Source organism: Balearica regulorum, chromosome 5 (genome assembly GCF_011004875.1).
Source record: "Balearica regulorum gibbericeps isolate bBalReg1 chromosome 5, bBalReg1.pri, whole genome shotgun sequence".
Taxonomy (NCBI): domain Eukaryota; kingdom Metazoa; phylum Chordata; class Aves; order Gruiformes; family Gruidae; genus Balearica; species Balearica regulorum.
In genome coordinates, this window is record NC_046188.1 from 60,989,425 (window position 1) to 61,277,782 (window position 288,358).

At 38.3% G+C, this 288,358-nt stretch overlaps 5 protein-coding genes across 18 annotated transcripts; 3 read left to right on the top strand and 2 right to left on the bottom strand.

The window, feature by feature from the left end:
- Nucleotides 1-1,178: 1,178 nt before the first annotated feature.
- On the top strand, nucleotides 1,179-40,726 carry FAR1 (fatty acyl-CoA reductase 1). Its single transcript, XM_075755235.1, has 12 exons — nucleotides 1,179-1,321; nucleotides 12,518-12,712; nucleotides 16,528-16,703; nucleotides 18,692-18,871; nucleotides 21,689-21,866; nucleotides 22,930-22,974; nucleotides 23,081-23,199; nucleotides 23,684-23,751; nucleotides 25,318-25,489; nucleotides 32,863-32,992; nucleotides 34,105-34,232; nucleotides 37,775-40,726. The coding sequence occupies exons 2-12, from the start codon at nucleotides 12,524-12,526 to the stop codon at nucleotides 37,935-37,937; spliced, it is 1,548 nt and encodes a 515-aa protein (XP_075611350.1). The 5' UTR covers nucleotides 1,179-1,321; nucleotides 12,518-12,523; the 3' UTR covers nucleotides 37,938-40,726.
- Nucleotides 40,727-49,046: 8,320 nt separating this feature from the next.
- On the top strand, nucleotides 49,047-84,203 carry OVCH2 (ovochymase 2). 10 transcript variants are annotated; one of them, XM_075755228.1, is made up of 23 exons: nucleotides 49,047-49,925; nucleotides 60,457-62,159; nucleotides 64,260-64,367; nucleotides 66,699-66,808; nucleotides 67,492-67,583; nucleotides 68,729-68,901; nucleotides 69,915-70,010; nucleotides 70,404-70,555; nucleotides 71,218-71,413; nucleotides 72,925-72,948; nucleotides 74,367-74,457; nucleotides 74,564-74,697; nucleotides 75,096-75,236; nucleotides 76,239-76,369; nucleotides 76,760-76,853; nucleotides 77,666-77,797; nucleotides 78,199-78,279; nucleotides 78,914-79,100; nucleotides 80,575-80,644; nucleotides 81,207-81,402; nucleotides 81,666-81,817; nucleotides 82,151-82,319; nucleotides 82,735-84,203. In XM_075755228.1, the coding sequence occupies exons 3-23, from the start codon at nucleotides 64,277-64,279 to the stop codon at nucleotides 82,755-82,757; spliced, it is 2,535 nt and encodes an 844-aa protein (XP_075611343.1). In that variant the 5' UTR covers nucleotides 49,047-49,925; nucleotides 60,457-62,159; nucleotides 64,260-64,276; the 3' UTR covers nucleotides 82,758-84,203. The 10 variants fall into 10 exon arrangements, 8 of the variants coding, with proteins under 8 accessions (XP_075611343.1, XP_075611344.1, XP_075611347.1 ...); XM_075755229.1 differs by lacking the exon at nucleotides 49,047-49,925 and adding an exon at nucleotides 57,030-57,547; XM_075755227.1 differs by lacking the exons at nucleotides 49,047-49,925; nucleotides 60,457-62,159 and adding an exon at nucleotides 62,229-64,142.
- A 2,318-nt stretch (nucleotides 84,204-86,521) lies between these two features.
- CYB5R2 (cytochrome b5 reductase 2) lies at nucleotides 86,522-108,999 on the top strand. 3 transcript variants are annotated; one of them, XM_075755238.1, is made up of 10 exons: nucleotides 86,522-87,227; nucleotides 87,884-88,030; nucleotides 88,835-88,907; nucleotides 90,680-90,786; nucleotides 91,835-91,964; nucleotides 93,432-93,515; nucleotides 94,076-94,161; nucleotides 95,001-95,100; nucleotides 96,923-97,138; nucleotides 107,742-107,882. In XM_075755238.1, the coding sequence occupies exons 1-9, from the start codon at nucleotides 87,054-87,056 to the stop codon at nucleotides 97,093-97,095; spliced, it is 1,074 nt and encodes a 357-aa protein (XP_075611353.1). In that variant the 5' UTR covers nucleotides 86,522-87,053; the 3' UTR covers nucleotides 97,096-97,138; nucleotides 107,742-107,882. The 3 variants fall into 3 exon arrangements, with proteins under 3 accessions (XP_075611353.1, XP_075611351.1, XP_075611354.1); XM_075755236.1 differs by lacking the exon at nucleotides 107,742-107,882 and adding an exon at nucleotides 108,660-108,999 and having other exon boundaries at nucleotides 86,659-87,227; XM_075755239.1 differs by lacking the exons at nucleotides 86,522-87,227; nucleotides 107,742-107,882 and adding exons at nucleotides 87,672-87,781; nucleotides 108,660-108,999.
- On the bottom strand, nucleotides 98,275-207,415 carry PPFIBP2 (PPFIB scaffold protein 2). 2 transcript variants are annotated; one of them, XM_075755225.1, is made up of 30 exons: nucleotides 207,244-207,415; nucleotides 187,713-187,810; nucleotides 173,382-173,596; nucleotides 151,083-151,172; nucleotides 144,921-145,034; nucleotides 134,791-134,922; nucleotides 129,017-129,199; nucleotides 126,950-127,042; nucleotides 124,305-124,413; nucleotides 122,762-122,794; nucleotides 120,984-121,045; nucleotides 118,445-118,520; nucleotides 116,049-116,146; nucleotides 115,794-115,858; nucleotides 115,461-115,529; nucleotides 114,955-115,015; nucleotides 113,113-113,154; nucleotides 111,041-111,185; nucleotides 109,362-109,394; nucleotides 108,651-108,789; nucleotides 107,876-108,004; nucleotides 107,335-107,485; nucleotides 107,048-107,159; nucleotides 106,477-106,565; nucleotides 105,433-105,555; nucleotides 104,617-104,742; nucleotides 103,583-103,771; nucleotides 103,032-103,202; nucleotides 101,453-101,518; nucleotides 98,275-100,763 (listed from the first exon to the last, which is right to left on the bottom strand). In XM_075755225.1, exons 2-30 carry the CDS (start codon nucleotides 187,774-187,776, stop codon nucleotides 100,692-100,694), a joined length of 3,051 nt encoding a protein of 1,016 aa, XP_075611340.1. In that variant the 5' UTR covers nucleotides 187,777-187,810; nucleotides 207,244-207,415; the 3' UTR covers nucleotides 98,275-100,691. The 2 variants fall into 2 exon arrangements, with proteins under 2 accessions (XP_075611340.1, XP_075611341.1); XM_075755226.1 differs by lacking the exons at nucleotides 98,275-100,763; nucleotides 101,453-101,518; nucleotides 109,362-109,394; ... (2 more) ...; nucleotides 187,713-187,810; nucleotides 207,244-207,415 and adding an exon at nucleotides 160,408-161,225 and having other exon boundaries at nucleotides 102,443-103,202.
- A 16,563-nt stretch (nucleotides 207,416-223,978) lies between these two features.
- Nucleotides 223,979-231,747, bottom strand: OLFML1 (olfactomedin like 1). Of its 2 annotated transcripts, none has more exons than XM_010302785.2 (3): nucleotides 231,296-231,747; nucleotides 228,980-229,268; nucleotides 223,979-225,851 (listed from the first exon to the last, which is right to left on the bottom strand). In XM_010302785.2, the coding sequence occupies exons 1-3, from the start codon at nucleotides 231,419-231,421 to the stop codon at nucleotides 225,073-225,075; spliced, it is 1,194 nt and encodes a 397-aa protein (XP_010301087.2). In that variant the 5' UTR covers nucleotides 231,422-231,747; the 3' UTR covers nucleotides 223,979-225,072. The 2 variants fall into 2 exon arrangements, with proteins under 2 accessions (XP_010301087.2, XP_075609194.1); XM_075753079.1 differs by having other exon boundaries at nucleotides 228,980-229,265; nucleotides 231,296-231,664.
- Between the last annotated feature and the right edge of the window lie 56,611 nt (nucleotides 231,748-288,358).

Here is a 288,358-nt window from a genome sequence, read left to right on the forward strand (position 1 = left end):
AGACTGTGTTTACAGTTCTCATATAATACTTTATATGCACAGTAATCGGAATTAATATGGGTTGTGCAAGCTTATATAGGGTGTTTCCTAACTTTTGAATGTTTAATTTTTTTTTAATCTGATGCATGTCCATCTGTGCAACGTTTAGTTGTGAAACAAACGGCATATGGTGGCAGGGCATGGCATAATGGCATGTTGCTGCGTAGCCTAGCAGTATTTGGTAACAAACGGTGAGGCAAGTGGAGTGCAATGATTTTTGTAGCACAGATACAATGTGTATCAGTAATATGCTGATAATATTGACATTGCACACAGAATGCTGCACGGGGGTCCTTGGGCACTTGGCTTGTAGGTGCAAGCTGCTGAAAATTTCTCCAGCGTTGCTGCCGTGGAAATGGCAGCTCAGTGGGAAGGGTCCACCCCTGCCCCAGGTGTTCTCTAGCTCCCCTAGCAACTGCGTTCGCTCTTACGGAGGCCATGGTTGCCTTCTGAAGCCTCAGTTGCTTCTTGGACCTTTTGGCTGGTTTCAACCGAAATTGCCTTAGCATCTCAGTACCCGAAGGTTTAGAAATTTAACGAGTGAAATCACTGCGAGGAGCGACGAGCCGCTGGGTGTCTCTCTCGGGTGTCAGCCGTACAAAGCGGCCGTACGCGTACGTCCACGCGACAGTGCGATGGGCCCGCGCTTTGCTCGTGCGTGGCGTGAAGCGCGGCAGAGCCTCGAGCGGGCGGGGCGGGCTCCTCCGGCGGCGGCCTGCGGGGGCACAGCGACGAACCGCCACGCTGCGATGGAGCAGCTCCTCCGGCCGGGCGGGAGGCGGCGCGGCACAGGCCTGGGGACGGCGCGGCGGGGACGGTTTGGCGCCTACCACGCCGCCCTCAGAGCGGTGCCAGGGCCGCTGGCGGGAGGCATGGCGGCCGTCGGCGGGGGGCGCGCGCGGGCACGGCCGTCAGCGGGGGGCGCGCGCGAGTCCCCAGCCGCGGGGGAGCGGGGCGCGAGAGGGGCGCCCGCGGGCTTGAAGAGGCGGCGCGAGTCATCAACCGCCCCTCCACCCCGCCCGCCCCTCGAGCCCCCCGCACGCGGCCAGCCGCCCCACCCGCCGAGCCGCGGCACTGGGTGGGGCTCCTGGAAGCCGCCAACCCCCGGCGTCCTCGTCTCTCCGAGCGGCGGAGCCAGGAGCCAATCGGCGGGCGGGTATCGTGTACGCAACGGCCAACAGGAGCGACTCTTTTAGGACCGCTGCCGGAGCCCCTCAGAACGGCGGGGGACGGCGCGGGGACTGGGGCAGCCGGGGGCGGCGGGGAACGCCGTCCGGAGCAGGTAGCGGCCGCCTCAGCTGCGGCGGGAAGTTGGGGAGAATCGGCGCGGCTAGGGGCCGCTGGTTAAGCCGCTCCATCCTCTCCTGCGGTCCGTGAGGGGGGCGCGGAGGGAGCCGGCCGCCGTCGCGCGTTTCCGGGAGGCTGCTGAGGAGGGAGGGCGGAGGGAGGGAGGCGCTGGGGACGGGGAGCTCTGAGGTGCGTCGTGGTGGTGGCGGCCGGCAGGGCCGGAGGCACTGTACCGGTTCGAGGAGCTCGGTTGCCGGGATCGATGCTTAGTAAAGGGGGGAACCCTAAATGCTTCTCCGGGCGGCTTTCTTAGCACCGACGGGTTGCAGTCTCGCGTGGGTAAGGCCGAAAGCCCTGGAGTCCGCGGGGGCCCGCTCCACCTGCCGCTGGGCCCGGAGTCGGAGGGTACCACCCATCTCCCCACGCTCTTCCTCGTCCGCCCACCTCTCCGTCTGCTCTGCCCTCCTGCCGCTGGATGGGCCTCTTGCGAGCAGCGGCGCGCCGGCTCTTCCTGCGAAGCAGCTCCGGATTCCCCCAGTTCCGTCCGTACTGCCACAATAGTTCCTCTTTCTCGGAGCCCGTGTAGTTGCGGGTAGTGCAAAGAATAGTCTTACAGGAAAAGGTCTCAAGTTTCTCTCCCGCTTAGAAGAACGTATGTGGAAGAGAACCGAAATGGCCTGTTTCTTCAAACATGGGTCCCAGTAAAATGGGTCTGTGCATCAGGAGATAGTAGATCGAGAGCTGTGATAGCTCTTGGTGTGTGCAGCAGTCCCTGACTCTGGGTAGAGGCTCGGAGTGCTTGTGGAGCAGGAGCCGTGTGGGTCTGCAGACTTTCTTGAGTGAAGTTTAAAGTGTGGCTAATTGCAGATGTACACTGGTTGGTAGCAAACTTATAATTGAAACCAGCTTGAATCCCATGGAAATAGAAACCTTTAATTTTTTTTGACCTACTTCACATCTTTAGCAACTGGAAGTTTTTGATATTTTAATAACTGTTTCAATAATAATTAAAATAGAAGTGCAGTATGTATGAGTTTCACTATCTGTGACATCCATCAATACAGTAGCAGGTTAGAATTTCTTGACCGACCCCCAACTTTCCCAGTTTGTGTATCACATCTGTGCTTCGTAGCTGAGATACATAATCTCCAAATTGCTGACATAATGGTATTAGGCATATATTTCTAGAATCTCTACTCTTCAGCTTTTCTATCCTGTTTTTGTACCCTCCCCTCAAGTATAGATGGCTTAAAAATTAGCACTTTCTCCACCTGAAATCTCCCACAACTAGGCATGAAAGATTGACCTTGTGTGTGGGGGGGTTTTTTCTCCTAGCTGCTGTAGAACTATAAAGTAATATGCAAATCTAGGTCAGTAACTCTTTACTACAAGTACTTTTGTCTTTATTTACCTTATGCTGGTCTGCAGGTCTAACAAAGCTTTGTTAGAGACAATAATTTTAACAGTAAAAGCACAGTGGGGCATTTGTTTTCCATTAAGCATGACAGGCTAATGTAGAGGCATGTTTTGGACATGATAAACACTTTTCCTTCCTATAGTTACAAAAAACCTCAACCTGTTGACATCTTAATCATCCTAAGTAGCTGATACTTGTCAATAGAAAGTTAGCATTGAAGCAAAACTATAACTTTTATAATAGTAAAGGATTTCTCCTCGTTCAATACTTAGTGTTCCTCAGACTTTGAAAATGTACAGGGTATCTACTAGCCAGGTGTGAGCAGAGGTCACCAATAAGAGTCAGTTTTATAGTGTAGCTCCTGACAGTATGCCACGATGCTGCTTAAAAGAGTCATCTCTTAAAGTTGGAGTAATAGATGTCTTGAAATACCTGTATTAACATTTCTCCTGCAAATGGAGAATCAGTACATCCGTATAACCTCTTAGCTCCTGAGAGGCCAAACTGAATCACCTCCTGACTACTATAAATCAAAGGGTCCTTTGTCATCTTCCTGTTTGAGTTTTAGCTCTTGTAGGAACTCATAGTTCCTCACAAGCACCATGCTTCCAGTGCTTGAAAGGGATCTATAACAAACTAAAATGGTTATGCAGCCATTTGGAAAGTTTAAGCAAGTGCTAAAAAGTGTACTAGATGTTGTTGAAGACACAGCTGTATTGTTGCAGTGATTTCAGATTTGGTTAGCTTCTCCAGCCAGAAATTGTGTGTTTGATTTGTGTACATATTTGGGGTTTTGTCACAAACTATTCAGTGTTTGAGGAGGGTCTGTGTTCAGTACAGTATGCCTGTTACTTGTCTGCAGGAAGCAGAGCTGCTGGGTAACTTAAAGCAAACAAAAACTTATGAAAAGGAACCAATATCGCCAAAACTTGTACTTGGTTAGTTTGGTACTTTGTAGGTGGAGGACTTAGCTCATGTAATCCTTTAATGGCTGGGCATGGTTAGTACCTTCATGTACTTCCATAGTGTTTCTCCCAGTTGCTAATTTTGAGCCTTGCAGCAATCGGGCATTATTACAGTCCTCCAGCTATGCTTTGTTTTGCCTCAGCGCTTTTAAAGTTTGGAAGTTGGCAAACAGTCTTAACAAATACTAGTCTCTCTGAATAGACTAGGTATTCCTATTTAATTTTTTTTTTCTGACTGTTTCCAACCTGGGGTTTATAGTGAGGCCCTCTTTATAAAACTGTTCTTTGCTTTTGTTAAGCTTTTTTTAAACTTTCTGAAAGAGTATGTGACTCCACTGGTGTACCCTATTACTTTCTTCCTTTGAGTGTGGGTAGAAAGACTATGCTTAGCAGATCTTGCTTAAGCTGCTATTTGGTGTTGGTAGCTATGTATTCACTACATCATGCCAACCTTTCCATGTCACTGTTCATCTTGGTGTTTGTAAATTTGTAGGGCTTCTTGTGCAAGAGGCATAATGGATAAATCCAAATAACACAGCCATTAGTGAGCCCTAACCATCTATGAGATCAGTATCAGCCACAGAAGCAGAGTAAATACCTCTCTCCTGAAAAGGAGGACAGAGGCTTGATGTGTCCTGTTTAATTGGTCTTTTAAACAGGACTCTTATTTGTCCTGTTTGTAGGACAGGTAGGCAATCTGTTAGTAGAACTTGCTTTAACTATGTATGTGTTTAAGCTATTTTTAAAGGTAAGAAAACTTCGAATTTTTGGCAGGGTTTTGTTCTACATGTATTGGTAAACTTTTGTTTTGGTGGTGGTTTTTTTTTTTTTTTAAATAAGGTGATTAGGCTTCAAATACAACTTGATTGAACAGTTGTCAGATAAATGAGTTATTTTTAGGTTTCAGAATTACTGGGAATTTCTGCAGGAACATAGTGGGAGAGGAAATACCTTTATTGATTTGCAGTGGAAAGCCATTGAATTGCACCATGTTAAGACATTCTACTGTTTGACTGTGGTTTTGCATGAAGAATTTTGAAATGGCTCACGTAAATATTAAGGAATTAAGTTCTTGGTTACAGATGTGGAGGACTTGACTGTAACTTTAATGAAGAGTTCAAAATCTTAACTTTTTACAGCTGTCCCTCAGCTTTGAATATGTTTATTATGGGTGTAGTGTTTACTGTAAAGGCACTAGAAGTCAGGATTTGGTGAAATATGATCAAGGGCATTTGAGGATTTTCTTGCAGAGGTAGAGTTAGTGAATTAGTACTAAACATTCACATGTATCTGTCAAATAATGCTTTATGGGTTTTTTTGGTGGGGGGAGGGGAGTTGGGTTTTTTCTTCCCCCGTAAGCGTTTTTTTGAGAGGAGCTGAGAGGATCAGCAAGGTTGATCCTTTTGGATTTCTTTTTCAATTGTAAAAGGTATGGAAAAGTATGGAAGGAGCCTGGAAGTGTTGGTTCCTAGGATTTCAAATTAATTGTGTAATGTCTGTTATAAAATGTGACTCAAGCCTTTTCACTCCATAATAATATGTATAATTTAGAACAAGGGAGGAATAAGATGTGGGGTTTTTGTTCTTGATGAAGTATTCTGATTGTAAATGCTTTGTTAATGAATTTAATCATACATGCCAAGGCTAGTAAATGACTAGCTCAGATGGCTTAGTCTTGTCCTTCTGATGTTTTGAACAGAATGTAATTGCAGGTACAGTTCTCGAGTAGTTATCTTTGTCCTGTCTGATCAGTATGATGAATGTGAATCTGGGTTTTAATTACCTGTATTTGTCTCTTACCTGTGAAATGATGAGCCACTTGAATGTTGTTTGTTTCCCCAGCACCCCCTTCCCTCTACGTGTTTGTTTGGTTTTTTTCTTTCCAAACTACTTAAGAACTGTAAACCTCCCTCCATATCCCCTCCCAGTAAAATAACATTATCACAGTAACATCTGCAGCAATAATCCTGCTGCTAAGATTTTTCCTGGTAATAACCTGGACTGGATATTTAAATACTGTTGTGAAGGCTAAATTGATGCCTTTGGCTTATGTTCTTAATGAAATGAATAAGAATTGAGTGATCTTGGAGCTTCAGCAGTTTATGTAGTAGTCAGCTGTAAGCGTTACTCCCCTTATTGTGTTGTATGTAGGTTCTTCAGAAAGGTTTTGTTCTCCTTTCAGGGTTAACTCAAGAGTCATGATTTATGCAACTACCTTGATAAACAGTGAGGCTTTATCTTGTAGTCCTTTTGTAGCCAAAAGCACAAGTGAGATTGCTAATGTAGATTTCTAATTAACTTAGATAAAATGATCTGGAACTATGATCCTGCTCAGTGAATCTTGAATCTGCCTGCCTATTGTTTTCCTAAAACTTGTTTGAAAGCCCTCTGAATGTACTGAACATGTTTCCACATGAACTGGAGATAGAGTATAGCAAATGTTCTTATGTGGTATGTGCTTTACTGAAATAGCTTAATTTCTGGACTGATCTATGCCTTCTGTGCAACTTGAAGAGATGAGGTTAATTATACCAAAAGATACTTTTTTCCTTCAACATGCACTTGAAGACTAAGCTCAAACAGAAAACAGTTCAGAAAAACATCAACTTATAACCTAATTATAAAGGGAGAGTAAAGGAGAAGATTTTTTTTTTTTTAAAAGCAGGTCTACTTTATTTGTGGACACTTTGTTATGTAAGCTTTGACTCAAGTATATTAATTACTCTAACTGGTAGGTGTTTCAATAGATAAATGATGTAAAGTAGACAAATTTCTTCACTGGTAGTAGGTTAGTCTCTTTGAACATCTTCAAGATTGAAGAATATAACTAGTTTGAAATGTCTATTGGGTTTTTTTTCAGAACTTTTCTAGTATACTGAGTGCCAGCCACAAGTTTGCCGTGTTCCACACATAGCTTTGGATCTTCTGTTGGCATTTATACTGCAGTTGTAATGACTTAGGTATAATCTTTCAGATTGATTTAGTTTGTAGAGATCATCAATAAAGGCATGTTGGTATACATGAGGGAACTTACTATTACCCTGAATCCACTCTAGTGATTTGTCTGGTATACTACTGGGCATTAAGGCAGAGACTAGCTAGTTCATGTTAAACTGGTGAGCGCATTTTGATAGTTCTCTAAAATTTGGTTGTTCCAATTAGCTTCCAAACATGGGAATGTGTTTTCCAGCTCCTGGAGGTGTGTTAACTTTCTTGACAGGTTTATCCTGCAGGGGAGTGTGGCTTACAGCTAATAAAGAAAATGACCTTACAGAGGGTAGATAAGAATGTTGATGAAGTTTGAAACACGGATAAGCCTGTGTTTCTGCTAGCTGTGGGAAGAATCACAAATTTTCCACGTGATAGTGAAGTTTGGAATAGGTATGCTTTAAGGTTGACTTACACCAAGAGCAGTTTACAACAGGAAATACTCTGTTTCATCGTTTCGGTCTCTACTCATCTGTTCAAACAGTATCTGTCACAGATAAGGTTTCTCAATGGATATAACCTTGAACTGCGAAGACAAACTGTCATCCTTTGGTGATATGCTGGATAGGTATTATCGAAATAGGGCAGATCATTGACCCTTGTGGTTGTTGAAAATGTGGACATACTGCTGATAGCGTTCATTGATTTACTTTTGTGGAAACAAGGCACCAAATGGAATGAGACATGATACCATGATATGACCCAGGCTTCTCTTTCTGGCAGTAACCTTGTTTAGATGAGTTAAATATTACTTCCTTTGTTGCCTGAATCTCTCCAATCTCACTAGTTCTTAGATTTTTTTTTTTTGACCTGCTATAGTGTCCTTGCAATGTGGCAATTGAAGTGCTATATGAGGGGCTTCTGTAATGATTTTTGTCTGGTATGGATGCATGTGTGTGTAGTGTTTAAAAAAAAAAAAACCCAAAACAAAACACCCCCCACCCCCCCCCCCCCCCCCCCAAAAAAAAAACCCTCCAACAAACTTGGTTTATTCAGCTTTATCTAGATGGACTTAATCTCCCGAATAAACATAAATAAAATGTTTCTTCCACCTTACTTTTAGACCTTTTTCTGTTGTACTGCTGCTAGTACCAAGTTCAAGCTGTCGGAGGGAAAGGCCAAAATTAGGTTTTGAGGCTGTTTTGCAGAACTTTGTGGCTTGTTGCTAACACTTGAGAGGTTGGGAAATGTGTATTTTTTCTATTTCCTGTGAGTGATAATCTCAATATGATTGAATTTGGAGGGAGCATGTTGTTGACCTAATGTTCATCAGTGATAGACTAAAAACGAGACCATTTAATCTCTTAACAAGGACATACATACATATGCTTTCTAGTTATTGGATTTAGCATTTAAACATTCAGTGGAACTTCAGCAGGCTTTCCTGGCACTTGGAAAGCAAACCTTCAAGCATCTTGATCTGTGTTTGGACAAATCTGAGAATTGATCTTTTTCCTGTTAAAAACAGAATTGTCCTTGTTTTGAGAGTCAGAGACCTCCGTTTGAAGCAATGAGTTAAATATTGCTGCCGTGGCTTTGAAGGCAAACAGAGCTACTGTTGTGTGCTCCATAACAGCACTTGCTCAGCACTGAACACTAGAATTTTTTTACAAGATGGGGAATGTTGGCTAGGATCCTGGAGTGTGGGTTGTTTTTTGGTTTTGGTGGTGGGTTGTTTTTTGGTTTTGGTGGTGGGGTTTTTTGTTTGTTTGTTTTACTAAAGTGCTTAGGAGCCCTTAATTTATCAAAGGATAGCACCCTTCAAATAAGCAGTATCTTCAGAGCATCACTGTTGGTTTAGCCTTGTACCTGTGCATTCAGAGTATCCTAGCATCAGTTTTTCTGTAGCAGCTCAACAGAAGCTTCCTCTACCAAAGGCTGTTTATTCCTACAAGGCATCTGGTAATTTTGATCATCCCTCTTCTAGGGCAAGAATCCTTTACAACTGTCAGATTTCTTTTCTTGACTGTTATTATTTATTAGCTCAAAAAAAGTAGCTATGATACAGGAATTCAGATATTCCAGATTCACGTGTTTTTCACACACACGTGTGCATTAGGCAGTTTGTGCGTTTGAAGAGGTAGCTGTTAACAAGTCATTGGATAACTGGTGAAAATATGTATTACTAGTTAATAGCTACAATTCAGCTATTGCAAACATGCAACAAGTTGTACTTTAAAACTAGATAAAACAATTGCTGACACTTAAATATTAACCTTAAAATGCTAAATTTGATTTTGCTATATTGTCTTGCAAGGTAGGTATCTTTTTCGGGACCTACTCCATCTTGTTATGTGTTAGAGGTCAAACGAAATTTCCACTGGTAACGACATCTATTTCTGAAATGTTTGGGGTTTTTTAAAACAAAATTATTATGTAGTTCTTCAGTAATTTGCTGTCATGAAGAACTTTAAAAGGTAACATATTCTACCTGTGAGATAAGTCCCTTCTGAGCCTGAAGTTAGGAGCTGCCAACAGTGTTTTGCTAACTGGCATGTAGAGATGCATTCTCAGAGAAGGCAGAGAAAGGTAGGTGGAGAACGGGAACATTCTTTCCCATTCCTGTGGCTGAGATGCCCTACTAGAAAGAAAGGTTAAAACATAGGCTACTGATTTCAGACTTTCTTCATTCACACCTAGATTCCATACATGGTTTTTTACACTTAATTCAAATTTGGTGCTTCTAGGCAGGTCCCTCACAATCCCTGTATTTATTGCTGTAACTCCGGCATCAATGCGTACTTCTGAAAAGGTCACTAGTTCTGTTTTCTAGCTGGAATCTTTTAAAGAAATGGAAGTAGAAGACAAATTTAATGTGAAAAATTGCTATAAATAAAGTCTACCAAAGGCTGGTTGTCAGAGAGCAGGGTAGAGAGAGAGGGTGTTGAGAGTTTCTCGAAGGAAACAATTCTCTTGATCCTTACATAATAATATTAAAAAATCAGACTGCAAACATAGAGATGTTGCTGCCTCTCAAGTGTGAATGTGAGTATGTATGTATGTTTGTGGGTTTAAGTGAACCCGCTTTATCATTATACTTAATCGTAGCCTTGGATCTTGGTGTTTTGTAGATCTGGTATTCTGTAAGACTTTCAGGAGAATAATACAATTGTTTTTGATCTGATACCAACCTCATACTCAAAGGAATATAGTCAGAAATAACTGAGGCAGGAAACTTTGATCTGTTCTGGCTTCTAGTTTTCTTTGCATCATATGACCCTAAATATTGTCAGTTTTTTTCAGTTAGCTAAAAAGCTGGACTGTACCAATACAGATATTTCCACTGGCAGCATGACTTCTTTTTCATTGTTTTAGCGTTTAGAAACAGGTGTTGAACTGTAGCCCATGTACGGGGTGTTCCTGTGTTTACATAGCTAAAGACTGTGCCCATGTGAAGAGGTTTGCAGACTGAGGGAGCATATGGTATTATGTCAGAAGTAGTAGTAAGCCTTCCTTTGAGGAAGGGCAAGTGAAATAATGATATTAAAGTACTGTCGTAGAGTACAGTAAAGTAGAGTAAAAAGATGTGAATTATGGCTAGGTAGGTAGATTAGTAACAAGACTATGTAGGAACCATAACAAAACTGAAGCTTGGTGACATTGGTGCAGTAATGGTTGCATGAGTTTTTTTTCCTCTCTCTTTGAGGGAATAGAAGTCTTATCCTGTATGTGGGAGCAAGAATGCAGATTTTTAGGAGGAAATGGAGTTGAATGGTATATGCAAAGACCAGGAAAACAAAAGCTATGGGAAGGACATACTTGAATAGTAGAGAGCATTAATTGTGACTTCCAAGAGCTGTGGTGAAAACAGGCTTGTATCTTACATTGAACAGGAAAAAATGACTCATAAGCATGCTGTATCTTGTTCCCCATGCTTTATTGCAGGAGGTGTGCTTTGAAATTTGCATTAAAATCTCTTAAGTACGTGGCAAAAGTGGTTTAATAACTTTTTCCTTCTGTCCACCTCATTCAGTTTCAACAACCTTCAAAGAAACAATTTTGGATGATGTACTGTGGCCAATGGAAATAGTAGTGCTTGTTCTGTTCTAAACTTGCTACAGTATCCCACCATTACGGTTTTTGATGCTTTGCTAATAAATGCAGGAGCTAATGTTGTCAAAGAAGGGAGTCAAAGTAAGTTTTGGAGTGTTGGACAACAAAACGTAAGACTTTGTACCCAGACTGCTGAAACTGGGGCTTGTGCAGCTGATAACTCATTTCTGGTAAGTAATCATTCAGAGCTTGTTCAGAGGCTTTGTCATGATATGTGAAAAGCACAGCACAATACCTTTAATGTGACAGGTACTTGAGATGAGGACAAGTGTTCCAAAAATACTTACTTTTCAGGCAAAAAGTGCAAATTAAGCCTGTTGTTGTTCACTCCTAACATACAACATCTCATGGGTATTTCCTGATAAGTACCTGCTTGCAGTAACCTGCTAGAAGTAAATATATTTAGAAGTTGCATTCCCTTATTCTTGGGTGATAGGTGAAGAAAGGCTCTCATCCTGTTTAGGTATTCAGTGTTGTAATTCTTACTTGCATAACAAACATTCTCCGTCTGTGTTTAAGGAGAGCCATTTGTGTTGGGTTTTTTAGTACCATGGTTTTACGGAATCTGTCTCTTTTGGTAGTGTTTTGGTTGTAATCATTTGTATGTGGATCTGCTATAGGAGACTACTATTAGACTTTCACTGCATTAGCTTGTTATTTTTATATGTCTAATTAGAAAGATTGGTACAACATAGTGGTAGTGTATTCATATGCTACAGTCATCTACAGTAAAAGCTGTTGAAGGGTTACAGTAAAGATGTTGGTGTATTGAACTGAACAGAATGGCTTGAAGTTAGCCTGAGGCACAGGTTGAGTTCTAAAGGTCACAAAGGTCATGGTCCATGGACCACACTAATGTAAAAAAAAAAAAGGTATATTTGTCCTTAGAAAGTCTTTCAGTTTCTAGTATCTAAAATTAGACATAATCTCCAAATGGTTGATTAATAGAGAGGGAAGAAATAATAATTCTCAGTTAACTTCCTAGCTTAAGCAAAACCTACAACACTTTTTTGAGCTTTGTGCTGGATTTCAGTAACAATCCCTTGCCCTTCATTTCATTAGGAGGCATATTTGTGGCTAACTCAAATCTTTTAGTTTGTGTGGGAATTCTAATCATTTATTGGGGGGGGGGGGGGGGGGGCAGAACTTGATTAAAAGGTTGGAAACACGTGGAAACTCTGAGGTTTTTTGTAGTCAATGTAAAACCAGCAAGTCTCATACCAAGAAACTAACTATACCTTCTCTTTGGCCTAGCAATGTTTGTAGGAAGGCTCAGCCTAACGTTGACAGGGGACTTGGCTGACACAGGTGAAATAGCAGGGCCAGCAAACACCACATGACTGGGTCCCTGTCTTCTGTCAATATATTTGAAGTACCTACTTGTGATTATATTTTAATGTTATGACCTTTTAATTTACATGGAACAGCCACTTAGAGTATGAAGGACCATGCACATAGGGATAAAAATAGACTAAAGTTGAGCTATTTTACTGAACTGATTGGGTGTCTAATTCTTTAAGACACTGTTAACAGGAGCAGCTTACAAGAAGATCTGGGATGACCATAGTGATACCGTGGCACTATTTTGGAATGTGGTGAAAAAAGACATCTTTAAGTACTGGTTATAGGTTAAAAAAAAAAAAGGCTTTTAGCCACTTCTTTCAGGTATGAGGTTGAATGTTTGCATCTGTGCCTTTTATTTAGATCTTCTGCAAATCTGAACTCCTAGAAGTTCTTTAATATACTTTTGTCTTTAACTTTTGTTAAGGTCATAATGGTTTCCATCCCTGAATACTATGAAGGAAAGAACGTCCTCCTGACAGGAGCTACAGGCTTCATGGGAAAAGTGCTTCTGGAAAAGCTGCTCAGATCTTGTCCTAAAGTGAAAGCAGTGTATGTATTGGTAAGACACAAAGCAGGGCAGACACCTGAAGCACGAATAGAAGAAATTACCAGCTGTAAGGTACGTGTCATACGCTTAGAAAGTACGTTTCTGTCCTTTGTAGTGTTCTCTTTTGAGAACAACTTTGGTTTGTCTAAAGCAAAACATTGTTGTTAAATGTTTTTCATTCTAACAAATATAAAATCCAAGACCTGGTTGTGCTTCTATGGCTAGTTTTCAGCTTTTAGTGTTTAGCAAAACCAGTATTAGAAAATTATACTGTATTTAGTTCAGGAGGAGAATGTTCAACTGTAATGCAGAATTGAGAAGTACAACAGCTGAGTTAAAACTTGTCATGAGAATGTATAATCAAGTGCAAGAGGCAGTGCGGACTGGGAGTTGTAAGATGGAATTGAGTCCCTTTAGATCTTGAGCAAGTCAGTCTTTTTCTCCTTGTGCCTTATTTCCTTTTCTGTAACATAAGGCTTAGTACTTGCTTTTTCTCGAATGCCCTATTTGCTCTACTAGTAAGTGAGAATATGTAATCTAACAGGTTGTTTAAATAGCTTATGCTTGTGAACAGAAATGTTTGTCTTAAGAGTCTATTATGGCTTTTTGTTAGTTACACAGATTACTATAAACCTGTGACAACACAGGAAAGGCACTGAAATTCTGTGCTGTGGAAGTATCAAAGTGACCGTAGAAAAGATTTTGTGTGCCTGCTGGATGGGGTACTTTGCTCCTGAAAGGACTCATTACTTTAATATTCTGGTGAGCTGGGCTGGGCATTCTTACTACACGCAGAACTATCCATCAGTGTTGTCCGTCATTATATACAGAGCATCCCATTTATGATGAGAAGGATGAACAGGAAGGGGAGAGATTTCTAGCATGAACTTTGCTAAAGCAGAGTTTATTTCTAACCAGACCTTTCTCTTACAGGACAAGGGAGTTGACAGTTTAATTTTTCAGGCTTAGGAAATATGTTGAGGCGCAATGTAGTCTTTACAAAGTGTGTGCTTAAAAGGAATCAGTAAGCAAGTATGAATGCATTTAGACTAGGAGGGATAAGTTGTTTAAAGTAAGGCAATGAATTTCTGCATCTCTAGTTAAGATTAAAGCAGACATGAGGATGACTGTCCCTAGAAAACTGTTTTCTGTAACCATGTCAAAACTGTAGCTCACTGCTCAAAAGCATCTGCTTGCAGTCCTGTGCAATGTCATAGAATGCAGCAGAATGAGTTACAGTGGGATTCTGTCTTAAAATCAAGTTGCAAATTCTCTCTGCATAAAACCCAGAGTTTGTCACTCCCTGAAACATGGAAGAGATCTCCAGACTAAGCTCTGAGATGAGAAAGGAAAGTTTCTCAATCTCTTTTTTGTATATGTGATTGCCCAAATAAAAAATGGGGAGTATTCATGCAGGGGGGAGAGTAGCAGTAGCATGGGCTGACTTAAATTTCAGTAAGACTTAAGCCTCAGTATAGCTTCTGGGAAACTCATGTGTTGTAAAAGACTTTTAAATTTGAGTCTAAATCTTCTGCTTATAGTCTGTTATCTTAGCAGGAGTTGGCATAATCTGATGTTTTATGAGTCTTGGTGAGTACTTACTGCTGGAACAGGTTCACAACAGGTGATAAGTCCTAATAAGCAGGACTTAGTCCCTAGAGTGAGAACATAAAGGGATGGTGTTGCACTTCTGTGCAGACACATAGATAGGGCCAGATGTTTGTTCTGTCTTAATCATGTGGTGAGACAAATTAGATTGAAAGTGTATTGTTTAACTGGCATTAATGTAATCAGGATTCCTCCAAAAGACTATGAAAACTTTTAATAGAATATGTTGTCTGAAGTTGCCTAGTTGTAAGGGCCCTGACAGTGATTTTTCACAGCTTGGATGGGCTCATTAAATGTTCTGCAGATGCTTGGACATTCCATTTCTTGAAGTATTTAAAATCTAAATGGGTGAATGTGGTAATTAAAATAAATTGAACTGCAAATGTTGAGGTTTCTACTTCCTTTGGACTTCAGATAGCTAATTAATCTGTTAATTTGCCATATGTATTGCATGTCCTCTAGGTGGTTTTTTTTGTTCCTCTTTGTGCTGGTGTCAGTGCTAGTATGAGGTATGTAGGAGTAATATATGGCTATGGATGTGAAAAGGGGCAGAAGAGATGTAACGTGCAAACTGGAAGTACCAAACCGGTTCTTTAAGTGCTTATCCATGGGACTGTTTTTCTATTATAATGTGTGCCAAATATTAATATGGTTAAAAGATAGTTGCTTCAGTTCCCTGGAGGCAGGCACCATCATTCCAATGGAAAACATGGCAGGTTTATTTTCAAAATGACAGAGGGCTTCCTGCCCTTAGTTAAATACCTTTTGCTGTACTGTGTGAACTAAGAATTGCAGAGGCTTTAAATGCTGTCTTGGCAGATTTATCCTTTAAGGTGAAGTTTCATGTTTGGGAAGTCAGTTCAAGATCTCTGTCACTGGAGATGTCCCATATTCTCACTGCAGCATTACCACTACTTTAGGTGGCCACACAGTTAGCTGCATTACCTCACAGTTGAGCTAAAAAAAAACTTAAAAAAAAAAAAACAACCCTATTTTTTCAGCTGGACTAGCAAGCTCGTATGCCCACACAGCCATCGGGCTAGTTGGTATTGCTAGTGCAGGAGAAGCAACATAGAAATGAAGAAGTTAGGAGAGGGACCAATCTGGTAACAATACAAACTTATATTGCATTAAGAGTCATGAAACTGCACCTTTAGGTGACTTAATTTATAGTTGAAAATGAATTGACTTCTCTTAATTCTGTAAGGAAATGTCTTTTTAACTATTGCATTACGTAGACCTGCATGCTTGGATGGGAAAAAAAGTACTACTGTGGTTTTAACATGTTTTAATTTACTTGGGTTGAAGAAGTTGCTAAGATACTGGCCCCTGTAAAATTAAGAAGAGAGATCTGCTCTGGTGAAACTTTCAAGTGTGTTTTATTCTCACGGTACTATTTTGCTCAGGAAAACTTGAATACTAATGAGATCAAATAAGATGCAAGAATCTTTATCTGTGTGCATTAAGCATCATGGTTAGAACTCAGTTAATTATGAGGAGAATATATGATGGAATATAGTATGGGTGAGATTTTTTTCAGTGAGAATGGTTGAATACCAATTTGAAAGAACTTGATCAGATGTTCTAACACGGTACGCAGCCTTTAATCTGCCTTTTTTCTTTTAACTAGTTAGAGAATTTTTTTTTAACCTGGAAGTTCCAGATTTTTTTTTAAACCTGGAAGTTCCTCAAAGCTGGCATAATTCCAGAATAGCATTTCTTGAATCACTACAGATTTTTAAAGCTTGATGAAAGCTTTCTAAACCTGAAAACCAGCATGACTTGTGCAAGCCCACAAGAACTTGAATAGTTATTATCAAACTTGGGAAATGAGCAGAATTTTTTCCCTTTCCTTCTGCTGAAAGAAAAGAGATTACAGTATTTAGACTGCTACTTAAAATTTTTTTGAGTCTTGGTGTCTAATAGAGACCATTCCTTCTTTCCTCTGATATTGAAAGATCTGGTCTTAAGGATAGGGATGAATATTTTAAAAAGAAAAGTAAGTACAAATTGAAGTCTTACTGCCTTCTGTACAACATATGCAATACTGCTTTCACTGTATGGGATAACAGTGTGCACAACTTCATTGCTGGATATGTTCATGGGAAGTCAGTAACATGTTGTAATATTTCTAATCGCTTTTCTAACTGATGATCTTGCAGTAAGGAGGTGTAACTCTGTATAGGTAGGAAATGTGGGGTTTTTCTTCACTTAAATGAGACGTGTGTCCTGTCTTCCCCGGCTATTAGTTTGAATATTTAGTCCTGTTTTTTTGACAGCTCTTTGACAGGTTGAGAGACGAGCAGCCAGACTTCAGAGCAAAAATAATAGTAATTACGAGTGAACTTACACAGCCTGAACTGGACCTTAGTGAACCAATCAAGGAAAAACTTATAGAATGCATTAATATTATATTTCATTGTGCTGCTACAGTCAGGTTCAATGAAACACTAAGGTAAGTCTGAAATTCTGTATACTCTGGTCTGGTAAACCAATGGTACTCAAAGGGAAGGGGTAATTCAGGTGTCTGCACGATCTTGCAAATGCTCAGCCTTCAGGCTACTTCATATACTCTGTTTGTGTGCTTGGCTAATGTATTGGGTTTGCATGGCAAGGTTTTGGTAGCGGGGGGGCTACAGGGGTGGCTTCTGTGAGAAGCTGCTAGAAGCTTCCCCTGTGCCTGATAGAGCCAATGCCAGCCGGCTCCAAGATGGACCCACTGCTGGCCAAGGCCAAGCTGATCTGCAAATGGTGGTAGCACCTCTGTGATAACGTATTTAAGACAGGGGGGAAAAAACACCAGCTGCAACTGCAGCCAGAGAGAGGAGTGAGAATATGAGAGGAACTACTCTGCAGACACCAAGGTCAGTGAAGGAGGAGGGGGAGGAGGTGCTCCAGGTGCTGGAGCAGAGATTCCCCTGCAGCCTGGGGAGAAGACCATGGTGAGGTAGGCTGTCCCCCTGCAGCCCATGGCAGTCCATGGTGGAGCAGATATCCACCTGCAGCCCATGGAGGATCCTATGCCAGGGCAGGCAGATGCCTGAAGGAAGCTGTGACCCTGTGGAGAGCCCAAGCAGGAGCAGGCTCCTGCTGGACATGTAGACCCATGGAGATAGGAGCCCATGCTGAAGCAGGTTTGCTGGCAGGAGTTGTGACCCCATGGGGGACCCGTGCTGGAGCAGTCTGCTCTTGAAGGACTGCACCTTGTGGAAGGGACCCATGCTGGAGCAGTTTGTGAAGAACTGCAGCCCGTGGGAAGAACTCAATTGGAGAAATTCATGGAGGACTCTCTCCTGTGAGAGAGGCCCCACGCTGGACCAGGGAAAGAGTGTGAGGAGTCCTCCCCCTGAGGAGGAAGGAGTGGCAGGAGGACAGGGGGAATAAAGCAACTTGGAGATAAGAAAAATCTGAGTTGAGAAGTGTTTGAGTTCTTGCAAAGGTTGATACTCCTTCTCTAAGAATGCTATACTGCATGCTGAAATGTCGTAAGATAGCCCATGCTTATCACTGTTTCATGGTCTTGAAATGTTAAAGAACTGCCAACCTGACAGAAGCCCAGAGAGGGACTTTAAAACAATTTGAAAGACCAATGGAATGGGTTCTTGGAACAAAACCCAGTTTCCACTTTGTTGGGCCCAGTATATTATTTAGCAAAATAGAAAATGTGAGCATTTCTGAGGTGCTCTGGCCTCAACTATTTCCCAACATATATGCCCGAATGGTCAGAGGAACCTTACTAGTCTGAAGACTACTTAAAGCAGCTTTCATCAGATATTTAACAGGAGTAACTAATGTAAAGGTCAAAATACTTGGCTTGAGGCCAAGGTAGGAATAAAGTCAAGAAAGCAAAATACGTGGGCTTATTTTGTAACTTTTCCTAATGTGTATTTGCTATACACTTCTGTATCTTAAAATGGCGTGCACAGCTCTGATTATGAACTCCTTCCTTTGACTTTGAATATGCTAATCTCCAACTTACTAGCCCTCTGAGCCTTCTGAGTTGTTGACCTAACTCAGCTTGAACTAGGAAGTTCAGAGATGCTGTTAAAACTGACACACATCTCATACGGCAACTAGGTGTTACGTTGCATTATTTTCTTCACATTGTGTTAAAAATGTAGGGTTGGGATTTAGCTTGAGGAGATCAAAGGTATGCTGACTTTCCCACTCTAGTAGTGGAGCATAAGGATGACAATAAGAACAGGGTAAAACTTAGGAAAATTTTCCTGGGTGTTGAGAGATGTTCTAGATTAAGACTGCAGCATGTTATTTGAAGCAGAAAGTTAGGACACTGTCTATGATGCTTTTTTTGGGGAGGGTGGGGTGTTTAAGAATACTTCATATACACATCACTGAGGCATTTAGGAGTGAATTGACTAGTTATTTCTTTTTGCTTGTTTTTTGTTTGGCTTTCTGCTAATCTAATTTCTGTTTAATCAACAGAGATGCTGTTCAAGTAAACGTGACTGCCACACAACAGCTCCTCTTCTTGGCACAGCAAATGAAGAATCTGGAAGTGTTCATGCACGTTTCGACTGCCTATGCATATTGCAATCGAAAACAGATTGAGGAAATAGTTTATCCACCTCCTGTTGATCCCAAGAAACTGATAGATTCTCTGGAGTATGTGTTATGTTTTAGGAAGCTACTTCAGTAATCTGTAACCATTTGCTTTCTAGTAATTAAGTACCAAAAAATGGTTAGGAACCTGAAAGAAGAAGAAATTAGCTTTTGTTCTTTAAGTCTGATGGTGTGGCTGATACTTCCCTTCTTTGTGAAGGAGCTGGGCTAAGGTTTTATGGTCCCTTTCAGCTGAGCTTGGTGTAGAGTAGTACTGAAGGAGGGGGATGCTCATATCTATTCATGATGCTTCCTATATGCCGAGAGTAGCAGTTTTTCAGCTGTATGATGAGCTGAATAGGGAGCTATTAAAAATAAAAAAGCTGTGCTGTTACAAGTATGCTGGCACTGTCATTGTGAAGGAAAGGGATAAAAGCAAAACAGCCCCCTTTAACAGCAGCCTCTGGTACATCCACCTAAATGCCACAGCAAGATCAGTCTGAGATACTGTAGTAGTAATATTTAACTGCTCTGAAACACAACTGTAGAAGTAGTTCTGTTAAGTATTCAGCATGCAAACATTAAAAATCTGTTTCTATAGCTTTTTAGTCTTGAATTGGGCATTACTGGGGGGAAAGTTACTCATTCTGTAGTTTATTTTCTGTGTATATTACCTGTCCTGAGGTCTTATTTAGTAGCTGTCAAACCCAGTCTGAAATGGGTAGCAAATATGGGATAAGTCAAGTGTAATTTAATAAATGATGTCATCTCTAAATCAGTCTCTCCTTTCTTCCCTGTCATACAAAATATCACCCTTTGTAAGAGAAGTATGAAACTAAAAATAATAAATTAAAATATCTTCTTTAATTTGTTGTTATAGATGGAAAAGCCACCAACCTTAAGAACAAATGAACTACTACCTAGAATGCATGTTGAGCCAACTGTTTTTAATAATGCTAACTTTAAGTACACTTTCAAACGAGATATTCTGAAATAGTTGTATTTTTGTTTTATCTCTTCATAAGCAGGATAAATATAACTTAAACTGCTTGGTTTGGATTTGAATGGCTGTATGTATTTTAGAACTCATGGCAATGAGGGAAAGCTTTTGTAAACTTATACAAGGGTGATGTCTCTAGCCAACAGCTGAGATGTAGATTTGTGTCCCCTTCTGGGCTTTTCTACCCCTCTTCCCACCACAATTCATATCATGAAGACAGTCTGATGCACGTCAGTTTTGATTGTAAGAGAACATTGGTGAATAAAAGTAAGTGTTGGCTAAATTCCATTTATGTGGCTAAGATGTTGGGTGACTAAGGCAAATAAAATCAAAGTCCTATTTTGAAGAGGAGAGCACCAAAGCAGCAATAGTTACAAGCACACTTCTGTTGTGCTTGTGTGCTATGACTGAAGGTTATTAAAATTTTAAATACAAACTGCTGAATGAATCAGGAAGCAAGATGAAGTTGCAAGACTTCACTAAATTAAGGGGAGAAACGTGGTGACCCAGTTTGCTTCAGAGGTGTAGGATTGCTTAAGGCCACAAATGTGGAGGTGATGCTCGTAATGCAGCTGGGACTCCTTTCCAGTGGCATCCCTTTCTAGATTGCTTAATGCTAACTGAGGAGCAGTGTACCTGTCCCCCAAAGACTAACTTGCTGTGTCTGCACTTCATGTTTGAGAACTTAGTTGACAGAAGTAAAGGAATATACTACTTGTCCAATAGTTGGTGTGTAACAAATGAATTACTTGGGGGTGGGGGGGGGAAGCAAGCAGCAGTATACTTCTTTCAATGAACACTAAAGGTGTAACCCTCCTGAGAAACTTGTTTTCATTTTGGTCTGTATTCCTTTTCCTTTAAAGGAAAAAAAAAATATGGTAACCTTAACAACAAAAGAAAAGATTTAATATTTAATGAAGCTCATGTGGTATACTATAGACAGTATATTTATGGAATAGTTCCAAATCACTTTTGGAACATGTTCTGATGAAAGTGTTTTGTTGTTTAGTTTTTTGTGGGTTTTCTTTTGTTCTTGGCATTTACTCTCAAATGTTTAGGTTTTATGGTTTAATTTGAAACAAAATGAGCATGAAGTCAGTATAAACAGTCTTCTTTAAGCTGGTAGTAATGTCCTTAAACAAGCTAGCCTAAGTGTACTGCTGCTGTAGGATTTCACATATAACATTCTTAAGTTCCCTTTTCAGAAGGGTTCTACCTATGCAGTTGCCACCTTTAAGTTAAATAGTAGTGTATGATCAAAATGAGTAATGGGCTTTATTAAACTTGATTTTCCCCCGGCCTCTGGTATTGGCCTTCAGTTTGAGTCAGGGGTTTTTGCTTATATTTTGATGCATAGTATTGTAGGAGGCTGTGTGGTTTTAAAGTTAAGCACAGTATAAGCTGTCAGCAGCCATTTATTGCTTGATATGCAAATGCTTATGGAAATGTTTTACAATTTCCAGCTGTTTAAAGTAGAAGGAAGTATCTGGCATGCTAACTTCAGTGGGAGTTGGTGTTAAATTCTGAAAATTAATCTGAGATTTAAAGTGTACTAGTTTAGATAGTGGGGTGTTGCAGAAACATGAAATACAGAACTGAGTTTTTAATTGTTGCCTAAATTTCTTCACAGAATATCTTGTTCCTCAGTGCTGATGCAACTTCTAGGTGAATGCTGATGCTTTGCTGTTGGGTTGTTGGTTGGTTTTTTGAGGGCTTTTTTTTTTTTTCCTTGGGTGATTTTTGAAGAAGATATTGGAGTTTAATTTTACTTCCAGAAGTGTTTTTCACTTATCTGGTTATCCTTTTTATGTATTGCTTTTGCCCCCCTCACAGAAGCAGCATGCAATAATTTACACTTGCCTCTTATTTTGTTTCTTTAGGTGGATGGATGATGGCCTAGTAAATGATATTACTCCTAAACTAATAGGCGACAGACCTAATACTTACACATATACAAAAGCCTTAGCTGAATATATGGTACAACAAGAAGGTGCAAAATTAAACACAGCCATTATAAGACCATCTATTGTTGGTGCTAGCTGGAAGGAGCCTTTTCCTGTAAGTCATTGAGTTTTTCACTTGACCATCTTGCCTAGTAAACTGTAGTACATACTGACAGCCTGTTTATCTAGTGACCTTCATAGAGGAAAATCTTTTATACAATGAAGCTGTGGCTTGGTTGCTTCTGGGTAACAACTCTAATAAAAAAGCTGCCAAATACAGTATTCTTATGTGGGAAATTTAGGGGTAAATTACTTCTAATCATAGAATAATACACTTTTATCACAATGGGATATACTATTTAACACATGAAATTAATGGTTACCTTTTTACTTTATGATTCTGTGTATCTTCACCTGTTTTACCCTCTTCAAGATGCTTTGGTATATCAGTAGCTGCAAAGAATGACTAAGAAAACTGGGGACTGCAGGACATAAAGATGTGTTTTGCTCTACTTCTTTTAGCCAAACCCGTAAGCTTTGCAGGGGATAGCATAAGTTTTATTACTGTATGCTATATTGATCTATAGTATATATGCGATATGCTTCCTCCTGTACAGGAGACTGGTGTTGGAGTAGCTTCTCCAGTTCAAGACAGAATGTGTCTCAAGCTCTTAAAATCCATGTAATTGACTTTGCATACCTTTTAGAATATATACAATGTATATGTCAAACCAGTAAGTATATAGTGTCTGAATACTGTCATTAAAGATGAGGAAGAATGTCTTCTGTTTGAAAAATGAAAAAACTAATAATCAGTAGCAAAAATGCTTGTCTATTTTCCAGTCTAAAAATACTTGTAAACTTGAATACTTTCAACATAAACATACAGATAGTGGTCTCCAGTTTATTCACTAAGAAATAAAGAAACTAGCATCTCACTTTGAAGTACCAGTGAATCTAGGGTAGGTCTATTGTGTGAGTCATAGCAACTTTTTACATCACCAGATTTACTTATGGAAGAGCTTCATTTAGAGACATGGAAATTAATATCTTTCTCCTCTTTATTCTCTTTTTCTTCCACCCCTTAAGCGTGTAGAAAGTTCTCAAACTTTCACTTGAAACTGCTGACTTCAGCATACTCTAACCAAATCCTTTCCCTCTCCCCCTGTTCATAATAGGGATGGATTGACAACTTCAATGGACCTAGTGGTCTCTTCATTGCTGTAAGTAATGAATATACTTAATTTTTCCCCCCCTCTCTTTGGAAGGCAGCAAAGCTTCATATGTTTTACTGGTGGATCTTCTGTCTCTGTTGTTTTGTTCTTTAAGGCAGGAAAAGGAATTCTTCGAACAATGCGAGCTTCCAACAATGCAGTAGCAGATCTTGTACCAGTAGATGTTGTCGTCAATACGACACTGGCTGCAGCCTGGTATTCTGGAGTTAATAGGTAAACCAGATGACAATAGAGAGCACCAAATATTTTGAAATGATATTGTGTATTTCAATGAATCAGTCTTCTGTTGAACTTCTAACCAGTATCTGGCTGTTTCCCCAAGGCAAGGTAATCTAAGATTTTAACGGTGTTAGTCCCTCAAAGTGTAACTTCCTTATGCCAAAGAGGAAGACATCACCTACTGATACTATTGTACAAGCTGTGCCTGAAAATTCTTTCCTGGGCCTTGTTGTAATCAATACAATCTATAGTAATGTACATGACGCCTTGTCTGAAAGAAAAGAAATATGATAGTTAAAGGAGAAAAATACTGGAAGATGATATATGAAGCAAAAAAATCTTAGCACAGGATTGATGCTTTCTGCTTTATGTAAATGATGCTGTTGAGAGAAAGGATAACTTTAGGTATGTCTACTGTCTGTGTCTTTAAAAGATTGTTTGTCTTCTAACTTGTTCTTTTGTCTGTTTTTTCCCCCAGACCAAGAAATGTCATGGTATATAACTGTACCACAGGTGGCACCAATCCTTTCCACTGGGGTGAAGTTGGTATGCTATGTTTCTTTTTTTCATAAGCTTTAATAGAAAAATACAGTCAAATAATAAAAGTACAGGCTATAATCAGTAGGTCACATCGCATTTTTATTGTTGAAACCAGTATAATAGCCGTACCTCTCAATTTTGCAATGTATTGTGCATTTTTCATTATCTTCCATTGGTAATTCTCTCCCCTTGTAGCATTATCACTGTTTCATTTTCTTCTTGTTTTTTTTTTTTTAATTCTGTTATGACTTAAACTATGGGAGATCTGATTTTTCTGTTTGCTGCTGCCATGACCTAATCTTCAGAGTGCAGGTAGTGTGCAGAGAAAACTATTGCTCAGAGGAGCAGTAGTGATGTTGGATTTAATGCCGACTTTACTAAATACATATCAATAAACAGCCCACGACTAGATGTTTTGTACGTCTGCATAATTGAGAGGTATGATAATAGTTTTGCACTTGTGTAGCTCTTTATTGTGTTTGGCTTAAGTTAATTGTTGGTTGAGGTGGCTTTTTTAACCTTCAGGTAGCTATGTGAGACTTCAACTATTCATGTACAGAGCAAAGTAATCTTTAAGAGAGTATGGCCACCTATTTTCAACTCTTAGATACCCTGACTAGAGTGTAACCGACATGCCAAAAGCTTTGTGATAGTTTTTATTATAAATAGCAATATAAGCTGACTGGCATGGTAAAGCTTTGCCAGAAATGGTTTAGATTTCAGTTTTTTAGAAGTGGAGTTCTTAAGCTCAGATTATTTTTTTTTTCTTTCACTGAAATACTTTATTTTATTTCTCTTGACTACTTTCTTCATGCTTTTTCCTTGCTTTTGCCCGTTTTGTATGTATCTGTATTTATAAACCTTATCGCTTCAGCCAAACTTGGAAAATTGCTGACTTCATTTATATCCCAATTTGAAATGGGGCATTTAAACACTGTCTATAATAGCAGCAGAAAGTTACAAGAGGTGATTACAAAGATGAGGCGAATTTCAAAGTAACTTTTTAGGACACTGATCCTCCGTATCTGTTATGTATGGAATTTTCTGGTGTCAACAGGAGTTTCTCGTGGAGTCCCATCCTAATAGCTTTTTTCCTAATGCTTAAATATGGATAAGTTGTTTAAAAAATGTCATTTGAAATACACTTCAGATGCATGCAATGTCCTCAGTCTGTTTTTAAATTATTCTTCACACAAGAGATTAGAATAGTCTTCTTCATGAAATATAGATGACTATTTAAATAGCATTATATGCTATATAAACTGAAATTGCTGTGAATTTTGAAGTCAACAACTTCTAAGATAGGGAAGAGGAACAGAAAGAGAGAAGCTACAATAAAATATGATTCTGAAGGTGAAGGCATAAGACCTCTTGATTATAAGAAGAACCAGTTTAACAGTATTTTAACTTAAAAGTGTATGACTTTGTTTTAGTTTCTGTGGATTGTAGAAGAGTTAGAGTGGCTACTGAAATGACATACTGAAGTAAATATTGTACGCTGTAATGTACTTTGAAAACCATTCAATTTCATATGGTTATTATCAAAGCTGTTACGCAACTTTTCTTTCTCAGAATACCATGTAATTTCTACTTTCAAGAGGAATCCTCTCGAGCAGGCCTTCAGACGGCCCAATGTAAATCTAACTTCCAATCACCTTTTGTATCATTACTGGATTGCTGTAAGCCATAAGGCCCCAGCATTCCTGTATGATATCTACCTCAGGATTACTGGAAGAAGCCCAAGGTAATGGTGACTAGCTCTGTCTTGTCTGTTCCTCTGGCTTTTAAAAAAAGCTATGCTTACACCATAATGTATATTGATTATTCTAATTTTTTTTTCTTTCCCTGAATGCTTTGTGACTAAAACTCAGCCTTTTTTTCCTGAGAACAGGTCCTTGAATTCAAAGTGACTTTGAACTTAATAGCAAAAATGAGGATGTCTTTGTTGGCTAGTTTGGGGCTTTGAGTAGTCAAGGTGAACAGAATTACAAGATCTAGCAAGTGATGTTTGTTCTTGAATAATAAATATTCAAAATATGTTGATCCTTATTTTTTCCTACAGGATACCACATTAACTTGAATTTCAAGATAAATCCATTAGAAGGTGCAGTAAGGCACCCTAACTTTAGCTTACAGTCCAACCCCCTCTTGGGTCAATATTGGATTCTAGTCAGCCATACAATTCCTGCATTTTTGCACGATCTTGTGCTCAGATTGACAGGTCATAAACCATGGTAAGAAAGACAGGCCTAAAAGTATCTTGCTAGTAAGGTGGTGGAGACTTGTGAAGAAGACATGGCATGGGCATTATCTATAATTACTAACTAAGCAATAACAATCCAGTGGTGGTGTTTCTAAGAGATTAACGACTGGCTCAACAATGTTATCCAAGATGTGTCTCGGATCAGAGTCCTAGTCAGTCATTAAACTCTAGGAAGTGGCTTGCATTAAGATTGTTGTTGCTATTATAAACTGAAAATGGAGTGGGAGACAGAGATAATAATTGCGGGTTATTCCTGTAGATGATACAACATGATCTGGTATGTTGGTTTGTATCATCTCAACGTTCCATTCAGTTTATAATATTTACACTAGCATCTAGCTAACTTCTTAAGTGGTAAAGATGGCATTGCTCTTAAATAGGCTAAACTAAATTATGTAGAAAGAATATAAGATGTCACTTCAATTTGTTTCAGATTTGCCAAGCCATATGATCTTAACTCATTGCATATGTTATGTTTTCAAAAGTATTTGTCTTCAGACTCTGTAAAATCTCCACTGTGGTGACAGTGTATTGACACAAGTGAGTATTCATTCATTGTCCTGTAGTCTAGGTCTGTCTTGCAAGGAGGGGAAAAGTTCTGTAACAGACTTGACACTGGATCAATAGAAAGAAGCCATGTGAGTGGTTTGTAGGAGAAAACTTCTAAGCTGCATTGGGTTCTGTTGTTCCAAGCCTACTCAACAGTGTAATACTCCCAGCAATAGTAGTGGCAGGAGGCTGCGCCTATATGGTAATCTTCCCACATTAAAAAGATGTAAGCTCTTCGGATCAAGAGAAGGTATTGAATGTACAAGTTCCTAGCTTTTAGGCTCTTCTGCGATTTTAAGTTATTCTTAATAAAAATTGATAGAAATTCCCTCACAGATGTGAAGACTTTATCATTCACTAAAAATAGTTGTACTATAAATGCCAGCCTACTGTTGGAAAGTAGTACTGCCAGAATCTTGTAAGTCTTTAAAAGGCATCTAGCCTTTTAAGTGTTTGACCAGTGGGAGTAAAAGAAGGCTGTGAATAATCATGTTATTTAGAACACTTAGCAGGCTTATATTATAACACTGGAATGTTGAATCTTGTTTTTGTTTTTCCTGGAGTTCTTACTTGATGTCCAAAGGTGGAATTTAGAACTTTATTTAGTACTCGTACAATTGGTGACGTTAATTATGTATTTTCAAGCCTGTGAAGTATTACTGATCTGAGTATTTCTAGTTAGTTTAATATAACAGTGAGTGGGTGAGTTTCCTATCATGCACAAGACTTCCAGTTTGAAGGAACGATGGGAGATTCAACTAAAACAAGCTATTGTTCAGTCACTAAGGTTACTCAAATACACTTGAAAGAAAAGCTTTTAAGTTTGATACCGCTCCTGCTTACAGGAATATAGCCTTCATTATATAGCACTCTTCTTTTTTCTTCTTAAAGCACTTAAAAAATGGGAGCCTGCAGTAGGCGCAATAGAAGCAAATGAATATATAGGTGCAAGCAAGACATGCAGTCTTAAATGGGCTTCATGTGTTTAATAATAGAAAGAAATTGGGACAGATCTTTACTCTTCTACTTTTTCCTAGTCTTCTGGCTCAAAGTACTTTGAAAGCTGCTTTAACAGATGGGCTGGAGACTTTCACAGTATAGGGATGTGCTACTGTTGCTGTGGTCATCCTGTCTAGTTGACAGAATGGGTTTAATAACCAGGTAGCATATGCTAGAAAACTTCTAAAGCCTTGGGAACATTATTAGAGGTTCTTAAACTCAATATAATGTTGTTCTGAGTGAAAAAGGACTTGCTTAACTTAAAATGTGGCTTTTCTCCACCACTATTTAGCAGAAAAACTTGAGCAGTATAGCAAAAATGTAGTAAAATCAGCACAAAAAAATTCAAATACCGTGCTAACTTGGCTTCCCATGATCAATGGCTTGCCTTCTCTTTGCTGAGTCTGAATACACTTCTGAAGTCTTTATTGTGTACAATGTAGGAGAAACTCTTAAGCAATGAAATTACTGTAGGTTTAACTGCACTATTGTCATACTGACAAGATATTGTACTGCAAATGAATGAGAAATTTTTAACAAGTGGAAGAAATAGATCAGGCCTATGACCCTTTAGAACTAAAGGATTATGGTCATAATAATAATTAAAAAAAAATTCTTGTTCAGGGTTTTTCAAAAACTTACCTGTTTAAATATTTCTGCAGTATGAAATCATTCTTTTCGCCTCACTTGAAGTAATGTTTTTAGTGAGATGGAAATCTTTTTGCTGTTTTTGCATCTGGTTGAAGGTTCTTGAATTCAGTAATTCTCTCTTAATATTAACAGCTAAGGAAAGGGAAAGAAGAAATAGTACATATAATATTTCTTCCAAGTTTTATAGAAAGAACATGTACAATAAAGACTGGTGTAATGAAGATTTAATATTTTATACTAAATACTTAAGACTGTAATTGCACAATGCTGTAACATAAATAATGGTGATAATCCTTAGCATCCATGTTTAAGGATAGTGTTGTCAGTAGCTTGCCATACATATTTAGTTGCATGGCAAAGCTTATTAATTGTCTGATAATATAAAGCATAGTTTTCTCTTGTAACTTTGCATAGTGCTTAGCACAACAGAACCATATGTTACTGTTGTGGTTTAACCCGGCAGGCGGCTAAAACAACCACACAGCCTTTGCTCACTCCCCTTCTTCCCTGTGCTTCCCCTTCCCCCCTGCAGTGGGATGGGAGAGAGAATAGAAAAAAATTTTAAAGTTGTAGGTTGAGATAAAAACAATTTAATAGGACAGAAAAGGAAGAGAATTATAATGATAAAAAGATGCAAAAGTGATGCACAGCACAGTTGCTCACCACCTGCTGACTGATGCCCAGCTAGTTACAAAGCTGCAGCCCTCCTTGGCCAGCTGCCCCCAGCTTATATACTGAGCATGACATTATATGGTATGGAATATCCCTTTGGCCAGTTTAGGTCAGCTGTCCTGGCTGTGCCCCCTCCCAGCTCCTTGTGTACCTCCCTGTGAAAGACTTATGCCTCCTTGCTGGCAGAGTCTGGGAAGCTGAAAAGTCCTTGAGTTAATTGCAAACACTGCTTAGCAACAACTAAAACATTAGCATGTTGTCAACATTATTTTCATACTAAATCCAAAACACAGCACTATACCAGCTACTAGGAAGAGAATTAACTCTATTCCAGCAGAAACTAGGACAGTTATTTAAAAACAATTCACTATATTTTAAATCTTAAAACCTTTAAAAATATACACCCAGCAGATCTTTCCAGTTAGTCTGAAAGAACAGAACGTAGCATGCAATACTTGTAATTCCAGGATTTCTCCAGCAATTGACTTTCTGTTACTGCTTCTTAAAAAGCTGAAGTGAAGGTGTGGTTGATGTATTTAGGGAGGTGTAAAATTTTGTATCTATCACTTCAATTTAAAGCCTCTTAAAACTTAATATGAAGCACCTTTCACATAGTTACTGTCTTACAAACCAGAAATGAGTAAAGAGTACACTTTTATTGAATAGATTAATAAGTTTTTTCTTCTTGGAAGCACTTCTAAGTTGTGCACTTAAAGGAACCACAGAGCTGCTGGAAAGATAAGAATTCCATTAGTGTGTTTTACACTTCAAAATCCGCATCTACATGAAAATCTGAACAAAGACAAATCTGAAAACTTTTTTAATGTATTTTAGAGCAATCTTTTTAAAAAATAATAATAATTAGTTATCTCTAATGCTTATGCAGAGACTTTCAGATTGGCAGCCTGTAGATCAGCTGAAGGATCGGTCTGCCTTTAGCATCAGAACTGGTTTTAGCCTGGAGACAATAGGTTGTGTGTAAGACTTCAAAATGCAGTCAATAGCCTTAAGCCAGGTTGCTTACAGTTGTCTGGTATAGAAACATGCCCATCTAACTTACAGATAATTGAGTTAATTATTGCTTAAAACTTTTAATTCCTGTGATGTGCTTCTCAAACTGTTACGGTTTTTTGTGTTAATGGCAGTAAGGACTGCCTAGTAGAGGCAAAATTCTACTTGGTATTTAGGTGAAAGTTTTGCATGCTGTCACACTGACTTGCTGGCTGCTGCTAATGTTCTTTATGATGATCAGCAGGTCTGATTTTTTTCTGTCTTCAGCTTATGAAGAAGGTGTGATGCAATGCTTGATCGTATACTGACTGGTTATATATGGCTTTGATATTTATGACTTGTATCCAATGGCTATCTCTGGAACAACCTGTGAAGTGTATATTTCAAAACTTCAGGTTGAGAGATAAAGTTCCGTTATGTGTTTTAATGCTCTTTTTTGAGCTGTGTGTGTATTCCCATTTGTAGGACGAATATGGTGCCATTGAAGTTATAAAACTTAGTTTGCCAGATCTAAACAAGTGTCCACTAAATGACACTTATTGCCGACATCTCTGAATATGAGAGGCTGTCACCATACTTGAAAATGTAGTTTCATGTTGATTTAGAGCAAACTAACAAACTGTCACCAAGAAAGTCGGTCCTATTCTGCCAACCTTGTAATTGATCTAGTGGTTGAGAGAATGTGGACACATTTCATTCTTTTAGCTGATATATCCAGACACTAACCCTACAAAGAAAAAAAAAATTTCCACTGATAAATTGAATCAGTTGGTTCTGTGGCCAATTACTAAATCCAATTTGCGTTGTAGGGAGGGGAAAAAATTTGCAGCTGAGGTAAGGAACTCTTTTTAATCAGCTTAGCTATACTCTAAAACCATATCCATAAGTAGAGACAGCAAGATTCCCAGCAGAGGTTAGTCTTTACATTAGTTAAAATTTAGTTTAATTTTTCTGTACAGAAAAGAGCAAAAACCAATGTCAGTGGCCAGTAACAAGCACAAAATCTACACCTGTCTGATCAGATGTTCATTTGCACCATTTAGTATTTTGCAGGGGCACAAGTCTTAATCTGTAGTAAGTCTAAGCGCTCTAAAACTTAGCTGCTCTTCAGGCTTAGCATAAGAACACAAATTGGGAAGGCACAAAAGGGCAAGTCAACTAAGTTAAATAATCTTAAGACTGTCAGTGGACAGACCTTTGCAAAAAGTCTTAAGCGCTTAGCCACCATGTCCTGTTTGGCACTATTTTTATCCAGGCCATTTTGCTATGAGGTCTTTCTGGCTTAACTGACCAGTGAGATCTTTGCTTTCCAAGTTTTGAGTTCTTTTCTGAATTTTTTGACTTAACTATTATGCTTTTTTTTCATGTTCAGTTTTGTTAGCACAGGATATGTTTTGTATGCATAGTCTACATTCCTAATTATTTTTGAATCAGAAGAACTCTAGTTCAACTCAGCTCCCACTGTTGCTGCCTTGCCCAACCGTTGAAACTATAAATAGGTGTGTGAAAGCATCTGGAAATGTCTACTAATAAAATTAGCTGGTGGTCTAAAATTTTAATACAATTCTGAATTTTACTCTGTGAATAGGTTCCTATAAGGTTTAAGGAAATATATTTGTGCTTTTTCTGCTTTAGAGATACTCTGCTTTTTTCAGTGGTCTCTGCAATTTGTATTACTCCATTTCAAGAGAAAGAGGCAATTTTGATATTCCCTTAGATATGGCGATGCCAGCCATTTGTGACAGTAGGGGACTGTTTAGAAGAGTTTCTGGGACGATGTGCTATATCCCTTCTACAAGTATGAATGCATCAAGGCAGCTTTCAGAGAAAAATCAGTGTTTTTTTATTGCTTCTATGAACTTCATTGAACAAAACTTAACTTCAGAAAGCCATTTCCTGTTAGTGCTGGGTTGGTCTGCTTTCTTTGCCTCCCTACCCCCCCGCCCCTTGCTTAAAATGATCAGTGTGTCCTGCTATAAGGATCAAATTGGAATCAGTTCTGAGAGCTGGAAATAGCTCAAGCACCCAAAGCAGGAATTTAATAGGATTAGGTTATGAAGTACTAGTTAGTACTTACTAAAATTGAGTGACTCTTTCTAGCACTGAAACGCTTAAATTTTCTTGTCATAAATGAGGGAAATTTGCATCCGAGAGACTGGATGACTCACATTTTTTGAGTCCACTTCAGATAGTCTGATCAAAGAGAAACTTGCCCAAATTGATCCTTATAATTTCTCTGTACTCCAAGTGATGTTTTTGTAGAGTTGCTTCCTCTGCATAATAAGAGAGGATGGAAGGTGTTTCTGCATATTTTGAAGTAGCATAGAACTGATCACAGCAGGATCTGCTGTGCCCTGTTTGTGCCTTTAAATATTTTCCTGCCCTTTGCTGCAGAAGCAGTAGGGTTAAGGGGCTAAGCCATATTTTTGGTGGTTTTAAGCCTCGATCTTTTAGTGGCCATAACAAACCAATTTCGTTACAGAGATCTGGTCTTGCACAGTGTGTGAGAAAATCAGGGAAACTTACTCCCTTGCTTAAAGTTGTCATGTTCATATGTTTTGCACTGTGCAATTTGACTCTTTCATCAAATCAAACTGCTCAGTACAGCTAGATATTCCAGTATGCTGAAAAATGTTCTGTGTCCTAAAATAAGAGTTACCAACAGAAGAACACATTTTACCATCTCTGCTTTTTTTTAGGGAAAAAACTTACTAGTGCACTGGGAAGTAGGATTAGGAAAAAAGGATTGTCCTATAATTTCTGTCTCTAAAAAGATTGGACAGTCATGGTCCGCTCTAATAATATGCAGAAACATCCTGTTGATCTAATATACTTTGGGTACAGAGCAAGGTGGGATATGTTAACATAGGGGTGTGGGGTTGGAGGGTAAAAAAATTTACAATCTTACTGTTTTTCTTGTTTGAACTAACCTTTACCATTGTAACCTGTACATTCCATGCCTTGGACTGTAGGATGATGAAAACAATAACACGTCTTCATAAGGCCATGATGGTATTAGAATACTTTACAAGCAATTCTTGGATCTGGAATACTGAAAATATGACTATGCTAATGAACCAGCTAAACCCTCAAGACAAAAAGGCAAGTAGCTGTGTTATGTGGGCATGGGGACTGAAAGTGAAATATAAGCTTCTTGATTTAAGAGTGAATAAGGACCTGAACTGGTAATGCTGCTTACTGTAACGCAGAGCTAACCTTAGCACTAACTCAGCGCTGGAGATTTGTGATGCATCCTTTCAGTTGTGCCAGGGCTGTCTTATGAGCTAGATCAGTGGTGTGATCAGAGATGAGGAAGGGCAGGACCCCCTTGAAGGAGGCCTGATGTTAAAGATGGTTGTCTTTGGAGTGGCCTGATCATGTGATCTGGTGTTGCCTATGTAGCAACCAAATGGCCAAGCTGTTACGTTTTACCCACGTCGTGAATAAAACAAGGCTTTGCTTCCTGACCGCTATGGAAGCATGGACTTGAGGATTTCATGTCTGTATAACAGCTTCTAAATCTGAATACAGTTTCACTGCATGAAACTGTTTGCTTGTCTCTTGTTCCTGTAATGATCTTGCTTATTCTTTTACCTGAAACAAAATTGGCAAAGTTAAAAACCTACTAGGAAAATCTTGATATTTATTGGGACTTAAACAGCTTAATCTTGAGATGAGGAAATCGATACATCTATGAAAAACTTGAGTTGTGAATTTACTGTAGTACCTTCTCTCCTGAGGAAGATACTCACATGGTTTTTCTTAAAATGTAGCTATACCACTATAAGCACAGCTAAAAGAACTCTATTAAACACTGGACTTGCCACAGAGCAGTGTAGATTCTACAGCATATTAGAATTTTGTTGCTTAAAAGGAAACAACATAATAGAAAATAGTTCTTTCTAGAGTGGAATTCCTTACAGACAGATCAAATGGGAAAGCAGTGCACGTGGAAATTCAGGGAAGAATATTACTGCTGAGGAGGAAAAATAAGGCATGAAATTGTTGAAATTTGGAAGAGATGGTGTAAGAAGCTGGTGGTTGAGTCAGAAGTGGGATCTAAATCTGGATCGTTCTTATGATTAAGGACAAGATAATTCCAGTTTTTCTTTGATGCAAGAAAGTTATCTGGTATAAAGGCATTTATTCTCCTGTATTATATATATCAGGAGAATTTTTAGGCAACTAACAGTGAATGCTTTTATTTTATACAGACGTTTAATTTTGATGTTCGACAACTACATTGGGCAGAATACATGGAAAATTACTGCATGGGAACAAAGAAATATGTGCTGAATGAAGAGATGTCTGGCCTCCCCGCAGCTAGGAAACACTTGAATAAGTAAGTAGAAATGTTTATTTTCCTCTATTTATGTATTCTGCATTTTCCTGCCCTTGTTAAGTTTTGCTTTTCCATGTTATGACTTAATTGTTCTCTATAGCACCTGTTTAGATCCTCCACAATTATTCTGTTCCAGTCCAGTGGTCTGAAGCATTTTCTAAAGAAGTCAGATGTCATCTTTTTTGTTTTATTTGTTGCTCCTGAGTTGCTCTCTGTATTAATAGTTACAATATTAGTCTGGGAGTATGGTTGTAGCTCTGATCACTAGTGTGTACTGTAATCCAGGTTTCTGATTTTACCCAAGTGTCTTTTGGAAGGTAAAGGTACACAGTAACACAAGGTCGGAATGGCTTGTTCAGTTAAGGACATTTAATAAACAATAGTTGTTTCTTCTGGGAATGCAATCTTTTGTAGCAGGCAAGTAAACAGGCATGGACTCTCTACCTCAGAGCAGGAAACTTTTATGTTGGTGCTCTGACATGACTTCTAGCCTTTTATCTGTGGCTTAACTCCTCCAATTTGAATATGTTGTTACTGTCCGGCATTTTACTGGCACAGTTGCCCTTGTTTTGTTCTTGGCTGATTCATAATGACAGTTGTAGACCTTCTGATTTGTTTCTTTAAAGAATGAAATAGGTGATTAATCTTGTTCTGCAATACTACTTCACATCTGCTATCCTGATAGCACAAAGTGGTCTAAATCATTACTTGGGCCATTCTTCTAAAGACAAGGATTTGCAGTTCTAGAGTGCATTGGCATGATATGTTATGATCTCAAATACAGAATCATAGAATGGTTTGAGTTGGAAGGGACCTCAAAGATAGTCTAGTTCCAACCCCCCCGCCATGGGCAGGGACACCCTCCATTAGACCAGTTTGCCCAAAGCCCTATCCAACCTGGCCTTGAATGCTTCCAGGGAGGGGGCATCTGTAACGTCTCTGGGCAACCTGTTCGAGTGCCTTACCACACTCACAGAGAAGAATTCTTTTTCCTAATATCTAATCTAAATCTACCCTCTTTCAGCTTAAGGCCATTACCTATTGTCCTATCACTACATGCTGTTGTAAAGAGTCCCTCTCCAGCTTTCTTGTAGGTCCTCTTTAGGTATTGGAAGACCACAATAAGGTCTACCCAGAGCCTTCTCTTCTCCAGGCTGAACAACCCCAACTGTCTCAGCCTGTCTTCATAGGAGAGGTGCTCCAGCCCTCTGATCATCTTCGTGGCCTTCCTCTGAACTTGCTCCAACAGCTTCATGTCTCTCTTGGACTGAGGACCCCAGAGCTGGACGCAGTATTCCAGGTGGGGGTTTCACAGGAGCAGAGTAGAGGGGCAGAATCACCTCCCTTGACCTGCTGGTCACACTCTTGATGCAGCCCAGGACATGGTTGGCTTTCTGGGCTGCAAGTGCACATTGCAGAGTCATATTGAGCTTCTTGTTCACCGACACCCCAGAGTCCTTCTCAAGGCTGCTCTCAGTCCATTCTCTGCCCAGCCTGTATTTGTGCTTGGGACTGCCCTGACACATGTGCAGGACCTTGCACTTGGCCTTGTTGAACTTCATCCAGTTCGCACGGGCCCACCTCTCAAGCCTGTCAAGGTCCCTCCTGGACGGCATCCTTTCCCTCCAGTGTGTCAACCACACCACACAGCTTGGTGTCATCGGCAAACCCGCTGAAGGTGCACTTGATCCCGCTGTCCATGTCGCCGACAGAGATGTTGAACGGTGCCGGTCCCAGTACCAACCCTTGAGGAATGCCAGTTGTCACTGACCTCCACTTGGACGTGGAACTATAGACTGCAACTCTGAGTGCGACCATCCAGCGAATTCCTTGTCCACTGAGTGCCCCATCCATTGAATCCATGTCTCTCCAATTTAGAGATGAGGATGTTGTGTGGGACAGTGTCACATGCTTTGCACAAGTCCAGGTAGATGACGTCAGTTGCTCTTCCCTTATCCACCAATGCTGTAACCCTTTTGAAGGCCACCAAGTTTGTCAGGCACGATTTGCCCTTAGTAAAGCCATGTCACTGATCACCTTATTTTCCATGTGCCTAGTTCTGTAGGGGGATCTGCTCCATGATCTTGCTGGGCACAGAGGTGAAACTGACCAGCCTGTAGCTCCCTGGGTCTTCCTTCTTTCCCCTTTTTAAAAATGGGGGTGTTATTTCACCTTTTCCAGTCAGTGGGAGCTTCACTGGACTGTCACAGATTCTCCTAATATGATGGATAGTGGCTTAACAACTTCATCCACCAGTTCCCTTGGGACCTGCAAATGCATCTCATCAGGTCTTTTGAAAGATGGTAATCTTCGATAATGGTGGGGATAGCTGAAGAGGTGTCCCATTCTGATTTTTTTTTTTTAAATTTAGGTGCTGTTAAAAAATGCATAGGAGTTATCATACAGTTACCATTCTTTGTATAAAGGATTGTACCAAAAATAACATGAGAAATAGTCTTGTATTGGAACAGCATCAGGTTGCCCCCTGCTCTCTGTTTATAAGTGGGTTATTTTGCAAGAGATTTAGATCCCAACATATATTGACTCTGAGGTAATAGGTTGGTCTCTTCTGTTACCATCTAGTGCTTAACTCTAATCTGAACTTGAGGAGTCCATTGCTTCAGTATTAACCAGATGTGGCAGGCTAGGTAATTTGACTTCTCTAGGAAACTACTGAGTAAAATTTTTCCTCAAATAGAAAAGTGAGCTTTACTCTTGTAATACGGAAATTTAGATTGTTTTTTCTACAAATAAGGTATGTAAAGCAAGGTCTGGCTATAGCAACACCCAGTCTACATGTAAAACAAGGTAAAGGGCAGTGAGTATTTCCTTAAAGAGCTGCCTTTAAAATACAAATTGTCGTGATCTGCTGAACCAAAGAGATTGTTCTCTTTCTAAGAAATCTGAGCAAAATCTAGTTACTGTTTGTCTTGAAGCTTCCATCTTTACATGTGAGAAGATTGCTGAAAGTTGCAGTTGCCCTAAAAGGACACTTAATTTCTCCTAATCTTGAAATATAATTCTCTGAGAAGGAATGAGTTTAAAATTGCAGTGAAGACTCTGGTCTCTGTGGCTGGAAAATACTATGATGTAGTTGTTCGTTTGGTTTTTTTCTAGCAGCAGCTGGAGTTCTACATATTTTTAGTTTTAAATACATGGAGGGGATAAGGGGAGTTCATAGTGTTAAATATTTTCTTGGTTTTTGGGGTGGCTGGCAGCCTTCTATAGGTAAGTTATTGTGTGTGTGCCCTTGGCTTTAAGAGGTTTTTATCAAGCAGCTATAAAACAGAAATACATGTGGTTAGCTACAGGGCTGGCTCTGTTCCTTAGTTTTCATGTGTTCTACTTCTCAGCAGTGAACTATGGAAAAGCCTTCTCTGGTCTTTCACTTATCAGCTTATTTCCATCATTTACTTAATACCACTCATATCTTGAGATGAATAGATGAAGAAATTAAATTCTACATTAGAAGTTAATTTTTAGAGTGTTCTTATTTGCTGTAAATACCTTGGCTTTTAATTATTTCTTTTGTTTTTCCTTAGGTTAAGGAATATACGCTATGGCTTCAACACAATTCTTGTGATCCTGATCTGGCGTATCTTTATTGCAAGATCACAAATGGCAAGAAATATCTGGTACTTTGTGGTTAGTCTGTGTTACAAGTTCCTCTCCTACTTCAGAGCCTCCAGTACTATGAGATACTGAAGAAGAGAATTTAGCATTAGGACATCTATGCATATGGTGGTCTAACTGCACAAAGCCTGTAACATGTAGTCATCTCACATTTTGTAAAAGCATAATTTCATCTTAAATTGGAGTGCAAAATATACAGTATGGTATATGTAATGTTAGTTGTGTATCTTCTTGGAAACAGAGCAAATAAAATGGTCAAGTGCCATGTTGAATTGGCATTAGACAAGCAATTAAATAACTTTGACCTGGAGAAAACATTTTAGACCACTGACCAACGTAACTGTGCAATTTGGAACGTGTTTGATTGAAATCTGCCTTAACATGATTTTTTTTTCTTTTAAGTTTTACTCCACATAGAGCAAGATAAGTATTGACTTAGTAGTTGCTAGTTGCTGTAGATCTATTTATTTGAAATTCTTCTAAATTACAAAGGGTTTTACAAGTTGCAAAAGTGTATAAATGATGGTGGATCTCCTGGAAAAAAAATATTTGAGGACTTTTGTAATTTGTCTTTACTTTTTGCCACTTCTTCCCTTCTCAAAGTAGGGATGCAACAATGGTGCCTACTTTGCTTTAAAATTAAAAAAGAAAAAACAAAAAACTCCACCCTTCCTTAATTACTGAAAGCCTTTTGTCTGATCTGGTCTTCAGAATGCACTTAGTGATTCAGTTCTGTGCTAGAAACTGTGGCTGTATCCAACTTATATTTGTGTCAGCATGAACAATTTGCTTCTCTGAAAGCAGAATTGATCCTGTCATCGAATAGATAAAAGGAAATGTAATCCTGAGCAGGGCAAAAATAAAGTCATTGACTGTCCTCTCTTTTTAATGATTTTTATTGAGAACACAGAGCCAGCACTTGATTGTTACACTTCTGACTTCAAAAGGTAAATATATTTGAAAGGAATTTATTATGCTTAGTTGCTATTTATGTTACTGGTAATAGTAGTTGGACAAACTATAGGCTTTCATTAAGAGATATACCTGTTTTTAAATTCTAAGCAATGTTACCAAATACTTCATGAATTAGTAGGTTTTTTTAATCTGAGCTATGAAATTTGATGCATGGACAACCCCAATGCATAAGCACACTTTCTCATCCCTGCCCCAATAAAACCTCTCATTTCACTGGGCAAGCAGAGCAAGGTGCACCTTCCTTCAAAATGAAAGTATGTTAACATTTTTTTCATCTGTCTTTTAACTTAATTTATTAGGTTTAAATCTGAAAAAAATCTGGGGTTTTTTTCTGCATGTTACTTTGTTTCAGTAGGGAAGACATTTGTAAAAAATAGCAAGTTGTAAGAAAAGATTGAATCCTTGTTTAAGGCAATACATTAAGATCCCTTTAAATTTTGGTTGCACAGAATTCTATCTGAGAACACTGTAATGTTCCTCTAATTGATGCACTGACCAGCACCCTTGCCTAGTCTTTGTTCATTAAAATCAGTTAATACTGATGAATATGTTCTTGATTCTGCTTGGAACGGCAAATGATGACTTAATTATACAAAAGCTATGTTATACTTGCCCTTGGTAGTTTTTTGTCCTATTTGAATTAAGTATGTAAAAGACTTATTTTACTATTCTTGTGAAAGCTCTTACTTTAAAGAGAACACCTTTCCTGCAGGTGTCTATCTCATTTTGGAAAGATAATGGCTTCCTTGCTGAAGCTAAATATTCTGTAGTAAGAAGTTAAGCTGTAATTCCTTTTTAAAATTACCTGTGTATATATAAGTTAGTGATGAAAAGTCTAAATGGTCTAGGACCACACCTGGTGTGAGAGACCTCTGACTGTGTCTGAAAATAAATTATGGCCTCTGTGATTGAAGATGTTATGCTTTAACAAATAATTAGGTGTATTACACTTTTTAGTTGCCTCCCCAAGTATTTTACTAGACCCGAAAGTATGCTTAAGCATTCCTGCATTGTAGACTTTTTTCAGAGGTGCCTACTCTCCGATGACACCCCTTGTCCCATGTTGGCATGTGGCTGAAGTTTGCAAAAGACAAATGTATCATATTCTGAAAATGATTTTGAAGAAATTCACTTATGAATTTTGGTTGTTTATAACTGTTACACATGACACTTTTAATGTTGATTTGTTAATACTGAGAACTATGAAGCCAGTGAACTAATTATTTCTGGTCCAAAACACTGCTTAGAAATCTATTCTTTTGAATAAATAACAAAGAAAAGGATTACTTTAAACATAAGGATATTTAATGTCTACTCTTTAAACATTTGCCAATTTAGAAACCCATTTTTTTTTCCCTCTTTGAAGACCGTGGTTCTGTGCACTATTGGTATCTTAGACAAACTCATCAGGCATCCTATTGAACTCACAAAAGATTGTGTCATGTTTATTACATTAGTTTTGTCACTTCCTGTGGTCAGTCTGTGAAACTCTATCTGAAACTACTGGAGGTTTTTCCATATCAGAACCCTGTTCTCTTGCAGTTCTTCATACAGTGTTTGCACATAATGGATGTTGATCAAAAATATACCAGAACTATATTTTGATACAGTAAGCTAGACTCACTGTACTGACTAGCAAGTTACAGGAGGTAATCCAGTTGGTTAAATAGGAAGAAGAGCAGTCTGAAACAACATGATCACTTAAGTTACTGGTATTTAAATTTGGGACCAGGAAAAAAAATTACACTTTCCTGTAATGTTTTTCTCTGCTGTAGGAACAGATGTTTGGAAACAAATGCTAAATCCGTGAGCTTTTATAAGACATAAACAGAAATATTGGGTGCCTTTGTTTGTAAACCAAAAATAAACAAATCCCTTGAAAGTGTTGTTACAGTGTTTATTGTATTTTTACATAGTTTTAGTCTAATTTGGGGAAAATAACTGGATAGTGTAAATGGCATCTTAATATACATGAGTATGCTCTTTGTGAGAAGCTTTGAAAGTCAAGTTAATGACTAATACTGCATTTTAAAAACCAAAACCTTCACAATCACAAAACAAAAACAACAAACCCCCCACAATCTAAATTTTCATGTGGTCATATCAAAACACATGGTGAGATATACTTGATCGTGGTGACTTTCTTGTCTGTCAGCTTGTTTTCTCCTTACTGTCATTGCCTGTTAATTTGTAGTGTTAGTTTCAAACTTAGATAGATGCCTTTTCATATGGTTTAAAAGGGTACTGTGGTTTTGCAGTAGCTTTTGGATTAACGTTTCGAAGAATTGCAATACAGCTATTTGTAGCATCTGTGTTTTGTGGTGATGGAGGAAAAGGTAGCATTAAGTTAGTACATCATCAAAATGGTTTGTGTTTATTGTGTTTTAAGCTTAATTTCTTGGAATCTTCAGATTTCATGGATTCCTCCTTTTATCAAGAGCACAGTTAAAGAGATCATGTGTGATCTGTAAGCTGTGGTGTGTGGTCTGCCAGCTTTAAAGCATAACCTTTCCTTTACTTGACTTTAAGACTTTCAAACTACCAAATATAAATGGTTTTTGTTGGTCTCTTTAGTTGATTCAAAATTGAAGAGAACAAAAAAAAGTTTTAAGATGTTATCCCTTATGTGTCTTGTGCTGTTAAACACTTCACCCTTTCTTCATAGTACAGTATTAGATTGTATGTTGTTCAAAAACAAAGAACAGGTTTATAGAGGTAACTTGGATCTGAAAAGTACCCTGCACAGAGCTGGGAAGTGTAACTTTTCGTAATATTTTTACATATTTCACTATCTGCTGAGCAGACTTTAAAACAGAAGTGAAGAAAAGTCACCAAAGAATGGCTACTGTGGAGAAATGTAAGTCAATTGCTTTAATGTGTATTCTTGCTATTTGTCAATCTTTTTTATGCTGAAGTATGTGCAATTTACTTTGTCTAGCCCAGTGACATTCACTGTATGTCTGAGTAAATTTCTGGAAACTGTAAAATAGTTCCAGTGGAGCTGATATGAATTGTCTGCTCTTATTTTTAATGTGGTGTACCATCATAAATTTAGAAGCGAAGGTTGACAGGTCTCATCACTTTAAATTTTAGGTTTTCTTGCTCTCTTCTAGAGTATTCTTCAGAGCTTTTTCAGACAACTCTGTCCTCCTTTCTGCAAATGACTGCAAGTTAAAGGTTACTTAACCAATCTGACCTGCTTCTCTGCCATCTCGAACTAAATTTAACCCTGCTTCCACTCTCAAGATATTTATAAATGCTTTCCTCCTTAATGTTATCTTGTTACTTTTCTTCAGTGCAGAGTTGACATTCGCTTTGGCTTTCCCTGCTCTGCAACAAATATGACTCACTGATAATTAGTAATTATGCAACTGTCTCTTCTGGATTATGGAACAATGACAGCTTTGAGCAGCTTTTATTCTTACCATGAGAAGCAGGAGAAACTGTGACTAATTGGTGAAAGCAAAAGTTCCAACGCAGTAATGCACTGAATAAAATGAATGCTTAGAGCCATGGGCTCTAGGTAGGGTGAACGGGACTTCTTTTACTCTTCAGTTATATCCATTAACTGCAAGTGTAGTGATTATTACCAGAGGCCTTTCATTCTAATTGAATTGTTACACTTTTCAGGATGGTAATTCTGTACCACTATCACTTCTGAAAAATTAATATCCTGACATGTAGAAGCAAGGCCTCTTTTGCTTCTTTACGAGCATATGAAAAAACTAAACTATGAACTTACCATAAGATTTTTTGAAATAAAAGACTAAAACCACTGCTTGGTTAAAATTTTCTGGGATGTAGAATGAATATTGAATCTGAAATTGCCCTTGCCTCATGTGTTAGGAGTCTCCACTGCATCCTCTGTGTATGCCCTATCTCTACTCTAGAAACAGCAATTCAGTCTACCAGCAGGAGTGTCAAAAAGTAGTTGTGGTATTCTTGTTTTTAATCAACAAACATCTGATTTACCATTTAAGTGAAAACGATTCAGTACTTAGCCACTATTAACTTTTATGTATCATGTCAGCCTTAACCCAGATTCAAGACAGCATCACATAGCTGAATATTTTTATACTTATGAAACTTAGTATCTCATCCTGTCCTTTATTCCTGATGAAGTCATCCCAGAACTGGATGTCTAGGGACGCAAATAGTTACACTTACTGTTTTAGGCACCTAACTTGGATGGAATTCAAGAATCTAAAGTTAGAAGGCTTGATTTCCTCTATTGTACAGTTTCTCGGTATGATTCAGAATCATAAGGCAAATGCTTCAAATAAATGGGGACTTCTCAAAAGAGGTCACACTGCATGGTGGGGAGAGAAAGATCTGTGGAAATGAAGGGAAATGGTTAAATTATGGGAGCAGGCTGAATATTGTTAATATTTATTCTTATGTGAGTATGTATGTGGAATCAAGGCTGTATTGATACTGTATTACATCATGTGACTCATGATCTGCATGGCTTTTAAAGCTTGTGGGCCAAACAGGTAAATCAGACAAGAAGCTCAACTCTGAGTCTTAAGTGAACACATCTGTCTTCTGGCACTTCTCACTTAATGTATTCTAGGACAGTGCTTATTCAACTTTAGATTCAGTTTGGAGAGGGACAGCAGCTAAAGAGAGGTTTGGAATATTGCTGACAGTGTATCAAAGTTTGTAGAGTCTGCAGAAGATGAGGTTTTCTTTGCAATTTACAGGATAGAAATCTTCTTGCAAGCTGTTTACGTGGCATAAAGTGCACCAGTGCATCCCACATAAATGTGTTAATCACTCCCATGAACAGACACCCAGTCTGTTCAAATAGGCTTTAAGAAACTTTTTGTACAGTTAAGTATAATTCTCCAACTGTGTGAAGTTACTTTTACTTTGAGAGATACTAGTTGGTTTTTATTTGCCTACATCTTTCAAATCCATCTTATCTGTCCTGTTCCATAAAGGCTCTCCCAGTTTAGGTGAGAGACCTGCTATTTGTTGTGTAAAGCACACAGCACATACTTTGAGAATCTTGTGCCTAGTAAGTAGGATAAGGATTCAAGTCTACTTCAGGCCAGAGCAGCACAATCCTGAAGCTGTTGAGTTTTTCACTGAGTAACTGAATTAACAACATACGTTATTCTGACCCTTAATGCAACCTTCTCCAAGCCTGCAAGTGAAAGAGCTCTCTTCCAAATACAACAGTGGAGGACCCATAAACTGATTTCCGCAGGCATTCTGTTTGTTTGCTGGCAGAGCACTTGTCTATGATCAGCTAATTAACACTATCTAATGTAGAACTCATAATAATCACCTTTTTCCTCTGTATCATGTTGCAAGAGTGACAATCCAGTAGGCTGCTTCCATGTTTGGGTCTTAGGTTTAATCTCCCCTTGCTGAAAGGGCTTTTTTAAAAGGAAGACCAGAGCTCTGGATTTAACTGTGTTTCACTAAGATCTGGTATGTTTGCAGTATTTCATGGTGGGTTAGTTTGCACTAGGGTAAGCAAACAAACTCTTAAATTAAAACTGTTGGCTCCTTTGTTTCCTCCCTCACCCAGATGCTGCCAGTGGTTCCCCTGCTCTTGCCACCCACACACCTGACTGTAGCTGTAGTATTAAACCTCTTAAGATGAAAAGATTGTATACTTTTGGTTGTAAACACTTTATTAATCCCAGACACTGTAATATTCTTTAAAACATAAAGTGGTCATTTCCCTGGTACCTAAATTCTGATTCTTGGAAACAAATGCTTCTAATTCTGTGACAAGAAGTATCAGTCTAAATGATGCATGTGTAAGGTTACTTAGTGACCAGAGCATGTCTCTACTTTTCAATCCATGTGTGTGGCTTTAAGCCACAACTAATCTTTCCTTGTCAGTGACACCTGTGGTTTTCCTTTGTTAAATATTTGATTTGGAAAGAAAAACATTTAACTTCCACTCTTTGTGACTCTTAATTTAAAACCAAGTCTATCCATTTTTAATAGGAATGTGCTGCACTTAGCCTAGCAAGTCACCTGGATGAATTGGCTACTGTGCTGGTTTCTGCATGCCATGTGATTTCTGCATTTCAGAGCCAGTGGGTGCTTAGCACCTATATATGAGTTCAAAGAGCATAAAATGTGACTTGAAATTCTGCAGAACATTAGGTGGCTGAAGATATTTTAGGGACTTGCACTCCAATAGTATTTTGTGAAGGCTTTCCTTGTACCAATCCTCTGTGGTTAGAGACGGAGAACAGTTCCATTTTTAAAATTTAATTTATTTTTTTTAGAATGTTAAGTGATCTCAGTGTTATATCAATCTCCACTATTACTGTAGAGAAAGAGCAAAGTACTGGTACAAGTTAAACCACTGGTAGGAAATACTAGCTATGTCTGAATTAATGAGCTAAAATATTTTTAATTAGACTTGATAGAGAAGTACTGGAAAAACTCAGAGCCACAGAATATAGAAGCAGTTGGTGCTTTTCTCTCTAAAGGTTGTGTTAATACCTGTCAGGTAACCTTGCTTCTAATTAGAACTTTACAGTAACTTTTGTAAGCAAAAAGTACTAAGACCAGAAAGCAAGTGCAAAAAAAAAAATAACCGGCCAGTTCTTGGTGGTACTTTTTCTTTGTTTTCAAATTAAATGCAGTCTTGTCTGTTTAGTCATTCTGTTGGAAACTCTTGGGTTTCGTGCTTCTTGTTTGTCTTTTGTTGAAATGTCAGGAGTTATTTCCCTGGGTGCCAGCAGTGATCAGTGTAGCTGGCACAGAAGCTGAATGAGGAATCTGAAAACAGATGCTCCCTTCGCTCATGGTAGCTCTACAGGTGCTTGGCATGCAGGTTTAGTAATTAACCTTTTTATGTCAGGCATCTTTTAGGGTAAGTTGGATATGTGGTGGCATAGTAAGATAGCCTGCCTGAAAGGGCCATCTCTTCAGGCTCATTAAAAAAAAAAACACCACCCCCCACCCATCCACCCTCCCCCCAAAAAACCCAAAACAAAACCCCACCAGAAACACCATGCTAAATGGAAAGCCAATGTTACCTGCTCACTTAAGAGTAGTAAGTACGCTTTCTAAATCCTGAGGTGGTGTCACCACTTCAGAATTTGCAGTTTCTATTTGAAAGCTATTAAAACATGACAAGAGAAGATGGTGACTTGCATCTTGATGAATGATTATAATCTTAAAGCATGAAATATGTTTACAGATCATCTGTCTCTTGATTCTTCTTCCCACCTGTGAAACATTGGATGGCTCCTACTTCAGATCACCTGCTTAGAGATCCAGGTGGGAGAGAACAGGTAGTTGCTAGCATGTGGTGCTGCAAAAATGTAGCAGCTACACATTAACTGCTTGGAGCTTTGGAGTAGAAGAACAAGCTCACCTGGACCTCAAGTGAGGCTGGAAGAATGGGCTGCTAGCACTTTAAACTAAAAGCACCTGCTGTTAATCTTCCTGCCTAATTTGCCTCTAGTTTCTTTTGTGGGATTTTCAGGGTTGATTGCTGCTGCATCTTCCTGATGACTCTTCTAGAAGCTTTTGCTTGTTCTCTTCATTAGCAGCAGGTTCATAGGATTCCTTAGGAAGTTGGTCAGGAGGTGGACACAGACTTCAGGTAAGAGAAAAGCACTAATGAGCAGTTTCCCTAAGAGAGAACAGAAAAGGCTCAGAGGTTCCTCTGAATAGCAGCTTGTTTGAACTGACCTACACTGAACTTGCTGCTCTACTTGTTCATCTTTTCTGCATCATCTGTGTGCCCCTCCATGCTGGCTTGTAAACACTTGCTTCCAGAGGGACTGCTTGCTTCCTCTGCTTTGCTGTGTTTTAATTAAGCATTTGTCCTCAACAGTAGGCCTTGTGCAGCTGTAGTTCTTTTTATCTCAGGCAGCAATTTTTCTTTCCGTTGGAGCATATATAGTTTGTTAGCAGGTGTTCAAATATGTTTCATGGCTTCTGGGTTTTGTAGAACTTCTTGAATGTCCTCCTAAATGCACTGCAAATTACTTCCTTTGTATGGTGCTTTGTCTTCTCAGACTTCAATATCCTTAGCCTGGTAGCTTTGGAGGCTAGTGCAAATTCCTAGATAGAACTCACCAGGAAAACATCATGTGATTTCATGTATACATACTCAGGACTCCAACTTGTAAGGTGTGAAAGTGATTTATTTTTTTCATGTAAAATGTATGAAGTGGAAAAACTATTGGTATATTTTTTTACACTTCCAACTCTCTGTAATACTATGTTATCTATCAAGTGTTAGATTGTCTAGGACTTCTCAAACTATATATACAGTGCACATGGCTTCTGCTGTCCAGCCTTCTTGTTTATTGCTGGTTTTATGCTCCCTGGAAATACTTTTTTTTTTTTGCAAAATTCTATTTAGAACAGGTATATCCATAGCAGATTTGAGTCCTCATGTTTCTTTAATATTAGTCTGTTGTGTTTAATCACATTATGAACATACATAGTAACTTACAAACATTGTATAATAATTTGAAAAAATCAAAATGTTTAATGTGTATATGTCTCAATCTCCATAAACATGTCTGTATAAAGAGCAATATATATATAGCCAGCTTTTCCTTTTCTGTTTTGTTCATGACTTCTGATTTGCTCTTCTATCTGTGGCTCCTTTTGGAACTGAGGGAGGAAATACTTAACCGTTACTATTCTCAAAACGTAACTGCTTTACAAGAAGGCTAAATATAGAATGCCCATGCTAACTTCTGCCATCTGTTGGGTGCTTGGCTTGCGTTAAAACTGCACTAGTCCAGTGCCGCCTTAAGTCCTTTTGCAGTGTTGATGCCATGGTCTTCCTGCTGGTGGGATGAAAGAGCACAGTTTGGTCTGAGAGGACATGAAGCTAGTCTGGATACAGCATTATTTGAAATTCTGTGGGGCTGCTGACCGATGCTATGCTATAGAATTAAATACTTGTGTCCACTGGTGAACTTCTAAAGGAGGGGTTTGAAGTATACACCAATGGTAGATGCTGAAATGGTAGTAGACTTGATGAGCTTATGGCTCATCAGAGGGCACCTGAACTGAAGTGAGGGAGCATGGGTTGTCACTAGTATCTTGACCTAGTTGTGGAAGATGGAAACAAACATTTCCTCCTTATTGCAGAAATTAACTTCTTGAGACCCATCTAAAGCCTTCTGCTGTGCTACCTCTTGAAAGCAAGAAGTACATGTGCATAAAAGAAATGAGAAAGTGGTAAAAGTGTCAAATTTTGTACAACTGGATGAAATAACCATAGCTTGTGGTATGTCTGAAAGAGAAGTAGAAAATGAGAGTTAAAATGGAAGGTGGATGATGAATCACTGCTTTTAAAATATTTCTACTGTTGTGCTTTTCCTTAGGGTGGAAAGTATAACTGCTTTAGAGATTGTGTTTTGAAAGTAAACACTCTTAAGTTATTGCAAACACTGATTTTTTTTTTTTTTTTTCCTGCTCCTGTAGGAATCAGTTATAGCTTATTGGTAAAATTGCTGTAGCATGATGTATCTGGGCTGTTTAATTCTGTTCTGTCAAAATGAAGTATCTGATGAAAGATAAAAGGTATAAAGGCTATAACTGAAATGTTGATTGTATTGCAGGTTTGGAACAACAGACTCCTGGCCACTGGCTGGGATGTCTTGGAACTAAAGTAATTTGAATATATGTGATGTTAATTGGCAAGCTCTGCTTAGATTTAACTGCACTGTCATTTTGAACTGTGTGCATTAGTAAGCTTACTAGAAAAGCAATAGTTAGTGTTCTGAAGAAGTGACATGCAATTACTCTATGCACTCAGACTATAACATTATCATAGCAGATTTTCTGACAATCCTGTTCTTTCACTTTTTTTTCTTTAGAAAAGAATGACTGAAGATTAGTTTTTGTTGGAAACTAAGAAACACAGAGCCCAGATCTCTCTTACCTGGCAATTAACTTCTTTAGAAAAGAGGCTTGCCTCAGGAGACTGTTTGTAAGTGGTGCATGTCTACCAATATAGCATTTTAAAAAGTACTCAAGTAAATAATCTATACTGTCAATACTTTTCAAATCAACTGAAGTTTAACGCTGTACAAACAATACCTGCTATATTGTGATATTTAGGCAGACAGTTCTAACTGTAATAGAATTAAACATTTTCCATGTCATTATTGAACAGAACATTAAAATTCTAGCCCCAACTAAAGTATGTCCAAATAAAAATCATCCTCTCCAAATTACATGATTGGCTTATTTTCTATTTAAACTTTACAAGCATATATGTGCGTGTATATATACACACACATATGTACACAAACTTATGAATGGCTTTTTAATTTCAATCTCTGTAGCAAAAGCTTAAATGCTTGCAGTGCAAGGTGTATGAGAGGATTTACATTGCTTTACAGAACTAAAAGGTTTATCATCTCCATTTCCTTGCTATAGGTGTACTAAATGCAGTATGCAGTTTGGAGTGTTACAGTTCTATTTTTAAGTTAGTTACTGCATATAGAGAAGCTGGTGCACATATTCTCAGTAAGTTCTGCTCCAGAACAGTTAAGTCTTGAATACAAAGAATTGATTAGGAGACTGAAAAATTAAGAACTATTATAAAAATATTTTTATGACTGCATTAAGATGTATAGGCTCTAGTTTGTTTACTGATGGGTTTGAAAGCTTGACAACTGGTAAATGAACTTGCAGAGGGACGGTATCAGAGTCTTAAAATACTCTGCACATGCTTGAGCAGGTAGCAGTAAATGGAAGGGTGAGAGAAGAGGAGCAAGTTCAGTAGCATTCCATGAAAGGCGCTTTTCTTTTGCCAGGTAATGAAAACAACCTGGGAGCTTGTAACTGCACACATTGGAGGGAGGGGTAAGAAGTAATTTTAAGTTTACTTTTTCTACAGCTCTGTAAGAGCTGTATTCTAGAATTAATTTTTAGAGCAAACTTGAATGCACAGCTAAGCAGTGGTTGAGTGAAAGTGCTGATACAGCCTTAATAATGATATTGCAGATGCTGTTGCATCAGTGAGTTTATGGACTGACAATTCATTTGAATAGCCAAAAGAGCAAGACAAAAGAGGAAGTTTTAAAACAGGGATCATACAATGGACTGTTGTTGCATGCAGACTGTTAGGTAAGCAGTGATAAAGAGTGCATGTTGGTGGAAACTATTATGTGCTCTGTTTTGAAAACTTAGTCATGCCTTCTGAAAAATACAGTGTTAATACTGCAGGGGCTGCTGTTATCTAGCCTACTGTCTAATGTCACTTGTGTAATATAATTGTGGTTAGATGCCTTGAGGCAGATATCTTTTGTTTCACAAGCCTATTTCTCTCGTTACATGGTAATACTGCACGCTGTCACTGTTGGCGCAGCTCTGAATGCCCTGCATGCAGAGATAGGGAATATAGGAAATTCTGATGACCGGCTCCAAGTTGCTTGCATTCCAGCAACATTGCTTAGAGCCCTTGTTGTTAGGAGACCGTTGGTGTTTCCATAGTAAACTCTAGGTCTGCAGTGTGAAGCCTTTCAGAGTGGAACTTGGCAAACAAGCCAGGCCTCCTTTTGCTGCCATTGATTTCAACTGCAGGATTGCAAACTGAAAGAGCAAAGTGAGTCTTCTGGGGGGATTTGAAACAGATATACTATCAAGGATACTTTACATGGCAAAACTAACTCTTTCCGAGGATTCTTGAACACACGCTTTTTATTGGGGAAGAGGATTGTTTGACCTAAAGAGAATTTTCCTGAGAGGAAAAAATGACTAAACAGGCAAACAACCCAGTTCGGATGCTGTTTGAGGTTGGCCAATTAAAGCTACATAGCAGCAGGTGATTTGATACCCAGCAAACTTTAATTCTAAGAGCAGTGTTTTTCACTTCAAAAATCATAAGCTGTCTATAGTAGAGAGCTTTACACTAGTGAAGACTGCAGTGCTGGCTGGAAAGTTTGGGTGCCAACAGTAGTCTCACTGTGGGGAAAATGGAGCTTTCGTCTGAGCTCAATTTTTCTGCTAAGAAGTCAAGATTATTAGCCTCAGCTGAACTCGGGGACTTTTAGTTATTGAAGTTTCTGGGTGTCCAAATGGTCAGAAACACATGTGCAAAGTGTGCAACAGAAGAGTGGCATTACATAGGTTCTGACTTGATTTTTCTTTCTTTCTTTTCTCTCTTTTTAAGTTAATTTAGCCATTGTGCTATTTTGAACTTTGCAGTGACCACTCATGCAATGTTAATTGAGAAATGAAATTCTGGACTTTTTTATTTAATTGTATTGCTTAATAATAGACTTTTGTACAGCAAACCAGGTATTTTGGAGTGAGGAATGAATAAGGGTAACAAAAAAAAAATTCAATTTTAAGAAGTTCTAAGCCAAAGTGTACCCAAATTCTGTTGTCAAGGCTTTTCCACATTTATAAAGTCTAGACAGTTGCTATACATGCATCAACTTTATTTTTAACTTATTCTAGGAATTAGGAGAATCTTGGCTAAACAGAGCTCACAAGTGATAAAGGCTGTGAAAGCACAGAACATCAGAGTGTAACCAGAAGTTTTTGTGCTTGGTGTGTTGAATCCAGGTCTGTAGGATAGGCTTTCTGGCACTGCAGTGTTAAACTCTAATTAATCTGGTGTTTGACTCACACTGAACACACCTATTAAAGTAATCACTAGTTTCTTGCATGATTCTTTCCTGCCTGTAACAATGAAAATAGTGGAGACTACTTGAGTTATTAACTCTTCATAGTCCTAAACCTGGCATCCTTCCTACAAATTGAGAGAGGGTCTGAAGCTGCAGAAACCTTTTGGTTTGCCTTCTTGCTACCTGGGAACAGTTCAGGATTCCAAAGACTACTAGGCCCGTGGAGGACCTCTAACATTGCAGGTAGACATACCGTGCAGAAAGAAAACGGCTGTCATAATCTTGATGGAGAAAAGCATGCAGAAGCTGCTAAACTGAAGGAGTTGCCTTTTGGTAAGATCATCTTGAATGCCAGTGGCAGTGCTTCCATTGGCTGGCTTGTGATGCCAGTCCACAGCTCTGTTAGGTCTCCTCAACACCATACATGGTTACAGCCTCTGGAAGCTTCCCCCCCTACGCCCCCCAGGATACTCTGGAGTTAAAGATGTGCCTCAATGAAGTTTGCTGTACTTGAGTTGCAGATTTATGTATCCTACCACATTTTCTTTCATCCATATGTCCATACACCCATGTACCATTCAAGCTTTGTATGTTGGGGCTTTTTTTTGCATGAAAAGATATAAAACCCTACAGTTTACCCCTGACCTTTGCTCTAGAGAAGGTAGAGAGTTCCTAAATCATGAATTAGTGATGCAACCCCATGCATAGTACATAAGGGCAAGGAACAGTGCAGCAAGTGATGTGTACTAATTCAATATAAACTAGCACAGAGTGGCACAAAACTACAATATTCTGCAGTATTTGTGAACTGCAGTGTTCTGAGGGCTTGACATGGCACTTTTCTATATAAAAAGGGTTGCATTGTGCACAAAGTTGTGAAAGAAACACTGCTATTCAGTGTGTTTCAGCTATTTTTTCTGTAGGGAGATAGTATTTGCTGTCTAGTTTGTTAGGGGGTTTTTTTGGTTTGGTTTGGAGTTGGTTTTGTGTCTTTTTTCCAGAACTGGCCAGAGATTTTGCATGGTCAGCACAGCAGTGCTCACAACTATGTGGTTGACCCGAATGGCATTGAAGTCTGAAGTGAAGCATGTACAGAATTTGTATGTGGTTTAGTTTGATCTCCTGCTTACATCAACTTAAGAATAAAGCTTGTCCATTTTAATTTAACACTGTCTGCATTGGTTGAATTCACATGTCTTTTTGAGCCACAAATAAACATACTGACCAGTCTCCTAGTGCCATGTATCACTATGTTAGAAACAACTGTATGTTGAAGAAAGAGGGCTGACATTAAAACTTGCCTGCTTAGCTTAGGTGAACTGTATTGCCGTTGTTCTGAGTGGAGAGGATTTAGCAGCTTCAGCTAATGCTGATTGTGTGGAATATGCATCTGCTGACGAAAGGCAAGAGCCGCTTCCTGTCTTTGAGCATAATGTGGTTTCTGTAGTGTTCTGTGATGTTCATTAAAGGCCACTAGTTTTTGACTGAATTGCTGAAGTGACCAGTGGCATAGTTCAGTTTTCTACCTACTGAAGCTTCACATCGGCCCTGGAACACCTTTCAAATTCATTTTCTTAAGCTGTTAAGACTTTTCCATGATCAGTTTGTTGCAATGTACTGCATGAAGCTTGCTCTGGCCTGTCATTGCAGATGTGGTAGTAGTAAGCTAAACCCTCAAGCTCTATCAACTTTGCCACATCTTGCTGAGACAGTAGAAATTATCCCTTCCAAAGCAGGCATGTGTTGGAATGACTGTACATCCATGTCTCTTCTTCACAGTATGCATGATCACATTACTTACATACAACAATGGGCTTTTTTTTTTTCTGAGCTCCACTATTTAGCTGTTTTTCTTTGGCTCTTTTTTGCATCTTTTCCTTGCCACAATTATTTTTGCAAAAATTTAAGTTGTGTTCGCACATTCAAAGTATTGAATATTTTGTAAGTCAGGCTTCTCATTTCCTACTCAGTATTTAGAACCACATCAACCATTGCAGAGACAGGGAATCCCCTCAGTTTCAGTAGCAAAGTTTTCTACTTCCCATCTTTCATCCCACTGTGTGATATTCACTGTAGCACAACTTTCCCTAAAGGAGAGAACTAATAGTTTCATTGCTGGCTGGTAATACCTATGCAGTGAGACCCCTGTGGCAGAAGATGCTGCAGGTGGTTGTATTGGTACAAACTGCTTGCTAAGTCTTTGCTGCTTGGAAGCAGGAGGCTAGTTATGAAAGTGAGAAAACAGGCATGTTAATTCAACTTGAGAATCCTAAGCTAGCTAAAGCTTAAACCCAGATGACTTTGTATCGGTTTATATACCCGTACTAGGACAAATCCTACTTAAATTTGCAGAAAGACTGTCCATTGTACACTCAACGTTGAGAATGAGCTATAAAACTGGAAAAGCCATACAAAAATCATGCAGCAAAATCTGTGTAGACTGTGTGTCACTGTTATTCATAATGAGGTCCCTTATTATGATTAGATCACGGATTTCTTGATTTTCCTTAAGCCTCCTCTGCAATCATTAAAATAGTTTAAAATTTATTTCTGCAAAGCCTATTAAGAGGATTATGAACTAAACTTTCTGATATTACTTTAGATATCTCACTGGATTTGAACGAGGTTTGTCTTGCAGTACAGAGTAGAAACAATTGATTTTTATTTCCACAGCTACTTGCATGGCTGCATGTTTACCAGGCAATATCAAACTGTCAGCTGTAGATCAACTGCCTCCATGACAGAAATGGTATTGCTCTGCCATCTTATGGCAGAGCTGAAAACAGAACACACCACTTCCTAATTTAGTTTCCATGAAGATTACTGTATGCGTGTTAATGTGGGGCAGATAGAAGAATAAATACAAATGCGGTTGATTCTGCTATTGGCTGTATTTTAATTACAAATAAAGGAAATAACCCATCAGTGTTCAGTAATCCTGTTTGGCTTAGCTTTCCCCTTCTCTGTGAAATTGCTTTCTCATTGGGCTTGGGCTGATTTTGCTTGTGCTTTTTGCGCTCTTATGTTGCTCTGGTAGTATATAGATAGTAGATAGAAGACTAAGTTCTGGTTTTAACTTTGCAGACTTCCTCTGTGGCTCTCTTTTTCTCTGTGTCCCTCACTGTATTTAAAGGTGGGGACTGTGAATCTTGCAATCTTTCACAAACCCAGAACCTACTACCCCAATTTCAGCCTGGAAAGTACCCACAAAGATTAAATCCACCTTTCTTCAGTTCTGGCACAATATAAATAGCTCTATGAGCATGCTACTTTGTCAGTGTTCTCTTTTCTGGCTTGACCTCTCAGTCTAAACCTGTTCTCTGATTCTCCCTGTGATGACTGCGTTTTCCCCTGGGTCCTGAAAACAAGTTACTTAAGCATGGAGACCAAGCCTGGCCAAGAGCAAACAGACCATGGTTATGTGCCAGTTTTCTGTAGCAGTGAAAGCTGGTCTCTGTTGACTGATCAAGAACAAATACATGGATTACTTTTGGACTTCCTTCTCCTGGACTTTTAAGCTAGTTTGACAAATCATTCATCTCTGCCTACCATTTGGACTCATTTCCATCTCTGCAAGGCAGTGGTACCTTCTGTGGAATCCACTGTGCAATGATACCAAGAGTTTTGGGCTCCTAGTGATGAACTTAAAAGGCACCTGGAGTGCTGCCCTTCTATGTCCTGTTCTTGATGTGATGTGAAGGGCAGACACTACTGGCAGCATGGCCGTGCTAGCCTAATACTTTTTTCTCTTCAGTACCTTTCTGAAAAAATTACGCAAGAATTCGTCTTGCTGCTGTTTGCCCCAGATGGTGTATTTATGTATTTTGAACATATTTTTAAAGCACTGTAATACTGTAAATGTTTTTCATGTGTTAAAATCAGACATTAAAATGTATTCACTGTGCTCTCCAAAAATCAAGCAATTTGTTGGCTTTATTTTGGACCATGTGTCTGCTATGCATCAATTGAATAGGAGATGTACAGTTGATTTGATGTAATTATTATGAATGTCTTCTATGTAGCAGGCAAATTTTCCTTTTATACATTGCTCTGTTATGATATTTTGAATCTACTTGGAAGATTGTATATAATCAGAGTTTGCTGGCAAATGTGTATCTGGGGCAAGAGTACCTAAAGTTGGGGAAGGCAGGCAGGTTAGGACCGTAGTCTCACTCGTATTTTTTTCACACCAATGATAGGGAAGAGGTTGTATGGCCCCTTCTACCTGATGTTACTGTTGTATCTGTCACTTATTGGTATATACCTCGTTTATGGTATCAGGTATAAAAAGATAATGCAGTCACCAAAAGGCTATATGAAATGTGGTTCTTATGTTCATCTCTTACATTCAGGAGTTGTTAGTTTTTCATGATAATGTGCTAAAGCCATCATAGAAATGTTTAATCAAAATCCTTGAAAATTTAGCGTGTCCAGTTAGGATTTCATAGTATCAGGCCCAAAGATGAGAGAAGCAGTAAGCAAAGTGCAAACTGATACTTGTACGGGTAAGCTGAAGATTTATTTGTACAAGGTGGTCAATATAAACATATCAGAATGATTCCTATGAAGAGGATGGTGAGGGAACAAATTGTTGTCAAGGACAACCAGAAGGGCTTCTTCAAGTATATCAGTAGCAAAAGGAAGACTAGGGAAAGTGTGAGCCGGCTGCGGAGTGAGGTGGGTGCTCTGGTTATGGAGGATACAGGGAAGGCAGAGTTACTGAATGCTGCCTTTGCTTCAGCCTTTACTGCTAAGGCTGGCCCTCAGGAATCCTAGACCCTGGAAGTAAGAGAGAAAGTCTGGGCCCTGATGGGATGCACCCAGGGTGCTGAGGGAGCTGGCAGATGTTATTACTATGCTATTCTCCATCATCTTTGAAAGGTCATGGAGAACAGCAGAGGTGCCTGAGGACTGGAGGAAAGCCAATGTCACTTTAGTCTTCTAAAAGGGCAAGAAGGGAGGACCCAAGAAACTACAGGCCAGTCAGCCTCACCTCGATCCCTGGAAAGGTGATGGAACAGTTTATTCTGGAGGTCATCTCTAAGCATGTGGATGAAAAGAAGGTTATCAGGAGTGGTCAACATGGATTCACCAAGGGGAACTCATGCTTGACTGACCAATTTGATAGCCTTCTACGATGGCATGACTGGCTAGGTGGATGAGGGGAGAGCAGTGGGTGTTGTCTACCTCAACTTCAGCAAGGCTTTTGACGCTGTCTCTCATAACATCCTCATAAGCAAGCTTAGGAAGTATGGGTTAGTTGAGTGGAGAGTGAGGTGGGTTGAGAACTGGCTGAATGGCAGGGCCCAGAGGGTTGTGATCAGCAGCGCAGAGTCTAGTTGGAGGCCTGTAGCTAGTGGTGTGCCCCGGGGGCCAGTATTGTGTCTGGCCTTGTTCAGCATATTCATCAATGGCCTGGATGAAGGGATGGAGTGTACCCTCAGCAGGTTTGCTGACGATACAAAACTGGGAGGAGTGGCTCATACACTAGAAGGCTGCGCTGCCATTCAGCAAGACCTGGACAGGCTAGAGAGTTGGGTGCAGAGGAACCTAATGAAGTTCAACAAGGGCACGTGTAGTGTCCTGCACGTAGGGAGGAATAACCCCATGCACCAGTACAGGTTAGGGGTTGACCTGCTGGGAAGCAGCTCTGCAGAGAAGGACCTAGGAGTCCTGGGTAACAAGAAGTTATCCATGAGCCAGCAGTGTGTCCTTGTGGCCCAGTGGGGTGACAGAGCACTGGAACAGGCTGCCCAGAGAGGCTGTGGAGTCTCCTCTGGAGATGTTCAAAACCCACCTGGATACGATTCTGTGCAGCCTGCTCTAGGTGATCTTGCTATAGCAGGGGGTTAAATTAGATGATCTGCAGAGGTATCTTCAAACCCTACCATTCTGTGATTTTGTGAAATGATAAATCTTAATAGGCATATATGTTTTTCTTAAGTGGCTTAACTAGTTATACTAGAAAGCATTCTATTCTTTGTCACTGGTCACACTGAGAGAAGAAATTACATTCTTGGAAAAAAATTCTGTCTCCTGATCTACAGAGTCTGCTTCATTCAGCCAAATCATGCCAGATTGCCCTAGCATCATTTCAACCGTCCTTGTCGAAGTGTGGTATGATATAAAAATGTGCTTGTTAATTGGTGTGCTTGTCTTGCAGCAGTTAGCTGTATGCGGCATCCTTAGGGCTCTTCTCTGTGCATGCAATACCAGCAGTGGGAGGGAGGTTGAGGAGAGGTGGAGGGAAGGACAGACTGGACTGTTGTCTGTGCACAAAGCAGTGCAGAACATCTGAGAGAAGCTCCAGTACCTTACATCTCATATCATTGAGGTGCCTGCTGTGAGGAGAGCCAGGACCTTGCACACTTTGTGCTCGTAATAAGTTATCTGTGGTACAATGTCTCATGAGCTCAGGTTCATTGCATTTTAGGCTTTTTTTCTTCTGGATGTGAGAGGGTGCTAAATATAGGGTCTGGATACCTGCAGAACAAAACCAGTAATTACTAGTATGTTAGCATAAAATAGTACAGTTATATGAAACTAATGCTTTAGTGTTCCTCTATTTTTTATTTATGTTTACATTGAAGAGCTGCCACTGTGCTAAAGACTATGTATTTTATTAGCAACAAAACATTCCTGAGGGGATGCTATATGTTTGGGAGCTAAGCAACCAGCACACTTCTGTAGCTGATTTGCTTAATCCATATGCCAGATTTTCCTTTGCTGAAAAGCATTAGTATCAATCTTCCCTTAGGAAGTATTTTGAGATATTCAGGCCAAATACTTAAGATAAGCACAATTTTGTTCCCTTTCTCTCCCTTCATTTGTCTTTTACCAATTAATCAGTTATGCTGTAGAAGTAAGGCTGAACTCTATCCAGGGGAAGCTTTGGCCTGTATCTTAACATATTGTGGTTTTCATAGCCTGCAGGGTTTTTTTGCATTTGTTGATATTGTTGTTCTTGCTTGGTTTTGGTCTTGTTTACCTCGAAAGGTAAAACCTCTGTCTATGAGAAGACTTAGCTACAAAAGCGAAACGTATGTCATAGCATTACTCATCGCAGATGCAAGTAACTGAGCCTGCACCTACAATTCTCATATATTGATGAGCTCAGAAAGCAGGAAAAATGGAGCTGTTGTGAAAAGTGGGAAAAGGCTAGCAGGTGTTGTTTCTTTTAGTTCTTGATTACTAGTTCCTTTTGGCGAGTACAGCAACCATTGCGTTTTGCTCTGCATGATGCAAAAGAGCTTAGTGCATTTTCCTCTAAAGTTGCAATCCTTTTTTTGCACAGGAGACTCAGATTTTGATACGTATCCAAAAGCTTGAATTAAAGACCAAATGTTCTGGGAAACAGTGTCTTGGGGGGTTTCTGTGGATTCTTACTCCACCGAGTACTCTTTTGAACATTCTTGCTATTGTACACTTTGTTCTGTGCCCTGACAGGTCAACTGAAGAATTTAGGAGGATGTAACAAGTTGAATTGAAAACATTATCAAAAGCCAACCTTTCTTGTTTTACTGCTCCCTCTAAGTCCTTACTTTAGTTAATTAGAAGCAATAAAACATAACTAAATGCCTCTCTGTGAGGTAAGAACACTGGCCCTTTCAGTTATGCAGAGGGCTGTAATGGTAACACAGTGGTAGCGGGGGAGGAAATGTTAAAAGCACGAAGTCTCAGAAAGTAATCTGCAAAGGAATCTGATATATTAGGCTGACTAATACTTGGGAGGATGCAGAGTGGACATAAGTTGTGCAGGGATGGTAGCAACTTGCCTATTTAAACTATGGAGTTACTAGGTGGCTGTATCTTTTAATTTCTGCTATGCTGCTAAAAGTCTATAAAGATACTTGACCCTTTCGGGGATCTTCACACCTTAAGAACAGGAACGTCATAATCCCCAGAATGCGATGGTTGATACTTAAATATTGCAGAACATTTAGCTGAGACATGTTTACTAACCAGAACCAGACAGGAGATCGTAACAAAGCTTGGAAGAGAACTGAAAACTCTAGGTCTGTTTTTAGGACAATACTGTATCTAAAACACAGTCTGGCTGAAGTTTCATGATTGCTGTAGATATTTTAAATTGTAAGTGGAGGCTGCAATCAAAAGGAATGAACTGATCTGTCTAGTGCATGCATTCATTCTTCCTCCTTCACTTGGCACTAGCATTCCATTTTTGAGTACCAGCTTTGATCAAGAAGCCAATCCAGCTACAAAAACAAATCCAGCTACATAAGAGTGTTCAGCTCTCCACACAGCCTGACCAGAACTGAGGCTAGCACACGGGGAATGGCAGCAACATGCACTTTGACAGGATGTGCGGCACAACTGCCCTCTTGGTAGCAGCATAAACTTGGGTTGGTTTATAGCTATCATGAACCTTCAAATGCTGTGGGAACATAGTTCAGTGTTTTGGATCAGTTGGGAAGCATTTGCCTTCTGTGTTTTCAGCAGTTACTCTTTGTCCTTGGTATAGTAGCAATCAATTGTCAGCACTGTTTTTATTAATAGATGGAAATTAAATAGGTTCAAAATGGTACTAGCATAAACTTTTGTCTCTGACCTTTTTATAAATATTTATTTGCTTAATTTTCAGGCAAACAGTTGGTTTCCCAAAACATGTCCCAGCAACTGAAAAATCATGAATATGAATCTTTCTGGAAAATGAATTGATAGCATTGTGAACATTATTACTGCAAACTTTTAGTTTGCAGATCTTTTTTGCAATGTTTATGCAAACCTAGCTATAATCCTAAACTATAAAACTAGCTTAATTAGGATTTATGTGGGAATGTTGAAGTGAAATTCTGTGGTTTGTCTTTTGCAGGAGGTTAAGCAAATTTATCAATGGTCTTTGCTGGTTTAAAAAAAGTATGCGAGTCCCAAGCACGTGAATCCCACCTGAAGGCATAACATGGCAGAACAGCATGATTCTGCTCAGAGATAGGACTGTATTTGTAGAGAGGGAGAGGGAAAAGCGTGCTTGTGAGTTGAAGAGTTATTTAATCTTTTGATTCTAGGAATGGAGAATTTCAAGGATGTAATTCCCTCAGCTTTTCAATACATTGATCTTTGAAGTAACGTGAAGGCTTTGGCTGAAAAAAATGAATGAAACGTGTGTGGTGGTGGTGGCGGCGTTATGCATATTGAAGTAAGTTTTACGCTTGTGCTATTCAGGGTCTTCTATATGCATCTTAATGTCTTTCATTTTGGGGAGATGGTACGCAATAAAGGGCTTATCTTTAGAATTAAGCTTGATTTTCTTGTTACATCAAACTCAGGCATAATTTGAATCAAGTCATTGGAATTATGGTAGGCTAAAACCAGGGAAAAATAAGTTTGTTGGAAAATGAAAATGCATGCACAATTATCAAAATGCAAATACATTTAATCCTTATTAAAATGAAATCTACTTTAAATTAAGAACTACTGGATCCATAAATATAATACATGAATGATAAGATTTATGAAGTTTAATATTTTAAGACATTATATCTTGCTTAAAATATGAAACTGTTAATTTTATTGAGTTAATAGGTTTTTCAGTTTTCCAGCAGTGACCTTGCAAATGGTTCGGATGTGATCAGTGACCCTTGAAAGCACAGCTCATTATGTTTAAAAAAAACCAGAACCAACTCACAACCAAACCCAAGGAAAACCCCTCCAACTTAAATGTGTCTTTTCTACCAATCTTTTAACAGGTTAATTACTAACCAGCATTTACTGCTTGTTTTACCCTCCCCACCCTATATCCTTCACTCCTCATTCCCTCTTCTCTTAAACTTCACGTTGTCACTAGGTGAACTAATTTTCCACCTTTCTTCCTCCTTGGACAGGAGGAGCAACACAAAGCAACTTTTCTAGCAAGAATAGAAAGTGGTTTTTTATGTCTTGCAGTTTGGCCATCTCAGTGGTCCACTGAAGTTCACTGAAAAGCAGTCTGTGTTCCCTCTCACCAGCCCCTGGTCACCTTTAAAAACCCCTCAAAACCAGCAAAACAGAGCAACCATTCTGGAAGGTTCTGATGATGAATATTTATCTATATTCTTTGCTTTCTCTTGGTCTTAAACTTATTTGCATGTGTGCATGGTTGGGTTTTTTTTTTTTTTTAATAACCTCATAGGAAGCAGCAGCTATCTACATTTCTACAGTTTCACGCATACTTTGATTTACAAGCATTTTATTCTCCAAACACACAGCAGAAGAAGGGCCAGGCCAGACTGACTAGCATCGATTATCACCATTATTTTGGGGCTAGGGATTGCTTCTACCTGCTAAAACATGGATCAGGCCATTTTGGACAGTTAGTAATTTAATGGCTTTGTTTTTCTTACTACAAAGGTACAGGATGCTAACAGGATACAAAGCCAGCCCTGCATTGAGATTCAGAGCACATGCGTGGATGGCGTTGAAGTCGTAAGATTTGACCTTTGCCTGCCTTTGAGGAATGATGCTGGTGGGGCTGCCTGCCAAAGCTGTGGGGTTTAGGAGCAATCGCAGCTATCCAGTGGGGGAAGTAGGTAAAGTCATTAGTGCCTCTGGCTGCACACAGGATAAAGATAACAGCTTCAGGAGAAAGATAAATAGGTAGCAAAAGAGGAGAACAAAGAGTAGTAGGACAAGAAAGCCTGCAGTTCTGTTTTGCCATCCCAGATAAGGAGCAGGTTGTACAGAATGTGCTCTTCTATGCTTTTTTCTTTCTGACCTCTTTGGCTGCTGCACAGTAAGTGTTGTCTCTCTGTCATAAATCTGAAATGAGCTGATTGTTTCTTTATTTGCCAGTGGGCTGGATGTTTCTATTTCTCATTCGTAATATGACAGATGTAGTTTGCACAGTGTCACTTAACTGCAGAGATTTTTTTATTCTTATTTTTATATCATCCTGTTGGATGGCATCATTCCAAAGGATGTCATGGTGGTGGGCGATGAGACAGCTCTACTGTACATAGAACTGATTTTGGGTCCCTGCAAAATACAAAGGACTTAATAAAGGAAAGGAGCCTTCAAAGTTTTTTGATTAGAGCTGGAATGATATTGGTGATGCAGGTTTCAGAAGTTGCAGGATTGGGGATCTCCACAGCACCAGCAGGAAAAAACTGCAGTATTAAGAAGTTCTGTATATTTATCACAGAAAAAGCAACTGGAAGTCAAAGTTTCTAGGACAGGGTTTGTATTCAGTTGTTTGTTATGAAATTGCATATTCAGAGTAAAAGATGGATTTTGTTATTCTCTGACTGGCAGAGGAAAAGAACAACAAAAACCTAGAATTGAATAAATACATAAAGGATTGTTGGGATGTTGACTGGTGGATCAGGGGGGAGGGGAGGGGAGGTGTATTGTGAAATCCTTGGCCAAATAATAGAACATATTCAGTAGACTGGGGCTAAGGGGTCAAATACAAGATTGTTTCTTTGGGAGCCTCAGCAGATTTAAAAAACAGGAGACTTGTCCATTGTGATGGTAAACACAAAAAGAGAGGCTGTTTAATTACTGTTGCAACTTATTTTAAAAGAATGTCGATTTTGCATTTACCTGTTGGCATCTTGAAAAAAATGTAATTTTGATAAGTTATGACTATGGTGTGCAAGACTGAAATTTGTATTAACATGCATGCATTTTTTTACCTCATTTCTGTCTTCAAAGTGTGATGCATTTCCCATGTGAAAATTGGGGGTTTTGTGGGAATATTGAAGGTGGAAATATTGAATTATTTTTTACAAAGAGAGGGGAAGCTAAGGATCTCAACCACTTAAGCCAAGGAAAAAACTCACAAACATCCTAAGTTTTTCCCTGTCTTGTGTAAATATTTCTTTGTTCCCAGGTATAAATATCCCTTGCCCTTTCTGGTACAAATCAGACTTGTGGTTTTGGTCATCCAAAGCAAATCTATTGCTTCTCTTGATGACTCTAATGTCTTACTTGGTGCTTATATATCTCATATGAATTTAAGATAGTTTGGATAGTGTTTTAATTGTATTTACCACTTTGTTCAGTCATTTGCAAGTTAGGCAATACTTGCTAAAACTGATGAGAAGAAAGTTCTAAGTGTTGAATTTGCAGGGTAATATAACTTATACTTTCCATTTTGTGAAATCTTTTAATTTAGCTGCTGATGTTTTCCTTATTTAGGATTTGAATAGACTTCTAAGAGACCTGCACTTAAATTGCTATTAAAAGTGGAGCTTAGCCATCAAAGTGAGTCGGAACTGGCGCTGCTGATTGCAGCAATACTGAAATATTTTTAAAAAGCTGAGCCCTGGCCTCCTTAGTTGCCTTCCAAAAATGGGACATAAACACTTGTCTCTCGAAAAATGACACTTTGATGCAGAGAGCTATCTTTGTCTTGTACAACACTGAGCATGCTGCCAACAAAATTATAAACTTCCGATACGTTTCTCAGGTCTGCAAAATTCGCTAAATATAAAGTGTGCAGGAAATACAAAGTATTGCCTTTTCAAAAGCTGCAGAAATTGTAGGGGCAAATTAATAGCAATTGACATTCTGTTCACACGTGTTCTACTTTGATGTGTAGACCAGCCTGGGTAAGTGGTGCTAGAAAAGCCAGCGATTGTAACTTCATTTTGTCATTTTGCTGAAAAATCCCTTGTTTTAGGGAGGATTTTAGCTATTATTTTACAGCAAAGACTTCAGTAATGGCACATAAAAGAATCATGCTCCACTAAATTTGGAAAACTTATTTGTGCAGGTAAGTGCTTTATGGCTGGATTAATGAGTAACTTCTACTTCAATTAGTTGCTGTTCTCCTGCAGTGTAATATTTGGGCTTCTTTTTCCCTATAAAAACTCTCCTTGTGTTCACTCAGTTATTTAGCACCCCAAGATGTGCATTGCCCCCAGTAAGCTGCAGCTACTCTTGACGGGGATAGTTTGTATCGCAGAGTTCCATGCTGTACCATCCGCTCTTCAGAAAGGTAGGGTGAAAATTTCACTTCTAGCTTTAACAGTTTTGTAAGTACTAACGGATTTGTTCTTAGGCAGTGATAAACACAGGAGTCAGTGTTGAAATAAAGAAGCTGCACTAGTTTCACCCCCTAAGTTTTTGACCCTAAGAGTTCGTAGACCTAGACAGAAGGTTGCATTAGAAGAATAATTGGTCTAGTTTTCATTGTTTTTGTTCCAATCCAAGTCTGTAGCTGAAAGTTATATTTTAACGAGTAATTCTTATGAAACTTTTGTCTGATTCCTTGATGCTTCAGAATGAATAACATTAAATAAAATTAAATACTCTCTGATTTGCAGCAAGTTAATGAAGGTCATGGTTTAGCTTGTTACCCATGGGCTGCAAACAAAATACAGTGAGTCCTCTCTTCCATTGTCTTGCATCTTACAATCCAGAGTATTCTTTTTTTTGGAACAATTAATGATTGCAATTGTTCCTGTTTGTTCGTGAAGATTTACTGATTTACAGCAAACTGGAATGGAAATCAGATCTTGGCAGTTTGCGTCACCATTTTGCTCCCATTTTCAGTAGAAAAAAGGGAAACTTACAGCTTGATTCCCTAAATTCTGCAAATCACTTGTTTTCACTGTAAAAACTCTATTTTGAACCATCAAGACAGGTGTGGTATCTAAATCATTATAATAAGTTGCTCACTTAAGCAGTCCAAAGCATAGTATTCTGTAGAATGGTATTCTCTTGCTTCAGCGTCCTGCCATGCAGACAGATGTGATGCAGTTGGCTTAGAAATCTCTCATCCGACCAGTGATTGACACTGGTCCTGAAGCAGTCTGTAAAGCAGGCAGGAATCTCTTGGGCTTACAAATGCCATAGAGCAGAAGATTTTAGAGTTTGTAAAAATATAGGTAATATAAGTTTGGTATAATATTAATATCAACTTGTAACTTTTAAACTAATCTTGTGTGTGTTAGGAGAATAGACTTATTCAATACTGAAAGAAAAAAGGAAAGTTTTAGTTTGTGAATCTGATTTTTAATTTTATTTATTTACTTTTGCCCGTTTTCCTGGTACCAAACTCCTTTTGGTAAAACCTAAATCCTATCTTTTAAAATTTTATCTCTCTTTCCTCTTTCCCTTTTCCTCACTGTATCTTTGCATATGGGAACAAGGTGAGTGGAGTGAGAAAGAGGGAAAAAAATCAGATAAATGAACCAGATCAATTCTATATAAAGCCTTTTTTATTTAGAACCTAGGTAAGTAACATTGTGTCAGCATTATTGTGACACTGTAATCACTGTAATTAGTCATGCTAATTCTGAGGATGATTGCATAACCCTTTTTATAGGTGGTGTAAGCATTTTATGATTTGGAAGATTCCACATTTTCCAGACAGTGTATACAAGTATTGGTCCTCCATCCTTTGAGTACAGCCACCTACCTGCCAGAACAACGAAATGTTCCAAGTTTATGGATGCTAAATTTTTCCCAACATAGTGTTTAACAAAATTTGTAGTAAAATGTCTTAGAGATGTGTTTGGTTTCAATGAGTTTTCATACAGCTTTAAGGGAAAAAAGTAGTTGCAGCTGCTGCTGGGTTTGGGAAGCACAAAGAATTCTTCTCTTACAGTATGTGGCTTGGAAGAATTGGTTGCTTTGCTTCTGTCTTTCTTAAAATAACTACCAAATCAGTAGTTATCACCACAAACGTCAGTTTCTTTACAAATACATAAATATTATCAGCTTCACTTAGCCATAGTTGATGATAATTAGTGAACTAAGAAGAAATAAAGTTGGCACAGTAATAGATGTTCTGGAGAAATTAAGCCACCCTTGTTGGTCATCAGGGTCTATATGTTGTGCATCTTGACCCCGATTGTCCAAAATATTTTAAGTACAAATGCTGAGTGTAAAGAGACTTCTAAAAGCAACAATGAAACAGTGATTTAAACCCAAAATAATTCCAACACTTGCTTGAAAGAAAATGTTGACGTTCAAAAAGTTCAAGTAAGCATGGACCAAACGAGAACATTAGTGTGTGTGTGTATATATATACACACACACACATTTGCTCATGGCAGGCAAAATTTAATATTTGTGATACAATTGAACCTAAAAGTGCTCATCTGGAAAACTTCTGCAAAATAAAGTACATTGCTTTTTTCTTAGCCCAATTTAGCCTTAGTCGGGGCAGTTTGTATTAGGAGTAAAATGTGGTTCCTGTCATGGTAGAGAGATTGCACTTACTTCTGCACCAGGCCATGCCTTCCAATGCTATGTTACTAAAAAGCAAAAAAACTTAAATTTGGACTAAATCTTTCCTTCTTTTCCCCATTTTATGCCTCAGATCCTAAATGTGGGCAGAAAGTTCAAGAGACAAAACCATGGAGTTACTTTAACCTTTTCACTCGGATTGTTGGGGGGAACCAGGTGAAACAAGGCTCACATCCATGGCAGGTTTGCACAAGGAAATGTGATTTTATCTTCCAAATAAAGTCCTGACTTTTCATATAAATGACAAAAGAAAAAACAGGTATACTTTATGCTTACTGACACTTATGGTGTATTGTTGAGCTCCAGCCTGATTTTATGAAAAGCAGTGAAGCAAATGGAGAGAGTGCGGAACCTGTCCTGCACTCTGATAAACGTTTCTTGTCATTTATTATTTTGTTTATCATTATTTCTGAAAGAGCATCTGTAGATTAGTCTATTGTAAAGAGGCATGGATGAAATTGCTCAGGAATAGGAGGACACCGACGGATACCACCCCCAGCCCCCTGACTGTTGTCAAGCATCATGGATTTGCAGTGCTCCCAGTGACCCGCAAAGGAAAAATTCTCAGCTTAACTGGTAACCTTTACAGTGTGCCAAGTACCTCAGTGACTTGGCATTTATTATATGTATGTTGCTTTTATCTTGGTACCAAGTGACAGCTGAGTGGAACAGCAAGGTTTAGGATCTCTTAGATTCAAGCACCATAAGAATGCCATGAAAGTGTGTTTGCTTGAAATGCAGTGTATACTTTAGCTATGTGAATATTCAGAGAGTACCTGCATGTGCTGTCTCCTTTCTTCCTCAAATGCAATCAGAGCAGAGAGAAAGATTTTCTTTCTTTGACATGCCTTCTTTATGTGGTGCAGGTTTCCTTGAAACGAAGGCAAAAGCATTTCTGTGGAGGCACCATTGTTTCTGCTCAGTGGGTGGTCACGGCAGCTCACTGCATCTTGGACAGGTATGGATGTGATATTTCAGGAGCAGGCTGCAGGTGCAGATAAACATTGACTGTAAAAGTGTGTGTGTGCTGTAGCATCTTTTTGTGGCAATTACTTACAGGTGCTACCCTTTCATTTATAACCAGTATTTTTCATGTTTTAACAGAAACGGAGTAAAACCAAAATCTTTTAATATCTCAAAAATAATAATAAACTTACAGGGATTGATGGAGACTGATTTTGGAAGTGTAGGTAAAAATCTACACCTAACTCTAATTATCAGGTGACTGCAATTTTTTTTTTCCAGAAATAGCAACTGGCAGAGTATACGCAATTAAATGGTGAATGGATATAGTACTGACCTCTTGCCTGCTGATGATTTTCAGCCTTAGTGCTAATTAAAAAAAAAAAAAAAAAAAAAGTCTGTGATTATTGTATGGAAGATTTCAGTCCTGATTCTGTGGTGGCTTCACTGAGATACTAATTCCCTTATAGTTAATACTGAATCTTCGTACTAATGGGTCACCTGGAATTATAAATTTGATCTGTGTCTGGCATTGTATGTGATCACATCTTGGTCAAATTAGCCAATAACTGCAGAGTTTATATTAACTACAGGCAATATCTAAATCGGCATAGAGTCTCCTGACACAAAAGAAATCCTTCAAATCTGGTGAATAAATTTGAAGCAGAATAAAAAGTTGATAATGATTGCTTTTGTGTTGCCTTGCTGCGCATCTGATCTGGTACTGGGAGCCCTAAAGCACGATTCACTATGTTTGTTTTTGAGGTATAAACTGAGAATGCTACAGAAGTGTTCTTATTTTTTCTGTACATTCATGTGCTCAAATCTTCCCTCCTTCTTCAAAAAGCAGTGTGACTGAACATTTTTAAACACAGTTAAGAGGACCTGGTTCCTTAGTGGACCATCAAACCACAGTCAGGAGTGTAGCTAAATCATCTTTCTTCTCAGTCCTTTTCATCTCCCAATTTCTACTGCGGGGCATACTCAGCTCTTGCTGACTTTACATATGAAGTACTCTGAAATCTGAAGGTGAAAGGTATTAGGTATCAGTAGTAAGAACTTTTCTGTTTGAAAACAACTATATTTTTTCCTTTCATTTTGAAGATTTTGTAGCTGAACTTTTATTTGTCTGTTCTACAGGAACGTACTCCAGTACCTGAACGTCACTGCAGGAGAGCATGATTTGAGGATCAGGGAGAATGGCGAGCAGACGCTCCCTGTTAAATATGCCATTAAGCATCCCAACTTTGACCCCAGAAGGCCGATGAACTATGACATTGCCCTTCTGAAGCTGGATGGAGCCTTCAACTTCAGTAAGGCCACAGTTATCTGTGATCTTTTTCAGTGGGGAAGGTAAAAACCTTTGCTTCTCCCACATGATGTGAAAAGTCTTGAAACTTAGTTGAAACCCATTTCCCAGCTGTCAGATTATACCACTAAAAATCTCCAGAGCCTTTTGCCACTCAGGTATTTAAAATACCAGAGGTAAGTCAGAAAAATATTTCAGTTGAATTAAATGGTTGTCTTCAGACTCCCTTGAAGAAAAAGGTATTGCTTTTTGTATGCAGAAGGTTCAAATTTGACCAAATAGATGTGTTTATTTTTTATCTAAGCTGTAGGTGGAGATTTCTGTCTCTGGTGAACAGTAAAGCTAGTGAAAGGCGGAGCAGAGCTCAGAGTGTACTGCAGTGCTGTCTGTACCTTACTCAGACCTCCTCTGCTATTTGCCTGCTTTTCCCTGCTTTTCCCTTGCTGCAGAAAGGAGCATGGGATTATCTTCAGTAGTGGCAGGGTGGTCCATCTGGGGATGAGGAAAGGGAAGGAGAAGAAAGGGAGGGGAGGACAGCTGTTACTTCCCCATTTCCTGACCTGTAAGCCAGCCGTTTCTCAGCTGCACACTGACTTTGACTTACATTACAGTCAGGTTTTATGGAAGGCAACGTCACATCAGTTTTACATAATATTGAGGCGCATAGGAGAGTTCACCCGACACTGCTTTTCCGAAGGCTCCAGCTCACATCATTAGGTTGCTCTTTCTTTGCCACCACAGAGGTGACCGATTACTTTTTCAAAGTTTGGATCATGATAGCAGCTAAGTTTAAGCTGAATGGCAAGGCTTGGGCTGAACCTTGTGGTGCTCATGGCTTTCTGCTTCCATTCCAAAACACTACAAAGTGGAGGCTCAGATGACTTGTCAAATGCCAGATTAGTTTTTCAGATGCTACAAAAATAACAATACTTTTTCATTTTTAAAAAAAATGAGAAAGGAAGCTTTTTGTTGATCTTTCAAATACTTATCGATAAAATTCATGTCCATGTGTGACAGGTTCATCAGTTTTGCCAGCATGCCTTCCTGATCCAGGTGAAAAGTTTGAAGCAGGATATATCTGCACTGCTTGTGGTTGGGGCCGTTTAAATGAGAGTAAGTCACTCAAATTGTTCTTTGACATTCAGGTTTTTCAGTGTCTTATTTCTGAAACTAAGAGCTTGATTGCATTGGTCATAGACAGACCAGAAGAAACCATCAACTACCCATAAGAATTGTAATCTCAAAATGGGATCTTTGCTAGCTTCTGTGGCTACCTGTTAATTATCTCAAAATGGATCACTACAATATATAGACCTGTATTTCAGTTTTGAAACATTTTGAAATTTATTCAAGTAAAACTGCTTATGTACACAAAACTGAATGTTTATGTAACCCTAAAATGGCTTGGAGCAAGTTTACAACTCTTTTTTTTTTTTGTGGTGTATTAGCAGTGGCATTAAGTTCACCTTTCAGCATTTCTTATGAACAATTTGTTTTGTATTTCAGATGGAGTACTCCCTCAGGTCTTGTATGAAGTCAACCTACCAATCCTAAACAGTAAGGAGTGTTCAAGAGCATTGTCAACTTTAAAGAAGCCCATCCAAGGTGACACTATAATGTGTGCTGGATTTCCAGATGGAGGAAAGGATGCCTGCCAGGTCAGCTGAGCAGAGGGCCTTGGGTACTTGCAAGTGTTTCTCAGAAGCTCAAGGCTCTGTGTGCCTAAGTGAATAACCACACTGTAAAATGCAATATTTGGAGCGTATTGATTTTGATTTGTGAATTCTTTCAAAGGTTCTGTATAAGACAATGCACTTAATTATATTATTCCATTTTAAGTATTGTATTACTTGTATGACAGGTTCCTGAGAGCACTTTTGCGATATATTGCAGTGCAATAATGCTTAGGGTTTCAGTACACTTGATAAATTAATTAGTTAGTGTTGCTAACATCCTAAGAGGGAAGGTAGAAAGCATGGCCTTGGATTACAGGAAGGAACGGAAGAGAGATAAAGGTTGAGCAATTGTTCCTTGCCATGGAGGAGGGAGGGAAGCTCCTTACTCCTTTTTGCAAGCTGAAACACAATGGATGTGCACTGAGGAGGGAATTAGCCCGTGTATCTCCCTCTTCACAATCCTAAGACAATAAAAAAGAAAGTGTCTTTCTTCACGTTTAGTTTTTTTAATTACTATCCCCCACATTATAGGCTTGTTACTATGGCACAAAAGACAATTCAATAAACTCTTCAAGGCTTGCTCAGTGGTATGCGCCTAGTTTTGTGAGCTGTGGGTTGGGGGCTTTTACTTTATTTTTTTACAGGGTGACTCGGGAGGCCCTCTTTTGTGCCGACGTAAGCATGGTGCCTGGACTCTCGCTGGTGTGGTCTCCTGGGGGATGGGATGTGCTCGTGGCTGGATAAGTAACGAGAAGAAGAAACATTATGAAAGAGGATCTCCAGGAATATTCACAGACCTCAGTGCGGTGCTTTCCTGGGTTCAGGAGAACATGAGTGCTGGTATTAAGTCTCCACAGTAATGTGTCCCTCGCTTTTGACAACGCTTCTGTCTCATGATAATATTTCATTTAATTTTATCTTTTTCAAGATACAGTATTTATATTTTTTCCCATTTTTCCTGGCAAAGTGCTATAGCATTCACAATGTCTTTAAGTACACAATACTGATTGGCAATTGCCAAAACCAAACTGAGAGCATTGTAAATGCTTGCTTCTCTTCGAGTTTGCCTTCTACATGGACTATATGTGCATGTGTGTATATATGTATATATTTTTTTTAACTTCAAGGATGGTTCTTTTATCATGCTAGCCAGTTAGCCTGGTATTTTTTGGTTTTAAGTGGAAATTCACCTGTTGAAAGTGTCTGATATTCCTTATGCACCTTTTCAAAGACACTTGCCATTTTTCTCAGCTAAGACATGTTGGATCAGGCATTTGACTAAATGGGGAAAAGTCATGCTCTCAGACGTGTTTTTGCTTACTCTGCCCAAAAGGCTACATATGCCTTCAGTGCAGGGGAACAGCACGAAAATTATCCATCACTTCCAAAGTCATGGAACTGGAAATGTAAATGTCTGGGGTGAACTTCACTCAGAGCATTAAGAAATTGAATTAATATTTTCTTCTAGTTTGGGCTATTTTAATTAAAAAGTATTGGAGATTGTGTAAAATTTATGCAGAGAACTGAAAAACTGAGGAAAGGTGTTTAAGAGGTTTTGCTATTCAATGATAAGAAAAAAATTGAGAGAAAAAAATATTTTCCCATTAGAAACCAGCTTCAACTGGTGACTGGAAAAAAGAAACCCTGATAATGTCAGAGAAAAATGAAGAGGGTTTATCTTATGAAAAATATTTTCTTTTTCAGTTTTTTTTTTTTTTAAAAAAAGAGACAAAGTCTTTTCATTAAGAATTTACTGCTTGGCCCATTTTATTATTAGGAAAAAATAATATGATTAGCTATTGTGGTAATTAAAGTGTGATGGCTCCAGTGAACAAAAAAGCACTTTGGTAGGTAAAATGAAAACACAATTCTCAATTGCATTTCATTAGGTTTTGCTCACTCGCTCTTTTATACCGTCACACTGGTGCAAAAGACCTTAACTGTAATTGCTGTCAGGCTTAATGTCTTTGTGTCCCTGATGTGATGCTAGCAGTTGGATTCTGCTACCCTTACCCAAAATGTATAGTATTTACTCAACAAGTATGTAGATAGACAGTACTGTGCTGCTCAGACTTGGCAGTGGCCTCTCAGTGTAGGATTAATTATAGAAGTGGCTACTCCAGAATTGTTTATTCCAAAGTCAGCATTGCCTGAACTTGCAATTTTGTTTTAATTGCAAGCCTAGTTTATTGTAGGCACTATGTCCCCAGGAAGCATTTGAATTTGCCTCTGTGCTACCTGTATAAAATTACCATTTCACGTGAATAAAAATAAAGCCTACATTGTGAACGTGAAACTACAGTAATTTATTCTTCTTTTTTCCACCTCCTTCCCTATCCCTCCCTTATTAGATCTGAAAATGAAAAGCTCCACAGGTGAGTACAATATTTTTTCAGTATCTTCTATATGTTAGTGCATAAAAAGACCTCCAAAATAGTCTGACATATAATCTCTGAAGGAAGAAACGTGAAGAAGCTTGACTCATCAAAGCACATTTAAATGTATACTTTAAATATATACTTTTTTCCTCCTGGTTCTGTAAAAAAAGATTACTTATGTAGGGTTGTACTTACACACTGGTGACTTCAAAAAGAATTTTTCCTTAAGACAGCTACATATATAAAACCATATTTTTATTGAAATGCAAATAAAATTAGTGGAGAAAATGTAGAACAGAACCTCAAGCAATGCATGAAATCTAGTTAGTGAAGTTGATTCTGTATAAAAATATGCATTCTAAATAGAAAGTATGAGGTAAATTAGTAGTACTTTTGCACGGTGTATGATGAATCTATCTACTTGACTGATGTCTATTTCTATGAATGAAATGCAAACACACCCCCACGCACACCCCCGCCATGAAACCCAACCCTGAACATAACGTTTTAAAGTTGAAGTCTTACTTTGATTCTGCCATGTTTGTGTTCTTGTTGGACACTCTGTTCACATAGGTACAAGTTCACATAAAGATACTAGAAACAACTCTTGCGAACTACATCTTAAAATTTTAATTTTAGTGATCTAGAGTGAGATTTCTCAGACGGTAAATGAGCTTGGGCACATGATCAGTTTGTATAGACTTGCTGCAGCGAGTGAGAATTGGGTATTTACATGCTGTTTGTGTAATCTTGAAATTTTTTACTGGTCTTCCTAGGAGTATCAGGTAAGATAATCTTATAAGTACATGACTCCTTAAATTTGTTTTCATATACATACTTGTTGATAAATGTCTTACTGGCTTACCTTGCAAGGAGAAGAAAAGGCAAGAGGAGATAGTTTTTGTAAGTAATTGTGCTTCTAGCGACGCTTACTTGGAGAGGAATACTACTGCTTCTTCGATTAAAGTGTCTTTAATACCATATTTTACTGTTGCGAAAGTCTCCTGCTGTCATGTAGCTAAGGACGTTATTACAAATGGACTGCAACAAACACTTTTCTTATGTCCTGAGGTATGCATTTTTCCTCCCTGAAAAATATTTATACTGAAATCCTCATTTAACAAATAGTTTCTTTAAGGTAAAAAGCAAGCAGTGCTATTCTTACAATAAAATATGATAGTATGCTAGCAGTGCTTCATTTTTGCTCCCACACGATGTGTTTTAAAATTGACTTACTGTAGTTCCAAATGAAAGAGAGAAGATAGAACACCCAGCATCAGTCTGCTAGCAGAAAGAAGGTACAGCTGAGCAATATTGAGTCTCACAATATTCTCTGGAATATTTGAGCTTTTTGGTCAGATGATCACATGTGTCAAACCTGATTCCTCCCATTTTGTTTTAACTCTGCAATGCAGCATTTTGTAGCATTAAGGATGGCAAACTCCCTGGCAGTGAAGGAGAATTACATTTTCCTGGAAGTACCAAAGAGTTCTATCAAAACCACCAGTAAGTAAACAAAACACAGTCTTTCCCCAAAAACTATTCCTGGTACCAGCATAGTTGTTTTCTTTCTGTTGCAGCTTTGTGAACAGGAACTAATTTATTCTTCCAGATTGTGCATTTGGACTCTCTTTGTACCGGAAGGGAATTATATATTGCTTCGTTTTTCTCACTTTGATATAGAGTCAGAAACATTTTGTGACTATGATTCTTTATCAGTCTATTCAAAAGACGACAGACTTGTTGGTGAGTTGCTGTACCCTTACTCTTTGAAATTGTCAGTGCACTCACTCATTCTAATGGCCAGTACATCCAGTGAGGACGTTGCAGTTGATTATCTTACTTATGTTTCCATGATGAATACATCGTGACATATGATCTAAAATAAAAGACAAAGAGGGTAGGAGGGGAAAAGAACGGAAAATGCCCACTAGGGATCTGTGTCAGCATATGACTTGCTAGTGTCAAGGATTTTCAATTTTTAATAGTGTTCATCTTTTATTTGGGCTAATGGATTAATAGAAAATATAGAGGAATTGATAGGCAATTTTCTTTTAATCTTTAAATTTGTGTAGCTGAGTACTTAAAATGGTGCACGCAAGTATTCTCAAGTGACTAAAGACTTTAAATGGTGATTATTTCAGGGAAATTCTGTGGAGGAGATCTTCCATTACCTGTTTTGATTGGCTCCAATAGTATAAGGCTGAAATTTGTTTCTGACAACAAGGATTATGGAACTGGTTTTTCCATGACCTACAAAGCTCTTACACCAGATATTCTTCCTGGTAAGCCTAAGTCTAGTAATATACCTGTCTGCACTCTTGGGTGGTGGCCGGAAGATGTTTGCAGGAGAAAATAAATCAGAGGAAGCTTCTATGATTTCTCTGTGTGGATGATGTTATGAACAAGGTAAATGTGCTTACGCTGCCCTGTAACATTGTGGAAAAACTGGGCTGCCAGAAAGAGATAGGATAGATCCTGTTGAGAGAAGCCCTCCTTTAACTGCCTCTCCTCCATCCACTTTATACAAGATCTCATTTCCTTCTCTACTTCCAGAATGTTTTAAAATTTAATTAATAAGATTAGTCAAATGAGCCAAATTTCCAGGTGAAAGCCGCTTTGCTAGTCCTAAGCCTGCTTTCCTGGAGGGTCCCTGAGGGAAGCAGATAATGCTAAAATATATATATAGTGGAGAATTGCTTTCTCTTTTGCTGTGCAGAGCAGTTCACTGTCACTAGGGAGCAGGCCCAAGGGCTGTCCGCTGAGTCTGAACAATTCAGTTACAAACAGACACCTGTCATTCCTGTTTCTGCAGCTTTTCCTGCTAGCTTCTTTCCTTTGCAGAGTGTAAGAGCAGCGTGTAGGGAGGAATCTCCTCTGAGGGGCCTTGCCACTGCATAGTGCATCAGGAAGGCATATCTGCTGGTTGTGTTTTATGTCTCCACTCTCATTTCCAAAGAAAGTTGGCAAATATTCTTCTGACATGTCTGTGTCCTGCTCTTCTGTCACCCCACACAGGTGCCTGCGCCTGCAGTGCACTGCCTGTAGCCAAAGGGGAATGCTACAGTTGTGGGTTGAATTGCTCTTCTGCCTGGGAACAAATCAAGTTTTCTTTGCATCTTTTTCATGCTGAAGGATTTGGCTTCTTGCTCTTGTCCTGTTCTCTTTCTCAGCTGTGTGAAAGCACCACAAGAGTTTTTCTGGATTTAATTTTTTTTTTAATTTCTTTTGTGAATGATTTAATAGGAAATCATGGTGACTCCACTTTTGTTTTACTGGATTTCCAGATTCCGGCTGTGAGTCCTTAGCTGTCCTTTTTGAAGAAGGAGTGTTACAAAGTATGCACTATCCAGAGCACTACAGCAACATGGCAGAGTGTCAATGGATTATATGTGCGCCAGAGGACCACGTAATCAAGGTATAATATGAACCCTTCTTGTGTCTGCAGAATGGAAGTGGGCACCATTTACTTAACAAGAAGTTATGCAGCTAAGGACAAGCAAATCAAGCAACATAAGCTTGAGTAATGCTGCTGGATGCCGTTAAAAGAAATCACTTTCTATCCCAAAAGCCAGATAGGTTTTGATTTCTCCTTTAGGTTATAGAAAAATAGGATTTCCTGGTTTAAATTTTATCATGACAGATTCTTCTGGCAAATGTAATATGCTGTGTATCACTTGTAAGAGGTCTGAATGTCACAGAAACCAAACCCTAAAGGAATCGTTGAGAATACTAAAGACCCTATTAGAGATCTTTGAATTTTTCCTTGTGAATTTAACAAGGTTCATTTTTCATTTTTTATTTAAAGCTTACATACCAGTCTTTTGAAGTAGAAGAGAGTGAAGATTGCTCTTACGATGCAGTGACTGTGTATGAAGATGTGGGAAAAGAGGAGGAAATTGGTTTGACTTTTGATTTTTGATGTATTTTGGGGATGACCTATTTCTTTTATGACTCTCACTAGCCCTGTTTTACAGTCTGAAATCAAGTTTGCCTGTAATCTCAGGTGATGTTATAGGTACTAGTTTCAGTACCTTGAAAAATACTTGCAGGTATTGCTGCTTCTGTTACAGAAGCAAAACCACATTGAACAAAACAGTTTTGTGTATTTAAATTCTATATGAAATGCAGTTCTGAATTCATGTAAATGAAGAAAAGGGCATAACACAATAATTTGTTTTATAGTAATGATCAGGCACAGAAAGCACCCAAGAGGTCTCCTTTTCAGAGTCAGTTGTTCTTCACTCCGGATGAGCATTCATGTAATTCTTGCCACCTTGCTGGAAATTCCCCTGGCTTACATTGAATGAGAAAGACCTATCCCAGTCAACCGATTTCAGCCCTTGCTAGTGTTGGTGCTTAGATTAGCACTAACACATGCTAGTACTGAAACACAACCAGGGGAAACCAAGTTTCCAGTGTGTTCTATATGTAATGGCAGCCTGTGAGCGTGAGTGCTGCAATAGTCTCTTGTGAAATAATGCAAGAGTTTCCCTGTTCTTATGATTACTGAACAAAGCCAGAATGACAGGAATAATAGAAGAGTCCTTCAGCCTCAGTCTGCTTCTCTGTACTCCTCTCTTGTGTGTAGTTATGTTTTACTCTCCTGTGTGAGAGCTGGAATACACAGAATATTGAGTACCCACTGTTGAAAGAGATAAGGATGAAAAAGTACATGTTAATCTGCAGTGAACCTTTGCTTTCTCATCTTTAGCTAAGTCTTGTGGATTTACCCTACCAGCACCTGTTCTAAGCTCCTCTGCTGTGATGCTGGTTGTCTTCCACTCTGATGAAACAGAGCGCTTTGGAGGATTCAAAGCTACAATCTCTTTTGTTCATGTAACAGGTAATAGAAGTAACTTGGGAAACAGCCCCCTTGAGGCAGCACAAAGGCCTCTTCAGTGAATCTGGCTATTCAGAATTATTTTGTTCTAGGAGATTCTCATCTCATAAATTGTTTCAGTGAAAAAATGTATTGTGAACCTATTGAGGCATTAAACAAAGGGCCTACTGAGTGGGTGAAGAGAAACAATGAATCTATCAAAAAACTCAGAGTTTTGTTTTGTACAAGAGTACTTTGGTGCATTTTAAACGGCACTTTACTGCCACGTGAAGAAGTAATAGCACAGATCCCTACTGTAGAAAACTATTCCTTCTACAAAAATGATAAAAGAAATAAAAGTGATTTTGTAATAAAAATATCACTCAAGACAGCCTGCTAGCACATTTGCTATTTTCATTTGCTAGATTTAGATACTTTGGATTCAACTAGTGAAGAAGAATTTGAAGATACGGATATGACTGAAGAAGAAATACAGGTTACAACAGGTAAGCCAACCCGAGTTATATTTTCTTCATGGGAATAGGGAAGTACCTTTTGGACTGTAATTTAAATGGTGTTTTCTCCAAATATTTAATGGATGCAGTTGTCCCAGAATTTGTCATTAAGATATATTGAAGAAATAGAGATGAATACTCACACTTCTATGCTTGGGCTTTAGAATAGCAGAACCTAATTTTTCTTGTTTCCTTCATCTTGTTAAGTCATGTACAGCAATGCAATGATATTATTTCAGCTTGTACGCCAGTTTGCACTTACATGCTTTGGTGAAAATAATTGCAAAAAGTACAGGGTAGCTGAAAATAATAACCAGCATTTTAGAACTTCCCTTTTTCCCCTCTAGTACTTTATGGAGAATGGGATGAATCCATATTCATTGTAGGTTTGAGGCTAAAACTTTTGAAGGCAAGCAGTTGCTTTCCATCTTGGTGAAGCTCTGTTTTTGCCAAGATCCTCATGATATCTCTAAATATTTGGATCCTTTGTAATGAGGGAAGTTGAAAGACTTAGCAAAAAAGCAGAGGGGGAAAGCTTGAGAGCTGTGGGGTAGCTCTTAAATGGGCTGTTCTTTGCTTCTGCAAATCTTAACCTCTAAAGACTTCTTGAGACATTCTGTTTCAGATTATGTTTGCGGAATGCCTTCAAATCAGCCCAGGTTCATCTTCAGTAGGATAATTGGAGGTGAAGAAGCTGTACCGTACTCATGGCCTTGGCAGGTCAGCATACAAATTTCAGATGAACATATCTGTGGAGGAGCAGTTCTTGCCAAAGAATGGGTTGTCACAGCTGCTCACTGCTTTAATTCTGAGTACGTACACTGGAATGAACCCTTCCCTGGGAATGTCTGTAATTGCATGGTGCGTCTCTGCAGCATGGTCGTTCTGCCTGGGGTGGCTGGCACAGTTTCGGTTACCACCTACTTGCAGCTTACATTGGCATAGGATTCTCTTGCTCCACACACACGTATTAGGATCACAGAGGCTACTTACTTCCTAAGTAGCCTGCTTCTGTAGGCTTGGTTTTCATTCAGGTCAGTTTTCAAAAGAGATGAGAAGATACCAAGTCTCTCGTCATCCATCACTTACTCTTAGGTAACTTCTTTGTGCTTGAGCCATTTACAGAGCAGGTTTTCATCCAGGTAGAATCAACCTATTACAAAATTACTGAATTTGTGTAGATTTTGGAGGATACACAGGAGGCTTTTGTGCACAGGGTTGATGCCGTTCCCTTATTAAGAACCTATGAATCTGTTAAATCAGATTACATGGGAATTTTTCTGTCTTATTGAGAAGAACCAAAAAGCTAGACTGTGTTGCTGTCAGAATCTTTAAAATACTTTCTAAAATGCAGTTTGTTTATTCATCTCTTAGGCTGAACACTACCTGACTGACTGTTTTGAATTTCAAATTAATCAAAACCACGTTAATTTAAAATTCACATACCTAGGGTCATTAAAATATTTTTAAAATCTTCCCAGGATTGCTGATAATTAGGTATTGTGGTCTGTTACCAAATAAAGTTTGCAATTACTTGAAAATGAGGGTAAGCTTTCAAAAGCCCTGAATGCCAGAGTTGCCTAGACATCTATATTCCCCATTTCTTTGATTCTCTTCCTACCCTCACAAAACTGGGGATCTGAAATGCAAGTGCTGTTTTGAATTTTGTAATTTGGCTTCTAAGTTTCTAAACATTAGTTGCGCTGTGTTGAAGGTACTGCTTTAAGTGTCGTATTAAGGAGGAATTCTCTATTGCGCGTTGCCATCACATCAGAATTTGCATACATGGATAAATGATTCTACACAACTAATTTCATCAAGGAGTTATGTCAGGTTTTCAGGGAATGAGAAAGTTAGAAACTGCAGGGTGAAATGAAATGTTTCTGTTGCATTTCTTCATATTGTTTGATGGGTAGTTATGTTTTAGAGCTCACTCATTTTCTTCATTAAGAAGATCGGGACCAGCACTGTCCCTGGATGATGTGGACCATGCAGACCTTTTGTTCTGCATCAGACACCAGCAGTGCTTATAAAAGTGACCACTCTCTCAGTTGGTTATGTGTTTGAGAGGTCCCACTGCCTCATCATGAGAATATTTCATGCTCCCTAGAAGTCAGTGGGAAGATTTCCACACATTTGTATGGGAGTATGGGCCTCAGGAGTTGTTGGCCTAGGAATATATAGGGCTCTAGTGTCTTTTTTGGGTGAGGGAGGATTTAAGATTCACAGGTTTCAAGAACGCTGTTATACTATCCTGAGAATGTACCTTTTTTTTTTTTTTTAAAGGGAACTATACAGAGACTTATGGATGGTGGTAACAGGACTTCACGATCTTACAGAGCAAGAATACAGACAGGTACTATAAGTTCTGCTGAATAATAAAATATAACTCAATCTTGCAAAATAGTTTTTAATGTAAATGCATCTCCCAAATTGTTCATGATGCAGCAATCTAACAGCCTGCACTTTGACCTTAATCTGCATTTACGCAACAGCTTTTGTGTGACTGTTAGAGAAATTGTATCAGCACAGACCTGTGCCTTCACCAGTAATGAACTCCAAAGCTCAGTATCCCGGAGGATGTGTGAGTGAGGAGTGTATTGTCTTTAAATTCCCTGGTGACTATTACCAAGACAGAAATAATTGGGGCATAACTCTCCACTTTGCTCAGACTGGACAAATGTTTTTCCAAGACACTCTTCCCACACTTGCTGGATGGAGTTTCCTGCATGTTCCCTAATCCATATCCAAGAGGCATAATCTTGACCTGTTAATATAAGAAAGCTGGTGACTTGATCAGCTGCTTTTAAATGTTTCCTCCTCCTAAGTCATCTCACATATGCCCTGAAAACCTGAAGTTACTTAAAGACTCAAATTCCTAAGTCATTCAGAAAATGCCGATGTCCTTGCTTTCCTAGAAAAGGCTGGTAAAGCAGTATATTATACATCCAAGTTTTAACAAGACCACTATGGACTCTGATATCGCCTTACTGCAACTTGCCGAGCCATTAGAATTCAACCACTACGTGCGCCCGGTGTGCCTCCCTGCCAAGGAGGAGGCGGTTCAGCCCTCGAGGGTTTGCGTTGTCACAGGATGGGGTGCACATGAAGAAGGTATGTGGTCTTTGCCATTTTGAAGGTAGAGCATGCTGTAGCTGTTTTTTAAATACTACGTTCTGTCTTGTAACATTCATTCTGTCTATACATTAGTTCCTGGAGAACAGACATGCTAGAAAGCTTTCACTTGTGTAAGCTCAGCTAGATGTGCAGGGAAATGGGTGGGAGGAAAGAAATCAGGTAATTTAGATTGAGACCATTTGAAAAGGGGAAGAGTAATTTATGCCTCTACTGGTTTCTGAGATGTCTTTTACTTCAAGACAGAGGAAAGAGGAAAAAATTGCATCAGCTGGAAGTCCCCATCCTGGTGCTTGACACATGTCAGAGCTATTACATAAATCTTCCCAGTAAAGTGAGCCAGAGGATGATCTGTGCTGGATTCCCTCTGGAAGAAGGCAAGGATTCATGCACAGTAAGTTACGCGCATCACGTTTGCCTTCTGATCCTTGGGGTCTGGGTAGACAGGTTCTGAAAAGGGGACCGTTAAAACCTCACTAAGACCTGTTTTCTTCCAAGCAAGCTGTAGGTGATTTACAGCGAAAGACTCCTTAATCATAGGATTTTAATTACTCATACTGCAAAAAGAGAGGTACTTGCCTTGAACAAAGGTTATTTCTTTCTCTGCCTTTTAAAAACAGAAATGCCCAAACACATGAGCAGCTGGGACCTCTCATAGCTGAACTGATATCTTAAAAAGATAAGGAGTGATGTTAGCTCATAACAAGATTCCTTTGTTCTTGTGCAGGGCGATTCTGGTGGCCCATTAGTTTGTCCTTCAGAAGATAACTCAGGATTTTACACTCTTCATGGAATCACTAGCTGGGGCTTGGGCTGTGGAAAGAAAAGCTACCCAGGAGTATACACAAATGTTGGTGTTTTTGTTGACTGGATCAAGCAGAATGTTAATAGTAGTGGTATGTATGAAAAATAAAATAAAATTAAATGAACCTTTTTGCTATTGCAAATAGCTTAATTTGAGGCCTTTTCCAGGGTGCCATTTTTTTATTTGGGTGTCCAGCACTTTCTGAAATCTTGGCTGTGTAAAATACGCCTAGCTGAATGCCCAGAAACAGATGAATCTAAATCACTAGTCACTAGCGAAAATCTCATTTCTACTGGATGCATTATTATTATCCTTTCTATTGTATTTCTGTTGTTGATGAATAGTATTTTCCTTACGGCTCCTTTGCTGCCTCATTTCTCAGGGTTGGGAGGAGGTAGGGAGGCATGAACTGACACGACAGCTGAGTGCTTTGAGAAGTTTACAGACTGCCTTTGTTGACGATCTTTGCAAAGTTTACCCTGTTGGGTTTTTTCTCCTTTTTGTAGATCTCCCCATTTTCATGGTGTGACTGTCAAAAAGAGCAGTTCTGATGGACCGCATGGTAAAACATTTCCAAAGCACAAATGTCATTAAAAGCAAAATTAGCATTAGTTCATGACTGGAATCTGTTCACCAAAGTAGCTGATTTTTACCCTGGTGAATTTACTGCTGATTTACTGGAATTGAGACTTTGGCCTTACACACGTATGCTTGGGGCAGACACAATTTACTTGCAGGCTTTTGACAATTTGTTAATCTATATGAGAAGAAAAGAGAGGGAAAATAAGCCACCATATGCCAAGCATGTCCTTGAACGTAGTACTGGAGAGCATAAAAATACTGTGGAAATGAGATGAAACAAGGTCAATGAGAGTGTTACCTCTGGCTCTGAGAGGACCAGTGGCGGTAGTGGTGCATCACTGAGGGGCAGTAGAACACTGTCTAGTCGTTAGTGATGTGAATCAATCCAATTGCTGGGAAAAGGATACCTTTAATATAGTCATTCTTATTTTAACAAATTGCGTGTTGTTTAAGGAGATAGAAGTGTTTGAAAGGACAAGTGTTACTGGCCAATGGCCTGTGGCACCACACAAGAACTGATGGCTATCCTCATTAATCTATACATATAATTAAAGAGCTGCTGTGTAATCCACACACTGCAAACTGAGCACATTTACTTGTAAATAGCAGTTTGTTTAATGACCAAATGGCTGCTTACACAAGAAATTGTGATGACAGGCTCCAATTAGCTTTGCAGGCTGTTCTGTGCACAGTCTTAGTGTTTAGAAACTAGATCAGTATGATAGTACAATAGGTAACCTGAGTGTAATCCTCTTTGACTCAGTGGTCTGGAAAATAACTAGAAAGGAATTAAGATATCTCATTTGGTTTCTGTTGACATTTATGGCAAAAACCATTAGAGATGTGTTTCCCATACATGCATTTGATGCCAGTAACCCTACTTTTTGGGTGACTTAGTTTTAAAACTTCTGATTATTTTACCCGTATAATTTTATTCTTTAGCTGGGGAAAAAAAATAATCTCTACCTTTATTCCCAAATGAACACGATAAATACTTTTCATCAGTTTCTTCTTTCTACTGTAAAGTTTTAGGCAAAAGCCCACAAAATAATCTGGAGCATGAGCTTTCTGTAAAAGTATGAAAATTCTTCATGGTGGAAGGACTATGGACAAATTCAGATTAAGTGTTAAGGCTGAGCTGTGTTGTTGATGGAGTATGCTTGTTCTGTCTTTGATAAGCTCTTTGAAGAGATCATCGGAAAGCAATGGAGGGAAAATATCCTTTGTAATTTTTCATTATGGAACTCTATTATTGCGCAGTTATGGTGGAAGTTGCTATTAGCTAACAATATCGGTTTAACTGTGCTGGGAGCAGATGCATCTAATCACTTGGTCATGATTCTGTTTTGCTTAACAAGAACAAGATGACTTAAAATAACTGTAAAGTTTTTATCTGCTTATTAATCTAATGTAGGGATATCAATAGGTGTGTTCAGAAAAAAAAAGGGATGGGAGAACTACAGGTATCAGCTGTACTAGCCCTATGGAATGTAGTGGTTATATGCTGATAAATTGACATCACTTAAAAAAATTCCTTTAATATACTAGGAACACTATCTAAAATTATTTGTATTTTATTTGATTGTTAGGGTAGTTACTTTTTGCTTGACTGCATGATGTTGACCTTTGTGTTTCTGTTTTGTATGGTTTTACGAGTAGTCGTTTTGCTTTTGTTTGTTGCATCTTGTTAGTCGATTGTAAGCTGCCAGTACCTTTTAGCAATAATGCGAACTGTTTTGCGATGCAAAAGAAATCTGATTTGAAAAAAAAATAAATTACTTTCAATAGAGTTTACATAATGGAATTATATTTCAGTTTTTACAAAATTTATATGAAATCCACTTTAATTCTTAACAGTTATATGAGGCTTTCTTGAACCCTACAGTCAAATGGTAAGATATCTAGTAGCCTACCTGAGGTCTGAGGTAGGCTCAGGTCCATGCAATCTTAAAATCTGTATATAAACCTTCTTCTGTTAACATGTAAGTAAAAATATCTTCTTTGTAATATTATATGGAAACAAATGAAGGTTCATTGCATTGTTCATTGGCACTATGCTAAATATTTAGAATAAAAGTCTATGTCCAAAAATATCTTGTTCTGACCTTTGGTTAACGTGAGCATCTGTGACCATAATTCTTCCTGCTTAGCTCTGGAGCAGTAGTCCTGCTCTGTATGTGTGCATGGGCATGCATGCATGCTGGAGTCCAACTACATCACCAATGATGCACCTAGATAACATTTGCAGGGGTTGTTATTAGAGCATTTTTGTCACTTTTGTTGGAACGGGAAGATCTTAATTAGAAAATAGAAAGTATATATCTATCGTTAAAGCATGTCTGGCTACAGTACAGAAGAGGAAACTATTGTTGTCTGAAATCTGGGTTCTGACTATATAGGTATTTTTCAGCCTAGTGGTTTACTGCATCGTACTGTTCTCAGTTACTTGTGCTCCTGTGACCTCCCGGATGAAACCAGAGGAGCGACAGCACAGCAGCATCGTATCCTTCCTTAGATGTACTCTGCCTGGAGGTATGCATGCCATGTATTTCCTGACTCTCCTTCCAGAGCAGTCCTGCCCAAAAGGATCTGAACAATTGTAGTATTTAGGTGGTACTGTAGAACTATATTCTCATGTGGTCTTCCCATTTTTCTTCTCTTTCCCCCTAGTCTTTTTTCCTTTGTGTTTTTTTGAGGACAAGTGGCACAAGGGCAGGTTTTTTTCTCATTTAGGAATCAGTTTACTGTCATGTATTGGATGCACAGAAAGACTGTTATTTCTTCATCTGAAGTGACTAGACTTGTTCTTTGCATGCTTTCAAAAGAGTGAATTGAGCAGTAATGCCAGAGGAACTGTGGATGTTATGTCTGTGTAAGACAAGTTAACAAGAGGAAAGAATTATGCTTAGTACTTTGAAGAAGGAAAAAAAAAAGTTTTATATAGACCAAAACTGTGCTTTTGGCTCAAAAGAAAATAATCAGCAAAAGTTAAAGGAGCATTAGGAATAGTTAATACAGAAAAAAAGAAATACCTCTAAAGGTCTCTCAAGCTCTACAAAACCACTTACTTGCCTTTCTCTTACTAAAGGCAAGGAAGACTTCTGTTCTTGAGGGAAGATTAATGCTTCCTATCAATAGTGCAATTCAGAGAACCACTGGTAATTGCATACCTGTGCAATAATTAGTCATAGTAAAGTAGACAGGAAGCCCTGTCTTGAAAATTAAAAAAAAAATAATAATAATAGGATAAAGTCCTATTTATCCTTCACTTGTTCCTGTTTATCCTGTAGGATAAATTCTGAGAGATCTGGGTGTTTCTTGGCTCTCTTATTTTTGTTCTGCTTTATTCTCCTTGAATTTCGAGCCTTTTCCACATGGATATATGGATCATTGATGGAAACAAAAATGTGTAAAAGTCGCAAGCTGTACCGTTACCGTATTTTCAGAAAGTAAGAAGTCACAGCACCTCAGTAGGAGAATCTAGGGTTTTTCAATCATGGAGAATGGGTCATTCAGCCTGGCAGTCCTGGGCTCAGTTACAATACTCTGAGGACAGTGGCTCTGTGTGACACTGGTGCAAGGAGTTCATTTACTTCAGGAATGGAGCTGTAAGATGTAGCATTTTGGTAGTGGTTCCCCTGCTTTCAAAGTCAGGTGAGGAAAAGCTAGTATTGACCAAAAAAAAAAAAAAAAAAAAAAAAGAGTTAGGTATTTATTCTCTGGTCTTCCATAGTCAGTACTTCACTAGCATAGGAGACTGTATCTTTCTTTCAGTCTTTTTACAAGTCACATAAAATGCAAGAATTCAAAAAACTAATAAATCAAATTTATCTCCCCCTTGTATCACCATCTATAGCTTGGCACACTGTGACATTAGTCCTGGCGTTCCTTCCTTCCCCATGGGTTTGATCAGTTTATTTTCTTCCTCCTGACAAAGACATGTCTGTGTGATATGAACATACTTTTATTTTAGATAAACTATTTTGAACCTTGTGGCATGGACTTGGACTTCAAGGTCTTGTGTTTTCTTTTAATTGGCTTTTGTGTCTGTCACCAACTGTGTGCACATGTCTGCAGAGAAAGTCACAAATGCAAAGCCAAGCGATCAGCGGTGCCTTTTCCTGGGTGCACTGGTGTTGTAATGACGCCATTAGCTGTAATGGTGCTGCAGCCTTAATGGCCTTTCATTATGTCTGTACCTGTTGCAGACTTGAGGGAGGATGTTTGTGTATGAAAGTGAAAGATGCTGTCTTTACCTCTGAATCTTGTATTTTTAGATTATAAGGTTACATGCTATTTCTGCCTAGAGGACCTGAACTTTGTTATTTTACAGGACAGACTGCGGCAAACTGGGACTGAACCAGAACTCCTGCATCACTGTTTCCTGTTGCTGAACGTGAAGGCAACGAGAATTGAGGTAGAAAAATGTAGGAGAGGAAAAGGACTATAGCCGGTGAGTGTCCATCCTGGGTAACGATTTTGTGGCTGTTTCCGTCCTGCTGTTTTATGCCAAGCGGGTCTGGTTGCTTCCAGTGGCCCATGGCGTAAATGGCACGCTCCCGTTCTGGGGAGCCAGACCCGCTGTCCAAAGCGGTCTCTCTGTCACCGTGATCTGCACGCAGGACACGTGAAATGCTGATAAACCACTACGTATTCCTAAATATGCCTTAGCTTTACAAAACAGACCCTTCAAACGGGAATTCGTTTCCCAGGGTAACCTGTTTATGCCCGGGTTGTGAGAGGAGCAGGCGTTACCCGCCTGGTGCAGAGACGCCCCGGACCCAGCCTCCGCCTTGCCCCACGCCAGCGGTCCCCACGCGTGCCCGGCGGCTGGGCACCGAGAGGCGGAACCCCGCGGGGCCGGGCCGGGCGGCTCGGGGCGGGGCAGCTGTGTCGAACGGGCAGAGGGCGCAGGTGGAGCGGTGCCTGCCGGCTGGGGAGCTGCCTGCGGCCGCCATGGAGGCGCTTGCGGTGAGGGGGGCCGGGAGGGAGGCGGCCCGGGGCAGCCGCGGCGTGGGGCCGCGTGCGCGTGTGGCGGGCTGTTTCCCTGACCGCCGGCTCTTCTCCTTACAGGACGCCCCTGTGGCCATCGCCGTGGCCGTGATAGCTGCGTCTGCCCTGCTGCTGCTGCTGCTCAGAGGGACAGGGCGGAGGGCGAGCGGCCTCGTCACCTTGCAGGACCCACTCGCTAAATACCCGCTGCGGCTGGTGGACAAAGAGGTGAGGTGACCGAGCGCGCGGGGCGGCCTCTCGCGTGCCTGAACCCCCTCCCTCGTCCCGGCTCTGCGGGGGTCGTGCCGGCCCCTTCCTGCCCATCGGCCGGGGAGGCTGAGGGGCGGCCGGTCTGTTGGTGCGGGGGGAGCTGAGGGGCGGCCGGTCTGCTGGCCCCTGGGGGAACTGAGGGGCGGTCGGTCATGGGCTGCCCCAGGCTTCGGGGCCAGAGAAGTGCATAGAGCCCTCAAGGGGCGGCTGTGACTCCCGCAGCCACGCTGCAATGTTTCCCTAGGGTTCTTAAAAGCAGTTATGCCTATGCTACAATGTTACAGTTGTTTCAAATGAAGGGTGGACTCACTTCTTTGTACGTTTAAATCCTAGTTTAGAGCTGTGATTCTCCCTTGATTTCTATCCAATGTGCACCAATGAGAAGTAACCCCAACAGCCTGTGCTTCTGCACGTCCTGTCTTGCCTGATCTTTGGCCACAAATTATGAAATGTGCTCACTGGCCTTGGGCGATAGAGAGTTTCCAGTTTTTCTTTATGTAAAGGTGCTGTAGGGATTACACAGACAGGCAACAGTCACTCCTTGTGGAATTAGAGGAAAATAATTTGGTTCTAAAACTTCTGATGTGTTTAAACTTTATTTTTCAAAGCCATTTCTGCTTCCCTTCCTAGTATTTGTCTTGCATGCTAAAAAGAACAGACTTACTAAAGCGTATTGTGTTGAGTTTGAAATTCAAAACAGTGGTGATGTTCACCTCATTTTGATAGTTTGATTTTTTTTTTTTTTTTTTAATTTTTTTTTAGGAAATCAGTCACGATACTAAGAAATTCCGCTTTGGGCTGCCTTCACCAGATCATATATTAGGATTACCTGTAGGTAAGTACTGAAAACACTTCATTACATGTATTTCTGGTTTTAGGTTTTATAACCATACTCATAGTTCTTGGACTTCTGACTGACTGGGAATTTAATGCTCAGCAAAAGAAGGAGTTAAAAGCTTCATCTGAATGCTGCTGTGTCAGATTTCCCAGAGAGTTGTATATCTGATGTTTTGTGTGTGTGCTTTGTTCTGCTTGTGTTAAATTGTGTGGTGTAGTTTGGAACAAGAACAGTGAAACTGAACTGAGTCTGATGAAATTCACCACCAGTCAGGAAGGATATAAACAGAATGGTATCTGTCAAAGCTTTTTCGTATTTCTTATTTGCATTCTACTTCCATCTGGTCCTCTCAGTTTGTTTGTCAAAAGCAGCTGACAATAGAGTCACACTTGTAGATGAGAAAGAGCACAACTTTTCTGCCTGGGAAACTTCTAACTACTCTGTGCAGAACAAAGGGGAAAATACAACTACTGTTTATAGAAGATGCTGCAATATTCAGAGCCTTTTCTATGCATGCACTTACCTTTGATTGCATGCATATGCATACAACTTTGTCTTGCTTTCTATAGCATGAAGTTCATTTCAGGCTAGGATTGGCACAGTCTTCTTTACTGTACCCTGCAAAACTGATGGCATTGAACCTTGGACCTTGAATTAATTGTAATCTATGTGGGGGAAAGTCTCCCCTCCTGATCTGTGGATGTGGCAGATGTAGCCCTGTTTGTGCTGTACTATCTTTTTCAGTTTCCCTTGCTGTGTGGCAAATGTCAGGGTCTTTCCCATTCCATGCTGTGACCACGACCTTCTTGCATGCTGCCTGTCAAGGGCAGCAGTCTTTCTCCAAATTCTTTTCTGACTTGTATGGGAAAGTGTAATTGAACTGTCCACATTAACTAGACAAATGAGAAATGAATTGAGATGTGCCCTGCAGTGCTTGTGGTTATCCAGACTTTTTTCTTAAGAATTTAGGAATAAGATCCCGAAACTGCACAGGCCAGATTACTTCCTGGGAGATTCCTGCCTTCTGCTTTTCGCCAGGATCATTTTGCTAAAACTGAAGTGTTTTCTGCCAGCACTGTTCCTGCTTTTTGTTTTTCCATACAACTCTAGATTAGTGCTGTCTGGCTGAGGTGTGTACTCTTGGCAAGGAGTTTCAGTTCTTTTAATCAGCAGAGAGAAACAAGTGCCTTTTAGAGTTTGCCTCTTGGAGCATTAGGTTGGGCAAAGAGCTCTCTGTGGACAGCACCGTCCAATGCTGTGGAAGCCACAGCGTTATGGAGAAGGACTATGGCCCAAGGCTTTGTTCTTGATGTCTTGGTGCAGAATCTCTGGGAAGTTTGCTCTGAGAGGTTGCTGCCATTAAAATGTAATACTTGTTTCTTTCTTCGCCTGCGTGAACTGGTGCATACTTTCATTTCATTAATGAACACGAGAACAGCAGACCCCAAAATACAGAGAGCACTTGAGAATGAGCAACAAACTTCCTATTTACTATAAAGTCACTATTTTACTATAAACTTCCTACTTTCCTAGTATCTTATCCTAGATTATATAATGTCCGGCTCTCCAGTTACCCCATGTTCCAGAAACTCTTGCTAAAAACAGAGACTAGATGTTTTATACAGTACTTTTATGGTAAAGATTTTCTCCATCATTGCTTGTGTTTAACAGGTTACAATGCCTGCTTTTCTCTCTTGTCTTCTGCTCCAGAAAAGTTCAAAACTGGGGATGAAAAAACAAATAATCAGATTGTAATTCTTTTTCTCTAGGCCAACATGTTTACCTTTCTGCAAAAATTGATGGTAATCTGGTGATTCGAGCCTATACCCCTGTTTCCAGCGATGAGACAAAAGGTTATGTTGATTTAATTATAAAGGTAAATTTTGGTTTCCTTTAATATAAATTGCTAACTGGAAGGAAGGAAAGTGCTTTATTTTAGTGAAACGTAGACTTTATTTTGATTGATCGTCTTTTGAATAGGAAGACTGCGTGGCAAACAACTAATTGCACATTATCCTTGAATAGTGAGTTGTATCTCGTGCATCTGCTCTATGTCACTGAGAGTTAGGAGAGGTAGTGTAGATGGAGAAGGAAATCGCTTCTTTGGCAGTAGGGCAGGAGCTTCCCTAGTATCTTTTATTTGGCAATGCATGAATAGCGATCACTCTCCCTCAAGAAGCCTATGTGGCTACTAATACTTACTGTTAATAGCTGTAAGTAGAAAACAAGTCAGTAAGAACTGCTATTTTTGGTGATGCTGCAGAGATTGCAATTATACGTCTGTAAGTGTCAGAAGCTGTTGCTAATGTCTTTATCGATTAAGAAAATGGGATACAGAAACAATGGAAATCCTTTAAGCTAGGGAATGCAGGATGATTTGTTCCTGGAACTTCTGGATTTTCTAATCCTTTTCTACGATGGAGTTTATCCTTGGGCAAAAATCTGGGCTTTTTTTGCTGCTCTGTTCTTTATGTTACAAATATGGTGAATTGTTATTAGCTCCTTAATACTTTTTATGTGCTTTGAAAGGTGAAAAAGCTATCATGTGGCTGAAGTCTCTGGGAAAGTCTTAAAAAGGAAGGATGCAGCAATGCTATTTTCAGGAGGAGTGATTACAAAAATGGGGTGACATAAGGTTCTTGCTGGAGTGACAGTGAAATGAGGGCACCAGTACGTAATCTGCCTGCCACCTATTCCTTTTAGCCTCGCTGTGTGCAGAGAGCACAGGGACATGTGCATGACAGAACATTGCTTATTTTGGCTGCTTCCTGTTGCAAGGTACAACTGATAACTGAGAGCAAAGAATTATCTCAATTTCTTTCTCAGATGCTAAATTTCAGACCCGCAATATTGTGTTCTACAGTTTGTAATATTGTCTGCAGCAAAGCATGTGGTTGATATCATACAAATTATTGTTTTTACAGGTCTACCACAAAAATGTGAATCCCAAGTTTCCAGAAGGTGGGAAGATGTCCCAGTACCTAGATGACATGAAGATTGGAGATACTATTGATTTCAGAGGGCCAAATGGGCTCCTTGTCTATAAGGGGGCAGGTACTGTGACATGAAGGTGGGAGAGCAAAAGGGAGGAACTTGTATTGGTTATTTTCAGAGGCGTTTTATAAAACTTGGCAACTTTGTAGAGGACCTTTTTTTAAAAAAGTGGAAAAGAGAAAATCAACCTTCCTGATCTTGACCAAGAGCCCATCAGAGTTGATATGATGGGAAAGAGTACTTTGTGTTTACTTTGTGTGAGGAATAGTTGGTTATTTTCTCACCTCTGGGACCATGTAATTAAATCTGAAAAAAATCGCTATCACACTATGTTACATAGAAGGCTGCGCTGAAACTAATACCTCAGCTATACGTGTGGAGGCAGATGTTCCAGATGCTTCTCAAACAAGGGAGGTTGTAGCCTAAAATGCCCTCTGAGAATCTCAGTGTTGTTACTGAATAACCCGCTGACTGAGAGCCAGCTCCATTTCATGATCAAACCAGGTCTGAGTTTGGGAGGAAGTAAGTTCAGAGAAGTAATCCTCTTTCAAGATGAAGCGAAAGATTTTTGCACTGATCTTGACTGAGAGGGGCTGTACACTTAACTCTTACCTCAGGGGACTAAGTCCTCAGTGCTTCTCTGGATCATGACCTTTTATGATGAGAAATGTACTGATGAATCTGTTCTGTCTCAGAGGAAATGAGTGTTGTGTGTTTTACAAACAGTCCTTTCTGCACTGCTTTGGCTGCTATAAAGAGGAGTAGCCAGGAAAGCTTGTTACTAAGTACAGGTCTCTTAAGATATGTCAAGTGCTTTTCATATAGAATACTTTTCATGGGCTTTTCATTTGGCTTGGTCCTTGGACATGAATTCAATTACAAACTGTCTGGTTTTGTGATAGTTCTGAAGCAATGGTGTACCCAGGTGTAGAGCAGAAATCAGCAAGGTCTTCTCATGACAGGATACTAGAAGGTAGTCACGTAGCTGGCTGCAAGTGTTATGGGCATCTCATTAACTGGAAATTAATTACTGTAATAAAGTACTTGATAAAAGTATGGAAGGCTCAAACATTCTTGATTCTAATCTTTGCAGGGGTTCTTGCTTGATGCTGGTTTAATTACAACTCCATTGAATGTGGACACACATTAATGGCTCGATGCATGGTGCAACTGAGGATGATGAAGATGGCTTAAGAAACCTGTTTCTCTGTAGCAGGGGCTGTGGTTTCCTTAACTGTCACGGTTGCCGAGTTGTATTCTAGGCAGTGATGTGGGATTCCTTGAGTTTCTTATAAACAATGTTGGGTAGCAGGGAAGGAGTACATCAGTTGTTCAAAGCTAGGATTGGAGTTTACAGAGACAAAGAGGTTTCAACTCTTTGCGCTCAATATTGTGCCAAGCCCATTTAGCATTTCCAGAAGATCTGGCCTAATTAATTGGTAGGCTATAGTAATTTATTCCCATGGAATTTGTATCCATGTTTGTTTGGGAGTTAATGTACCTATAGGTTTTTAATATTTCTTCTAGGTACCTTTCTTATCAAGCCTCATAAGAAGTCTGAAGCAGAGAAAAAGTTTGCAAAGCATCTTGGGATGATAGCTGGAGGAACAGGTAAAACTACTCTCATCACAGGGAAAACTATTCTCATCACATGGAATGTCTAGAGAACGAAGATGTCTTTATGGATGCACGTGAGGAGCATCAAACACTGTACTTCAGTAGCAGAGCACTTACACCTGTATTTCTTTTGATGAGTGTTTGGCAACACTGAGGCTTTCCAGTGGCTTGAGCTTAGTCCTGGGAGCTAGCAACTTCAGAGTTTTAATCTTGATTTTCCGTGTGACCTCAGAGAAGTCATTTCATCTCTCTGAGCTTCAGTCTCAATAACAAAAAATATTTTAGGAGAATATCTTGAGTATAAAGTTACTATATGTGATAGAGAATGCTGAAGAGGAAAGTCCCAGGTACAAGTATTGTAGTTTTGTTTTTATTTTGAAATGATTTGTAATAGAAACTCCCAACCTCTCCATTTGGCATGGATTAGAAATTCAGAGCTATGTGGCTGTGTGCAAACTAAGCTCCCACTCAAGACCGAAGGAAGGCAGCATTAATATTGAAACTGCAGCCGTAGAAAAAAATACCCGGTTTTTAACCATTTTGTTTTTTAACAGGAATAACTCCTATGTTGCAGCTGATTCGTCGGATCACAAATGATCCTAAGGACTCCACAAAATGTTACCTTCTTTTTGCTAATCAGGTGAGTATACTGACTCATCTGCTTGTCCTTCTGTCATGGCCTACTTTTATTGCTGGCCTCTGAGCTTTTTAAAGTGGCGGGACATTGACTACTGGAGAAAACACTGCTCTGCATGTTTCACACTCTTCCGGCGTCTTTGGGTTTGTATTTTCACCCAACCATTTATGAGAAAATACTATCTGAGATAGCACATTTAAAAATGATCAACATTGGGAGGAGCAGGAAATAGTTATTATGTAAGCTCTTAATATATTGTCTTGGGTTAAAATGATTTAAGAAAGAGAAACTGAATAAAAAAAATACCCATGAGACCCTTTATAAATACTTGTGTGGTGTTCTCGTAGTTCCCATGATCTTCTTTTATTTGTTCTGAAGATGGGTCCTCATAGTTTCACTTGTACTCCCTAATTCCTGTATTGGGGAGTGTGAACAGATCCTGATCCTTGTACTCATTTTCCTGCTTCACTGATTTCAAGGAAACAGGATTTTTTTCCATCCATCTATTTCTACAGCTAAGCTTCACCGTGCTGGCACAGGGCCGTATTTGCCAGGGTCAGACTCAAATCCAGCTAACTGTGATTTTAGCCTGGATTAAAAAGCTGTTCCAGTTGCCATCTTTAAGACAGTGTTTAGGTGGCTATTAAGCCTCATAGTTTGTTGTTCTCAATCTAAATTTACAGAAGCCTGTAATGGTAATAGCTATCATGTAAGGGGAAAAATTAATCACTTTCTTGGTTTGAATGAGTTGTCATTGCATTTGTCTTGTTGAATGCCAGATGAGCTCACATTTGAGGGCATCTTGAGGTGGTTCGGAGCTAAACAGCAGTCTCATTTTGCAGACAGAAAAAGATATATTACTGAGAGCTGAGCTGGAAGACATTGCGAAGAGGCATCCTGATCAGTTCACTCTTTGGTATACACTGGACAGACCCCCACAAGGTAGGCTGCTGCCACACGCTGGAAATGCCTTTGCTCGTTGCTGTACAGCAGTCTGAGTTTCACTCTTGTTCAAGGGGCCATTAGTATAATACCAAGTATTCTTGTCTTACACTTTTCAACAACAGACACCCCCAAGCCCTCTGAAACAAGCCTTACCGCAACACCTGTTTTGAAAAGTGATCTAAACCAAGTGTGAACTAATAATTAACTCCTCTTGGGTCAGACTTGTTATTCAGTGGCTCTTGATTTATTTCAGGATGTGCCAATTTTTGGGACTTTTCAGCAAAGTTTACAGCTCTGTTTTGGGTCATCTCCCGAATCAGGTTATGTTAGCACTTTGTTGGCGTTAAATTGCTTAGTACTTGTAAATAGTACATGCACATCTTTGTTTTGCAGCAGCTCTAAATTAGACTCTGGTAAAGCAGAGCTGCCGTGTGTATAGATTAAGGCATTAACTGTAGGCTGGTATAGCACTGAATTAGAAATGGAGGGAGGGGTTGGACTCTGCTGAATCTCCTTTGAAACTTGGGTATTCATGTTTGCTGATGACGTCAGTGATCTTTTATTTAACAGATGTAAGAGCCAAACTGAGTCAGATCAAAGTTCTGTACCTGTTGTCAGCAATAGCCATGAATAGATGGCCAGAGTAATCAGCAGGCCTTGACACTCTTCCAGTCTTTAATATTTCTCGGTTCTGAAACCAACTGTGTCTTTACAGATACAGTAACCCTTGGGGACTAATTTTGTATGAACTTACTGTGTCTCCTTTGGAGCCCGTGTGAGCTTTTTGGCAGTCTGTTAGTGGTTCCGTGGGATTAGCACTTCGTGTGAAGAATGACTTCTTCTGGTTTGCATTTGCCTCAATTGGAAGAGTGTGAATAGGTGCCTACCCACTGTCTTCGTGTTACTAATGTTATGGACAGCTGTCAATCATCCCTGCTCTTCTACCCTGAGGACTGCTGGTCTCCCCCACATAGCAGTGATTATGTACCTTTGCTCCTCCTTCTTCTCTCAACCTTTTCCAGCTCTGCTATGTCCCTTTTTGGGCTGAGCAGATCAGAACTGAACAGCAGTAGTCAAGATGCAGGCAAACTGTATTTTTAGTTTGACATAGTGGTCCCTTTTCCTTTCCTGATAGTTCTTAACATTTCATATGCCTTTTGACTGCTGCTGTTTTCATAACCCCAACATCTTGCTCCTGATAAATGAGCTTAAAGCACATATTTTTATATGTGAAAGCAGGATTGTTTTTCCTACTTGGCTCACTTTAAATGGCAGACACATTCAATAATATTACTGCTTGAAATCATTTAGCATTTCTTTCCTCTTTTTAATTTTTTTTTTCTCTTATCATGTAACTACACAGCAGAATTTTTGTCATCATCAAACTTTGTCCCCTTACCACTTAATCTCTTTTCCATGTGTGGGATTGTGGTTTTTTTTTTTTTAATATGTTGGATGGCACAGGTCTCAATGCCTCTCCCTGCACAACTGCCCCTGGGCAACCTCTCTTCAGTGGAAAAAGCTGATTTATTCTTCCCGTTTATTCCTACCTGCTGTCTCAGTTCTTTTAAATCGATCATTTATTCACAGACTTTCATGTCATATCAAACAGATCCTTGTTATCCACATGCTTGTTGTCCCTATGGAAGGGGACCTCTAGCTTTGAGCTCCGTGAGAGATTTAACCCTCTCTTGGCTTGCAGTGATGGGGGCATAACTTTGCTGGTTCTTCAGCTACTTTGTGGGTACAACATATGCAGTTTAAAAAGACTTCTGACTGTACAGAGATTCAAATTAATAGCCTAATTTCTTTGTTTCAGATTGGAAGTACAGTTCTGGCTTCATCACTGCAGACATGATTAAAACCCACCTCCCATCCCCCGGCAGCGAGACACTCGTTCTCATGTGCGGGCCACCACCTATGATTCAGTTTGCATGTCAGCCCAACCTGGACAAACTTGGCTATCCCAAGACCAGTACATTTTCTTATTAACCTAAGTAAGTAAGTACTGCATATTTTCCTACAGGAACAACTGGTATGTAACTGTGCAGGATTTCTTTCCTTTTTTTGGGGTGTGTTTCTGGTTTTTTAACTGTTTAATGTAATTTCTGTGGTTTATAACTTCATAATTACTTGTGTATGTTTTAATACTAAAAAGAGAGATCATCTTGAATTGTGTGGAAGTAACTTAGTCTAACCTATTAAGGTAGTATGAAATGTTAATTCTGAGAGGATAAAATAAGGTGTAATCGGAGAGGTAGAGCAGAGATAAAAACCACTTGTTAACATCGGTGTGGAAGTTGGGAGAGGAGTATAAAACTGGACTAGGATTATCTGACTGTGCTCTACAGGTAATTCATTTAGTGACTCCTGGGAAAAGAGAATACAAAGAACAGGGGGGTTTTTTGTTGTTGTTGTTTTTGGTTTTTTTTCTTTTTTAAATGCTGTTTTACAGCCCTTCACCAGGGACTAAGAAAGAAGGCACAGTATGCTATTGGAAAAGGGAACAGAATTTGGGTAACATGCAAATTGCTTATTATTGTAACAGAAATTCTCATTAGTGTGAAATTTATTTGGACGGATTACTTAACTTCATGCTGTCTTCTATCATCAGCTTTAGCTGAACAATCACTTCCAACTATATATGGAAGTTCTGGGCTGCATATACAGACATAACTATCCAGTGATGTCACATCATTTGACTGTCATTCTCTAAGTGTAGTGCCTGCTCTTTTGGCAATTTCAGAAATTTCATTTGCTTATGAGAAAACAAGGCTTATTAATTCCTATTGTAAGCTATGCTGAGTTGATCTTATACTCGGCTAATGCCTCATCTTAGTATTTCTACCATGTGGCATTTAATCCTTACTCTTCAGTGCCTGAAGTACTGCATGTTCATTTCCAGAAATTAGTTTATACATTTGTTTGAGAGTCTGACAAATCCCTGAGCCAGAAGACTTGTTTCTTCAGATGCTAATGAATATGTTTACTGAATATTTTTACTCATCTGAAGCAAAACAAAAGGAATCTACTAGTTAAAAATTGCCATAGGGGTTTTGTACTTCATCAGTTACACTAGTAGCAATAATGCAGAGACAGACACAGGGATTCAGAACTATGATCAACCACTTGTATTTGTGTTAGAATCATTCCACAGTCAGCAAGAGATGGAGGAACATTCAGAATTTATTCATAGCATTCAGAATTTATTCATAGCAGTCAAAAAATAAGCATTTATGCCAGTGTTATGCTAATTAGGATTTCTTACTATACATATTAAAAAAATCAGTAATTTTGTAGATTGACTATTCACAGCCAAGTTAGCACAACACACTGAGTTATAAACACATCATCAAAGGAAATCTAAAAATCTGCTTGGAATAGCCCAATAATAATTAAGGCTGCCTCTGTTGGAGCAGATTATCCTATTTGTAGTGCTGTAATAAGTCTGCTGGCTAATTAACCTGGAAAAGTATTTCAAATGCCCATAGTACATGATCTGGTTATGCATTGCCAGATCAGAGATGTGCTTGACTGGTACATTTAATACCTTTTATTAAGCATTTTTAGTTTGCTGATGTGTACACCGACTTCCCATTCCTTTGGATTTTCCATTATCATTTCATTGTTCAGTGACTGAAAAAAAATTGCCTTGGTTTTACCATTTTGGACAATAAAATCATGTGTTTAGCTTCTAAAATCTGACCATACAGTGCAGGCTTTGTCATGGGAGAGGCTCATGGAGTGAGGAGTACAATAGGTCACCTTTAAAAAGTGCCACCACTAGCTCTCAAAGAGGCCTTGCTGCATACTCCTGACAGTACCGGAGATTTCCCCTTTATTTGGGAGGGTTGTGGCAGGGACTGACCTGCTCTCAGGCTATATTATTATGTAAACCAACACCCTGCAGCCAGCAAGGAGAGTGATGCAAACCATCCGCGTATATACTAAGACTTTTTCTTTACAACTCAGCAGATTTCTTTTCTGGCAGTTCCCTATTTACTAAGTTATCTTGTTAATACCTTATTAATACACAAGAGACACATTGTCAAAAGATGCCGCAAGTAATTGCTGCTGTAAAGGGTTAGGCTTTCACCTTTGAACAGCCCCTCAAGTAGTGAGAGGCTGTATTTCCTCCTGTCACAGTGCTGCAGTCCTGCTTAGCTCAGTAGAATAGCAACAGATCTATTTTGTCAGGTGTTTTAAAGAAACAAAAATGTGTTTTATTATGGTACTTGCCTGAGGCTCCTTAGTCACGTTTTACATATCAGAGCAGTAATGTTTGTCTGCTATTCCTAAATAAAGTATTTTAGGAAAACCTATCTGTAGCTGGAATGAAAAGGAAGAATGAAAAGTGAACAGCAATATTGTTTACATCATCAGTTATCATACAGATGTTACAAAAGAGTTTCTACTGCAATCTCCAGTACTCAGGGCTGTTTGCAGCCATATGCTTAATTAGGTGCAACTATGGAAAGAAAATAGGCTTATTACCATCCCTGTCTTCCTGAGAGCCTGTACTATGTTTCAGGCCAACCAAGTACAGGAGTCACAAAACTGAAGCATTTTGACTGTTCAGAAGGCTTATGAGCATCCTGATGCTGCATGTATGTGGCAGCACTGGCCCCTTTAGACAAAATGTCAGTGTATAGAAAGAGTTCAATAGATCTAGTTAAAGAACTATCAATTAAAACCAAACAATGGATCATACTGGAAATTCTGTTGCACTTACCCTACAGAGTGTGGCAAAAACCATTGTTAAAGTTACATTTTACATTACTTAAATGTTGTGATTACTGCTTGATCATGACCATCTTAGTGCATAGTTAAAAAAAAAAATCACATGATAAAAAAAGTCACTTCAAATGAAGCACCAGCTTTTAAGTCCATCAGTTTTTCTGGTAGTCTCAGAATTACATTTCCTGCTGCAGTTGTTCAGTGTCTTTTTGTGTTAAAGATTTGTGAGCACGCCATCTCGATTGTCATCCTCCTGATAAAAGCAAGGGCTTGATGGATAGCATTATGTTCCATTCTTCCCACTCTACACTGCACTTAGAGAGGGCAGGACATGTGCCAATGGAAGGGATGAGAGATTAAAAACCTTTTATGGGGAACAATCTCTGGCAAGAGTGCAGTAGTTAGTGAGTCATTACCGCCGCACTCGCCAGCATCCATCTGAATTTCTAGGTGGCTCTGATTAGTCCATATGGTACTACGGAGTATTAATGATTCCTGCATTACAAGTTAACTATAAAAATAAAAAAATTACAAAAGATCTTTCATATAACAGTACATTAACATACCATGTAAAAGACAACTGAATAAAAAGGGTAAAATACGTTGCCAGTCTTGGCTTCCCAGACTCTGCATACGAGTACCGCTTCTCTCTCAACACCTATTTCACATTATGTAACATGGAAACTAGCACGGAGGAGAGTTACCTGTAATGCATTGCTACACTGACAATATTAAATGCTACGTGGTAAGTCTCATTGGCAGAAAAGAGGTAACCACAGTGTCAGTCTTCTCCTGGCCACCCCTCTGGACAGGCATGAGGTATTATTAGTGGTCTTGGTCACGTTGAAACATCAGCTCCAGTCTTCAAAGGTAGGTGTTAAAAATCTGCTGTCATTCAGCATTTCATCTTGGCTTAACATCGTCTGAAAAAACAAGATGTGAACCAGTAAGTGTGTTCAGCTAGAGGGCTATAGTTAAAGAAATCCAACTGTAATGAGATTAGATTCACAACAGAGGGGGACAGAGCCACACAAACATTGAAAAGAATTTATTGAATGCAGCTTTAAATAAATTATTATTTGCTTGAGAAAATTCTCACAGAGATTTTTTTGTGTGGCATGTGACTTATGTTATGCAATTCTTCATTATATCTTTCTGTCAATAATTTTTTTTTTTTTTTTAAAATTAGCTGCTATGGAGTCAGGAATTAATACAGTGGGGTTTTTTTGTTTCTTTGTTTTCCATGGAGTTTCATGTAAATTTTCAAGTCTGTACCTCTTTGCTAGACTTTGCTGCGACTGAGGCATTCAATGGCAGTTACTTGCAAAAATCTTTGAGGAACTGTTTTCATAAATGAAAGGGGGTAGATGTCTGTCATTGGGTCAGAGAGATAGCAGCGTTCATGAAAACTTAAAAAAGGCCTAAATGGAACTTGATTTCTAATGCAATTCAAAATCAGTGGTTTTTTGGACTGTGAAAGCACAACCAGGCTACAAAGAGGTATTTAACAAGAATAGTGACCTACTTAACTACCACCAGCCATGACCAACTTTTACTGAATTCTAGCAGAATACATTTGTGACTTTAAAACAAGAGTGAAATTAGTACATACCGTCAAGTGGCTTATACCTTGAGACAGAGCCCCTATTTGCATTACTGTTCCTTCTGAGTGTTCCATCTGTAAAGGTATTCAGGAACTAGATCAAAACAGACAGTATCTGCAATTTTGTTCACTCTACATGTAATCATTGAGGCATCTGTGCCTGGACAAATGAAATTGTGGTATGTTTAAAAGCTCTGATTTCTGCACATGAACAAAAAAAATGTATCCATGCTATAAAGTACATGAAAACACATTTAAGGATAGGCAGTGAATCCTGATTATGAAAGACTGATTCCATGAAACTTGAGCTGTAATTCACACAAGAAGGGAAAAAAGCTAACTGCTATTATCAGTGAAGAGTAAGATTTTCCTGATGGGCTTATTAGACTTCTGGTAGTCTTCTTCCACAGGCAAGCATGGCCACATGCTCAGAGTCATGCTTTACTGAAAGACCATGCTCCCAGACAGAAATCCAGTCTTTTTGTAACGCTTGACCAACCGCATAGTGTAAGCTGTTGGCTCAAAGTTAATGCACTCACTTGCAACTCGTAACTGTGCAAGTAGACATCCATCCTGAGTTATATCAGAATTTGGTGGTGTCCCTACTTAGGAATAGTACTTTGCTATGGTGTACACTGAAAAAGACAATGGTTAGATAATGAACACAATGAGGCATTAGATGCGGTAAACCATGCAAATGAAAAAAATTCCTTCACAGTTAATGAATTGGTCAAATTTGTGACCATTCTCTTATTAGGCTTAAAGTGTTTTTATCTCATTTAAGGCCATTGGGTGTAGGACAGTTCACCCCAGCTGCCTTTGTGGCTCCTGTATGTTGCCAAAGTTCACACAAGCCCCCTGGAGCTCCATTTTTCAGGGTTTACATCCCTTTACACAACAGCAAAGTTGAATAAAATTTGATGGGTTTTAGTCTTCATCATTTGTCTGTATGATGTCAAGACAGTTTCATTCACAAGTTCACTACTACATAACAAAAGTGAATTATTTAAGTATTAGGTTTATTAATAATCTCATTAATTTCTGATGCATTGTTTTCACATATACTGTCTAAGCATAACCACTCCCCACTGTACATAATGAAAGAAAAATTCAGTTGGATTCTTTGATTAATGTCTGTTAAAAATATACAATCCAGTTGTACTTTAATATATCACTTGATAGCTTTGTACAAATTAATCCAAATAAATTTATTACATTAAAAACCACCCATAAAGATAATGAAAAAAGTCATGTGCCATACTGAGCTTATCAAAGCTAGAAGTACAAAAGTCTTGTCTTTACTGCAACATCCACCTTAATTGTCAAAATATATCGATCTTCGTAGTGTAAAGGTGTTATATTCCTGAAAAAGGGCTTGAAGATGGATGAGTTTATTATTAACGTTGTTTAAAAATAATTGACCTGACTTTCTTAGTATAGAACTCTTTCCAGTCCACAGCCAATACTTTCTCAATGAGTTCATGCAGATGTAGCAAACACTTTGTTACGTGCTAATATTTGGTTATTTGCAAGCTTTGGAATGCATGGAGAGGATGAGATGAGAATGGCATCAGTCTGTCTGTCCCACCTGATCCAGTTCTCTATCAGTGAATGGATTAAGTCCTTTGTAGCCACCATAGTTTTTCTGAGTACCGTTCGCAGCAGCTGGGTTTGTATCCATAGGACAAATGTAGTCTGTTGATTCATCAAATTTCTTTTTTCTTAAGTTTCCAAAATGTGAAAATCCAAGTTTCTTTGGCTAAAATAAGACAACAATAAGTTTTAAATACAAAAAATAAGGTTGTCCTTTAAACATTCCAAATCCTCTCCTTTTTGATTTGCTGCTATACCCTAGTCCTTAAAGTACGTAGATTATCAACTAAATAAATGTAATTGTTTTCCAATTGGGAGTTACAGTGGATTTTAAATACAATTAAGAAAAAAATAAAGAATCACATGTTTATTTCAGAAACTGATTTAAACAGATACAAATTAAATGCTTTGGCATTGAAATTAAGGAAAATGTCACAGTCCTAGAACTGACCTCTCCCTGCAGACTTTGTCCCTTATTTTCTTTGTAAGACATGGGAGAGGAAGTCTGAAATTCTGAAATATCTCCTTTTTGAAAGCAGTACATACCCGAACTTTGGCAGTGGTGGTCAGAGGCGTGTATGCTGTTGACTCCGTTATTTCTCTTTTTTCTTGTTGTGCCTCTGGTCCAATTAGTATGTTAAAATTGGTTGTTAGGTGGCGTCGCAGTAGGGTCTTCTGAGGTGGAATATTCAGCAGCATTGCCAGTGTGTCACCGTTGAAGCGAGGCTCAAGAATCTATTAAAAAATGGCAGAGTACTTATTTTTTTAATACGGTTAAATATTTGCACTAGTAAACCATTAATGTGCTTATCAGAGGGATTTCTCAGTCTTACTAAGCTGTCTATCTACATTAGACCTCTTACAACTAACTCGTGATATAATACTTGCTAGGGTTTGAATGGGAAATACATGAAAGGTACTAAGAAATGCAGAGCATGATTAGACAAAAACTTACATTTATCATCAAACTTTACATTTGTTTGGATTTAACAGATTTGTTTTCAGAATTTTCTGCTCTACTCTGAGGGTATAAACTTAATCTTAGCACAATTTTTTCTATTTCATTTTGGCAAAAATTCTATGGCACTAGAATCACGGTATTTCAGAACTTGGACTTTGCTAAGCTGCACGTAGTTCTGAATGTTTTGAATTAAAAAAAAGTCATTCCTCATTGCTGGCAAGACTTATGCAAGTTCAGGATGATTATTTACTGTGGCTCAGAATTCTGTTAAAACCACTCAAAGAAACACTCAATGATGCCTTGTCAATAAGTAACTTTCCCACAGTATTAGTTTATTTTTGGGGGGTTGGTTTGTTTGGGTTTTATGCACTGCTGTTAAACTCTCCTTGTGCAGCTCAGCTTTGATTATAAACAATGTTTTAGCAGTCCCTTTTTTATTTTCGGTTGCCTTTGTAAAATTCAGATGCTTGGATCAGATACAGAGGCCCTCTGATCATGCTGTCATAATGGAAATGCATTTGTTTCCTCCTGCTTCACAAACACTAGATAAAAGATGTTTTATATTACAGCCCGACCATTTTTAGTAGATATATAGTAAAATGTTAAAACAAATCCTTACAATCAGGCCGCCATGCACTCCGCTTCCTCGAAGGTTTGGTGCATATTCTGCCAGATCAACTGACCTGAGCCATTCCATCACTCTGTGATTGGACCACTGAACTACTTCAGAAGGTGAAACGCTATTCTGTTGAAGTAACCAGAAAAGATGATGATAATACAGCCTCCATCATCACTGCATGTTCACAATATGTATCCTTAGTTCAGATAAAAACATCATTCCTCCTCTTCTTCAAAGAGCAGTACTTTTCTCCCCAATTCTAAGGTATTGTTTTTGTTCAAGGCCTCTTTCAAACATGCTCTGGCAAGATGGCAGGCATAGTCTTGTACAGATGAAACCCCATATATTGCATCAAGTAGTATAACAATAGAGACTACAGATGGTGGGTGTGAAAAAGAGCATTTTGAGAACAATGTTATTGTCAGTCTTTAATACTACAAGAATAAGCTATGCTGACTAGGTAAGGCAAAAAACCTTGCTGTCTTGAGAGTTAAAAATTAGGACAGGCAAGAAAAAACAATCCAATTATTCTCTTGGAAGTTGAATTAACTTCTTTAAGCAAATAATTTTTAAAGGGAAGTGCGTGAGATTCAACTAGTAAGTGGTTCAAGCCCTTGAGGGGTGAGTAGATTTTTATTATCAATGAATACATGTTCATCTCAGGGCTGGAAAGCAGCATAAGTACTGCTTTAGCTGCAATTCCCTAGTAGCAGTGATTGAGGTATCATTGTACACTGTTAACTTTCTATCCCCTTTGGCTGGAATCAGGTAATTAGTGCTTGTTTAAATTAGTTTACTTTAAAACTATTTTGTTACCTCCTCAACTGGTCTCCTGCGTAGACAGTGGGGGTTAAAACTGTTGACATGCAGCACATGAATGGCACATTTAATACTCAGATGATGCAGCTGACTGGTGACTTTCAGAAAGAGAAGGTCATTCTGGAAAGGAGAGCACCTTGTAAGTCCCACAGAATATGTATCAAAACAGGTACTTTCCCCAGGAAGATTTCAAGCTTGCTATGTAGTTTTATATAAATCACAGTAACTATGGTTTAAGTAAAATAGAAGTTTATATTTAAAAGAGAGTTTTTAGGGTGGGGGGTTTTGTTGTGTGTTTTTTTGTGTTTTGTTTGTTTTTAAACATTGCACCATAGCAAGACCTGGCTAAAAACTGAAGGAGAGCTTGCAGCCTTTTAAGTAAAATCCCGGCTCATGGACAGTTTTAAAATATTTGGACTGTTTCTGATCTGGCTAAGACCCTGTCGTGGGTAGGATCACTGCAGCTAGCAATATGTACCTAATAACCATGGAACAGTAGGGACCATGCTCCCTTAACAAAGGGTCCTTAAGCAGCATAACAAGACTGCACTTTTGATAACAGCTAAAGCATGAAAAAAATGCCTAGCACACTTCAAACCAAATAATTATCCAAACCAGGGCAGGGAGACTGTAATAGAACACAGTGTAGAGCATAGTTTGCTGGTAATGTGATCGGAGCTGTACAAATTACTGGATTTGCTGCTTATCTTTAGTTTACCAAGTATTGTTGCTGACTTGGTGTGGAGAACAACACACTCCAGAAGCTGCATGTAAAATAGGTCATTTTACCTTTAATCATGGTGTGCTATATGATATTGAAAGAAAGACTTTGCAGAAGTTAGCTATAACATATCCTATGACTTACTATATGTACCTTAGGAATAGTAATCATGTGCTACGCACCATAAATGAGTTACTACTAGCACTATTTCTGTCTTGCAAAAATTTTTTAACTGCTGACATTTAGAGGAAAATTATAAAAGTCTTTGCTCATTCTGAAGTTAAATTTGGTTAAAAGGAGGAAAAACGATTTTAGCTTACCACAGTTAAGTACTGCAACATTCTCCCATCAACTCTGGACTCATGAAACTGGTCTTTGTACTGAGGTAAACCAATATCATCAAGCCAGCCTGCAGACACAAGAACAGTAGGGTACCCAAATCCACATCAGTGAGAATGAAGCCCTTCTCCCCTTCTTGTCTGGGCTGCTGCCTTCCAAGGCACTCAGGTAGCTCTTTCTACCCAGTCACCTTTCAAAAGGACAGCCTCTTCCCAGAAGCCTAAAAGCAATTCCCACCAAACAGCTTTGTCCACAATACCCCTGTGATATTTTACATACAGTGCGTAACAGCGTGTGTACCTTCTGTGGTATAATGTAGCTCTTACTAGATTGAGCCCCTCATTTACTTCCCTGCAATCTGAACGGCAGAGTTCCCCTTGGAAGATCATACTGTAGAGCTGTATATTTGGATGTCGAGAACAACACAAAAATCCTCACTCTATGGAAAATTTTAGTTTGGTAAACTACTTAAACAAACATCTATCAGGCAACCCATCCATAGGGCTGGGGGGAATTCCTTTCCAAACAATTAATGATAATTCAAACACTTACGTGTCACCCAGATGTGATCCAGTTGTGCAGACTTTTCATCTTGTTTTGCATTTATTGATTTAATGGCCAAAACTAATTTCTTCCTGTGTAATGGATGCTTTATTCCCATTTCCTGCAACAATAACCATTAACAAATAGTTTGCCCTGCCTCTGGCTTGTCTCATCTCATTAGGTATCTACAAAAATGAATACTACATAGTTCAGAAAGGTAGAACTGCCAGTTGTTTGAAGGGGCCTGGTTGTACAGAATCTACATGTATCATTGCTTGAGAGAAACAGATTATTACCTTTTCCATGTCCTGAGGTGTCGCAGTTAACAGCGTATGGCCTGAAGTCACCCACTGCCGTGCAAAAATGACGTACTGACCAAGACCAAAGTCCTCAAGCCAGTTACAAACTCTTTCCGTGCTCCACTGAGCAAATGGAGCATTGTAATCACTGAAAAGTACAAGAAATGTTTGAAAAACGTTAAAGGAAAGATTATCAGGTTATTATCAGAAAGCTCATCGTGTCCCAGAGGCAGCACTGCAGCATATATGTTAGCGTGCTTTGTGCTGTGCAATAGTAAAAGCCAACAGTGTCCTGTGCCTCAGCTTGTGAGCAGCTGGGGAGAGTCAGGGGGGTGAATAAGAATCTCCCATTTTCTATCTGAAAAGAGGAAAAAGAGACTTGCTGAATCCTCATCACTTTGCAGATATTCCCACAGGAGATAAGTTTTCTTCTTTAACAAGGTGAAGTTTTTCCTAAGAGGAGGGAAAAACTGTGCTGTTCAGCACACCTAACAATACCACATGATATGCTGTGCAAGGTGAAGAAAGAACCATTTACCTTTTCTGGCCTTTCGTTTCCTTTGATCTGGATAACCGAGGCCCAGCTGTTGCACGGAGACCACCTCTTCGAAACTCTGCCAAACCCAGGTCATCTGCAGGGAAGTTACCTGACTGCGTTCTTCTTATTCTTTCAAGACAAGAGTGTCAAGATTAGCTTGTGACAGAGAACACTTGTTTCGTATAACTAGAAGCTGTATTACTCTTCCTGTAAACCATAAACATCTAATTCAAGTGGTAGCTGAAGAAGTTTTAGGCAAACAGTCTAGACCTAACTCTAAGGAAATGAAAGAGCTCTGCAGAGCAGCCATAAGCCTTCACCCCAATGAATAATCCACGCTGGAAGCCAGACTCCTAAACGTCTGCTCTCCTGAAGCAGATAAAGTGAACGCACTAAACTGCAGTCCCCCCCCCCGCCCTTTGTTTCTTCATTTTTCTCTTATATTTTACCTGATGGCTTCTGTAACGAACAACTTACTATCATTTATTTTTTCATAGCTAATCAAACTGTTGGCATTCTAAATTATTAGCATTGTAAGACAACAGCAGAGTGTCTTATTTCTTCCGACAGCACGACACTAGGAAGACTACCATCCATTTTTTCTACACCCATGTGTACACAGAGACACACCCGGACAATCACAGAGCTGCTTTCTCTCCTTTTCCTGAATTTTACTTTCTTCTTGCTACAGATATTGTAACTTTTGCTGAGAACTGGATTCATTCTCAGCCGAAATGCTTTGACAGGGAACTAAATAATAAATAAATAATCTTACTTTCCCCAGATTTTCTTGATCCCTTTTGGACTCTTTCTGTTTTCTGGAGACAATGGAGACTGTGGACCTGAATCCGTTCCCGAAGAAAGATGTGAAAGGTCATCCGAGACTACTGTACCATCCACATTCTCTGTTTCTCCTGGATTAAGAACAGTAATACAGTCACATTTTATACTAATTATTAACAAAGTTGTATTTTGAGAGACTAATGTTTAAATACAGAACATATTAAAAAAGTAAACATATCTATAAAATTGCTCTTGTATAAAAAAATAATGTTCAGAAGGTAAAAAATAGTAGCTGTACATTTGGTACAAAAAAGAAAATAATAACACATTGGGTAAAATAATATTATTTCAGTCATTTGTATTTAAATACATTATTTTAATGAATTCAAGGTCTTCAGACTGAAGCAGACTCTTGCCTTGCCTATTCTTAATACCAAAACTCCTTGATCAAAATCTGTGGGAATTTTTCTGTTTTGACTTCAGTGAAAATGGAATGAAACAAGGATTAAGTATCTTAAAAGAAATCCCATCCAAATGCCATACAGCAAAAGCTGTTCCTTCAGTTCTGCGCTTCAGGAATTCAATCTGGATGGCCCACTTGGTATTAGTAATTCATAGAGAAGAGACAAAGAGGGGAAAAGGAAAGGGAAAAAAGTAAGCAGCAAAACTCATGTTAAAGGTGCATCTTGTTTGGATACAGTACCTAGCACTGGTGCACTGACACTCCTGATGCGATCTTCAGTCATCCCAAGAAGCAGAAAGCCAGATGAAGAAGCAAAGAAGATAGATACAAAACACCAGCAAAATAAAGTTATGGAAGAGCAAAGTAGTAAGCTGAGCATTAAAAGCAGAAACAAAAAGAAAAGAAGCAGTTATGCTTGACATGAAAGTGAATATGCATTGGTGTGCACACGCCCCAAGAATTCTGTACAGGTCATTTTAAAAAAAAATAGGTATGATCATTTATCTGTTGGGGTTTTTTTTGTTTTGAACTATTCTTAAACAATTTTAACACATTAAGCATAGACTACAGAGCTCCATAAAGCCTGTGGAATATTTGAAATGAAGGAATGTCTACAATTACATCAAATTCCTCCAAAACATAGAATTGGAGGTATAATGAGTTTACTGCACACGCAAGAAACAACCAACCTGCATAAAAAATTCTGTTAATTCAGTATATTTAAGGAGTCATTGCTTGTTTCTAGAAAAAGGACATTTTCCTGTACAAGATCACCCATCCTTGGATAATCCTGCAGTTAAAGACATAACAGCATGGCTCATGCATCGCCTACATTGTTGCAATCACAGAAAAAAACTTTTTAAAAAAAACCCCTAAATAACCCACAACTTAGCGAACCAGCTTTTAGGACCATGAGGCCTTAATACAAACCCACCAAACAAACAAACAAACAAACCCCAACCAACCAAAAAAAACCCCAAAACCAACAACCCACTACAACTTTTAAAGGGTAGGAACACTTCAATATCACCAGGGATGCTCGTGTGCCAGAGCTCTCAAGTTCTTCAGTCCTTGGCAAATAGCTGGTTCTCTGCCTCACTGTAATACTTTTTGTCAATAAATCCATGCTTAGATGTCAGTGAAAGAAATCAAGTTTCCAGACATAGCTATAATTGTGGAATAACAGTATACTTGTATTTTCAAAATCCACTGATGTTTTCCTGCACCTAGCAAGTTAATTTTTCATCTGTGGCTCCCCACAAGCTACATCAACCAACAGTGCTGGTACTAGGACATGTGCCCCAAACGTGCATGTTAGTGCTAGTTATATTGCAAACTTTCACACACTACAATGCAGTGGGATGGCAAAGGATGGGTTGGCTTGTTTTAATACACCAATCCAGTGTACATTTTTTAAAAGCATTGATGACATACTTGGCTGTGCATTTTTGTTTGGCTTTTTTTTTTTTTTTAAGAAAATAGACCTGCAAGCTCAGGGGAGCATTGGAAGCGTGTCTGAAAAAATACTGCTTATTCATATTGTCAATATGTCTGCATCTCTAAAGTTACCAATTTTTAGTTACAGATTTCTTGGCTTTCAGAATGCTCTCCCCACAATCTTCAAAACAATGTCTCTTCATTACTTATGCTATCCATGATGTCAGCATATTATATCATAGAGCATTCTTTTCTGCAGCACTCAAACTTAAAACCATCCTTTACTCTCCAGTGAGTTAATGTGGAACATTTTTGGTACGTTGTTAAAAATAAAAATTAGAACTTTCCCTAACTGAATCACTTAAACGTCACAGTCCATTGTTCTGGCATAGCAGATTACATACCGCGTTCTGTCCCAATCCCTCAAACACTTTGCTTTCTTCCCTTCCACATAACCCGCTCAGGGAGGGGTGGATACATACTTAAGCCCAGGATGCTGCTGTCCTCGTTGTTGTTCATGGCACACCCATCTGGCGAATTATATGTTCCCTGCTCTCCGTTCTGTAAGGGTCGAGGCAGCTTTCCTGGCAAGGTTTGGTACTTGCTGCCTTTCACAAGCGGCTTACTCTGTTTTGGGGGTTTTTTTTTAAAGAAAGAAAAATAACTAAATAAAAGAATCAAATCACTCATATCATTTGCAATCCAGTACACAATATTTTAAAAATTGAGAAAAAGTATTTGAAGTTCATGGTTCAAAAGGACACCACCCCCTCCATGTTCCTTCTTACAGATAATTCAATTTAAATCCAACGGTCAGCTGACAAAGCTTTCTAGCTAACGCACAGCCTTCTCTTCCCTTATCTGTCCCTCCCACTTCAGCCAGACTGTATATTACGTTAAAATATTATATACGTTGAATATTACCTGGTTTTGTCATAAGACTTTTTCTAGCTGTCTCCCTTTCCTTTAGGACCCTGGCACTACAATGATTTGGTCCTTCCAAGGTCAACTTTGATAGTGCTAGAAACGCATTTAGTTACTTCTCAGCCCATTCTCTGCTCTGTCAATTTTTTCCCCTATTTTTCATCAGACTGTGTAATTTTCTGCCTCACAATTGTATCTCGCTGGAATTTAAGCCAAAAGTATTTGAGTAACTCAAATTTTGTCAAACATACTTGCCCACCACCATTAATAACAGCAAAAGCATCAACAATGAAGTTAGGGTACAGAAATTTAACTTTTGTAAGAATTAAGATGTCTTTGTATAGATAACATTACAAATGCGATGTTTTAAAAGAAACGTAGCTAAATATATAGTTGCCAAATACATAACTAAATATATAATTGCCAATTCTATTATAGAACTTAAGCACAAGGTACACTTTTGATATATGCTGGGACAAAAAAGCGTAGACTGAGCTGTATTTTAGGGCTAGTCTGAATAGCTGCTGACTCTACAATTGTTGTCCAGGTCAGGCTAAGAGTGTAACGTATGCTTGCCCGCAGCTATGGTACACATGCACAGTAATACCAGCATCAGTGAGATTACGTATGGTGAAAGGACCTTCCTCCAGCAACAGAGGTCACAGGAGGAGGTCCTCAAAGTCTCAGTCTATTGTATTGAAAAGGAACAGGTATGTAGGCTTTGCTAAAAATAGAATCTCAATTTTCCTTGCATTCAGTTTTTCAGTGATCCTGCTCCTTGTATATAAATCTGATAGTTTTGAGCCTAACAAGATGCTTTTCCAGCCAAAGTACATGTTTCACAGAGGTGTTTCTCTACAGTTTTGGAAACAGCACGTTGAGACTTCTTCAATACTGAATCCAAATAAAAAGATGAAGGAGCCATCACTGAACAAAAACATATATCCCACAACTGTCAGAACTGTAGGAATACAGAGGCTCTTCCAGAGAAGCAATGGACCTGCAACTCCAAGTGACATTAGTGGGAGTAGTGTACATTCAATGTGTGTTTTGGAGTAAGCTCATGTGGTAAATGGTTCAGTATCAGAAAGGAGATTAGGTAAGGAAACTTTGTACCAAAAATATGCAAAACATTTAGTAAACAGAAACATATAGTATGCTCCTATTTACTAACCCCATTCTGACAAAAGTGTTTTACAATGTTGAAAACATTGTCCGTGACAGGATGATACATGAAGTATTTGATGAGATAACCACTGGTTTATCTGTTCTTATTTCAAGGCCTAGAGGGATCTTTGTGCCAATCTCTCAGTTCCTCAACTCCTGCTCCTGTTTCAGCAACTGCAGGAATACATCCTGACTTGTACCAAAAATTACATGAGGAGAAAATTGCTTATTACATTAATACTGTATTTTCTGAAATTGGCTGACTTCAGCTTCTAACCTCACATAAAAGCTTTTAGAGAAAAAAAAATTTCCTTCTCAAATCCTTACCCCTGTTCTCAGAGTTCGCCAGTACTTGAACTATGCAAACCTTTTAAAAAGAAAATGACTATAAAATGAAAACACAGCCATACCATCACAGCACATCACAACAGATAAATGTTAAGAGAGTTTACAGTTAATATACCTCTTGTTCTACAACAGGCTGTACTGGTTTTCCATCTACATACTACGGAGTTGCAGGGAGGATAATTTCAAAGTTTTATGGAAAAAAGCAACAGACAAATGTTAGTATTAACATACATACACAGAACATCAATTATAGTCTTATTACTGTAGTGATGCTACTCAATGCATTGACAATATATTACACGGTGTGTTATCTCTTCATTTCATTTCAATAAAATATGTAATACTAAGTGTGTTTGTTCAAACCACTCTACAAAATTTGCACCCTGGTTAAGTTCTGTTATGATCAAAGGGATTTTTCTATCTTCAGGCTTCTGGGTGGTCCCTTTAGACTCACTTTAAGCTGGGAACATAACAGTTGTTTAACAGTTAAAACAATATGAAAATGACAGACATAAAAAAAGAACATGCACAATACTGTACGTGCCCAGCTGAAACCATAAAGAACTGTGATAGAAATGAAGTGATAAAAATAACAGCACGGCTTAGCCAGAGACACTGGTGTGTTTTATTTTACTATTGCTGGACAGGATTGAAATTGGAGTTTTGTGCAAAGTACAATAGCTCCAGTAAACAGTGCCGCCTCCACAGGTTCTCTTGGATGTCATGCAAGATGCAAAGTCTTGTCATGCTGAGTCAGCAAAACAACTTTTCTTGGCCTTAGTTTTGGATGCAATTAATTCACATTCAGCCACTCATGTGCAAGGGAGGTCTCATTTCACTAAGAAGCCTTGTGCCTAAATTAGGGCAGACCATTTAAATGCCCTGCTGAACCTGGGGCTGGCTTGCTACAGTTCTCTCCTATCCCTGGTAGGTTCTTGTTCCTCAATGGACTCTGATTTAACACATAAAGTAGATTTACAGCCTAAATGTGTAGCTACAGCCTTATTATATCATATTGCAGAGGCTAATTAAGTTTTTGAATTTAAGACAGGAAAATAAAAGTTATGAGAAGAAAACAGACCTTCATAAATTCCACAAGAAATGAAATGTTAGTTCTGAATTGATTTGTATGACCACAATCAAATGAGTGCAACACAAGTTTCAAACGTTCTATTTGGTCACTTTCATCTTCAGAGATTTAAGAAAAATTTAAGGAAATTTGAAGAACTGAAACAATCATATTACTAGTGCCCATTTTAAATGGCAATACTGGCTGTGGGTAATCTGGTATTAAGCCCAATTTGAGTATACAGAGCGTCAATAACAGTACATAAAGACAAAACAAGCCCCTGGACCATAATGTAATGAGACTTTGTAAACTGGAAAGTCTTTATTCTGGAATGGAATTAGGCCTTTGAATTAATAACAGTGCTCCTGCTATTCTAACTAAGGCAGCATCACTACCATCCTCAGGAATGCCATTTGTATCAGAAATCTAAGTTATATTTACATGGAAACACGCAAAAAGGAATTCTATGTGGAAATACCCAGTCCCAATATTTAATTACTTTCAGGATTTGTTGCCTTAACATTTTTAGTGATTTGGAAGTCAAAATTATTTTAAAAACACTTACCTATAAATAAAATAATACTGCAGTTCAACAAAATGACTTCTCATTAACATGATTTGTTGTATTTCTCTTCAATATTTTTCTTTTCTTTCAGCTGAAAAGCTGAATTTAAAGCTGTGTACCTATGGGTGTGTCAGTTTGTTTATTCTAAGCTTGGCAAGGGGGTAAAAAAAAGAACCTGAACTGTTTTATCATTAGGGCTTTTTTACCCACGTACTATGATAGTGAAGGTTACTATATGCGAAACTAAAAGAGTATTTATACTTGACCTTGATCTTTTAGTCAAGATGTTAAACACCAGAAATTGTGATTACAAATAAACCAACCTTTTCCAGAGATTCACTCTGCAAGTCTTCTAAACTACTTGACTTTTTTTTCTGTGGAACCCTTAAAATAATGACAGTTTAAAAAGTAACAGTTACTACAACATGGTATGTTTGCATATGCCACAACTGTATCATATGACAGCTGTCTGTATCACATAACATCTGCATATAACAGATAATTCAGAATTGGGACATTCGTGTCTTTTGTTACATTTTTAGCATAAAACTCATAGTATTGGGGTCTACAATAGATGAAGTCAGAAACAGCAACAAGACATCCTTTGATCAACAATGAAAGGCAACAAGGCACAATGTGTGGTTGTAGACCTTATATCTATAGATGACTGTTTAGAAGCTCTTAACAAGCAAAAGTAGACAGTAATAACTCTCTGTGAACAGCATGCAACATTAAGGGCTTTTAAAAAAATTAAAATGGAAAAAGGCAGAATTATAAAAATAATTCTGGCTGTACATTTTACATTTCAATTAAAGTTACTCATTCTTACCTATTTATGATTTCCAAAGATTCTTCTTGTGGAGAGGTTAAATTAGTTGAAGTCACTGGAATGTTTCCACTTCAAATCAGAATAAAATATACTGATTTAAGTACTACAATACATATATCTTCTGATATGTAAAAGCACTAATTTATTCCTGCAATTCAAACCTTATACAACTACGTATTGCAAACTTCCATGGCAAATGCTGCTTTCACAACTACCCAAAAGTTCTTACAAAGCCAGGAACAGGCAAGACAAGATGCCAACAGTTAAACAGATTAAATACTACAGATTTAGGACAATCCACACAAAAAAAATATCAAGAAACAAAGGCCTTGCCTGATTTCCATAGTTTTGTGTGGCACCGAAGACAGCAGAGCTGGTGACAATTCTCCTGAAGAGGCCTGTGTAAAATAAGAGTTTCAAGCCTGTAACTAGTGCCTGATTCTGAATCTATAGTGCCCATACCAAGGGGCACAAAAATTCAGGCAGGGCCAAACTCTCACCTACATTACCTTAACTACTACAGAGAAACCAATGCACACAAATCATATATACAGCAGAACTTGCTTCTAAAACATCTTTACTAAGTACCTCTGTTTTAAATAATTCTCCTTGAGGGTTATTCAAAAGGTTCCACTTTCTTAAAGTTGTTTCAAGTTCCTCTTCACTGCCGCTAGAGAGAGAAGAGCCTGCAAGCAGTAAAATTAGAAGTAAAAAAGGAGAGAAACAGGCCAAAAAAACCCCAAAAACATTTAGGACCATATCATAGAGTCTAATACATCAGTCTCTAAGATCCCCTTCAGTCTTCACCTGATATGTGTAGTTTACCAGCCTCTCCACTCCCCACCCCTCCTTTGGGCTCTGATTTACAAGCTGGTTTATATTAGAGCAACAAATTTACCGCTTGTAGTTAGGTGCTGTGCTTGGTTGCGAGTACCTGAGTTGCTTATGAGGCAGCTTCTCAACCACTCTAATTCAGTTTGATGGTATAGGGCAAGTTCAAATTGTACCATTTTCTTACAGTGTATCGCTTTATAGGTAGCACGCATATTTGACATCACCTGTATCACAATGCAGTGTCCCATGCTCAGTTCAAGGATGAACATGGTAAACAGGCTCCAGGTTTTTCTGGATATCCCAGATCTAAACAAATACTGAAATACTCCACATTCATTATTTAGTAGGATTTTTATTCCTAAATTGTCAAAGCTGCAATACTAAATCAGGGTTCTGAATATTTAGTGCTCAGCAAACTCTTGTTCCCTATTCTTGTGTGTTAAATACAAGTTTCCACTCTGCCATACAAGACCTGAAAATATTGTTAATGTGATGATGTACATTGAACAAAACTGTCCTTTCAGAAGGCCAAGTTTCCCAGACTAAATTTAGCACTTAAAACTAAGGTGGAAACTTAAAGTAAGATTCTTCTAAACCCCAGTCCACTTCCTGCAGCATAGCTGATAAATGGGACAAAGATTTTTCCCCATATTTTGGAGTAAAATACATAATACTGTATGCACCAAAGCAACCGTGGGTTTTCAGTTGTTCCCTCCAAAGAACCTGTCTAGTGGGCTGTCAGGATTTTTTCTTAGTGGAAGGGCAACAGAACTTAGTATATTCATTGCAACTCCTTTTAGCAAAAAAGGAAAAAAAAGTCCTCCTACCAGTAGCAAATTGCACCTGAGATCAGCTTCCCTTTTATGAATGCTGTATTAAAAACATGACATAAAAGGAAACCACTGTATCATTGATGCTAGATGGCTGGCTGGCAGCTGATCATACTGCCATTCCTGAATTGAACTCTGGTGCAGGAAATCTGAATGTAGGATTTAATTAATTAGTATTCCTCATTCACCAAGGTCTCTTGATATCATTTTACACTGTAAAAACCAGTTACTCATAACATAATGGACACAGGAAACACCATACAAACTTAATACCTATCTGTATACTTTATTCATCTCCTACAGATCAACTGATTTAAAATCAACCTGAATGTGATTTTAATTTTGAATAATAGATTCTTGAGAGGGCTATAATGCAATTTAATAAGAACACTGTAAATTTATGCCTTTAGCTAATATGAATGAACTCTCCTAGTTGCCCCTATGTCGACAAATTCTATGTCTGTATGAGTGTTCCGCTGTTTCCTCCCTCCTTTTCACCCTTTTGCTATAATTCTTTTTGGTCTGGCCTCTACGTACAACCGCGGGGATGGCAACCAGCAGCAGTGAAAAAGGAAGTAGGGAGCTTTGGCCAGGAAGGACGTATGTCATAGGCCTGCATTGTGGAAGAGACTTAGAGGAGTCCCATCAGCGAGGAGGGCCAGGACTGCACGAAGTAGCTAATAAAACCATGGCCCTGCCTGCCCACCCAGCCATTGCTACACAGACGTAGGAGTTCTGCCCCATGGCAGTATACAGCAAAGCGCCTTAGAACGTAAGGCAGTAAACTGCAGTGCTTCGGACCCAACTGATAAGGACTTCACACAGCTGTACAAGCAGAGCAGTAATCTCATCAGTCATCCTTCCTTATCAGAATCCTTAATTACACCATTTAAAACAACACATAGCACCAAAATTAGGCTCCAAGGAAGGATTTACTGTTACCTGATGTAGAACAAATTTTCGTTCGTGACTTAGAGCATAAGATTCAGTCACAGACACCTTGCTGACTAGTAATGCTGTAACTAGATCTCCAGACAGATTTGACCCTATCTTTTTGTGCTGACTACAGCACAGGAAACAAAAAAAATCTCCACAAGCTACAGGCAATAACACACAAGCCTGTTCACGTCATAGTGTGGTTCTCTCTGTACCTGGAAGAGTGTATACTTGCTCTCATAGCACTCCAACATGATACAAATATATGCATAATGAAATATATATTACTATACACATATATTTAAAAGGACAACAAATAGCAGTTGTAGCGCATGCAGTTTTTAAAAGACCTGATATCAGGAAATTATTCCCAAGACACTTTACCGTGAGCTGCAATCATTATCTCTTTGACCCTCCTGTACTGGCTTAGCAATAGTGTTAACTCCTCTATTCGACGGTCCTGTGAAAAGCGTTAAAGAAAATCATATTTAAAATCCAACATTTTTAACCTGCACAATACACATTCATTTCTGTCATTTTGGCCTGCTTCTACAGAAAGCAGGATCAGGTCTCTCACATGCCTTGTAAAGAACATTTCTTGGCTTTTATTTGCCATTGTACATAATGTTTGCTGGACAGTGTGAAATTATGGATATAAAGAAACCAGAGAAGATTGACATTACTAGTAAATTAGTTATTTACAGAAGCATAATTTGGAAACCTGCTTTCACTTCTAAGACTCAAGGGAATATTCTGGACATGAACCTCAATTGCCTGAAGTGGGCAGTGTTTGGTTTTTTTGCTAGCATTGTACCTGTAATCATAAAGTAAATAATGTTTATGTTTTGTATAGTTTAACAATCTAGTCATGTTCTTTAATCCTCTCTTGTAGGATACGTTCTGCATTCTGACATCTACATTTACTCCAGTTTTGAACACACCTTTTTGAACCTAGGCAGTCAAACCCGCGCAGAACCAAAGAAACGAGGTCCCATGAATGGCTGATACATTATCCAACTCCACTCTTTCTCCAGTACCTAATGCTTTCCTATTATGTACAGAAAGCATCTTGATTCATGTATTCAGGGAGGGTGCTTGCCTTTTGCACATAGCAATGGGTAGTAATCATTATTTGATTGGATCTGTCATTTCTCTCATTTCCATATACAATATAAGTCACCAAGTGTGCAATCTTGCCATTTGTACTCTTACAGTTTGCCCTGTTTCTTTGACCCCAATTCTAAACTATGCCTGGGCAATAAATCTGGTGACTACAGAGGACTGAATCCAAACCCAAGCAAGTAATAAGGAGCTAGTTTTCACAAGCAGGTGTCAGGACAGCCACAGAAAGAGAGAAGTAGAAAAATTAAAAAGTGGGGGAAAAACCCAACCCAAAACAAACCCTTCCAGGAAAGCTGGCAAGTATTTAAGTGATTAGCAGATACTGAGCTGCTGCACTGCCACAGCCAGGTCAGACAGGTAGATGCTGCTGATCCTCCCTTCAAGCCTCAGCAAATATACACAAGACAAGAGAGGCCTAAAACAGATATCCAATTATCCCAACTATGGATGGAAGCAATAGGTTCTTCTTCATAGCAAAGAACTAACATACCTAGTTCTGTAAGAAAGAAAGAAAGAAAAAAAAAAAAAAGAAGTATGTGCATCACTTGCTAGCAACTTAGTTGAGCATTTTCTGTCCTAAATGACACAAGGAATGTTTAGAGTTATCCCAAAAGCTATTTAGAGCTATTATTCCCTCAGGAAGAATATTTTATTTTGCAATATTATTGAAGGTAACGGTTCTACATTAAACATTTAAGAAGCTGTGGGTCAACTGTCAGTCCACTAGTTTAAACACGACAGTTTCCAAGGAAATAACCCTCCTTTCCCTGTGAGTATACCCAGATATTAGGATATAAGCAACAGTATTTTGTGTTCCCTTCAAACAAAAAATCTTGCGCAGACTTGGAATAATTTTGGCAAGAGATAATGCCATGTCTTTTATTTTCCAGATGTAAATTTTGGCTTTTTGATTTTTTAAGAACTAAATGTTGTTATGAGTCACATTAATGTGCCCCAGAACTAGCATTGCCCTGTCCAGATTCCCCACTTACTAGAGGAAGTTTTCAGGGATGTAAATTATTGTCTATTTGATCATATACCAGTGTGTCATCTTAAAGGAAAATCCTATGGCCTGGTTTATTATCTTAAAACAAGAATTACAATTTCCTCAAGAATTAAGAGTTAATCCCCCTCAACTCCCCCCTCCAGCGCCCTCCAAAAAATAAGGAACAATTTATGTAGTAAGTCGATGGCATCTGAAGGTGGAGATTCAACATCCTCCAGGACTGAGCCCTAAACTCTGCCCTTGAATTGTCTGACTGACAGGCAAACAGCATACAGGTGATGAGACAAAAACTACATTTAGCATTTACATGGGTTTAATTTCACTCCTCCTCTCCTTTAGTACTCCTTTTTCTGTTTCTTTGCCTTCTCCCTCTAACTCCTGGTCACCTTCTGCCAAAATTTTGAATCTGATTCAAAGGCCACTTTGACTTTCTTTTAGTATCACAATCTAAGCTGAGGATATCAATGCACTTCAGATTAGGTTGGAAGATGAAGAGCTGCCAGAACCAACCAAATCTTAGTGATTGTTTCAATAGCAGAAACCAGGAGATTCTGCTCATTACAGCCTTGGCTTTCTACTTCCCTCTGGAATCTAATGAGCCTCCCAAGTTCTGCAGCCAGGTTAGCAAGGCCAGCTGCACTTTCTATTTAAATATCAACCTTCTGTCACAATCTCATGGAATAATCCAAAAATAGGACAATACCACACTTACAGAAAGTATGTTATTCAGAACATTTCAGAGATTCAAAACCATCACTTCATTCTCATTATGTAGAATGAGGATTATTTTCTTACCTTTTCTTCATTTGCAGCCAATAATGATTCCATTCCTATCTTCAACCGTTGAACTTCTTGATCTAGAAATGTTTTAAAAATGTTACAAGCAAAATACACTTGCTATATTTAGTGTAAACAATACATCTTTTGTGATACTCTCCTTATGTTCTTATTAGTAACCAAAACCAGGACAGTGGCGTGGCAAATGCACTGTTAAACTACATTTAATTTGGACCTTTTCAAAAGCTGAACTATTAAAAGCATCGCATAACACAAACACGCTGGTTTTGCTTCTAAAAGGCTACATAATACTATTTCATACTCTAAACATGAAGTAATAAAAAAAAGAAAAAAGCTTATTTTGCGAAAGATGAGAGTGCATTTTCTGTTACACATTTAAGGAAATAATTTTAAATATGATTGAAAATTGATTATATTCCATCTAGGAAAAATAGTTGTCAGATTATGAGAAGTAGTTCAAGGGCATTCATGAAACTTGAAAATGAAAAATAACAAAAGCTAGTTTAATATGAGGAAAATTTGTAAATTTAAAAAAAAAAAAAATCAGTATGAATAACTGATTACTGTTACCTCAAGAGCTAACACAGAATTGCCTCTCAGGCAATTTAGTGTTATAAGATAGAGGTTATTCAGGAATGTTATAGTAAAAACAATTAAAACACTCTCTGAAAATTTGTGAGGTTGTTAATCACATCATTCTAACTTTGCTGAACCAAATCCTTCATTTCTTCTCTACACACTATTCCTAGCAAGTCCTCTAGTACCAACCTGTACTTAATAAAGTCTAGATGATGGAGACAGAACCTGAAGTAGTTTATCTGCTGTGACTGCCACTCAAGGAATTCATGCTTTGACATTAAAACAGACCCACTTGTGTCACAAAACACTATGAAAACCAGATGTGCTAGGCACGAAGCGAGAGGGAAAAAAAGGAAAATCAATACTGCTAAAGAGCATCTTTAAAACCTGTTTTATAACTAAATGTTGAACATACAATTTCAAATGTAGACTATTGGCAAAAACTGTAATTAGTTTTTCTCGTGGTGATTCTGAAAAATACACACCTTGTAACGATTTAGATTTAAAACATGTAAATAAACTTTGCAAACATTTCTCTTGCAAAAGAGAACACAAGACATGCACAGACACAGCCAAATCAAAAACTAAAGCCAGCAGGCAGTGGGCAAGCATTTGGAAGATTTTTAAAAAGCCATTAAAAAATCAATGTCCCACTGATTTCTCTTTATAAGTATTAGACTTCAAAAAGAAGTGGTGTCAAGGTATTTTTAAGCACACTAAAGCAAACTTCACTTACAATATTTATAACAACATCAAGTATGGAAACATTTTTATTCAGATGGTTGTTTTTTTTTTAATTTACTGCCCTAATTAAAAAAAAGTCCAAATCCTTTCCCTCCAAGGAAGGAGGCTTTCAATTAAAGCCATCTTTCCAGATATTATATGGGTCTTACATATGTACAAATAAAAAGAGGTAAAGGTTAAGTTTTGGCTCTGTTAACCTTGACAACATCCCTTTGAAGTCCAACTATCTGATTTGTGAACCTCTGATTTTTTTTTTTTGGAAGTGAAACCTTACTAAACAGGGCAAGTAGCTGTCTGCTTGCTGCAAGCAATGAAAGCAATGTCTCATGTATATTACAATTAGACAGCCAAATCTTAAACAAACATTGAATTATTGCTGCAGAATGCATCCGAGTTATAATTTGTGTGAAAGGAACAGTGAGATACAACCAAAAGTGAATTGCAAGGCTTACGTTTTTCTTTTAGCCTTCTCCTATAAACTTCCTCTACGATGGTAAATGGTGAGAGTCAAATAAAGTATGTAGAAAAAGCACATATTAGATAAATTTTGCAATTTAATTAGAATATGCATTTAGCATACTACAAGTACATTGACATTATTTTCCAACTTTGAGAAGACCACCTAAAAATCTGATAAATCAGTAATTTTTTTGCAGAAGAATTATTACTGCTGCATACTGTTTCCATTCAAATATAGTCTAAGTGGTTTCCTTAAATGTAGCCTAAAGAATCTGTACAGGGTTTGATTCTTCTCCCACTGAAGCCAGTTTCACCCATCTTCAGCATGAACAGGAACAGACAGACTACTAGAATTTGAAAGTTGCTGAGCTCTTGATTTATTGTCATACTCCTATCTTTCCCCTGAAATATCATGAATTATTTGGGAATCTCACAGAAAATACAACATTCTATTAGTAGAAGAGTTCCTCTACAAAACACTGCTGTTAGACAAACTTATTTCCTAGTTAGACATGCAGTTCTCTACATGCACAAGCTCTGCAGCTGAGTGAAATCAGCACCGAGTATATGTTAAGTCATTTATTTGGAATAAACAACAGTCAAAATACACAGTCTTCTAGAAAAGACACATCTGCATTAATTCCCGTAAGGAGATTCACGGTAAGCCCTGAGAAAAGGTGGTGCAGCACCTGAGAAGTCACATCTCAACAAGGGCACTCTTTGGAAGCGTTAGTTAACACCCACAAAAGAAGTTAGTGCAGCTAAGCTGATGCACTGTGGTAAACTACACAGAAATATTCCTGCATGGGTGTCAGTATTATAGAAGAAAAAGCTCACTAATATCATACTGCTCACAGCCCAGCAACTGACAGAAGCTCCAGGGAGTCAGTACTTCAGAGAACTGTGACATGACTGGTCGAGACCAAAGGCTAAAGAAACTGCTTTATTTGCCATTGACCTGTATTGACAGTGCAAATTTAAAACAGAAACCTGCAATATCATACGGTCATAAAACAGCCCGGGCTGCAAGGGACCTTGAAAGACCAACTGGTCCAACCTTTCATGGGAGAGGGAGCCTAAATGAGATATACTCCCAAAGAAAGGAAATGTGTGAATCAATGACTATGTTTCAGAATGCTTAGACATTTAAACATTATGCTTAGCTACTACTGTGACTTTTTTTTTTTCTTAAAAAGTGGAAACTGCAAAGATTTTTAAAACAAAATTTGAAGGTATAAACAAAAAATATATTCCTGCTGAACTACAATGACTCTTTCAAATTATAAATTAAATTCCACTAGAAAAAGTTTCAGTGCCCTTAGGATACTTATTGCAATTCGCACTTCCTCTAGATCGGGACAGAATTTCACTCTACCAGAAGACAAAATAAATTTGCACCATTTTTCCTCCCAAAATAAATTCTGTAAGTCCATTCTTGTATCTCCTCGTACAGCTTTGAAATACTGAGCCAAGCTGCTACATAACTGAAGTTAAAGTAGATTTTTTTATTTTTAATTTTAATTCCCCTCCACTTACCTCTTTCTGCCACTTCACTATGTGATGAGGTCCTAGATAGCTGACTTTGTAAGCGTTCTATTTCTGCATCTTTGAGAGCTAATTGCTCTTGAAGCTGGGCTATCTCAGCCTGAAAGAGAGTACAACAAATTCAGAATAACATCATCACCAATTCTCTGTGATTTTTTCCCATGAACTGGAAGACTTCTAAGCGTAACACTTTACTTTGAGTGATGTCCTGTTTCCAATTCAGGACATTTCATAAACACTCTATCAACCTTACATATTTCATGGTGTTACTCTCCTATTCCTTTTACAGAAGCTCACTTTTTCCAATGCAATTATCTCTTGGATAAGAGAGATTTACAGAAATGTAAAAATTTCAAGGATTCAGGGAGGTAAAGAACTCTGGAAAGCTCTCAACACCACAATACTGGTCATATCATAATGACTATTATAGGGCAACTCCTGAGGTTTTGCTTGAAGACCTCTAAAATAAAACATTTTTTTAAAACATGCTGGGTTTTTATCCTAGTTACTATTTATTAATATAACTGAGAATCCATTAATGCTGAGCCCTCAGCAGCATAACAAACCTGTTCTTCCTCATACCAAATACTACAGCAAATAGGGTAGAAGCAAAGCATGGCTTGGAAAACAGCCACATATATACAACAATATCAGTGGTTCATTTACACGTGCTGCAATTCGTGCTGCTGCTAGACTGGGATGGAATATCTATCGCATGTTAAAGACCTCAACAACACAGAGGAAAAAGAATCCTGTGATTGTCCAGCTTGAAAAACAGTGACTCTCATCTCTTTTTCCTATGTATGAGAAAAAACTGTCAACAGCATACTTTACTAACTCAGTAGCTTCATTAATATTTTCTTCAGCACCCTTAAAGCCTTTATATATCAAAATTCTGCATTTCCCCCAGTGAAAGCATACCAAACCTCCCTGCAGTTAAAAAAAAAAAAAAAAAAAAGAAAAAAGGAAACAAAGAAAAAAAAATTCACTAATGTGACCAATTTCTCAAAATACTAAAATAAAGCAGGAAAAAAATGCAAAACACCAAACAACATTATCCAAATGGGGAAAAATGCAGACTAATTAATACACAAACTTATCTTCCCCAGGAAGCAAGCAGCTGGATGGCAGCAAAAGATCACACTCTGCCTGCAATTCCATATGGAATAGAAGAATCTGCCCTGTTGCATCTCTGAAGGGCTCCTACCACTTCCCAGTGACTAATATGCTTTTTATAGCAAGCCGTGGAAATATTCCACTTTCTCATCTAAGAAGCTGGAGCAACAGGAAGACAAAAGCTGCAGACCTCTTAATACCAGATTTGGATTTGACTCCCCTGGACTATTTGATCTCACAGCTCTTTTAAATGCCTTCTTTTCCTTTAATGTCTCGCTCCTGTCATCTCTACAATTATTTTTCTTCTTCCTCTCTCTTCCCCTGTACTTTTCTTCCTTTCTTAATCCTGTATCTTCTCTCACTCAATGGGTTTTATGACTCTTCTTTCTTATTCTTATTCTGCTCCTACATTTTCCATAATCTTTATCTGTCTTGGCCGCTGGCCACACACTGCTTGAGAAAATATTTTCCCAAAGACTCCTCATTTCCACCATGTCAGAGAAAACATTTTCATGGGTACAAGAGCTATTATCTTAATATGAAAAAAAGACAAGATAGCAACATTTCAATATTCATCTAAGCAATCTCAAAAGAAAGAAATGCTAATGCAAATCATATCTATCTGTCATTCCTGGATCAAGCTATCAAGTATTAAAAAGAAAACTCAGTTTAATAATTTGAAATGTTTTTCGAAGATCCAACCACAACTCAAAAAAGTCAGTCATTGGTATGAATAGGGATTGTAGTACTACACAAATGAAAGGAGATGCAATTACAGCACAAAAGTGTACCTCAACAGGGAAAAATAATAAGGTACTTTTTAATCTAGTGGAAAAGGGCTAAAAATTCAAACTAGAAATAAAGTGCAACTGTTTAAAAATGAGAATGTTCAATTAGAAAAATTAATTACTGTGGAAACTGATGAAATGTTTCAAATGTCAAGTTTCTCCAGATTATGATCCAACAGCTTTCCAGGATTTAAGGTCAACAGAAGGGTAAGGCAGTTATGTACTTTGATATACATGAAGTCAAAGCAGATGATCTAATGGTGTATTTTGGGCTTAATGTCTATTAAAACAAATTCCATAGTAAGTGAACACCCAACCCACTTTGCATGTCTCTCCTCTTCAGTCTGGAAAGCATATTCCACAGAGGCTTGTCACCATTACCCAAATACAAGATGGGTCACCATTACCCAAATAAAAGACAGAAAACCTTCAAAGCGCCTTTCTTCAGAACAGGTCTTTTTCAAGTCAAGATGCCTTTTTTTTTTTTTTTTAAATGAGAATTACAAAAAGGTAGAAGACTGGAAACTGCAGGGAGGGAGCAAAAGGCACAAAAAGAAGCTACAAAAACTTTAAACCAAAATAATTATTGCGAAGATGGTTGAAGAACATTTGACTTTATAGTAGGCCCTGACAAGGCAGTTGTAAGAAAAGTAAATACTGATGATAAGTGGAGTGTATCCCTTTCCAGCTGAAATAAGTCTCTCATTAGCAAATGCCAAGTATTCTACTTACTTTGGTTGCTTTTAATTTCCACTCATATTGATTTCTTTCATTTTCCAGTTCTTCCACTTTAATTTTGAGGTGTCTAAGTTCCTGTAGCAAACCCTGCAAAGGAAGAACAGCAGCTAAAAGTAAGATGACTCTGGTAGATATTAATTTTCCATAGTCCTGAATTAAAGATCATGCATGAGCCACACAGTAACAAATACTGAACCACCACATTAAAAACTGTGACCTAGTCTAAGACGACAAAAACTATTTTGAACTGAGAAATAAAGAATACTTTCTCAAACTCTCCACCTGAAATTATGACCAAATTTCTTAGTCATATTATGGAAGGCAGTTGAGTCTGGTGAAGGCATGTGTCTCAGTGAAAACGAGCAAAAAAAATCTGGAACTGCACTCTCATTAACTATTGTGGGTTTTTGGGAGAGTTGGGATTTTTTGTTGTTTTGTTTTGGGGTTTTTTGTTTTGTTTTTCAGCCACCTGGAAATAAGCAGAAAGGTGCAGTACTAAAAGATTACTAACCTTCATTAAAGTGACAATCCTCTCCCCAAACAGGTGTTTGATCTACTTACCAAGAAAAATAACACTCAGACCAAACAGTATCTAGCAAGTTACAGGCATTTAATACCATACACCCACAGTCAAACACGGCTACAAAGATGCGGTGTTCAGCACTGATGTTCACCACTTTGCAGACCGAGCGGATGCAGCTGACCAGGGTTCCTGACATTCTCCATCTATTCCTCCAGCAAAGTTGTCTTTTAAATGTCCCTTCCTCCTTTCCTTGATAGAACCGTAACTTACGGTTGTCCTTCATTCTGAAGGACAACACTATTAAATCCCTGATGGAACTCTGACGTGACCAAATGTCTTAAAGGAATGGAAAATTTTGGAAGTGTAACCCAATTTTGGAATCCTGTATAGTACAAACATTAAGCAACCATACTAATATCTTGGATTAAATTAATGTTTATTTTGAACGACTCCCAGATTTGACTTTCAGATTATTTCCCCAATATGCAGCTTTTACTATAGTCTAATAGTTCACTAATTACTTCTGAACAGAGGCAAGCTCAGAAACGATAGCACTATTTTCAAAATAGGCATCATACCCAAATGAGTTATTTTTGTAAAATAAACCTATGAGAAAAATTACTGAACAACTCCCTCTCAATTTAAGCAGATTATTTATAAAATGAGTTCTGGGGATCCAAATTTTAACCAAAGAGATGTGGCAACTAAAGCAAACTGATTCAAAAGCAAATATTAAAATGGACTTTTTCAGGCATACCAGTATCATTTCCACCTTCAGTAACATTAAGCAGTTTATGCAAAGTAGCTTTTGTTTTGACATGTGACATAGTTTTGACCAAATACAGCTAGGATCTGTAAAGTAAATACAAAAATGCTTTTCTAGAAACTGGTAATGTCAGAGAATAAACAAAAATGTGTTGGATTTGCTGTTTTAAAGGTACAAGCAGATTATTTTTATTATATCTCTTTTCATTCACTTTTAACATTATCATTAGAAAAAGAAGGGTTATATTTCAGATAATCTTACCTGAAACTGTATTTTGTACCTGTGTTAAGCTTTTAAGATATTCAGGAATTAATAATCTGAGTTCAGAGGACTGGTTAGTGTATACCATCATGCACAGCTAGGGTGACGTTATCATGAGGAAAATTAGCAAACTACCAAACCACGCTAGCACGCTGCAATTTCAACTAAGGGGAAAAAACCCCAAACCACACAAAGCCCAAAATTAAAAAAATCACACACCACACTGGCACGACAGACCTACAAGTAAAATGAAAATCATAAAAAAAAAAAAATAAAATCCCTGAAAGAGGTGTTTGGGTCTTACAGATACTTGTGCTTTAGTAGAAATGCATCAATGGTGACCAAATTTGTCCCAGTAATCAGGGTGATTTTTATGACCACCTCACACTTTGCTAATGAAAGCTACAAAGATTAATGCCAATAATTCACAACACAGCTGTGGTTAGCAGATTTTAGTTTCTGCAAGAGAAGAGGCAATACACAGGCTTCTGTTAAGGTGCACTTCTCGTACATCACACCGAGAACAATTCCTCTGGCTGAGAGTCTCTACTACTGATCTTGGACTAGATTGAGGACCATTAGGTGTCAAGTCTGGTTTCCTATCTTGAGACTTTCTTTCTTGGATTCTACTATTAATTTCCAGCTGCAGTCTACACATCTGCTCCTGTAGCTCACTGATCAGGTTCACCACTGACTGAAAACATGGGAAGAAAGGAAAAGAAGAAAAAAAAGAGACAAAAAAATGGTGAGAAAGAAAATGATGCAAGGAAGATACTTCTACAGTTGCAGCACAAAGAAATACACAAAGGTAAACTATAAAAAAAGATAATGTTTTTCCCTTCTGATAAAGTATCTGTGAATGGGTATAAATCTGGAATATTGCACAAAGCTACAGTTGAAATAGAACAGAATCTATATTCCACACTAATTCATGATTCTGATCCTAACTGAAGACAGAATTTAGGCCCTCAATTTTAGAAACTTACCCAGTCACATGAAGTCAGATATCAGGAAAAATTAGAACATTTGTTAATACGCTGGCTCAGAGGCACACTTTTGCTGAAATGGACTTGATTGCATTCATTTACACAGCCAAATCATCCACTAGAAGAAATTGCTAAGTGCTCAGTTGGGGCCACAACCTACTCTTCCACAATTTATACACAGAGTTTACTAGTAAAGTAATTCTGTTTCCAGGTCTAGCATGGGTCAGAAAAGTCACTCCATTACCTAGCTTGCTAGCTAGGCAGTATCTTGACATGGAGAAAGAGTTCAGCAACATACATAGGAGCAATCAAAGGATACCACAGAGGAAAACGTAATGACTTTAACATGTGCTGATTTGCTGGCCAGCTTTTTGGATTTGTGTGTATCAGTGATACACAGAAAAAATATCCAGCTACAGAAAACAAACCAAAGACAAGTATTAAAATCTCTATAACATTTCACTTGAATTCCCCAACTCAGTAGCAAATAGTGCCAGGTATTTTCTCAAGTATTACAAGTTTGAAGTGCAATTCTCTTAATTTTCATGTACATTAACAACGTATGTTTTGTGATTTCTCAATCTTCAAGTGGAATAAATTTGGTGAATGAAAAAGTTTTTAGTGGACAGAACAACAGATGACATGGTATTTTTTTAAAAAATTATTTTCTTCATTACAATGCATTAACAGTCCTCCTATAATCTCAACTCTCCAGTGAGCCAATAATCTCAACACTAGGGACCAGCTACTGCAAGGACAGGACACTATTCCGATCAGGTAAATATTTAACACAACCCACCTCAAACTGTAGCAGCATCCACAGACAACTTTAAACACTCACAAAGATTCCCTTTCAAAAGTGTACATATCAGGTAAGAGAGTTTCACATCAGTTAAGTATTCTTCTAGGGCACTGTGCTTCAGATGAAACTCAGAAAAGCAGTTGCATGTATTTCACTTTATACATATCATTCTCAATCAGGATCACAATGCTGCTCACCCTCTTTCATCCAACAAACTTTTTAGGCATGCAAATGAGGATTAGTTCCCTAAACAATCAAAAAATTTAGAAAGAATACTGGGCCCCAGCATACCAACTCTGCAATATCCAGTCTTTTAAAGGCTGACATGTTTTGCCAGGTCTGCACAGGTAAAAAAAGATAGTCTCCTTCAGTATCAGGTCCCCAGGTGAAACCACATCCTTTGTATGTTCCACAGCTACGTTAGCCACCTTGCAGCAATACAGGAGAGAGGTGAGAACGTCCCCCTAACTAACTCCTCTTACCAGAGCACTGCAAAGCGGAACACCCATAGGATTAACTGTAGGTACAACTTAGGTACTATCCACAATCCCTCCGTTTTCCACGCTTTGGTTTTGTTTCTTTTTTACCATCATCGCCGCAATCAGATGCCTCACTGAGCAGCACCAGCTGGAGACTGGAACCATCAGGACATGCATTCATCTCCCTTGCTTTCTTTTAAGCACCAAGTCTGTGCTCATCTTCGATAGAGAACACTGTTAACCTATACAAGGTTCTGAAGAACCTCTGCGCAAACAAGATGCACAGACTTTTGAGCACAAACTGACAGCTGCTCCAGTTGTAGCAACGTGGGAGAGTTCAGAAACACTCCTGCTGCTGCCTTGTAATTCTTTTCTCTTTTGCCACCTGCCATTAAAAATGGAAATAGGAAACACTCTGTGTACCTGTCCCGCAGGGCAAATTTGACAGTACAGAAATGGCAAAAATCCTTATCCCACTGAGGGATAAGAGGTCTACAGAGGAGAAACAGATGAACTCCAGCTGCAATATATGCCTTTATAGTTGTTTCTAGTTTCAAGGTAGAAAAGGCTTCTGATTTTTGAGATTCTTTCACAGCATGAAAATTTCTTAACACTAACATGCCATACCTTGAATTTGATTCAAGGTGAGACAGCAGACCAAACTCCCCAGTGGGAGTCAGTGTCTCACTACTCAAGTTTCTTTGAAATTGCAAGTAACTATGCACTAGATACACTTAATTCAGAAGTGTCCACACAAGAGTCACAAAAACACTTCCCAACAGCTTACAGCAAACTTCAGATCCTCCGTATGAAGAAGCAAAACCCACAAAATTGATCCCATGCTAGAAAAGAAAAAGTAGGAGAGACAAAGGGCTGCTAAGCCAGTTGAAATGGACAATTATTCCTGCAGTCTCCTGATAGTGACAGAAGGTCTCTTTTGTCTATGTTCAGGTAGAACAGGCACCTGGGCTGCCATTAACAACTTAAAATTTCTAAGGCTTCTCAGGTAGGAAAAAAACCTTCACAGCATCACTGCGGCAAAAGTAGAACATTATTCCACAAAAAAGGAATTAAAATGACAGAGCCAAGAGTGAAACTGTCCATTTACAAGCAGTTATTCCCCTGGCCCCTGTGTTATATATATAAATGGCACTTTAAATTTAGCATGTACTTTTGAAGGCCAGAGACAAGTGGCATTCAGTGTGAAATTAATACCTTTGAGAGGAGGTTAGAGATGCTTGATAAAGTCTTTGCTGCTAACCAAAACAAAACCACAGCTGCACAAGTGAAATAAATCTAACACATTAAAACTTGCTCATATTTAGAAGGATATCTTAATTTATTTTGTCTTCCCCCAACCCAACCAGAGAAATAATTCTGCCGATAAATTCTATGTGACTGGAAACAGCTGCTGTGAAATAAACTGACATAAAATTAGAGTACAGAGCAAATATGTTTTAGCTAAATTATACTGCAATGTCACATTTAATTTTAAACTTTTTAAAACCTGTTATTATATTTAGAAATTGCAGGGTCAGCTATGAAGTATAATTAACAGGCTGTTTAAAGTGGTTTAACTACTGCATGCTTCTAACACATGCACTAGGGTGAAAACTGAGGACTATTACTTCTGATAGTAGCAAATCTATAAAAATCACCATTCTGCTCACCTCTGTCAATCCTAAACTCTGTCTTAAAAGCAGCAATTGGCCAGTCTATAAGAAAGGCTCGACCTCTGTAACCACAGCTTTGTTCCACTTCAGTAAAAATACTAATTGCAATTTCATTTGAAGCATTATACATTGTAAGAGCATGTTGTAGTGGCCATGACATTCAGAGATACAATTACAACAAGATTAATTTCATTCGGTCACTGTCAGTTTGGAGAACTGTCTCACTCTGAAGCAATTAGGTCACCACAACACAACCGTGTGCACACAAACAACAGCAAATTAAAGGTAGACTGTTGGTGTACCTAAGAGTGGTTTATTCACTAGAAAGATGTAGTTGGGCAGTGGAGGCAAGGAGTGCAGGAAGACACTCAAAGACATTACCCAATTTAAGCAGCAGTTGTAGTCTAATAGTACAAAGAAAATATATTAATAAATTTCATTCTGATGTTTGAAATTGTGTTTGTATTGAAAATTCACAGTAAATGGAGCTGAAATAGGCTTAAAGCATTAGAATTCAAGTAAGCATCCCGTTTGACTGAAAACAATCCCTGTTCATCTTGACAAATTGGATTAAGGCTTGTTCAAGACAATCTGAAATAATTTTGAAAATGGCCTAATGAGCAAACAAAAAATGCTGTTCATTTCCCATAGCTTTACTTACAACACCCATTTTCCTTGCTTTGTATACACAGGTTTGCAACTTTCAACAGGCCAGAAATCGAATCTCACCTTGGGGTAGTTAATAATTCAGGGCATACTTAATACAACGATTCTCAACTTTTCCATCAGATTAGAATCCTTTTCCATCTCAGCAGGAACATTTCCTATCACTTAGCAATATGACAAAGGCTTCCAGGACAATAAAGCTCAACTTTTCCATCCAAGGGGGCCGCACACCTTGTTGGGGTGGCAGAAGGCTTTCACAGGTCACAGCCTCACCTTCAGTACAGGACCAGACCTGCTGGGTACTGTCAATGCAAATGCACTCAAAAGCTTTGTTGCTTTCCAGGAGTCAGGCTGACCATACATGTCCTGCCATAATTTAGGCAGCCTCATCCCCGTATTTGATATGTAATGGGAAGTGCTGAAGGCCTCTGAGGAAGGTCGCTGCTGGGCGCAGGCTGCCATCTGTACTATTTAGGCGCGGCACAGACCTGTTTAATTTTCAGGTTGTATAAGACTGCTTAAGGCCTCCTGTACACAAGACACTGACAATTATGGGTGAAAGAGCATAAGAAGGCCACAGATGGTTAAAACAGCAGCTGGTGCTTCTCTGGCTTGCAACCTTTGCCAGAAATTGCTCTCTTTAAGTTATCTTTCGATCTCTAAAGAAAACTTCAGAGGATAAGTCAAAAAACAAACACACCCTAAACATATTATGTCACTACAGGTAAATTACTAATGCATAGTTATCAAATATTCCACTAGCAATGTTATGGAGAACAAACATTTTTCCAACACTGCTTGGATTTCAAATTCTCCTAAGTCAACGTGGAACATAAAGTCTTTTTTCAGTCAGCAATATACAAATCTTAGACCTGGTAATCCTCCCTTGCCAGGTAATCCTCTCCTGCTAGTTGGCTCCCTTGCAGGACTCTGAGTGGGGCAACACATGGCAATTCATATGAATTACTGTCTTCCATAATTGCTTTCCTTCCCAGCTCCCACCTGCTGCTCACTACCACAAAATGGATGTTGTTCATATAACTCCCCGTTTCATACTCTCTTTGTTAACCAGTATGGTAAAAAGCAAAGCTTCTGTGTGTCCAGAACTCTCCACATCTGAAAGGGAGTAAGGATTAGAATTTCCTCCAATGTACATAATTTTTTCCCACAAGGGGAAAGGCTCATTTGAGGAAAATGCCATGCCCCTTGCCCTTCCCTCCCATGAATGCATTAAAATCACCATGGGTGACCATCTCAGGGTTTGTAGCATCACTGATACCACTCAGCTGACAGTCTTCTCTGCCACATAAATGATGACATAGAGGAGCCCTGGTAGGCCTCACATGGCCATGCCAGGTCAGCTCCTGCAGAAAGGAAAGGGTTAAGTGAGCACCAATTGTAACGTATGCTTCTGGAAAGGACTTTGTGTCTTGATTAAAGCCAAACAGCAGCCTTTGAAGTATAATGAGAGAGGGGAAGAGAAACCACATCCCAAAAACGCATAATCGTATTCCTCACTGAATTCACAGGATCAATGATACGGTCTGTGCTGTAAGCACGGAAAATCCTATGCATGCAGAATTCAGCTCAAAAGCTCAGGTGTATGACAGCGGACCACAGACACATGATAGAAGGAAACAAAAAAGAGAAAAGAAAACAAGCTAATGAAAGAAACTCACCTCAGCTTTGTTCTGTTTCTCTTCATATTCACTCTGTTCCTTTTCCATACCAACCAGCTTAATCTTAAGGTCTGAAACTTCAGCCATTAGATCTAATTTCTGAGTCTCTAGTGATGTTCGACTTAGCAGCTCCTGAAAGCAAAGCAGAACATTTTCTCCAAGTTATTTATTTGAGCACTGACAGAATGCTACATGATTTACTGGCAGAGCCATAGAAAAGTCTCTACCCCAGTATTTAACGCTTTCAATACGAAAGCAAAATTATTATCTTCTTCAAAAGTCACACTTGCTACTGCTTTACAATGCAAAAAATGCAGCAAGACAGATTTGATGTAAGCATTTACTGCAGGTAGAAAAAGTAACTAAAAAAAATAAATAATGGCGTGATTGGCAAATTCATATGAAAGTAAATTTCTCTACCTCTCTTCACAGTGTATATACCTTGAACTGTTCCAACTGTGCGTTTCTCTAGTTCTGCAGCTATTTTCACCTAAATGGTCTCCAGTATTAATCACTAAACCACTGTGTCCCCCCCCCTTTCAAGAAAACGTGTAACAGAGTTAATTCCTAGGGCACACAAGAAATCAGAAAACAATACTAATGCTGAACAAACAAACCTACATAATACCATAGAGACCTGCACATGATACATTACAAAACAGTTAGCTACCTACTCAGATACTCATTGGACAAAGCTACGGTTTAGTATTATAGCGAAACATTTTAGAACTTGTTATCATGTGTTATTCAATAAAGAATGTACTACAGAATGAGCAGCTTAACCAAAATAGAGTACCAAAGACAAGTAACATTTCTGCAGTCATGCTAATAGTACTTGAAAGTTTACATGATGTAGTAGTTAACTTCTGAAGGCTACATGCTCTGGAAGGAATAGCACTGAGAAGTGGTATGCCCTAATCGGAATCTAAATGGCAATAATGTCTAAACCGAGCAACAGTGTAAATGAGTGTTGTGGTTTAACCCCAGCTGGCAGCCGAGCCCCACGCAGCTACTCACTCGCTCTCCCCATGGCGGGATGGGGGAGAGAACCAGGAGGGTAAAAGTGAAAAACCTCATGTGCTGAGATAAAGACAGTTTAATAGGTAAAGCAAAAGCTGTGCATGCAAGCAAAGTGAAGCAAGGAATTCATTCCCATGGGCAGGCAGGTGTTCAGCCATCTCCAGGAAAGCAGGGCTCCATCACACGTAATGGTTACTATAAGACAAACACCGTCACCCTGAATGTCGCCACCCCCCCCCTTCCTCCTCTTCCCCCAGCTTTATATGCTGAGCATGACATCATATGGTATGGAATATCCCTTTGGTCAGTTGGGGTCAGCTGTTCCGGCTGTGTCCCCTACCAACTCCTTGTGCACCCCCAGCCCACTCGCTGGTGGGGTGGTGTGAGAGGCAGAAAAGGCCTTGGCTCTGTGTAAGCACTGCTCAGCAGTAACGAAAACATCCCTGTGTTATCAACACTGTTTTCAGCACAAACCCAAAACACAGCCCCATCCTAGCTGCTATGAAGAAAATTAACTCTACCCCAGCCAAAACCAGCACAACGAGAAACAATTGGCCATGACTTCTGCTTGTGTGCCCCGAGTTTGTTTTTCAGATTGCAGAGAAAGGCATAGTTTGGGCAGAGTGATATCACTGGAAAACATTCAATATTCACACCTTCATTGCATCTTTCAGTTTTCAAGAAAGCCAAAGCAAAAAATCTTCCAAACTTTAACAGAGTATATTATATATAAAATGCTTCTGCTGGCCTCCACTTGCAAAGAGAAAAAAAAGAATCCATTCAGGAGTTTAAGCCTTACTGAAAAAAATCAATACCTAACTTTCCGAGTGCCTAATTAATTTTTGCAAAAGAACATAGGGTTCTAACTGGTTAAAAAATTTTACGGTAATTCATAACTCTTGTTGGCGTTTTGATCATATGAAATGCACTGAGGAATCACAGCAGATTCTGCTTTGAATTGCATGGAAGTGACTTAACTGAAGTTACCACAGTTATTCTGGATCTACACTAACGTTACTAAGCAATCAGAAACTGTCCTGTCCATCACCCTTTTCTCATCTCTTCCTCTTCCACAAACTGTTGTAGACCAAGGCTTGGAGCCAAGGAAGCCACAAAGGTTATTTTAAAAATTATACAGTTAAAGTTTATTTGGAACCCAAATCTGCTCTACATGTACATTGTTTTAGTCTAGTGAGGAATACTGCTCAAATTAAAAATAGTATTCAACTTGTATCTGCATTGCAACACCAATTATCTAAGCCACCCACTATTCCCAGTGCCATGCCCATTCCTGCTGACATTGACAATGATATTTGTGTATGGATGGGAAAATAAACAGAAACATACCCTCATGGTTTGTTTTTTTTTCCTCTGAGTGAAATACATCAAGCACTAATCAGGACTGGAACAGGCTCTGTACAGCTGTTAACATAGCAGACCCTTGCAGATTAAGACATAGCTATAAATGAGAACTTTGCTATGAAATAAGGCCACTGAACACCAAAAAGGTTAGCAGGTTGAGGTGACTTTGGCCCCATGGACAGACTCTATTTACTGTTGAAATGAAACAACATTTAGATTATTTTTTTTTTTTGACACTGACATGGTGGTTCCATGATAAGACAGGAAGATTTCTTAATAAGGCAAGGAGACGTGGCATCCCTCTAGAGATTTTTAACAAAAGATCTACCCTTTGAGTACACCATCTGGCATTACTCCTTACTTTTTCTATAGACTCCCAAATTACACTTAGTTATGCAACAGAGAGTAATACCTCACTCCACTCATTCTGAGTTCAGTAGCTCCATATGAACACTAAGGTGCTACCCGGTATAAGTGAGCATGAAGGCACTGATTTTTATTTTTTTTAATCAATTCAAAATTTTATTGTTTTCTCTGAAGCTGGAGAATCAGATCTTCAGCTAGTGTAAACTGGCACAAAACTCTTGCCTTAAAATAGACAAAATAGCTAACTATCCCTAGTTTGTTTTCAATGGAGCTACACTGATTGAAAACAGCTGACAATTTCTCTTGCATCTAAAGAGTCTAACTTCTGCTTTGAAAGAAAGTGCTGTTTAAAGGAAATGTCCTCTCTTGAAATGGTAACATCTGGAAGCAATTATTTTCATCTTCAAGCAGATGCTCACAGTGAACAGCTCATTAAGAATGTGACCCATTTTGTTCCAGAGAAATTATAGTGTATTTCAGTGGTATGATGCAACTGGAATTCAGCCAGAATAAATATGCAATTGTAAGAAAAGAAAATACAAATTTATGTTATTGGTTTAAAGCAAAGAAAGATAATATAAGACAGGCAAAATGGTAATTTGGGCTGTAGCAGCTTCAGGAGGATCTTAAAAGAGCTGAAACACAGAACAGAAATAGAACATATTCTAAGGAATCTTATTATAAACTAGATACTTGGATGTAATTTTATAATACACTATAGGTATAATTTAATGCATCAAAGTTTTGTTTGTTTGGTTTTTTTTAAAATCAACTTTTTACTTTAAAAAATTAAGGGAAAAAAGCCATTTCAGAGTAGAATACTTACAAAGATGAGTCATGCAGAAGCTACAATATGGATATGCCAGACAGATCAATGAACAGCAAACTTTTTCCAAACACATTAGCATTTTAAAAATTCACACTATACTTTTCAAATCTTTAACCATGCTTTTCAATATTCCCAATGAAACTGAAACACGTGCTATTTCACTTTCATATTTTGTTATCTTGGAAATATGTAATTCTTATAAATCTGCTTATAAAATTTAACAAGCCAGAAAATAGCTTAGAAAGAGGACACTATGCTATTCTAGGCTGTCAGCTGCAAGCACAGAAAATTCCAGGATATTCAGCACTCCACAAAACAGAAGAAACAATCATGCCATACACTGATCGAGAAACCATAAGTAAGATTTTAGTCAAGCGTAGGAAAAAACCCCAACAACCAAAGATCCCATTTTGCACTTGTGCACTGTACAAACTATAATACTCAAATCTCGTACTTCTCACCCTTATTAAAATAGTTGAGACCGACCAACCAACCAAGCTACCTACCTGGTAAGCAAAAATTCAGCAAGAACCACCACTAATGAGGACTGCACTTTTCAAGTGCTGTGTGTCAGCTGTGGTAGAAATAAGATATTTGCTTAACTGAAAACACAGCTGAGAGCAATGTCCATGTGTAATCACCATGAAATGGTGCAAATCAGTAGCAGAGAGTGAATTACAGCCCTCCAATTCATCATTTACCCATTATATAGTTAAGCAACGGAAAGGACAGAACTTCCCATTGTACTGCGAGCTTGAACAGCCCTTTGCATACGCCTGATGAACAGATTCGTGCCTACATTAACTGTAAAATAACAAAGCAGTGTAATGCTCACCTGTATAGACAAACTGCACAAATTAAGAGCACAATCCGAAAACCTTACGTCTCACAACCACAGCAGCACAGAGCACACTTCAAAATCTGAAACACTAAGCTAGCTGCTGGCAAGAAGTTACTGCGTGCTATAAACAAGTGCTAAAATTCATCTAAGATCAGATAACTCAGGCAATTGAAAGTCGAAGGAATGATCCTTGCCAGCCAGCAAAGTTCCCGAGAAGCAAACAGATACATACCAGATTTATACTCTGCAACCAAGATGGGATTCTGTCTCCCCTGAGTGTAAGACAATTGCAAAACCAGAACAGGTACATGCTAAACTACACTGGATTCAAGTTCCTGCTCTCATACAGCTCCTCCCTGCATTCTTTTAATCCAGTGGTTTTTAAAAGATTCTCCATTGTGCCCACAAAGGACACTGCCTGGCACACTTTCCCCTGCTCCTTGCACTAGGCAGAAGTTGGCCGTAAACTGACATGAGAAACAGAAGTTCACTCCTGTTTGCATTCCAGCATTTCAGTTTCTATGTGTATTTTTAAGACAAAAAGAATCCTAAAGCCAAGTGCCTGTACTTTGCAAGAGAATTTACTTTATAGAAGACACAACCAAGTTTACACAATGCAACCATCTGACAAGAGTCCCCTGGATTGCTTCTTGCAATTATGTGTTGGAAGTAAGATGTAAGGCAGAAACTCACGGTCAAACTACATCTAGGGCTTTTACAGGTCAGGTACAGGAAAGACATTGCCACACAGACTAGCATCTTGATTGGCAAAGCAAACTGTACACTGTTATACTTCATGTCACAGAGCTGCAATGGGAACTAGTATCTGTTAAATAAATCAAACGCAGCACTGGAATAGCAAAGACGTAACTAACTATTCTTATTCATGGTAATTACCAAATCAAACGCACTTAAAAGAACTGTGGAGGTGAAATCTGTATGTGCAGAAAATTCACTTTTCAAAGTGACTTAACATAGCTGTCAAGATTGACAGCATAGATTCCATAGCACTAATGAGTTTACATTACGCATAGCTGGTACTTTCTACTATGTGACAGTTTAGGCTACTTTCTAGAGCAACAATTCCTTTTGCTTTCCAATTCTGTTCTACATTTGTAAAGAAAAGTTGATAGCAAGTTGGTAGGAGGTTCCCTCAAGGCTAACGTAGCAGATGTACAAGACCCTCTCTTATCCCCAAAAAAATACTTATTTCTTAAAATTGACTAGAAGAAAGTACTTCAAAATGCCAGAAACTAACTTAGAGCAAGAGACATACACATCATTCTTCTCTAGAATTGGCTGTAATGTTACATTTTAAAGCAGCTGATGTACTGGAAATGGACTGTCACAGCATAAATTGTTTTCATAGGATAATTCTAGGAGGTTTATTTATTTATTTATTTCATGACATTCATTACAATGTGCTAAGGGGCAAGGCAGGTAACTATTCACACAGGCTGGCATTTCCATATTCTTTACACACTTGATGGCAAGAAAGAGATACCACTGGAAGACAATTCAGTGAGACCAAACTGGCGTCTTGCTCTCAGTGACGCTTCAGAAAATTTTCTCCTAACATTTACTGTGAAGGATGACCAGGGAAACATGTGCCTTGACCAAACTGGAACCATACTTAAGGACTGATTTAAAGTTTTGCCATTGACTTTCCTGAGTTTTCAAAAGACGTACTTTCTTTCAAAGAAAGAAAATGCAAACACCTTCAAAGTGAAAAATGCTTTTTCTTGATTAGAGTCTGTAGTGGAGCAAGTATCCTTACAAAAGCAAAATGTTGAGTTTGACACTGTAAGCATCACATCTCATGAAAACGTACATGCATTATCTGTTAACTCTGCGCACCAGGGCATCTCTGCATCTGTTACACAGGATCCTCTTGTTTCTCAAATGCTGCCGAGCCATGTTTTCTTTGGCTGTGGTTTCATAAACAGTTAGGTCAAATGCACATCTCACCATTGCCCTTATGCCACGCCTTGACCTTTTCTGTGAGCTCTTTCAACTCACTCACCCAGCAGAAAAACATCCCCTTCTTTTTAAACCCCAAGTTAGTTTTCTCCAAGTCATTGAGGAAAAAATCTGATGAGCATGAGAGTCAGTATAAAATAAGTTACAGAAACACAAGGTCAGGAACAAATAGAAGGATGAAAGGAGAATGAGGCCTTCTCCTTTTTGTAGCAGTAACCTTTAGACTGGCTTTACTCATTTCTTGAAATTTACATTTCAACTAAGGGATATTGCACCATCCTCTTAGAGTGATGAAGAATCATGATTTTCTGCACAGAGGCAGCAGTGTCTGTTCTACTATTCCTCATTCAAGATGTCCATCGTAAATGCTGAACAGCCATTTTATGTAATTTGTATAAAGTTTATTTTAGCTTTTGTTTCGAAAGTGTTTCCATGATCGCTCTGTAGCAGGGTTCAAAACAACTGTGCATAAATCATAAGCCAGAAGGATTTTAGCCAGTAACCCCACCCTGACAAACTGGACAAGTCTCTGCTAGCGTAGGTTCAGCAAAAACTATTTTGCAGGGTAGCATTATATACCCCTTCTGTTATGGAACTACCAGGTATCATCATTAAATTATCTTATCAAAGTGTATGATTATTTTTTTTATCGCAGCATTTTGGGCAAAGAATTAAATAAAAGTAACTTTTCTTATAGTTCCCAAAACTAAAAAGACAGGGCTTATCCTGGACTCAGGTATATGTTATCCCAGATAAGTAAATAATATGCTTATCCATACTGTAGTTAGCTTAGTTCTACTAATATACATTAAAGATTTTTCAAGCTAGGGCAATTATCTTTATCGTTTCATTTTCCATTTAGAAAAAGCAGTCGACTTAAGTTCACAAAGGTAAAAATCAGTGGAGTTCAATATATTGTAAATAAGCAAGCAGAACCACAAAATAAAATTGGATTTACACACACCTCAGAAAGATAATAAAAGTCTTTCTGAAAAGCAAGAATATTTATATTGGTACATAGAGCTAGATGATTTTTTTCTTATTAGAAATAAGTTAGCTTACTGTAAAAATAAATAAATACTGTCTTGAAAGACCCACTAAATAGTTTTGACTGGAAAATTTCACTGACAGCACTAGTATCTTTCATCACTTTGCTAAGCATCATGAGCATGAGTACAAGACACTGGCAACTGCTGGGTGAGAAGATCTGAACCCAACGCTCCCTAAAACCTGATTGATCCATCAGTCTGTTGAAGTCCCTGAGGCCACATACTTACTCTACTTTTGACAAATAAGCTGCAAGAAGGCCTGTTGGCCACATAGCTTACATGAATGTCCTAATCATCACATTATCAGGTCATTCTCTTCTCTCCAAATCTCAACTCATTCCCTATAGAGTGTAATCTTTTCAGCAAGATGAACTGGGAAAAGGCCCTTCAAAATAAATTATAGACAAATAGGGCCCTCTGCTAAGCCATAATAAATGTATAGTTTCTCTGACTGTTGAGATTTTGAGAGATCTAACATGGGTTTCCCATATCTCACTGTCTACTGGGGGATGTAATCCATGTGAGAAAGACATCACGACTACCATTCCTTCATCAGCCTCCAGTATTTAATTTCATTTGCTCTTCTCACTGTTCATAAAACTGCTAACATCATTTTTTTATCATTCCAGTGAGAAAATATATTTTAAATATCTCAGTTCCACACTGAAATTACTTTTTAATTTTGGCTCAGCTAGAGAAAGTACATTGCTCACACTAAAATTAAAATACTAACTGTATGTGTTAGCGTACGTGTCTGTCTGTGCAAAGTTCAAATGGACAAACTCATAGGATTAAAATGAAACAGAAATTTTTACCAAGTTGTGGCCGAGATAATTCTCTTAAAAAAAAGCCCAAACTTGAGCTATCATATGTACTGTAAGCATGAGGGATCAGTCACTTAGAAAGCAGTCAACACACAAGCTTGTCAGTATTTCTGTAAGTTATGTTCAAATGCAAGATCTCAAAACTATGATACAAAACAATTAACAAATTTGAGCTTATTGCTAACTATTTAATATGTGTACAGAAAAGAAAATAAATTTGAAATTAATCCTGTTTGGCAACAATTACAGCTGCTCAAAGTGAATTCAAAATTTAGATTTAAGGTTTATGTTAAACATACTTGGAGATTCTCTGACTTCCCTAGCTTTAGTACAGACTTTTGTAACTTTATCACTTTAGGATCAGCTTTGTAAGCAATTTGTGCACGTGCTTAATGCCAGACAGGTAGATTCAAACATTTTCACTGAAATAGCAATGTACATACATTATTATATTCTCTTTCCAGAAGCTTCAGTGTTCTGTTCAATCAGGCTTTAAATTCACAGTTTCCTCAGAAGACTATCAGAGCAGAAAAATTTAAGTCAGAACAACAGTTCTAGCAGAAGTCACCAAAAAACTATCTGGTTTTAGATTGAAACAGGAAACTTCTACACTCTATTGTGAATGCCTTCCTGAAGTTTGAAAACAGATTTTCAGAACTAAAATAGTTACTGTTCTTTGAATTTCACTTCAGACCTCACTGAAAAACTAAAGGCACATGCTATTTGTATTTTTAAAAATGTCCCCTCATTTAAGTATGAGAATAAAACTTTTCCCAGCTGTAAGGATCTTGGGCTGCAAAAGTTGCATGAGATCAAGTTGTTTTTAGAGAAGCTTGGAGAATTATAACTTTAAAAGGTTTAGGATACAAGTTTATCTTATAGAAACTGCTACTGGTTACATACATACGTACACAGATCCTTATCACAGCAAACCAAATTTATATAGATTAACACAACTGTAATTTAAAGCCATGAAAAGTTCATAGAAATACATATATTTCACATGGACTAAAAAAATAAAATTATAACACAACATTTTGGGTGGGGAGATGAAGTAAGTTCATCAAGAACAGTATCTATCTGCAAATTTCTGGTGCAGATTTTGAAGATCATTTACAGTTTCAAATCTATTTTTGATATCTATGTACTGTATTACCAGTGGATGACCTGCATCTGTAATTGCAGAAAATTGCACCAGGAAAGTTCTTTTGCATCGATAGACCTGCCAGCTCTGCAGTAACACATGAACTGTAAGGTATTTAATTTATCATTTGTTCTGCTCCCTCAACATACAACATGAAAGAGCAAAAATTAAATCACATAGCCTGAAACTGTACATTGAAATAAATGAAAATATGTTTTTCTTTCAAAAATAAGGGGAAAACTCCTAAATTAAGCAAAAATGGTTATAGAACCAAAATTGATACAGTAATTCATTTCAACTTACTACCTGTTGAGCTCCAAAACCATAAGAAAACAGAAGATATTTAAATAAAACTTAATTCTATAACTCCTACATATATTAGATACATTTAACTTGTCTAACCAGTTACTCAACCATGTCCAAATTTAGTTCGTCAGCACAGTACAAATAAGACACAATAGTTTCATTTTACATGCTGCCACATACAGTATTATGCAACCAGCCAGTAAAATGTTTCTGCAACAGGAAAACAAAGAAACATTTATTGGAGGGGGAGGGAAGTGCAAAGCAGCAAGAGAACAATAAAAGAGACATTTTTTCCCCATTTTATCTTTTTGCCAAAAGCACGCACACATGCTGACAAGCTGATCATTATATATGTTCACCCTTCTGTTGGAGAAGATTATGCAAGAAGCTTTCCAATCCAGATTTTTACCTGTTGAAGCATTTCTTCTGTAGCATTCAGTTTCAACTGATGCCCCTCAAGACAGATTTCTAAGTCCCGGATTTTCTCTCCTTGAGCTTCCACCTGGTCTGTAAGAACACTCACCTGTAATTTGAGAAGCACAATGCTACTGAACTGACTGTAAATAAGTTTCAATTACCTTATGCAATTAACATCCAAATGCACATTTTAACAGCAAGTTCTCTTTTAAAGTCCTCAATGGTTTAATATTCTTGTGCACTGCAGCAACCTCCTCTATCAAGACCGACAATTTTTCAGTCTTACCTATATTTTGCTTCAACCCCGCCCTCTGATCCCTCCCCCCCCCCCCCGAAATTACTTTGTTTTAATATAAAAAAAGAAAGAGCATTTCTAGAAGAGATGGAAGACTACCTATAGGTAGCCTGAGTCAGCAAAACTCTGAAAAATTAGAAAGCACCAAACAAGAAGATAGGATACTGAAAATTTTTTAAGTGGTTTTGAAGCATGCATTGCCATTTCAGGTTCCATTGGCATTTCACTCCCTAAAACGGATAAAAAATAAAACTGCTCATTTGGAAACCAACCAATTACTTCTTACAAGAACAGAAAACCAGCTTACCTATCAATAAAGCGTTCTGAAGTTTTAAAGAATGCAATGAGTAAAAGACATGTTTTAGCAGCAGCGAAGTTCTATTCCAAGAAAAATTCCCAGGCTTTGCAAGCCAAAACACGAAAGCAAAATAAGTGAGATACAGACAATGAATCCCAGGAAGAGCAACAATAAGCAATACTGGTAAAGAACTGTGGGAATGGTGGTGCAGACCAGTGAGTCTGTAATAAAAAAACCCCAGCAGCCTAACTCAAAGCTTGCAGAGCTGAAAAAACTATGCTCAGGATAACATTAGAAAGATATGGAAAAAAACCCTGTGTTCATTCCTACGTTAAGCAGCACGTACACTCTGTATATTCATTTTCACTATTTATTTATATAAAAGCCTTGATTATACTAAAAAAAAACGTTATCTCAAACAAAAAAGCAACCTTAGGTGTTTAAACTCCAGTTTGAATGAAATGCGTTAACAAGAAACTTATCTATGCTCTCATATCCAACCCTGTAACACCTTTATTTGGAAAAAAAAAAAAAACCAAACCCAAAGAAAAAAAAGGCACATTATGTGGAAGTGAAACCTTTAAGATGTACCGGCTATGCAGCATTTCTAAAACCAATCAACAAACATTTGAGTTCACTTCAGGAAAGCTGCAGAGGGAGTGACTGAGGGAGTGACTGACTGATCTGTATTTGTTTTACCTGCAAATATAATGACAAGCATGCCTGGGAAAGGAACATAGAAAAAGGGTTGGGGGAGAGGACTATTTAATTTTTTTGCCTTTAAAGTAGCTGGTTGTATGGTAGAGTACAGATGAATTAAGGATGAGAAATGATAGGAAGAATTGAGTGAAGGCAGATGGCAGGGGGACACATCCAAGCTGGGACGGGGGGGAACTCCCCGCAAGGAAGTCTGCTTGTCTGCTTTATTGGTTTGCTCCCATTAAATGAGTGATGGCCCACCCCCCCCACCTCGTGAGATCAGAAAGCAAGAAGAAACAAACTGAAACCTTTCCTTCAGTCTGATGCAGGTTCCAGAGAAAGAAAACAAGCTCTACTTAAAAGTGTCGGTTAGGTTCCAACTAGCATTGTAATCTGTAAGGAAAACTCTGTATGTCAAACATGACCTGCGAAGGAATTTAGTAAAACCTTAGCAGCTTTAGAAGCATGCGTTGGATGTTCCAGTAGTGAGGCTGTGCAGCACATTAGCCACTTTGAGCTTGTATTTTCCCCTCTGTTCAGGATCACATCTGCCAGACTCTTCAGGGAATGAGGAGGCTGCACACAGAACATAACCTCAGCATATGCTACACTGGTGAGTCCATCTTGCCTTAGCAATGCAACACCCACAAAAGTCAGCCTATAGATAATATATTTTCTGGAAGTATCTATTAAAGTGAGGAATATTGAACAATTAGCTAAAAATCAAGTGGTATAAGGGTTTAAAACACCTTTGTGGAAAAGAAACCCAAAACAAATCAAACACCTAAAGAAGTACGTTAGCTCCTATACACAGGCACTGAGCTATAAGAGGGCATCCCAGATGCTGTAGCATTTCTAGCCTCCGCTACAGACTGCACAGTGCTCTGTTTCCCACCACTTTCTCATCCTTCATGGCAATGGTCACACCCAGGAGCCAGGTTTGTACCAGCAGACTCCCTCAGGAGTAACCACAGCATGGGACTCGCCCGTGTTCCTCATATTTGACTGCTTAGTTAGAATATGCAGAACTGGTGTAAGCCAGGTTCTAAGCCCAGCTCCATCTTGGCACCTTTTTGTTGTTGATGTTCATCTACTAGACTGAGGTTTTCATCTATCTTATTTGCCTGGGGTTTTTGGAGTTCTACTGCAATACTGTGCAGTGGGATAGCAAAATGCATAAATACTGATTAAGCCTCTGGATTTGTTGGGGGTGTGATGGGAGTAAAAGGCAAGAGAAAGACAATGTCTGCATTTGATTTTACTATATTCCTTCTGAGAAAAACTCTAGGCAGGTGTCCAAACCATGTCATAAAAATCCCTTATTTGTGAGTTTGGCTGGCTTTGCTCTATAGGTGCTATTTGTGTGGATGAAGAAATAGTTGCTAAAAATCAGCAGGACAAAGACAGGAAAAGTACAAACTGAGCAGTAGCCTGGAACAGTCTTCAGGAACTTACAAGCGCTGGAGACTAGCGGTCCTGTTAAATCCACAAAAACTGATATACTTTGAACACAAAGATTCTGCTAAATCTGTACAAGCCAACCAGCACGCATGACCATCAACAACTGGCTGTATAGCACGAACCACATCCAAGATGACAGTGATTGCTGTATGCAAAGAGTACAGGCCTATACATACATACGATGAAAAAAAGGAGGCCTTCAGGGCCAAAGCCACAGGTGCATCAGTACAACCCTCTGCTTCTGAGTAAACAGCTGGGTTTGGCCTCCTAATTGTTGCTCCAGTTATGAGTGCGAGCACATGTGCGTGAGTGAACTGTGCAAGAAGTAAATGTACTGTGTGAAAAGTTGTTTGCTATTATTAATAGAGTCAAGATGTTACAGTTAATAACCACTTGTTCTAATAACTATCAGTTGTGATGTCTCCCCCCCGACCTGATTCTTCTCAGAAAAAAAGGGAATTTGCAGCACACACTTAAACACTTAAATTCTAACCAGAAGTTTGTTTTTCAGTCAAGATTTTTTTTTTCTTTCTAAATTTGATCACAGCAATTTAACAGTGACCAAAAAATCCAACCAAGCCTAAGCATATGTCTCCCAAAACATTGGTTGTTTATTTAACAACAGCAGTGAGAAGTCTGCTCAGTAAATTAACACAAGTGCGAACAGAACATACAGGATAAAACATGCTTACAGAAACTAGTAACTGAAAGTAGGGAGAACACCTACCCAGTATAGTTAAGTTCTGTTTGATATAAATATATATGCTTATAATATGCTTTTGTAAGTGTAAAAACAAAGGATAAGAAAAGACCATTTAAAGAATCTCCAGCTTCAGTTTTAAAAAGTATGGTACAGTTTAGCAATATCCAGAAAAAAAAAAAGTTTTTTTATTTTAAGTTATACAACATAAGTTGTAAGTGCAAGGTCCTGCATATGGGGCAGGGCAAACCTGGCACAAATATAGGCTGGGCGGAGAATGGACTGAGAGCAGCCCTCAGGAGAAGGACTTGGAGGTGTTGATGAATGAGAAGCTCCACGTGACCCAGCAATGTGTACTTGCAGCCCAGAAAGCCAACTGTATCCTGGGCTGCATCAAAAGAAGCGTGACCAGCAGGTCAAGGGACATGTGATTCTCTCCCTCTGCACTGCTCTGGTGAGACCCCACCTGGAGTACTGCATCCAGCTCTGGGGGCCCCAAAACAAGAAGGACATGGACCTGTTGGAGTAAGTCCAGAGGAGGGTGTGTTGGGTTTGCGTGGCAAGGTTTTGGTAGCAGGGAGGGCTACAGGGCTGGCTTCTGTGAGAAGCTGCTAGAAGCTTCCCCTGTGCCTGATAGAGCCAATGCCAGCCGGCTCCAAGACGGACCTACCACTGGCCAAGGCCAAGCCAATCAGCGCCTCAGAGAAAACATATTTAAGAAGGACAAAAAACCCAGTTAGTGAGAGCTTTTGCAGCCAGAGAGAGGAGTGAGAAGATGTAAGAACATCTGCAGACACCAAGGTCGGTGCAGAAGGAGGGGCAGGAGGTGCTCCAGGCACCAGAGCAGAGATCCCCCTGCAGCCCGTGGTGAAGACCATGGTGAAGCAGGCTGTCCCCCTGCAGCCCATGGAGGAAGGATGAGGGGGTGTAGAGATTCCACCTGCAGCCCATGGAGGACCCCACACTGGAGCAGGTGGAGACACCTGAAGGAGGCTGTGGCCCCATGGGAAGCCTGCACTGGAGCAAGCTCCTGGCAGGACCTGTGGACCCGTGGAGAGAGGAGCCCACGCCAGAGCAGATTTGCTGGCAGGACTTGTGACCCTGTGGGGGACCCATGCTGGAGCAGTCTGCTCCTGAAGGTCTGCATCCCATGGGAAAGACCCACACTGGAGCAGTTCGTGAAGGAGTGTAGCCCGTGGGAAGGACTCACGTTGGAGAAGTTTGTGAAGGACTGTCTCCCATGAGCGGGACTCCATGTTGGAGCAGGGGAATGATGAGAGGAGTCCTCCCCCTGAGGACAAAGAAGCGGCAGAGACAATGTGTGATGAACTGACCGTAACCCCCATTCCCCGTCTCCCTGTGCTGCTGAGGGGGGAGGAGGTTGAAGCTGGGAGTGAAGTTGAGCCTGGGAAGATGGGAGGGGTGGGGGGAGGTGTTTTAAGATTTGGTTTTATTTCTCATTCCTCTACTCTGTTTTGCTTCGTAATAAATTAGATGAATTTCCTCTCTAAGTTCAGTCTGTTTTGCTCGTGACAATAATTAGCAAGTGATCTCTCCCTGTCCCACAAGGTTTTCGTTATACTTTTCTCCCTGTCTAGTGAACGAGGGGAGTGATAGAGTGGCTCTGGTGGGCACCTGGCCTCCAGCCACTGTCAACCCACCACAGAGGGCCATGAAAATGATCAGAGAGCTGGAGCACCCCTCCTATGAAGACAGGCTGAGAAAGTTAGGGTTGTTCAGCCTGAAGAAGAGAAGGCTCCGGGGAGACCTTACTGTGGTCTTGCAGTACCTAAAGGGGCCTACAAGAAAGCTGCAGAGGGACTGTTTGCAAGGGCATGCAGAGATAGGATGAAGCGTAATGGATTTAAGCTGAAAGAGGGTAGATTTAGATTAGATATTAGGAAGAAAATCTTGACTGTGCGGGTGGTGAGGCACTGGAACAGGTTGCCCGGAGAAGTTGTGGATCCTCCCGCCCTGGAAGTGTTCAAGGCCAGGTGGGATGCGGCTTTGGGCAACCTGGTGTAGTGGAGGGTTGGCAGGGGGGTTGGAACTAGATGATCTTTAAGATCCCTTCCAATCCAAACCATTCTATGATTCTATGAACATGCGTTTTCTCCAGGAGGAAAACTCACATGGCACAGGGGATCTGTCTGAAAAAGGCTTGGTAAATGGAGAAACTGGAAACCTGGAAGAGCTTACACATGAGTTTTACTGTCAAATTTTCTTTTTCTCCCTTTACCTCCCTTCTCAAGCTTTTTGCTGATGTAAAGCAACTTTGGCACAGTATACAAGCAGGAAAAATATCAGTTCTATCTACCTGCCAGTCTTCCAGTTAATTAAAAATGGTGGCATGCAGAACCTAGAAAATCAGCTGGTACAACCTAGCAAATCTATAATGAGAATCACTACCACAGCATTGGCTTGGGACTTCACAGCATTATTTTTAAGGGGGGTTTTTGTTTGGGTTTTTTTTTTTTCTTTGTCATTCTTCTCCCTCTTACTGCTGTTGCTCCCCTCTCCTCTACCCAGTTACTCTACCATGAAACCAATTAGATGGATTATACAAATTATAAATTAAGTCCTGATTAAATAACAGTTACATTTGGTGACCCACTAACATTTGTTAGACAGAAAATACTATCACTTCAGCTTTTATTCACTCAATATCAGCTACATAGACAATGTTCTCTTTAAGACATACCTGAAGTATGAGTGATTCTTTATCACCTTCTAATTGTGCCAATCTTTCTTGATAGGTTTCATTATTAGATGAATGATGATTGACCTGTGACTGGGGGGAAAAAAAGTGGTATGAGAATTTTTACAGTTAATATTAACATTTTAAGCAATAGTTAATAAAAACTGATACAAATTGAGTGGTCATTATAATGCAAAAAACATGCAAAAATACATCTACAGATCAAAACTGTTTATTTCATATGCATTAACGCTCTTGTATGTACCTTTTTTTAGCTGGATTTTGAATACTTTCTCATTTCCAGCAATCAAGAATGGTATAGGAATAGATTTGATATTTTCAAGCAAATTATTTCATTGGGAAATGCCATCTTATCAAGACAAAAACCATTTCATTTGAAACATCTGGTCTCAACAGTCTTTTGCCAAAGTCAAGGAATCTTGGTGTGTTTATTTTTAAATGGTAAAAATTGCCATATGTATTACACTATTCCTAGAAATTAGTGAAAGTATAATTTTTTTTTGTTATAAATTAACAAATTATTTACATTATCAAATTCTTATCAGGAACTACTCTAGCTACGTAATCACTTATGGATTTCTAAATGTCTCTAAGGAGCAAGACTTTCTAAAATATGGCCTGTTCCTAACTATTATGTCCCATTTCCTACGAATTTTAATACTCCAGAGACAAACACCACAATTAAGAAAAAATTATCTGCAGCTTTATTTTGAAATATTTAGAAGAGTCCCATAGCTTCATCCTGCATACTAAAACATTGTGTAACTCTGGGAATGGAGCTGTTTCCTTAAAGCATCAAAAGTAACATGAGCCCTTAGTGGTTCATTTCCCAGCTCCCTTGCAGGCAATACATTTCTGCCGGGGAATAAAACACTTTGGCTGGCTTTTCAGCTAACACAAGAATCCAACTTCATTGAGTTCCCTTCAACTATGCTAGACTGCAGCTGACTACTCATTTATAATTACTTGTACAATGGCATCAATATAATGATAACCCTCACTCCCAACTGTCCTCTCTTTTTCAACTGAACATTTGTGAATAGGATTATTTTTTTTTAATATTAAATACATTCATTGCTTCTTGATCTCCACCGAGGTCTACAGGCCCAAATGTAAAATTGATGGTGAGAATAAACATGGTGCTAATTAATGCAAGTCAAGAAATCAAATATTTATTCAACCAAAAGACACTTTTCAAGTCATAAAGTGCTAAACTAGATATAAGCGTGGCATCTATGATCTGAGCTGAGTAACTGAGCACCCTTTTCTCTGATAATTTTGAATCACGAAGACTCCAACAAACAGGACTCAAAGGTGTCTGAAAAGATCATCTGATTCATTATACCATCCTAGGACCAATGATTATTTGCAATATTCTTGTCTCGCCTTCTCCTAAAGGCCTCCGGAAATGTATTACACAGCCTCCCCAGATAATCTACTTCTTAGCTACCCATCATTAGAACATTTTTCTTAATGTGCAACCTGAATCATCATCTCTTCAACTTCAACCTACTGGTTCTTATCATACCACCATGGATATTCATCCTGTGTTTACTCATTGTTTCTGCTTAAATTTATAACCTTGCACTAGACTATACTGACTTGCGTCCTATTATTTATACTGTTTTCCTATATATCGGGCCCTTCATATGTTTTAATCATGTCCTTTAGCACAGCTGCAAGACTCCTAACTAGAATCACCTATAAATTCACTAAGCTCAGTCCTTATTCCCTGTTTTAGAGTCAACAAGAACACTGAAAAACTGAATGTGCAGAATCTCACTCACACCTCACTTATCAGCATTGTCAAAAGAAGAGTATGTTAACTCTACTCAGAATATACTTTTCTCACTAGCTTTTGATCAGTTTATAGTAGGTACAACTAAGATTCAAGACTACACAGAAATAGCTCTAAGTATGCACATGTGAGTGCATAACATACACAAACAGAAGTCTCAGACAAATTAATAAGTTTTACAGTGGCACCTGTAGGGAGCTGGCCCACTGTGTAAGTATACAATGGCCTTAGAGGAATGGTGACTTCACTCCCTCCTCTTCTCATAACTAGTTTTAATTTTTTAGAATTTCTCTGTCCTGTCATCTCTGTCCATCTATCCTAACATCTCAATGTAATTTTTTCAAGCCTTCTCCTTTTATTAAGAAATACCACCCATCCCCAAAACTCCTCACTGTGTTTATAAAACATGCATCTTGAGTTTAACTTAGGCCCTTTGTATTAAAAGTTGGTCAGTCAGTCCGTATGGTCTCAAAGTTCATTCCTTATTAACCTTTGTAGTACTATAATGAAAATAAGGAATCCTCATAAGTACACAAAATGCATTTCTGTATGTCTGCCTAGTTAGTCCTTTGACCTCAGCTATGCATCCTCAATCATACTGTCAGCCATTGTGCCTGGGTTGTTACTCCACTCAGAGAGCAAAGTCTTACTTACTGTAAGTAGCACTTACAGTACTACTGTACTTTAGAATAGTCTTTACTACTGTACTTCAGAATACAAAATCTTTAGCCTTGGTAGCTACATTTCCATTAGGGTTAAAACTCCATTACATACCATTAAGTGAGTTTTCTCAATAGAGAGCCCACAAGCTCCCCCAGTATATTTCTAGCTCACACACAGTGGGAGGGGAGACTTTCCAGCACCTAGAACATCAAGTATTCAGGGAAGAACAGCACACTGCTAGGGAGGCAAAGATTCTCTCAATGACAAAACCTAGTGATGAAGACCGCCTAGTCAAGCAGATTTTGCACCCTTTTTCCTGCCGTCATTTGCTATTTTCCTAGGCTAGATTTAAGAAATATACCTGTAACCACTCCTGTAACCACCTCCCCCTTCCTGCCTTACATGCATGGTGAGTTAAATTACTGCCAACACATTTTTACGTAACCATTCTGTCATGAATGCAAAACAGAATTCAAGATTTTATATAATCAATAATTAAGAATTAGTTCAACATCAAATCACAAATAAGATATTTTACTACACTCACATTTACCATACGTATAGCCTCCAATGATGTCTGCTGCACTGAGTGACTGTGAAATATCCTCTGCTGAAGTCCAATACTCAATACCCATGTAAAAGCCAGTGAATCACACCCATGTGAACAGAAAAAGATGAAGAAAAAAATCAACCCTGCCAATAGGTCAGCCAGAGAGTGCTCAGATAAGTACAGGAAAGTACAGTAGACAGAAAATGACCTGCTAAATAAAAGTGGCTGATTGACACACAGCAGTTGTTTAAGACTTCGGAAATCTTTGTGGCATGCATAAAGACAAGATAAAACAATGTAATATGAACCAAGGCCATCTGTGGATGGTTGGAGTGCATTCTGCAGTTGTGAAAGTCACTACTGAGAGGTAACCAAGTATACTTAGATATCACATGTATCAGCAGCAATTGAACATAGGACCTGTAACTCTAAAGTCCTAAGACTACAGACCACTCTACTTGGTGTAAGAGCTCGCAAACGATAAACACTAGACTTTTGCAACCACATGACCAAAAAGTTGAATCACCAAGATTTTCCACAAAGATGTTATTTCGGAAGATGTAGCCTTAAAGACCAAAGATCGTTACCTGGGCTCCACAAATTATAAGCTAAATATGTTAATTATATTTCTTGTAATAAAAGAATGAGAGAAATTGCATAAAACATATAAAAAAGTTTATGATAACACATGATAACAAAGTAGAAGGACATATATACTAAGGCAAGGTAGTTGAAACTACCTTGACGGTAGCACCACTGCAGATGAAAGTCAAGTGTATAGCATATATACTTTGCCTAGGGCAGCTACAAAGCAATTTCTTGAAGCACCTGTATTATAGTCTCCATAGAGATTTTGTATATAGTTTAATGCCTATTAGATCACATCAGATATTAACATAAAATGTTTCCTCGAACAATTCTAAATCAACTGTTTCTCCTGATTCTAGAAAAAAACCCAAAGGCTTTTGCATTCTATCACTTGCTTCACCTTCTTTTTCATCTTTAGTTTCCAAATCTCTCTCTGGAATATGCTCTTTAACTTGGACATAATATTGGTAGCTGCTGGAAAATTGTCTAAGTATCACTTACATAATCAAGTCATCAGAGTCTTTTTCCAAGAAAAAGGCTTAAACATTCCTCCAGAATGTATGAAACAAACAAAAAAAATCAGTCTTAAGTATGATTCAATAGCTTTAATTTAAAATGGGGATAATCAGCAAAAATATAAAAGGGCATGGCAAGAAAGGGAAGAAATGTTTGATCGACTTAGTTAGCTATCTTAATTTTCAACAGACTTCTCTGAGCCCGGTAAGCATGGAATGCTGTGTTTTCTTGCATGTTATTTTAATAGGAAACAATTCAGAATGCAGCTTATTGTCAGAACCCAAGACAACCATTGTATAGTGCTTCTATACAGATGATCTGTTCAGAAGCTTCTATAACAGAACTACTAGCTGAATCTTGATAGGCTTAAAGCAAGCACATATGCAAGATAATAAATTGAATATAGGCCAGTTTATGTTCTCCTCATGTGTGCTGTTTCAGTTTCAGCTCAAAGACTCTCCAATATGGCTAATTTTAAAACAAAAAATACCAACTTCTGAAGTTGATCAGCAAGCTGTTATACAGAAATTTGTCACTAATGCCATGGATCTCATATTGGGCTGTGAAGGGGAGAAGAGCTGGGAAAAGAAACCTGGCAGCCAGTCAGAGTGGTGATTTGTAAGCTTTTTCAACAAGTCATCCGCCTCTTTTAGAAGACAGATTATGTCACAACCCTCCTCTCTTCTTATTCAGTCACATGAATCACCTTCAGTTCCACTGATAATTGAATAAGATGCCTGTGGCAACTATAATACTTGCATTAATGGGGAAGATTAGGCACATGCTTGATGTATTGTCTTTTGTTGCAGTTTAGAAGCTGAAGACAAGGAGCACAGCCAGCAGAGTTCAAACAGTTTTCCTGCAAACTACTAACGGCACCCAGACCACAGTATTGTATTTCAATACAAGAAAATGTATACTATAGACTTTTTCCAAGCTATTTAGAGTTGATAATATTTAGAAGAGTATGGACTTTCTATCTCTTTATTACTCTTTTGGATGAGCAGAATTGGTGTTATGAGTCACAGTAGTTGCTATTGTGTTTTGATGAGCGAGCAGCCTACACAGTAAACATTTTTATTTTGGCATGGATGTAATACAAGTTTAATCTCTTGGCATGTTAGCACTACCTCAGATACACACCCATCTGAATATATGTATGTTCACTCAGTGGACTGGAGGAGGAGGAGAAGGCTGGAACATGATTTCTGGGTCTGTAATTCTTGCCTTTCATCTGAAGGCAATTAATAGAGCAACAACAGGAATTTCTATTCGCTGTTGATTCTTGTTGGTTAAGTGAAAGAGGCAGTCACTTTGAAAAAGCTAACAGCATATGGTCTGAAATTAAGTAAAGACAGAGCTAAGCCAATTTCTGTAGTCCTTAAAATAAAAGAATTTTGACCACATATTTTTCTGGATAATTTTTCCTAATACTAATACCTATTTTCTCTTCCAGACAGTGACATTACTTGAAAGAAGGTATCCTTACAGAAGTCCTAAGATTCATCCTCAGTATAATGAGCTTAATGGCTATAGCATGGGTTTGATTGCTCCACCTCTTGCTAGTACAGGTTATGAATAGCATCCGGAAGAAAGGAAAGAAAAGATTAACATACTCTTATTTCAGGTCAACGCTGCATGTACTTCAAAAGGTAAGTCTAAGGCAAGCTACAAGAGTCATCAGATGCCTCCATTTCATATGAAGACATCTCTCTCTCAAAATAGAACATCTTACTACTGTACAAAGTTTTCCAGAGGCAAGAGATTTTCCATGTTGCCACACTCCATCCACTGCAGTTCAAATAGCTCAGTTAATTTATAATGTTCTTAGAGAGCCCATAATACTGTTTTTAGTAAGTATTAGCATTTATATTTGTGATGCTTGATAATAATTTGTGGTTGTATCTACATGCCTACATACAAAAATGGAGGTTGTGCCATTTTTATTCGGAATGGTGTGTTCCAATTAAAGCCTGATGGAAAGATAAGAATAAAGCAAGAAGACAATAGATGAAATTGTATGTGAACCCTCTAGCTCAAATCCCTTCGGAAAACCAAAAGTTTGCTGAAGATGACACACTTTCAGCTTCAGGTAGTTGGGAGTGTCTCAGGTTCCTTAGCTTGCAACAGAAACTTTTAACAGTGACAGATTTATGCTTAGGCCCTGTAAAATAACACATTGGTTACCTGCAAAACGCTTCCCACAAACTGCTTTATGAGAACTACACAAGAATTTTCCATATGCTTCTAGAAACAGACAGCTGACAGAGAGGCCTCCCTTAATAATTCCTGTGACCTCCTCAGTGGGGCTTTGTGTCTTACTAACAAGGTATCCTGGAATATCTGCAGTGTTACAACCTCTTCTAACGCTGCGTGAAACCAGGGCGGTGCTATCTGCCTATGTCAGATTATCATTCAGCTTCTCAGAGAACATAAGCTAACTGAGACAGTTCTGAAATTGCCATCAAAGTATCACATGCTGTGAAGTACAGTATAGCTGTACCCATTGCATTGTTTTGTCTTTCTGATATTAGGTAAGATATTATCAGGAAAAGTTCTTCCTCCTCTAAGAAATTCTACTGCAGACGAATAATTTTTATTACTGGCAAAAGGCAGGAAAAAGTCAAATGAAGAAAAAACAGTAAACAAAGGAAAACACATTAACTGTGCTTCATATACAACTCACACAAAGCTAAATGTTTTTTTGGCTCTGTCCACCTGCTCTTACATTTTGCTGCCTGCTCAGTCCATACCTATGGCCATTCATGGCACAGCACTTTTCACATGTCATTTTAACATCAAGAAAGGTCTATGGAAAGAGCTGAAGTGTGGTGACACCTTAGTGCTATTTGATCTAAGTATTGCTTTGTCCCTGCTGCTGTTGCATGATGGTACTATACACATTATGTTACCAGACTACTGCTTAAAACCAGATTCTCTGTTCTAAGCATCTGAAAATAGCAGTTGTATCTCATTTCGCCTGCCTGGATCTCGTGATTTTTGTATTTGTTTGTTGCCTTAAGCCAGTCCAAGCCACAGATATCATGCAAATCTAGGTTAGCCAACCAGCTGCAACATCAAAACTGATCCCAGTCTCTGAAGTGATTTCTGCTAATAATGAAATTGGAGCCAGCTTTGGCATACTTCACCAAGGGTTTATGGAAGCCTGTTGCAGTTACTCTCTGCTAAGTGCCATTTGTTACTCTGGAAGGTACTCATACTTTCATTATCAGCCAAAGAGCAACAGTTTATGATTGCAGGGCCTGAAATCTTTATATGCTAATCACAGTCAGTGCCAGATATGTGACATTAGGATTCTTGAACATGAGGATTAAATAAGCAACTTAGATTGTTTAAACTTTTTTTTTTTTTTTTTTTTTAAATCACTTGTCAAAGGAATTTGGGAGTAGACTGCTTAAGTTCTCCTGTGAACAATGCGAGATCATTTTCAACTCTCTTCCCTTCCCCCACGTGTGCTTACCTCCTTAAAGAGCTTGCAAGGAAAAGCAGCAGTATTGATATTCTCCTTTATGTACCCTACATAAAAGGAATTACATGCAACCACTGTAAGAGCATTATTAATTTCTGTAAAAGCCTGTGCTACATTTGAACACAATATCCTTTCTGAACACAGTACTTGAAAAATCATCCTAAAGACACCCTGTGTTAACCCTCTCCAAATCTGTGAACATTTCAGTGTGAGACTTTCTGCACTGAAGCTATTTCTTGAGCCCTTTCTCATTATGGTATTGTCCTCAGTGTATCCTGAATGCCACACAACCTGATAACTGCACACCTTAGCCTTTTGTTGGTAAACCTTTTTAGGAATGAAATTTAAACCAGGAAGCAGGAGTGGCAGAAATATCGTATTCAAAACTTCACTTAAATAACAAATTAATGTGATCTCAAAAAACACTAGAGTTACTTAGCTTTAGCTGTACAGAGCACAAGTTAAACTAATAGTATAATGTTACCAACAGCTACTTCCTGTTGTCTCTTCTCATTCACAGTCCCACTCACTCCCCAGTTAATCCTCTCCCTGCCCACACTCCAGAAATGTAAGTTTCCAGAACCTGATGTAAATATTTTGTAAATTAACTTCAAGATTCTCAAGCTTTTATTAAAGACTGACATTATATCATGAATATTTTATATTCATTCAAGAAACTACCAAAATTAAAGTTCCTAATCATTTCACGTATTTACCTACATATTATGTTTATACCACTAGTAAAAAAAAAATAGAGTGCATGTGCATATTTATACATGTGTGTTTTTAATCCAGTGCCATACAGAAGCACTAACACAAATGGCGTGCGTAGAATTTACAAGAGAAGTACACACAGGTTAAAATATATTTTAAAAGTATCATGACAGGATGTGCTGCTCACATGACATACAATTAAATTAATATTGTAATTAAAAAAACAGTATACTGTGAAGGATCTATTCACATCCCATTCGTGAAGTTTTCAAACACTGAAAAATAAATACTTAGAACCTAAAAAAATCTAAAAGCTAACAAAAACTAAGTGGTTTTTCCAAGGTGATGAGACAACTGCATAAATCAACTTTGTTTTCTTTTATGGGAAGACAAAAACGATCTCATGTAGTTAATTCATGTTCAGACAGTTCATCACAAAATTAGGATTTAAATAGCACCATCTTTTTAAAAAACCATAATTTTATCAGAGTAACATGCACAGGAAAAAAGTACCACCATTTTTATCCAAAACAAAGTCATCCTGAAAGTTCTCATACAGTTACCCTGATGAAGAATTGATTAAGCAAAGAACTACTGCAAATAATTTTTCATTTTAAAGCACAACATGGTAAACAACACATTCTCCTTTTTTGCCATACATTCCCATGCAGGATTTGTTTTGTTGTATTACAATCTGAGGAAGGCACGAGCACTTGCTAGAATCTATTGCCATTTGTTCAAAGTTTGATCCTAGAGTTTCATTTTTAAAGACAAAGACAGCTGATTCTCCCCCCCATCCCCCCCCCCGCCCAAGCCGCCTCTTCCTCCTCCTCCATGAAGAAACGTCTTTAATTCATTCCTCATGAGCAAACTTCCAATATTTTATGTCTGAGGCATTCGATACTTTCTTCTGCAAAGTTGAGAATTCTGACTAAGATTTGCTAAAGTGCATTTACAAAGAGAAAACAAAGCCCAGCAAATCACTTACCCTCTTCAGCCACGTGAAGTGCTTGTAAATATCAATCTCACCATCCATGCTTTGGGCCCATCTCAGCAGTCACATTCCCAGAGTTAAAAGAAATTTTTGGAAGCAAGCGCACTGCTTTGTTCTACAGGATATAGCTGTGACTTCTTCCCCTTTCAACCCTCAACTTCTAAAATCTTGAATGCGTGTTCACATTTTAAGCTAAATCTTCTGCCTCTGTCCCACGGTCTTATCCCAAATGCGTCTCACAGATGTATATATAACACACAACTGTATAAACTTCAGACTCTCCCCCAAACATCTGGTTTTTTTAAACAGCAGATTGGTTAGCAACAAGAACAATGCAACTCTAAAAAGTCAAAAATATAACTTGCTAAATGATCGTTAAAAAAGGATCTTTCAAGAATAGTATAAGTCTGCAGAAACTGTTCCCTTTTAATGTTGAATAACAAGCTAAAATTATTAGGCTGTCACTGAGAAACTATTTTCAAGTAATGCCTTCTCTGGCTTTCTGTTTCAAGAGTGGCTGGAACTCATTACCAAAGACCCCCTATTTCCTGTCTCTGTTTTAGTCCCTGTTTATCGTAACACTACTCAGCCTTCTCAGTTTATTTCAGGCTCAGACTAAACCTAAAAATAAGTTCTGCTCTTTGAATTACTTGCATGTCCTCTCAAAAGACATTATAAAAGAGGAAGAATTCATGGACGATCCTGTGGATAAGTTATTTATCCCATAAATACTGCTATTGCCAAAGAGGCAATTTTCCATCTTAACAGACGATGATGATACCCGTCTAAAATTTTTGTCTGCACCTCTGCTGAAGCTGAAGTCTCACAGCATGGCAAGTTTTCAAACTTGCAACACCAAGATAAATGCATATGCAAAGCAACGCTCTGGCAAGAAGGGAACTTTTAAAGCATTGCCTGTTACTGCGGTGTCCTCTAGTGCCTCCACGCAGTAGTTATGATTAAGTTCTAATTTTTCCTAGTAAACTCCAGTTTCCAATGCTGCATCTCCCTCTAGTAAATGTGACTTTGGCCTTAAACTGGGCAACTGATTGTTCCACACACAAGGACAACTGCGTGGGCAATGTCTATTAAGATCAAAATGCAGCTGTCCCCACGGGATTTTTGTGATGATCTCAGAACATTTACTTATCTCTCCATTTTCTTCAGTTTCTACAACCAAACTCACTCCTGCATTTAAGGCGAAGTAAAAGAGCAATTTGGAAGAGCCAGTGACAAAGCTGCCCACCATACTAATGCTATATACAAAGAATTCAAAGTCTGAAGCTGTGTAATGCCCTGAAAAGCAGTTCTTAGAGGGACCTGCCTCACTTAGCCACCTATGCACATTCCAAACTGTGGCAGTCACAGATGCATGAAGGAGTTTCTGCAAGGGATGTGGGGTTTTATTATTTCAACCATTCCAGATCCTTTTGACCTGACGGACCTCTTTTTAGAATCGTCCATGACATAAAGTAAGAGGGAAGGATATAAACCTAGACTTCCAGCTTTCTTCACATGTTTATTACCTGTTGTTAAAGTCATGTGACAAGAAAAAAATATGATTTTTTTTAAGAAGTTAGTGCTACAAGTCTTCTAAAGGTGCTACGATACCTAAAATCACCAGTAAATGTGACAAGATAAAAGAACTGTCAGTTTCCAAAAACGAACCATGCCACAAGTCAGATCTGAAGAGGATTTTGATTGCTCTGTACATAGAATGTACTTATTCTATACTGGTCATAGAAGCTTTTATGCTATCTTAAAGAGAGCAGTTATTTCTTGAATAGCTCACACCATCTGCCAAAAGCCTTAGTACATTGTTAATGATCCTTTTAAAAAAAAAATCATAAAAATGAAGATGTACTGAATATAGTATGCATGCATCACAGGCTCTGTCATGGCTGACAAACTGAAGACTGACATTAAAACATAAACTCCCTACAGTGTAAGGCATTTTTCCCCCAGAAAACTAGTTATCTAATTATGGAGAACAGCAAATACATCAAACTTTACCTCAAAGCATTGCGTATCCCATAGGACCACCACGACGGAGCCTGAAGTTCCCCATTTCATCCATTTCAAAACATAGGCTCTAAGACTCTCATTTCAGGCTTATTTAGGGAAGGGGGAAACATACTTCTCTTCAATCACTCCACCACACATTATCTCATAATGATTGTGTTTTTCAATTAAAAAAAAACCTACAGGAAAACTATATTACTCACTTATTAGTGCCTTGGTGTAGCGTCTGCAGCTAGCTGAGTATCCATTTCTCCTCTTAAAAGTATTTAGAATGACAAACATACCTTATTTCTGCCTTATCATTTGTCCTGGATTTCACGCAAAGGCCTCTTGATTCTGTTAGAGTCATTCTTCCTGATTAAAAGGTAAACGTGTCTGAATTTTCTGCATCTTATCAGCCACAAATATTGACAACATACATTCCAGACAGTCACATGTTCACTTTTAGCCTGTCACCTGCATGCTGAACTTTATGTCCTGCTTGAGCTTTGGCCTGAAAAAGTTTCAGACACCAACTGAATGCAAATCAATTGCCCCAGATTTGCTTAGAATACTTTTCTGTTTCACTGGAAAAGCAGGTTAGTTTCTCTGGGCAGTTTGAAAATAAGAAAAATATGTTGCAATCTGGGGATTGCTTCATCAGGTTACTGCTGTATTTTTTTTTTTTTTATTTTTTTTTTATTTTTAGGAAATCCAGGTCTGTGTGTAGTTTTAAGAAATCCAGGTCTTTGTGTAGTTCTTCACTGAGCACTACCTTCTAGTTCAATGAAGAATTAAAAAATACCCCAAAACCAAACCACCAACCATACCAAAAAATCTCCCACCATCACTGCAGTACCGCTACCCTGAAGTGTTACCCCATGGAGAGAGAATGATCTAGTTATTACTCTGTTCCCCCACCAAATTGTTTATTTTCTCCAGTGCTGTCTCCATAGATAAATGATAACACACATTACAGCAATGTAAATGCAATGTAAGGTACTAAAATGTTTTAAATTAACAAAGTTTATATACTCCACAAGCTGTATGAAAACCCATTAGGATTTCTTTGCCAATTCTGTAATTTTATAGAAAACTGCTGACTACTGGCACCATTGATAGAACTAAAAACTCCATTTGCAGAACATCAAAGGTGCTAGCCACATGAACGTCTGCTGATACATAACCCATAAAAAACACTCAGTTAAGCAACCCATTACTTCCTCAGTCAGAATGTCAATTATTTCAAACAAGATTTTAAATCTGTTTCAAATAGTAAACAGACATGCTGTGACAGCTTTGAAAGTGAAGGTAACAGAATGCTTTAAACAATCAGTTACACTTCTCATGTCCCTCCATTTCAGACCTATGAAAAGGCAAGAAAACATCTACAAATCTTCTTAGATCTGTGGAGGGAAGGACAATCTGACTGTCTGGTGTATTCCCTCCTCCTGCCAACACAGGAGCTGAGGAAGCAGAGTTGTTTGCTTTTCCACCACTGTCCCTCTTTCTCTCACCCTATGAATATTACAAAATTACATTTATTACTGTTATTTTAGCAACTGTACTTTTTATTCAGTTATATTTGTGCTAAAACATATTTTTTAATGATCTTTCAGAGCAGCACAAATGCAAACTGTCAATAGCGTTCTTGTATTGGCACTGCATTGCCTGGGATCTTAGAGGGCACGGGAATAGGAAGCAGAGCAAAAGTTCTTCAGCGTCCATCAGGTCCAGGTCCCCGGAGCATTGCACCTCTCTTCCTTTCAGCAATAATATTTAAGTCATTTTGGTTTCAAAACCCTTCAGCCTCTGAAAATGCTAGAAGAACATACACTTGGCCTTTCAGGGCCAAGAACTGAAATGACCAAATATGTGTCTTCTCAGCCTCATCAGGAGACTCCAGCTGAGTATGGACATGCAAAAAAAATTTACTCATTCCCAAGAATTAGTATCGACTTTTCCTACATCCATTACTCTGTGCTCTTCCCAATCCTAGTGTTCGGGATGCTTTGGAAATAAATGGATTAGCATCAGATTTTAAAAGGGAAAAACTTCCCTAGCATGCCAATTCACACACCTGTCATTCTCATGCTGCAGAAAAATGTGAGAGCTTCAGAGTCAAGGAGTGAGAGAATATGAGAATATGCCTGCACAGGAATATTAGTATAAAAAGAAATTCAGGCCATTTGTGGAAAAGACAATGGAGGAAGAAATCATTTTTACATGGTGAGTAATGGCTTCAGAAATCTAGATGAAGCCTTTCCAGCAAGATAATTTGTCTTCGAGTCTTACTCATGACTAACTGATAATCTCTAAGTGACAGAGAAAGATTGAGCTCTTGGAAGAAAAGGACAAAACCATACTGCATTCTGTATCAGAGCACGTTTGCTTTACTTGTGATAATTTAAAAAAAAATAAACAAGTATCCTGGGAAGCAGACTAGAAATAATGTTATGTAGCTACATGAACAAATAATCCTTTCCCAGCATAAAATGCACTTGATCCAAATGGCTTACTTCTTTGATTAAAATCTGTATTTCAGAAATAATCGGACTTAGATGGCCATTAGTTCCAAGCCAGCATGGTTAGCCCTCACCCTAATTGCATATTTGGGGGGGGGGGGGGGGGGGGTGTGGGGGAGGTAATACTTCAAACAGGTGCTGACATCTTTGGAGTCATTCCCATCTGCAGGCTGTATGATATCACATATCTCTAGCACTACTATGTCCTTTCTGGTTATTGCTCAAGTAATTACTAGCTCTCTTCCCTTGGCTTGCATAAAGAACGTATTACCAATACTTAGATGAAGTTACTGTTCATTAATTCATCCACAGACATTTGCACATTCTTGGCAGTTTCAAACATTCCTTGCCATATGCTGAAATACTTTTTCCAGCTCAAGTTCTAGAAGAGCTATAACTTTTTGCATGAAACTTACTTAGAAGAAAATGTAGATTGTAAGAAACTTGAGTACTATGTTTTTGCATAAAAACTAAACGTTTTCTACTTAACAGAACAAAAAATCACTGTGAACACTCCCCCTCCCAGTTGCTACAGTCAAGAGGAGTACACCAACATGTAAAGAAAATATTTAAAGAACTATATTTACATTGTACCATACAACGTATTACAATACAATTCAGGTTTAGTTTTCAGTCTGAAATGTTTCAAAGCATTGCTGAAATTACTAAATATACAGTAAATCAGTATAGGAAACATTTGAAAGAGGATATTTACCAAATATTTGCACATACATCAGCAACATTACCAGGTAACATTTTGCCTGTCCTCGGTATGACATATATCAGATTTTCTCTTTTAAATTTCAGAACAGAAAAAATTGTAAAAAACCCAAAACAGATTAAGCTGCAGATAAATCTTTACAAGCCCTTATTTCTGATAAAGAATGTACACATATTGATTATTTTCTTCTTAAGCATTTCGTTATTTCAGGAAAATAAAGCACATGTTTATCTACTTATGAAGAAGAGTATCACGCCAACATGTTGTATACTACATCTAAAATAATATAGCTTGTTTCCATTTTTGAAAGATCACAAAACCTGAAAATATATTTAGTTGCATTTTAACTAAATACAGGTCTGTTTACCACTATTATTAGTGTACTATTCCAAAAGAGAATGAAATAATTTTGTTGTGAATGATACTATTGCTATGTTTGTCATAGCTGGTAACATTTAGCAAATCAGATAGTTCAACCTACCCAAATTCTATGAAATCTGAATAGAAGTTATATACAGAAATATTTCTAACTTATGCCCTTCCTCTAACATTCAAGTAATACCTCCAAACCAATACAGGACCTTTAAAAAGAAAATTTTGCTCCCAGCTTCTTTACATGACCATCACTTCATCTGTTAGCACCATTGTTTAATAAAATAATTCTCTCTTACCAATCCTTCTGTTAATTCCTTTATGGAAAACATTTTCCAATGTTTCATTTAGCTACACTTAAAAAAGCAGACACTTCATAACACTTCTATTTATACATTAATGTTTGTTAAATTACTACAATGTATCATATTTAAATCAGTGAAAAGCAATGCAGCTGTAAATTCTAGCAACATCAGAACGTGAAGTGAAAAAGGGACACCATGCATAACATTAGACACAAAAGGAAAGATGAACTAGTGTGATATTCAGTCACTTAGTGCAAAGGAAGACACTGAAGCCAACAGCTGAAAGAGTCTTAGATAAATGGAACTGAATAAATTGTATTAATCCTTTTGAAGGCTAACATGTAATTTCTGTATACAATCATGGCTTCCTATAGAGTAGTCCTCTATTTCCTCGGACAGTATCAAGGTGAAGATTGCCCTCCGCAATGGCTAAACTTCACAATATGTCTGTAGACTACCCTGAAATCTTGGAAATTTTAACATATAAAAATAGAGGCCCTGTTATTATAACAGGAATGCCATCTTTCTTCCATGAGTACTCTAAGCCTAAGGCCATAACACAATGCTGTTTAATCTCTTCTGGTCATTGTAGTTTAAAGGTGGCTCTGTTAAGCATTTCAGGTGAAACAAAATGCCAAACACTAATCTTACCATGTAATTTTAACAAAGAGATCTAAATCAGCCCTACTCACTGATAATCTGTTTTAAGCTTCTATTAGTTCTTTGTGCAAGGAAGACTTTCCTACCTCTGCTGACAGCTACTACAGGAAGCAGTCACAGTCAGAGATGATAGGGTCGACTCTCAGACAAAGCAACCACAGAACATTAAAAAAATTAGGCCTGGTTTAGAAAAATTCCATGCAAATGGTGTACAACCCCTTTCCACTAGCTCTAAGCCACTCTCTAGTGTTCATAAATAGCTGCATATATGAAGGACACTGCTCTTTCTTGTGTGCTATGAGTTGCTCTTACATGCTTGGGGAACTCTGAGAGGACCAGATCTTCCAGTTCAGGACTTCCTAGCATCATCAACCCATTGAAAAGAAGCTGGAGCACAGCGGAGGACTGGGTCATACAACTTTTGACTCTGACTACTGCTCAGAAAACATAGCCATCTGATGTTTCAAATTGGCAAAAACAAACATGAATGCTTACGGAATGACAGCTTTCCTACGCTGTCCCAAGCAGGCTCTACTGGTCCATTTTCAATTTAACATGTGTTAATACTACTTGGCAATCGGAAGATTCAGCTATATATAGCTCCATCGTGACTCTCAACAGTTGAGTCCCACAGTCAAATCTACCAGCAGATTAATATACTGGCTTAAACTGGCATTGCTCAGAATATATTCTCTTCCCACTCAGCTGTTGCTGAAAAATTCTATTGATAGTTTTATAAATGTATAAAAGCATTTTTTCAAGTATACTTAAGTGCCCTATATTGCATGATTTTCTGCCTGTGTTCTGGACAGATAACTCTGTAAAATGGATCTTAGGCAAAAATGAAATAAGGAAACTAGTGACTTATGTTTCAGCAGAGCACTTGAACACATGCTTAAAATAAAACTTTGAAGTAATTTCAAAACTTCACAAACTCTACCAAGTCAGAATTCTGAAGTGGGGTCTACTGTTTTAATCCATGCCCCTGTGAAGGCACTGGGGAAAAAAATTCCTTGATTTTAACACACAGTGGAAACAATCTCTTCTGGATGTTAATCATGACCAAATGGCAATCAAGACTTTAAGGTATTTATCCTATTTCTGCTAAAAAGTCTGGTTTTACCAGTACAAAAACACAGAGCATGAAATGAGACAAAGCACAGCATCTACCATAACGGAAATCACATTATTTCAACAAATTGCCTCTACCACATATTCCTCTACTATTTCTTCTGCTCTTCTCCCCTTCCTGTTTCCTCAAATTTAGAACATTTAGAAAGACTTTCAGAATTAGGCTTCTGAGAAAAAACATAATTTGGAAAATACTAATGAGTTTTCAAGAAACGGCATTTTAAGAGTCAGTATATAAAGCTACATGGTGAAGTGGCTTGCTTTAAATATAAATGTTCCACTGGAAGGAAGGTCATGTTTTGTCATCCTGGAAATGAGGCTTTCACTCATGCTTAAAATCATTTTAGGACCACTGTAAGAACACTGGGGTTCCTCTTTACTCAGAAAAGGGTTCCATAAAGATGTATAGAATAAAAAAAAAGAATTAACAGTGTAGAAGTTCATTCAGAGTTATGAAACTGTAACTAAATACATTCTCTCATAGCTCACCGAGTCAAACAGTCAATTGTTACTGCAGCAGTTAATTTTTAATGCTGACATTACTACCTGCTTTGTGATATGTCATGTGGTCACTAGCAATACTAAAATATTTAACAAGAAGCATTGACACTATACACAAAATTGTTTTATGTGAACTCTCCAGGTCTTTTTGTTCTGTTTTTAAGGCCAAAGAATTTACGATCGTAAAGCATGTAAAACACTCCAGACATACTCACTTTGAGGCAAAAATTTTTAATAAAGTTCTTAAGTAGTTAGAAGTCTATAATTAATGATGTTTTGTTCTATTTTACCTTTGTCAAAAGATTTGTGCAGTTACAGCAACTGTTAAATCCTCGTTCTATGATACATAGTAATAATACTTCTAAATTCAGTGCTACTTTGTCAAACCTATTTCACCTATCTCAAAGCAGCAGCAGCATACTTAGTGGGCCCAGTTATACCGTAAACAAGAACCTGATGTGATCACAGATCCCAGACCATAGAAACACAAAAAGGAGCCTTTTCGAAAAGCACACCTTTAGTTCCACAAATGGTGTGCTTCTGCCTCAGGGGATTGTAGATTATAAGCACAAAATATAACTCCACCAAATCACTGAAACACCAAATCACCACCAATGGTTCCACAGGAACAAGAATAAACCAGATGATTTCAAAAAAGGAAGCAAGCAAGGTAGTATCAGGTATGAAACACAATGTCTAAAGTTTTTACGCTGTAAGCATATCTAAGTTTTCCCACATCTTTGGTATTCACACCCATAGCAGACAGACCAAAGAACATAACAGTTACAATTGTTTAAAAAAATAAAATAAAAATATTGAACAAACCACAAAACACAACTTGGTGATATTTTTCATGTCTGATAAATTCCATAGTTTGGTACTATGGACTTGAAGGAAGGTAAGACTCTAGTGACACCAGCAATAGCATCTGTAATCATAACCAAAGCTTCCTGACTGATCAGTAATAAGCCAATGTGCCGCAAAGCTGGCCAAGAGGCTAAACTCCACAGCCTTATTTATTTAAAGGCTAGGTGTAGTTCAGCACACAAAGTGGCAAGTATCAAAGATGCAAAGCTACTTGAATTATAAGGCCAAGGGGCAATTTTCTGCCTAAGTTATTTCTCCTATTCTACTACAACGGAGCTCTAGTTTCTAGATGATCCTCCAATACAAACAAACAATACAAAGGAGGTTCAGTCACTTTCTGCTCTCTAACCTGCAATCCCAACTACTGCTGTGTGGCACAAACAGAACTAGCGGGGATAGCCATACTCTGCCTCAGAGAGCGTCAGGGCTGCGTTAGGTGACGATGATTGCTAATGCAGAAGGAACACACAAGAAAATATCTGGGACTTCTATTCCATACTTCTGCTTAAGCGAAAAATCTGAGCTGTAAAATGCTGTTGTTTGATACTATTCAGCAGAAACTAGTCTTGAGCCATCTTTCTGACTCTTTCTGTGGTTTCCCACAATACAGGGGAATTTCCCTGCCAATACAGGGCAGTAGCAAAACACAAATTCAAATTATTTCCATAAGGCACATTGTTTGTATTCTTGATTAAGCATGGCAGCTGCAATGAGTTTTAATACATTTTTCAAGCACACATTTAAGTGAAGAATAATCATAAAATAACACTTACTCTTTTCTTGAAAGGAGCATGCTTATCTGCTTTTAAAATAAGTGTCAGATTGCTTTTTGTATCTTTAGTTTCTAAGATATTCTTAGTCAGGATAAACTTGGAATATTTTTGACTTCACCTGTTCCTGTATAATGTTAGAAACAAAGCAGTTGCTATATTCTCTAAAACCAGTGGCTCATTTGGTACATGCTAGAGAAGCCTCTAGCTTCAAAGGAAGGAAGCATGGACCCCGAAAATAAAGAGATGTGGAATTAATCTCCCATAAAAGAAAATCCCCCACAATCCAACCTATAATAGCACGAAAAAAAAAACCCCAAAACAAAAACCAAAGAGCTCAAAAGCATCAGTTCACCATCCACTCCTACGTTTGTTACAATTTTACTATTGCTACAGATATCAGGGTTTCTTTTTATCTAACATTTCAGTTGAATACAACAATTAAAATATATTCCAAATCTCTGTACTGAATTATTACCCTACACTTTCAGGAGAATGCTTAGAAAAGACACTTTGTAGCAAATGCCAGTTGAGATCATCTGGCATTTTCTATGTAATGATGTTTTACCTGACAGTTACCAGATGCAACAACTGGAGACCCACACCTCGTGGGTGTCTACGCAAACTCGCGGGGTGCTTGCTCACCAGCGCATGGGCTAGCAGACTGTAGGGAGCTCCACGGGTACACACAAAAAATAAAGCACCCACATGTCCATCAGGAGATGTGTGTAAATAGGGGAACCCACACACACAGAAGAGGCTGTTCATGCCTGTAACCAATACCAGCTGTGAGAGAGGAAACGTGTGCATGCCTGTGTGATTTTTAACTTTTTGGAATTAGTTACAGAACTGCATGTAGAAATTTGTAGGTGTTCCTTAACATTTCTTAAACATCTAGTATTCTGGTTTATCTGTTGTATTGCTGATGTTGATCCTAAATATATAGTTCACTGATTTCTAGTTATTTATGTCTTTAATAAATCATCAAACCGCTTCAATCTTGATGTGTTTAAACCACGGGAATTGAGCAGGGCTTTTCTGTGATGCTCCAACATTTCATAAACTAATGATTACCAAACTTTGTTTGAGACTTCCAACGTGAATGGATTCACTGAGCTACTCATTTTTTATAGCTTACTACCTTGACTATTCCTTTTCAAATATCAAGTATCATGTTTCACAGCTTTGGGCTGGAACTAAGGAATTTTCAGTATGGGACATAACTATGAAATACATATTCCATTTCACTGAACTGAGCTGAATTTTATCAGATTTCTTCTCAATTTCCAAGTTAAACTGCTGTTTGTCAGTGGAGAAAGCTCTTCCGCATTTGAAGTCCATGGAAGTTGTACACATGCTTACAAATTATTTGCATTTTTTAAAAGCATAAAAAAGGTCTACAAATACATAGATTAGTATCCATTTTCAAATAACAGTCACAGCAACTATGCACTACCCTCCCTGTGCATGTCTTTAAAAGTGCAGAATTCGTCAATACAGAACAGTGCAAAATATTTAAAAACCAGTGATCTCAGCATACCGCACTAGAGATACTCTACACCACCAACTTCCCTGTTCTGAGTCCAGACTGCCCAATTCCTTTATCACATGAATCCTACTCTTGATGCACTAGACAAGGCTTTTAGAACATCAGTAAACTGCAACTCTAAGAAGGAACTGTGGCTTCTGTTTTGGCTGGTTTCCCAAGAAAAAAGAAGAGATACACATGTATAGATTAATATGAGTCAAAACATTAATTGTCACCTACCTTGCAGAGCTGAAAAGCTAGCTTAATTCTGCAACAGAGGGGCCAAGAGCCAGACCACCAGATTTAAACTGTTCAGCTTGGTGGTTCAGGGCCAACTTTACTGTGAACCACTATGAAAAATTATGTCTTTTTTGCATTAAAAATACTTTTAGGTATTGCAAAGCTTTGAAAAAGCATTAAAATTTCTGCTAAGGCAGGAATTCAGTAAGAGCTAGCCTGAGGAATTGGACTCAAAATCTAATACTGTAAATGGAAATTAAACATTGCCTCCACCTTTTGCTTTCAAAGAGAGTACCAAATCCTCATTTCTTTCCCTCATATGGTCCCAAACAGGACTTTCCAGCCATAGACCAGTGCTCTGTGGAGAATGTCAACAAACCAGCAGCTGACAAGTTCAAACAAAAGCAGCTACCTTTCCAACAACATTAGGTTACAATAGGCACAAGGCAGCTATAGCAGTAGCAGATGATAAATACTGAACCAGAAGCTACAGCCACAATTTTACAGAAAGGTAACATGCATCGACAAAGCCAGAAGAAAATCCATTCATCCAGAAAACTTTTCTGAAGTTGAGAAAGTGATAGGTAGCTTTTACTCATTAGGAAACCACCATTCATTTGCAGTAACAGGCTTGGTGAATAGGAGTGTTCTGGCAGGACCAGCTGTTTCTCTTCCTTTGCATTCAATGAGTCTCTTCTTTAAACGTCTGTCTGAAGATCTGCTCCTCACCTTGTAAGTCTCAATCTTTTCCAATACAGTCAAATGTTTAATCCCCATCTATCCCATAGGAACGTCTCACATTCAGAAGCTAAAGCTTTCCTGTGTTTACCATCACTGTCTGGTGTACAAAATACTTTGGAGATTCATAACACCTATAGTTAAGGTACAGGAAATGTAGCAAGGAAAAGGATAGGAGAATCATCCAGTTTGAATTTGTCCCTTCAACAGACAATGCCACCATATTCCAAATTGGTGGTTTAAAAATCAAAAGTTTTAGAACTAGTTATAAACTTATTTGTTATCTCCAGCAAAGGACCAATAAAATCAAACCAAACTAAAAAAAACCCCACAGAAATGGTATTTTTTGGTAGTGTATTTTTTACTATCTTTTCTCTCACCAAGGACAAAATAAGGTCTTTACCAATTTATTATACTCCTATATAGGTATTGCTTTAGCAATCAGCACACAAAGTGGTAATATCCTCACAACTTTCTATGATTGCTCATTATCACCTGCGGTTCTTTAAGTATGCAGATTTCAGTTACGATAAAAACAACTAAAGTATCAAAATACTTGAACCAATGCTGTTTGCAAACAAAATGGAAAAACTATAAATAACTACTCACCAGATTCTCGTCAAACCACTCCCGTATACACAGTGCTGTGGCCCCCGGAATTTGATTTCGCAATGCTTCTTTCTCTTGAGGATCCTCTAGCATTTCCAATGCCATCTTTAGATCTTCTAGGAGATGCAAAATTTGAAATGTGCCCAAATATACTGATGGAGCAGGTGACACAATATCATAACCACCATTAGCATACTCTGTAGCTGACTTTGTACCTAAAACAAGCAAAACCAGGAGAGACAATAGTGTTATATAATTGTTTTGTAAGAGACAAATATATAGGTACTGCACACCACAACATTTGGACTTCAGACGCTAACTGACAAGTATCAGTATGTCAAGCTTAGAAATACTTGAATTAGGTTCTAGATAAATAACAAACACTGGAAAATTAAATGTGAGAGGTATGTACAAGCATATTAAAAAAGAGTATTGACCTAGAAAACATTTGCAATGTCCATTAAATTACAATTGCCAAAAGCCTACCCCAAATCGCCTGTAATTTTCCATGGTTACCAAGAGATGTCACTAACTTCTCAGCTACATAGTTAGAAGTCCACACACAGAGCAGTGTTAAGCAACATAATGACTGATGCAGCCCTTTGACAAGAAACTTAGATGAAAATAGATCGTGTTACCAGAGCTAGAAAAATATGTGACCTTGAGTAGGTTTAAAACCCTCCCATGGAGAACAAAACTCAAAAAGTTAGTAATAAAAATGGCTAACGAAACTTTGCTAGCTCTCTAAATTACAAAAATCTCTCTAAATTACACCACCTGCATCCTGCCAGCCCTCCACAACCAATATTATTTTCTCAAGAACAATAGCATGGCAACAAACATATCTTGCTTGGTGGAAGAATTATAATTAATACAAATTCTAAAATCTCCGAATCTTTCTGTCTTAATACCCTGTATTTCAATGAGATGCACGCTAAAATGAGCACTCTTTTCTCAGTCCTGAGTTTCTGACCTTTATTTCATCTAATATCCCTTTGTTTCTTTAAGAACTAGTCTGATGAAAAACTTCTATTTGCTCTACTTTTTACAGTTTTTATTTACAATTTATTGCCTCATGCACATAATAGGTTGTACTCATGTCTTCACTCCTGTTCTCTCTGGCATAAGCAATCACATTTTGCCCCTTAATTTGACTTCATGGGAGATTTTTTTCAGGTTTTTGATCATTCATATCGTACTCCTCTCAATCCTTTCATTTTGTAACACACTTCACAGGTGTGTGTTGGATCCACATAGCATATAGTATTCCTTAGAAGACTCTATCATTGATCTACACAAAAGAATTATAAAAATCTCCATACTATTCTTTGTTGTATGCCTGTGTTTAACATCATTTACATCTTAGTTATGAAAGGAACATAAATGTTCACTGAGCCTTTGAAAATTATTTGCTAAGTTTTTTTTCCTGAGCAGATGTATCTAATTTGAAACCTAGATGTATAAGCAATTCAAATTTCCCTCTTGAATGCACACTAATTTGCATCAATCAATGTTAGTTTCCCTGCTATGTTTTTTTATCTACCATGATTCAGACTTTACAAACTATCTTTGAATCCAATGGTTGATTTTACATATAGCCTTATATACAACTAATACCTAAATACAGCTCATGAATACACTGACACTCTAGGCCCTAGTACATGGAAATGCCTTCTGCACCTACATTAGCTTTTAACCAAAAGACTAACTGATCATTTATTCCTAATATTGTTTCCCATCTTAACCAATTTTTGATCCAAGACAATATTTTGTCTCATTTTGTGAATGCTTAACTTTACTCAAAACTTTTGGGAAAATTCAAAATAATATTAACCAGGTTTTCTTCAGCCATTGCTTTAATGACACAAAGAATTCTGTCAGATCAATTATCTTTGCAAAAAATTATGTGGTTTGAATTCTACTGTATCATGTATGTGTTTTTTTGTTTTCACTGTTTTAAACAATGCATAACCATCCCTAGAAATTTCTGAAGTTTTGCAAGGCTCAGTAGTAAGGATTTTTTTTTTTTTTTAAAGCAACACTGTTATTTTCACTAGTGGAGTATTTCATATACTCTTAACCTCTTTTCAAACTCAGAATATTCCCTGTTTGGTCCTGTTGACTTCCAATGCTTATGAATTTATTTTAATACCTCAAGTGTGAGATCTCATCTTAATTTCTGGCTAAGACCATGTCCAAGATAAAGTTTCTTCAATATCCGGTGCTACAAAGGCTGTTACACCTCATAAATCAACCTTGTCTTCCTGAATTATTTCCTTTTGAGAAAAGGATCAACTAACTGTTTTGCTGGATTTGAGTATGCTAACCACTAAAAGATGGTGTATTTCTATACTCTCAGCTACTTATGCCAGCTTAGTGTTTATGTACTTCCTAATGCAAATTAATATCAAACTCCAGCAACTAAAAATAGCAGATTTGCAAATTGTGTAAGAACCATTTAGATCATATAACCTCTTAAATCTTTTCATTCAGCCAGAGTGGCTTGTTACTTACTTTCCAAAAGAAACGCACACACAAACTGAAATCTGGTATTGTCTTAAGTAGCATTGATGCCACTTTTAAAGATGTGGCTTTCTCGGTTATTGTGACATTAGGACTTTTAAACTAGTTTTCTTGCTCTTTCTTTTGGAAAACTCCAGTCTAAATTTTTCTGTCTTTTTGTTTAGTAAGTAGTTTTCACACCAGGAAAGCAGGCAGGATCCAAAGCTATTTCATAATCAGCTTTGGTAGTAACCCCTTCAATGAACTGACAATTTAAAATAGATATGCAATGGGAAAAAATTAATGGAGCATTCTACTATAGCATTTTTCATGTTATTTATATGAACACTTCTAATATACAGACAAGAGAGAAACAAACAAAAATCCACACAATCCAAACAAAACCACACAAACTTTCAGGCCCGCAACCAATACTTCATAAATAGTACCAGATTTTAAACTGCAGAAGACAATAAAGATACTTCAAAATTGTCTTAGCTCTTAATAGTAAATAGCGCAGTATTTGCTTACACGAATAAAGATGCAATGATCTTATAAGTGAACTGTGTGTAACTTCTTATATGCACTAGTTCCATTAAACCTTGAAAGGAATAAGATCTCTGATTAATACCAACTTAAGTTAAATGAAAGAAGTAGAGACTGAAAGGCTCGATTTCATTCATAATTTTAAATCTTTCAACTAAGGTTATGGTCCATGAAAGAAGTTATTAAAAAAAAAATAAAATATATCAGTACTATTACCTGAGGGGTAATGGCTTTAAACTGAAAGAGGGTAGATTTAGATAAGATATATGGAAGAAATTCTTTACTGTGAGGGTGGTGAGGCACTGGAACAGGTTGCCCAGAGAAGTTGTGGATGCCCCATCCCTGGAAGTGTTCAAGGCCAGGTAGGATGGGTCTTTGGGCAACCTGATCTATTGGAGGGTGTCCCTGCCCATGGCAGGGGGGTTGGAACGAGATGATCTTTAATGTCCCTTCCAACCCAAACTATTCTATAAGTCTATGACTTAAAAGTGCTTTACTTTGCTGAATTGGGGCCAGAATACTCAACAAAAGTTACAAAGCCCTCCCATGAGTAACTCTCCTTGTCCAGAAGACGACCTACCCACTAAGCATCACTAAGAGAACATGACCCTTCACACCTCCCCATCAAATACAGGCATACACTCCTCCTTTGTGAAATTATTTTTAAACTGGTTTGCCATGGGTTGCCACTGTAGTCCCTTTTATTCTCCTGGCTGAAATGGAAAATGAAGAATTCCTCTGAAAGCAAAAACTAATGCACTTTATACTAGGTAAAGTGGTGATACAAATGCAGAAATGCAGAGTTCAACTCAGCGTTTTAATTCAGAAAGCTTCCTGTTTTACTGCTTAAATTCAAATGAATCACAAGCTTGCTTCTCTTATTTGCTTTCCATGTAGTTTCATATTAAGTAGGATATATATATTGCTCACCAGAAGGATAAGAACACACCCTGAAAAACAGAAGTAAAAGTGCATAGGAGTAAATAATTATATTTCTTTGCTTAGTTTAAACCTTTACATCATCATGCTGCAAAGCACATTAAGTTTTAGCACCAAACAATGCTAAAGGATCTCCTTGCAGACTGATGCAAAAAAAAAAAAAAAAAAGATGCTATAGTGCAAACAGAACACTACGCGTTACCACTACACTCTACCATTAACAGCAATTAATTTGTCTGTAGCTTTATTATAAATAGCTGAAGTGGGGAAGAATGTGGTTCAAGCACTAGAATTTTATGGATACTCAGGAAAAATGAGTGCAGTTTTGAACTCTTGCAGAAAGACTCATTGTATAGACTTGAGCAAGTCACAGTCTTCCCATGCCTCATTTTTCCAGGGGTATATAGGACACAGGGGAATCTTCTGTCATTATGTTTATATAATACTCAACACCATGGTTTCCTAGTGTACTACTGGAACACATTTAATCACCATCAATGTCCACCTCAGAGGAGTAAGAAAGAAAGAGGAAAAAAAAAGAATTGGAACTAAGACATTTTAAGCAGCTGAATTCTGGCTTCCACATACAGACAGTGGATGAAGGAAGTTAAACGTTGCTGCACAGTATATGTATGGTAGAAAGAAAAACAAAAGTAATTTAAAAAAAAAAAAAAAAGGAAAACAACTTTCAAGTTACACATTTCCTACACCCTGACCATGCAAGCACATTTTGAGTTCAAAGTTCTTTGCAATTAGCTGAATGGCTTCAAAGAAACGTTCCTTTTGGGCAAATACATAACCGATTCAGAAAACAGCACTACTGGTAACTTGCAAAAATAAGTTACTAAGAGGAAAGCCTTGCCAGTCTGAAAATCAGCTCTCCTCAGCTTAGATTGTATACATTCATCCATCACCCAACTTTCATCACTCTTAGCAGTAGATACTGTTTGTGATCTCTCACTTTTCCTTGCCCCTTAACTTCTGATCCTCTGCATTCATCCTTATTATCTCAGTGTTTTAGCTGTAAAACTGGCTGAGTTTTAGAAAAATATTCCTGGTAATACACATCTCAACCATCAGTGGTAAAAAGGCATTTTCCTAAAAACTGCTGACTCTTAATCCAGAAAACAGCAAAAACCAACAAAAGCCCCACAACAAAAGCCCCACAACAAAAGCCAAAAGCTACTTCTGCTCTGGGTAAGTATGATATTCTATAAAGCTGAAATACTCAAGGGTAACAGTTTCAATATCTGACCAACAGTGGTTAGAATAAAATTATAAACATACATTTTCTCTGGCCTTTCAGTCAATCATTACACTGCTAGAGAACTTTTTTCTTTTTACCTGAGTTTTTACTCAATGAGTAAATAGGTTGTCCAAGTTCTTCCTTTCTCCAACACTACCAAGTGTAATTTTCTTGGCAGCACAAGTCTCTCTTTCTCATGAAGACAGCCTTGAAAACGTGAATTTATGTAAACTAGTAGTAAGGTCTGGATGGGACCTAATTCAGCCTCCTCGTTCCTAAGCCTTCTGTCAAAGGAGTGACAAGGTAGCTCACACAATCCTTTCTTCTAATACTGAAATGCAAAATACATCACAAATGGTGTATTTTGAATCATAGCTCATATTAGCTTCTCCTCAAATCTCTGCTTTTAGATCTTTAACTAAAAGGAACAGTAACTGTTGAGCTGGATTAGCAGGAAGCCCTAGGAAAAAATTTCCAAGCATAGAAACATTAATGACCACATTCAGATGCAAGTTTCATGCAGCTCGGACAATTTTCAGTTGAATTTTATTTATAACCACACATGGAATCCTTCAGACAATTTTCAAGAACTGTCTAATTTCTTATGCAAATTATCTATGTAATTACTCAACCTTTTTCCTTTTACATGCTTATAGACTCTAAGCTGTGATGTGCAACACAGTAGGTACTGTATACACAACTGCAACAAAAAGATCTCTCTTATCCAGAAACACAAGCTAAGCAGCTTTACAGCTGGTGAAAAAAGGAAGATGGATTATGCAGCTATGATGGAGATTTGAGGCCGAGACTCCATCACACAGGAAAAACAGGATCAACACATTTTACTAAAGACAAAGAACAATAAATACTTGCACCAATTTTCTATCTTTTTTGTATTTGCACACACACACAAAAAGTGTATGTAGGGCCAGTGAAACCAGTAATCTAATTAAAACAGTGTTGTGAGACAACAAATACATCTTTTTAGTATAAAATCCAGAATTGTTTGTAGCAAGCAGTAGTAAGCTACTGGTAATATGAATGCTGTTTCATGAAAAAAAAAAATGATCTCTGAAAGCATAGGGGAAAATAAGAGCAGTTTGTGAGGAAATAAAGGCATTTTATAAAAATTACACTATTTCAATTTTTAAAATGTCTCTTTCAAATCAATTTCATTACCTTAAAGTAGGAAATTGAGAAGCTATGTTTTTGAATTTAAAGAAATCCCATGTCTGATAAAACTTGCTTAAATTTAAATCTTGGAAATCTAGTCACTATCCTATTAAACAACCAAGTGACTCACATACTGAAAAACAGATCACATCATATAAATGACAAAAGAACTTTTGTGTCTCAGATTTTCAATCTTATGGGGTTACAGGCATCATGGTTTAACTGCCTTTCTTTGCTACATACTGTCTGCAGCTATGTACATTTCTGTTTCTTTTCCATCCTTTTTCAAAATTTAATACAAATACTTATGAAGTATGGGTTTTGTTTCACATACACTCAATGCAGTACTACATTTTTTGGTATGTTGATGTAGGTGTCTAGGTCACGACTGTGTTTTTGTTGTTTTATACTGACAGAACGCTTTATCTATAATCAGAGATAAAGAATTTAGAGTAGCATATTTCAGTTGCAAAGATTTCTCCATTTTGAATTAGCCTTAACTCCTATTTTCAAGAAAACTTCTAATTTTGTTGTTTTGCTGGAAAGGCAGGAACACACACAAGGGAAGTCAAAAACCAACTTGATCAGTAAGTAAATCACTGTTTGACTTGGACCTTCAAAGGACAATTTTATCTTATACAAACCAATTTTTAACAACTATTTTTGTAAAAGACCATTAAGTGTTTATAGGAAACAAGTTCTCAATGCTTTCAGCTCCATAAGATGCTGTAGTAATGCCCTGTTTACAGAGGGAATCCATCAGTACTACAAACAGAATTCAGGCAGTCTTCACTCTGTCTTGTGCTCAGACCGCCACTATCTGTGAGAAGATATCCTTTGGATAGTGAGAGTATGGGAAGCATGTTTTGGAACAGTAGCCTAAATAGCTATAATGACCTCTTGAAAGGTTAAGCACTCAAAATTGAGGAAATTCCAAACTTCAGGTTGCTCTGGCAACCCTGGGTAAGGAATGAGTAGACAATGCTGCACATGCGCAATCAACATGCAAGTTGTCCTGATTTTCACATGCTTTTTAAAACAGAGATCAAAACTGCACCTGAACAGTTATGCAAGGTCTTAGCTTGAAAGCTACAACATGTGTAAAGCCCCTGCAAAATGTAGTATCAAATGGCTGTAACGGTTATTCAAGTGTGCACACAGTTTGTGAGGCCATGTCTTAGATGTTGTTAACAAACCTAAAAGATGATGGATAGGTCACATGAAAAATTATGGATAAAATGAATAGACAGTGAACTGCTATATTTTTAAAGTTTTAAAAGATTTTAAATTGTTATAAATCTGTTGCTGACAACATCCAAGGAATCAACTAATCAGCTTTTCCAAAGTTGAGTATCTGAAGCTAAATGTAAGCACCTAACAAGCTATAAGAAGTGTTATAAAATAAAGATAAATGTTGAACTACAAATTATAAATGCTAAATATTTGTGTTAAGTTTTTATATTTTCCCCTTTAATTTCCAGGATGGTTAAAGGTCACCATTTTTATCTACACACACACACACCCCACCCCCCATATTCTTGATACGTAATTTTCTGGAGCTGTTATGACAGGAAGTTACATATTTCTCTATCAAAGACTTGATTTCAAATAATTTATTATTTAACTTTCTGTTTCATATCTCTATTGCTATAAGATTTATGCATAAATATGCTCTAGCTGATTGTTTCAAAAAGCCACTATAGCATCTTGTATAGTGCAACTTCACAAATGCTCACCTTAATTAATGCATTGCAGTAACATGATAAACAAGTACTGTAGATATATTGTTTCTTTTGTTCAGAAAAAAGCCTAAATTACTGATTGACAAAGAACAGAAAATAAAAAGGAAATACACTGATCATAACTGAAGCACAGCATATTAACACAATTACAATTACTTAGAAAATACAAGAAAACCACTGCAGTTGTTGCTGTTCAATTACTTTGATCTATAACGAAAGAAATTGCTCATTATTTAAATTATTCTGTTTCTCTCATCATTATTTCAACTACAGTCTGTGTCAATTCAGTGCTCTAAAATGAAATTCTACAAAGAACTCTGTATTAAAATTATAAAAAGTTACACACCTTTACTATAGAAACTAAATTTTGAACTGGAAAATACTGCGAACCTTGACTAGGACATAAGTGATAAAAATATAAAGGCATCTGGAAGTATAAAAATTTAAAAGACAAAAATCAAAGCTATTCTCTAGTCATTCTACACAATCACAGGAATCTTGTACTGCCTGTCAGCTGCATGTCACCCAGCGTATATTTCAGATAAGACCCACCCACCCCCCCAAAACACACCACAAAAAAAAAAAAAGGATTAAGTGCTCTCTGTCTGGTCTGGACAATTTCAATTCCTTGTGAAGCAGAACAGAGTTGTCTATCTTCTTCACTTAAAGTGCTGTGAGACTAGTCCTTACATTCCAAATGAATCCTGTGATGACGTATATGACTATTCATAGGTAAAGGATGAGGTCACTAGGAAATATTTTTATTTCTTATTATTTAGGTTTTCACTGAGTTCCTACATCATTCCACAAAACCTAAAATTCATCCAAAGGGGTTCAAATGAGAGTGTTAGTATTTTTTGTCCACTCCTGCATTTTTAATCCAAGTTCTAATCAGTTAACTAGAGGTGACTTAGTAATATAACACATCCACAAACACAGCATAGCTCTGGAACTTGAAATCTATTGTTTTCATAGTAAAATTATGATGAGGCAGAACAATAAAAGAAAAAAAGAAGATGAAAGCCCACAAACTCCCCCACAAACAGGTCCTCCTTCAAATTCTGGCAAATAGGTCCCACAAGGAAAATATATTAAATTTGAATTGAAATTTTGTTCATCTATTAAGTATAATTTCCTCTCAAGGCCCCTTTTTCAGCAAGGGTGTGGGAAGCAGTTGGGTTTGTAACACACAGTCAAAGCAATGAACTGAGCGCAAGCTTTCTGCCACCTCAAGAGAAGGGAATTTAAACATGCATACTTCTTGGATAACTTCTTGACAAACTTTTAAAGTATTTATATTTTTTAATCTCTCAGTACTAATACTAAAATATCAGTGCACAACCATGTGATAACACATTTAACTTTCTCATTATTTTTCAGTAAACAATAATTGCAGGAGCTCTGGTTAAAAGGAAACTCAATAATTACACTGATTACTTGCTGAATTTGAAGAGACTGGAGCTGCAGACTATAATAATGTCTTTAGACCTTTACAGTTATGGTCATTATTCACAAAAGGAAATAATGGACTTCCAGATTGTTGACAGAGGGAAGCAGTTTGATATAAAATAAAAATAAAATAAAAATTATTTTAATTCATTAGGATATATTGCAAAGAAAAAAGAATCAAAATCTATAGTCCTATAAAGAAACACATTTCAATAAATGGGTAAAAGCTGAATAAAAGGGCAAGTAATGACTTGGTCAAACCTCAGAAGGAAGCAATGGCAAAGTCATGCACCTCAAATAAAGAATGCGTAGACAGATCCGACATATGGGCACTTTCTTTAGAGAAAGCCTCTGTTTGGAGTGCAAGTCATTCCAGCTAATGGATAAGTCATGTTCATTGACAATCACATTAGCCCTTTTTGCTATTTTAGTCAAATAAGGCTAATCATTTAGCATGCCTAATTTTTATAGCTATGAGGGTGGGTTATCAGTACAGATGTACTGAAGCATAAAAGACTTGGGAACACTGACCTATCTGTCAAATTTGATCAAGCCCAATGAAATTCAATTTGTTAATCTTGCTTCACAATCCTACCCTCATGCACTCTAAACACTAATACATTTTGTATTGCACTGAGATGCACAGTCTACAGTGAGACTTTTTATCTGGATTAATCAGAATCATGTATGAGCTATGTTAACATTTGGAGTCAGGGACATGACTTTTACAATTAGAAGGCTAAAAGTCGGACCGCAAATCTGTAAATATTTGTAATACGTATTTGCATGCCCAGTTCTTACCTTAAAGGACAAGGCCACAATCTATTATTTTAATAGTAACTACAGCTAATAAAAAAAATCAGGACTGTTTTCTCATTAAACAGAGAGAATGCTGGTTTTTGCATGCGTATATATACACACATCTACTCAAACTTCAAAAATTAACCAATGCTAGTTACACATCTCTGCACTTCTCACTTCTCTAAAATAGTGATTAATGATGTCTGAAGCAAAGTGTTCTGAGGCCAAGAGAAGAGCATACCTCTCCTGGTGCCCACTCAGGCCTCATTCCAAAGGAAGCATATTTTTCATCAGCTAAGTAAGTTTCCAATAGTCATGAAGTTTAACCTTAGTTTTTGAATCCAGTCCTGCCTAGAGATACCCATGGAATCTGGATACAGGAGCTGAAATAGCACAAGCTCTGAACAGTTAAGTTGATTTTTTTTACTGTTTCCAGTCTACATTTGCACAGATGATTTGTCCAATATTTGCATGATATGGCATATATAAATCTGCAGTTAGAAGACTCTCAGTCCTGGCTTGTTTCATGACAGTCCTCCAGTCCTCCCTCTGAAGGAGTTTCCTACCTTATTTGCTCTCTCACCATGCAGGACAACAGAACATTCCTGTTTTCCAGTCCCTGCCCAAATTGCATACAGAAGCTTACTGGATTGAATTAGAGAGAATCAAACTTGAATAATTACTATGTTCCTCAATTTGAGACGAACTGGGATAATAACTCTATACAAGTATGGGCTCCAGCAGATATATTTAGTCCTTCAATCATACCAGAATATTCAAGAAACAGTTCTAGAAGACACAGAACATTATCTAGAGAATGACCAGAACAGACTTAACCTGTCTTAAAATGTCTTATGTATTTCTAGTAATGGAAAATAATAAATAAATAAAGTAAAGAACCTTCCCACCCAACTGAGCTTTTACTTTATGATATAACTAAAAATAAGGAATAAAGCAATACGATTTTTTCTTGGTACAGGTAGATATAATTCTGAAATCAGGGAAGTATTCAATTAACATTGACGAGACTTGACAGATGCATTGTCTGGGAAATATCTTGGTCCTTTTCCCATTAGATATCTTTATATAAGCCTGTTTTCCATATTATACTGAATATCAGTGCACATTAGACTAAAAATGTAAGCAACGTGACATCAAAGTCAAGTCTCTTGAAGAGGTTGACGATTTACTCATGACCTATCCGTGCACTGTGTAACAAACTCTACATACCACTAGTATGCCTGAATCTTTTTGTTTTAGAGCTTGGGCATCAATACCACTACGAAACAGCTGTGAACGGGACATGCAATCTGCTGATTCACACAGAATACTTCTTCCAGCATTTGCTTTGCTTCTCTATACCATTGTCTCCACCATCATGGCAACTGAGGGAGGTAAAAGTGATGTCATTTGGAAGCCTGGAACAATTTAATTCTATTGCTTATTTATCAAGATTAAATCCTAAAATGTTATGGGCCCAAACAATCTGAAAAAGGAGTGAGAAAAAGGAAAAGACTATTAAAACAAACAAACAAAAAAATCAAACCTGGCTTCCAACCTCAATTATTTGTTTAGCATGAAACTGGAAGAAATCAGTTAATCAGTTATGCCATCAGTTTAATCAGTTATGCCACATATTACAAGTTTAATCAGTTATGCCACATATTACAAGGCTATCTTTCCATGCCATGGAAAAAATACCCAACATGAAACACTTAATGTCTTACCCAGAACTAGCCTTACAACAACCATTTTTCAGAGCTTCCATTCATGGAGACGCTACTGAGTAGCAATGTTACCCTCTCAGTGGAAAAACCATACAGCCAGTAAGTCTGCAAAACTATTTTGAAGGGAATATGAAAAGGCATCTTTAAGTAAAACTGAATTTTTTTCTAAATAAAACATAGCACTGCTCAGATAAGCAAGGCGATAGACCTGTTTGTTGAATACATAGTCTTTTATTGCTCATAAAAGGAGACACTGGACAATTTGACATAGGTTGGAAGCACAATCTATTAACAGAAAAGATTGAAGCAGGTGAAATCCTATGGAATGACAAACCTGAAAATCCTCAAAATCATAACAAGTTTTCTAACCCTTTCCTTCAAAAGAAAACACACTACAGAGCTCTGACAACTCCTGGAAGAAAATAAATGCCTAATCTGAAAATCAATTTAAATAGAATATGTCTATTTTTCTTTCTCTTGATTTTTCTAAAGAATGGAATTATCAGTTTATCCATGTTATCACCAATGTGTACTGGGTTATGCATAAATCATCATGGAAGAGAGACAGAGTTAAAATTTCCAGACGTATGCAGGTGATTTATAAGCACAGGTTCCGTAGCATAATTAAAGGGACATGGGCTTCTATTTTACTTTGGCTCTTTTACAGTACCAGCCAGGATCATAACCCAAGGTTTGCAATGGCTAAGAAATTATTTCAATTCCCCAGGTTTAGGAATTATGGTTTAGGACTTGCTTTTCTTTCTTTATTCCTCTATATCTGAGAGAACTGCAGTGCTTCCCTGACTATCTGTTTACATGTTTTATAAGAGAAGAAGTGAAAAAATAAAAGCCCAATTAACTTCTGTTGGCAAAAAGTCTTGTTTGAATAAGGTTTTTCATTCAGAAAAAGAAGGGAGAAGGAAGTACCTTTCTAAGTTTTCCCATCAGCCTGGAACTTGTTCCAGTGGTGTGAAAAGTTATTTGCAGAGTTGTATCACATATGTACACTTACACTTTTGTGTATCTAGCAGTCTGTTAAAGCTTGTACATTTAGAATAAAGTGAAGACTCATATGTGGATGAGAATAATAATAATAATAATAATAATAATAATAATAAAAACCCCTAGATATTCTTTAAACTAAAAATCCTGGATAATGACTTCCTGCCTAATCATGGCTAGTCTGATGGTAACATTTGAAGCTCTGTATCAGTCTCTGGAGAGAAAGCTTTACTATAAGAGCAAGAAGAAGCACAACTGCAGGAACAAGAGGCTGATGTCATCTTCATCATTAGGGGGAAAAAAATGAAGGCACAGCATGGGTGTCACTATTTAAATTTATAAAGCTTTAGTGAATGCTTTCCCATTGTGCGCAAGTGAGATCATGGCCCTACCCAGATACTTCTTTTAGGAGCTCATACTGAATGGTCTGCGAGCACAAACCCCAAGGCTGCTGAGTTCTAACCACAGAAATCAACTTCTGTTCTTGGACGCTGTAATGTTGAGAGAAAATTTTTAATTGCCTTACTGTGAGAGCAGCAAAAGACAGCAAATTCTGTTTTGCATCATATGCCTTTCTAGTGGAGAGGTCTGTAAAAACAAATTCATAGCTCCAGTCCTGGATACAAATGTCAACCAAAAAAAAAAAGTATTCTAACTCATCAGGCCATGAAGGTAATTAATAGCTAAGCTATTTTAAATATATACATCACAAATAAAGACAATTATGTATATTTTTATATATATATATATACACACACACATATTTATGTATATGTGTCTGTAAAATACAGATATATACTATCCAGCTAACTGGAAGCCTTGGTGAAAACTTTTTTCAAAGACACACCAAAATAAAAAACTAACACATACAATATGGTATGTTAACGCATAAATTAGGATGTGTTTAAGTTACCATATATTATTAGAACAGAGTAAATCTCTCTTACTTCAATATTCAGATGTCTGAGGTAGAATTGCGAGTTTTCTTCCTTTATTTTACTTTAAATTTTCTTCACATAAGTGTTGAATCAGAGAAATCTGTGTGTCACAGAGGACTTGACAAATTGAGAATAATAATTAAAAAGTAAAAAAAAACCCAAAAACCAAACCAAAACCAAAATAAAACAGGAAAATCACAACAGAGAAAAAGACAAATATAGTTAAATCTCAAAATAGTTCGGTGTAAAATAAAGCACTATTATACCTGCAATGATGTCATCCATCTGCTCCAAAGCTGCTTCCAGCATATGACTAGCGTCAGAAGCCATCACCTGCGATTTCTGCAGACCTTCACTGTTTCTACTGAAAAGACAGATGAAACCATGTTTATTGCACTAAACCAGACCTGATAGAAAATATGTCACTGTTACATTATAAATTAAGCCACACAAGCAAATGTCCACACTAGCAAAAACACAGTCTAGTAATATGGAAACTAACAAAATTGTTCCTGTTCTTGACAGATGACTTGGGATTTCTGAGGTTTTCATTCATTGCTGGAATTTTTTTATTTTTTTTAAAGAGATTTTATTAAAACAAGGAAATGCAGATGGAAACAAAACCAAATGATCACCAATACTGGAAGCCTGAGATTCCCCTGCCCCTCATCCTTAACAACGGCTCCCTAGATTCCAAGTCCAGTGCATTTCAACCTTTTGGACGGTGGGGAGGAGGAGGATTGACTAGGTTTTAATGAAGGAATAAACACATGGTGAAAAACATGCTTAATCTATAAGCAGAACTCTGTAGGAGCTCTGCTTTTTGATTGCTGGCATAAGAGTAAACAGATACAAACCTGTTCCTGGCTCAACCCCAGCAGTAACTATATCTCATATGGCTTTCATGTCCAACCTCCACGTTATAGCACCCCAAGTCCAGCAATTCTGAAACAGTTTTTAATCTTCCTTTCTATACCCCCATTCAATCTTTCTATCACTTCTTTCATGACACTGAAAATACAGTTCTTTCTGTTCCAATAATGCCCAAGTATGAATTTTCTGTTTCATACTTCCAAGTATGAAAGTTACTGCTGCCTCTTTAAAACAGGATTAAAGACATTCATGTTACCATTTGACATTAAGGATAACAAACAAAATTTTCCAAAATTAGTCTCTACTTGTGAGTTGGTGTTGCTGGACTATTAGTCAAGTAGAGTCACTATTGTCAACAGATGACATTTCAAAGAGGAAAAGAATTTACGCTGTCGATTTCACTGCCAGTGAGAAAACTCTCTCTGAAGTGATGTGCAAAAGAGCCTTACTTCATTGCTGAAGTATGAAACCAGTGCCCACACAGCTATGAATAAGGATCGTACTTGTGCATAATTTTTACAGTGCTCTAACACACAACTCAAAATACTGACAGAGTCTTTAAAGGGTCATAGAATTTTGATTTCTATTCCATGAATGGTGCAATTCAGTTTTTTGACACTCAGTCTTCCGATACAGCAAGTTTTTAAACCTGTGATTCAAACTTGTTCAATTTTGACAGCTTTCTAAGGACCACAAAGGACACCTGTGTGACAATGCCTGGAGATATCCTTAAATGATGCAGGTTGTGGATAAGTGTATAGGCAATGGTCATATGTTTGTGGGGCTGATTATTCCAATGCCGCTGAAATTTCACTAATTTGTATTTATCATGTGATTACCTAAGCTAAGAATTCAATTATTTTGAATTTAAATAAATATTACAATTATCTCCAATGGCAATTCATATAGATGAAAATATTTTTGTACTGTGTTCATCCAGTGACAGTTCAGACACTGGCCACCATGACCAATTCATGACTGGTAGCTAAACCACCCACATTTACCATCTTAGTTGGAGTCTGCCTAAACACTAGAATATAGAATCAGCAGCCAGAGGATAAAGTCAGCTTTAAAAGAAAAGCTTACTGACTTTTTGTTTCAGAGGGACCATCAAAAAAATGAAATAAAATTTAAAAAAATTCTTAAAAGTACACTTAGGCTGAGTCCAAATTAAAGTATCATAAGAAATGTTCAGTCTCAGTAATAAGGCCAGTGCAATGGAAAACTTTCACTAACACATCAAAATTATTTGCTTCTCTTGCAAACTACAAATCCTGAGATACAGGCTTTTCTCCGTGCTGCTGGTGAAATATACACAAAGAAAGCTAATTTATTAATAACCTCTGTGCAATCAGTAAGGTGTGTGTCCTACGTCCACTTTAGTCAATGCATACAACACTGCTATAGAGAGGGACAGATACAGGAATAAGAGTCAGAAACTACTATGTTCTAATTTAAGCTCTGCCATTTATAGCTTCTCATAATGGGTAAGCCATTATTTAACTTCAGATCAAATTGATCTGAAGAGCAATATGAGAATGCCTTACAGAAAATGGAAGAAAGGTCTTTAGTGTCACACAAGGCAAAAATTAATGAATGGTTGGTTTTGGTCTCTCCGTTTTTGTCAAAATAATAATTTAAATATGAACAATGCTAAATGTAACTGAATTTCACCAAATGCATCTGACACAAAAATTTCATTTAATGGTATTGGAAATTATGCTCAGAATAATCTGGAAAGTCATTAAGTCAGCTGATATAAACTTAAAATTTCAGAATGCTTACACATGTGAACTTTACAGACACTCCCTCTGATTCTGTTGCTTCAATTTGTTGGTTTTGGTAGATTTCCATCTTTTGTTGTCACATTTGCCTGCCAGTAGCTTGGCAAATCCACTAAATACTTTAGATATACCTGATTCTCAACTGCAAGGAGCCTCCTGCCTTGCAATATTTTCCGGGGTTCAAAGCAACCATAACATCGGTAATAATCACCTCAGTGAAAGGAAATACACCTACAGTAAGCAGCTGCCAAAGGGGCACCTAGGCTACCTTACTCCTTTAGCAGATGTGGCCACCAGCCACTCCCCCAGAAATCTATCGCCACAAGCTGTCTTGGTAAAACAGGTCAGTAGACTGGCTCAAAATTAAAAGGGAGAACAAGAGTGAAAAATACTAACAATATCATACAGTTTTATTGCTAGATTGCACTGTATGCTTTTATTTGTGCTGTAAGCTACGGCTCCATGTGCTTAAAGCAGCTAGAGCAATACACAGTTGTTATTAACAAGAAATGCAGGATTACCATTTCTTCTAAACATCAAATTTAGTATTTGACCATCTGTAGTGAAAAAGGTACAGAAAATGCTGATACTTTACATTACAAACTTGAAATTTTACTGATAGAAAAACCGTCAATCAAGACCTTGGCACAAACCAGAAAGTTTTGCTGAAAAATACCACCAGAACTAAGTCTTCTATCTCCTCCCAACCTCCACACTCTGCCTGTTTTCTCACCTGTATCCACAACGTATTTGCTGCTTAACTGCATTAAGCTAGAGTAATACCTGCTGATCAAACAACGATTTACTAATAAAAGCAATGTTCTTTGCTCCAGAGCGATAATGTAATATTACTTGCTTGACATCTTTTTCTAGACAGACCTGTTGCTTGTGCTTCGGGCAAGTCTTACTTTCCCAGACACTCCCTTCTTACAGTTTGACTGCTCTAAGCAATATTATGAAAATAGCTTGTTAGACCTCATATGCTTTCTGTTACCATTGCTGATCTAGTTCTATAGAAATATCTGCAATTGTGAATTCTTTTTTATTATTTGTAAATAACAAAACACCTGTATCAATCCCAAGGCATGTCAAGTGCCTCAGACAGGATCCATCTATGTGCTGGTATTTTGATTGCAATTCCTTTTATGGTGTTCATTCCTGAATGACATCAACAGATACAGAACACCATGACTTATCTACCTACATAAAAATATACATATATTTTGAAGAATATGTTTTTTCAGCTTTGGTAAGGACTGAACAAAAACTATCTCTGACATTATAGTACAAGCTTTACTATTAGCAATTTCTAACCTTCAGGATTTATTAGATTAACTTATATCCCAGCAAAATACAAGAACCAATCTACTTACCTTTTCAGGTCCCTAATAAGAAAAGAATTTACTTTTTTGGCTGATCAGTAAAAATTGCTCGCTATTAATAGCCAAAGTTTTACTGTTAAACAGACTTACATCTAAATTATTATCATCCCTTCTAAGCCACACGCTCATACTAATTTAGAGCCCAGCCCACAGATAGATATTGCAACCCTGTTTGTTATAATTACCTAAGTAATAAGATCTTCCAGGAAGTGCAGACAGAGCGAACTGGTCTGAATGCCCTAAATGTATTTTGTTCAGCTAGCTTTAGCCTATAAATCCCATTCTGAGATTTGCATTTCAAATAAAATGAAAAACCTCTGGTAGAACTATTGTGCTTAGAGACAAAATACCCCTTGCAAATTTCTTAACCTACTTTCTGTATGTAAAACTATAGCTTACTGTGTCCAAAAAGAACATACTATTTAACAGACATATTCACTATGAGCAAGATGTTCTTCAGAATTATGAAAAGCCGTAATCAAATTTGAATCTCGCATGGCTGCCTTGAACCAGCAGCTGTCCAGAGATAAGAATGTGAACATTTAGGCAACACGTAAGTCAGATGTTTTTCCAAGGTTGCTCCTAATAATGAGGTTGCCAACTTTATCAGTTATGGAGAGGGTTTTTTGACAAAAACTCTTGAAATCCAGATCTTGCCTTAATACCAGTGCTTTGGGTGGCCTACAAATTCCTCTTACATTTAGAAGACACAGCTAATAATTAACTACCATCACTCTTTTTTCTGGGATGCATAAGATACATGTTTGTAAATTGTTTAAAGATTCAAATTCAAGTATTGCTTTGTACTTAATGGTATAATGAAACAACAACTGGCTTGGGTAAGCTTCAGAAGTCCTCCATGCTTTTTTCAGCTGCCAGATGACTCCTGAGCTGGAATGAACAAACGCGCACAATTTCCACCCCTGCCATTTCCCACCTTGCTTCTCACTGAACCACATGCTGTATTGAATCTGGTCACCCCACAGGAACACAATTGGTGATTCATTTCTCCAGCCTGGCTCAGGAGTCCTCATGACACCATCAAACACAAAAGTTATAAATGCATATTTTGATCCTGGCCTTTTAGAACCTGGCATACCTCACTAATTAAGTTAATCCTTAGTCCTAAATAACCATCCACAGCTGCTGGGAACAGAAGAATTTCTGATGATAACTAGAATGACCACCTAAGGAACACTACTTATAAAGCATCCTCCAGGACTATCCAGCCAGAAATCCTATTCATCTGATTATACCTTAAATTTAATTTATTTGTTAATATAGACACTCCTTGCTCTATTTTCTCTTCATATGCTTAATTGGAATAGGTGGAAGGGAAAATAGAATCCTTCCTTCATCGATTACCCTTGATGTAATAAATAAAAACAAGACTATAGAGGGTTTTTAAAGAGTAACTAGGATAGGAATTAAAAAAAAAATTTCAGCTCGAAAGCATAACGTGTCCACACTAAGGAGGAGGGGGAAGCTCTAGAGAGAACTATAGATTAGCCAAAGTTGAACAAAGAACTGATAGTGAACTATTTCAGGTAGCTAGTAGAAGAACTGGTAGAGTCTCTAGGCAACATATTGCTGGGCGTCCTTGTATGAGGGAACATCTTTAGGCAAAGCACAGTACTAGTACAATACCTCCATGATGAAAATGAGCTAACTAAGGTCATTAACTAAACAAGCTAAACTAACTTATGCAGGCAGCTGGGTATTATTACCCTGGCACTGTAAAACCACCATGTTGTGTGCTGCTGATAAAAGTTAAGAGTGACAAGCAGTAAGAACTATGCTGCTTTTAAACACATTATACTAAATAATTTGATTTAAAATATGAAGGGAACTGAATGTAGTTAAATTTACTGCATTATGAAGTAGCAAAGTCAAAGCCAAACATCTGTTTTCAAAAATAAACCCATTAAGTTTGCTAATATGAGTCTGAATTTCAACTTTGGGGGAAGGGGTGGGGGGGGAGGAAAAAAGAAAGCACCTTTAAAAATATGCTAAATGATCTGGCTGATACTTTAAGAACACAAATCACTTCATAATAACTCCTCCACAGGACTCATGATATTAAGTTACAGTTGCTATTGGTACCATAACCAAATTTCCTGACTCATGTTTGTATCCTTACATATAAAAGCTGACACTGACAGAATGGCATGTGCAAAGTGAGGTTTCTTTAGCTCCTTCTCTATAGCAGTTCTATCAACTGTAGAAAGCCCTTCATTCCTTCAGTGTTCAGAAAAGCTCCAAAAAGCATTTAATAATTTAATTTTAAATTGTTATCAGATATTTTAAGTTTTCTGTCTGTTATACACAGCATAAAGGGAAATGCTGTAGCTTCTGACTTTGCAAAACAGCATTCATTATTCATTATTGTATTAAGTGAAAAACAAAACAAAACAAAACACCTTAATTACTTCAGTTCAGTTGTCATCTAACTAGTTCCAATTTCTAGCTAGTTAAAATTTAAAAAAAATTACAATGAATAAATGTTTTGGATTTAAACTTCAACTGAATAAATCATTGCCTGGTAAAATACATGAGACGAAAGTTTCTGAACCAGAACACAAACATTTCTGGTCTTAAAAAAAAAAATGCAAAGAAGAATGGCATGCAAAAGTCAGATATGGTACTACAGTTCAGTTATAAAAATTTTACACTTAAGAAGACTTAGACCCCCAAAATTCTGACATTTAAAATAAACTATTTTTCTTTCCCTTCTAATCTCAGGTATTCACTGGCTTCAAGGTCACAGCTTCAAGTTTCCTTTCATGAAGGTCAACATTTCAACTAGGTCTTCTAAATTACTTAACTCCAGATCCAATGCCTGGGAAACTGTATCCCTCCCCCAACCTCCATACTCCCCCAAAAACCCCAACCCCACAAAAACACACAGGAGTTGAAAAACTTAAGCTGAGAAATGATATAATGAATGATCCTATGAAAGTAAATAAATGCTCTAGTAAATTGAAAGATGAGAAATGGTAATAAAAGTAAACTCAGATTTCATGCATGAATGAACTCTTTGCCCTAGAGTAAAACAGAGGACAAGACCTTGACAGCAATTGAGAGAGATTAGGTATATATGATTAACAGAAGTATTCAAAGCTATTCTCTGTAAAAATCCTAAAAAATTAGGCAAACTATACTGCTGGAAAAAGCATTCTTTAAAACTTGAGAATTAGGAATAAGATTTCTTATGGTTCATAAAAAATTCTCAGACTTTTTCAAATCTCTCTGGAAAAAAAGCTTCTCAGCCTGGGCATGACAACCTGTTGGATCAGGTCAGTGCCTTATGGAAAATCCTAGTGTTCCAATTTTGGTTGTCTTTCTACATTTCAGTAAGTTTTGTAAATGGAAATTATTCTTCTTGCCCATTAAGCTGTTATAGAACCAATCAGCAGAACAAGCACTACTAATAATTTACTTTATTAATCTATTAAGTACATGTGTATAAATCCCACTAGGGATACAGAAGTTTATATGAGCACTGTGAAACACATTTTCTATTACCTTATGCAGGTACTGTTTGGAACATTAGTCTGAAAACACAGATGTTTTATTGAAGGAGGCCAGTGCTAACACAGGGCCAGAAGATCTGATATCTCAAAAGAAATGTAAGGAGGTCCAATTTTCAAATCCGCTCACAGTGTTCATTTTCTTCAGTTCTTTGATGTACACAGAGGATCACTGTAAAAATCAGCTGCTTTGCCAACAAAAAGCAAACACTCCTCAGCCAACTGGCTTAGTTTTTAGAACCCATACAGTCCTTGGTCCTAGTGCCTTGACTTCTATTTATTATTGCCTGTGGTGTAATTAAGACAGGTATCCATTAAATCATATGACTTGGAGGCAGAAAACAGCTATGTACTTTTGGAACTCACAACACCAGAACAGTCATGCTTGTTCAGACTAAAAGTCTGTCTGGCCCAGTGCTCTGTCTCTAATGATGTTCAGTGCAACACAGGTACGTAGTGATCAGTCTCCTGCTCTGTCTTTCCCAATAATCAGCAAGCACGAGACTTTATAAAACACAGACTGGATAGGAACCATTGTGTTTCGTAGATGTTGAAGGACCTACCCTCTGTAGATTTATCTGATTTCTTTTCAGATCCATTTTGTGTAATTTTTCAATGACCGCTCTGGTAAAAAGCTGATGTCTGGGTTAGACTACACAGAGAAACAGTCCAACATAGACACAACTAAGAAAGATCTTTCTTATTATTATCTCTCATTACAAAATTATCTACTCTTGGCTTACTTGGGTTATAAAGCTCTGTCCTGATTTTGCCTCAACTTTATTAATGTGATATGAAGACTTTTGTGAAGTCTAAACTTAGCTTTAGACATAAGGCTTAAAAATGAATACTAAAAAGACAGCTTTTTTACTTTGTAGAATTTAATTTCATATTAGCATTTTTCCCACTTTGAAACATTTTATGCAGCAATTTATAAATAACTGGAAACATCACTAAGCTGGTTTAATATGACCCACCCTGCATCTGTGAACACAAACACGCTGAATTCACACTAACAGGAACTGACAGTATCAAGTACTTCTGTAAAAATTTAAGCTTCAGTAGCTATTTTGAGGAAAGTGTCTGTGGGAAACAAAGAAAGGAAAAATATACTTTGCTAGAAAAAGCAAATTCAACATAAGTGAATCTCCCTGGATTAAAAAAATCAGGAACAACAAATGGGTCACTATGAGAAGCACCATATCCCACATTACTCATCACATCAGTGAAAATATAAATTTTAACAGCTGTGTCAGTTTAATGCTTATAAACAAAACATTAGTATATTGATTGCTTCCTGAAGATTAATGAAAATATCTTTCGAAAAAGCTGTCTTCAAGTTTTTGTCTTTCTCTGCCTAAAGAATATGTATAACCAAAAGGGAAAAATTCTCTATTGCAAGTTAAATCCTCATCTAAAATGACACATTTTATTGATTTTGCTCCTCCTTATTCAGAATATGGAACATCTTACTCCTTGCAGAACTGGCAAACAAGTAAGGAAGTAGCTGCATCAAACATTGTGCCACAGCTGATTTCTGAATCAGAGAATGATATATTCTCCTATCATATTTACTTTCCATACTTAATGGATTAACACAATTTTATAATTATGAGAAAAAGCATTATACAGAGAGGCAATGTTGCAAGACAGACACAACAGTAACTTGACATCCAAAAGCAACATTTAATATTTTTAAGATTTACATAGGCGAAACTTGTAATATCTTCCAGCTGCAGAAACGTTACTACAAGTGGCGAGAAAAACGTGACATCCTTTATTCCTGTTTTTCCAGCGGATCCTGGGAGAAATATGAATACCAAGACGACTAGAGACAGATTAAGCACCCACTGAAACTAGAAGCTGACTTTGGAGGGAACACGAAGCAGCCCATAAAGAATATGTGACCATATATATAGGTCTCCTCAATGACCTATTCTACGGAGGAGCTGTATTTGCTCACAGAAAAACATGTTTACCTAGCAAAGGATCTTAATGGAACCACCACACTGAAAACCCACTCAAGTGCTCAGCTTTTCTGTTTCACATTCATCTGTGCGTGTTGTTACCGTTTCCGCTCTATCACCACAACTAAAACAAGTAAGTTTCAAGTGACTGTATACCGTTTTGTGTATTTGGTGCAAACTTTATAAGCTTACAAAAGAGTTCTGAAGTTCCCAGCATGCTGCTTCCATAAAGTAGATACATCCGATGGCACAGGATACAAAACAGATCCTGGAAGCCTACTGGTTTATATATTACCTTTTATTATCAACCATGCTAGGCATGCTCAAGTTCTTACCTATCACAAAGCCCATCATGTTATGTCTGCCAACCATTTCAAGGCATTTATTCTCAGTTTGATACAAATTTAAAATGAACAAATTTCCATGTCGAATCATGTTATCAAGGGTAAGTTAAATAAATTTAAATTTCTCCTTAATACTACATATCATGTATATTTTATAAGAAAGAGATAAGAAAAAGCACAGCCACAGTTCCGTGCATCAGACTGCCTATTTAAATTTGCAAAACTTAGAAAGTACACATCATTTCCAGAAAGAGACTAATTGCTCAGTAAAACTGGTTCCATGTATGAGCCTCCAAAGCAACCATATTCCACTTTAGTCATTTTAGCTTACAGGTTCACTAGGACACTTAATTCAGAAAGCTTTTTGAAGTTTTGCAAATCAAAAAATGCCTTTCTCAACAGAAACTGAATGCAAGGACTGGACCTAGAAGCAGCCCCATTCCTAAATTTGGTATTCTTCTGGGTTTTATATACATATTTACATCTGAAGTTCAGGATGCCGTCAGCATAATTCATCAATGGCGTATGTATAAAGGAAAATTTTTGTTCTCTTTTAATAGTGAATTCCCATTACTTTTAGAGCATGAAGAAAACAGAAGTTAAACCATTATAATGAACATACATTCCCAGATAAGTATTTTAATTAACTACTTCAATGTGAACAATGACCAAAAAGTATTTGCCAAAAAAATAAAATTGTAGCCTAGAATTTGTGGTACTGTGTGGTACTATTTAAATAACTATTTTTGGTTACTTCCAGTCCAAACAAAACGTCTTTCATATGATTGAAATAAACAGAAAACTTGCAGTTGTTACTGCAAATGCCAGAGTATAACAGTACCTGAAGCAATATATTATTATGAAGTTAGTTGAATTTTACTGGCTCTGAAATAAATGTATTAGACACCTTTGCAGTGACACAGAAGACAAATGAAACAGAATTCTTGTATTACTTTAAAGGGCCTAAGTATCATTATAGCAAGGCCAGAAGCCCTAAAGTGCACTGTCACAGTCCCAAGCAGCAATGACACCTGATGGGATATTTAGTGTCAGGCTTTTACACATCCTGTCTCACTTCAGAGGATTTTATGTTTAGACTCAGAGGAACTTTTTAGAACTGTTTGAAAGGCTTACTACTCATATGTGGTCCTATTGTGAATAAACCTGTGGAGTTTCCTGAGTTAGTAACTTAATCATGTATTTTACTGTTTGATAACAATGCCTTTATCAGACCTGTTTATTAATACAAGCACAAAATTAAATTATTTCAGGCTAATGACTTGCAAAGTCCTTTAATCCCTAACAGCTACGAGCTGATTTGTCTTTATAAAAAATATCTCATAAGTTTCTTGCATCTGGAGCCAAGTGACAATGCATAAAAATCAAAATAAAAAACATAGGAAAAAGATTGAACTATTCAAATGGCCATCCATTGGATGAAATTAAGTTTTCCTTCTATTTCAGGAGGGAAAAGGAAATCAGAGTTCACTGTCAGTTTCTTCAGTTTATTTCATTTTCCAGGAAATGGATCAAAGTCTGCTCCCATATTGGTGATCATGACATCTTTATACTTTTATACTAAATTTAGAAGTAAAATTTGATTTACTATTATATATGAGAGATTTAGTCCCCTGTGTTTCAGTGGTCTTCAAAAACTCCAAGTGGAAATATTTAAGACAGTTTTATTAATACTGAAAAAATGTATCCATGCTTTTCCTACTTGAAAAGAAAATGTGGTCATGTCAACAAACATTACTGCTCTGTCATGAAGAAATTGTTTCTTCTCTACTAGCCCTTATTGATAAGGGATAGTTCGGCTCCATGACAGAAACAGCACTGTGTACTTTGTTAGTTAAGAAAAGCAAATAAAACACATTCACTGTAAAATTATATTTACAGGCATACTGCCTGGCAAACTAGGCAAGCTGCCTAGCATGGCAGTTTTATGTCTCAGCTAATTTGGAACCTCTGCTTCTGAGTACCCAAATCTGTGTTTCCAAAGGAAGTGAGCAGCTGCTAGTCCCGTTCTTTGCAATTAGTCTTTGGATAATCAGAAGCTTTGATTAAATAAAAACCTACAAATAACTGGTGAATCCAAACTAAATTCATTCTAGAGCAAGGATTCCCTATGTACCAAATCATGTGCTCTGAACAAACTCCTCTTCCCATGTTAAAAAAAATGCAGTCTTCTGCAGTCTGTCCTTTTGCAAGTAGTTTATGTGAAATGAGAACCAGCTGGGCTTCACAATCTACAAATGAAACTGAAGATGCTACCAAATTTCTTAATTAAAATGGAGAATACAATCAAAGCAAAATATATTTTGGACCACAATTCTTGCAACAGTTTTCTAATCTTTAGTCTGATCTACAACTATGATGAAACGTAGCATTCACTGGACAAAGTGTAGATGAGTAACTATTGCGGACTATTAAGTATTTTTCACAACACTACAGTATGTTCTGCAAAGCAGGCCAGAACAGGTCTTTTTCTTGCACAAAAACTTGTTATAACAACTCTCCTTTCTTCTAGTAACAAAAAGTTCTAATATGATTTTCCTTTTATACATCTGAAGTTTACCAGATCAGACCATAAATTGCCCTTTAAAGTTTCAGGTAAAATTACTACTTTGGATACATTAAGCTTCCCACATTGAGGAACATTTTAATTCAAGAAATATTTAACTAATCATTTATAATGTTTATGACTGAGATTTTCAGGTATAATATAATCTGTACTAACACTAAGATATTTTGTATATATATTTTTCATTCAGAAGACTACTTTCAAAAGAAAACTATCACTTGACTCATTTTGATTTTTTTTTCCAATTGCAATTAACATATTCTTTAAGAGAATTACATATCCTACTTTCATTGATATTTTACAACCAGTCTGCATTTCTGGACCATATAAGTAGCTCCAAATTTTAAGATTTGTTCTTCTTCCCTTCTACAAACAATTATTAAAGTATGTATTACAAAAGAGCTTACAACAAACGCTTTACTTATGTATGTATATATGCTTACACAGCACTTGCATAAATGTATCTTAAGTTCAGCTAAAGGAGGTTTGTTTGTTTGTTTGTTTGGGGGTGGTTTTTTGTTTGTTTGTTTTTTTAGTAGTAGTAGGTACATTTAATGCACAGTTAACAAGGGTAGCTGGAGTCCATGTCTGAGTACCTGGACTGAAGCTATTACCACATTTCCTCCAGTCTCACTGTTTCTGAAGTTGTTAATGCATGTCCTGAACACATCTCAAGATCCAGTGACTTGTTTTGCCATTTTTTTCTCCTAGTCTGCTGGGTGACCATAAATCTGCCAGTGAAACTGTTAGGGAGTGATGCTAAGGCCACTGGAAGAAGACCTATGTTTATGTGATTTTTCACTTGTACCCTCACTGCAATGTATATAGAGAGGTTACAATCATAAATAAACAAAAGCACAACTTCATATCTTAGGTTGGGCATAAAAACTTGGAAAAAAAAAAAAGAGGTTTTCCCCATGAAAAAAAGGAATGGAATTAACACTAAATTTCATGTAAGAACTTATGTTAGATGCATTGTGAGGACCTGCACTTAAACCTAATGAGAACAGTTTTATGAAGCATATGGGAGTGTTATCACAAAATAATTGAGTCACAGAATAGTTGAGGTTGGAAGGCACCTCTTCGGACCACCTACTTCAATTCCTAAGAGCTTGTTTTTATTAGTATATAGGTTAATATTGGTTGGAATGTCACCAACACACTGAATGTATAGGACAAAGAAATTTCATTATGAACTACAGAATCATAGAACATTTTAAGTAAAAGATGGAGAAGTCTTATGCAAGATGATCTTAATACATCCCCCATCTAATACTGCACACAGCAAATACCATCCAGGTGAAATGCAAAAACTTTGCTTCCCAGGATGGTTTGTGCTGGTTTCCTATCCATTTAAGATGTCAGATTTACTTCCCCAAGGTCTTTGCTAGAAAAACTTTTTCTCTGAAGTGAAACGTCAGGATACTTCAGTTTAGAAGCTGACTGGATTACATGCATTAGTTTATCATCATCACAGAAACACGTTCATAAATCTTACTGCAATGTCATTAGAATAAGATGTTCTGATTATGCATTATTAAAGCAGATGCTACCATCTGCACTGTATTGTAGTGGAATAAAAATACGGTTCGCTATATTCAAGGGATACTTGGCAAATATTTTCCCATGTCAAACTAAGATTTGTGAAATAAACTTTAGGTTGAAAATAGTGCAAACTGGAAACAAAATGACTTTTTTGTATGAGCAGGGCAGACAGAAACAAGAAGGCATCCCCAGCTAAGTCACCTCTGAATCTGGAGACCAACCAGACTTGTTTTCAGAAGAGGATAAAGTAAAACATAAGTTCCCATACTGTCAGTGCTTGAAATCCAGATTAGAATTCAGCAGCTTAGACTTATCTTTAGTAATTACTTTAACTGGCATACAATCTGTTGATCTTAAAGAGTATGAAGACATATCCAACAAGTGAATCATTGTCTATGAATATTCATACACCTTACATCGTTGCTCTAATGAAAACAAGACTCACATTCAGCATTTGATAAGCAACACTTGTAACAGAGCGAGACTTTGGACTTGTCTTTTTCTTCCATCCGGCATGTTTTGACTTTGAGCCTTCAGTTTTCTTTTACCCTTCCAGCCTAATTCAAGATTTTGTGAAGGAGAATCAGGCCTGCTCATATGTTTCCTCCAAATTCACATCTGCTTCAGGAAACCTTCATCAACTTAACACCATGTCCTTGGTGATATGCAAAAGACCTCTCATACAATCAGCAGTTCATGCTCTTGTCATTACGACTTCCCATTAATGATGCATCAGATCCATCATTTACCATTTCAGGCATGTTGTTTGCCACATACTGTCTGGTCACCATCAGGTTTCTTGTATTTTCCTCTCTCTAAACCACAAAGTGCTCTGTTTTTCCTTGTATTCAATTCTCAACTTTTATGTTCAATTACTTCAGGTTTTACCTGGGTAATTCAGCTAAACAGATGAACATACATTTTTATGTGGATGTAAAATAAATATAAGAATAAATTTTATATATCACATACACAGAGCTGAGAAAAAACACTAACGGCTCCCCGTTAGTTTGTTGATCATCTGGCAGAGAAATAATTTTCTCCTGTCTGCTCTGATTTTGATGGCTTATTCTTTGGAGAAAACTCATGATGATAATTTCAAAGAGCATCTTCATTATCTCTTGTTCAGTTTGAAACTTACGTATTAAAACAAAATCCAACAGAAAACCACCTAGAATGTCAAGAATAATTTTCACAGTTTTATCTGTTACTACTGGAACTTTGGCTGTGATGCCTTCTATAAATCACAACACTTCTCTATGAATTTCATTTAGGATACCACACTACTTTACAACTTTAATGGCAGGAAACTGATCTAGGTTCAGTGCATTTAGGGACCTATTTAGTAAATAATTTAATTGGCTCACGGTCCCAGTAAGAAAGCTAAGAAAAATTTCAGAGCAGGAGAGCACCAGGGCCTTGGAAATTAATTCTTTGTCGTAGATAAGAATAGCATTCTCTCCAAGAGTATGCTGAAAGATGCATCCTACATAACTGAGATTCTATTATTTCTTTGATGAATTCAGGAAGCAGAAGAGGGAAAATGCATGTTAGTACTGTCTTATTGCATGTGAAGATACCAAATTTTCCTCTTTGATCAGTATGAAAATATACAGCTTTCCCCTCAGCAGCTTTGGGTTACAGGTGTTCCAGAAATACTAGTAAGCTACACAATATTCATAACAATCTTGCTTTACGGGTTATCAAATTAGAGTTTAAAATCCAGGTCATGCCTACTGTCCTTTAAACCACTACGTTGTAACTTGGCAGATGCACAGTATAAACATAAAATCCACAAGTTGACCTAGACTGGCAACAGTGCCATTAGGATTTACTTTTTATGTTTCTTTCAGAAAGGAATTATCTTTGTAATTTAACTTCTTTGTTCTCTGCATCAATGAATTGTCAAATAGGAGCAAAGTGCTATTGGGAAATGGTTTTATAGCAAATAGACACATGAAGATGCAGGGAAACAAAAGAGGTAACTGTAATGTTACAAGGTCACAAGAAACTTGATATAAAAACATTGTGCTAAAACATATAGGCAGAGGCATCAAGCGACAAAAAAAGTACCTTTATTTTGTTGCTTAATGTGCATCTATTTAAAAGAACTATAAAATACTGTAAAAGGATGGCAGGAAAAAATTCAAGCTGTCAGAGTTTATCAAAGACATGTTATCACCTCAGAGCTAGTGCTCAGACAAAGTTAAAGAACAGATTGTCCAAAAGTGGGAGTCTCAGTTTCTTCAGCTCTTCAAAAGTAACAGGTGAGTTGATAGCACAGAATAGACAAGAGCAAACTGGAGAAAATTTAGAGAACTTAAAATAGTTCATGGCCTAAACTTTCCAATTTTTGAGGGATCAAGTAGTGAAGCTAAATGATTTCACATGCATCTACTGAACTCTGGTAACTGATGTACCATGCCTCCAAGCGCAGCCCATTGCTGGCTAACCTTTATTCAGTAGCTTATGAGAATTTCAAGATTATACCTTAAGAAGTTGAATTCACTGAACACAGAGGATGAGGTGGCCAACTGAGATGATAAACGTCTCAAAAGATTTGAATGATGTAACTTCACTAACAGAAAAGTGACTTCTAAAGGTTCTCATCTACTGCCCTAAGTAATGTCATCTTCTGTTGCATTACTATTTCTACACTATTAGGTATTTCTGGAAAATGCAGAAAAGCCTTGCTTTGTACAGTACATTGAATGATAACATGTTTGCAACTATACTGAGTGATCATTATCACAAAACACATTTTCTTATGCATCATTTCTCTGCTTTGATAAACACTAAATCCTCTGAATCATACTATGAACATCTAAAGCAAGAAGATGGTTTCATCCTACTCCTGTAAATATCTTTTTTTATGGAGAGAGGAGTGGGAAGGGAAAGGTGGATTTTTTGTAACTAGCAAAGTCCCACTCTGCCTTACCTGTATGAGCATAGTCCTTTGTTAAGCTTACTAGGTCAAGGCCCTCATTTGTTTGAGCTGAAAGACTTGAACAAATCCCTAGCTGTGGGGAAAGTAAATTAAGTTTCTGGACTGCCTCTGAATAGTCTAATAAGAGTGAAAGGAGTGTCTAGGGATAAGTGCTTTACAGGCTTCTGTGGGAGTTTGTTTGTTTGTTTGTTTTAAATAGAGAAAGAGACCGGAAAGAGGCAAACAGGAAACAAGTTAGGTAAATGAGGGCTAGAGGCAGAGCTGCACCTGGAATAAAAAAGGTGGGTGACTCTTTTGTTCTTTTTCATTTTCCCATGCTTTGCACTCATAGCAGATTCTCCCTCTGCCTTTCCCCCTTGTTTGCTGACCCTATCTCAGTGTTCAGGGAGGGTGATTCTTAAGGTTTTCACTTACTTTTTTCCATCTGTTGTCTTCCCATCCTCCACTCAAACACACTCTACCACATCAAGTCACATTACGCTGCCTTAGAACCTGCACAGTCAGTCTAGAGTAATAGTCTCAGTGTGACAGAAGCATGACAAAGGAAACAGGGAGAATTGATTCAAGACCCCAGAAAGCACTTATCTAGTTTATGCCTACATCGATGTATTCTCTCTTTGTTTACACACACCCTGATCACTTTTCCACGCTGCTGATACTATGTTAACAAAGATGAAGTGAAATCAGGTGCAGTAGGAGTGAGGGGAAGATAGTGCTTATTACCCCATCCTCTACTTATTCCTTCCCTATTTCCTTCTTTCCTTCCTTCCCTGCTTCTAGCACAGTCCTCGTATGGATGGGGTTGCTGGACTGAAATGAAGATGGTAGCAGCAGTGCCCTCTGCCACCATTCCTCTAATTCCTCAACTTCCTAGCACAGGAGATGAAAGCAGCAAGGGAACACGGAACCTGGGAACAATGGTCCCAGCCCAATTCCTACCATGCTTCAGCCACACAGATTAATAGGTTTCTGCCCCCTCCCTTTAATTTGGTGCTTTCCATAGGGCAGAGTCCCAGATGTACGATAGATAAACTGCTATATGTTTTGCCAAGACACTTGATTATTACCTGGCTTCGGTAAATAAAGCATTTAAGTTTTCAAAAGTGATGCTAACATTAGTTCGAAATAGTTACAGGCGTATGTGTGTCTACAACAGATGCAGCTGACTGCTGATGTTTGTAAGATTAGTCCTGAGCTATTCCTCTGCTTAAGTCTTGTCACTGGGGACTTGACATTATTTTGTAGATTACAAATTACATTATAATTTTTGTACATATTATTTTTTCCTCATATTCTGGTACCAAGCTATACTTGTCCTGAAGACAAACCTAAGGTTCTTTTCAGTTCTTCCTCAGCTCTAACTTACACTTCATTTCCTTTAGGTTCAAGAGGCCCTTACAATTGCTTCCAACTGGAATGATCAGCAAATGGAGGGTAAATCCATATCATTTAAATACAACCTATACTTGTTTAGGTTTGTCCCAATTTGTCCTTTCACTCTCCTGACATACTGAGTTCTACTCCAACCAATTCTCCGTTTGGAAAATACAAGGAAGCGTAAAGATTTATTTGTTTTAGCTAAGTTCATACACCAGATCCAAGTCAAAATCAGGAACACAAGCAGAGTAAATCAATAGACCTGGAAAGCCTTCTTTGCTCTCCCATCTACTCTTTCCACATTTCCATGCAAGTTTCAAAATGAAGCCCTTCATGCACCTGTTCACATATTCCTGTTTAAAAAGAAAACAAAACCACAAAACCCACAGAAAACTGCCCCTCGCTGTTCCCCCTCCTGCCAAAGCCCTGCAATTAAAAATCAAAAATTGTAGAAAACCTTTATGACTATGGAAATACAACGTGTTGCACATGCAAATCTTCAAAGGCATGTATTGCACTTCACCTACATACAGTCGCATCCACAGATACTAACCTATCAAATTAATACTTAACATCTTATTTTGCCCCATGCAAAACTGAACAAATGATCATACACAAAGGGGTGCGATCCCTTACCATTCTTGTAAATGTTAAGGGAGAGGGTATTTTTATCATAGTAGTACGATAACATGAGTGCTGAATGATGAAACTGCAGATCACTTGACATCTCTTCATACTCTTACCTCCCTTATCTCTGTACTCGTAAAACAGCCCGTAAGAGCCAGTTTCATCTTCCAGCTGTTCCTTTCTGAACATCCTTTGAAGTATCTTATTTCCCCCACATACCTCTTTTCTGAACTAATTTTCAGCTACTGACCGGGGGGGGAAGAACACCTCACGTCCACTCTGGAGAGCCTGCCTGCAACTGGATGTCATTACTGACGGCAGAGTTTCTGAATCGACTGTTCTATGTCAATAAAAAGGTTTATTTACTGAACTGCTAGTTGAACTCAAGTTTCAAAGCTTTGCTCACTGTGAGAATAAATATTTAACTTACAAGAGCCGCGTCTATTTAAAAGTCTTCTCAACAGTACGAGATCCTTAACGCTCACAGCAATAGCAAAGTATTCCAAAAGGAGAAGCAACAGGCACTTCAGTCACATCCGCAGCAGGATTCGTGAGGGATCCTCTTTTAAAAACCGGCCCAAGCGCCCCCGAAACCGCCCGGAGCCCGCACGCCCCGCTGACCTGCCTCCTGCCCGACGCTGCCCTCGACCGAGCGGCCGCGGCGCCTCAGGACAACCCGGCCCAGCTCACCGCCCAGCCCGCTCCAAGAGGATACCCGAAAACGCCCGGGCAGCGGCGCAAACCCTCCCCGCTGAGGCAGGACCCTTCCGCCGAGCACCCGAGCGCGCAGCCAGCCCGCACCCCCCCCCTCGCACCGCCCGCCCGCGGGGAACCGACCTGCGCGGCGGCACCTCCCGGGCTGCGCTCCCGGCCGCCCTCGCCCCTCCGCGGCGCCAGGTGCGCCACACGGCGGCTGGCGCGCGGCCCCAATTCCCCTCACGCGCGCGAGAGACGCGGCACGCTCGGCCCCTGCGCCATTGGCTGTAGAGACGGGACCGGCGGCGGCTGCCACCCCCCACGTGACAGCGAGCTGCGGGGCGGGGGAGAGGGCGCGCGGCGCTCCTGCTCCCCCCCCCCTCCTGCCCCCGCGCGGGCAGGTGCGAAGGGGCTGCGGGCGGCGCGCGGCAGCCGTTAGCTCGGCCTCGCGGGGCCCCCCGGCGGGGGGCAGGATCCGCTCCGGAGCCGCTGTGGCGCCTCCTCACCGCGCCTTGGGCCCGGTAGGGCTCACGGGGCCCTTCGGGACACCCGCAGTAGGTCTGGCCCATGCAAAGACGCGTCCCGCGGAGCCCAGGCAGGGATCAGTGAGGCTGGCAGGGAGGTGCGTACCCCATCTCCTCACAGCACCTCAGTGTAGGCGTGTGCACCTGACGGCATAAAAATGCCTGATGTCCACCACCAACCCCTCATGTCAGTGTAAAATCAAGGCTGCGTCAAGGCTCCTGGCCAAGACACAGCCCCGTCCCTGACAGGACAGACTGTGGAGGTGACTCCTGTTTCAGGGTTTCTGGTGAGTTCCCGACTGGCACCTCCGGACCTCTCCTCCCTTCCAGTACCTTGGTTTCTGCAGTTACTATGTTCTCTGCAGGAACTGGTGAGGTCTGGCTGGCCATGCTGCAGCCTTCTAGACCTTGGTTCCACCGGAGCCTTTCCCATCACCTCATTGCAGAGACAGAAACTGGATATTATCAACCTTTCAGTGAATTTCAGTGTGAAGGGAATCATAGACTCATAGAATGGTTTGGGTTGGAAGGGACCTCAAAGATCACTGAGTTCCAACTCCCCTGCCATGGGCAGGGACACCCTCCACTAGACCACGTTGCCCAAAGCCTCAGGGTTTGGACAACTTCCCCCCCCTTCCTCAATTCTGAGTATTATTCTTGTATTACTGGAAGTACAACAATTGATTAAAACTGTTGTTTTAAATAGTGCTACCAGCATATTTTTGGTGCATATTCCTACATACCAGGGATTTTCTAGGTTAACAAAAACTGTTATGGTATTAACAGAAAAGCAATACTCTCTTTCTCCAAAGGTTTAAAAAACAGGTATTTTTATACTTAAGGCACTTATCTATTTTAATTCTATTAGTAAAATAATAGCGTAGGCTACTTATATCGATATAAGTGCTTTATGTCATATTTCTGTGGACTCCTGTTTTAAAAACATTCGTTAATGCTACATTTATGATTGCAAGAATCTCTAGTATGGGAAGTCTCCAAGGAAGTGCTGAACACATAAAACAAACTCACACTCAAAAGGTGTAGGTTTTTCTTCTCTCTGTAGTGATTCCACTATGAAAAGTGCTGCAAGTTTTGGTCACTGGAAGCTTACTGATCACTTTGAGTGCCTTGCTGATCCAAAATCTGATAAGGGTTTCTGTTGTGGGTTTTTTTTTTACCCAAATAGGTCATCCCACATGTGTGATACTGACACAGCTCTTTCACAGCATGCATGTGCTGAGTACTTCTGATTATGTCAGTTTTCTAGGGAGTTGGCTAAACAACAGCAAGGGTTTAGCAGAAAGTGAGATAAAGAGTTTCAAGTACTTGTAACATTGACAATGTAATTAAGACACACTTTTTGCTGTTTGTGGAGTGGTTGTATTTCAACCACCGTTTGCTGTCTGCCCTCTCTGAAGATGTTGGCTTCCATCTAAATAGTCTAAGCATATTTAATATGCATGATGTTTTAATTCTATTACTTATAATAATTGTCCTCAATTTGAGAATTTCTTTTTTGCCTAGCACAAGCTTGTACTGTATTTGGAATGTTGAAACATTTTGTTCCCTGTTACCGACTGATGCACTCTCTGACCTTGTGAAGAGTTACGTATCATTTGAGTTTTCTTTTAAGCTTATGCATGAGACCAAGACCGTGACTCACATACCAGATATTCCAGATAAAAAATTGGACCTCACTTACAGAGTAAACATGCCCAAGGTGGGAGAGGGAGAGAATGGGAAGTGAAGTAGAACGCCTTTGAAACAGCTCTGAACATGCTAAAGAATAATTAAAACTGGCAAGAATCCACAGGCTGTGTATTAATTTGGCTTGCTTTTGAATTTTTCTTGTCTTTCCTCTCAGCTTTGAGGTAGTCATCTTAAATAGGTCATATAGAGGAGCAGTCAGAATTGTCATGGTTGATAACATTTGCATCTTTCGTAATACTGATACCAAAAAGTATTACTACAGCACTGCTTGTTGCAGTGGCGTTAAACCATTTGTGAAAGGGTCAGTGGAATTTAGAACAGTCTGGGCAAAGCTGGGAGTCTTTTTCAGCACTAGCTTGGTTTTCCTTTTCCCCAACTGGTGGTCTAAGACAGGTGCCTGAGTGACTTTCCAAATGATAAAAGTACCATCTGGGACCTCCTTTTCTCCTTTATGGACATGTAGGGTTGCTGTCTCCTTTCTTGTTTATTCCTGACCTGGGATAGTCAAGACCCTGCTGGTACATGCTGTCCTCCAGTGTTTTGTTGGGAACAGCAGTGCCAGCCAGTGCATGGGAAGGCGAGCATGGCCTTGCCCTAGTGCTGTGAAGGTAAAGGACCTGGAACAGAGAGGCTGTGCAATTACTGCCACTCCCTTGGGAAGCAAAGGCAGAAGCAGACGGAGGTTGAGCAGCACAGGCTAAGCATAGAATACAAACCACTGCCTGCCACTGCTGCGGTATTCATGTATAATCATTTTACTGTTCTGTATTGTTTGATATATGGAGTGCTGATGCTACTGTAATATTATTGTACCACCAGAAAGCAGAGAGAATCCTCACTTTGGGCTACCTTTAGCTTGTTGATCCTGTCTATCCAATTAGTATCATTTTAACTGAAGTGGATTAATTCCGTGGATCGATCTCAGCATAGCGGGTTTCAGAAGCACTCCCTCAGCTGTCCTGGCCTCTTGGCTAATTACCATTCCAGAAGTCCTCCCTTCAATAAGAGTGGTTTGTTTCTTTTCTACAGTAGTGCAGACACATTACAGTCACAAAGCTGGCATTGTGTTAAGTCTTTGCCTTTCTTATATAACAATGAAGCTTATTCAGGGAAAGCAGAACCATCCTTCTCAGAAAAAAGCTATGAATAAAACAGGTTAGGAACCCCAAAAGAGAACACTGCTGGACACTGCTTCCCTGGCCATCTTCATTTCTTCCATCTCAAAAATCGGTGGAAAGTGATCTGTGAGATCCCACATGTTGCTCTGTAAATATCTCAACTAGATATAACGAGCAGAGTATATTGTTATTTTGTTAAAAATTACTGAGCAGAACTATCTGAGTTTCTCTTTGTCAGTGTCACATTATGTGTCATGCTGACAATGCTGAGAAGCCCTACATTTGAGTTCAGGCCATGTTACTGATCCTGCAAGTATGCCTGAATAGTTCTTAGGTTTGTGTATGGTAGTGGTTCTTTCATAGTGCACTGCTTGGTCTGTTACTGCGTTGTACAGAAAAATGACAAAATGGTCCATAGTCACAGAAGGGTAAGGACTAGATAGAAGCTTATGGCTATAGGCAGGAAAAAACATTCATGTTTTGATATGTCAATTCGCAGTATGTTCCAAATTGCTGTTTTATGTGCTGAAAAGTTTGTATAAAGCTTTAATTCTACTGTTTATAAAGGAGAGTAAATTATCTGCAACCAATGTAGTCTAAATTTAGTCTCAACCATTCTGATTTTTTATTATCAATTTACTCGAGAATTCTCACAAGAGATACCTAAGACCTCACGTCCTTCTTCATAAAAGCTTACCTCCAAGATGACTACAGCAAAGGTTAGTCACAGTGTGATTTCACTGTTTTCCCCAAATAACAGTACTCGTATTCATAGACTGTACAGGCTATGAAACACCAGCATTAAAACAATGAATAAACATTGTGATGCAGGACTGTGAAAGCTGTAAGTACTGTGAAGTACTCTTGTTTGTGAAAAAACGATCCATTTAAATACTCAGAGATTTCCTTTCATGTAGATTTGGTTAAATCGACTGTAGACAGGAAATAATGGATTGGAGAATCCTTCCCCATTGACTCCATACAGCTAATCCATTAGGTGTCATTAGAAAGTGTAGTCTGCTTTATCTTTAACAGAGATTTGTGGCCAGTCATGTTACTAATTTCCTCTGTTAAGGTGGACAACCTTCTCTTATTCTTTGAAACCTTTTTTTTTTTTTTTTTTTAACCACGTGGTATGCTCTTTTTAATGGGTGAGAAATGGTTGTGTGTTTTTTTCCCCCGTCATCATTTGGTGGAGTTAATGTGAAATATTCAAGATGAGAGTTTAAATAAAGATATTTTGTCTCTACATAAAATTGCACTTGAAATTTTCTTGAACTCTTGCAGGACAGCTACTTGATACTAAAGCAGAACTTAATTTTTCTCTCTCACAGTTTAAAGCATAACTGTTCTGTAGCAGTAGACGTGCTATAAAAGTAATCTTTTCAGATATCTCTTACTATACTGTACACTTTTTAAGAAATCCCTTAATATAGAGATAGTTATCTTAGAGAGTACTATACTTGTTGAGCTGGGGTTTTTTTCCAGTCTTGTGTTTAAATTCCAGAAGTTTTTATAGACAAGTGCAGTTCTTAAAAAAAAAAAAAAAAAAAAAAAAAAAAAGGCTTTCAGGACCATACTATTACTTTTGTTCAGCATATTTAAAGGCACTTAAGCCATGCCATTGATCTGGCCGCTTGCATGTAACTCGTTGGAATGAGTATCTGAGACAGCTGTAACTAAATTTAGCTAGTGGTGCTGCAAGGACATAGCTCCATCTAGTGTTCAGCTTTTAAATCGGTCACCAGTGATAGTTTTTGGAATGAACGTTCTTGGCTCCAGGTAAATACTAGCTCCATCAGTTGAGGCATTTTATAAATTTTTGGGTTGGCAAGCCTATCATGGTAAATGAAAAGCTAATGGAGGGCAGGTGCAGTCTTTTTGGCAGACACAGCTGTTTAAAGCATCTGCATTTGCTCTGACCATCAGGCAAGGGCCTTCTTATTGCAGCTTAGAAAATAGAGCTTATAGTGTAAGTTACTGGATGCTTATGTATAGAGAATACAGTACCATATAGGCTGTTATTCCATCCCCTTTACTGACGCAATTTTGAGTCAGGGGACTTCTTTCAGCCAGACTGAACTCATAACATTGTGGGATTTGGTATTTGTCTAAGTTTCTTGCATTAAGAAACGGTAGAAAAAAATACATGCTAGAAAGTATCATGAATTACATAAGACATTATTCAGCTGTTTCTTGACTCAAAAGATATCCATTATTCTATTAACTTTTTGTGAAAGCTTCTAACCAGCATTTAGGTTTGATTCAAGTAAGATGTATTTTTTGTAAGATCTTTCTTATTTAAAAAAATACACACAAAATCCTGTACCTTCAAACAGAGGAGAGGCCGTAACAGCAGAGAAATTCCAAGTTCATCTCACCTGCAAGTTTTGAGCCAGGAGACAAGGGTCTCTGTCCACTCTTCTTCCCACATAACACTCTTGATTGCTTCTGTCTTTGATTGTTATGGTTGTTATCACACAGTTCTTTTTCTCATAATCATAGATACAGATGCACTAAGTCATGCCTTCACCTTTTAAAGGCAGGCCTTAGGCAGCTCCAACCAACGCTGTTTGGTATTATGATACAGTTAGTGTGATACAACAAATTCTCTGTGCTTGCTTAGCTGCAGAAATGAGCTGTGGTGCATGACTTGTTGCAACTCTCAGGCAGCAGAGATTAGCTTAAGCCACTTTCACCTAACCCCTACATTAGTAAGAGCAGGCAAGGTCAGTTATAGTGACTCAGCTGATATGCAGGAACTCGGTCACATGCCTGAGTTCTTGATTTGTTTACTGATCAGCATTTTGGTTTTGTTTTTCTGACATTTGCCAAAATGTGACTTAATAGAGAATCAATGATGCCTTCTGTGGAGATTAAAGAAGAGTGGACAACATATCAGTCAAGTATAACTGAGTCTTTGCTGATACCTATCTTAAAATTATCTTAAGAGTCAGCCTGCAAACAGTCACTAAGATCTATTGCAAAAAAATCCACAACAACCCAACCCCCAAAACCAAGCCATGAACCGAAAAAAGCAGCAGGTCCCTCTCTCTACTGATTGTCTTGGATCCAGCAGCTGATAACCTATATTGACTACCATAGCGTGCATAGCTTGGAAATTAGGAGTAATTGCCCATGATTGACACATGCAACAGGAACTCCTAGATTTACAGATTCTCTGAGGGCATGTAGCCTGTTTCTACACAACACAGGTTTCCTGTCAAAGAGTCCTTCTTCACTCTGTCTGTAGTCTGACTCTTAGCCATTTCCCTGTTGCCTGTTCCCTTTGTTCCTCTCTCTGCCTTCAGTGATAAACTTTGTGGCTTTCTGAAACCTAATCTAGCACCTAAGACCTATTTTGTCTGTCTGTCAGACTGTAGGTTTATAGCAATTCTTCACTCTTAGTGGGTTTGGTTTGGGTTTTTTTTTTAGGCTGATGTATCTCCTCTCTGCCCTAGCTTTGAGCTGTGAGCCTAATTTGTATGTGACTCCCCACACCTTGGTCACTATACTTTCATTAGATTTTAGAAGTAACCAGAAAAATGTCTCCTGATATGTTTTTATTTTTTAAATTAACTAGCATAGGGATCTAAAGTCTCATATCATAAAACCTGACTACAGCCTTGTTAATTAATTTTCCAATGTATTGTCTATAAATTTAAAGCTAATTATCAAGAAAGTCAATATAAGAAGATGAATATCTTAATTCATGGCAGATTTTATGTAAATTTGAAAGTATTACTGGGTGATAATAAATAGTATCAAGCCACTTTAAAATTCTCCTTTCTCTTTTATGGCCAAAACAAATCATCTTGTCCTCTTCACTCAAATAGAGATACATGTCTAGTGTACTTCATGGTCTCTGCATGGATGTATGGACCGTACCACAAACTAAGGTCTCAGGGTATATCTCCACAGTTGAAGGTAAACAAATCCAAATCAAAGTCTTCAATGTGAACTGCCTATATATACATTTAAAGTTAGGAAATCAGAAAGATATTCTTTATGAATCATGCATTTCCTGCCCCCTCCCTAACTTGTACCATTCTGGGAGAAGAACTGGACTACAACTTGGGGGTAGAAGCTGTACAGCCTTCATACACCTTTATACCCCAATTAGGACTAGAGCTGTTTGGGAACCAAGTTAAGTACCAGCACGAGCCCTCTCAGAAGCGTTGTTTTTAGCTTGATGATAGTGCCACAGCTGCAGGAGTTTTGGTTGATTCTGAGAAAAACCTGTGTTTCACTGCAAATGACCTCTCAGTTCTGTTGTGATTTTGCACTGATTACAGCTATGTAAGTCTCTAAATATGCTTATTTCTGTTTAAAAGCTAAAACAATTTCTTCTGTGCTTTGCCATAATTTCCATTAGTCCAAATAAAAACAGAACTTATAATGGAAAAATTTATTTATGAGCACTGTCAATTTTGACACTTGGGCAGTTAGCAAGCCTTTTCAGGTAATTTGCAGTTTAATTTTATTATACACATTCAAACTTAGCTAAGATGTGTATGTTACTGTGTGTTATCATAATATTATTTTATTCTCTGCAGCTTCTTAATGTGAACTGTCTTTGATTTGTTATGCTAATAAATAGTTAGGAGTTTCTGTCTCCCCAAAAATTCTCTCTGAACAGGAAATAATTACGGTCAGTCATCTTTATTGAGGATCTGATATTTGTTTTAGCAGAAGTGCTCTGCTCTTGTTATGGAACTAGATTTCTTTGCATATTTACAATCATCATGATCGTTAGGTTTTTTCTGAATATGAATTTACATCTGACTAAAAGATGTACCTCAGTATCAAAAACCTGCTGGTATGATAATAAATGCATTCCTGTCATAACTGTGGCTTAAGACAGTGGCTTTCTGCATCCAGACGTGAATTGTGACTCACAGGTTCAGCCTGAGAAATGTTTCACATTTTTCTATTGTAAATAATTTTTTTTTCCTGCTGTTAAGATCTCTGGTGTGCTTTTTAGCTGATATATTCAGAAAATGGTTTACTTCTTTTAGGCTCCTGTAAAAAATACAGCTGTATTGGTCTTTGCTCTTAAAACCTAGTTCACCATTCACAGAGAACCTAAAATGCTAACTTTATTCAGTACAATTACACACAGATGAAATATTTGTTTCCCCAAAATAATGGAATGAATAAGGATATGAATTTAGTTTCTTGTCTTGCTTGTGCATTGTCAAATGTCAGGATCCTATTTCTGTGAACATACTGCATTCCTTTTTTAAAAGTACTCATATCTTCTTTATGAACATTCCTTATTGTTAACAGTCAGTCATGTGATGTTGTAGTTCCTCACTAAACAGTCAAACAAATTCTTTTAGCATAGACACGAACAAGGGTGAAATTAAAATGTGATTTTTAAGAATACTAATACTTATAGTGTTGAAGTTAATTTGACTTTGTAAGCAATATCAGACAAATATCTTGATAGCAAATGTTAATATAAATATTTTACCAAAAAGTTTGCTTTAGCTGGAAGGTTATGATAAGCAGCACCTTCCTTGCTTTATAACTCCATTAGAGGGAGTCACTAAAATAATAGGTAGTAAAATCAACTGCAACTTCATTGTGTCACCTGGATTTCAGTGCTATGCTATGTCTGATAAACCTATGGAGGTTTATGTTGTAGGAGTAGTTGGATGATTCTGGGTGGGGAGAATGCAAATGTTTCTATTTAAAAAAATTAGGTCTCTTCTGCCCTTCAAGAAAAGGAGGTGCTTTGTTTCAGGTTATGAAATAAACTTAAGATACATGGTTTTATGGTCCTGATGTCACCTGGAAAATGACAATGGCATGTATGAGTTGTTTTATATTTTTACAGTTGTATGCCTTTATTTTTTTCCTGTTTATGTATGTGCACTTGTACATGTCAAAACATAAACCTACAAGTATATGACTATTGCCAACATATTTTAAATTGCCTAGATAGAAAAGACATACATCCTTTATATATCTACTGGTTAGTAAAACAAAACATTGTTTTCAGTACAAATTTGATACAAAAAATATTTATTCAATGCTTATATAAGTATTAGTAAGTTGGGGAATGGATGATATTTATTTGAAATTTAGTAAGAAATTACTTGTTTAACAAGACTGACTAGGAATGTAGTTGTATCAAATGTGCAGCAAGGATGAGAATGTGTTATAATTTCTTAGGATACTAATGCTGTGTTAAGAAAAGGATGCAGGGTAGCCTGGAGGCTATTTCAGTTTGTCTACATGCAAGTCCTGTAAACTTACAGCAATGCATTTTGACTTTACTACTGTCATTAATCCTCCAAGTTTATGTTTGCATTTTATAGCTAAACAATTGAATAGGAAATGCATTTTTTCTGGATGTAGTCTCTACCTTCCAAAATGGTGGAGAAAACAAGCAATTCGTAGCATTCAGCAAAATTGCTTCTGCCGAAAAGATTACTGAAGTAGATTTTTTTTTTTTTCCCCAAGGTCCTGACAGGAGTTAACATTTTCCACAGTGATAGGAGTTCTGCACACACTTCAGAGCTGATTGCCTCTGGGACTGAAATATCTGATTTCAGATGGTTCCCTCAGTTTTCTGGATCCATACAGAGAAAAGCTAAGGCTTTAAATCGGGTTTTGCACCTATTCTGAAGAAAACCTTTTCTGTCGAAGTTGTTTTTACCAACTGCACATGTGGCACTGGAAAGCTGGCATTCAATCAGCATGCATCTTGCAGACACATTAAAATTACTTTTGAAAATACACAACGTGAGCATAAAGCCAAAGTAAATGTTTGTAGCTCTTACAGGGAGAGCCATCCATCCACGTGGCACAGTATCAATTTCAAACTGAGTATGCACACAGGAAATTACATTGAAAATTTATCTTATAATCCTCAGCTGAAGTAAATGGACAGTGATAGTGCAAGCAGTAAAAGACTGGGCCTTTAACAGAAAAAGCAATTGGGCATATGTGTTGTTTAAATTAAATATTCTGATAAAACTATATTTAAAATCCCACAAAAGTACTTTATTCTTCCTGGGTATTTGTTAATGGTTACAGATATTTTCAGGCATTACATGGGATCAGAAAAAAAGTACAAAGTATAAGATCAGTGCTAGTCTCCCCCAAAATATAAAGAGGGTTACTTATCAAATAGTATTTGGATAACAGGTAAACATGTACTAAGTTTATGATCTATCTCATTGCATTAGCAGTTAGGATTCATATGTTGGAGTCTTTCCTTTTTCAGCTAATTAAGAATAAGAGAAATATGATTAACTTTGAGGTCACCGAGCAATCTAGTGTAATAATCCTCTATTTAAATGATTTTTACTTGCACATCCTAATAAAAATATTGTTTCTAACCTCATGTATCACAAACACTGGACAAGAGAACCCTGGTAAGAGTTATACAATGATTTATTTTTCAATGGTTTTATACCAATCACATATTTCAAACCAAATAAATGCAACATTAGATCACACAGACTGGGTATCCCATGTATGACTACAGAAAGGTTGGTCTAGTGAAGTGATTTTTCTTAGCTTTGGAGCTTTAGCAGTTTTGAAGAGGGGCCCAGATGCTTAGAGAGCAGATGGACACCTGACAATATGCTCATTTTTCTCAGTTAACTTCCTAGGATGTCTCAGATAGTGCCCAGAGGCCACTCCTTGTCTCTGCTGGAAACTATTGTTATGAGCAACCACCTGTCAAAATGCAAGCTTTCCCAAACCTATATTGTTCCCGACAGAGGAAACTGTGAGTCTCCTGTCCCTGAAAGTTTCTAAGATAAAAAGGTCTGTGCCAAGGTTCACTGGCCTTGTAGTCAGAGAATTTTCACAGAATCACAGACTGGTAGGGGTTGGAAGGGACCTCTGGAGATCATCTAGTCCAACCCCATTGCTAAAGCAGTATCACCTAGAGCAGGTTGCACAGGATCGCGTCCAGGTGGGTTTTGAGTATCTCCAGAGAAGGAGACTCCACAACCTCTCTGGGCAACCTGTTCCAGTGCTCTGTCACCCTCAGAATGAAGAAGTTTTTCTCATATTGAGATGGAACTTCCTGTGGTCCATTTTGTGCCTGTTGCCCCTTGTCCTGTTGCTGGGCACCACTGAGAAGAGTCTGGCCCCATCCTCTTGACATCCACCCTGTAGATATTTGTAAGTATTGATTAGATCCCCTCTCAGTCTTCTCTCCTCCAGGCTGAACAGACCCAGTTGTCTCAGCCTTTCCTCATGAGAGAGATGTTCCAGGCATCACTCTTGTAGCCCTCCACTGGACTTTCTGATGTATAACCTGACTACAATTTGAATTATTTCCATCTATCAGAGATACGTATGATAGATGCTTTTCTTCTTCTTTCCAATAGCTTTTTACATATTTGAAGCTTATGGGTTTTTGGTTTTGGGGGGTTTTTGGGGTGTTTTGCTTTTTTTTTTTTTTTTTTGGTAATTGTGCAGTTGATCATTCCTGCCTAAGTATCGTTCTTTGTTCTTGTCCTTACTGAATTACATCCTGAGTTTTTCTGACCATTTTCCAGATTAATTTTGGTAGAAATGGGTAGGCCAAAAATTCAGTCGTTAACAACAACTAGACTTGGAAAGAGTTGGTTTAGCTCACAGAAAACAGCACTGAGGTAGCAGGAACTGGACATGACAGTTGGACAGTAGGGACCTGAGGCAGCGAACAACGGGGCCTCTGCTTGGTCTGTGTTCATTAGGAATCTCACTGTCCTCTTCACGCAAATAGACAGGAGGACTATTTCTACAGTGTGTACCAATTTCAAGTCTTTGAGCTTACAGTTTGAGAAAACTTACAGGCTGAAAATGACTACAGATCTGGTAAAGTCAGGACCGATAGTATAACTTTCTATGGCTATATTTTGTTTTGAATTCACATTAGCATTAAAGGTAAAAATACAGTTTAAACAGCACTGAAAACTCCTTACATTTAATAACCTCCATACTCTGTGTAGGTAATTTTCCCTACCCCAGATCAGAAATACCTTGATAAGACATCGTTGTTTCAAACAAATTAAGTTTAATGTCTCTGCACAATCTTCTGTATTGACAAACACTGGAACCTCTATGACATACACATTGTAAATTACGTGAATATACAAAAATCAGTGTTTTTCTTGTATGCTGGCTGCTTGCATAGATGTTAAAAGGGGCTCTCATCCTCCAGATCCAGGCAGTTATAAACGAAGAAGAAAAAGAGAAAGGAAGACTATTTTCTGAGAAACAGGCATATCTCTGATGGGCACTGTAAAAATAAACCTAGTTATACTGGCATGATAAAGCAGTTGCTTTTAGTATACAATTCACAGATCCTTGGCATCCACAAAATCCTGAGAAAAAAGCACACTCTTGTCAGGAAGCTGAAATTCATCATACAGGTGTCAATAAATCAGAAAAATCAGAATAAATCAGGCTGAAAACTCCCCTGTCTATGATAATTCCGATTGTTTCAAGGGCAAACAGGACATAATCCTTGTAGATTATCCCGACCTGAGCGAGCCCTCTGCAGAAGAGCTGGCGGAAAGAATGGAAGGCATGGAAGATGAGGAGTATCTGTGCAATGAAACCCTGCTATCTAACCCTCAGCCTCCCTGACCCTCCTCCTTCTCCCAGATGAGGCCATCAGGCCCCCCAGCTGCCAGAACAGCCACATTTGGCCACATGCATTGCCATCACAGTGGCCTCCTGATGTCATGAGCTATCTCACTGTTGTTTGTTCTGGACCCTATAAATACAGAGACCCTGGCAGCTGGCCCACAATTCACCGAGCTTTGAGGTCCTTAGACTCCAGCAATGGTTAGGAGAAAGAGGTCCCTCAGGAGCAAGGTGAGCAGCTGCCCACAGCTGTGTGGGAAGCGAGAGCAGTGGAAGAAGAGGGGAGGCACCATCAGCCACACAGCAGCACTGGCTGTTGCTCTTGTGGCTGATGGTACGGAGCCCATGCAAGTGGATCCCCCGGAAGACCAGGAACAACCCATGGAGGTGGATCCACCTCCAGCAGGGCTCCGCTGGCACCACCACACTGTGCCAGGGCTCTCTTCCGTGACACCATCAGCACGGCGTCGCAGAAGCGCCCGGCCAACGCCCTACCAGCGGCCCAGCCTCCAGACCCGGAGTTAGCTGGGGGGCCCAGCCTCCGTTCCTGGCTGTCCTGTGGGCTCACCATCTCCCGGCATGGACGATTGTTTTGATTGCCCCGGGTGGTGTGAGCCCTTCTTTCCCCTCCCCCCCTCCCCCACCCCTCCTGAAGGGGTGTCATCTCTTCTGCTCTGAGCCCCAAGAAAAGGGGATGAAACAACCTGGCTTCCACCAAGCTGCTTTGCTGGGAGAACGGACCCGCTGCTGGCCAAGGCCAAGGCAATCAGCACCTCTGTGATAACATATTTAAGAAGGACAAAAAACCCAGCTAGAGAGAGCTTTTGCAGCCAGAGGGAGGAGTGAGAAGATGTAAGAAACTCTGTGGACACCAAGGTCAGTGCAGAAAGAGGGGCAGGAGGTGCTCCAGGCGCCGGGGCAGAGATAGCCCTGCAGCCTGTGGTGAAGACCATGGTGAAGCAGGCTGTCCCCCTGCAGCCCACGGAGGAAGCATGAGGGGGTGTAGAGATTCCACCTGCAGCCCATGGAGGATCCCACGCTGGAGCAGTTGTCCCTCAGAGGGCCACCAAGGTCCAGGAGGTGGTGTTTCTTCAGTCTGAGGACAAGAAGGTTGCCCGATGGATGGTTGAAGGTAAAGCCAAACCCTCCATGGCGGTGCAGGAAGAATAGCAACAGATCAAGCAAAGAAGTTAGAAAGACAGCTGTTCCTTTGGAAAAGCAGAAGACTGGAGTTCTGCCCGGGAGAAGTTCTGGCCTTCAGCATGAAGGTCCCTTCTAGCTGCTTCATTAGTAGTTCTTTTCAAGGTTGGACAATAACGTAAAAAATCCCGAAACAATAAACCAAGAAAACACTTTCCTCCTCTCTTATTTGGTACTTTGGCGACTGTATCTAGACTCCTCTGTCTCCTCCTGGTCTCCCCAGTCCAGGAGAGACACTGATGCGTGTGGTGTGGGCCCAGCCTTTGAGATGGTGAGGAGCCAGGACACCCCCATGACCCAGCCAGGTCATGGGGGTGGTGAGACACTGGAACAGGTTGCCCGGAGATATAGACAGTGGGATTGAGTGCACCCTCAGCAAATCTGCAGATGACACCAAGCTGGGTGGTGCAGTTGACACGCCTGAGCAACAGGATGCCATTTCAGAGGGACCTGGACAAGCGTGAGAAGTGGACCCATGTGAACCTTGTGATGTTCAACAAGGCCAAATGCAAGGTCCTGCACCTGGGTCAGGGCAACCCCCAGTATCAATACAGGCCAGGGGAAGAAGGGATTGAGAGCAGACCTGTGAAGAAGGACTTGGGGGTAGTGGCGTATGAAAAACAGGATGTGACCGAGCAGCATGTGCTTACAGCCCAGAAAGCCCACTGTATCCTGGGCTGCATCAAAATAAATATGGCCAGGAGGTTGAGGGAGGTGATTCTGCCCCTCTATTCCATTCTGGTGAGACCCCACCTGGAGTACTGCATTCATCTCTGGAGTCCTCAGTGCAGGAAAGACATGGACCTGTTAGAGTGAGTCCAGAGGAGGGCCACAAAGATGATCAGAGGGATGGAGCACCTCTCCTGTGAGGACAAGCTGAGAGAGTTGGGGTTGTTCAGCCTGGAGAAGAGAAGGCTCTGGGGAGACCGTATTGTGGCCTTTCAGTACTTAAAAGGGGCTTATAAGAAAGATAGTTACAAGCTTTTTATTAGGGCCTGTAGCAATAGGACAAGGGGTAGTGGTTTTAAACTACAAGAAGGTAGATTCAGACTCGATAAAAAGAAGAAGAAATTTTTTACAGTGAGGGTGGTGAAACACTGGAACAGGTTGCCCAGAGAGGTGGTAGATGCCCCATACCTGGAAACATCAAAGGTCAGGCTGCATGGGGCTCTGAGCAACCCGATCTAGTTGAAGATATCCCAGCTCATTGCAGGGGGGTTGGACTAGATGACCTTTAAAGGTCCCTTCGAGCCCAAACCATTCTGTGATTCTATGAAATTCATGAAAGAAAAGTCTTCTGCAATACTGAGCACAAAGACACTGCCTCTGGCATGAATCACTGAAGGGAGAGATATATGTTTACGCTGTTATTCTGCTCTTCCATATGTATTCTTTTTTTGGATCCTCTTTAAGGTTGGCTACTGTGTTGGACAAGTCCCTGGTGATTAAATAAGGCTACTCGTATGTTCTTGTGCTGGACAGGCCAAAAATCAATGGGCTTGCATTGCAGCAAGGAAAATTGAAGTTGTGCTTTAGGAAAAATGTTACGGCAGCTGGCTTGTGAATTGATGGAGTAAATCCAGGGGAAAGTTGTGAAGTTCCTATCATTAGGAGCTTTAAAGAATAGTTGAGACAGGCTAATTCAGCGATGCCTCCTTCTATCCATGTTCTCTCATTTGTACATAAATGGTTTGCCAACAAATCAGTATCAGGATTAATATCTGGGAGTTCCAGCTCTTCAAATTGTTTGATTGTTCACACATTTTTGCCCCTAGTTGTAACTGAATCTCGGTTTTGAGATTTGTGAACTTGGTTATTCCATTAGTTTTCATTTCTTTTGCATTTTGTACAATATGAAATAATCTAGTGAAGCTCATCCACACAAAACTTTCTCCTTCTGTCAAAACTAGGCAGTACCTTTAATTCATTAGGAAGCTAGGTTTTCCAGGGCAGGAGGTTTGGAGAGGACCCTGCCTGAACTTTTGAGGATTTCTCATTGAAATCTCTACATAGAATAATAATGTAGGCTTTCGCTGTTGCGTGATAGTGTGGTGTATAGCATATTCCAAGAATGCCTTTTCTAAAGAGCAGAGTCAATCCATATTTACATGAAAAGCCTTTATTTGTTAAGCAAAGATAATTACACATCCTTTTGCAGTAAAAGATCTCAAAGCATTCCAAAGGTGGCTAATACCATTTTGTATTTCTGTATTTGTAATTTTACAGATGAGGAATAAAAAGCCAAATAGTTTCATCTGCCTTTCACCCATGGTCACATGGGAAATCAGTGCCAGCCCACCTTACTTTCAGCCTGAGGATGACTTTAACTGTGCTTACTATGGCTTCTGTTACACGGAAGTAATGCTATAGTCATTAAGGCTGCTTAGAATGATACAGGGCTTTTTGCTAAAAGTAGAGTACCACTGTTGCAACTCAGCAGTCCATACACTCTTAGTTGTATTCTAGAACTCCTTTTCAAAATCATTCCCTGACGTTTGGCTGTTCTGTTGAAGCTATTTTTAAACAGAACAACAGCTCTTTCAGTGTAAACAACAAAATGGGTTTTCTGTAGAAACAGCTGTGGATTGCTTTTCAAGCACTATTTTTTGTGGGGAGTTTTTTGTGGTTTTTTTGTTGTTGTTGTTTCGAGTGTTAGTAAACAGAACACTAAAATCCAAAACCTATAGCCAGTACATGTATTTCGCAAGTAAAAGTCTAGGATTTTTTTGTTTTGGTTTGGGTTTTTTTTTAATAATATTTTTGACACAAAGATGTGTTTGTATTTACTTGTGTTTATCTGTGACACACAAAACCAGGACGGAGCAGTGGCATGCCCTCACTTGCACTATTGTGCTCATCAGGGTGACTTTTTCTGTACAGGTATTTTGGTGGAGTCAGAGGATATGATGAGAAAGATTCCACTATGAGGAATGGAGGTAATTTGAAGTATTGAGAAAATGCCTCACAACTAAATGCTTAAAGAGGACTAATAAGAAAGGAAACAATTAAAGAGTGATCTGTAAAACATTTTAAAATAGTGTATGACACAGAACAGATCATCTAGGAATATTCCTTCTGACACATAAGCAGTGATACACTGGAAAAAATTGAAAGGTGGGAAAATGAAGCTGCTAAAAGTGAATATTTACCTGTAGCTAATGTATTAGCAGGATCAGAAGTGGACTGTACAGCTATATGGATAACAAAAATGTGGAATTTCATGGAAATAGTCTAGAAGTTCAATGATTAGGAATAGCATTGATGTAATAATGTAAAAGAACTATATGGTAACAATAAACCATGTTTGTGAAGATGTATAGTCTTATGCTTTGTGATATAATAAACCACTCCTTTTAAAACTGTATAGACAATTTCTCTGGAAGCATATGATTTTATAGTGCTCATAATAAAGCTTCCTACAGTGGGCTTCAGGGTAGTGAAGGTTGTCAGATAATGTATATTGGACAGGAAGGACTTCTGATTTGATTTCTATGGCACTGAAGCAGAATACATCGTTTTGATAGGAAGCAAACATGTCAGAAATGGATTTTTTTTTTTTTAATTAGCCTTAGACTTTAAGACTAATTTATGCATGTGTATGAGTTGTATGCGTGTGTGGTATTTAGTCATCATGTAATTCATATTAATTGAGTCTTTACATATTGTTTACGACTTGTTTAAGATCACTGGGGTATGTAAGCCTAAATTTATGTAAAATAGATGACAGTTGTAACAGATGGGAATAATGCACTTTAATGACCATGTTGACATGAGACTGCTAGCTTTTACGTATATTTGAAAAGGCGCTAAAGATTCTAAACTTTTTGTTTTGTGTGAAGCTTGTAAATGATCTGGGATCCATCACCCCAAGCAAAGAGTTGCTTTTCTTTAGGATTGTAATGTATAGTGGAATGGCTACCCTGACGTTTTGGAAAGTGCAATACTGGGATTTTGTAAGTATTTACTGCATCCAAAACGTCATAAACACATTGTATGCGAGAGGTGCCTCCACCTCGAAAGTTGTAGACAACATAGAGTGTGTTGCATGCCATGAAAGCTGCTTCAGCATCCTTGCTATTGCATGATGTATCCCAAGTGTGCTCTACTGCCATGGTTATATGGTTGATTTTAGTAATTACAATGTTTCCTCCAGTCTCTGGTTCTGCATGTATTGCCCAGAGCCCTTGCTCATCAATGGCAAGATCTATTTTTGTAGATGGAGAAAGCTGATAGGCAGGAATCCTTCCAGCCCCTGGCAGGAGCATTTGGTCCGTTATATTTCTTTTCTGGATATTGAATTTAATTATCTCATTTAGGGAGCCATATCTGTGATAGAACAGGAAACCCTGATAGATGATGTGGCCAGTTCCTTCCCAGGGAAATGGCAAAGTGACTCTGCGAGCTTTTGGTGTATGACTGTTTTCCATGAATGTCATGATATTTGCAAATTCCAAAATAACATTATTTATAGAACCATTTAATAAATAAATCTTTGTATGCTTTTTGCCAGGGTCTTTCATCCAGGAGCCATGCTTATCTCCAATCTTCTTAACTACCTTTAGGGACTTAATACCTGCAAGCATGTGGTCACAACCTGCAAGAAAACACCCAAAGACAATAAATAAATAAATAAATAATAAAAAAAATTAGTATATCTGTGAATTTTCTAGTTTCCTTTCTTTGAATTAGTTAGTTACCTTTTAATCCAACTATAAGACCAGGGTCAATATATCAGTAAAGCTGTCAGCAGCATGTCTATGGTAAGTAGTGTTGAAGCTAATTTTATCATCTGATATATTCAACATCTCCTGCTAAGGAAACTGCAAATCTTCAGCTACACATAGTGTGTTGTTTTCTGCTTTATTAGACCAGTGTAATCCAAAAGGGATTCTATTTGTGTACCTGGAGGAGATCAAGAGCACAGTTAGTGATTCTCTGATTATTCTTGTCAGTTCTTTTACAGGACTGTAATTTTTACTTCAGAGAAGTGACTTCTGTTTTAGATCAACACAGTAAAACAATCAAATTTATTTCTTCTTGAAGGCATACAAATTAAAATCCATTTTCTTGATATGCCTTATGTATAGTATTTTTGTTTCAGGAATTCTCTTACCATCTTTTTTTTTTTCATTTATAATATAAAGACAAATAAAAATAGATCATCATAACAGAAAGCCAAAACACTGGGTTATCTTCCCACTCCCTTTCCCAACACCTGCAGCACAAAGGAACTAGAAATATATAGATCACAAAACTGGGAATGCCCATACATTACGATGGTCTTTAAATGAACTGGTATGATGCCTGTGTTATCAATTCTTATGCTAGAAGCATGGCTGATGGCATTACATAGTTGTTTACCTCTCTATAGGGATAAAATTGGCACCAGCAGAGAGCGAGTCATAGTTTTGGCTTCATTACATTTTGTATGCACTTTGCACTGATGACCAAAAAGGACCAAGCTTGTGAAGACTCAGGCATTTAGACTCTAAGATCTTTATCAAAGACCATCCTTTGCAGGAAAAACTCTACTACAAAGCGTATTAACAAGCTTGTTTACCAAAGGCACTCATAAATTACAAGAGACATTATTTGAAGTTTAAAGAATTGCCTTTAGTGAAGTGCAGCCATTTCAGTAAACAGAACAAATAAAGCCCTAAGGCAGGAAGTTCTGGCAGTAGATGAAACGGAGAAAGCAAAACCAGCTTCCCTATTTGGCCTGATATGAACCTATTGAAGTCAGTGGCAAGATTCCAGTTGCCTGTAGAAAGCAACCTTTATGTCACCTGTGTGTGCTGACACCCTCTAACCAAAGCATTTGGATATTACTGCTACAGCATGGGGTTTTTTCTTGGAAGTCCTCACTCTGGATGCACCTTCCCTGAGCAAGCCACAATAGCTTTCCAAAAACTAACATTTCTTGATTAGATAGATTCTAAAAACTTAAAACTGTTGAATCAAAATAGTTAGCCAGCCTTACCAACACCTTCTGCAGGAGAAATAACCAGATTACTATCTGAAATCTATGAATAGTCTCTCTCTTCTTGAGACATTTTAAACTCTCCTTGACTTTCATAATGGCTTGGAGGAAGACTGAGAAACTGAGACATTCACAGTGAGCAAGAAGTTTAGCAAAATTTTTCCACATTTTCCACAATGATACCTTCAAAGCCCACTGTTTCTTATCATACCCCAAAATGTACAGGAGATTATTTTCTATTTCCCACCCAAAGCAGGATGAGGTTTCAACGCCTGCATGTAAAAACAGTGATTCTACTTATTTTCATGTCTGTGTGAACTTGAACCAAAACCAGTAACCCCATTTTTTGCTCGAGTTTTGGAGTGATTCAGCAAAAATAATTGTAACTTCCAGTTAATATATGATAGCATAGAAGCAGAGCTGCTATTTGCTAGAGTTAAGTATCTTGCTACTTTTCTAAGTGTTGTAAAATCTACACCGGGACTGGTTTTGCCATTGACTTCAATGGGACAAGCATCTGACTAGTACTGACAATAGTAAAGTTGCTATGAACTGCGGCAATAAAATTGAAAGAAATAATTTCCAACAAGGGAAAATGGAAAGTAATTTTTCCCCTCTGAAACTGTCAGAGATAATTTTCAAAGTGTACTTATCACAGTCAGTTTAAAAATCCCAAATTTTTTCTGCATCTCAAAAAAAATATGCCTAATGTTCAAAAAATCTATATATGGAAAAAAGAAATCATGATATTCAGAGCACTCAATTGTGGTTTAGGAGTAGAGCTTAGAAGCAGAATAGGTGATTGCTTCTGTTACCATCTGCCTTAATATTCTTTTGCTGGAAAAGTTCAAGGAACAAATTGCAAACTTACTTGTAAAATTAAATCAGTCTAATTCTGTTGAAGGTAGTAGGACTGTATAATAGATGATGCTGAAGATCTTTCACCTGGCTTTTAAAAAATGGCAGTTCATATTTCTTATTATTTTTAATTTCTTACTCCTTTTGAATGGAGATGAAACAGACTACTTCAAATATGTCTACAATATGTAATTTACATCTGTAACTCAACTTTCTTAAGGTAAAGATACTTATAAAACTTAATTTGTTTAAAAAAAAAGTATAGATTGTGTATACATTCTTCATACTGGGCACCTTAACACTTAATTTTCAACTCAGAACTGAGATTTGCTTGCAGCTAAGCCAATGTGCTCTCTTGATAAAGTACATGGAGGGGAGAGGGAGAGAAGGAATAACAGAGGAGGACCATAAAACAGTAATTTGTGAGTTCACTTTTGAATTGAGGTTTTGACCCCTGCCCACTCCAAAAAAGAAAGACCACCATTAATTCCTTTGTATAGCTTCAATATTCAGAAACGTACTGGCATTTTTTCTGTGACTTTGCAAGAGCAAACCTTCAGAGGCTTTTTACATTACTTTATAATAAAAACCAGCTTCCAAAGAATCAATTTGATCTGCAGCAGAGTATCTGCAAAATAAATGTTTGAATTGTACTTTTTTCCCTCCCTCTCCCATTCCTTTTTTGTAGGTGTTTGGGTTTTTTGTTTTTGTTTTTTTGTTTTTTTTTTTAATAAAGTCTAGTATTTCCACAGCCAAAAACCTGTGCAATTATCTGTGGCATTCACATAACTTGTGAAAATCTGTTATCCCTATATCAGCATGCATGAATTGGCTAGGAGACTGGCTCATTCACATCAAAGTTCTGAAAAGTAAACTGTTCTTACTTGTGTTAAGCATGAGTTTAAGTTTCTTTTTTTCCTCTGCTTCTTCAAATAGCTGCTGTTTCACCAGGTCTTCATGTACTTCTATACATGTATTAGCATCTGTGACAGATCTAAAATAGTCAATGTCCCTCTGTGCTCGTTCAATTCTTGTTAACAAATTCTCTACTTCACTTTTAACCTCAGCCTTGTAATTGTTCAGTCCTGCCAGGCGTGACAGTACCATCTTTGAAAAGTCTTGGAATTCTTCCACGTAATCCAGTATGTCTTGGTTGCATTTTTCCAGCCTCTTCTTGAGGTAGAACACAGGAAGAAAATACATGGATATACATGTATATTCTGTATAGATTAGAACCTCATTTATGATTACTTTAAAAACCATACTATTCTCTCCGGCCCCCCTGCCCCACCTATTTCAACCCAATGGTCTGTTGCTGTATATCTATGTGAAGAGGAGTATTAGACTGGCACTAGCATTCACAGTTCTCAACAAAAATACACTTCTTTTTTTCTTGACGTGATTACTGCACCCAGATGCATTGTTTTGCTGCCTACAGGTGGAAAAGTGCTCTGGTGGAAACAGCCAATGATATTTAAGGGCACATGATCTCTGGTTATATGCTTTTCAGAAACTTTTCAAAACTCCTCCTGTAGGAACACTGGTGAAACAGTCTCAACAAGTTTCCTGTAGGAAATCTCGAAATGTGATCAAACATTTCACATAATTACACCTCTTCTGAACAAGACAGTATCTAGTATGGCTATTTTTCATCCATTTAAAATGGAAAATGGAAATACTGACATCTCCTTTGAGATTTTGTTGTTGGGGGGGGGGGTTTCATGTCAAAGTGCTGGCTGTGTTTAAAAAAAGAATACTGAGGTATTTTTATAACTAGATTCAAATTATCAACATTTTTAAATGTGAGGAAAGTGATTTCTCTGTTGTAATGCAGCTGCTTTCATAAATATCAAAGATGGCCTGAAAATAGAAGCCTAACTGCCACTTTGAGAAGATGAGGAAACTGAGCCAATATTTAAGCCCAAACACACAATCATAGTAGATCTAACTGCCAGATTGGGTGTTCTGATTTGGTGCTTTATGCACAGATTTCAGGTGTTTTATGTTAAGGTGGTGTTTTGACTACAGAATGCTTGAGTTTGCTGGATGATAAGTGCAGTATGCATGTGTTCCTGTTAAGCTTGGTGGTGGTGGTGGTTTGTTTGTTTGTTTGGCAAGGTGTGGTGTGGATTCGCCCCTCCCATTTATACATAACCATAAGTCCCCAGGAAGCTGTTTAACTACTTTCTACAAAAACTTTATATTAAATGTTTTCAAGTGTTCTCTTCAATATCTGCCTCACCCTTTTCTTGTTCTTTGTTTGGTGGCCCGTGCACCAAATGCCACAGGTGGGATTGCATCATTTTTAATGTGTGCCAAATAAATGGAAATTGTCATATGAAGTTATTCCCATAGCGGTTAATAAAATTTGAATCTCAGCCTACACAATGCAAACAGAGTACCTAATTCTTCAGTTCTTTCTGTGTTGTGAAGTTAAGACCAGTGAGAGCTTTGTACAAAAAGGGAATGTGAGATCAGACAAGTTAAAGTTTCTCTAAAAGTCTACTAATACAAGTCAGGAGCCGAGGACATGTTAATGATTTAAGATAAACTATCTATGATTACAGCATGCCAATATGGAAAAGGTATTTTACAGTACTGGTAGTTATTTACTGCAGAAAAAGAAGCAGGTACTGGTACTTTTACATAATTAATCAAAAGCAAATACCTATTTCAGTCTCCCAGCTGTATGGGGATTATTTCAACTCCTAGTTAAAGTGCAGATACACTGCTAGTTTACACAAATGTGTCTTAAACTACTCTTCCACGTAGGTTCATCTGTACATAGAAAAAATACCTGATAAATTTCTATCATCTCCTTGTTATTACTCGACTGCACTTCTACTGGTGACGGTAGATGGTTGTACTGTTCCCTAGCATGGACTGTGACAGTACTATAAAGATCTGCCTATTTAGCTAAATTCACTGCTATTGTAAAAAATTACAAGTGATAACAAAATAAAAATATAACATTCTGAAATTATATCCTGCAATAAATAATGATGTGGTAATTAGGAATCATTATAGTTAAAGGTTTAGCTAAAATTTTACTTATTTATTAGAAAAAAATGGAAATTTATCTTCCTGATACTGTTCAGCATACAAACTGTTCTGTATTCACACACACAGAAGAACATTCATACATTTTCAAACCTCTTTGCAGTTAGGCAGTATTACAGAATGATACAGATAGCACATACCTCTAAAGACAGGAAACGCCAGTCAATGTAGTTCATTAGTGCTGCATCTTGCATCATATATTGCGCCGCTCCCATGATGCTTGTGAGGAATGGAACTAATAAAAATCGGAGTTGCAAGACTACCATTGTTTCATAAAATTTTGAAGCAAAAAAGTAGTGAATTAATTGTGTGTGAGTGTGGAGGGCAATCCCAAACACTACTGCCAGTCCAGAATTAAATGAAATTTAACATTTGTTTGATGCCACGATGTGAAACAGTAATACTAAAAATTACTAAAAAGTTAAAAATACTGTGGCTGCTGGTTTTAAAAAGACTTAAAATGGCTGTTGCAGTTTATCATTAAAAAAAGAAAGTTGTGGAAGAGGAACCGAATGTGTTTATTTCTAGAAGCCACATGACTGCTTTCCAGTTTGTGATCCTATGATCATTCCCAGATGTTCAGTACTGAGTCACATAAAGCCTGTATGCCAAATTTTATTAAATACAAATAAAAATAATTTGTTTTTCCTCCTTTCTCCTCCCATCTGCTTTCCTGTGTGACCAACACAGTGCAGTGTATACTTGGTGTAAGTCAGTGTAGATTCAAAGCACTGGTCATTCTTTCACAGGAAGATTTGATGCATACTGTCCGTAGCTATTTCAACAACTATGGATGTTACTGTAAAACAATCTAAAGCAATTGTTTTCACTTCCAGTATTCAGCCTATTTACAGTAGGACTGAAAACAATAGATACAATTATTTTTTAAAAAAACTTTTTCCTTCCCCTCTTCTCTTGCCATTGCTTTTCTAGCTAAAATCAATATCCTTAACACAGTTCTGTGTCAATTTAATGGCGTCCTTGATAGGACTCTTCTTTCAGAATAGTAATTCTACTTAGGATGCCTTAAAAATTAATTATAGTTAACTTACATGAGTCTATTGCATTTGAGGCAATTTTTATTTATTCTTTTTCATAATTTCCATGACCGAGTGCCTCCTTGTCTGGAAATATACATGGCTATGCTAAGATTGTATTTGCTAGGAAACCACATGTTAGGGTATTAGAAAGCTCCCTTTGTACGTGAAGCCAAACTGGATGTCTCTGTTTCTCAGAATTCTCCACCTCTTCACTAATTTTTTCCCCATTTTCTTTCTCTACAGATTTTTCCTCACATTTACATAGATTTTCTTTTTCTTTCTGACTGCCTTGTGTGTAAGCATGTGACTTGTGACAGAATTAATGAAAATTTGTCACAGCAGGCAGATTTTTACTTCCATTTCCTTGATTGTTGCAAGGTACAGTTATGTGTTCTTTACAGGCAGATTTCACAGAGGTGCACAGAAAAGTATTTTTTTTCTTTTAATATTGCTTTATCCTAAGGGACGTAAACAATTTACCAGTTCCTATTTACGCGCAAAGTCAATGATGCACAGGGAGGCTAATACTTGATTCTCCATGCCAGTGCTGTTTCACTTTATTCCAGAATTCCTGCCTGGGAGGATGGAAAGCTTGCTTGCTTGGATCCTTGAAGGATTATGCACTGAGAATAAACACCCTAGGAAGTGTAGAGTCTTCCTTGAGTATGTACTATGGAACATCTTGACAAAGTGCTCTGTCTTCTTTTCCAATTATCAGCTTCAACACTGCAGAAGCATACAGAAGAATTATCTCTTTTCTAACCTCCTAGGTGAACCTGGAATCCTTCTGAGTTGTTCTCCTAGTTTAGTATGTCTATCACAATAATCTAAGGCAATGATCAGGAGATGAAGACTGTGCGATTCAGTAGGTTAATTTCTTCATTTAGTGTAGGGAGAAATCATACATCTGTATTAAAAAAATCTATCTATGGTTTACCTGCAGTTTGGAACACACTTGACTCAAGTTATGCCTGCAAGTCCTATTTGAAGGTAATATGAAGTAGTATCTTAACTTTATGACTTTTAATATTCTTTTTCATTGCAGGCTGTAGTCTGGGTTTCCCTGTAAAATAAGGCAGTAGACTCTTTGGAGAATTTTATTGGATTGTCAGAGCATCAGTCATAACAGAACTCCTCACTGAAAGTTCTTCCTTAGAAAGGGTGTTATAGGTGTGTATAAATTTTTGTTAATCACAGCCTTATCAGTTTCAGAGCAACCTTATTTCTGTTTGAATCCAGACCACCTAAGCAAATAAAATACCCCAAGCAAAATATAAAAAACTTACTATCAAGAAAGTATACTTAAAAGTCAGGATATAGACATAGAATTTATTTCCTTCATCTTAAAACAGGGACTAGTTATCTACAAAGCAAAATATATTGAACTGCTAAACATCCTGTATAAGCTTAAGCATGCTGTATAAGAAACTGGATTTTGTAGTGTTGCTGCATCATTTCTCAGAATTTCCAGCAGCTGAAAGACCAGAAGCTTCCAAGGATTTCTTTTAATGAGACATTCCCATGCTTATTAAACCATAATCTCATGGTAAATGGCAATGATGTCCGTGTCAGATGCAGTATTCTGGGACGGCATGCTATAGCATCTGGTTAAGAACTGAGATTAGGTTGTTGTTTCTTTTCTTTAGTTGTTATACATTTTCCGGCTCTGTTCTGCCTAGATATATACATACACATACGCATATATGTGTTTTTTTTCACCAGCTACATATTAGCTGTATATGTAATGCATAAATATAGGTACATATTTATGATAGTGATTTAAAGCAGGTTTGCTTTGCATGCCTGGGAAGACATTTGTCTCGTGCACAGGAGGAGAAAGTTTGTTATCTCAGTGAACCCCTTTTCTCTTGTGAACTACTCCTGGAACAGGTTTCCTATTACTATCTTGATTTGACAGACAAACTTCTAAAAGGAAACAAGTATTTTAATGTAAGTGTATATGCTTTTTCACTGTTCTTGTCCTTCTGTATCTGGGTAAGATGGTATTCTTTTCTTGTCAGCGCTGCTCATTGCTGCACTTATTCCACGTTTTTACCGTTTGGTGTCTCTGTTTCAATAGCTGTTTGAGGGTTCCAAATAAAAAACAGGCATTTTCAGCTCCTCATCTGTGTTTGTGGTTTTGACTTCTGATGCTAGAGGAGTTTTCTGTGTTTTAAAAGTGATGTTGAAATCAGTTCAGAGTGAATACTAGATTTGGGAGAAAAATGACATTTCTTTAAGATATGATGGTGTCGGCCCGACCCGCAGGGGAGCAGCAGACCCAGGCCCACAGGGGGTTTTTCCTGATTTCTCACAGGCAGGGAAACGCCATGGACGCAGAAGAGACCCGCCACGAGGCGGCTGCTCTCGCGGGAACCGCTGACGAGGCCTGGGCGTTGCCAAAGCAACGGCGCCCACTCCCCCGACGCCTATAAGAAGCAGCCTAGGGAGCACTAGCGATGCGGAGTGCGGGGTGTCAGCCAGGGTGTGATGCGGCAGTTTGTGCAGGCAGGGTGAGCGGGCAGGGCCTAGTCAGTCTACCTGCTCGAGAGGAGAGTCCACTGGTGGTCATCACTCTCTCATAGAAGGAGCTCAGCCATGGTGCCCACCAGGCAGAAAGCCCTAAGCTCTGTGCTCGCCAGGAGGCATGTGGCAACACAGACAGAGCTGTTGCAGAAGCATGCAGCCACCCGGATCTCAGGCTGCAGGCAGTGCCTGAACTTGGCATTGGCAGGCGAAGGCAGTAGTGAGATTGGCTGCCTGAGGTGTGACCAGATGGATGATCTGCTCAGCCTGGTGGCAGAACTCCGTGAGGAAGTAGAGAGGTTAAGGAGCATCAGAGAGGTGGAGAGAGACTGGTGGAGCCAAGCTCTGCCCTCCCTGAGGCAGAAACAGGGACACCTAACAGACCAAAGCCAAAGTGAAGGGGACCCTGTATCCTCCCCTCGCCAGGCAGAAGGCAGCAGCCCCAAAGAGAGGAGTGAATGGAAACGAGTCCATGCACGGCACAGCAGGCAGCAAACCTTCTTCTCCTCACCCACCTTGCCATCCCACGTACCCCTGTGCAATAGGTATGAGGCTCTGGCTGTAGAAGGCCAGTCAAGCGAGGATATGGATGACAGTCAAGCTATTCCAGAGGTAGCACCTAGGCCCAAAAGGCCCATGCCTCGGGTCATGACCACCCCAACAAAGAAGAAAAGGAGAGTTATAGTTGTAGGGGACTCCCTTCTGAAGGGTATAGAGGGCCCGATATGCAGGGCAGACCTTCCTCTCAGAGAAGTCTGCTGCCTCCCCGGGGCCCATGTGAAGGACATTGCTAGGAAACTCCCCAGCCTGGTACAGCCCTCTGACTGTTACCCACTGCTGCTCCCCCATGTGGGTGAGGATGAAGCAGAGACACGTACCATGAAAGCGATCAAAAGGGACTTCAGGCTCTTAGGGCAGTCACTGAAGGATTTGGGAGCGCAGGTAATATTCTCCTCCCTCCTTCCAGTTAAGGGCAGCAATGGTGGGTAGAACAGACAGCCGCAGTCCATAAATGCATGGCTCCACGGCTGGTGTCAACACCACAACTTTGGGTTCTTTGACAATGGGGCGGCCTACGTGGCACCAGGCCTGATGAGCCCTGATGGCATTCATCTCCGTCAAAGGGGGAAGAGGATCTTTGTCCAGGAACTAGCGGGGCTCATCAACAGAGCTTTAAACTAGGCTCAAAGGGGGAGGGGGATAACATCAGGCTTGCCAGCGACATGTTGTGGGATGATGTGCCCAGGTTGGAGGAACGGGGCGCTGGCAAGGGCCCTCGGCCTACTGCTCAGAGATGTGCTGGATGCACTACAGCACGCCTGAAGCCTAGAAGAGATGAGCCGGGGGCTCCAGATGCAACAGGAACCAATGGGGTAACACTGGGAAGATACATCAAAAGAATCCCAGCTACCCCAGCCAATAAGTCAGCCTCATTGGGGGCACAACTGAAATGCCTCTATGCGAACGCACGGAGCATGGGGAACAAACAAGGGGAGCTGGAGACGTGTGTGTGTGTCTGCAAGGCTATGACATTGTTGGCATTACAGAAATGTGGTGGGATAGCTCCTATGACTGGAGTGTTGGGATGGAAGGGTACAGGCTCTTTAGGAAGGTCAGGCAGGGCAGACGAGGAGGGGGTGTCACCCTCTACATCAATGACCAGCTGGAGTGCATGGAGCTCCACCTGGGGATGGATGAGGAGCCCACCAAGAGCCTATGGGTCAGGATTAAAGGGAGGGCTGGGGCAGGGGACATGATAATGGGGGTCTGCTACAGGCCACCTGACCAGGGGGACCGCGCACATGAAGCCCTTTATAGGCAGATAGGAGCAGCCTAATGCTCACAGGCCCTGGTCCTTATGGGGGACTTCAACCACCCTGACGTCTGCTGGAGGGACGATGCAGCTGAGCGCAAGCAATCCAGGAAGTTCCTGGAATGCATCGATGACAACTTTCTCCTCCAAGTGATAGAGAAGCCCACAAGGAGAGGTGCCATGCTAGACCTTATTCTCACCAATAAGGAGGGCCTGATAGGGGACATCAAGCTCAAGGGCAGCCTTGGCTGCAGTGACCACGAAATGGTGGAATTCAGGATCCTCAGGGCAGCGAGGAGGGTGCGCAGCAAGCTCACTACCCTGGACTTCAGCAGAGCAGACTTTGGCCTCTTCAGGGATCTGCTTGGGAGAATACCATGGGACAAAGTCCTGGAAGGAAGAGGGGCCCAAGATAGCTGGCTAATATTCAAGGGTCACCTCCTCCAAGCTTAGGAGTGATGCATCCCAACAAAGAGGAAGTCAAGCAAATACACCAAGAGGCCCCTGTGGATGGACAAAGTCAAACAAAAAAAGGAAGCCTACAGAGGGTGGAAGCAAGGGCAGGTAGCCTGGGAAGATTACAGAGAAACTGTCTGAGCAGCCAGGGAGCAGGTTAGGAAAGCCAAAGCCCTAATAGAAATTAGTCTGACCAGGGATATCAAGAACAACAAGAAAAGCTTCTATAGGTATGTTAGTGATAAAAGGAGGACGAGGGAAAATGTGGGTCCCCTCCAGAATGAAATGGGTGACCTGGTTACCCAGGATATGGAGAAGGCTGAGGTACTCAATGACTTCTTTGTCTCAGTCTTCACTGGCCAGTGCTTGAGCCACACTGCCCAGGTCACAGAATGCAGGGACTGGGAGAACGCAGAACCGCCCACTGTTGGAGAAGATCAGGTTCGAGAATATCTAAGGAACCTGAAGGTGCACAAGTCCATGGGACCTGATGAGTTGCATCCGTGGGTCTTGAGGGAACTGGCGGATGAAGTGGCCAGGCCACTCGCCATCATATTTGAGAAGTCCTGGCAGTCTGGCAAAGTTCCCGCCGACTGGAAGAGGGGGAACATAACCCCCATTTTTAAGAAAGATAAAAAGGAAGACCCAGGGAACTACAGGCCGGTCAGTCTCACCTCCGTGCCTGGCAAGATCATGGAGCAGACCCTCCTGGAGACTATGCTCAGGCACATGGAAAATGAGGTGATTGGTGACAGCCAACACGGCTTCACTAAGGGCCAGTCGTGCCTGACAAATTTGGTGGCCTTCTATGATGGGGTTACAGCATCGGTGGATAAGGGAAGGGCAGCTGACGTCATCTACCTGGACTTCTGCAAGGCATTTGACACTGTCCCGCACGACATCCTTGTCTCTTAATTGGAAAGACATGGATTCAATGGATGGGGCACTCGGTGGATAAGGAATTGGCTGGATGGTTGCACTCAAAGAGTTGTGGTCAACGGCTCAATGTCCAAGTGGAGAACAGTGACGAGTGGTGTTCCTCAGGGGTCAGTACTGGGACCGGCCCTGTTCGACATCTTTGTTGGCGACATGGACAGTGGGATTGAGTGCACCCTCAGCAAGTTTGCCGATGACACCAAGCTGTGTGGTGTGGTCGACATGCTGGAGGGAAGGGATGCCATCCAGAGGGACCTTGACAGGGTGGAGAGGTGGGCCCATGTGAACTGCATGAAGTTCAACAAGGCCAAGTGCAAGGTCCTGCATGTGGGTCGGTGCAATCCCAAGCACAAATACAGGCTGGGCGAGGAATGGATTGAAAGCAGCCCCGAGGAGAAGGACTTGGGGGTATTGATTGATGAGAAGCTCAACATGAGCCAGCAGTGTGCGCTTGCAGCCCAGAAGGCCAACCGTGTCCTGGGCTGCATCAAAAGAGGTGTGACCAACAGGTCAAGGGAGGTGATCCTGCCCCTCTACTCCGCTCTTGTGAGACCCCACCTAGAGTACTGCATCCAGCTCTGGGGGCCCCAGTACAGGAGAGACATGGAGCTGTTGGAGCGAGTCCAGAGGAGGGCCACGAAGCTGATCAGAGGGCTGGAGCACCTCTCCTATGAGGACAGGCTGAGAGAGTTGGGATTGTTCAGCCTGGAGAAAAGGCGGCTCCGGGGAGATCTAATTGCGGCCTTCCTGTACCTGAAGGGGCCTACAGGAAAGATGGTGAGGGACTGTTTATCAGGGAGTGTAGTGACAGGACAAGGGGTAATGGGTTTCAGCTGAAGGAGGGTCGATTTAGATTAGATGTTAGAAAGAAATTCTTTACTGTTAGAGTGGTGAGGCACTGGAACAGGTTGCCCAGAGAGGTTGTGGAGGCCCCATCCCTGGAAGTGTTCAAGGCGAGATTGGATGGGGCTTTGGGCAACCTGGTCTAGTGGAGGGTGTCCCTGCCCATGGCAGGGAGGTTGGAACTAGATGATCTTTGAGGTCCCTTCCAACCCAAACCATTCTATGATTTCACTCTTACACCATTGCATGCTATGTTTTGTTAGGTTTTTAAAGTCGGTTTCTTTCTGGCATTTCAGTTGGTAAAACCAGAAGAGTGCCACAGTAAGTCAGGCTCTCTGCAGTAATTTATGCCACTATATTGTACCTGCAAACCCTGTTACACAAGGGGAATGTGTGTAAACTGTAAGTTTACTTCTTCGCAGAATCTCATTTCTCCATCACACTCGTGATAGAGAAATCTTCTTTGTCACAATAGGACCTCAGCCATGGAGACCTCGAGCTTACTGTTCAAGGTACTTCCTCACCTTGTCTGAGACGAGTCTCTCTGATTTGTTGCAGATCTTCAACTCTTCCACATCACTGCCATAGCTTCCTGCCCAGGTCTTCCTCAGTTCTTTGACTTGCCTCCAGTCCCATTGTGACTTCTTGGAGGCACGCCTTCATGCCTTACAGGAATCATGAGACACGTTTGTTGGCCCACCAGAGCCATAAAACATGAACCACGTTGTGTCATTGCCAGATCTGTCCATGCCTGTGACTCTAATAGACTCCCAGTGTGCCCTGTGAATCCAGCCTGCCATTTTTCTTTCTGAGCTTTGGAAACATCCCTGACTCCCAAGCTCCCTCACCCTTCTTGGCTTTTGCTGAGCAACGGATGCTCTGCTAATGCCATGCCCTACGCTATTATCACAACCATGAGAAAGGCGGGAAGCCACACTCCTGTCGCTTAGATCTAATTAATACACGTATACATATACATCAGATTTTACTCCTGAAGTCCAGACTGGCTTAAAACAGGGTTGATTTTGGTTTTCATCTATAGTTAACCTCTACATGTAAAGCAATAATAGAGGAAAAGAAAAAATCAGACACATAGTCTGATTTACAGCTTTCTACATAACTGACTTTACACACATGCATTAGAATAACTGCTACTTGGCCTGATGCATCAGTGATACATCAGTGCATGTGTCTTGTGTATCTCATGATCATTAATCAAATGTGTTATAGGGAAAAGAAGAGGAAAAGAGAGAACTGTTTGAAATAATCAGATTTTGTTTGTGATTGCAATTTTGTTTAGTTTATGGTTGCCTAACTTGGTAGGTTTTAGCACTGATGAATCATAATGATGTTATATATAGTATATCATTGTCTTGTGTATTTTCTAATTTTGTTCAGACTTGAGTCTACATTATTAAATTCCTTGTTAGTATTGGCTACTACCTGATAAGGTTGTCTAATGCTGAGATCTGTGAGGTTAGAGAAGATTTTTGTCATAGTGGGAAATCAACACTTAATTTTTAAATTTTTTTTTAAAACCACTTATTTTTTTTTAAAGCACTTTCACGCTTTGAGCACTTAAAGCACTTTATATCTTAGAGACTGATTCACTTTTCTGTGAAAAAGAGAAACATATGAAATCTAATTAAAGTCCTTATTTGATGTTCAGCTATAAGAACAATGTTGGGAGTGATACAAATAAGGGATGTAATACACTAATAAAAAGGAGACTTCACTGCATTTTGGGATTCAGAGACCTCCACTAGGCGGCTCTCAAGTCCTTAGAATTGAAAGTTGAACTTCCCTGAAACACACCATTTCCAAACTCTCTGAGATAAAACGTACAGAAGGAAGTATGGTTCAAATAGTCCAAAATGATAGAGAGACACGCAAATGGAAAGCTATTACCAACCCAGGTGCCAGTAGGCTTTAGCAATCTACTGCTGCAGTGACAAGCTCACAAGTGTTAGGGTTCTGAACCTTCCAAAACAGTGAAGCCAGTGCTTCCTGGAGCAAGAGCTTGAGATGTCCAGTACTTGCAGGAAGAGCTAATCCTCTCATGAGGATTGGCTCTAAAAATGAAATCAGAAAGGCAAAATGAATCCCCATTTTATTTTTACTTATTTACAGCTGGAGCTAGTTAAATCATAGAATCACAGAATGGTTTGTGTTGGAAGGGACCATTAAAAGTCATTTAGTCCCACCTCCCTGCAATGAGCTGGGACATCTTCAACTAGATCAGGTTGCTCAGAGCCCCGTCCAACTTGACCTTCAGTGTTTCCAAGGTTGGGGCATCTACCACCTCTCTGGGCAACCTGTTCCAGTGTTTCACCACCCTCATCATAAAAAAATTCTTCCTCGTATCTAGTCTAAATCCACCCTCTTTTAGTTCAAAACCATTACCCCTTGTCCTATTGCAACAGACCCTAACAAAAATCTGTCCCCATCTTTCTTATAAGCCCCCTTTAAGTATTGAAATAATCCACAGAACTTCATCTGGACACAGATCGTGAAGTAGTCTGACATAAAAATCAACCATGTGTAATTATTTTGAATAGTCGGTTTGTTTGTTGGTTTGTTTGATTGTTTGTTGTAAGACTCAGAATTACATATTCTGTTCATCAAAGACAATTCCCTGTACCTTGAAGCTTAAATTTGTATAACCCTGAAATGAAACAAACTTTGAATTGTACAATTCAATATAAAGTAATCTTAAAATTTTCACTGCTGTTGTCTTGTTTTACAGACTGAAAATAACTCATGAATATTCTTACTAAAATTTGTTTTGATTGAATGTTCATGTTCATTAAACTTATTCACAAGAGTACAGTAGTCAAAATGTCATTATTTTTAAATTCAGAATATTTACGGGAAATGATTATGACAATTGCCCAGCTCAGTTCAGTTGACAATGCCAATTTTGGTTTTTCGGTTATATTTATTTTTGAAACATATTTTAAGTGAGATGCATGACTTCTGTGTATTAAATATCATATTAAAGCTTACCAGAGTGAAAACTCGAAAAGATATTTTTTTAATTTAAATGCCTATGATGATTTTTTTTTTTTTGTGGATTTTTTTGGGTAGTAGGCACTGACATGATAACATTTCATCATATTTCAGTGTCGTTTCATTTATTTTTGCACTGAAGAGATAGATTCATAACCTGTGTACCTACCTACATGTTGCAAAGAAGAGAGAAGGGATCTGTATGTACTTGGGGGAGGTGTTAAAACTTATTAAGTAACTTTCCCTTTGAGATGACTAAATGTCACTAACTGTGTAAAAAAATATGTTTACTGATGAAGAATAATGCCTGCTTTTGTAGTTCATTGGCAGATATGAAGGGAGTTTGTAACACGGTGATGTGGTCTGAGACTACAGCAGTGAATTCAGGACTCTTCAGTTATATTGCTTAAAACTAAAACTCTGACACTACATTAAATTTCCAAGTGATTGCTGATGACATGTTCAGAGATTATGGCGATAGCTACAGTACCAGAAACTTGAGCTGAATAGAATGGAGTTGTGCTAACAAGTGTCTAATTAAATCTACCCAAAACCGAAAAGATAGGAAAATGTCTATGAACTGGGGGAAGTAGGACAGAAAAGGCCCTGAAGGAGCCATGCAGAAGTTGATGAGGATGGTTGAGATTTGTTGTGCTGGTTTTTTCACATTACCAATGAAAATGAGTCCTATAAGGGAAGAGGGGCCAAGCCCAAACTCAAGAGTCATATTTAAAAATAAAGGGTATTGTTAAATAATTTTTAAAATAAAGATCACAATATGAATAAAGAAGAAAATATCTGTGATTATCTATCTTGCTATTTATATCTGCTTGCTATCAGCTGAATCCTGGTCTCAAGATTAATGAGGCCTGCTGTATTCTCAGATTTCTACATGGTAGTCTTGAGATGTCTACTTCTGGAAAAGTTGGTTAAATTTTTACACTGTTGAAGCATACTTCTCTGGATGAATTCAGAATTAAGAATTGCATACAGGAATTGAGCCAAAGAGTCATACTCTGACTTTAAATGGAGATCCACAGGCATAGATTTCTGTCTCTAATCTGATATGAAAAATAAATTTCATCACTTCAATCTTTTTTATTTCTAATTTTTATTTCTGCCAACCTATTTATGATCTCAAAATTATCCCTGATGCATGCCAGATAGCCTAAGTGAAATAAACTTAGTAATTATGGTGTAAAGTGGGGAGATCTGAGCTAATAATTACAGAATAAGTACATAATAGGAGAACACGGTTTTTTGATTCACATTAATCTGAGCATTAGTTCAGAGAAATCTCCCGGCAGACAAGCTCCAGGTCAGGAGAGGGTGTATCAGTTGGACCTGCAGAGCACTCAGCTGTACAAGTTTTGAAATTGGCATTTTTCAAAGCTCCATCATGTCAAGACACTTTCATATTTTCATTTCATGTAGGCTTCATATTATGCTGCACCCAATAAGTGAAAATGAATAAAAAATAAGATATTCACAAAAGTCTCCAAACCAAGAGAGAGTGAACTCTAAGCATGACACATATGCAAGAAATGGATTTTGTTGCCTTTATTTTCTCTCTAAGGTTAGAGCTATCACATTTGAAAGTTGGTGTATGAGATGCAGGGGTCCTAGTGCCAGTTCATGATGAATAATAAAGCACGTGCACTATGATGATTGAAAAGGACATAAACATGTTAAGCTGTCATGAATAAAAGATAACCATTTCTTTAATTCTTCTTTAGAAGTCAGCCTGTTGTTTAGCAGTGCTATCATTGTTGTATGAATCCATTCCTCAAGCTTTGTTGTATCACTAAAATTAATTATCTCCATCCAGGAAAAAGGTCACATATATCTGTGCACAGCATATAACATTCTGCAATGTTGTATCAAGTGGATTTGATCTGTTCCCTTTGACCTGTCAGGGCTCAGTGCACACTGAATTTATACGGTTTGAAATGCGAGTTTCTGCTCAAGACAATTCAGTCTTGTCATAAAAATATGCAACCAACAGAGTCGTCTCTTAGGAAAAAAGCAGAACACTTGTCTTAAGAGGAAAGCTGAAAAGAACTGAATCTATTCAGTAACACATAATATGTGGTAAAATTTTCCATCTGCTAGCCCTCAGTTGTCCAGACAATCAGAAACTGTTTCTATTAACTAACTGATTAAAATAGAAATTCAGTGCCACCATCATGGCCTTTTACTGGGTTGTGGGGAAAAAAAAGCTGTTCTGCCCTGCAAGCTATCCAGCTTGGCTCTGTTTGTTTCTCTGAGTAGATAGGGCATGACTAACTCGTCCATATGTTCAAACATAAAATTCCTGCTGTGGTTCTCTGCAACAGAGGGCAAGCAGCATCTGTACATAAGAGATATCTTTTCTGCACTTGAATCGCTGTAGTCCTCCAACGGGACATATTTATTCCTGACACTTGGGAGCTAGCACACTACTGCATCTTTTAGGCCTGCTGGTATAATAGCAAGATATTCCCTTTTCTGCACATGGTATGTGAGGATCGCATCCAAATGCTTGACCACAAACTCACTGTCTGCCCTGTGCACTTCTACCTCTGACAGAAAGATTGTACAGGCACTGTAGACTTGTCATTGTACTGGGCCTGTGAACACAGTAGGGTTAATTTTGAGAATAGTCTGGTGTAAGCAATCACTGCAGGCATTCTCATATGCTGTGCTGCCATGGCAGAGTTAGGCAGAGAATTTGTGTATCTTCCTGTGGGCTCTGTTAGTGTTAATACGTGAATGGATGTTGGGTATATTCTTTTAGATCCTTTGACAAAATTATCTATGTATGTCTGCCTGAAAGGTGATTTAAAAAGATGTTACTGCCTGACATGGTATAATTATAAGTGACAAATTAGACTTGGCCATTAGCTTCTTTTTTGTGACTTTCTTCCTGGTCTTTGTTACAAGCTAGTTCCAGGTCCTCCAAACGCTTAACTGCATCTGTCATTTACTAATGTCACAACAAATGAAATTTTTCATAGGATGTATGAAAAATCCTATGGCATGTTTCTGCAGAGACTTTATAGAAAGAGACTTCAATCTTTAATCCTGGACTTCATGTTTTCTTTTATTGGAACTCCCTTTTAAGGAAACACTATACCTTCTGTCCACATTTGACGTGCCAGGTATTAGAAAGTATAGACAGCTTTGTAATCTGTCTTGAATGATATTCTTGTGTACCAGCATTTGTTACAAGTGTTATTCTTAGCTCCTAAGGACCAAAGTTGTTACACGGCTGAGGATGTGCTATGACCTAATTATAGATTAGGATCTTGGACTGTCTTTTCCTGCCTCCGTGGAGGACCACGTATTTCCTGCTTGTGTATGATTCATGCAGGGAACAGGAATCATCATCTTTAGCTGGCTTTTCTCACTAACAAGTTATTATTTTTCTTTCTTCTTTTTTTTTTTTTTCTTTCATGTAATGACAGTTTTACAAATAGCTTTCCCTTTCAAAACAACTGAATCATGTTTGACCCCAGTTTTCTTTCTCTCCTTGTCTCTGAAGTATCTGTACCTATTATACAAGCAGGAGACAACTTGGACCAACTAGAAATGATGTTGGTATGGGAACTGTTGCTTTACAAACCTGTTGGAAGCTAATGAGGTCTTCTTTCTAGCGCTAGGCACTTCCAAAGCTATCTATATAATAGTTTTGGCTCAAGTGTCAGGTGGATAAATGTGATATAGGACATATGATGAAATATATAGGATATGCTTCAGCTCCTTATGAGACCTTTCTGAAACAAATATGCTTGTACATAGTCTTACAAACAAGGAAAACACTAAAGAGTTAAAGATAAATCCAAAGAAGTCAAAGCAAGAAGATCCGGCAGCCTAGATAACGCATCTGTAGTGCTACCATATAATAGGCCTAAAGTTGCAAGCACACTGCTTTTTTGGAGAAACCAGATGCTGCCACTGGAAAATGTCTGTTTGACATCTAGGGCCAGATGGTCAAACCCGTGCCCTCTGTATATTGTAAAGCATGCAGATAATTCTGCCAAGTATAGAAAAATAGGAATATGATCCAGTGATTGTCAGCAGTTGATCAAGATTACAGCAAATTCTTGCATATGCAGCTAAGGGACATGAAGTTGGTGATTTATGCTGCATGTGTGACCTAATTGTGAGATCTAAGCTGTCGCTCAGGCCTGACCTTCAGCAGCTATTTCAGTGTAGGATGGGCAGGTTCTTCTCTCAGACACTGGGCCACTAGTATCTGCAGCCTCTCAGTTGCTGCTGACAATGGATTTCATTGTTTCTCTTTTGTTCTGCTCCAGTGTAGAGTCAGAGAGACTGAAACCATGCACCAATTAAGCTAATCTGTTCGACTTTGAAATGGAAACAGGAACAATTTATGACAGCACGTAGGTGCAGGAACTAAAAGCACTGCCTCTTAAAACCCATTCACTGCGTAGAAACTTGAACTTCTGTTGAGTTTGTCATGCTGGCTCTCTCCTGAACAAACAATATTGTGAAGCCATCAGTGCGCTAAGCACAGCTGCTGAGGTGGGCTGTGAGCTAGGGTACAAACCTGGACTGACTGACTAATTAAGAATGTGGATAACCCCAGTTATTTTAAATGGGGATATTCACACCTGTAAACTGTTTTGAGCTGGTATGACAGCTATTAGGGGGTGGTATGACATTGAAAGAGAGAGCTCTTGGTTAAAACTACTTGACTACTTAGTGGTAATTACAGATCCAACTGTATGCTTTGTAATGTGGAGAGTGGCTCCAGCTGGATGGTCTGGTAAATGTGAACTCCTAATAATTTTTTTCTTCTTGAAGTTGCCATTGTCTGAAATGAGTTGAAACCCATTTTCCTTTCTCCCTCTAAACTTTACCTGGTTGCTTGTCATTATTAAGCAGTTGTTATGTTTTTCACAGTTACTGCATTTCAGTCATAAACATGATGGGTGAAATACACTTTGGATGAAAGATGCCACAGACCACTGACTGCTATTATGGGACTTGTTTCCTAAGTAGTCATTGAGAATGCAAGTGTACACTTGAGAGTCTTTTTTACCTACCTAATTACCTGTGTTTCTGTCTACAACTGGGCTAATAAACTTTAAAAGCCATGCAAAGATTTTACAATGCTCGTGATACAAACAGAACATTTGCCTTTATTCTTACTGCTCAAAAGCTTCACGAGCTGTGCTATCCCAATTACCTTTTTTCAATGAACATCATCCCATGAGAAATTTCAAATCCCCTACAGTCTAACTGACTGTAGGCAAGATGGAAAATGGACATGGAAAAATCAGTTTGCCCAGCAGGACTTTTGCACAGACTAATTCTTAGAGAAGAATTTTAATTTACTCCAAAACACCTAGAGTGATTCCTTCGGGTAGCAATTGCCCATTTATGCTCGATGAGAAACAGAGTTTCCACAACTACCTGATTAGTATGATATACTCCTTTTCTCAAGAGCAGTATCCTTGATACTGTGGAATAGCTGTAAACTACCCTTCTTTCCAGATGGTGACATATGGGTGATGGTTGGCTGCTGTGACGCTTCTTTGGATAGTATCAGATGGGATTTACTCAGAGTAGCATGGGGAGTGGGGGGAAGGTCTGCAACCTCATAGTGCAAGTTACCGTCAAGCATGAAATGCGAATGGAATTCTACTGTTTTAAACATAACATTGCAGATTACAAGAGTTAATTGGTGATTAGTTATTCAGAAAAATATGGTTCTATATCATATATGTATGTACGTAGTGATTGATCTCTGGTTTGAACAGTTCACATGCATGTGGAAAAAACTTCACAAAGTGGTTCAATATAGAACACTGTGTAGATACTTTGTGCTGGATTTAGATTCTTAGGGTAAACAATCCTTGCATGGATTTGTATTTTTAAGTAAGGAACTGTCAGAAGTTAGGAAACATTCCTAAGATGGTAAAGTATTCCCCAGAAGTCTATAGAAATACAGTCTATAGACTAAATTTGGTTTTATTTACATGGATTCTATCCCATCACTACTTTTTCAGGACTAGTGTCCCATTAAATGAAATTTACTCCTCTCCAACTTCATTCCTGCTTACGCCATTGAAGTAAATGGTAATTATTCCTGGATCTGGTGCTTTTTCAGGGTTTTTTTTTCCTTTTGGCTTGAGTTCAACCTTTTTAGGTGGTGCAGTTTAGTCAGGACTGCTTTGATCTCTGCAGCGGTCCCCTCCTGCAGCTTTCTCCAGCCCTTCAGTTTCGTGAGAACCGAGTTAAGGAACTTGTGCAAACTTGCCGAGGTTTCCATCCTTCACTTACTTTTGTATTCATGTAACGTGTTCATGAGAATGATGCAGCTAGAAATGGTATGGGAAAGAGTGTTGATGACTATGAACTATATCATTATGCCAATGTATTGGCATTGTAAAAGTATCTTTTATTATCCAAAAGTAGCAAATTTTCTTTTTCTGGATAGTATCCAATACAGAATGATTTTTCAATTGAATTTTAAAAGCCTCTTTTTGAAATTTATGCTTACTTATTTTGGAATGTCGTGATGCTTCACATGTTCTGATTTCCTTTTTCTTCCTTTCATAGCTGCTTGTAATATTAACTACATACTCATAAATAAAAAAAACCAGCTCTCTTGCCTGAAGGAAGTTTAGTGTGTGTTTGTAAAAGATTGGTTCAGGGAGTTGAATTCCACTGGACCACACACACTTGCAGGACCAAGCAGTCATAAATTTTGCAATCACAAACATGGTTAAATCTTTTATTTATAAGTCAACGTACTTTTTTTACTGTCAGAAAATAGTGAGCAGAATGTACTTCTGGTGCATTTGTCTTAATGTCAGGAATGTCTGCCAGTTTACAATTTTCAAACAAAGAGTTTGTTGTAATCTCAAACATCAGTCTTCAGTGTGAACTCTTGGGTACTAAATTAAACAAACGGAAGCCCTGTTGTACTATAAATAGAAGGCAGACATGTTTTGATAAATTAATCTTAAAAGAACCTTAATTGTATGCAAAATATTGTGGAGAAAATATAAATTGTGAAGATCTATTTAATTACAACTGGCAAACAGAGGGAGCTGGACAGATTGTGGCTTTTAATTCTCAGCAATGCCTATGGGGGCTAAAGAATCTCAGTTCTCCCAGAACTGATTATAATACATCTGATGCAGCACTGCCATCTCAGAGATTTCTGAAAGATGTGAATTTTGCGGTAATATTGGAACAAAAAAGACTAAATTTGGACATAGTTCTCTGTTTTTTTAAACTCCATCTGCTTGGCCTATGTGCATATATATGTATATGCACACTAATTAACTTAGAAGTAAGCTTTATGTGGTTAAAAGCTTGCTTGTTTTTTTCTAGCTGCATCACTTTTTGTCTAATAAAAGGTATTATGTCTCCCAATAAATCTTGCCTGGCTTATATACTTAGGCTATTGTAGCTACAACAGTGTTAGTTTATTTGCTAGCTTTTGCACATATATTGCAGCCAGGTTATAGAGAAGTGTAACATAAGATAGAATTTGATACATTAGGCGATCAACTACATGTTAGTATTTGGATTATTTTTAGTCTGGCTCCTGTAAAGAGTTGGCAGCCAGGACAAAGCAGGAATAGCTGGGGAAGCTGCACAGCAGAAGTGATGAGTAGGAAGGCTACTTGTTTATTTCTTAGCAAATAAATGTGCAGTTTTGCAATTTAATTTTGCATTCTGCACATGAAACAATCAAATTCTGAAAAGCTGTCTCTTCACAGCTTTCTGCATTGAGTAGTTTTCTAATTATTAATTAATAGAATAGGAAATGTTTCTGGAATGCTTAATCTGAATAATAAATAAGCAGAATAATTTACTACTCACTCTGCTAAACATAGTCTCAACAATTTCAGTTAAAAGCTACATTCTGCTGCTGTTCAGTGAAGGCTGTATGATATGATGTTTTGACAATGAGAATTACCAGCAGGAAATTCAAAAGGCATTCAGTAGCTCCATTTTTATATTACATACAATTTAATGTTTTACTAATAGCCTTTATAGTGAAATAACATAGAAGTCCACCCAGATATTAGGCTTAATGTTCCTGAAGACAAAGACAAAACAAAATTTAATTGTTTGCTTTCATATATAAAAATATTTATAATATTAATTTATTACTGGCTGAAGTGAGGGATACCAAATCTTGTCCAAGATTTTTATATCACATGAATTTAAATGTAGTTAACAGCACAGTATGGAATCAGTGATACAATAACAAAACAGTGATGGGCTTTGGCAGGGATGTTTTTTAGATTTATAGGTATGCAATAATTTTTTGCACTATTTTTCAACCTTTTTTTTTTTTAATGTATTATTGGGGAAGAAGGATATATGATGTAGGAATCAGACAGCAGACACAGCCCTGAAACAACTGAACAACAGAGAAAAGATTGTGTTTGCTTTTTCAGGGCTGAATGCCTAATTCTTTTTTGTTATTATGGCTTTGTTTTGGCTTTACTGCAGAGTTGATTATCGCAGCAATCTTTATGCCATCCATCAGCATGGCCTATCTTTTGTAATTGTGGATCTGGACCTTGTTCTGGGCTCTAGGCATGGGCTGCACCATGATCTTCTGGGTCTGAGTGCTTGTTCATGGGCTGCCACTACATGTTCTTCTGTTCAGCCTCGTCTGCTACCTCGCCTCCTTTGAGACAGAGTTGGTGAGCCAAGCTGGGCTGCCCTATGGGCTCTTTTGGCTGCCAGTTGGACCAGCCTGCTGTATCAAAGTGGTTCCACATATGAAATTACACTACTAAAATAGTATTCTGCTGTTGAGCCAGGAAGAACAGCCACTTTCTTCTGCTTTTTAAAATTTTACCACAAATCTCCAATCTATCTTCTCTTTTCTTTCATTATTCAGGGAATGCCATAGACAAATCAGAGTAGAATATCCATCATGGGATAGACCCTGATGATCTTTTACCTCTCAGATGTCCTTCAAACTAATTTGGACAAAAATAAATACTGGAATTTTCTGTCCTGAGTGCTTCAGACATGATTGGTCACTGACTACCTCAAATGGGTATTTTGTCATTTGGCTTCTTCAAGTCAGGAGGATAAAAAATGGATACTGTCAGTTGAAAGCACTCTAAATAGCTTAATAGCCATTACCTTAGGCAGTACCTTTTACTCTCCATTTTGTCTTGATTCCAAAATATGACTTTGTCTTTATCATTTGTTGACTACTGTTTCAGATTTGGAACCTCAGAAGATGAAGATGTACCTAGAATAGCTCCCACAAATCTGTCTGAAAAAGTATTTTAGAAATGCATCACTATAAATCATTAAATATTTGTACCAGGGGGGCATACATAACCACCCATTAAGTGAATGATACTTCTTTTTGGTGTCAGGCCTGGAAAAGATACAAGTATATTGATGCTGTTAAGTGGAGTTCTGATCTTTGGTTTCTATTCTTTTCACTGTGATATATGCAAATATAAACCATTCCTTCAAAGGTCAAGGCATAACAGTGTTATTTTCTCAGAATCTCACATAGTATTTAATAATCACAATAGATTGCACATAAGTGCACCATGTGTCTGCTTATAGCTAGGGATCTAAAAATATTTTATGGACAATATTTTGTGAACAATATACAATAACACATATAGGGGAAGAAATTTTATTTTAGTTTTAATTCATCTTTCTCTCAGTTTGAAAATCCTTTTATTTTTTCACAAGCATCTGGAGGTATTAGGCAAGTTCTAGAGACTGAAATATTAAAATCTCTGAGGGCACAAATCACCATGTTTTTTAACTCGAAAGTTAGTGCCCAAGACTTGACTCTCAAATCCCATTTTAAAAACTAAAATATAAAAATTTAATTTCTAATTTAAGGCACTTTGTCAAAGATGCCAGAGATCAAATAATAAAATAAAATTTTATAATTTTCTATTCTTAGATTTCTAGTAGTATACTTCCTTGGCAAGAACACTGAGCACTTAAGTGGCCTTCTTAAGTGCTTAAAAATTACAGGAATTAGAGCTGTGATAGAAAGTGATAGAAAGTGCTTTTGAGAGACTGAAAGTGTTCTGGAAGCTGTCTTGAACAAGACTTTCACATTTTATGCTGTACTAACCCTTCTTGGACACTTACAATGCACAATCTCAGCATTGCTCTATCAGATCCTATGGAGTATTGCAGAGGAATTTTCTGTGATTTTCATGCTGAGCTGAGTAACCAACTACTTACCTTGGACATGCACTGAATAGCAATGACTCTTTTTCCATTTGAAACTGTAAAATGGGCTGACTCACAGGTGCGCCTGTGTGAGCAGGCATGTGCATAGACTCACAGATGGTTGGGTAGTAGAGTTCTGTGTGAGCTTACATGGTCATCGAAATCATCCTATGCACAAGTGCTAGGAGACCTCATATAATGATGCAGAGTGATTTTTACTGACTTATTCTAACAAGTCAGTATTTTTTCTCTATACAAAATTAAGAAAGCTGGCATGGCTCACTGAAGAAAAAGAAAATCAGGATGGTAGAGAGAAAATCCTTGAGAAAAGGCTAGGATCAGTCAAGCTTGAAGAATATGGTTTTTTGTTTGTTTCTTGTGGTTATTTAAGGGAGTAATTAGTACAGGCTCTGAAAAGGTAGTCTGTACACAATTGGATGTATGAATATTGTCCAAGGCAAGTTGGGAGTTGCACTAATTTACATATGAAACCAAGAAAGGGATTGAGTGCTTGTGCATCAAGCATAGAAAGACATTTGGCTGAAAATGACCTAAAATGGATACTGTGTGCTGGAACAACAGAAACAGCAGCAGCAGACTGTGCTACATTTACATTATCTGCACCAATCCTAGTGCCTTTATGATCTGTATACCATTAGAGAAGTGAGTGATTGCTTCTATGTATGACCAGATGTTTTATTTGAAGACCATTAATCAAATTTCCCAAGGCAAAAGAAACATTAGGCAATTAATTAAGATATAATACTAGTCTTGTAAGAGGTTTCTGACTACGCTAATTAATCAAGCCAAGTTGGAAGATTTTGTTCAAGGAGCTCTGAAACACTTTCTGATATACTTCAGAGAAAAGAGCTATGAGAATTGCAGAGGAGATGTGAACTATTCAAGACACCCATTTTGCACTCATGTCCACTGGTGATGTGATGGATTGTGTGTTAGAAAAGCATGGTGAAATCAAGATTTTTTTTTATAGTCACAAAGGTCTTTGTAATGAGCTGCAGTTGAGTGAGACAAGGAAGCCCATCTTTCTCTTTGCTGAAATAGAAGAAAAATGCTTTCAATTTTGAAGGTGAAGTCAGGCTACTGTTTTAATAATTCATTTTGGGTGAGTATGGAAAGAATATACAGTTAGGAAGAGCTATATCAATGATTTTGATCATTATTTTTAATGCTTAATACAACAGCATCTAGGATCCATAGGTTGAAGGCTCTTTCTTGTGGATATTGTACACTTTCTGATGAAGAAAATGTTCCTGTGTCCCCTCTGCAAAGAGGAAGATTGTTCATGGCTGCTAGAGAGCCTGTGGGAACTTCCCCAGATGTATTGATACCTGAAAGTCACTTATGTCAGTAGTCACTTGAAAATTTCAGCCTCAGTGCAGGAGGACATGCAGGAGGACACTGCATGTTTTCTCATGATGGGCACAGGCAGACTCTTTGAAGGCCAAAGTGAGAGGTTCTTCAGGTTGATAGGAGCATGATAGCAAACTTCATGTGGTGCTGAAGGTAACAAGGACAGTTCTGGTTTATATTTTTTTTTATTTTAAAGCTTTTGAAACCAGCTCTAATTAGAACTCCTATTCCTCAGTACATTGTCTGAAGTGCCTGGGCAGATAAGTTTGTGAGAAGCCTCCTGTGATCAGTCATGCAGGAAATAAAGTAACTGGAAATAGAAGATCAGATGATTTGAAGACTATGTTTAAGAAAAGTAACTATTAGGTATGAAAATAAGTAAGAAAATATCTCTTTTGACACATTATCAACTATATCAGTATATTGTTGTAAATTTTCAGACTAACGGTTAATGCACAAATAAGTGTACTTGTTTCCTTGGTTATTGAAGCACATTTTGGTTGATATGTCAAGTGACATTGCAGAAACTGGCCTGTTTGGATAGGCATTGTCTGGAGTTCTTTCCAGAGAATATGCCTATGTGGGAGGTAGAGAAAAAGATCATTAATCAAAGGGATCTAAAGCATTTAAAATTGAAAATGGACAGCCTGTAGTTGTTAAAAATTAAGAAGTTAAAAGTTTCAATGTCATAGAAGATCTTTGACAACTAAGGTAGCAAAATAGATGGGGTTTTGACAGACCGAGTCAGATAAGAGGTTTGGTCCTTCATTGTGTGGGTTTTATGTGATGAACTGTGGCTGTCAACCAAAAAGAAATCTGCTAACTCAATCAAGGTTAAACAAATACCAATCAGAACTAAAGGGCAAACAGTAGCTGTAGCACAGTTTCTCCAAAAAAGATGGGCATGAAAGTAAAATGGCTTATGATGGTTAAGGGGAAGATACCAATATAAAAGAACATGACTGAGAGGCTAACTCGACTATTAGCTTGGGAAAGCTGCAAGATGTGTTTCCATAGAAACAAAAACGACAGATTTATTTAAATGGTTACTTCACAGGCCAGAGTCTTTCCTTACTGCCTAGAGAGGGTTCTTTGGCAATGGATAGAACAGGCAGGTGCCAAACTGTTGAAATCATCACTGGTAATGAAACTATTGAGATGGAAATCTTGCAGGGGAAGGTATTACAGTAGCTGATACATATGGAAAAAAACCATGCTATCATGCAATGGTGACCCTTCTTTGACAGTCTGTCTTTTTTAACTGTGTTAACTGGCCTAATAAAAGATAGAGCATTTTCCCGCAAACTTTATCTTTGTTCCGGTGTTAGATTATCATGGCCTGAATATTACCATTTGAAAAAAAAATAGTTGCTATTTAGTTACAGCTGTTATAGTTATTTATAGCACCTCTTTTTTTTTTTTTTTTTTTAATTCTTTCCCCTGAGTTTCAGGAAAAAAAACATGAACATTGATTTTTCTTCAGAAAAGAACAAGAAAGTGCAAAAAAGTAGATATAGATGTACACAAATATCTGTGAGAAAGAAGCTCATATAGATTATCAAAAACTTTTAAAAATTTGCACTGACTTTTGAGTACATACTAGGGTGGCAAAAGGACATTTCTAGGGCTTACCTGTGTAGCATAGGATTAAAAGATTGGGCAAAATGTTAAATCATATTTGGCAAATTTTTTTAGGAATCCCTTAGTGCCAATGACATTGTATCATCTACAGCACCATCTGATGAAAATGTGAAAATATTCTTAGCATTTTCAAGCTTAGGGTTGTGAATATTCTAAGTTTTTCTTGAGGGTGTCTCTTCCACACTGGATCTTCTAGGTACTTCTAGATGTGGACTTCTGGAGAATAAAATAACCTGCAAGCAAAAGTGTGTCACTTGGATCCCAGTGGCAATATAACTATTATAAGAAGAAATTGTTTTGATTTTTCGTAATTATTTTTCTTCTCGGGATGGATGCCTGGATAGGATTATGCTAAAAGGAGATTTTAGGGTAATTTAGTAAGCTGGTTTACTAGTTAATAGTAAGCTTCTCTGTAAAAAAAGTAAATCATATCTGTTCAATTAATTTCTGTGTAGGTGAATTTACTTAGGCAAGTGAGAAGTTTAAAAAAAAATAGATGACTGTTTTGTGTCCATTCATGTAGTTCTATTTAAACAGAGCAATACACGAAATTCCTGAGATCCCATTTTGATCTCAGTCACCAATGGGCAGGCAAGGGAGCTGGTTCTACCGTCACTAAGCTCTTGTATATATATACTACACCCATGGTAAGGCTTAGTACCAGTATCCTCTCTTGGAAGAAAGAGATGTACTTCACTAGAACAGTGACCCCAATGTATCTTTTCTAGAGAGTTCATGTCTAAGGATTGTTCTGGCAGTATAAAAGGAGTTATAAAGCAGGCATGAATTTTTGTGCCTAACTGCAATGCAACTGCAAAGTACAGAGAAAATGAGAAAAAGAAAGAAATAAGATCCTAAATCTCAAAAGAGAGGAAAATATACTGAATGAAGTACCAGATGAAATTAGAGGTACAAGTATTTGGTCAGATTTTCACATTATATCAACGTAAAGCTAATGTAACCAGAAAAATATAGAATATAGTAGTGTTTTTTGATGATATGCCATCACCATTTTCCTCCAGGTTCCAGTACTGTAGTGTGAATTTTTTTTCCACAGCTTTTCTTCAGTATCTTTCTAAAGGCTTGGAAAACTGTGTTTCATGGCAGTTCTGCTACTGTTGCTGAATAACTTGCTAATAGTGGTATGATGATCAGAAAGAAAAAGATATTCTGAGTTTTTGTTGTTTTGTGTTTTTTGGTGTTTGGTTTTTTTTTTTCACAAGTAGAACTTAAATCCTATCATCTAGCAACTAAACAAAAATGGAAATTATGTGAAGTCAGATTTGATATGTGACTAATACTTTGGACACTAATATTCATGGAACAACTCAAACTGTGACCTGGCTATAGCAGGGTTGTTAGAGTTTATATATTGTTAGAATATGATAAAAACCCCAAATATATTTTTTACACAGACAGAACTAATGCTACCCTTATTCTGCTTCATATCTAATGATTTCAGGTTTTCTAGTCTCAAGCAATTTTTTCTTACATAAATCATGTCATCTCTTTGACAAATTTTGTATGAGACTGATAACTGATAGGGCAGATCATTTTGTCTTCATTGTTCTGATTAAATAATGTTGGATTTTTTATCATCTAGGTCTGCAGCATTCCAAACTTAGAAACATGCTACTGCTGCATTTGAGGAAGGATTAGAGCATATCCCCCAATATATGCAAGTCTGAAATGAGAGAAGATTGCATCAGGATGTTGTTGGCAAGGTAATTTTTATCATAGCCTGACATGCGTGTCTATAAAGCTTACTCCAATTAGTATTTATACTAATGTATAGTAAGTTGATTTATTAAAGGTCATGCATGTTGCATTCTTAAATCCTAGATAAAATGTATCATATGAAGCTACAGTGTTCATTATTTCACACTGAGGTTTGTGGGTTTTAGAAATTTTTTAATTAATCTGTATGTCACTGGAATACATCATCTCTACTCTGAATTGGAATATTTTTCAGGCTAAATGGGAAATATTGTCATATGCTTCATTTGTTTTATTTTTACATTTCTGAAATGTATACATTATTATTTGATAAAATCAAGAATACTGTAATTCTCACTGAAGTAAAGCTTCACTACATACAGTTCTTTCTTTGAATTCCATGGGGTCAAGATATTATCATGGATATTTGTCTTCATCATTCTGGGGAACTGGTGAGACTGAAGAGGAAGAGAAAGAAAACCGGGAAAAACAAATCTGGACTCACCAAAGTTTGTAGCAAAGCTTCCATTCACGATTGGGACCAAAGTTTCGTGAAAGATTCTAGCGACATTACTAATAACTGAATATTATGCCTTTTCATACTGTTTCTATGCAAAACTACTATACCACCTTGATCCTGTCAGTTTCTGCTTTCTTTTGTCGGTGATACCCTAATGATTTATGGAACATGGTTGACTTTAAATTCATGTACAGTCGAGTTGAATTAATTTATTTTACTATATGAGTAGTAAGCTTGTCCCACATATCCTTGCAATATGAGGTATCTATGTATTTCAAATGTACACAACTAATACAAGAATGTACTTAAAACAAAACAAAAATTCTGATACAAGAAAACATTCCTATCCAGAAAAATATACGTGTGTGTATATATATATCTAGAACTCAATTTATAAAATTGGATCACATGTTTAAATATATACTTCACTCCATGTTTTAATAGGGATGGACTTAGACACACCCATAAGAGTTTTCTTTAGCCAAGTCCCAACAGAGTGTAAATTAAAGTGTGTAGGTAATAGACTTTCTAATGGTATGTCTAAATTGTGGGCCTTTGTGTTTACATGATGCCCTGTTAAGACAAGACTCAAGTGCAAGCCAGGTTTCCCTTTCTTCCATTTCTTGCTTTCCATGGGAAGTAAACACATAGATCAGAGGACAGCTAAGGCATGTGTCAGCCTAGGTGGTAGAGTGTGTTAAAAAGCTCATCTATCTTGTGGCTGTATGGAGGAAGATTGTTCAGGTGTTTGTCTACAAAAGTATGTGATCAATTTACTAACCCAGAAATATCTGCATTGTTACTTTTGTGGAAACGCAAAGGAAAGTATGACTTCAGAAAAGCCTAAAGAAATGCATGGTTGGATAAATATAAAATAATAAAATAAAATAATTGTTAATAAAATAAAATAATTTGTTCAGAATAAAAGCTTTTTGTGAATTCCAGCATGAACATCAAGAAATTCTGTTTCATGATTAAAGATTGAGATAACCAAGCCAAAATCTACTGCTATTTATTAAACCTTGTTCAGTAAGCCTCTTCCACAATTCTCCACATATTTTTGTGTGGCTTTTTTCAGAGCCTTTACTTCAGTATAAATGGAAATGAAATCTAGTTTTGTGGAGTTGCTTTGCTTTGATTTTCTGTGAGGACATCATTTACACAATTTATTATTTGTCTCTTGTTAATTTGCATCCCTTCTCAGCTTTGCTACAGTTGAAGTAATTTAGTGGAGTAACTGACACAGATGTTGGCCTTTACGGGCTGTATTGTGTACGCAAAGACAAGCATACTAGTTCTGAGAGTGCTAGGAGACTGAGATGTGAACAGCCCAAAGCCCACATTTTCTCTAAGGAGTCCTTCTCTCAGGCACAATCACATCAGTTAGATCTCTACCAGTATATTGACTTATGTAGCAAACCAGCTAATAGATCTTAAATGCCTGCCTTTGTCCCTAGACATGAGCTTTGTACTCTATGTAGCATGCACATCCTTTCTAGTAGGAAGAAGCATGCTACAAGAGACATGAATCAGTATAAAATCAAGGAGTTTGCGTTATAATCTCAGTTTGGATACTGACTTTCTTATGATTTTGGCATACCATTTTATTTTGTCCTTTTATCACCTTTCACAAATATCTGTATGCATCACAGTCAGGTATTCGAGCAGGAAATGCATTAGGGCTTTGACTGGGAAAAACATGTGCTGTTATGGTAAATCTCTTTATAGTCTTTGATATCTAGTGTTGGCAAAGATGCAAGTTATTTTTGAGGAAATGAGGTTTCACTTGGCTTAATCTGTTTGTTCTGTCATTTGGCCCTTTATCATGATGACTTCTAGTTGACTTTTTCTTTTTTCAGCCTTTATGTGACTCAGATTGAAGCAGTTGAGATTCCATGGACCCTTTCACTAGTGCAAGCAGAAGGCCCCTTTGTTCCCTGCTGCTCTGCTGAAGCAGAGCACCGTACCTCTGCCTTGTAAGCACACACTTCAGTGCTTACAAAAAATTTCCTGAGATGAGGAAACTTTGAAGTCACTCTTGATATTCTGTCACTGGAGAAAAAGGAAGTAGTGACACCCTATGATTTGTCACAAGACAAGAAATAACCTTTGAATAGTTGGTCTCATTAGATAGAGGCTTGTTGTTATGGTAATATTATCATCCCAGTTGATGCAGAAAACTGAACAGGGTCATAAAACAGCAATTACGAGACGTGTCAGAGTGAAAGAATTGGGTAAGAAATAGTCTTTCAGGAAGTGGTTGTTGGCAGGTTTCCCAGGAAGCTTCTAACCCAGAGATGTCTGATTCACGTAATCCCTTGCTGCAGTCCACATAGCAGAACAATAATTGCCTGCTTACTGAATGAGGATCTTAAGATCAAGACCATTCACTGAATCCGGAATGTTCCATATTGAGCTAGGAGATTCTTTTCTCTGCCTGTCCCATTCAGGGACAGGCTGACTTTATCCTACAGACCCTTAGGGCTCCGATTATGATTTTAAAACCTTTAAAAATGTTCAGAAGTTTGTGAATGATGTGATCACACTGTGTATATGCAGTGCATAATATATGCAGAAAGATGGTTGCAGAAGAGAAGATTTTGAAGTTGGTGCTTTTGAAAAGCTTAACAAAAACAGTGAAAACAAGAATGCTTTTAAAAAGAGATGGAATATTAGGGCTGTTGTTAGTATGGAAAAATCCTTTGCTGTGCTAAGATGAACTTTGTTAAATTAGATTTTTTTTAACCTCATTTAATGAGCTAAGAGAAAGCTTAATTAAAACAAACAGCAGGATTTAACTGTGGAGAGTAAAATTTAACTGTAAGAGAAATAATATCCATGGGCTGCTTAGATCTTTATGAAGGCAAAATTCTCTCTGTCCTCTTACCTGTTATTTAGCCCATGAATGTTCTCCTGTTTTATCTCCAGTTTCAAGTTGCACAAAAATTAGAAGTTGTTATATATTATAGGTTGCAAGTAGATCAGCTGTTTTGCTGAAGTGCTGCACGTTAGGCACCCTTTCATTCATATGAAAAGAGAAAGAATAGTCCAGTGACTGGAGTTCTGGACAAGGACTGGAGAATGCTGCCACTGACCTCTTGTGGGAATTAGACCAATCTAGGAGACTTCTGATTAGCTGCATATACAGAACTGTAATATTTGAACACTTCCCATTGTTTTTCAGTTGTGAGGGGCTTGTACTGAAAAGCATTTCTGCTTTTTTTTTTTTTTTTTTTTCCTGGTAGAGGATACTGCCTTTAAACCTTCCCTTGTAACAATGCTGTGAAATACAGAGGAACTGTTATGTATTTGTGTACAGCAGTTGGAGTGAATCCAGAGGAGGCCACGAAGATGATCAGAGGGCTGGAGCACCTCTCCTGTGAAGACAGGCTGAGAGATTTGGGGTTGTTCAGCTTGGAGAAAAGAAGGCTCAAGGGAGATCTTAGAGCAGCCTTCCAGTACCTGAAGGGGCCTACGAGAAAGCTGTAGAGGGACTGTTTACAAGGGCATGTGGTGACAGGACTAGGGGTAATGGTTTTAAACTGGAAGAGGGTAGATTTAGATTAGATGGTAGGAAGAAATTCTTCAGTATGAGGGTAGTGAGGCCCTGGAACAGGTTGCCCAGAGAGGTTGTAGATGCCCCATCCAACCTGGAAGTGTTCAAGGCGAGATTGGATGGGGCTTTGGGCAACCTGGTCTAGTGGAGGGTGTCCCTGCCCATGGCAGAGGGCTTGGAACTAGATGATCTTTAAGGTCCCTTCCAATGCAAACCATTCTATGAGATATGATATGATATGATATGATATATAGCTACAATATGTGAGTGCTTGTAACTAGACATACAAGAAAGAACAATCCTTCCTGTTCATAATTTGCTGTATGGAGTCATGAAAAAAGAAGGAAAATTTTCTATGATTTCTGTAACATTGATCATTAGTAAAATGACAAATTCAGAAAGATGAAATAATAGACACATTGCAGGGAAGCAGCAGAAGCTGGACTACTGAAAATACTGAAGAACATGAACAGAAATAGAGGTTGCATCTGGTTAAACCAATGTCTGGAAAAAGGAATGACATTAAAATTGGTGGAATCCTGTCAATACTGCTTAGGTAGGGCACAAAGATACAGTCATTGGAATTGATACTAGTTGGTAATTGATGATTATGATGATAACTCATGACTTGATACACAGCATCAGCATGTACACAAGTATGTGCAGACATCCAGGTTCTGAAATGTGACCCTGTTTTTGTGAAGTCACAATAAAAAGTCTCTCTCTGCCCCAAAAATGCTTCTTTCTGTCAGGCAAGAGTTGACAGAAAGGTACAGATGGATAAGGTAAGGTGAAACTCCACTAATTTAAATTTTTGTAACAAAGAACAGCAAATCCCTTTGCTCCTATAATTTTAGGATTTTTAGTGAGCCAGATCCTAGAGTGTGGCAGAACCTCCACCTCCAGGGAGTGGAGCAGAGTCCTAAATATAGCTCAGTCTGGAAAGTATTTGGATGGAACTGGGGTAGGGAATGTTTTATGAGGTTTCCATATATAAATAAAAGATGAATGCAATTAGTGCTCACCATAGGATATTTCCTTCTATGTGACCCAAATTTGTTTTTTCTATGGTTTTCAGCAGGAGATGTGTCATCAAATGCCTTTTGAATATCAAACAGTTTGAATGAGTTGCCATAATCAGCTCTATAACCTTTTATAACCATCTTTGTGGATGAAAATTTTCCCTTTGAAATCCATATTGGCTATTCTCTTTCAGGTTATTACTTCAAACATGCTCTGCAACTCTCTTCTAATTAGTGATTCCATCTTTTTTTAAGCTACAAATGAAGAATGCTATTCCGGTTTCTCCAGGTCAGGACTGCATGCACTTTATAAACACTGAGGCCTTGTCTTTGTACTTTTGTACTCTTCACACTTCACTTGTACTAGTGATTTTTTCATGATGACTGCCACGACCTCTGAATTCACCCGGGTCTCAATCTTGACCGTCAGAAAAATTTAGAGCCTGAGGCTTTCATGAAGCTCTTGGGAGTTAGATCTGCTCAGTACCTCCAGTGGTCACACTTCATTTTCTTCAAAACTCTAGAATAAGATCAGCAGTGTTTTGAACATTATTAAACTACTTATGTAAATTAATATTTTTGCTTGTCTTGATAATAAAATCATTGGCATCAATATTTGCTTAGAATTGAGTCCACACTAAAGCCCAGTGTCTTCTCTAGGAGGTAACAATTTGAATGAACACTGAAGGACAACGACGGTAATTTGAGGGGATGTTCGTAAGACTGCACTACTCTGCAATCAATTAGTTTCAATAAAATTGTCCACCATCACCCTTCCAGAAGTTTCAAATGCCCCATTAAAGGTATAGTGAATGGAGTAAAGGACACTTGCTTGCACCAGAAGGGACACTGATTGAAAAGAGCCTGTCTTCCAATTCAATTGCAAAACTAGTATCTTTGTTCATTCAGAATTTCTTTCTTCCTGATGCTAATTCCTCAAAATTGCTCAAAACAATAATTACCTTTTTCTGGTATTGTGGACTCAGAAATCTGAAGTTATGATGAGGAAGAAATATAGAGGCAAGGGAACTTCATATTAGGGAATAAAAAAAATTCTTATGGCTTTATATTACCAAATAATATAGTGAAGACAGAAATAGCAAGTCAGAGCTCAGCCTGACCAGAAGTACATTTTCTCAAAGTTCTGGAGAGAAAATCTGTTCTTTTTTAACTCAAACCCTACTCTTTAATCAGATGAACCCCTCTGTGTTGTTAGCAAGGATGTCCAGTCAACAAAAGTTTGCTAACTTGTGATAGGATTTTGATCTTTTCTGGTACCCGGCAAATTTTTTATGGTTCTCAGCCCTATCCTTTCCAGCAGTTGATGACTAGTTTTAGTTCTGATAAACTTCTAAACTTTTACAGTTCTGTAAATTAAACTTAAGTTTTTGAGTATTTCCTATTGTGCTAGAATCTTCACTGTGGTTCCTCTCAAATGTGTTCAATTTGAATGCTTGATTCTTAGTACTCCGATACAGTATTCAGTAGTTTACATGACTGAGTGCCTCCTGTCTTTGTAAAGGTGACTGAGAGAACATATTTTCTACTGGGGACATGCTGTACTCTATGGTAATCTGACAGATGTAAGCATCCCAGTTGAACAATGTACTCCTGTACCAACCCATAATATCCAGCCAGAGCAGATGGCAAGGAAAAAAAAGGCATGGACAATATATGTGTCTTCCCTCAATTTTCCCTCTATATTTTAAATTTTGCTCTGTAACATCAAAATTAAGGACTGAACTACTTAATTAAGTTACAACATGTCAATTGACCAATTCTAAGAGAGAACGTACATGCTTTTAGCCCGTAGCAGAAAGAAGTTCAAAATGATCTATTTTATCTCACAGTCCCTTACTGCAATTAACTGAGAACCTGCAATGAATCAGTCTGGTTTCCAAGCTCTAGCCCAGCTTAGTGTCCTTAGTTACAACTGAATGCTTATAGACAACGTGTATAAATTTCTAGTGCCCATAAATAAACACATCATACTCTTATGGCTAAATTCTGGCAAATTAAAACCCAGCTAGTTGTGATGTTACTACTTTTTAATTTTATTTTTTTTAATCCATCAGTGTTTTCCAATTGCAGTCATGAAATGATGTATATGGTACTCTATAAATGGAACAATATTAAAGTCCTTGCTTTTGAGGAGCTTCTGGGATAAAGTAGACAAAAACTCAGTGAGGTAAACAGGCAGGAGGCACAAAGTCATGGTAGAGTGGCTCTGAATGGTCTGATAAGCACTGGTCAAAACAGACCAAAGCTTGGTCGTGGTGTTTTAGCCATTACAGGAAAAGAAAGCTTGAATGAGATTTTTGAAGGAAAATAATGGGATTATTTTTGCATAAATTAGAAAATAGACGGGTACACTGCTGCTTGAGAAAGAACAGGTATCAGACAAGATTACACAGATACTGTCTTATTTTATGTGATACAACCTAAGCTATCATGTGCATGTCACTATTCTTTAGCCCAGTTATGTATAGGAAAGGTAGCTAGGTGCTGCTGTCCCTGTGTGTGGTTTTTGGAATGTGATTATTTAGTTTTACAGAGGGAAAACACAGTTTTACAGTGTTGTTTGTCTAAGAAGCAATCTTCATAGAAGCATTATTTAGTAAGGCTATGGAGTGCAATAGGAATCTGTCATACTGCTTCAGATTTCCACTAACTGTTGTGCTACAGCAGTGGAACAGTTCAGTCTTCATGACTGGAAATAGTATTGTCCGATTAATAATCTCAGTAGTTATGATCTTCAAAAATCCCTCAGGCTGACTGAAAACCAAGGAGAAAATAATTCCTTCTGTAGTGTGGAATAAAAGGGACTTGAAGAGAGGAAATGAAAAAACTTTATATAAGGTAGAATCATCATCAAGTGACGAAAGAAGATTTGTCACAAAGGAAAAATTTATAAGTGCTGACGTTTTCAGTATGTTTCACTCATGGTGTTTTACTAGTACTGCAATCCCTTATATAATTTTGAGTAAATAATGAATTTTTATTTGATTTTGCATTTGATTATCATGCATTACATTGTATATCTCAGTCATCACACAAAAATATTTCTGAGTATCCACTGTGCCTTCATGTTTTTAAGAAGAGGCAGGAGAGTCGTAGATCGACACTATTGAACCCAGCTGAAAAATCCCAAGTTTTTAGGGTAGAAACCAGATTGTGACATGTCTTGTGCTTTTTGTGGAAACACAAGAGAAACAGGGTATTCAGACTGTGACTTGCTGAGACAAACTAGAGGACTGCTTGTTGCAGAACTAAACACTGAATAAGCATAAAATGTGTAGATTGTAAAGTTTCTTTGGAGATGAAATAACTGGACCTGCAAGGCAGCCTTCCATAGTACCAGTTCTAGCTGGAAGGACATGTAGCTGACTGTGAATTTTGATTTTCTGATGGAGTAGCACAATAATTTTATCTTGATCTTTCAAAAGTAAAACTCAATTTTATATTGAGACAATTGAGACTCTCTCAGTTGAGTGAGATTTTAGCTCAGCTTTGGAGCATCAAGTGTTAACAGTTCCACAATCACTTGTAGTTGTCTTCATTGAATGCCACATTATTCATTTCATATGATTTATCCAATTTATCTGTAACATCTTGAATTGTGGTCCTTTCCTAAAAATGCTTGCAATTCTATTTCATTTCATTAGAACATGTTGACAACTTTTGAGAAAAGTTTTTTTTTCGTGGGAAGTAAAGCTCATTTTTTTGACAAATACTTTGTGGAAATACTGTCAAGCAGTTATGCTTCACACTATCGTGGATAAAGCTGGAATGTTATGCAGGGGATTCCCACTGTCTTCTTTTTTTATCAGTAAAAAGCATTAAACATTGTAAGCTTATGGCTTTTTAAAATAAGCTGCTGATTCAAAACTAATTTCTGGTACCTGCTCTAGGTTCAGATTCCCCATCGGCTCTAATACAGAGATTGCTTTTTCATTTGACTCTGCTTGATATAGCTGTGTACAGTGCTGATGAGTAGTACTTTCAGACTTGTTAGAGATGTCCATAACTACTTTACGTCTATGGTAGTCCTTGTAAAATAACCTACCAGGCTGACCAAAACCTGCCTTCAAAGTCCTTTCTCAAACCTACTTGTTGCTCAGGTCTTTATTAAATAGTCAAACCCAGGTATATCTAGAACTGCTGAGAGAAAGAAGTTCTGAGTAATTTGCCAGTCTTATAAGAGACATTGTGTATAATGTGTATAAATAACGATGTCTGTTCAATGCTATGATACCGTGATGTCAAAGCACCTCAAAATACTTTTAGATGAAAAATACATAGATTCTGCTTTTTGGATGTTGAACTGAGTGAATGTAATAACATATATTTTGCAGCAATGAAATTTATGTCATCTTTCCAGTCATTAAATATGGTATCCCAGTCAGTAGGATTTTGATGCTTTTTCAGGACAGAACGAATAAGTTCTTTAGTGTCATTTGATAAGCAGAGATCCAAGCAGGCTAAAAGATACAGTGCTATGAACTCTCTTACAGTTTTCAGTACTTCCCCTAAAAATACTTAGAGAATTTCACAGCTCTGGGCATCTGTGTTCTTATGTACTTCCAGCATCCCTGAGATTTCCAGTGTAAGTTAGAATCTTGAGTCTGAATGGTGTAGCTGAAATGGCATTTGATATACTCATTTTAAAGTACAGTAATTTGGTGCACTTCTTCTGCAAGTTTCTGCAAGTTTTCTTCTGTAAGTCTGCAAGTTTCCTTCCCTAATTTAATTCCTCTCCCACGTTAACTCCAGAATCTCTAGACAATAATTTTTCTGTGAGCTTTTAGGAGAATTACTACATAACAACATTACACTGTAGTCCTCCTTTTATTTTAATAAATCCCAAGAAATTAAGGTATAATTCCTTCCTGCATTAGCTTTTTTTCCTATGCAATTTATGGCAATTGGAAATTTATACTATTATCTATATTTATGTCACTTAAGCCTGGATGCATCTTAGTGCTATGTTGTAGTCAACTAATTATGCATAATTTAGAAAAAATACAAGTGACCTCAGAAGGGTTCATTTGTGAACCTCAGCAAGGACTGAACATCCCTGATTTCCCTTCTTTTTTAAAAAAGGAGGTTATTCTTTTAATTTTGCCTTCTCAGTTGCGCTCTCTGTACATTTAACTTTGGAAAGGTTCATTGCTAACATTGTGAGGTTCAATGGTGCCTTGATTTTTTTCCCAGTAGCAAGTTCCATACTAATTGGGTAGTTGAGAAAGTTCTGTGTGCTACATTTGTTAATTTTTCTGAGAAATAGTATGATCAATCTGATTCTGGGAGGTAACATGTTGTGCGGTTTTATGGAAGCATCGTGTGTTAACTGTGCCATTCACAGTCTGGAATGGCTTCAGGAGGGCACAGTTGAGCAGCTTCTCTATCAAAGAAGAGCATATCTTCATTTCTTCCCCAGTCAGGATGCTGACTCATTAGAAGTCTTTGTGACAGAGCCTGTACGCATCTGCCTGTTTTCTGTCACAAATATCAGAGTTTCCTTCCTTCCTTCCCTCCTTCCTTCCTTCCTTCCTTCCTTCCTTCCTTCCTTCCTTCCTTCCTTCCTTCCTTCCTTCGAACCATAAGTCTCATTGAGGACCATGGAGAAAGAAACGCATGCATGAGTGCCAGTATCAGAAGTTCTGATGATCACATGCAGTCATGCAGTTTGAATATATCTAGATTTATGTGACTCAGGATAGTGTGTTTCAGTGAGACCAAGTTACAGGAAAGGACAAAATGGCACTGAGATTCCTGAGCTGCACGGTCAGAAAATAGTGGTCAAATGTCTTTTTTTTTGGGTCTGGAGAGTCACTGATCTCATTTTGTGATTGATAGACCTAAGAAGCATTATTTTGGTGAACTGGTATACATTAAGAATTCCTATAGTGGTACATGGGAAATAATTTGCCAGTGTGGTATGATCTAGCATTTCTGGGAGGTACAGAGAAGCTTGCTAACAATCTGGAAGAAGATTTTTTCTACCAGTTACCAATACAGAATTTCTACCACCTGATACATACTTCTGAACTTGAAAAAAAAAAAAAAAATTGAAATGATTGGAGGCTGCATTTCACTTTTATTGAGAGCACCAAAGGAAAAAGGCCAAAATTAAAGGGTTCTGTGGAAAACCAATGAGCGTGAGTCTGTATGAGCTAGTCTCTGCCTGTGCACATCCTTTGAGACAGCTTGTATCTGGGCACAAAACAGTGGCTGCCTTTGTGGCAGGGATGTGAAAAAACATTATGCATTTAAAAATTCATCAGCAGAAAGTAATAAAATATTATATAATCAGATCATTTTTAGAAACTTTTGATAAGTTAGTGATTATTTACTTTTTTATACTGGCTGAATTTTGTTCACTGAAGATCTATTAGAAATGCATAGTTCACGCTAATTTACTTCTGTAGTGGTCACAACTATTTTCCCCATTCTTTATATTACATATCAATGATGATGAGTAATTCACTTGTAAATAAGTTCTCAGTAATGAGTTTTGCTGAAAATTGAGATATCACAGAAGAATATTCTGTGATTCTGGATGATGATCTCAGCATTTTCAGAACTGTTAATTCTTTATGTTTCCCTGTACAACTGTGTTGTTATCTCTGTTCTGGTGAGATAAGGAGAAAACTAAAGAATAGGGAGATTAAGAGCAAAAACTGAGAAATGAGCTTCTTCCCATGGGCTCCTTGCCTCAAAACCACTTTTCCAGCTGACTTACCCAACTGTCCTGGTTTCAGCTGAGAGGGTTGATTTTCTTCATAGTAGCTAGCATGGGGATAGGTTTTGGATTTGTGCTGGAAACAGTGTTGATAATATAGAGATGTTTTTGTTCTATGGACCCATTGTTGGGCAGTGCTTACACAGAGCCAAGGCCCTTTCTGCTTCTCGCACTGCCCTGCCAGCGGGATGGCTGGGGGTGCACAAGGAGTTGGGAGGAGACACAGACAGGACAGCTGACCCAAACTGACCAAAGGGATATTCCATACCATATGACGTCGTGCTCACTTTATAAGATGCTTGGGGAAGTGGAGGGACTGGGGGGGTGGTGGCGTTCGGAGTGATGGCGTTTGTCTTCCCAAGTAACGGTTATGTGTGATGGAGCCCTGCTTTCCTGGAGATGGCTGAACACCTGCCTGCCATGGGAAGTGGGGAATGAATTCCTTGCTTTGCTTTGCTTGTGCACGCAGCTTTTGCTTTACCTGTTAAACTGTCTTTATCTCAACCCACGAGTTTTCTCACTTTAACTCTTCCAATTCTCTTTCCCATCCCGATGGGGGGGAGTGAACGAGCGGCTGCGTGGTGCTCAGCTGCCGGCTGGGGTAAAACCACGACACCAGCATTCACCTGCATCTCTAACTGTGGGGCTTTGCGATGTTCCATGTGTCATTGTATTTCTTTTCAAATTATCTCACAAGAAAAAGGTGTATGTTGGCAAATTTTATGTCAATCACTGTAAAAACTTCACAGTGGCTAGGCAGGAGTCTGTGCAAAACATGACCAGTGAGGAGGCTGACATTGCTGGCAAACTGTTACGGCCATATGGGATCTTCTGGGGAAATGAATGCAGAGCAGGTGTGCTGTTGCAAACAGTTAAAAACTGATAAGGCTAGTTTTGTGGGTGACTGGAGGAAAGTGAACAGCGGTTTTGTCTCTGTGTGTGTTTGGCTGTGTGTTGCAGAAAACTGGGTAATTAAATTATGGTGCTGTTCAGGCAAGCTGGGTTTCATAGATGGCCTAGAAGAGATTGGTAGCAGATTGCTATTAGAAGAGCTGCTCCTAAAATCAATTAGATTGATGTGGAAAGCTGATAGCAAGGGGATGTAAGCCTTTTCTCTCAAAGGCTGTGGGAGAAAAAGCCTAAGGACAGCTATGCTTCTGCAGGTGTCCATCTGGGTGAAGCTAAGGGAAATTGAATTTGGAATTGGGAGCAGGAAACAAGGGCTGGGGTTCAATGTGGTTTCTGAGTATTTTGCAGAAAAGCTAACAACTAGTGACTTTTAGAGGACTTCATGAGATCAGATGGAAGGTGACAGCCTTGATTAGTGAGGGCATGACAGAAGGCCTCTTGGGAGTTTGAGCCTGTGCCTCTTCAGAGAATATAGAGATTCTTGTCCAACAGATGCCAGAGAGGCCTGAGGCAGCTGTAGCTGTGATTGCAGACCTCTCCCAGAGCCAGTCTGAGCTCCACGGGACTTGCAGGAGAAGCCAAAGTGAGCCTGAATTGTATGACATGTGACAGTTTGCACGTCTGGGTAAAGTAACATTGTTTGATAGCTGAAATAAAAAAGTGGGTTCCAACAGTGTTTACAGTTAGATTATTAAGCCAACATAGCCAATTCCCCTGGCTTGCCTGGAATACTTCTTATACTCAATGGGAATTTATAGTAGACACGATTTCAGATATAAATGCCAGATTATTTTTATTACAAATTTAAAGAATGTTTTCTGAAATTGCTGGAATTCTGCAGGTTATAAAGATGCTGGGATATTCAGCTTCACAACCACTGTTGAGACTGTTGAAATCAACAGCAATGATTTTTGGCTTGGTGTTTGTTGCCCCTGTCTAAATGCGCTAGAAGTGAAACTTACATCAGAATTCCAAAGACTCTGCAAGTACTATTCGTCTGAATGTTTAATTTGCATTTGGTGCTGTCTTGTCTCTATCTATACATAACTGGCTGCAGATTCCTTTAAAAATATATTCCTGTTACGTCAGAGAGGTCTGGGGGAAAAAAATCTCATAACATGGTTGAGAGTTAGTTCTACACAAAACTGTTTCATTCTTCTTTGTATTTTGGAAATCAGTATCTGAGACTGGAACTCCAAAAGCAATATGCAGCATTTAAAAGTAAATCTGCAGTGGCTATCAGACTATCTTCAGCAGATTGTACAAAGTTCTACTTGCATTTTTGTGATGGGTTGGATCAGGACCACAAGTCAGCACCTTGCAGGATCAGTCCTTGTGTTTGCGTAGAGCATCCTTGAGCAATTCAAACAAAAACATTGATGACAGCCTGCAGGAAGTCAATTAAAAATACCCAAAATGCAATAACCAGCCACATCTTTTCGTGTATCCTGTCTTCTAAAGGTTTCTGGTACGATTAATGAAAAAGTGATTAAGACAAGAAAAGGAGATCCATGCTCAAATGTATGCTGCACCCTTGGTGTGCTGCAGATTTTTAATGATACAGGTCTGATTTACTGTGGGAAAATCACTTCTGAGAAGTCAGTTTGGTACTTCAAGAAGACAGGTACTTGCAGTCTTTTAAGTTTCTGGACCTTCAAGCCTGTTCCCCTCCGTAAAAGTACTTAGAAAATGACAACCATAAAGAGTTGTGAAGTGCTCAGAAACTACTGTAATAAGGATTATATCAGTACACCCTCTGATATGTTTTGAAATGAAACTGTATGTAAGACAGGGATGATTTAGATGCACACCAAAATGTTTCATCTTAATGCAACATATAAGGAAATGTCAAAGTTTTGGCTGACTTAAAACTGCTGGCTGCTCTGAAGTCTTCTCTAGTAATTTGTGGTTTTTTACCTAAAGGCTCGTAAGATTTTTCCATCCTCTAGACACTGAGGGATTCAGGTTTGTTCATACATACCTCTGCTTTTTGTTGTTGAACTTACAGAGCAAAATTTACTTTTCAAAATGTGGTTATGAAGAAGCATGTGGTTGAAAATAATGAGAAATTAATTAAATGGGAAGCTCATTTTAAAGACAACAGAATGTGTACCTGACTAAATATGCACTGTAAATAATTAATCCTATATCCATTGCATAAATAATAATGTACATCAGACTGAGTTAGCCTGAGGGTTCTGTAAGTGTTATGCTGCGTGTGTATCCCATAGGGGCAGGAGAAACCAGCAAAGGTTTTGCATTTCATTAAACCTTTAGACAATTTTGTAGATTTCAAGCCTGCTGGGATAAGAGACTGGCCTCAAGTGACTTTCTCAGATGAGATGTAGTGTAAACACTTTTCTTGGGCTACAGTTTTCCAAACATTTTACATGATACCGGATATTCATGTTTGAATGAGCAGGCAGCTGACAACTTTTAACTACAAGGCGTCATCAACCCTGCTGTATACTGATACAGGGCAAGTGTGATGATGGTAATATTCTGAGGGAAGTAAATAAAGAGGTTTTTGGTTTGTTTGTTTCTAGCCATCCAAGATGCTATAGATAGTATGTCCTGCATTTAGGCAATTGATGAAATAATTCATGTAATGTATGTGCTGAAAATCTGTTGGGCACTGTAAGATCTAGAATCTAGTGTCCCGATTTTGCTCTCTTTTACTTACTTGTACATGTAATCAGTAGAACTTTATACATTTTTCATTGTCCTGTATTAGCAGGATCTGCCATGTTAAGAACAGCTGAACGGGATCAGTAATTCAGGATTAGTTTAGGTAATTTCTCTGATTATTTCATAAAGATAGTAATCAAAGATCTCTATTTTTCCAGGAGCAATAAAAATACAATACCAACTCATATCAACATTTTATTTTTTATAGTAGGCAAATGTCGAGGTAACTATACTACGGCTGCTGAATATGCTTGAGCTAAAATCTTTAGTTACCTATTCAGTTATTCTCTCACTCAAAGCCATGACTCGGCAGTTTCCATGTCTGAGGATGTCCACAGTGCTAATGGTATTCAGCACTGAATAAAGTTAAGATCCTCTTCATGTCTTTCTTGTACGTGGTTGTAACTGCTTTGTTCATTCTAAAGAAATGGCTCCATGATTAAGAAATAAATTTTAAATTCTGCCGGTACACTTTCTTTGGGTCTCCTACTCTTCAAAATTCTGGATTTGTTAAACAGTATTTTTGAGTGATTATAAGTATCTCCCTCTGTGTTTAAAAGAAATGCTAATAGAGGAATAATTGAAAATATATCCTTATACATAAGTAACACTATAGTAGATGTTACAACAGTCCTTTAAAATTCCTATCAGTGACGTACACTTTGCTTTACTGCTCAGCTCCTTCATGTATCAGTTCCCTAAGCTTTGAAAATTCAGAGGGTAGAATTATACACTAACAGTGCTCAAGGGGCCCCCGCTAGTCTTTGATTATGATCTTTTCTGGGTTAGATTAATAATTCATACAATATTTCTCTGTGAAAAGAGATATGTTGCCTGTCATCTCCTGTCATCTTTTTAAGGTTTCTTTCAGCCCTCTAACAGGACTGAGGCCAGATAAGTTCATCTGAGGATTAAACCTCAGAAAAAGGATAATTACTAGGTTATATGAGCAGGCACCAAGTAAAGAGCATTCTTAACTTGGATGTTTTCTGGATCTTCTGCTATTAGACTATGGAGCTTCTCATGGAAAATGATGGAAGGTGCATTACATGAGGCACTTAAAATGCAATTGATAACTCCTCATGGGGAAAAAAATCTGTGGGGAATAATTTTGCTCTGTGCAAGAGCTGTAGATACAAAAAATTTTGCAGTATTTTTGAGGGAAGGAGTACATTTCTCAAGCATCCTTTGGCTGGTTCCTTTAGGCCATTTCATTACTCTTAGCATCTTTTCATGTTCTTTGGGATACAAAAGGTATTTGATGAAGCTCTTGTATGTTTTAGTTTTTAAAAAAATCATCATGATATAAGAAAAAACTGATCATTTTCTCCATTTTTAAATGAGTGAGCAAAACCATTTGCAGGAGAGAGACTCAAGTATTTAATAAATATGGGTTTGAACTGAAAAATTCAGAACAGAAAGTGACACCCAGGGATTTTGATTAACTTTGTATTATCTCACTTTTTTGTTAGTTTGCTTGTTTGGGGTTTTGTTTTGTTGTTTTTGTGATTTTTTGGGGTTTTGTTTTTTTTTTTTAGTTTTGTTTGGGGTTTTTTTCAGTTACACTCACTTTGCCTGTAGTACTCAGAACAGAGATAGTGGTGTTTGCTACCCCTTTGCACATTGCCTACTTTTGAATGAAAAAGAGGCAAAGTGTAGCTTGACAGTCTCATTAGACTCCTTATTCTTTGAAATGAGGTTGAAGGAGAACTCTGGAAAGGGATGAGGAGAACCTCCCGGTGTACACATCCATGCCTCGTGTATTCCTTCATACAGAGCTAGGGAACTAGCTAGGGATGAAGAGAAAGAGTTGTCCAGCCCAAGACATGGCAGTGCCAGTTGAAATCCTTGTCATATAACGCACTTTCTGTATGACTGTGGGTAAGTTGTCTGGCTTCCCTGCCCTCTCGTAAAACAGCCTAATATGAAAAGAAATCTCTTAATCTGACATACTCTGTACTAGAAAAATGGGGCTATATATGTTCTCGTTCTCCTAGAACCATGCTATAAGCTGACCCTGACAGGGAAGGAGAAGGCTTCTGCTTCAAAAACAGTCATGATTAATTCTTTTTCTAAAGAATATGGTAATTTAGCTTCATGTTAAATCTCAGTATCCAACTCTGAAAGTATCTGGAACGCTTTACATTAAATTGAATCAAATAACTGAAGTATGATTAATATTGCAGTTCCAAGATAAGGTGTCGACGATCTGTTGTTTGAAAGATAAATGAATGTATAGAAGAGTAATAAAATCAATACTTTTTGCACAGATAATTGATAACTGTGTTTTTTTCTTTCATGTTCCATCAGCCTGGGAAAGATTAATTTCCAAAATATCAGCATAAAATAGACTGCTATAGAAAAGATATAGTATTTTTGTCTTTTTAAATGGTATGGATATGATTCCATTGCAGGTGAGAGACTAAAACTTTTTATTATAGCAGTGTAAAAATGTAGATGGGGCTAAATTGCTCTTTGAGGCACATATTTCAAGAATGTTGCACAGTCACACTGAGAGAATAGCAATATATCTTGCAAGGAAAGTATTAGGGACAAAGAAATTTGTGCAGAGATTTAAAGGTCTAATCACATATGTAAGTACTTAATCTGTGGGAAAGCTTGAGACAGCTTAAATTGCATCTGGAAGAAAAGGAAGTAGGCTTTGAGATTATCTGTGTTATACTTTCTTAGTAGAATCCAGGACTTTTTTTGAACACGAAAACTATCTTGTTTTAACCAGCAGCACCTGGTTAACATGAGCTGGAATTAAAGGTGTCCTTTACCACAATTTCTAAAGTACTGGCTTAAGGACAACTGTCAGTGTTTGCTGTGTTCTCGGCTCCCATTACTTTACCCTGCTCTTAAATTCTTACTGTACTAGAAGAATGAGAAATGACTGTCATGAAATTTGCCCTGCCAATTTTGCATCCTCTGAGGATTTCTTTAAGCTGGGAGAATCCTGTTGTTCTCAGACAGATTTGAAAGCTTTCTGGAGGTGTTTAACTCAGACACGTTTGCCTCACACAGCAAAACTTGTGATGTACCTTGGTTGATTGCCATCTGTCTGAACTAGCTACAAAAGGAAGGTTCATGTTTGTAACAGCAAAGGAGGCTGTAGATCAAATCCCTAATGATTCATCAGAGTGCATATTTCTTTCTGTCTGCGGACTGGAAAAAACTATAGTTTTGTGGCTGCAACCCACTGTGTCTTTGTTACTTCCTCTAATACTTGTATATAACTACAATTACCATCATTGTAAAGTCACCATCCACACTGGAAAATCACAATACTCTCTCTCAACTGTTCTTGGTCCTCTATGGCACAAGTATTTTTACAGTATTTTGTGTTTTATACCATATATGATAATATTGTTTAGAATATAGCAAAGTAATTACAACTGTATACTTTTATTGCAGTCACTAGAGCTTCCGAATAGATTATTACAATGTTTTATATAGAAATGCAAACAGAAACAAAATAAAGTCAAACATTTTCACTTTATCAGAAGAAAGAGCCAGTATATTATTGAAATGAAATACCTTGACATCACATAAAAGAAATGAGGTTGCTTAGACTGCAGCTTTCTCCAATACCTTTTATTCAAAGCAGAATATTTCAATAAAATATATAAACATATGTACTACTAGTGTAATTCTTGTATGTAAAGCAGTATTGTCAAAAAGATCTGAGCTAACTAATCACTCTTAGGTGTAATGGCCGAGATGACTCTATTCACTGTTTAGAATATTGGATCCACTTTCAGAAGAGTTCTAATGATTACCAGTACAATACCATGACATATTTCAGGTAAAAAAAAAATCAAAAAAACCCCAACAAAACAACAAAACAGGATTTCTGTCCTGTTGTGAATTTTTCTGACATTTCATTTATATATTTGGTGTGCTTCAAGAGGATTTTACCATATGGATATTAATATAATTTCTGAGTTTCACAGTCAAATCCACAAGGCCCAAACAGTAAATTCACCCCTTGTGTTACTGTAATGTAGTTTCCCAGGAAGAAGTTATTCTGCTGTCATATTTAACACAATCCAAAACAAACAAACAAGCCAAAAAGAAAAAGAAAAAAAAGGGGGGGGGGGGGAAGAAATGAGAGGCTGGAGATGGTCACAGTTGTTTCACAGGACACCTATCAATGTTTTTGAATGTAGAGTCACCATTGTTTCCAAACCCTTCTATAAATGTAGTCATTTAGCAGCTCTTCAGTTTTCACTGAAGTAAATAATTTGTGTATGGCAAAGCACTAGAGTCTCTGGCAAACACTGATGACTTCTTTTGAAGCTATGTGGTGGTGTTTGTTTTCTCCAGAAAAATACCCTGGGATAGAGTTGGAACCTGGGGTCAACTAAATGTGTAACAAATACATTGTTATATGAAAAGACAGTAAGTATGTGAAGAAGCATTTGGCGGAGGGATATGCAAGCCCTTCTCAGCTGGCAGTCTGTTATGACAGTGCTAAAGAGAAGAAGTGTGCATACAGTGAATTATTTTCCAGATGATAGCTTAGAAGTATGACTGTCATTCAAGGAGAAGGATTAAGGCTTTCAGAACAGGATTTTCTCACTGATGTGATAAGTTCTCACAGAGCATGCAAATTCCAGTGTTTCTGATGTTTCTGATGGCTGTAGTTAGCCAAATTAGGATAGTGGCATAGCTGGTGCCCTAGTTCTGGAAGTTTCTCTGTTTTTAAACTTTTGTTGATAGCAGTTAAACAACTGGTATCTTTTGTGAGAGAACACAATTCTATTTCTAATTCTAAAGATTGTCACTTAAAACCATGGCTTGTTATATTCTAAAATATTTTCTCAGGTTTCACTTGTCTGAAAATGTAAAAAAAAATGAAAATGAAGAAATGTTAGCACATATGCATTGTTTGTGCTTTCATGTGCCATTTTCAGTTTTCTGATAAGCAGATGCACAACCTGGTGAATATGAAAGAGCTGGAGGTACCATTGGACCCCCTGAGTCATAGTGACTCGGGCTCATTTCAATAACCGGACTAGTTTTTGTTTCTCATTTATGTTATTTTTCCATCACATTTTTATTTGCAATTTTTTTGTAGCTTGTATATAGAAAAATTCTAGGGTTTAAGTGTGCTTTGAGGCTTTAACTTTCATTTGTTCCATCAGTATTTCCTGCTAATAGAACTGACTTTTTGAAATAATATTGAACCGCAATTTTCAGAACAAACTAAAGGTGATGACAATGGTGCCATAAGATAGATACTTATGGTAGTGTTCCTGTCCAAGCAGTCCTGGCATGTTAAAATCATAGCAGACCTATGTCCATTGTCATGGACAGGGCAATCCTATGATAAGAAAATATCCTGTAGATCTTTCTGTGTGAAAGAAGCTCTTTGTACAGATGTTGCTGTTCGATAGGGATGGCATTTACATAATTCACTTTTTTGTCCATGGTTAGCTGTTACTCAGTAGACATATTATGCTGGAAGTAGTGCAGTGTTGCAAGACCCTCATTCGTCTCAGCACTTTTTTAGTGATACCCATACTATGTGATCAGGACTTCTAGTTCACTTTCAGAAATAAGGTGAGGGAATTACATCTGGTAGTTCCTAAGCAGTCAGCTTAGAGGAGACTCATGGTAGTTCTTCTACATTGTAATTTTCTTCACTAAGGATTACTGAACTGAATAGGGCACACCTATCACACTTTTTGTTTCAGATCCTTTATAGACTGATGAAAGTCCTGCTTTTTTTTTTTTTTGCTTTTTTTTCCCCATTTTGTTCACACCATTATTAATGCTTTTATTTTAGTCTATGATTCTGCAATGAAATGTTGCAATAAAGGAATAAACTGTGCATCTTTAGTATTGCAACATAGAAAGAGGCCTGATGTATGGCAGAATTATGCATGGACTTTCTGTGCTGTATGGTGTCTTGCTTAGTAAAGACATGTTGCTCAAGATTACTAGTTATTAACTAGTTATTAACCAGTCTGTAGAAGAGGAAAAACCTCCCAACTGTCTATTCTTTGACAAAATTGTCAGTTGCACGTACATATGCTCGTACATAAAGCAGGTTTTCCTACATCCCATGATTTCACATTACCCTTGAAATTTAGGTTCTATCTACAAATGTTTATTCAACCCTACCAAAAGAGTAGGTTAAGAGGTACTGTGTAGCATCACAAGTAATAAATTTGGTAGGTAATACACAGTTACAGATGAAAAAGGGACTACTGTTTATTTGGTAATTATTAATATATTGTAAGAACTACGCTGTGCTCAAAAATTTAATTACTGCTAGAACTGACAGGTTTTGTTTTTTTATTTCACTTCAATCATAATGTCATTTTGTGAAATTATTTTTTTTTAATGCTTGCTTCCTGTGTTATCTTTGCACATTATTTTCTGTTTGGACTCACAAATTGACTTTTCAAAATCTCACAGATATAAATTTGGGAGCAATGCTTTAATAGAGAAAGACACATGAAAATAAGATGTGAATACCGTAAATGCACTTTTAAATTATCTGACACTCTTCATCACTGCTGGTATCATTGATGACTAAGTGTAATAACTTGTTAGGTACATCTTAAAAAGGATTTGAAATTACTGTTTTATTCTCGTTCTAAGACTATCAGATGCACAGATTTTTGTTTTAGGAAAACATGTTCAAATGGTAGTAAATTGTAAATGTGTAAAAGAATTTTGATTATACTCTTTAAAAATGGCATTAACTGATAAAGTAGAACTTATGGATTGTCATATTCCAGAATTTAATTGTTCTGTGGTTTAAGTATAGCAAATAATCTGTCTCAGAAAGAGTCAAGTCATCATGCATATATGAAATTTTAGTAGAGATTCACAGAATCTCTCTTAAGCTGTGAAGCACAGTCTGAAGAAAAATGTTGATAGGAAAGAGGAAAACCTTTTTCTTAAATCATACAGTATATGACTGGATTCACCTATTAAAATTATACTTCCGACCCTGTCCAACATTAATAAAAGTTTTAGTATTTTCCAAATCAGTTCTTCACTCTCCTTGTTATGCCTTTCATTGCTGATTTTTCTGAAAACTATAAAGTAAATTGGATATAAATTTAATATAAGTTAATATGCTTTCATATGTTACAGGATTGTGCTTCATGGTTGCATGGTGGTAAGTACAGGAGAGAAAACAATCAACATAAGAAAGACATAATCTTTCCAGGTTCAACCTTATGAAATCTCATTATAGGACCATGGCAGGGTTTTCAGGAAATCTTTCTTTTTTAAAATGTTCTACGATAGAACTTCTGTTGTAGAGAAAGAATATCTAATGAGTTTGATAGACTAAGGAGGAAGACACCCTTTCTGTCCAACTGCTAGGAGATAAATGTATTTTAAAATGTTTGATACAATTTATCTTAGAACATATGCCAGTTTAGAAAAGATGACACTTCTGTTAAAAAGGATATCCAAATTGCTGTTCATAATATTAAAGTCACAATTCTGCTCCAGCATATCCATTTAATATATTTTGCAAATAATATTTCAAGAAATATTTTCCTCTTATTGATGATGAATGTATTGATTTATAGCTTTTGTGTCTAGGTACTTGGCTTTCATTGATAAAATTTGTTTTGATCAGTTCTTTCCTCTCAAAGAGTAAAATATTGGGTAGGTTCATACTATATATTTTACTAGAAAAAATAATTAAGGGATGTGTATCTGAGGCAAGCATAGCTCAGTCGGCAAACCCAGCACACCTTCTGCAGAGCAGTCATTCCTTCTACAGGCTCGGCCCTTCTTCCCTGAATGTACATTGCATCAGCGGGGGGTTAGACAGAGACAGCGCTAAAATCTCCTCTGCAGTGGGAGTGACTGTTAGTTACTACCGACCTTTAACTGAATACACAGTTGTCTCTGACATTCTCCATTTGTGTAATATGGATAGAGAAGAAGCTAGTAGCTCTCAAAGTATAATGTGGTATATTTTTACTCTTCACTGAATTTTACTCTTTACTGATTTTTTTCACAAAATTCTATTCTTCTGGATTCCTGAGCTGTTCATTTGCTATTTGCTATTTACTGAAACTTTCTTTAGCCTCTGCTAATAAGTAGAATATTGTTTAAATTGCAAACTTTGGCGTGATTGTGATTGTCAGCACTGAATGCTACAATTCAGTGCAACTATAAGAAGTTGTATTTGGGGTACCAGGAATGGGTTAGTTACAGCAGGACAGAGTAAAGGCAGACGGTTTGATCCTTAAGTCACACACACTCTAATGTGTGTGGTTAATTGTTTGGGTTTTTTTAACAGTATTTACTGTTAAACAAACAATTGTGTAGTGCCATTACAAATGATCTTCTGGGATTATATTTGCACTTCAAAAGTAATAATTCTAAAATTAGTACTGTTTTCCTGCATATGATCTCAAAACATTTCATAACATGACATTATTCCAATGCACAAATGGAAAGTTTATCCATATTTCTCTTAATCAGAATTATTTCTGGAGACCTGTTCTTTGCATATTCAGATCAGAGCATTAGTCTCCAATATGACCTACCAGTTTGTTTTAAAGAAAAGAAGGGAGAAGATTAGATGGAGTTGCCATTGCATTGAAAATCTATCAAGAAATATGTGTTTCTTTTATTTATATTAAATGATATGCGAAGATGTATTGAAGCTAATTGCCTGCCTTTGAGAAATGGGTTCAGACGATTAAAGGAAGGTGTAAATTATTAGAAATACAAAGATTTTAGGTAGATCTAACAGTCAGGAATAGCTCATTTCATCTAAAGTGTTAAAAGCACATAACAGCTTTTAGCCTGAGTGACTAATCTCTTGAGGTTTCTGTTTGGAGGCATATATTTTTGCGAAATGACCTTGCTAATAATAATGTGTCATTAGATCTGCACCTCCACACAGAGATGTAGGTTAAAAAGTTATTAGAATTGCTTCCATACACCCCTTAATGAAGGAAAGATGCATAGATATCCTGAAGGTGACAGAATTTAGCTTCGGTCTGTATAATCATGAATAGGGAGACTGTCAAATCAGAAACAGAGCGTTTATCTGCTGGAAATGCACTCTTCTCCATAAATCCTTGATTAATTTTTTCTAATGAGAGCTGACTTGGGATAATAGCCAGGAAAAAATAGTTTTCTTCACTGAAAGTTTAAATAAAAGCAGTAAATGCCTTACTTCAAATCCATTTATGGTGGTCCTTTTTGATGCCTTACTTTTCACTACCAAGGACATTTGTGGGAGAATATGATCTTGCTGTGATCTCAATGCGGATATGAACATCTGTTGTTTGATGCTGGACATTTAGCAAGTGCTAAGTTCATAGCATCATCTGTGGAAGGCTGAAATCAGCATGCGGAGAGTCCCTGTATGATAACAATGGAGGCAGAGATGCCATATTAAAAATGTTATTTAAAATCATGTGAGATTCCCCTAAGATCTTAGTGCTTGTTCTACACCTGCTTGCTTTCCTATAATGAAAATACAGAGGTAGTGTAAGATAGTTACTGCATTTAAATGAATAGCATTGTTCAATCACTTTACATGTTTATTTTTCCAATGGCTTTCTGTAAGAATGAGAAAATCTGTTCTAAAGAAGGTTATTTATAAGGTGCTCTAAATGAACATAAGGCTTAATAAAATAAGAACAGAGTCTATTGACCTGCTCCTGTAGTCTTTCTACACAGGAGTAGTATTACCGCTGTTTATATTTGTCTCCTTTGACTTTTGTTAATATATTCCATCCATGTATTTCACTTATATTCAGTTTAGTGCTGCTTTCAGAATTCGTAGAATCATAGAATTGTTTAGGTTGGAAAAGACCTTTAAGATCATCGAGTCCAACCGTTACCCTAGCATTGCCAAGTCCACCACTAAACCACGTCCCTAAGCGCCACATCTACATGTCTTTTAAATACCTCCAGGGATGGTGACTCAACCACTTCCCTGGGCAGCCTGTTCCAGTGCTTGACAACCCTTTGAGTGAAGACATTTTTCCCAATATCCAATCTGAACCTCCCCTGGCACAACTTGAGCCCATTTCCTCTTGTCACTTCTCACTTGGGAGAAGAGACCAACCCCCACATGGCTGCAACCTGCTTTCAGGTAGCTGTAGAGAGCAATAAGGTCACCCCTCAGTCTCCTTTTCTCCAGGCTAAACAACCCCAGTTCCCTCAGCCACTCCTCATCAGACTTGTGCTGTAGACCCTTCACCAGCTTCATTGCTCTTCTTTGGACACACTCCAGCACCTCAATGTCTTTCTTGTAGTGAGGGGTCCAAAACTGAACACCCTACTCAAGATGCAGCCTCACCAGTGCTGAGTACAGGGGACGATCACTTCCCTAGTTCTGCTGGCCACGCTATTTCTGATACAAGCCAGGATGCTGTTGACCTTCATGGCCACCTGGGCACACTGCTGGCTCATATTCAGTCACTGTCAACCAACATCCTCAGGTCCTTTTCCACCGGGCAGCTTTCCAGCCACTCTTCCCCAAGCCTGTAGCGTTGCCTGGGCTTGGTGTGACCCAAGTGCAGAACCCGGCACAGAGCCTTCTTGAACCTCATACAGTTGGCCTTGGCCCATCGATCCAGCCTGTCCAGATCCGTCTGTAGACCCTTCCTGCCCTCAAGCAGATCAACACCTCCACCCAACTTGGTGTCATCTGTGAACTTACCGAGAGTGCACTCGATCCCCTTATCCAGATCCTGGATAAAGATATTAAAGAGAACTGGCCCCAGTACTGAGCCCTGGGGAACACCACTTGTGATCAGCTGCCAACTGGATTTAACTCCATTAATTCCTATTAATACTTTGCCAATTGTACATTTCTCTTGTACCTAACATTTTTTAGAGATAGCTTCATTGATCAGACTTTTTAAATTAATTGCTGGTTTGTTTTCTTTTTTTTTAGGTTACTGTTTAAATCAGCTAATGGTTTCCTCTGCGAATATAGAAAATAGGTAGGAATACATTTGAATATAATTCTACATTTTGTAGCACTTTATGACAAGAATGTGATATGTTACTTTTTACATGCTGCTATTATGTAGGTGCAAAGGAAATCTAAACCATACATGTGTGTATAAAACATGTTATGAAGAACAGAACTCAGATGAATGTCAAAGAGTGTAGATGTCAAATCCTCAGCAGTAACTTCTGCTCTACAAAGCTGCTCCTGTTGAGTCTTACCAATGCTATGCAGACTGAAGGTCCTGTGGTTTCATAATCTCTTTCTTCTAAGCAGTAATTTATGGATGACATGGGCCTTGGCAGAGCTGCGAGGGTCATTGCCAGCCCACAGCCGAAACAAGCTTGATGAGCCCAGTCGTATCCCACAAAGCCCCAGAAGCTGGAAATTGTCTCTCCCTGACTCTGTTTCAAACAATGAGATACCTGACAGTTTAGTCCATTGGTCTCCATGGACAACAGCCTGGTGAGCTTAGGACATTGGCTCAGTTTGTGATACAAGTTAAGGTAACTCTCTTCAGCAGTCCTAGAACTACTACTATCATCTCTATAGCATCTTCATCCTACTATTATTCTACAATACCTTCATGTGTGCAGGCCCTACAAGGTGACAGTCCTCTTGTGGACCCTCAGAAATATTCTCAGCTCTTGTGCTGAAATAGTTCTCTCCAGCCAGATTCTGAGCTTTGAGAATTATAGTCCTTTTACACACCTTACAGTGTAAGGGCCAGAGTAATTTGCATGGTTACAAAATCAGAAAGGTTTGAAGAGAAAAAAGAAGATTTGTGTGCTAACTAGTTGTATTTTTAATCTAGTGTTAAAAAGTCAAAGCTGAAGGTTTCCCTTCTATAAATTCAATTTAAAATATCAGAATGAAAGCTATTCCTCCATAATTATTTACTTTTGAACACACAGTAATATACATTGGCTGAAAAAATACAGAGAGCACAAATAATTATTTCAGCAGATCACTGCATTGCTGAAACTCCAAAAGGTTGAAATTAAAGTGTTTGAAAGCCATCCTGTAGGCTAATTGTGTTTCCTCAAGGCCCAAGGCAGCTCATGATGTCTCCATAGCAACTGTTCATTACTTTTTTTATTTAGAAAACTGTTTAGGCTTCATACCTCACATATTATAGGGTATAAATAAAATGTAATACTGGAGAAGTTTAATAGTCAGCAGCTTTTCCTTTTGCAGTATTTCCCTTAGTGCAGATATTACCGTTGTGATTTCTGATCCTAACAAGATTTTTATAATCAAGGGATCATTACATTTTATTTGTGCACTGCAAAATATGTATTCAATAACAAGGAAAATGATGTCATGTTTTCTTACATTATTACAACTCAGCAGATTCAAACCGCCCTTCACTTGTGTGCAATTTTCATGAAATTTAGCAGAGGTATGACAGCTGGGATAGTGATTGACATCAATACCAATGTTTTTCAATCCATATCATATGATTGGTACCTGGCTATTTCATTGACTATAAACTGGAGCAGAATTAGGATTAACATTGAAATTGAAATGGGAACCCAAGTTACTGAAAGTGAACAGGAACCTGAAAAAAGCTCTGTCCAGTGTTCAGGCTGGTATATTCAAGAGATGAACACCTGGAGTATATTTGCCTTCGGACAACTCATTTCACTTCTGTAACTCAATTCCTGCCTCTACAGGTGATATTAATGATTTGTTTTTGCAAAACACTGCAACATCTGTGCTTTTGAAAAGAGATCAATTATAGCTCAAAGCTTTTCACTCTTCGTGCATACTAACCAACTTGTTTTCTGGAAATATTTTGCCATTGTCAGTTCTTGCCCATTAGTGTTTATTTATGCTATTAATACCAAGACTCTGTGGCCATTTCAGTCACCTGCACAGCTTTTGCAGTTGCAGTCATTCTAGAGAGCTACACAGCAATTTGTGTTCTGGCTTCCTGCTCATTTTTGTCAATACAACATTTTTGCTAGGGCTACCTATTTGTATTTATTTATATTTGACAAAGGCATGGTTGGAGAGCTTTTGGCCAGCTACAGTTAATACCTCACAGCTAAAATTTGTGCCAACATAACTCATATCATGTGAGATTAAAGTGATTGGGAAAGGTTATATCTTCCATGTGCGGTCTTCAGGAAGGGACTGTAGTATGAACTGAATGAAGAGGGATAACTGAGAGTGACTCCTAGTTTTGTAATGGTTCTGGACCTCATAGCAGGACTCAGCTGAATTCAATAATCAGTTTGTGGAGGCAGTGAGACCTCTGAGCAGTTCTGGGCAAACATCTGTCAAGGATGTTTAGATATGGCTGATTCTCCTGTATAAACAAGGATGGGCAAGAGATCTCTTTGACCTCTTGGGGTCCCCTCCACACCTATTTCTACAGTTTTATGGTACTTTTCAACAAGTTATAACTTTTTTTTTCCCAAATTTTTCTTTTTGATTGTTAAAATTCTTGCTTTAGTATTTAGTGAGGTTTTTTGTTTCCTTCAAAGATTTGAGTTTAAAGTTTGTATGAGTAAAACTCCACTTAATGACAGGCTTAAATGCAAGCACTTATTAGATGCTTTAGCAAATTGAAGTCTGTCCTCTCAGTGCCCATTCTGTCTTCTTCACCCTCTCCCTGAGAAATATGAGACTAGGATGGTGATGACTAATCCTGCTGCTATTGTTGTGGTAGTGTTTAGATGCATCAGTGAGGAATATTTTTAAGAGCATTTCCTATTGTTTGAATTAATCTTTAATAAATCAGGGAACAGAAAAACTGCTGTGTGACCTTGAACAAAAATAACACAATTCAGATACCTATTATAGAGGAAACAGTTCCCAAGCAGCTTAGAGAGTATAAATTGTTGGCCCAGACTAATCATCCAGTAATGATCACATCTATAAAGAATTTGTAATTTGGTTTTGTGGAAAATATACAAACAACGTCCCTCCCTCAACTGTGTAAGAGTAATAATTCATTTATCAGTAGCAGCTTGATAATAGCAAACTGCCAGTCTAGATTCTAACTTGTACTAATAAGAAATTTCAGTCTCCTGTGCTAGTCCTAGAGAAGTATAGTAGAAAGCAGAATTAGACACGCATTGTGCATGACTGAATGCCACTTGATTACAATACTTCCATTAAGGCACCTGAACAACTTGCTTGTGGTTTTTATTTGCACATATAGCACAGTTATAAATGTGTGCTTTGTCATGAAACTGAACACAAACTAGTTGTTAAACAGTGGGCAGGAGAGAAAAGTGTTGGCTTAAAACATATTTATTGTAGTCTAATAGCAGTAATAAGCAAGAACATACTGTAGATTAAATGTGTACCATTCATAAAGGCATTGTTTTTTCTAAAACCTAGTAGCAATAGCCTTCATATTTACTTAATGTTTACATTTAATATTACCAAAGAGGTGAGCTCTAATATTCTAGGAATATTAAAAATACATACTCTTGGACGATCTCTTTAATCTAATTGTGATTTGTTTATATGCCTTATTTATTACAAATGACATTTCTTATATTTGACATCTCCATCTCTGAAGTCTTCCTTTAGATCAGGAGCATTCAGAGCTAAGGCTTCAGCTTTTGCTTTTATAAAAAAAAAAAAAATAAAGTGTGGTCTGCTTTAGGAGCTTTTGGGCCTTCTGAAGAAGACCCCAAAAAAACCAGGGAAATTGCACAATATTTGTCAGAGGGGTAATTGTAGAAATCAACATACTAACTATACACCTCCTAAAGACTCATCTCTGCAGACAGAAATTCTGGTAGAAAAAATCTGTCTGCTTTCTGGTGCATTCTTAGTGCTCTTATGGCACAAGTTAACAATAGAGAATCTGCCTTCAGAATTATTAGTAATATCCATTTTAGATATTTTTAGTGATCCTGATGGATTCTACATCTATAGAAATGTTGGGGTTTGTCCCTTATACAGGATATTTCCAAAAAGAAAGAAAAAAATGAAACTGTATAGAACAGAAATGAAAATGAAAAGCATTCAAGAATGCATCATTGTCTCCTAATAGCAATTTTAACTCCATTGGCAAAAGTCCAGTCTCAGAAACACAAACGTTGACTTCAGTAAGCATTTTGAGCATGGCTCTTACATTGTGTTGAGCCCTCTAGGCTTAATTTGAAATGAATAGAAGTTGAATAGTTGGTGGAAATCTCTCTTTCTTAAGTAATATCTCTACGAGGTAGCATGTTTTAAATTAAGAATTTACATACCAATTAAAACATAAATATGCAGGGCACAGGGAGCAATGATCGTTGACCAATAATCTAAATATAAAATGATGGAATTGGGGTTAGAGATACATAAATTAAAAGGATCCTAAATAAGAAAATAACCTCCTTTTTTTCCTAAGCAAAAACTTATGTGGAATACAAACAAACAAACAATCAAACAAACAGTTAATTAGCACTCATTTGGTAATATTCATGATCTTGAGGTCTTTGTATAACTTGCCTGCAGCCCAAGGTACCCTTCATTTTTAAAAGTCTCAAAGTCAGTTTAAAAAAACACAAAACAAACCACAAAAACATGGTGTAAGTAATATCTACCATAGGTTGGTGTTCTTTTATTTTTTACAGAGCTTGAATACAAGAAAAAATCATAAAGTTTTGCTGTCACAAACATCAAAATAGTAGATCTCATATGCAGCATCTGCTCATTTTATTGACTAGTGCTATATTAACCCCATTTATCAGTACAGCACCAAACTTTGGGGCAGTAATGGTGGGAGGGTTGTGAAAAATAGAAGCAGAGGAAAATGCAGAAAACAGGGAACAAAGGGATACAATTTCTTTTCTTCATAATTTTATTAGTTTTCCATTCCTTTTGTCCATGTAGTAAAATGACGAGATAATTTGTATGATTGCCATTAATTGACTAATAACCTTAAAAATAAAGATACTTGTTAATGTTACGTATAAGAGGAAGTTTATGGAAGAAATGTAGCTATGTGGTAATATCTGGATGCTAGCTTGGAAACAGAACCCCTGCTGGACCTTCAGTTTTATTGCCGCTACCCCATCATATTCAGCGGTGCAGAAATACCTACTAACATAGGGATTGCAACCAAAGATAGGGAAGGAGCTGCAGGAATAAATTAACTCATAAGAAAAAAAGAAATTTTTAGTTTCCATAAAAAGACCTTAATTAAAAAAAAAGGGTAGGGAAGGGGGAGGAAAGGAAACACAGAACTCACAGAAACAGATTGCTTTTTATGGCTGTATTTTTAGCACTTTTCA

Excerpts from the sequence above, each read along its gene's own strand:
- FAR1 (XM_075755235.1), top strand. The coding sequence starts at position 12,524 with ATGGTTTCCATCCCTGAATACTATGAAGGAAAGAACGTCCTCCTGACA. Across the intron at positions 12,713-16,527 it reads AAGAAATTACCAGCTGTAAG|CTCTTTGACAGGTTGAGAGA; the intron begins GTACGTGTCATA and ends TTTTTTTGACAG. Across the intron at positions 23,200-23,683 it reads TGGTATTCTGGAGTTAATAG|ACCAAGAAATGTCATGGTAT; the intron begins GTAAACCAGATG and ends TTTTTCCCCCAG.
- OVCH2 (XM_075755228.1), top strand. The coding sequence starts at position 64,277 with ATGTGCATTGCCCCCAGTAAGCTGCAGCTACTCTTGACGGGGATAGTT. Across the intron at positions 64,368-66,698 it reads ACCATCCGCTCTTCAGAAAG|ATCCTAAATGTGGGCAGAAA; the intron begins GTAGGGTGAAAA and ends TTTATGCCTCAG. Across the intron at positions 74,458-74,563 it reads GAGTTCTATCAAAACCACCA|ATTGTGCATTTGGACTCTCT; the intron begins GTAAGTAAACAA and ends TTATTCTTCCAG.
- CYB5R2 (XM_075755238.1), top strand. The coding sequence starts at position 87,054 with ATGCTGTCTTTACCTCTGAATCTTGTATTTTTAGATTATAAGGTTACA. Across the intron at positions 88,031-88,834 it reads TGCGGCTGGTGGACAAAGAG|GAAATCAGTCACGATACTAA; the intron begins GTGAGGTGACCG and ends ATTTTTTTTTAG. Across the intron at positions 94,162-95,000 it reads ACCTTCTTTTTGCTAATCAG|ACAGAAAAAGATATATTACT; the intron begins GTGAGTATACTG and ends CTCATTTTGCAG.
- PPFIBP2 (XM_075755225.1), bottom strand. The coding sequence starts at position 187,776 with ATGGCTTCTGACGCTAGTCATATGCTGGAAGCAGCTTTGGAGCAGATG. Across the intron at positions 173,597-187,712 it reads GATGGATGACATCATTGCAG|GTACAAAGTCAGCTACAGAG; the intron begins GTATAATAGTGC and ends TGCTTGTTTTAG. Across the intron at positions 106,566-107,047 it reads GGATCACATCTGGGTGACAC|GCTGGCTTGATGATATTGGT; the intron begins GTAAGTGTTTGA and ends TTGTGTCTGCAG.
- OLFML1 (XM_010302785.2), bottom strand. The coding sequence starts at position 231,421 with ATGGTAGTCTTGCAACTCCGATTTTTATTAGTTCCATTCCTCACAAGC. Across the intron at positions 229,269-231,295 it reads GGCGTTTCCTGTCTTTAGAG|AAGAGGCTGGAAAAATGCAA; the intron begins GTATGTGCTATC and ends TTCTACCTCAAG. Across the intron at positions 225,852-228,979 it reads TAAACTCATGCTTAACACAA|GTTGTGACCACATGCTTGCA; the intron begins GTAAGAACAGTT and ends GTTTTCTTGCAG.